This window comes from Homo sapiens, chromosome 7 (genome assembly GCF_000001405.40).
Source record: "Homo sapiens chromosome 7, GRCh38.p14 Primary Assembly".
In the NCBI taxonomy this organism is placed as follows: Eukaryota; Metazoa; Chordata; class Mammalia; order Primates; family Hominidae; genus Homo; species Homo sapiens.
Window position 1 is genome coordinate 134,978,006 of NC_000007.14, and position 205,242 is coordinate 135,183,247.

General features: G+C 38.4%; 3 protein-coding genes and 1 pseudogene across 44 annotated transcripts, besides 17 other annotated features; 3 read left to right on the forward strand and 1 right to left on the reverse strand.

Moving 5' to 3' along the window:
- Nucleotides 8,405-8,704: an enhancer, noted in NCBI's record as "active region_26695". NCBI's record gives its function as "activates an Ori minimal core promoter by ATAC-STARR-seq in GM12878 lymphoblastoid cells {active_cell/tissue: GM12878}" and the evidence as "EXISTENCE:reporter gene assay evidence [ECO:0000049][PMID:35858748]".
- On the forward strand, nucleotides 8,503-157,773 carry AGBL3 (AGBL carboxypeptidase 3). Of its 25 annotated transcripts, none has more exons than NR_160300.1 (17): nucleotides 8,503-8,696; nucleotides 9,884-9,991; nucleotides 11,245-11,305; nucleotides 15,488-15,673; nucleotides 39,047-39,154; nucleotides 54,839-54,977; nucleotides 56,144-56,923; nucleotides 59,413-59,575; nucleotides 66,020-66,146; nucleotides 67,469-67,569; nucleotides 67,794-67,906; nucleotides 73,017-73,149; nucleotides 81,164-81,230; nucleotides 98,392-98,463; nucleotides 102,198-102,255; nucleotides 103,714-103,785; nucleotides 137,375-137,870. NR_160300.1 is itself a non-coding variant. In NM_178563.4 (17 exons), the coding sequence occupies exons 2-17, from the start codon at nucleotides 9,929-9,931 to the stop codon at nucleotides 157,254-157,256; spliced, it is 2,763 nt and encodes a 920-aa protein (NP_848658.3). In that variant the 5' UTR covers nucleotides 8,503-8,696; nucleotides 9,870-9,928; the 3' UTR covers nucleotides 157,257-157,773. The 25 variants fall into 25 exon arrangements, 20 of the variants coding, with proteins under 20 accessions (NP_848658.3, NP_001332779.1, NP_001332780.1 ...); NM_178563.4 differs by lacking the exon at nucleotides 73,017-73,149 and adding an exon at nucleotides 156,836-157,773 and having other exon boundaries at nucleotides 9,870-9,991; nucleotides 137,375-137,606; XM_047420318.1 differs by lacking the exons at nucleotides 8,503-8,696; nucleotides 73,017-73,149 and adding an exon at nucleotides 139,182-139,241 and having other exon boundaries at nucleotides 9,870-9,991; nucleotides 137,375-137,785.
- Nucleotides 8,715-8,854: an enhancer, noted in NCBI's record as "active region_26696". NCBI's record gives its function as "activates an Ori minimal core promoter by ATAC-STARR-seq in GM12878 lymphoblastoid cells {active_cell/tissue: GM12878}" and the evidence as "EXISTENCE:reporter gene assay evidence [ECO:0000049][PMID:35858748]".
- Nucleotides 8,935-9,194: an enhancer, noted in NCBI's record as "active region_26697". NCBI's record gives its function as "activates an Ori minimal core promoter by ATAC-STARR-seq in GM12878 lymphoblastoid cells {active_cell/tissue: GM12878}" and the evidence as "EXISTENCE:reporter gene assay evidence [ECO:0000049][PMID:35858748]".
- Nucleotides 13,444-13,493: an enhancer, noted in NCBI's record as "active region_26698". NCBI's record gives its function as "activates an Ori minimal core promoter by ATAC-STARR-seq in GM12878 lymphoblastoid cells {active_cell/tissue: GM12878}" and the evidence as "EXISTENCE:reporter gene assay evidence [ECO:0000049][PMID:35858748]".
- Nucleotides 17,536-17,655: an enhancer, noted in NCBI's record as "active region_26699". NCBI's record gives its function as "activates an Ori minimal core promoter by ATAC-STARR-seq in GM12878 lymphoblastoid cells {active_cell/tissue: GM12878}" and the evidence as "EXISTENCE:reporter gene assay evidence [ECO:0000049][PMID:35858748]".
- Nucleotides 18,036-18,115: an enhancer, noted in NCBI's record as "active region_26700". NCBI's record gives its function as "activates an Ori minimal core promoter by ATAC-STARR-seq in GM12878 lymphoblastoid cells {active_cell/tissue: GM12878}" and the evidence as "EXISTENCE:reporter gene assay evidence [ECO:0000049][PMID:35858748]".
- Nucleotides 18,316-18,385: an enhancer, noted in NCBI's record as "active region_26701". NCBI's record gives its function as "activates an Ori minimal core promoter by ATAC-STARR-seq in GM12878 lymphoblastoid cells {active_cell/tissue: GM12878}" and the evidence as "EXISTENCE:reporter gene assay evidence [ECO:0000049][PMID:35858748]".
- Nucleotides 97,522-98,129: an enhancer, noted in NCBI's record as "OCT4-NANOG hESC enhancer chr7:134760279-134760886 (GRCh37/hg19 assembly coordinates)". NCBI's record gives its function as "activates a minimal SCP1, AML or CMV promoter by ChIP-STARR-seq in primed H9 embryonic stem cells {active_cell/tissue: H9 hESC(primed)}" and the evidence as "EXISTENCE:reporter gene assay evidence [ECO:0000049][PMID:30033119]".
- Nucleotides 100,938-101,138: a silencer, noted in NCBI's record as "peak6750 fragment used in MPRA reporter construct". NCBI's record gives its function as "represses an SCP1 promoter by STARR-seq MPRAs in K562 erythroleukemia cells {active_cell/tissue: K562}" and the evidence as "EXISTENCE:reporter gene assay evidence [ECO:0000049][PMID:32103011]".
- Nucleotides 114,298-194,464, reverse strand: CYREN (cell cycle regulator of NHEJ). Of its 18 annotated transcripts, none has more exons than XM_017012595.2 (4): nucleotides 192,647-192,702; nucleotides 190,744-191,055; nucleotides 189,727-189,802; nucleotides 114,298-116,577 (listed from the first exon to the last, which is right to left on the reverse strand). In XM_017012595.2, exons 2-3 carry the CDS (start codon nucleotides 190,915-190,917, stop codon nucleotides 189,767-189,769), a joined length of 210 nt encoding a protein of 69 aa, XP_016868084.1. In that variant the 5' UTR covers nucleotides 190,918-191,055; nucleotides 192,647-192,702; the 3' UTR covers nucleotides 114,298-116,577; nucleotides 189,727-189,766. The 18 variants fall into 18 exon arrangements, with proteins under 18 accessions (XP_016868084.1, NP_001292559.1, XP_016868080.1 ...); XM_017012591.3 differs by lacking the exon at nucleotides 114,298-116,577 and adding an exon at nucleotides 187,780-188,866 and having other exon boundaries at nucleotides 190,781-191,055; nucleotides 192,696-194,464; NM_001243754.2 differs by lacking the exon at nucleotides 114,298-116,577 and adding an exon at nucleotides 187,780-188,866 and having other exon boundaries at nucleotides 190,964-191,055.
- On the forward strand, nucleotides 150,434-151,884 carry RNF14P4 (RNF14 pseudogene 4; annotated as a pseudogene).
- Nucleotides 169,846-170,345: an enhancer, noted in NCBI's record as "active region_26702". NCBI's record gives its function as "activates an Ori minimal core promoter by ATAC-STARR-seq in GM12878 lymphoblastoid cells {active_cell/tissue: GM12878}" and the evidence as "EXISTENCE:reporter gene assay evidence [ECO:0000049][PMID:35858748]".
- Nucleotides 170,067-188,210, forward strand: TMEM140 (transmembrane protein 140). The gene is made up of 2 exons (NM_018295.5): nucleotides 170,067-170,265; nucleotides 186,413-188,210. The coding sequence occupies exon 2, from the start codon at nucleotides 186,437-186,439 to the stop codon at nucleotides 186,992-186,994; it is 558 nt and encodes a 185-aa protein (NP_060765.4). The 5' UTR covers nucleotides 170,067-170,265; nucleotides 186,413-186,436; the 3' UTR covers nucleotides 186,995-188,210.
- Nucleotides 173,379-173,588: an enhancer, noted in NCBI's record as "active region_26703". NCBI's record gives its function as "activates an Ori minimal core promoter by ATAC-STARR-seq in GM12878 lymphoblastoid cells {active_cell/tissue: GM12878}" and the evidence as "EXISTENCE:reporter gene assay evidence [ECO:0000049][PMID:35858748]".
- Nucleotides 173,609-173,758: an enhancer, noted in NCBI's record as "active region_26704". NCBI's record gives its function as "activates an Ori minimal core promoter by ATAC-STARR-seq in GM12878 lymphoblastoid cells {active_cell/tissue: GM12878}" and the evidence as "EXISTENCE:reporter gene assay evidence [ECO:0000049][PMID:35858748]".
- Nucleotides 183,091-183,180: an enhancer, noted in NCBI's record as "active region_26705". NCBI's record gives its function as "activates an Ori minimal core promoter by ATAC-STARR-seq in GM12878 lymphoblastoid cells {active_cell/tissue: GM12878}" and the evidence as "EXISTENCE:reporter gene assay evidence [ECO:0000049][PMID:35858748]".
- Nucleotides 183,261-183,310: an enhancer, noted in NCBI's record as "active region_26706". NCBI's record gives its function as "activates an Ori minimal core promoter by ATAC-STARR-seq in GM12878 lymphoblastoid cells {active_cell/tissue: GM12878}" and the evidence as "EXISTENCE:reporter gene assay evidence [ECO:0000049][PMID:35858748]".
- Nucleotides 191,013-191,142: an enhancer, noted in NCBI's record as "active region_26707". NCBI's record gives its function as "activates an Ori minimal core promoter by ATAC-STARR-seq in GM12878 lymphoblastoid cells {active_cell/tissue: GM12878}" and the evidence as "EXISTENCE:reporter gene assay evidence [ECO:0000049][PMID:35858748]".
- Nucleotides 192,233-192,842: a silencer, noted in NCBI's record as "silent region_18676". NCBI's record gives its function as "represses an Ori minimal core promoter by ATAC-STARR-seq in GM12878 lymphoblastoid cells {active_cell/tissue: GM12878}" and the evidence as "EXISTENCE:reporter gene assay evidence [ECO:0000049][PMID:35858748]".
- Nucleotides 193,223-193,442: an enhancer, noted in NCBI's record as "active region_26708". NCBI's record gives its function as "activates an Ori minimal core promoter by ATAC-STARR-seq in GM12878 lymphoblastoid cells {active_cell/tissue: GM12878}" and the evidence as "EXISTENCE:reporter gene assay evidence [ECO:0000049][PMID:35858748]".
- Nucleotides 194,465-205,242: the final 10,778 nt, after the last annotated feature.

Below are 205,242 nucleotides of genomic sequence, written 5' to 3' on the forward strand. Positions count from 1 at the left end.
AACAACCAGTACCAGCCACTGCAAAAACATGCCAAATTGTAATGGCCATCGATGCTAGGAAGAAACTGCATTAACTAATGAGCAAAATAACCAGCTAACATCATAATGACAGGATCAGATTCACACATAACAATATTAACCTTAAATGTAAATGGGCTAAATGCTCAAATTAAAAGACAGAGACTGGCAACTTGGATAAAGAGTCAAGACCCATCAGTGTGCTGTATTCAGGAGACCCATCTCACGTGCAGAGACACACATAGGCTCAAAATAAAGGGATGAAGGAAGATCTACCAAGCAAATGGAAAACAAAAAAAAAGCAGGGGTTGCAATCCTCGTCTCTGATAAAACAGACTTTAAACTAACAAAGATCAAAAGAGACAAAGAAGGCCATTACATAATTGTAAAGGATCAATTCAACAAGAAGAGCTAGCTATCCTAAATATATATGCACCCAATACAGGAGCACCCAGATTCATAAAGCAAGTCCTTAGAGACCTACAAAGAGACTTAGACTCCCACACAATAATAACGGGAGACTTTAACACCCCACTGTCAACATTAGGCAGATCAATGAGACAGAAAGTTAACAAGGATATCCAGGACTTGAACTCAGCTCTGAACCAAGCTGACCTAACAGATATCTACAGAACTCTCCACACCAAATCAACAGAATATATATTCTTCTTAGCACCACATCACACTTATTCCAAAATTGACCACATAGTTGGAAGTAAAGCACTCCTCAGCAAATGTAAAAGAACAGAAATTATAACAAACTGTCTCTCAGACCACAGTGCAATCAAATTAGAACTCAGGATTAAGAAACTCACTGAAAACCACACAACTACACGGAAACTGAACAACCTGCTCCTGAATGACTACTGGGTAAATAACAAAATGAAGGCAGAAATAAAGATGTTCTTTGAAACCAATGAGAACAAAGACACAACATACCAGAATCTCTGGGACACATTTAAAGCAGTGTGTAGAGGGAAATTTATAGCACTAAATGCCAACAAGAGAAAGCAGGAAAGATCTAAAATTGACACCCTAACATCACAATTAAAAGAACTAGAGAAGCAAGAGCAAACACATTCAAAAGCTAGCAGAAGGCAAGAAATAACTAAGATCAGAGCAGAACTGAAGGAGATGGAGACACAAAAAAACCCTTCAAAAAAATCAATGAATCCAGGAGCTGGTTTTTTGAAAACATCAACAAAATTGATAGACTGCTAGCAAGATTAATAAAGAAGAAAAGAGAGAAGAATCAAATAGACGCAATAAAAAATGATAAAGGGGATATCACCACTGATCCCACAGAAATACAAACTACCATCAGAGAATACAATAAACACCTCTATGCAAATAAACTAGAAAATCTAGAAAAAATGGATAAATTCCTGGACACATAAACTCTCCCAAGACTAAGCCAGGAAGAAGCTGAATCCCTGACTCGACCAATAACAGGCTCTGAAATTGGGGTAATAATTAATAGCCTACCAACCAAAAAAAGTCCAGGACCAGACGGATTCACAGCTGAATTCTACCAGAGGTACAAAGAGGAGCTGGTACCATTCCTTCTGAAACTATTCCAATCAATGGAAAAAGAGGGAATCTTCCCTAATTCATTTTATGAGGCCAAGATCATCCTGATACGAAAGCCTGGCAGAGACACAAGAAAAAAAGAGAATTTTAGACCAATATCCCTGATTAACATTGATGCAAAAATTCTCAATAAAATACTGGCAAACCGAATCCAGCAGTACACCAATAAGCTTATCCACCATGATCAAGCTGGCTTCATCCCTGGGATGCAAGGCTGGTTCAACATATGCAAATCAATAAACATAATCCATCATATAAATAGAACCAAAGAAAAAAAAACCACACGATTACCTCAATAGATGCAGAAAAGGCCTTTGACAAAATTCAACAGCATTTCATGCTAAAAACTCTCAATAAACTAGGTATTGATGGGATGTATCTCAAAATAATAAGAGCTATTCATGACAAACCCACAGCCAATATCATACTGAATGGGCAAAAACTGGAAGCATTCCCTTTTAAAACTGGCACAAGACAGGGATACCCTCTGCCACCACTGGTATTCAACATAGCGTTGGAAGTTCTGGCCAGGGCAATTAGGCAGGAGAAGGAAATAAAGGGTATTTGGTTTGGAAAGGAGGAAGTCAAATTGTCCCTGTTTGCAGATGATGTGATTCTATGGTTAGAAAACCCCATCATCTCAGCCCAAAATCTCCTTAAGCTGATAGGCAACTTCAGCAAAGTCTCAGGATACAAAATCAATGTGCAAAAATCAAAAGCATTCTTATACAGCAATAACAGACAAACAGAGAGCCAAATCGTGAGTGAACTCCCATTCACAATTGCTTCAAAGAGAATAAAATACCTAGGAATCCAACCTACTAGGGACGTGAACGACCTCTTCAAGGAAAACTACAAACCACTGCTCAACGAAACAAAAGAGGACACTAACAAATGGAAGAACATTCCATGCTCATGGACAGGAAGAATCAATATCATGAAAATGGCCATACTGCCCAAGGTAATTTATAGATTCAATACCATCCCCATCAAGCTGCCAATGACTTTCTTCACAGAATTGGAAAAAACTACTTTAAAGGTCATATGGAACTAAAAAAAAGCCTGCATTGCCAAGCCAATCCTAAGCAAAAAGAACAAACCTGGAAGCATCACACTACCTGACTTCAAACTATACTACAAGGCTACAGTAACCAAAATAGCATGGTACTGGTACCAAAACAGAGATATAGACCAACGGAACAGAACAGAGCCCTCAGAAATAATACCACACATCTACAACCATCTGATCTTTGACAAACCTGACAAAAACAAGAAATGAGGAAAGGATTCCCTATTTAATAAATGGTGCTGGGAAGACTGGCTAGCCATATGTAGAAATCTGAAACTGGATCCCTTCCTTACACCTTATACAAAAATTAATTCAAGATGGATTAAATACTTAAATGTCAGACCTAAAACCATAAAAACCCTAAAAGAAAACCTAGGCAATACCATTCAGGACATAGCCATGGGCAAGGACTTCATGACTAAAACACCAAAAGCAATGGCAACAAAAGCCAAAATAGACAAATGGGATCTAATTAAACTAAAGAGCTTCTGCAAAGTGAAAAAAACTACCATCAGAGTGAACAGGCAACCTACAGAATGGGAGAAAATTTTTGCAATCTAGTCATCTGACAAAGGGCTAATATCCAGAATCTACAAAGAACTTAAACAAATTTATAAGAAAAAAATCAAACAACCCCATCAAAAAGTGGGTGAAGGATATGAACAGACACTTCTCAAAAGAAGACATTTACGCAGCCAACAGACACATGAAAAAATGCTCATCATCACTGGTCATCAGAGAAATGCAAATCAAACCACAGTGAGATACCATCTCATACCAGTTAGAATGGCGATCATTAAAAAATCAGGAAACAACAGGGGCTGGAGAGGATGTGGAGAAATAGGAACACTTTTACACTGTTGGTGGGACTGTAAACTAGTTCAACCATTGTGGAAGTCAATGTGGCGATTCCTCAGGGATCTAGAATTAGAAATACCATTTGACCCAGAGATCCCATTATTGGGTATACACCCAAAGGATTATACATCATGCTACTATAAAAACACATGCACACATATGTTTATTGTGGCACTATCTACAAGAGCAAAGACTTGGAATCAACCCAGATGTCCATCAATGATAGACTGGATTAAGAAAATATGGCACATATACACCATGGAATACTATGCAGCCATAAAAAAGAATGAGTTCATGTCCTTTGTGGGTACATGGATGAAGCTGGAAACCATCATTCTGAGCAAATTATCGCAAGGACAGAAAACCGAACACCACATGTTCTCACTCATAGATGGGAATTGAACAATGAGAACACTTGGACACTGGGCGGGGAACATCACACACTGGGGCCTATCCTGGGGTGGGGGGAGGAGGGAGAGATGGCATTAACAGAAATACCTATTGTAAATGACCAGTTAATGGGTGCAGCACATCAACATGGCACAGGTATACATGTGTAACAAACCTGCACGTTGTGCACATGTACCCTTGAACTTGAAGTATAATTTAAAAAAATGAACTTCTTAATGCCAAATCGAATGCCAAATACCAGAAGCAAATCTCAAATATCAAAATGATACTGTTTTAGTAGCTGAAAAGTTACCAACTCTAGCCAACATGCCCTCAGCCGGAAAGGGAATTTCACCATTGCACAGTTAGGGCAGTTTTTTGGGGGAAAAAAGACAATTTCATGTTTGTTGTCATGGGATTTCACACTGAGTCTCGGAACCATTCGTTCTCTTTTGAGATGATTTATCCTATCTATTATCTGTTGAGCAGGCAGGAGGCATTCTTACTAACTCATTTCCAAATACTAAGGGCAACGATAGCTTCACTGTAGCCCCCAAATACAGACAATTAATTCTGCCAATGACAAAGTAATTAGAAAAGACATCATCAAGTGAATGATGCTTAAGCTGAGTGTTGGCTAGTTGACTGGCTGAGACAGATCTCAAGATTTGAGCTTGGGAACAGTTTAAGAGGTTTGGCCCTGTATTAGGTCATCCTAGACCCAGATAGTATGAAGAAGGCCAAGATAATTACTAGACTATCCCAGGCTTCCCAGGCCCTACTATGGCTTCCTCAGTCGAATTACAAGACCTCTAAGGTCACTTGACTACTGAGTTCTATGATGTCATAAGTAACTGATTGCGCTAGTCACTTCATATACTCATTTAAGCCCCTCTCAATTGTCAACCTAAATAACAGAGACAGGCTCTCTAAAAGATGTTTATTTGGGAATGGAACATTGCAATGGGAATATGCATGTCATAGTAAACTATGTGTGTAGTCAGGGAGGTAAAGGAAGATAAAGATTTTTAAAAGAAAAAAAGGAAGATTACATACTGGTTTTTTAAATGATTACCCTTAGCCACAAAGATCAATAACAAGAGTGATGCCAGTCTGAGGTTAGCCAGGCAGTTGCTTAGCCAATGTCCTTGTAGAAGTATCTTTTGTGTAAGGTTATGATGGCCCTTGTGTAACGTTATGGTTGTTATGGAGTCTTTTTCATTATCAAGCAAACAAATGTGAGGACTCTTCTTTCATGGCCTTCCCCAGCTCTGTTTGTCAGAGTTTTCTTAACTTTCATGACTCTATTTTCATTCTGATCAAAATGATATAATTCCACAAAATTATACTCCTAACACAACTTATCTTTGGCCATCCTGCTGAAACGAACTTTCTTCCTGATTCCCACACAAGTAATTGTGCTTTTTGGCACAGTTGGCACTTAGAGTTTTGGTTGTCTTTTCCTCTTTTCTTACTCTATTTTTTATTATATTGCCTTTTAGACTGCAGTCTTAGAGTAAACTCACACACACACACAAAAAAGGAGAAAAAGTTGCCACAAGGGTAAAGCTGTCTTCCCAAAAGGCAGAAGCTGTCTATAGAAGGAACATGTCCAGTAACTTTCTTTGGTGAGATTATAGGGAAGGGGAACAAAAATTCAGACAAAGTCCTTGGTAGAAGTTTATTCTAGGCCTTACTTCCAATATTAACTTAAAGACAAAGAATTTCATTTCCAGTACATAGTACTGTCTTTAATAGGAGAGTAAGTTAAAAAGAAAGAGTTAAAAAAAAAAAGCAGAAGCTTAATCAAACCATTTCAATTTTACTTGGGGAAGAAAAAAATCCCTGTGAAATCTCATACCTTAAAATGATACTGATTCCAGCTAAGCTTTGGCTAAACAGTACTGCTTAGTATACAGCTGATCCCTGAAAAATACGAGTCTGAACTATGTAGGTCCAAGTATACAGGGATTTTCTTCCACCTCTGCCACCCCTGAGACAGCAACTCCACTACACTCCAACCTGGGTAACAGAGCTGTCTTTAAAAAGAAAAAAATTGTTAATAAAATAACCCTTCCTCTTCCTCTTCTTCCTCCTCTTCCTCAGCCTACTCAATGTGAAGACAAGGATGAAGACCATTATGATGAATGACTTACATTTAATGAATACACTTTCTCTTCCTTATAACTTTCTTAATAACATTTCATCTTACTTTGTTGTAAGAATACAGTATATAACACATATAACATACAAAATATGTGCTAATCAACTGTTTATGTCATCAGTAAGGGTTCCAGTCAACAGTAGGCTCTCAGTAGTTAAGTTTCTGGGGAGTCAAAAGTTATATGCAGATTTTCAACTATGTAGAGGACGATACCCCTAACCCCCGAGTTGTTCAAGGCTCAACTGTAGTTCATAACACAGACTTCTCAGTCTATGTACTTGCTGCTTACCCTGCCTGGCAGAGTCTCCCCCTAAGACATCCTACAGTTCATCCCTCTGCTCAAATGCCCCCTAGCCAGAGAGGCCTTCCCTGGCCATTCCATCTAAAAGAGTAACCTAGCAAGGCCCCCCACTCCCAGCATCCCCTATTCTTTTTTTTCCCCCCTACTTGATTTCTCTCCATAGCGGTTATTGTCTGAGTGATATCATTTTTATTATCATCATTGGTTTGTTTGATTACTCCCACCAGAACATAACCTCCACAATAAATGTCTGGTTTTTTTCCTTGCAATAGTGAACTGTCCCTAGTAGGCAGCAGCCATCCAGTGAATTTGTTATACCAAGGCATGAGGATCTCTTGGGACCAGTAGTTTGAGTCTGCAGTGAGCTATGATTGTGCCTCTACACCCCAACCTGGGTGACAGAGCTGTCTTTAAAAAGAAAAAAGTTGTTAATAAAATAATGAATGAATATCATTTTCAAAGTTTTGCCAAGTTCCTAAGTTTTTGGCCAGGCACGGTGACTCACACCTGTAATCCCAGTACTTTGGGAGGCTGAGGTAGACGGATCACTTGACACCAGGAGTTTGAGACCACACTGGCCAACATGGTGACACCACGTCTCTACTAAAAAATACAAAAATTAGTGGTGGCACGTGCCTGTAGTCCCAGCTAGTCAGGATGCATGAGAATCACCTGAACCCCAAAGGCAGAGGTTGCAGTGAGCTGAGATTGCACCACAGCACTCCAGCCTGGGCGACAGAGCAAGTGAGATTCTGTCTCAAAAAAAAAAAAAAAATCCTAAGTTTTTAAAATTATGCATTAAGATCATTTTTCTTCCCATGGACTACTTGGTATGTGATAATATAACTATTTGGACTAAAAATCACGAGACTTAAGTCTCTCAGCCCTGCCATTAATTTCTTATATAACCTGGTTAGACCATTTCTCAGTTTTACCTTGTACAGCTGACATCCTATGGCTTGCAGCCATGACTAAAATCCAACAGAAAAACAGATTACATAAATAAAGATTTCTCTGTGCATGTCACCTTTAGTGATTTATGTATGGCATAAAACAAGCTTCAACTATAAGAGCTACTTTTCAAGAGGTTGATCTAAGATATACTCTATTAATATTCTCTGGCCAAGGTCTAATCTGGAAGGTTCATACTTTTAAACTGCTGACCTCAAAAACACCTATTTTCAGATACTTACAAAATACAAAGAGATTATGTTAACCCATTTCCATGCTTAAGCCATAGTGCTTTGCCCTTTATTCTACTTTCAAACTTGCTACCATTTATTATCTCCATTTCTACAATATCACGAATCTCATGACATATAACGCTTTGTGAAAAGTGTTTATTTACATTCTTATATCATCAAAATCTAGACTTTTTTTCAGCTGTACTTGGAAAACTTTTCCAAATAGATTACCTTACCCTGTAGAGCTAAAGATGAGGGAAAAAATCAATATGGGATGTTCATGAATAACGTCTGTTAACTAAATGAGACTACATATAGTGATTTGCAGTCATCAGGAAAACAGTGTTAAATATGCTAGCTGACGATTGCTATAAAGAATCTCTGAGCTGATAATTTTGAGAATTCACCCTAGTTCATCTATGACTCTCCATTTAGTATTTAAGGAGAAAAGCCTCATTTTCCAGAATCGAATAAGCGAATTAATCGCACAATTGTGTAGAATGGAACTCAGTCTGTAAAAAATCAAGACCAACGTACTTTTTAATATTCTAACATCTCCAAGTAGTAGTTACAAGTATTGTACCCATGAAGTCCAGGTAATTAATTTGTTCAATGTCACACTGTTAAAAGTCAGGTGGGCTCCAAAGCACAGTCCTAACCAGCATGCTCTACTGCCTCCTCTGAGGCAACAGCCGAAGTGCAGACCACTGGGAATAAATAGCTGCCCGGTCTTCCCCACTCCTAAATTCTCCCGACAGACCCCAAAGCCTCTCTGAGAGCCTCTCTGACCGCCCTGCGGCCCACCCCGAGTTCCCGGCATCCTCTGGGATCCCTCTTCCTGGAGCCAAAACCTACGCAGGCTCCTTTCCTCCGAGCTGGTTGCTAGGTGATCTCCGAAGGCTGTCCGAAGTCTCGCGAGGGCGGACCCGTTGCCTGATGACGAGAGTTGGGAGTGTGGCTGGGGCTGCGGATCTCCAGCAGTGGCGTTACTTCTAGCGGCTGGATACCGGGTTCTCCGCGAGATCGCGAGATCCCGAGATATTCTCCCCGCACGGAAGCGACGACTGGCCTGGCCAGAGGACTCGCGTGGGAGCGAGGTGCCGGCCCCGACAGGACGGTGAGGTATGCAGAAGTAAGGCGGGGCGCCCCCTGCGGGAAGCGAGCGCGCCCCGGAAAATGAGCGCCTCCCCACACCAAGGTGTCCAGGAGTGAGTGCGGGAAGGAACTCGGCCGCCCGGAGTTGTGGCCTCATCGTGCTTCCCGCCAAAAACGCCTTGGTACTGTCGGGACGCGGCTAAGCGTGGACGCGCCCGCATCTGCCCCTCCTCCGCAGTGGTGGAAGACACCCGCGGAGCGCCGGTGGATAAGGGCCGTTTCCTGAGACCAGAGCTGTATCCGCAGCAGGTCAGCACTTCGTGCGCCCTGTGTGCACCTGTAAGGAATGGAATTTAGGCCAGTCGGATTTTCCAAATGTGGAGTTGTGATGCCCAGGCAGAAACTTCAGTTTCTTAGGACTGAAGGTGTCATCTATGAGACAGTCGGTTCCGTGGCATTGGCAGTGATTTGCCATAGAGCTTGGACTTAACTTATATGTAGTCCACGCTCCAAAACACGCTTCCTGTAGAGAGGGGCGTAAACTAATAGATTTGAAATTGTCGAGTCCTTTGGTCTCTCAAGAACGATGGGAACTTGACAAGAAATTTCGATTATTCCCTGGTCTTGATATTACCCACATGGGAAGATACTTGCATAGAATGGTAATGGTCATTACCAATACAACCTTCTGGTAGCTATTTAGATTTCTAAGAATAAGAATAATATAAATGAATATTAGAACAGACAGTATCTACAGAATAATAATCAAAATGTAAAGTCTTGTCACTTGAACTTTTGGTCAAGTGAAAATCAAGGAGAAAACTTAAAATTATATTGCTACATTTCAGTAAGTGACTATAATTTTTAAATTCATTATCTTTTAATGCCTCAGGATCATTCTGAACTTGCTGTGTAGTATTTAATTGTAAATATAAAATGTGAATGATTTGGCTGTATACTCTGGAAATTCCTTTTAATTAAATGATTTGCTTGATTTGTCTTATTGTGGTTGTTGTCTCGTATAGTCATGGAAAATTCCTTTAACTCTTTGAAATTGAAGGTTTTATTAGTTGTATTCTAATTAGTTTTTAGAGAAGACTGTTGTGACTGTTAAATACAATTGAATATATTTTTGAGTACTCATTTAATGTAGTAAACACCTACAGCTTGAAAAGAAAAGCTGTCATATAATTTCCTTAGAAATTGTTTTACAGCCTACCCGTATATTACAAGAAATCTCAAGTCAAACACTGGAAAAGATGTCAGAAGATTCAGAAAAGGAAGACTATTCAGACAGAACAATCAGTGATGAAGATGAATCGGTATGTTTTTCTCAACTTTATTTTACTTGGAGATAAAATTTGTATTATATAAATCCCCAATTAAAATATTATAAAATCAATTGGATATAAAAATCAATTGGATGTTTAAATTATTGTCATTGAAGTTGGGAAATAATTTGGCTGAAAAAGCTAAGCTATCACTGGGAACACTATGCCCTGTCTAGAAAGAGAAACTATATTTGTATTTTTTTTGAGAAAATATTTTAGCTAAGATTCTTCTAGGTTTTATTAAAATTTGTATATGAAATTATTAGTAGGGTTTTAGTTTTAGGATTGATGTCCACTTATTTTCTTCTATGTGCTGATTGGATTGTGTTACATCGTAGTATGAATCATAGTAGAACCACCGTGTTCTAACCTTATTGTGTATCACCATAACAGTTTATTGTGGCTCTGATGTCATAAAGGAAGAGACATGGAAGAAGAAAAAGGGGGAAAAACGTAGTATTTAAAATTCTTTAGTCTTTTTCTACTACATAGGCTGCGAGATTTCCTTCAAATTTTATTAAAGTATAAATTATGTATGTAAACTAATGTCCCGAAATAAGCTCTTAAAGCTTACTTTAGCTATTTAAAGGATTTATGGCTTTCTGTGTTTTTCTTTTTGTTAATTTAATTTTTTTTTTTTTCTTGAGCCAGAGTTTGAGATCGCTCTTGTTGCTCAAGCTGGAGTGCAATGGCGCGATCTCGGCTCACTGCAACCTCTGCCTCCTGGGTTCAAACGATTCTGCCTCAGCCACCCGAGTAGCTGGGATTACAGGCATGTGCCACCATGCCTGGCTAATTTTTTTTGTATTTTTAGTAGAAACGGGGTTTCACCATGTTAGCCAGGCTGGTCTCAAACTTCTGACCTCAGGTGATCCACCCGCCTTGGCCTCCCAAAGTGCTGGGATTACAGGCATGAGCCGCCACGCCCGGCCAATTTTATTCTTAATTTAAATAGTTTTCCCGGGTTTATCAAGAATCTTTAAACTTTATTCCTTCCATAAAGTCATTATTATGACCACACCCAGTGGAAGAGGAGGAATGAAAGATGCAAACTTTAAGGTTTCAGGATATTTGAAGTGTTGGGTGCATTGAGACCAGTAGCTGATAATAATCCTTTAATTTTCTCGTTTATTAAAGGTTAAAGACATATACTCAATCCCAAGTACTAAAATAGATGTAAAAAAATTCTGGATTTGAAAACTGTTGGTTTTTAAAAGAGAAATATTTTTAAATTCTTATTTTAGGATGAGGATATGTTCATGAAATTTGTAAGTGAAGATCTTCATCGGTGTGCACTTTTAACAGGTTTGAACCTATTCATATAGTTTTTGTTTAGCATAAAACTTTGAATGGATAAAAAAGAAGATGAGGAAACTAAAAAGTCAGATTGAATAATATAGGGAATGATTATTCTAGTAGATTGTGAAAGAGAACTGTATCTACTTGCAGAGTTCAAACTTTTCAGGTTTGTTTTAGGTAAGCCTATTTTATATTAGAAAATAATAAATGAAAGTGGTGATTATCTTATATTTAACATAAGGATTTACCTTGTCATTTGTTTAAATGTATTGACTGTATGACTCAAGTTATAACGGACAGATTATGTTAGAAGTACATCTTCATTTAAACGAAGTACATTGTCTAAAGAGTCTCATTAATAAAGTCATTCATTTGCAACTGAACATGTGTGTGGACATCTTGATGTATACTTAATTTTTAAAGATTTATACTTAGAATTGTACTTTCAAACTCTAAGATATCTCTACTAAATATTTACATATGTGTCACAAATACTCTGAAATTGGAGTTAAGGCCTTTATCTTTTTTTTTTTCTTTTGTCTTTTGCCACCATCCTAAAATAAATCTTCCTGTTTGAAATAACCACCATTCTTAGTTTGGTGTGTATCATTCTAGAACTTCTTTGCATATACACATATCTATACCCATAGGCATAGAAATTTTATAGTACTGTTTTGTGGACATTTCCCTGCTACCCTTTTCTGTTTTTTAAATTTTGCCAAGCTATTAGAAAACAGGAGATAACTCACTCCTTTAACTAGCATTTCTGGGATTGCTAGAAAAATTGAGAATTACTTCTATAGGCTTATTATCTACTCATATTCTTAGTTGGTCTGAATTGCCCATTTATACTAATCCCTTTATGTTGCTTCCTTTGTTTAGAACATTACCAAAAGCAAGATGTAAAACATTTAATCACCCCTAAGTGTTCCTGTGTCTCTGCAGTAGATCCTCTCCTTCCAGGCTTCACCCCTGGCTCCAGGCAACCAGTGATTTGCGTTCCCTCCCCTATATTTGGCTTTTCTAGAATTTCACAAAACAGAATCATACATTTTGTGTTTTCTGTCTTCTTTCATTTAGCATAATACTCTTGAGATTTATCCATGTTGTTGCATATATCAGTAGTTCCTTTTTATTGTTGAGAGGTATTCCATTATGTGAATAGATCAAAATTTCTCCATTTAGCCATCCATTCATGCTCATTTAAATTATTTTCAGTTTGGGGCTGTAACAAATAAAGCTCCTATGAATATTTTTGTACAAGTCCTTGTGTGAACATGTTTTTGTTTCTCATGGGTAAATCCCTAGGAATAGTATTATTGGGTTATATGCTAACTATATACTGTATGAGAAACTGTATCTGTTTTCTAAAGTGGCTATATCCTTTTGCATTCCCAGCAATGTGTTATTTCTTCGCCAATAATTCTTAGGTTTTAATTCAGTACAAGTGTGCTTTTCCCTTACCTCATGGAGCATAATTGTAATGACTCCTTTAAAGTTCTTGTCTGATAGTTTTAACATCTGGGTTATCTTGATGTTAACATTTGTTGATTGCCTTTTGCCCTGAGAACTGGTCCTACTCCTGGTTTTCCATTATTCATGCTATGCTGTGTAGATTCTGGGTCAGTGTATTTCTTCTAGCAGGCAATCAATCCAGTTAGGTTGAAGCAATAAGTTCTGGTGCCCCTTCTGTGGATAATTCAGATCTCAGTTCTGATCTGTAAGCCTTTGCTATGCTTATTTGGTTCTTTCCCATGCCAGTGTAGTTCAGGGGTTTTGAGACTTGTATAGATGGTTCAAAGTCCTGTTTAGTTCTCTTAAGTTTTCCTTGTATTGGTTTGGGACTATCTTGCACATGTGTAATTCAGGGATTGAGCTGAGACATTTGTGTGTGGGTGGGGGGGGGGTTGGTTAAAATTTCAGTTAAGTTTTCATAGTCTCTGAGAGTGTGTCTGCTTGCATAGCTCAGGGATTAGGATGAGACTTTTGTGCACTCATACACAGGATTAGGAGATACCTTTCTCTGGTTGCTTTCTTCCCTTCAGATTCCCTCCACACTGTAAGGACCCCTTTTCCTGGGTCTTCTGTTAAGAAAGACTGGGTTTCTGATTTGGAGAAGGAATTTTTTTTGTTTGTTTTCTTGTATGTGTACATATTGTCATTTCTTAGTCTAGGCCAGAATTTCTCAACCTCTACACTACTGACCACCCCACCATGTTCTCCCATGACATCCTGTATATGCCTGCATGGTTGCCCTTGCCATATCATATCACCTAACCCTTCCTTCTTTCTGTCTGTACTGAGAACGCCTTGATCTCAGAGGCTGTCTTATCAATGTTTGTATCTCTTCCAAGCACTGGGTCTGGCACATAGTAGGTAATCACTAAATAGGATATTATCATTGTTAGGGTGGTGTGACTAAATTATTCTGCTCAAGAGAAAAAGAAAAGGCTACTCTCAAGCATTTTGGAATCAAACATTTATAATAAAAAATAACTCCAAACTTTAGTAAACAGAAAAAAAAAAAGACTCAGTTTCTATCTGAGATTTAGCCATTTGCACCACCACACTTCTCTGTGCATGAGGCCTGCCATTCAGCAGGCCAGAGCAAACAAGGGGCTGGACTCACCTTCCTGTGGGGGTGCTTCTCTAAGTATTAACTCTACAGTCTGCTCTTGTTTACTTTTCAAATTCTTCAGATAGTTATGTTTTTGTATTTTATCTAGAGTTTAGTTGGAATTAGTGAGAGAGAAGGCCTTTATAAGACTTATGTTGCCACAGCAGGACTAGAACTCTTGTTCATTAACTTTTGGGTGAATGACAAACTTGCAAATTTTACATGTGGTTGCTGGATTTTGTTGTATTCAGTTAAAGAATGTTGGACTTTGTCCTGATAAGCAGTTGTTTTGCTTGTGGATCAGTTTCATTACTTTGAGGCTTGCCTTTCAGCTTTGTTAGAGTGTGTCCAGCCACAACAGTCTTTACTCCGGGGCTGAGTTCATTATTTAGGTGTCAGCTCACATGTTACCTCTTCAGAGAAATCTTGCCTGACCACCCTATCTAAAATAGCATTCTTACTCCCACTTTCCCATTTCTAATCTTCATTTATATTTCTGTTTTTTATTTTTGTAGCATTTATGATCACTGAAATTATCTTGTTTTCCTATTTATATATGCCCTACTACAGTGTAAGCTCATGATGGCAGGGACATTGTTTTTTTCACCCTGTATGGCAATTGTCTGTATATAGTTTTTAGCACATAGTAGATGCATGATAAGCATCTGTTGAATGAATGAGTCTATAGAACAATCCTGATAAGTAACTAGGGCAGGTGATATTATTAGTTATTGACCTGTAGTAAGATTTATGTTCAAAGAGGCTGCCTTGCCCAAACAAAGTCATACAAAAACAAAGTGGTAAAAGGGAAGGAATCCAGTTATCTGAGCTCTAGTCCAGTTGCTGTATCAGCTGTTGTACAAAAATAACCAAGAACTAAATCTCGGCAAAAAGCCACATTTCAGAGGTGAAAGAGCAAGAGGAGTCAGTGAGACAAATGGAAAACCAAATATGTGGAAGGGAGGGGGAAACCCAGGAAATGTATCATAAGAGAAGTGCGCTTAAGGAGGGTGACCATCAACGTCAAATTGATGCCGTACAGTATCACACCAAAACACCAGATCACTGCACAGCCTGCTTGGCGTGGCCCCATACTAGTCTATGTGAATTGTGTTCCTGGCATTGTATCACACAGTAGCTCTAGAAGGAGAACTGAGAAAAAGTTGTGACTGAGTTCACTAGCAAACCTTGAGAATACAGTTCCAGGAAGTGGTGAGGAATTATAGTTCATCACTGTATTTAACTCGTTAGACAAATAGTGTGACTACATTTAAGAAGAGTCAAAGTAGATGATTTGCTAGAAAAGCTACGAGAAACATGTTTTTAAACCAGTAGTGAGCTTTTAGAATAAATTAATAGTATAAAAGTCAACTATCTTTTGGCTACTGTGAAGATCAATCATCACAAAATTTCATTAGTACTTTTATAAACAGTGCCATGAATTATAAAACATTTATAATGATACCCACACATTGAATAGTGTTGAAAGGAAAAAAGGAACTATATAAAAATTACAGGAGTTGGTATTTTTCTTCTTCCCACTCATGATTGTGTTTGAATCTTTTTCTCAGCTGACTCTTTTGGTGATCCCTTCTTCCCCCGGACTACACAGATACTATTAGAATATCAGCTAGGGAGATGGGTGCCACGTCTTCGTGAACCAAGGGATTTATATGGTGTCTCTTCTTCTGGTCCATTGAGCCCAACACGGTGGCCATACCATTGTGAAGTCATCGATGAAAAAGTCCAGCATATTGGTATGTTTTTAGCAGTTTGGGGGATTCAGACATTAGCAAACTTACTTTGCCAACCTTAATTTTAATGAGGAGACTCACAATGTTAGAAAACAGCACATTCCAACAGAAATATAACATGAGCCACATAATGTAATTTTAAATTTGCTTGTAGCCACATTTAAAAAGGCAAAAAGAAGAAAATGAAATTAACTTTAAAAATGGATTTTATTTAACCCAAATATATCCAGAATATTTCACATTCTTTTTGTCCAAAGTCTTCAGAATCTGGTGTGCATTTATCTTTACAGACATTTGAATTGAGATCAGCCACATTTCAAGTGTTCAGTAGCCACATGGGCTTAAATGGAGGCACTTGCAGCATTTGCTTGGCTCCTGAAGCTTTAGCAATTCTAAACAATTCCAAAGGGCATGACGGTGTCCCAGGCACAAACTCATACACAGAGTGAAGTCACAGATGGAGGCTATGCCGGAATGGCTGTGAGCTGTAGTCCTGCTCTTTGTGGCTCTCTGTCTCTTTCTCCTTATTTCCTCCTTGTAGGTCTGTCTTCTTAGTGTATCTTTATCTTCTTTTACCACTTTCTGCCTTTCTCCTTTTTTCCTCTTTTCCTCTTTCATTTTCTCTTTCTGCTCCTTTGTCTTTTTCCCACTCTCTGCTTTTTCCTTTAATGGATGTTTATGAAACTGAAGAGTATATATTTTAGTATATATAGATTTTAATATTTCTGTATGTGTCCATTCCCAAATTCATTTTTGCTTTTCCAAGTAAAGCTTATAGCCTCATCTCTCCAATCCGTGCACAGGCATGACAGAAACATCCCATTGTTCATCATCTTTTCACTGCCATGACTTTCCACCTTTTGTTGATTGAGGCACGCAAACATATGTTATTGCCAGGTGGAGATCTTATGGACACTCATTGGTGAATAAAAAAAAATTACACATACATACTTTTTATAACTACACTTATTGCAGTGCCTACTAGGAGTTCTTAAAAACTAAATTTTCTTCATATATCATCTGGCATATAGATAGATAGACATGGGGAGAAAGGACGGGTGGAGAGAGAGAAAGAACACTGATTTTTGTTCATAGAGGACAAAGGTAATTTTTCTCAAGAATTCCAAAGTTATAGGGTTAAAAATATATTAAAGAATTCATGCTTAATAGTACTAAACAGAATCACTTCCTTACACATCTCTTCAAAGCTGGGTATATATTTATCTTCTGTAGTATAGGACATCTCTCTCTCTTTTTCTCCTTTCAGTCCTTCTACCATCATCCCCACCTCTCCTCTGCTACCACCCCCTCCAACCTCATTTTTCCTACAGCACCAGGTCAGGAAATAAAAAAGTCCAACAGAGAAAACACTGCCATGCTACTGAATTTAAACCTTCCCCCAAGCCTTTCTTTTTGTACTTTGGTTCTGTTTCCTAGCCTCCTCATGACATATCTGTGACAGAGGGAATGGATAAGGAGCAATAAAGGAAAATCCCTACTGCTCCTACTGTGACTTCTGCCTAATTTCTCTCCAGTAACAGTGACGAGAGAATGAGAGCAGAAGAGACCCAAAAGGAAGAGGAAAGCAAGACCCCGTCGGGCCACTGCTTCTCAGTGTCACTTCCAGCCGCATGTGCTCATTCCACTCAACTTGGTTCCACCTCACCTAACTAGAAAACCCTTCTGTCACATCTTTGCCACACCTTTCTCTTCCTTAAATTTCCTAGCCCTCACTTTCAGCCGTCATTTTGCCCTCAGTCACAGGAGTCACCATCAGCAGCTCAGAGTGGGGAGAGTTTCTATTTTCCTTGGTTGCTTGGTAATCCCCCACTGTTACTGCTGAGGTTCTTTCAGATGTGGGCAGCTGTGTTTCTGGCCTCTTCTATTGAAATTCTAAATATAGTTTCTAACCAAAATATTGTTGTAAGAGTGGCTAGAGTTTGTGGTGCCTCCTTTCAGATATCTTACATAATGAATAGACTTTGGGCCCTGTGAATCCAGCCTCCACCCTGGTGAAGGTGCAACCTCTCTCAGCATACGTTTCCCAAGATCCCCAGAGTCATGATGTCACACAGCTACTGGTCACACTATCTGTGCAAGGTATAGTCATGCTGGATAAAAGCTTTATTTTGGGCTATGCCACTGTTCTTTTATTTTCAGTCTGTGCCCCTGAAATTTTTGCAAGCTCTGCTGGTCCTCAAGCCAACTGGAACACCCAATACAATACATCCTTGTGTAGGAAGAATCAAAATCTTCTCCCACATGTGTCCTTGATGGCTTTTTCCACCTTTGCTTGCTAGCATTTCAGAAAGTTTACTTCCCACAGTCTTACGTATTGCTCTAGACCTTGCTTTTGTCACTTGACTATTGCAAAGATTTTACAAATTTGGATATTTGAAAGGACTTATAAGACTTCACAGAGCATTCTTCTGTGTGGCTTTTATTCAAAGGCACAGGATACGGTGCAGCAAGAGAAAGATACTGTGGCAAGCATTGGGGCCCAGGTGCAAGCTTTCCAGGGGCCTTATTCACACACATAGACTGCCTGTCTTCAGACTGAAACACCAAGATCTATGTGATGCATCTTAGCTTCAGAAAACCTCAAGGCAAAAGTTCCCATCTGGGTTTTTAGACCCCTGTAGTCATGACATCAAGCCAGGCTGTCTTCCTGATTCTGCCAAATGAAAACCATCAGTAAACAAACTGGCCATGCGGGGGACATGAAACTCTCAGGGGGAGTTTCAGACAGTAAACAGCACATCATTAATCTTACTGTTCTTATCTTGGCCAAGAGTCAAAGCTGGACAGCCAGAATTCCCCAGAGGTAAAAATAGAGCTTTTCCAGTCCAGCTATAAATTAACTCTGTCTTACACAGTCATCTATCTTGAAAGACTTTCCATATCAGTTTATATATATTAGTCTCCTTTTTTATAAACTGGTACATCAGATTTCATTAAATGGATGAATCAGAATTTCTTTAACTGGTACCTTATTAATGAATTTAAGGGGTTTCCAGTCATTGGCTCTGACAAACAGAACTGCATAAATATCCTTTTATGTGTGGCCTAATGCATATATACGTACATATTTTGGGGGTACATTCCCATAATTTCTGGTATAAGGATACTGTCAAATTTTCCTCCAAAAAGAGTTGCATCAATTTATTGTCATAAAAGCAAATAGTTTATGAGTGTGGTCAGGGGTCCTCAAGACAACTCATATTCAATAATTTGCTACAAAGACTTGCAGAATTCAGAGAAGCCATTATACTCATGGTTATGGTTTATTATGTCCCTGAAAGGACACAGATTAAAATCAGCAAAGGTAAATGGCGTATAGCAGTGGTCCCCAAACTTTTCGGCACCAGGGACCAGTTTCGGGGAAGATAATTTTTCTGTAGATGTTGGGGGATGGTTTTGGGATGAAACTGTTCCACCTCAGAGCATCAGGCATTAGTTAGATTCTCATGAGGAGCACACACAACCTAGATCCCTTGCATGCACAGTTCACAATAGGGCTTGTGCTCTTATGAGAATCTAATGTTGCTGCTGATCTGACAGGAGACAAAGCTCAGGTGGTAATGGTCGTTCGCCCACTGCTCACCTGCTGCTGTGTGGCCTGGTTCCTCACAGGCCATAGACCAGTACTGGTCCATGGCCTCAGGGTTGGGGACACTTGCTATGCGGCAGGGTCCAGATGAGACCTAGCACAAGCTTCCAGTTGTTCTCTCCCTGTGGAGTCTTAGAAACAGCACTTAATTCTCCCAGCCATAATGTGAGATAATATGAAGTGCTGCAAATCAGGGAAGCTCATCTAGCTTTGATGTCACTGGTTTCTATTGCAGGTTGGTTATATTTACATTCAGTGCCCACATGGCTGACCTTAGTTACTTAGTCTCTGGCCTTTCCAGGGGTCAAAATTGATACTGTGTGTCCAAGGCCTCTACCACCACCACCACCACAATAAATCAATTGTTAGCATAAACTACTATCTGACATAGCCCAAGGTCCCAGGTAGACAAAGATACTCTTAATGAGGCAAGGTATTCCAAGGCATCAGAGGCTATCTCCCAAGAGTTTAGCAAGGTCCAAACCTTTACAATGTGCAAGGTTTGGACAACCAAGGCCTGCTGAGTTAATCATTTACACACAGGCTACCCACTGTCCCTTGGCCTAGGCTCTCTTTAACAAAGAGCCTAGTTTGTAACTAGTATAATTATCTCCTATTTTAATATTCTGCTATTTATACATTTTAACAAACTTGTACATAAATATTCAGCATAGAAATTAACTCATAATTAAGTAGATCCAGTTCTTACTCAGCCCATTTTTCATTGATATTACATACCAAGGAGGCCGTGATTCAATTTTCCAATACATTTGATCATCATCATATGACTGACTTACCTAAGGGAGAGGAATCATACCAGCAATACCAATGTTATACTGTATCTGCAGTATTGTAGTAGATGTAACCTGAAAAATAAGAATCAAAAGATAATGGCTCATTACCTCTGTCATTAACAATTAATTGGTCCAGTTCATCATTATATCTTATGACCAGAATGTCTCCCAGAGCAATGCCACTCAAGTTTGCAGGCTTCCATTCAACCTTTTCAGCTTCTAAGAGTAAGGCTAGTCTTAGAAAACTGACTTTACCTTTTTGGGCATCTAGGATAATTAAGCTAAGAGACTACAGTCTCTTGCTCTGAGCCTCTCTCAAAACACCAGTGTAATACTAGATTTTCCTCATTACCTATTTCATTTATTTATTCCTGTGCCTTGGCTATTTCTCCTATTTTTCACTTGTCATAATTTTTTACCCAAACGTTTTCACCTTTGGAAGAGTTGTTAGGCTTAGCCACTGTCCTGGTCTAGATTGCCAGCAGTAATACCAGTCTAGCTCGTGCTTCCTTTCAGCTCATTCCCTTTTATTTAGAGTAAGGATATATAGGTACAGAACTAGTGGGCTATCTTGACCACCAGGAAATACAGCTGCATTCACTATCAATCTGAATTTTGCCAGGTGGGGTGAAGACACAGTCCACCCCGTTAGGCCCATAGCAATTCCGACATAAAGGTTGAAAGGTAAGTTTCTTGCTTAAGAATGATTCCTGTTTCTAGCACCTGCAGTCTCCAACCACTGCCCCAGGCTGGAAAAAAAAAGAAAAGTTGAGGTGACTGGAGAAATCATTTTGTAGTTTGTACCAGTGTCCTCCTCTATCCCTTCTCCAGATCCACCATAAAAGAATTTGTCAAGTGGGGACCCACTCTTGTCCCCCTCATGTTGAATGTGCATACACATGAAGGTATATATGTCAGCCCTTCCTGCCTTTATCACCCCCTATTTTAGACAAAAAAAAAAGTTTCAATTACCTTTTCCAATTCTCTAGTAAACCACTAGTCCATTTTGATGTGATATCTTTTTGCCCATCATTAGACACTATGGGCTGTAAAGTGTGTTTCTTGGTCTGAAGAAATATAACTTGATGGTCCAAATTGCCACAGTATCTTCTGTTTCAGTCCTTTTACAGTATTCTAAGCATTTTGTATCCATCTACCTCTGGGGGTGCAAAGCCTAGTCCAGAGTAAATGTCTAGTCCTGTCAGGACCCTTTTATAGTCTCTGGGGGCTACCACAGCATTCCGATGTAGTTACTTGTCAGTTGTGTGTGCCACCTGCTCCCCAGGAAATCTGCCCATAGCCACCTGCGGTCTCCGTCTCTCTTGAAGCATTTATTTGTATTTTGTGCCTCAGAGGGAGTAAGAGAAATATGCCAACAATCAGCCCATGCCTACATTCCTACACCTCTCCCATTTCCATTTATTTCATGGACCCACATGCCCACCTCAAGTAAACACACCAAGTTTTCCACTTACTGGGTCCAGTCATCATCTGATCCTGGAAGAGTGTTCTTCTGGTGGGCACTGACATGTCCTACTTTAATGTGCCCCTAAATTCCATGGTGATTTCCATAGGATGGTGCCCCACATGGGGCATCTAATAGACTAGTTTTTCATCACCCATCTATTTGACCATATGGCCAGCCATTGGCACACCCAAACTTTGATTATTTTTAAATGGAACTTTTATACTTGTTCAGTTTTTTCATCACTGCAAGGACAGCATATAGTTCAGCCTGAGCAGATTGTTCTTACCTTCCTCAATCAGAACTTTTCCATCATCTGATGTAGTACAGTAGTCTTCCAAACAGGATGTTGATTATCCACCTTGGAACTGCCATCAGTCAACCTAGTAGCTCTCTTTCAATAGAGAGCTGTTCATAGGGCACAGCCCAGGTGGCCATAGGATTTGGTGGCTCCTCAGCTGATTTCAAAGTAGGCTCCAGTGGAAAAGAGACCTCCTGCACATGAACAGAATGAGTATCTCCTTGCACTGTCCCAGTAACATTGTCCTGTATAAACCGTTTCCATTTATTATGGAGCCCTTCTGGGCACTGCCTTATTAGAGTGTTTCTTTCACATCACTTAAGGCATTGTGGGCATTTCAGCTTTCACGGTTATATGTCCTTCAGTATAATGGTTAATTTTATGTGTCAGCTTGACTGGGCCACGGGATGCCCAGATAGCTGGTAAAACATTATTTCTGGATGTGCCTCTGAGGGTGTTTCTGGAATAGATTAGCATTTGAATTGGTAGATTCAGTAAAGAAGATCCACCATCACCAATATAAGGAGGTGGGGCATCATCCAATCTATTGAGGGCCTGCTTGAATAGAACAAAAGGATGGAGGAAGGGTGAGAGCTCTCTTCTTGAACTGGGATATTCATCATCTGCCCCAGACATCAGAGCTTCTAGTTCTCAGGCTTTTGGACTTGGACTGGATTACACCACCAGCTTTCCGAGTACTACAGCTTGCACACAGCAGATTGTGAGACTTCTCAGTCTCCATAATTTGTGACAATGTATATACGCATATGTGTATATTCACTGATATAATAAATACACACACACTACTGGTTCTATTTTTTCTGAAGAACCCTGACTAATACATTCAGTCACAGGGGCATTTTCAACTAATGTCCAATAGCAAGTTAGTAATTGGTTCTCAAATGCTGTATATCTTACAGCTGCATCCGAACAATTTCTGGTCCAAATTCCGGCAGTCACTGCTGGATGGTGCTCACAGGCTTTTTCCATAAGCCCCAATCTCTGGCCCATACAGGGCTACTGTAGAGAAAATGTGTCGGTGCCAGCAGCCCAGTTTCTAACACGTCATTGATTAAAGGTGTACTCTATTTTTGTGCACCAGGTATTCTATACTATTTCCAACTAAAATCTGTCGGCTTGGACAATTCTATAGGTTCCCATTTAGCCAGTATACTGGATAAAGGGCAAATTTACATGCCTTCAGTTTTACAATATTAGGTAGGGAAGTGTTCCCCAATCAGATATAAAATCCATCCCAATACATTCAGGTAAAGGAGATACATCCAGTTCACATGAAGTCCATTTAAATATTTCCGTTTTAATCTCAACTTTCACCTTAATTTCATCAACCATTTCATGGCTAAGTCCTCCCAACCTAACTGTAGTCCACATTAGGATATCACCAACAGATTTTGGAACCTCAGTGCATTGGTCTGCCATGTCAAAGAGTCCCAGAAAAGCTTGTTCTCCACCCCCTTTCCATTTTAACCACACGTGCATATAGCCCATGTCCCCAAACAAGGATCAGACTAAAGGACCCTGACCCTTTTCATCAGTCTATCCATATTAGTTTGTGAGACAATTGCCACAGATGATTTGAGGTAACATTTTTTATTGTCCTTTTTGCCTTTCAGCTTTGTTAATTCCTCCAGACTAAGGTAAATAGAACAGATTTGTTTAAAGCTCTTCAAAGTCGGGGTATGCCAGGAGCTCCCATTGGTCTATGTAATCTCCAATAGTGTTTCATTAAGACCTTTGATCCCATCAGTGTCCAACCTGCTGGGATGAGTCCCTTGATTCTTCCTTTTGTCTTTCCCTATTCTTTCATGACTCATGTTATTTTAGCTCTCAGTTTTTTCAGCATGTTATTTGTCCCTTTGTTGGAAACCCTGAAGCTAGTGTCTGTAGCTTGGACCAGCTGAAATTCAAGCTTGGCCCAGTGTCAGGATTTGCCTCAACACTTTACTGTAATTTTAGCTATTACACATAATAACTGAGAGATTGTATGTTTAGCTTGTTTCTTGTCATTTTGCATTTCCTTATGCATCCAGTGAGCCAACTCTTTGGGAGTTAGATTTATCATTTCTAAATTCCAGTGGTGACTTTTACTTCTAGTAACTGATTGCAACACAGCTGCTACTTCACACCATGGGTGGCCCAGTGGCCAAACAGAATCAAAGGTTTGTCAACTCCTACCCTCTTACCCTTCCTTTTCCCAAACCACTCTTTCACCACATTTCAGTGAGTCAGGGTAATTCTAGTGAATCCCACTTCTGATGTCACCTGTGATCAGGAGTCCTGAAGACCACCCCAAGGTTCAATGATTCATTAAAAGGACTCGAGAAATTCAGAAAAACCATGACATTAATGGTTATGGCTTGTTACAGTGAAATGATACAGACTAAAATCAGCTGAATTAATTTAGGGCAGAGTCCAGGAGAGACTAGATGGGGGCTTCCAGTTGTCCTCTCCTGGTGGAGTTTTATAGACAGCACTTACTTCCTCCAGTCATGATGTGAGATAACACTCATGAAGTACTGCTAATCAGGGAAGCTCATCCAGCCTCGGTGTCCAGAGTTTCTATTAGGGACCAGTTATGTCTGTATGGAATGCCCACGTGGCTGGCTTTAGTTATTCAGTCCCCCGCCTCTCCATCCAAAATTAATATAATGTGGCCCAGAGCCCCCCACCACAACTCACATTATTAGCATAAACTATCTGATGTAGCCCAAGGCCCCAAGTAGACAAAGAAACTCTGAACAGGCAGAATATTTCAGGGTCTTAGAGGTTATCTCCCAGGAGTTGGACAAGGTCCAAATCTTTCTTTGGATATACAGGGTTTGGACAACCTAGGCCATCTGAGTGCTGCACAATGAGAGTACCTATTTTCCCATACTCTCATCAATACTGTTAATCACTCATTCTGGTTTTTGACAATCTGATATTGTTTACTTGATATGTGTTTTTTGTTCATGTATTCTTTATGGATGAGATTGGAACATTTTATCTACTGACTTTATATAAGCTACCTGATGAAATCCTTTGCCCATTTTGCTATTGATTAGACTTTTTTTCTTCTCGATCTCTAAGTGCTTTCTGCCTATGCAGGAGATTTGATTACTGTGTCTTATATGTTACATGCTATTTTTCTCAGTTTTTCATTTGCCTTTTTGTCTTTGTCATGCATAAATTTGTAATTTTTATGTAGTTACTTTGTCTATCATTTTTAAATGATTTCTGGGGTTTTGAAATTTTCATACTTCTTAGTAGTGTCCAAGTGTATTTTTTGTGATTAAATTTTTGATCCATCAGGAATCCATTTTGATATAAGAAGTAAACTTCCAATCCAGTCCTATTATTAAATGCCTGGTGAGTTGTTCCAACAAAATTTATTAAATGAATTATCTTTTTCTACCCACTTACAATGCCACATTTATGATATACTAAGCTTTTAGGTCCAATTTTGAATTCTGTTCCATTAATCTGTCTTTTGATATGCCAGCATGAAACTCTATTACTATAGCTTTTAAAGTATAATTCTGTTGTGTGATAAACTTAGTTCCTTACTGTTTTACTGTGTTCAAGATTTTTCTGGCTACGTTTGCCTTATTATGTCTCTATATGGAATCTAAAATAAGCTTTCCTAGTTGTCCTAAAATAAATAAACTGGTAACTTTATTGTGATCACATTAATTTATAGATTAACTTAAGGAAGAGTAACATACTTTTAAAATTGCACCTTCCTGTCCAATAATAAGATTTGTTTCACCATTTATCCTAGTTTTCCTTTATCTCCTTTATTATAGTTTTAATTTTTTTTTTTCTGCACCGTTTCTAAGTTTATTGTTAGGTATTTTATTTTGTTGCTAAAACTAAATATTTTTGTTGTGAGAATAGCAATTTCAAATAGAATATTTACTATTTTATATTTTCTAACTTGTTTACATACAGGAAAGTTATTTTTGTGTGTATTACTTTTGAAAATTGCCATACTTTGTTTCTAATATTTAAATTATTATATATGTTCCAATTATACAGTTATCCTGTATTAATGTAATTATATCTCCTAATTTTCAGTTTTTATACCTTATATTTCTTTTTTGTACTAAATGCATTTACTGGTACTGTCAAAAAATATTTAATAATGTTGCCTTTATCTTATTCTTCATTTTAATGGGACTAGTATTACTGTTTTCTCATTAAGCAAATTATTGGCTTCTGGTTTAAAATAAATTTTTTTGATTCTGCTAAGGAGTTACCAATTTGTTCTTATATTATTAAGAAAACTTTACCAGAAATTATTACTAAACTTTATTAAATGCCTTTTTAACATCTATGGGGTAGAGGGATTATGATATTCTTCTCATTTGACCTATTATGTTGGTGAGTTATATTAGTTTTTTAATATTGAACCAGTTGTATAGTATTGAAATAAAGTGCAGTTAGTCATTGTGGATAATTTTTAGTGGGTTGCTGAATCCTGTTTTCTCATTTTATGCAGGATTTTTGCTTTAATATTCATAAATAAGATAGATTTTTAAAAATTTTCTAGCTCATGTACATTTATCAGGTTTTGGTATAAACGTTATTTAGAATTCTTTGCTTTAGAGCAGTTTCAATAATGTTTTAATTAATGTTCTTTATAATTTCGAGAGAAATCTTCTAAAACTGTGCATATTTTGTTACTGTTTTAGAGAGACAGAGAATATTGTTATTATAAAACTTCTCAGTTTCTTCTTTGTTACATCTAAGTTTCCTATATATTCTGTTCCAGGGACAGTTTTGGTTATTTTCCTAGAAAAATGCTTTTCATGCAGGATTTTAAAATTCATTTAATAAATTTAAGCAAAGCATTCTCCTATAATTGCTAAAATTTCCTTTAAAGATAGGAGATTTTTTTCCTTTGTCCTAATACTTTACATTGTGTTTTTGCATTCTTATTTTTCTCCCCTGAGTATGTTGGTAGGCTTTATCTTGTTAATTTTTTCAAAGAATCAGTGCTTGAAATTATTTATTAGTTCTAGTTTTGTGCTGTATTCTAATAATATAAATTTTTTTTATAAATCGGATTTATTTAGATTTATTTTGTTCTTTATTTAACCTCTTGCTCTGTATTAACTTCTTACTTCCCAGTATTTTATTAAGAATGTTTTCAAATATGCAGAGAAATTGAAAGGATCGTACAGGAACCCATATGGCCATCAACTAGATTCTTACAATCAATAATTTACTATATTGCTTTATCACATATGTAGCCATCTATCCATCCCTCTCTTTATCCAATTAAGTCCTTTTAGTTTTTTATTCATTTAAAAGTAAGTTGCAGATATCCTTACATTTCACCTGTAAATACTTTAGCATTTATATTGTTACCTAGAATTCCTTTTTAGTTTTGAGGTACATTTTACAAAAGATGAAATTCACAACTCTAATTGTATCAATGAATTTTAACAAATTTAACAAATGCATACATTTGTGTAATCTAAACGCATACCACAATATAGAACATTACTGTTATAATTACTTTTTAAAAATTACTTAGGTGTAAATCTAACAAAACATGTATAAGACTTGCATTCTTAAAACTACACAATGTTGATGAAGTAAATAAAAGAAGATCTAAATAAATCAAGAAATATACCATGTTCATGATTAGGACTCAGCTCAATGTGGTAAGATGTCAACTCTCCCCAGTTGACATATAGGTTTCAAGAAATTCCTATCAGGATTTCTTTTTGTAGATGTAGACAAAATTATTCTAAAATTTATATGGAAAGGCTAAAGAACTAAAATAACGTTTTTAAAAAGCAGTTTTGAAAATGAAGCATAAAATGGGATAAAGTAGCCTCTTACCTCAAGCTTTTATATAGCTACAGTAGTCAAAGCTATGTGGTATTAGATTAGTAGAAGAGAATAGAGAACTCAGAAGTAGAACCACACAAATATTCCCAAGTGGTTTTTCATGAAAGTGAAAAAGCAATTTAATGGAAGAAAGTTTGCATTTTCAACAAATATTGCTGGAGAAATTGGATATCCATAGGAAGAAAAGAAAGAGACAAGGGAAAACTTCAACCTAAGTCTAACACCTTATACAAGAATGCATTCAAAATGAATCATAGATTTAAATGTAAAACATACAATTATAAATCTTTTTTAAAATAGAAAATCTTTATGATCTAGAGCTAAGCAAAGAGTTCTTAGAATTGACATCAAAAACATGATTAATAAAAACTTGATAAATTGGACTTCAGAATTAAAAGCTCTTGTTTTGCAAAAGACCCTGTTAAGCAGATGAAAATACAGTGAAGAGGAGGAAAAACAAAGAGCAACATGCTTATGCCAGTTGATTCTATCTCCTTTTATTTTTTTATTTTTATTTTTTTTAAAAAAGCTTTCCCAGAAATTCCACCAGAAGTCATCTTTTACCCCTCATTGACTAGAATTATATTGCATGGCTACTCCTGGCCACAGGCAAGCCTGAAAACTTAAGGTTTTTTAATGGAGGTACATTGCTGCCCTGATAAATTCAGGTTTTAGTAAGGAAGGAACAAAGTTAGAATGAAAATTTGGAGGACAACTAGCAATGTATAGAAAAACTAGCAGTGGAAATTTGGAGGACAACTAGCTGAGTGCAGGGCCTTATACTCCTAAATACTCTTTTGTTCATATAACAGTGGACTAACTTGAACAACTACTTGAATCTGCATATGGAAGTGGCTTATCCTGGCAATTACTTAACAAAGTCACCTATTCTGCCTTATGGAAAATAGTCATCTTTTATATCTGCCACATAAGACAAAATAAAGTGGCTCCTCAGCACAACTTTGGAAGTGTTGTGAAATCTTATGGAGGAATACTTAGATTTGGATACCCTTGCAAAGAAGTTATGTGAAATTTTGTGGCATGTGATTTAAATGCAGAACAAACTGTCTGCTATAGTTGCAAACAGTTTAAAGGCTTGAATATTACCAACTTGTGATGATGTATGTAACTGTCCTGATAATCTTGTGCTAGAAGACTAAGAGGATGTAATTATCAATTAGATGAGAACCAGATACAGAATAAAAAGGAATTAAATAACTAAGATGAAATGGACACATGACTGGCAAGATATGAAGTACGGAAACTGACTCAAGAGGAAATAGAACATCTAAATAGACATATAACAAGTAAAGAGATTTAATTAATAATAGAAAAACTACTACAGAGAGTCGCTTAAACCCAAATAGCTTCATTGCTGAATTCTTCCAAACATTTAATGTTTAGAACATTCTACCAAACAATTCCTAATTCTTCAAAAACTCTTCCAATAATAGAAGAGGAAGGAATGCTTCCCCATTCATCGCTATGAGGCCAGTATTACTCTGATAACAAAACCACAAAAGACATCACAAGAAAACTACAGGCTAATATATATTATGAATATAGATGTAAAATTCATCAGCAAAATACTAGCAAACTAAATCCAGCAACAAATAAAAAGAATATGTATCATGAACAAGTGGAATCTATCCAGATATGTTGTTTGTTCCCTGTACCCAAAAATCAATTAATGTGATAGAACATATCAGTAGAATTAAAAAGAAACAAGATAATTTCAATAAACATAGAAAAGACATTTTTAAGAAATCCTACACCCTTTCATGACAAAAACACTCACCAAATTAGGAAGAGAAAGGAAAGGCGTCTATGGAAATCCCACAGCTAATATCTACTTAATGGTGAAAAGACTAGATGCTTTCCCCATAAGGTCAAGAACAAGACAAAGATACCCACTTTTCCACTTTTATACGACATTGTAATGGAGGTTCTAGCCAGGGTAATTAGACAGAAAGAGAAGTTTAAAAAGTCCAGATTGGAAAGAAGGAAGTAAAACTATACTTGCCAATAAAATAATTTTGTACATAGAAAATCCTAAGCAATCCACTGAAAAAAACTTTTAGAACTAATATGAGTTCGGCAAGGTTGCAGAATACAAGAGTAATATATAAAAATCAATTGTATTTCTATGCACTTATAATAAACAACCCTAAAATGAACTTATGAAAACTATTCAATTTGCAAAAGAATAAAATATGAATACATTTAGGTAAAGAGTACAAGACATACTCTGACAACTACAAAACATTACTGAAAGAAAATAAAGATCTAGATAAATAGACATCCCATGTTTATGGATCAAAAGACTTACTATTATTACGATGACAGTCCTCTCCAAATGAATCTACAGATTGAATGCAATTTCCATTAGAATACCAGTGGGTTGCTTTGTAGAAATTGACAGACTGATACTAAAATTTATATAGAAACTCAAGGAACCCAGAATGGCCAAAAAAAAGAAAAAAAAACTTAAGAACATATTTGAGAGCTCACAATTTCTGATTTCAAAACTTACTACAAATAGTAATTTAGACAGTGTGGTACTGTCATGAGGATAGACTTATAGACCAGTGAATTACATTGGAAGTCCAGAAATAAGCCCATGTGTCTGTGGTGAACTGATTTTTGACAAGGATGGCAAGACTATTCAATAGGAAGAGCATTGTCTTTTCAACAAATGGCACCCAGACAACTGGATAGATAACCACATGCAAAATAAAGAAGTTTGTCCCTTACCTCACACCATATACAAAAATTGATTCAAAATGGATCAAGATCTAACTAACAGCCTGAACTATAAAACCCTTACAAGGAAACATAGAGGCAAATCTTCATGACTTTGGATTTGGCAATGGATTCTTAGGTATAATGCCAGAAGCACAAGCAACAACTGAAAAAAAAAAAAATAGATGAATTGAACTTTATCAAAATTGAAACTTCTGTGTTTCAACAGAAACTGTCAAGAAAATGAAAATAAAACCCACAGAACAAGAGAAAATATTTGAAAATTATTTATCTGACAAAGGACTTCTATCTAGACTATATAAAGAACTCTTACAACTCAATATTAAAAAGACAAATTTTAAAGTGTGCAAAGGATCTAAATAAACATTTCTCCAAAGTAGATGAACAAATGGTCAATAAACACATGAAAATATGTTCAACATCTTTAGTCATAGGGAACTGCAAATTAATACCACAATAAGATACCTCTTTACCCCCACTAGGATGACTAGAATCAAAAAGTCAGATAACAAGTGCTGACAAGCATGTGGAGAGATTGGAACCCTTATACACTGCTGTTGGGAATGTAAAATTGTGCAGCTACTTTGGAAACCTGGTGTTTCTTCAGAAAGTTAAACATTGAGTTACTATTTGACCCAGCAGTTCCACTTGTAGGTATGTACCCAAGAGAAATGAAAACATATATCCAAACAAAAACTTACATACAAACGTTAACGGCAGCATTTTTCTTAGTGCCACATGGTGGAAACAACCCAAATGTCCATCAATGGATGAATGGAAAAACAAAATATGGTATTTCCACACAATAGAATATTAATTAGCCATAAAAATGGAATGAGGTACTGATACATGGTACAACATGGATGAACTTTGAAAACATTATGCTGAGTGATAGAAGCCAGACACAAAAGAACAAATAATATGATTCTAATTATGTGAAATGACTAGAACAGGCAACTATATAGACAAAATAGCACATATGCCTACATCTCACTCAAGGTTAGTGTGGTAGTGTTGGGATTTTTTTTGATTGTTTTTTTCTCTTCCCTTTCCCCAGATGCAATGGTTTTCTACTAATGTCTTATTATAGATTAAGTATTTTGTTCCATAAAGGGAGATGCATAGATGGGTCTGGGTGGAGTTTGGCAGAGGCTGCTGTTCCCCTCCCCAACACAACACCACAAGAATAACTTTCCCAGGATTCTCTTTGATCTTCCTTGTGAGCACCTGGTGGGATTCCCAGAGGAAAAGTCTGAAAGTGGGTACTAACCCACTTATATCTGCAGCCCCAAGGGGCTTCACACTCACATTTGGCTTTTAAAAATTTATTTTAAAAGCTTTAGCTGTGCCTTTTTACCAGATTATATGAAGTTCAGCAGCATCTGCCTTCAGTGGGCAACTACTGAGGTCCAATTTCACCTTGCAGGTTTCTGTCTTTTCGCAGACTTTGGAGCATTTGGTTGCCCTGCAACCTCTTCTATGGTGGGTTGGCGAAAAGTCATTAATTTGCAGTTTGTTATTTTATTTTTTGTTGTAAGGGTGAGGATGACACTTTTTTTTTTTTTTTTAAGATGGAGTCTCATGCTGGAGTGAGTCTCACCAGGCTGGAGCGCAGTGGTGCGATCTCGGCTCACTGCAACCTCCACCTCCCAGGTTCAAGCGATTCGCCTGCTTCAGCCTCCTGAGTAGCAGAGACTACAGGCGCGTGCCACCACGCTCAGCTAATTTTGTATTTTTAGTAGAGACGGGGTTTCACCATGTTGGCCAGGATGGTCTCCGTCTCTTGACCTCGTGATCCGCCTGCCTCAGCTTCCCAAAGTGCTGGGTTTTTTTTTGTTGTTTTTTTTTTTTTAACATTCTGTATCTCTTAGCTGACATTGGAAATCTGACCTGTAATTTTCAAAAGTGTCAAAGTCATGAAATATAAGGAAAGACTGAAAAGCTGTTCTATATCGAAGAAAACTAAAATACACATTAAAGTTCAATGCAATGTGTGATTCTAAAGTGGATCCTTTTGCTATAGAGGACATTATTTATACAACTGTCAAAATTTTAAGTCTAAGGATTAAATATTAGAAATAAATCAGTATTAATGTCCTGATCTTGATGGTTGTATTATGGTTATTTATATAGGAGGATTTCCTTCACTGGAGGAAATATAAGTATTTGGAGAGGATGGGGTATTATGTTTGCAAATATTTCAGGGAAAAAAAGTTGTTTTTCCTGTTATTGCAACTTTTCTGTATGTTTTCAACTGTTTCAAATAAAATTAAAAACCACATGCCTAGGAATAAATCTGATAGACAAGATTTCTATGAAGAAGCAATAAAGCATTGAGAGAGATTTTTAAAAGACCTAAGTAAATAGAGGGAAATAGCATGTTCATAGATTGGGAGACTCATTATTTTAAAGATGTCAGTTATCTCCAAACTGATCTACATGTCCCATGCAATACCAGTCAAAATCCCAATTGTGATTTTTTTATAGAAATTGACAAGGTACTTTAAAAATGCATATGGAAATGCCAACGACCTCTTAAAAGGACAAAAAAATTGTAAGAGTTACTAGCTCTTAAACCTTAATAAAGTTATAGTAATATATGGCATTGCTGAAAGGAAACAGGAATGGAATAGAACAGAGAGCTTAGAAACAGACCTATGCATATATGGTCATTATGACAAAGGTGGAACTGCAAGAGAAAGTTAAAGATGGTCTTTTCAGTAAATAATACTGGAATAATTGGATTTCCATATGGAAAAAGTGAAATCTCACCCCAACCTTATGCACAAAAGTCCATTTTAAATGGGTTATGGATATAAAAATGAAAGGTAAAACAATAAGACTTCTAGAAAATAATACAAGAAAATATCTTCATAATATTAAAATCTGGAAAGGCTTAAACAGAACAGAAAATACCCTAAACCATAAAGAAAAAGACTGATAAATTTGACTACGATACAATTAAAAACCTCAGTTCATCAAAAAATAAAACGAGGCAAACAATAGTTTGGGAGAATATATTAATATTTGCAATACATAACTGACAAATAGATCATTTCTGGAATACATAAAGCATTTCTGAAAGTAATAAGAAAAGACAAACAACCCAGTAGGAAAATGGGCAAGAGACTTGAATGGGCACTTAATAAAAAATGATATTCACATGGCCAATAAACATATGAGATAATATCAACCTTATCATGAAGTCTTGTTGTGATTTTAATTTGCTATTCCCTGATTGTTAATGAGGCTGAGTTCTGTTTCACAGAAACCTTGCAAGGTTAAATTTAACTTATACTAAGGAATGGTGAGCATATGGAGCAAACAGAAACTTTGTGACCTGCTGGTGGGTGTGTAAATTGGTATAATCATTTTGGATGATAGCTTGGCGTTATTTACTGAAATTGATACATGCCCTGCAACCTAGAATTTTTACTCCCAGTTGTATACCTAAAACTGATGTGAGCACAGGTGCTCTAAGCAATATGTATAAAGCTGTTCATAGCACCATTTTTCTTAATAGCCCCAAACTGAAACAGCCCAAATGTCCATTATAAATAGAAATTGATAAATTGTAACATTTTGTACAATATTATATATCAATGAAATAAGCAAATTACAGCAGTATGCCACAATGTGGATTGATTTCATGAATATACGTGAAAAACAGCACAGAAGAATACCATACACTATGTGATTTTAATTTTATAAAGTTCAAATATAGGCAAAGCAAAGCAATAGTTTTATTTACACTTCTGTAGATAAAAACTGTATTATACACATGCATATATATGAATGCTTAGGTGGTAAAATTATAAAGGAGAGTAAAGAAATGACTGCATTATATTAAGACTAATGGCTACTTTTCAAAGGGAGGGAGAGGCTGGTGATGGGAAAGGGGCATGAGTGGAGTATGTAAGGTGCTTGCAATGTAATATTTCTTGGCCTATGTGGTGTTTGCTTTGTGATAAATCAGTAAGCTGTAGTTCTTTGTTTTTGCACTTTTCATAAGTATAATACCTAATAAACATTTAAATATTTGCTTTGTTTTTGGCCCTGTGAAATGTGGATAGAAGTATGTTTGGGTAGATTTTTTTAATGGGCACAATTGACAAAAAGATGAATACATCAGTGGAACAGAGTAAAATGTCCAGAAATAGACCAACGTGTTTATTACCAAATGACCTTTGACAAAGGCACCAAAGAAACCCAATGAGGGTAAGGAAAGTCTTTTCAGTAAGTGGTGTTGTAACAACTTAGCATACATGTAGAAAAAAAAATCCTTGACCTCTACCTCACTAGTAAACAAAAATTAATTCAAGACAGATCATAGACCTAAACGAAGCTATATATAACCTAACATTATAAAGCTCATAGAAGAAAACATGGAACGATATCTCTGTAGTTATAGATAAGGCAACAATTCCTTAGGAGCCAGAAAGAAAAAAGAAACAATGAAAAATTAATAAAGTTGACTTCATCAAAATTTAAAATTTCTCATTAAGAGACAGTTAAAAATGAAAAGGAAAGCCACAGTCTATAAAAAATATTCCCAACACATATATGACAAAAGACTTGTATGCAGAATATATGAAGAATTCCTACAAACCAATAATCAAAACCTAATTTTAAAATGGACAAAAGACTCGAACAGACATTTCTCAAAGAATTATAATAATCAATAATCATATGAAAACATTTTTCAACATGGGAAATGAAAATCTGAACCACAATGAGATACCACTTTACATCTACCAGGATGGCAAAAAATTTAAAAGACTGACAACCAAATATTAGAAAGTAGAGCAACTGGAACTCTAATACATTGTTGGTGGGAATGTAAAATTGCATAATCACTTTGTAAAAAGGTTTGACAGTTTTGTTTCTTAATAAAGGAAAATATACATGTATTCCCTGACCAGCAGTTTATCTCTTAGGTAAATAAAGACATAACTATTATGTCCACTAATGGTCAAATTGTGGCAATCCATATTAGAGAACAGTATACAGATGTTAAAAAATGATAAAGATCTATGTATATTAAACATCTCTAAGATGTTTAGTGAAGTGGGTGGGAAAAACAAATTGGTGATCAGTATATATAGAATGATGCCGTATACTTGAAGAAGACATTGTGGTTGACTCATTGTAGTTGATTCCACTGTATTTGATTAAGTCAGTTAGTACAAGACACTTCCGCTGACAGTCATGTTGTTTTACATTTTACAATGGTAAGCCTTAGGATGAGGATGACAAAGTGGAGAGACATAAAAAAGTGAGCTCTGGATGACCACTGAGTCACTGATTATACCATCCCTCGAATCCACTCTACTTCTGGGTTTCTAAATAAGTGAAATAATATATTTTCTTAGCATATGCCAAAAGCATCTGAACTGGATGGTTGAAAGCGAGAAAGCCTAAAAAGATAAAAACCAAAATGTTGGCCGGGCGCAGTGGCTCATGTCTGTAATCCTAGCACTTTGGGAGGCCAAGGCGGGTGGATTGCCTGAGCTCAGGAGTTCGAGACCAGCCTGGGCAACACGGTGGAACTCCATCTCTACTAAAATACAAAAAAATTAGCTGGGCATGGTGGCATGCGCCTGTAGTCCCAGCTACTTGGGAGGCTGAGGCAGGAGAATTGCTTGAACCTGGGAAGTGGAGGTTGCAGTGAGCTGAGATCATGCCACTGCACTCCAGCCTGGGAAACAGAGCGAGACTCTGTCTCTGAAAAAAAAAAAAAAAAAAAAAAAAAAAAAACCCGAAATGTTGATACCTATTTCTGCATAATGAGATTGTGGATTTTTTTCTTTTTGCTTAAGCTATACTTTTAACTTTTACACAATAAACAAGTCTGATAAAAATAATTACTTATAAAAAGCATTCCAAGTTAAACACCTTTAATTCAGAAGGTGTTTTCTGGGATTTTCTATGGCTCCTGGATATCCCTTTTATAAGATCATTTGCATATACCATATCTCAGTGATCAAAAAGTGGGATCACCCAAAGATAAATCTGAGAACAGATAACAAGAAGTCTCACAGTAGCCAAGTGAAAAAAGATACACAAAATGGAATATCCTTACCAACTACTTAGGCTTTTACATCTGCTATACTGATGGTTAGGACCTGAAGGAGTCTTCTTTTGCATAGAAGTTTATTTTTTTTTCTTTTTCCTTGGAAGAAAATGAAACATATGGTGAAGGGCTGAAGGCATGGTGTTGTCTCAGCCTGTCCTAAGGCCTATGGAGAAAGGAGCTGAAGGCCAAAGCAAAAACCTTCACAAGGTGATCCATGAGACATAATGGCACAAACAGCACTGATTTGGTGCTCACATGACATGGTAACTGCTAAGCACAGACTCCATTCTTCTGGGAACATGACTTTGACTAAAGGAGGACTCAAGAGAATGCAGTGTTTTTTCACAGCTCGAGTTTGCAGCTTTGAGAGAACTAGGAAACATATTTGCTATGCACAGACATCTGAGTTATCTTGGGACAATGATAGCCAACACTTTCAAATAGTTTTTTGAACAGCAGACATCAACAAGGATAGTAGGAGATTGTGATAATGGAAAGATGAATATAGAATTTTCCAGGCTACTTGACATAAAGATAGCTGCAAAATCTATCACTGAATAACAAGTCAAGAAGAAGTGCCTATATCAGGAATCCATGTTGATGTTTAAGTCCATTACAGATGAAATTGCTTACTATAGAATACTCAGAAAATCTTGAAATGCTTAATTTCAAGCCAAAATCTTCTACTTAAACAACGCTTGCTCGAGAGTAGCTTTTTTGCAATGACGATATTGCCAGACATAAAACGTTTATGCAGTAGACGTATATTACATTATTTACATTTAAGGAATATGTGGATAAAAACTTTGCATTGTTCAACCATCCATTCATTCATCTCTCCATATGTCCATTCATCTGTCTGTCCATTTAATCTATGGACATCTAACTGAATGCTCACCCTGTTTCAAATACAACGTAAAGAACAATTTTAGTGGAACAGTGGATATGGGTATCAGAAGTGGGTTACATCTGATTCTCAAAACATGGCTCTCAGTAAGGGTACTCTAATAAACTGCAAACTTGTCGCTTATATACAAGTTCTTTCTCCAGTTATAATGATAGGGTTTCATGGTTCTTTACTAGTTATTAATAAATAAAGAAGAGCATAAGCAGAAATTAATAAAATCTCTGTTTTCTTAACTGAGAAGTCTGGATTTCGTGCAACTTTTGAAGATCAGCATACACAGGCCGGGCATGGTGGCTCACGCCTGTAATCCCAGCACTTTGGGAGGCCGTGGCAGGTGGATCACGAGGTCAGGAAATCAAGACCATCCTGGCTAACACGGTGAAACCCCGTCTCTACTAAAAATACAAAAAAAAGAAAAAAAAAAAAAATTAGCCGGGCGTGGTGGCAGGCGTCTGTAGTCCCAGCTACTCGGGAGGCTGAGGCAGGAGAATGGCGTGAACCCGGGAGGCGGAGCTTGCAGTGAGCTGAGATCACGCCACTGCACTCCAGCCTGGGCGACAGAGCGACACTCCATCTCAAAAAAAAAAAAAAAAAAAAGAAAAGAAAAAAAAAATCAGCATACACCAAGGCAAATAGCTGAAATTCCTAATGTTTTCAGAATGGGAGCTATTTTATTAGTTCATTAATTTTGACTTAAGTTGGTTAAGACTTTCAACTAATGAGATTTTTAAATAAAACATTTAAATTTTTAATTATAATTTGCTTATCTTTATTATCAATTTATTTGGTCATGTGTGATTCATTTAACTCTACAATACAGTGATACACATTTGCATCAATATGGTAGACTGTGTTTCTTCTGTAGCTAGATTTGATCCCTATTGATAATGTCAAATACACTTCTGTTGTTAAAGCAGATGTACACATAATCTCCAAAATGTTTGTCCAGTAATACTTGTTTGTCATCAAATTCTTCGTTCATTAAAAAAAAAAATACAAATAACTAGGGTAGTTAGGCTGTGATGTCATTTTTCCCCCATCAAATAGGTCATGGTCAGAAAGACCTGAGAATAGTGCAGATGATGTTTAAGAAATTTGATCCTAAAAAGAAAGAAAGCTGATAGCTAAAGGAGAAGTGGCAGGGGTAGGGGGACATCTAAGACTATCTTTCCTTTTGGGAGATAAACCTGAACATGTTTATAAGATTTATCTTGACAGCCATTATCAAGCAAAGAAGCTGAAGGGAAAGGAAGAATAAAAGGTAGAGTAAGATTTCCCAGAGGTGAGACAGAATGGTATCAAGGGCTCAGGAGAAAGAGAATTGTGTTATAAAATAGGTATAAAATCAGTAACGAGCAAAAAGCAAGCATGAAACTACTCAATATAATAATTCAGAAGAAGATATGAATGAAATGTCATAAGTTGTATTACAGTGTGACAATATTCATTATTCCAATGAACCCTTAGTAAAATCTTACCCCACACAAAACACTACATTTTAGCCTAGATCTATCAATGAATAATTTGAAAATATGCAATAAAATTTTTCTGTTTTATTTTGAAGTCATCTTCAAATAATGTTTCACTTTTTTTTCCAGATTGGACTCCTTCTTGTCCTGAGCCAGTGTATATCCCAACGGGCTTAGAAACGGAACCCCTTTATCCAGACTCCAAGGAAGCTACTGTGGTTTATCTAGCTGAAGATGGTGAGCACATAATGACACATGTTGCTGTAAAATATAATTTGGTACTTAGGTTAATCTCTTAATTATATTTGTTTTGCTGTTTGTAGTGGAAATTTCAGATGACCAGTCCCTAAACATAAAGATGTTTGTTTATATATTGATCCAAGTGTTGATTTAGAGCCAGTTATATTTTTGAAGGTGTATTGCAGTTTATGCAAAGTTACTTTAAAATTAAACATCATGTTGGCCATTAGAATGAAGAGTTATATTTAGAATGAATTTTGCTTCATATCAATTTTGAAAGATAAACCCAGTGAAATGCTTTGCAATTATTGTTCCCTCTCCATGTATGGCTCACATTCATGCATTCGTTCAGATGTTTTTCTTTTAATTTCCTGACTCTGATGCATTTCTTGGCGTTATAATCTTTAAAAGAGAAACAACTGCCCCACTTTGCAAAAAATCAAACATAGAAGTCTCAGAGTATACTCTCAACTATACTGCTCCTGAAGCACCAGCATAAGGAAGTATAGACTCCACATAATTTCACCATCACAGTTTAATGTCTTAGAGTGTTTTCGTATATTAAAGATAACTTCCAGGGAGCATATGTATTTTATTTAAGGAACTAGCAAGACAAAGAGAAATTCACAGAGGCTGCTCCCTGTACAGTAAGCAATTCTAGAAATCATATACTCACAAACAACTCACAAAAATATACTCACAATATTTTTAAACAAATGGAGAGGAATACCTATGATTTTTCCAATTTGATTGTGAATATTTACATGGTGAACCTGCCTCAGAACTGCCATACATAACTGAAATGAGATCTGATTTAGAAAAAACTAAAATAATTGAGATGAATCAGTCAGGGTCTTCTCAGGAATTAGATAGCATACTCAGAGTAATTTAATAAAGTTTAATTAAATTTAATTTAATGAATTTTAAAAAGGGTAGACAGAGTTAATTGAGATTAACAAGGGATGGTGAAGCAACATAGGACTATCAACAGAGGAGAACCATGTCTGCTGGGCCTGAAAGGGTGAGAAGACAGAACTGGTCTCCAGACCTGTAGAATCCTTTAGGTATAGGAGAGGGCAGCCTCGAAACAACTGTAGCTTTTAGTAAAGAAATAGACAACTGCCAACCTGTGGCACCGAAGGGAAAATGCTAGGAGGATAAATAAACCAATTTCACTATCCTCCCAACTTCCCATGTTCTACAAGTGCCTCCCATTGTCCACAGCCAAAGGGCAAGGGAACCTCTGGGGCAGTCAATACAGATCAGCCTCTTTGGAAACGTATAATGTGGAGAAGAGTAGAGGATAGATCTGTAGGTAGAAACAGAATATCCATCTCAATCAACCCCACTTAATCTTATTTTTATGCCATACTTGGGAGTTGTGAAGATCTGCCTTTCCATGAGTTGAAAGGAAAGCTATAGAAACAAGGTTTGAGGATGAAAAAAAGTCTTGACTTACTTGATTTTCATTGAACGTGTGAAAGATTAATTGTAAATATTTACCTTTTTCCATTTTTACAAATGACAAAAAAGAAGAGTAGAAAAGACAAATTTCAGTAGGTAAGATGTAATTTAAATGTCAATGAAAATTAAAATGTTCATATAAAGTTAAAACCCTAGGACAGGGTACTGAAGAATGTGTCATACTGTGAGACATGGTTAGTTTTTATTTTGAATAAATTGAGGTAAAATGTAGACAGAATGAAATGTATAGATCATAAGTACACAATTTGGTGAGTTTTGAAAAATATATCATCTGTGTAACCAACACTCCTATCAAGATATGGAATACTTCCATCACCCCAGAAAGTTCCCATCTCTCCCCTTCTGGTCAGTCCGCAGCTCCAGCCCCAGGCAAACACTGGTCTGATTTCTGTCACCATAGATTAGTTTTGCCTGATTTTTAGCTTCATATAAATTCAGTCATACAGTAAGTACACTGTTATGTCTGAATTCTTTGACTTGGGATTATGTTTTCAGATTTATACATGTTAGCAGACTCTTTTATATTGCCAAATGGTACTCCATCATATAACTATACCACACTTTGTCTTTTTATGATATGTGTTCAAGATGTAAATGCTGTGTCATATATATATGATATAGTGAAATCTTCACTTTCATCTGTGGAAATCCTTTTCATTTTCATAACAATATCTTTTGATGAGTAGAACTTTTAAACTTCTATGAAGTCAATTACCAATTGTTTTTCTTTCAAATTTAGTGCATTTTGCATCCTGCCTACTTATAAACTTTGCTTTTCCCAAGATCACCTATTTTTTTCAAGAAACTTTATTCTTTTCACTTTTTTATCTTTGTCTTTGATTCATCTAGAATCATTTTTTTGTGAATGGTTTGTGATATGGGTCAAGGTTCATTTTTTCCCACCTTTTAACAAAATTGATTAATCACCAGCTATTGAAAAGACTATCCTCGCATTGCCAAGTCAATCTTAAGCAAAAAGAACAAAGCTGGAGGCATCACGCTACCTGACTTCAAACTATACTACAAGGCTACAGTAACCAAAACAGCACGGTACTGGTACCAAAACAGAGATATAGACCAATGGAACAGAACAGAGCCCTCAGAAATAATACCACACATCTACAACCATCTGATCTTTGACAAACCTGACAAAAACAAGAAATGGGGAAAGGATTCCCTATTTAACAAATGGTGCTGGGAAAACTGGCCATAAGTAGAAAGCTGAAACTGGATCCATTCCTTACACATTATACAAAAATTAATTTAAGATGGATTAAAGACTTAAATGTTAGACCTAAAACCATAAAAACCCTAGAAGAAAACCTAGGCAATACCATTCAGGACATAGGCATGGGCAAGGATTTCATGTCTAAAACACCAAAAGCAATGGCAACAAAAGCCAAAATTGACAAATGGGATCTAATTAAACTAAAGAGCTTCTGTACAGCAAAAGAAACCACCATCAGAGTGAACAGACAACCTACAGAATGGGAGAAAATTTTTGCAATCTACTCATCGGACAAACAGCTAATATCCAGAATCTACAAAGAACTCAAACAAATTTACAAGAAAAAAACAACCCCATCAACAAGTGGGTGAAGGATATGAACAGACACTTCTCAAAAGGAGACATTTATGCAGCCAACAGACACATGAAAAAGTGCTCATCATCACTGGCCATCAGAGAAATGCAAATCAAAACCACAATGAGATACCATCTCACACAAGTTAGAATGGCGATCATTAAAAAGTCAGGAAACAAAGGGTGCTGGAGAGGATGTGGAGAAATAGGAACACTTTTACACTGTTGGTGGGACTGTAAACTAGTTCAACCATTGTGGAAGACAGTGTGGTGATTCCTCAGGGATCTAGAACTAGAAATACCATTTGACCCAGCGATCCCGTTACTGGGTATATACCCAAAGGATTGTAAGTCATGCTGTTATAAAGATACATGCACACATATGTTTATTGCGGCACTATTCACAATAGCAAAGTCTTGGAACCAACCCAAATGTCCATCAATGATAGACTGGATTAAGAAACTGTGGCACATGTACACCACAGAATACTATGCGGCCATAAAAAATGATGAGTTCATGTCCCTTGTAGGGACATGGATTAAGCTGGAAACCATCATTCTGAGCAAAGTATCGCAAGGCCAAAAAACCAAACACCGCATGTTCTCACTCCTAGGTGGGAATTGAACAATGAGAACACTTGGACACAGGAAGGGGAACATCACACACTGGGGCCTGTTGTGGAGTGGGGGAGGGGGGAGGGATAGCATTAGGAGATATACCTAATGTAAATGACGAGTTAATGGGTGCAGCACACCAACATGGCACATGTATACATATGTAACAAACCTGCACGTTATGCACATGTACCCTAGAACTTAAATAATAAAAAAAAAAAAAGACTATCCTATGACCTATTGAATTGCCCAGCCACCTTTATTAAATGTCAGTTAACAATATATATGTAGGTCTATTTCTAGACACTTCATTCTGTTCCATTGATGTATTGATAGTTATGCCAGTACCACCATATTGATATTGTAGCTTTATCCATGGCAATCTACTTTGATATTCAATCTTGTTATTAGCATTTGTATAGTGCATATATATTTTTCCATCATTTTACTTTTTTTTTTTTTTTTGAGACAGAGTCTCGCTCTGTTACCCAGGCTGGAGTGCAGTGGCGCTATCTCGGCTCACTGCAAGCTCCACCTCCCAGGTTCATGCCATTCTCCTGCCTCAGCCTCCCGAGTAGCTGGGACTACAGGCGCCCACCACCACGCCTGGCTAATTTTTTTGTATTTTTAGTAGAGACGGGGTTTCACCGTGTTAGCCAGGATGGTCTCGATCTCCTGACCTTGTGATCCGCCCGCCTCAGCCTCCCAAAGTGCTGGGATTACAGGCGTGAGCCACCACGCCCGGCCCTACTTTTAACCTATGTTTTATTTTAATTTTTTTTAATTTTGGAAGATACACAGCATATCATTGGGATTTGCTTTTTTTTTTTTACCTTCTGGCATACATGTGCAGAATGTGCAGGTTTGTTACACAGGTATCTGTGTGCCATGGTAGTTTGCTGGACCTATCAACCTGTCACCTAGGTTTTAAGCTCCATGTACATTAGCTGTTTGTCCTGATGCTCTCCCTCCCCTTGCCTTTGCCCTGAGAGGCCCCGGTATGTGTTGTTCCTCTCCCTGTGTCCATGTATTCTCATTGTTCAGCTCCCACTTATGAGTGAAAACATGTGGCGTTTGGTTTTCTGTTCCTGTATTAGTCTGCTGAGGATGATGGCATCTAGCTTCATCCATGTCCCTGCAAAGGACATGATCTCATTCCTTTTTGTGGCTGCATAGTAGTCCATGGTGTATTTGTACCATATTTTATTTATCCAGTCTATCATTGATGGACATTTGGGTTGGTTCCATGTCTTTGCCATTGTGAATAGTGATGCAATCAACATACATGTGCACGTATCTTTACAATGGAATGATTTATATTCCTTTGGGTATATACCCAGTAATAGGATTGCTGGGTCAAATGGTATTTCTGGTTCTAGATCCTTGAGGAATCGCCACACTTTATTCCACAATGGTTGAACTAATTTACATTCCCACCAACAATGTAAACGTGTTTCTATTCTCCGCAGCCTCACCAGCATCTGTTGTTTCTTGACTTTTTAATAATCGCCATTCTGACTGGTGTGAGATGGTATCTCATTGTGGTTTTGATTTGTATTTCTCTAATGACCAGTGATGATGAGCTTTTCTTCATATGTTTGTTGGCCACATACGTCTTCTTTTGAGAAATGTCTGTTCATATCCTTTGCTCACTTTTGGATGGGTTTTTTTTTTCTCATAAATTTGTTTTACGTTCTTGTAAATTCTGGATATTAGACGTTTGTTAGATGGGTAAATAGCAAAAATTTTCTCCCATTCTGTAGGTTGCCTGTTTGCTCTTATGATAGTTTCCTTTGCTATGCAGATGCTCTTCAGTTTAATTAGATCCCATTTCTCAATTTTAGCTTTTGTTGCAATTGCTTTTGCTCATTTCATTATAAAATCTTTGCCCATGCCTATGTTCTTAATGGTATTGCCTAGGTTTTCTTCTAGAGTTTTTATGGTTGGATTTGCTTTTTATATAAACTGAAAATCTGTCTTTTAATTATTATGTTTAATATATAATTATTGTTGTTGGATTAATAGCTACCATCTTACTAGCTTTGCTTTATTCCATCTGTTATTTCTTTTTAATTCTTTGTCTGCCTTCATTGACATTAATTTGACTATATTTTATTATTCCATTTTATCTCCACTATTGGCTTATCATGTATATCTGTTTTTAAATTTTTGCCCTAGGTTTTTTTGTATGTATCTTTAATTTAGAAGACTATCTTCAAATAATGTTATACCACTTCACATATAGTGTGAGCACCTTACAAAAGTATATTCTCAATTCCTGCTTCCCTTTCTTTGTGTTATGGTTTTCAAATGTTTTACTTTTTCATGTGCTATAGAAACTCAATGAAGGAGGAGACAAGATGGCTGACTAGACAGTCAGGAAGCACCACTCCCACTGAGAGAGACCAAAATATCAAGTATATCAACATACTTTGAACAGATCCTCAGAGAGAAAACACTAAGGGTTGATAGAGAGGTGATGCAGACACCAAGGTTGAAGAGAAAGCTAGGAACCCTGCATGGGGTTGCTGAATGCCGGGGCTAGTTCCTACCCCTGAACAGTCCTAGGGAAGAGGCAAGTGAAGGGATGGTGGGACAGCCTACTTTTGCTGCAGATTACTGGGATCCTAGCTACAAGAGATTTCATGACCCCCACAGATATTTGAACTGTCAGGGGAATCTGCCTAGAGAGTAGGCAGAGACAGAGCTTTCGCCTGCATGGAGCCCAGGGGATTTTGCACATGGGGCAGCTGAAGCAGAACACAGCCATAGGTGCCCATCTTCTAATATAAGGCCCCCTATGTTCCTCTGAGTCACTGTAACCCCAGCTGACTACAGGGTCAAGAGAGAGCAGGGCTGACTATCCTATCCCATCCTGTGGGACTGGGGCATGTCTGTTCTTCAGGCCCTCCTGCCCGCTAGCCCTTCCCAAGGCCCCTGCCTAGCTGCTCCTGCAGGAGCATGTGCACAGCACAGCCTCCTCTGCCCAACCTGGGTGCTTTGCTGGTGGCCCCATCTGAATACTTCCCAGTGGCCTAGGAGCACTTCACATCCCCCAGCACACCCAGTGCTCAACCCCAAGGGGCCAGATGGAGGCACAGGCCAGTTACAATGTCCCAGGGCTTTGGCATGCAGCTTGTGAGTGCTGAGTGTAGATCTGTGACCAGCACTTGAGCGGGAGGAGCCCCCATTCTGAGAACATTGAGAGAGGTGAGACATGCAAGCTCATGGGCCAACAAAGGAACAGGGCACACCTCCCTCTACATGACCGTCTGGGAAGGGTGTGGTGTGCCTGGGAGCCCCACAACCTGGAACACCTAACAACAAAAAAACACAAGTGGCACCAGTGATTGGAGGGGACTCCTACAAGGCCCAGAGCGGGCCTGGTGATGGGGGTCATCTTTCCACCTGCCCACCATAGAGTGCTGCTGCAGGTGTGCTGCAATACAAAAGAGCCCTATGGCTAAGAGCTTCTCTGCTGGCCATTACTCTCAAGCACCATCTGTGGTTTGTAGCACAAATTACAATACCAAAAACATTCTGCCCAATATACATTCATTGCCTGTAAAACCCAGGGCAAGAATCTATCCACAAATAATACCCTGTACAGAGCTTTGGCCTTCTGAAAACACCCAGAAATGAAGCCAACTGACTATACTCAACTTAAACCACAATTAAAAGAACACCAGCCTTCTCAGATGAGAAAGAATCAGCACAAGAACTCAGATAATTCGAAAAGTCTGAGTGTCCCTTTACCTCCAAATGAGCACACTAGCTCTCCAGCAATGGTTCTTAACCAGATTGAAATGACTGAAATGAGAGACACAGGATTCAGAATCTGGATGGCAAGGAATCTTATCGAGATTCAGGAGAAAGTTGAAACCCAATCTAGGAATCCAGTAAAATGATCCAAGAGCTGAAAGATGTAATAGCCATTTTAAGAAAAAACCAAACTGAACTGCTGGAATTGAAAAATTCACTACAAGAATTACATAATACAGTTAGAATCATTAACAGCAGACTAGACCAAGCTGAAGAAAACCCTCAGAGCTTGAATAAACTCATACAAAAATACAGAAGAAATAATTTTTTTAATGAACAAAACCTTTGAGAAATATGAGATTATGTAAAGATTCCAAACCTATGACCCATTGGCATTCCTGAGAGGGAAGGAGAGAGAGTAAGCAACTTGGAAAATGTATTTTAGGATATAGTTCACAAAAATTTCCCCAATCTCACTAAGGAGGTTAACATGAAAATTCAAGAAATACAGAGAACCCCTGCAAGATATTATACAAGATGACCATCCTCATGGTACATAGTCAGCAGAATCATCAAAGTCAACATGAAAGAAAAAATCTTAAAGGCAGCGAGAGAGAAGGGTGAAGTCATGTACAAAGGGAACCCCATCCAGCTAGCCGTGAACCTTTCAGCAGAAACCTTACAAGCCAGAAGGGGGCCTATTTTCAGCATCCCTAAAGAAAGAATTCTAATCAAGAATTTCATATCCCATCAAACTAAGCTTCCACAAGTGAAGGAGAAATAAAATCCTTCTCAAACAAGTAAGTGCTAAGGGAAGTTGTTATCACTAGACCAGCCTTACAAGATGATATGGAAATAAAAGAATGATACCTGCTACCACAAAAACATGCTTAACCATATAGCCCACTGTAAAGCAGTTACACAGTCAAATCTACATAGCAACCAGCTAATAACATGATGACAGGATTAAAATCGCATATATTAATACCAACACTGAATGTAAATGGTCTGAACAGACCACTTAAAAGGCATAGAGTGGCAGACTACATAAAAAGACAAGACCCAACTGTTGGCTGTCTTCAACAGACCCGTCTCATATGTAGTAACATCCACAGGCTCAAAGTAAAGGGTTGGAGAAAGATCTACCAGGCAAACAGAAAACAAAAAAGGCCAGGAATCACGATTCTTATATCAGATGAAACAGACTTTCAATCAACAATAATCAAGAAAAAGAAGGGCATTACATAAACAGTTCAATTAAACAAGAAGTCTTAACTATCCTAAATATATATAAACCCAACAATGGCGCATCGTTTCATAAAAGTTCTTCTTGACCTATAAAAAGACTTAGCCACACAATAACAGTAGGAGACTTTAACACCCCACTGACAGTGTTAAGATGATTGAGACAGAAAGCTAACAAAGAAATTCTAGACTTAAACTGGACACTTGAGCAACTGGACCTAATAGAACACCCAGCAACCACAGAATATGTATTCTTCTCATTTGCACATGAAACATATTCTAAGATCAACCACATGCTTTGTCATAAAGCAAGACTCAATAAATTAAAAAAAATTGAAATCACCCCAAGCACATTCTCACATCACAGTGCAATAAAAATAGAAATGAATACCATTATTTTATTTTATTTTATTTTATTTTATTTTATTTTATTTTATTTTAGAGATGGAGGCTTGCTCTTTTGCCCGGGCTGGAGTGTAGTGGCACAATCTTGGCTCATTGCAACCTCCGCCTCTTAGGTTCAAGCGATTTTCCTGCCTCAGTTTCCCAAGAAGCTGGGATTACAGGCGTGCGCTACCACACCTGCCCAATTTTTGTATTTTTAGTAGAGACAGGGTTTCACCATGTTGGCCAGGGTGGTCTCGAACTCCTGACCTCAAGTGATCCACTTACCTCGACCTCCCAAAGTGCTGGGATTATGGGCGTAAGCCACCATGCCCGCCAGTGTCTTTTATAACTAGGAAATATTTCTTTTTATCTCTGGCATTACATCATGTCTTTATGTTGTTTGAGAGTAATATAGTCAATACCAGTTTTCTTATGTTTACTGTTTACTTAGAATAACTCCCCGTTTTATTTTCAATCTTTTTATGAAATTATATTTTAATTCTATCTCTTATAGATAGTATATAGTAGTACCTTACTTTAAAAAATCTAATCTGACAATCTCTGCCTTTTAATTAGAGTGGTTTGACAGTCTGCATTTCGTGTATTTGCATATATGTTTGGGTTTGGCTCTATCTTATTAATTGGCCCATCTCATTTTTATTCCTCAGTTACTCCTCTTTTTGGGAAGGTTAATCAAACACCTTTTAGTATTTCATTTTAATTAAAATATTTTCTTAGGTATACCTCACGTTTAGTTTGATTGGTTTAGAAATTACAATATACAATTTCTTAAAGTCTATTTTATTTTACTTTTTATTTGAATTTTTGGAGACAGAGCCTCGCTCTGTCACCCAGGCTGGAGTGCAGTGGCATGATCTCTGCTCACTGTAACCTCTACCTCCCAGGTTCAAGTGATTCTCCCACCTCAGCCTCCTGAGAAGCTGGGACTAGGGTGCGCACCACCATGTTCGGCTAATTTTTTGTATTTTAGTAGAGATGGGGTTTTACCATGTTACCAAGGCTGGTCTCAAACTTCTTAGCTCAGGCAGTCCACCCACCTTGGCCTTCCAAAGTGCTAGGATTACAGGCGTGAGCCTCTGGCCTTTTATGGTCTATTTGAAATTAATATTATACCTTTTTTTGTTTGTTTTAAATGGGTCAGTTGCCTTTAAAGAAATTAAGAGGAGAAAAAATTGTATTTATATTTATTTATGTATTTACCATTTCTTCTCCTCTTTATTCCTTCCTGTAGATCTGAATTTCCATCTGGCATCATTGTTTTTTTATCCCAAAGAACGTCTTTAGCATTTCTTTTCAGTTTTAAGTTGGCTGGCAGTGAATTATTTCAAATTTCATTTGTCTAATCCTGTATTTTTTCCACCACTTTTTGAAGGGCATTCTCAATGAATATAGAATTCTGAGTTGGCTTTTTTTTCTTTAAAGATATTTTTCCATTGTCTTGTAGCCTCTGTTGTCTTTAATAAGAAGACAGCCATAGAATGTAGTTAAACAAGAATATATTGTACTCAGGAGATGGACACCCTAAACACCTGGACTTGATCACTACACATTACCCATTACATACATATAACAAAATTTCACATGAACCCTATATATTTGTACAAATTTTTAAAAAGAATTCAGCCATAATTTATACAACCATGCCTCAGAGATGCAGGTTTAGTTCCAGACCACTGCAATAAAGTGAATCTCTCAATAAAGTAAGTCACACAAATTTTTTGGTGGTGTCCAAGTGGATATGAAAGTCCATTAGGTGTGAAATAGCATCATGTCTAAAAACAACAACATCTTTGCCCTAATTAGAAATACTTTATTGCTAAAAAATTAAAATTATCATCTAAGCCTTCAGCAATTCATATTCTTTTTGCTTGGTGGAGGATTTTGTCTCAGTGTTAATGGCTGCTGACTGATCAGGGTGGTGGTTGCTGAAGGTAGGGTGGCTCTGACAATTTCTTAAAATTAGACAGCAGTGAGTCAATTAGACATAATTGACTCTTCATGAAAGATTTCTCTGTAGCATGTGATGCTATTTGATAGCATTTTACCTACAGTAAAACTTCTTTCAAAATTGGAGTCAGTCCTATTAAATCCTTAGTTTATAACTAATATTATGGAATATACTAAATCCTTTGTTGTCATTTCAACAATCTTCACAGCATCTTTACCAGTAATAAATTTCATGTTAAGAAACCACTTTCTTTGCTCATCCTTAAGAAGCAACTCTTTATCCAATTCAAGTTTTATTATGGGATGGAAGCAATTCAGTCACATCTTTAGGCTCTACTTCTAATTCTAGTTCTCTTGCTATTTCCACCACATCTGCAGTTACTTCCTCCAGTGAAGTTGTGTAGCCCTCAAACTTATCCATAAGGAATGAAATCAACTTCTCCTAAACTTCTGTTAATATTGGCATTTTTGCCTCCTCCCATGAATTACTAGTGTTCTGAATGGCATCTAGAATGGAAAATGCTTTCCAGAAGGTTTTCAATTTACTTTGCCCAGATCCATCAGAGGAATAGTAATTCTCTAGGCCAGCTATAGCCTTACAAAATCTATTTCTTAAATAATAATACTTGAAAGTTGAAATTACTTCTTGATCCATGGGCTGCAGAATGGTTGTTTCGTTAACAGGCATGAAAACAATGTTAGTCTCCAGTGCATCTCCATCAGAACTCTTGGGTGACTAGATGCATTGTCAATAAGCAGTAATATTTTAAAAGGAATCTTTTTTCTGAGAGGTCAGTCTCAATAATGGGCTTAAAATATTTAGTAAAGCATGCTGTAAACAGATGTGGTGTCGTCTAGATTTTGTTGTTTTGTTTATAGAGCACAGGCAGAATAGATTTAGCATAATTCTTAAGGGCCCTAGGATTTTCAGAATGGTAAATGAGCATTGGCTTCCACTTAAAGTCACCAGCCACATTCACCCCTAAGAGGATAGTCAGTCTGTCTTTGAAGCTCTGAAGCAGGGCATTGACTTGACTTCTCTAGCTAGGAAAGTCCTAGATGTCATCTTCTTCCAATAGAAGGCTGATTGTCTACATTGAAAGCTGTTGCTTAGTGTAGCCACCTTCATCAATTATGTTAGCTAGAACTGGACAACTTGCTGAAGTTTCTGCATCATCACTTGCTGCTTAACCTTGTACTTTCATGTTATTAATATGGCTTCTTTACTTAAACCTCATGAAGCAACCTCTGCTAGCTTCAAACTTTTCTTCTGCAGCTTCCTTACCTGTCTCTGCCCTCAAAGAATTGAAGAGAATTAGGGCCTTCCTCTGGATTAGGCTTTGGCTTAAAGGAATGTTATGGCTGGTTTGACCCAGACCACCAAACTTTTTCCATGTCAGCAATAAGACTGTCTTATCATCTGTGTGTTCACTGGAGTAGCACTTTTAGTCTCCTTCAAGAATTTTTTTCTTTGCATTCACAACCTGGTTAACTGACACAAAAGGCCTAGCTTTTGGCCTATCTTAGCTTTTGACATGCCTTCCTCACTAAGCTTAATCATTTTTGGCTTTTGATTTAAAGAGAGAGATGTGTGACTCTCCACTTGAGCACATGGAGGCCATTGTAGGATTATTAATTGGCCTAATTTCAATATTGTTATGTCTCAGGGAATAGGGAGGCCCAAGGAAAGGGAGAAAGATGGGGGAATGGGTGGTGGTGGAATAGTCAGAACACACACAGCAATTAAGTTCACCATTTTATATGGGTGCAGTTTGTGGTGGCCCAAAACAATTACAACAGTAACATCAAAGATCACTCATAATAGATATCATAATAATGAAAAAGTTTTAAATGTTGTGAGAATTACCAAAATATGACACAGAAACACAAAGTGAGCACATGTTGGAAAAATGGTGCTGATAGACTTGCTCAACACAAACCTTTAATTTGTTAAAAAAAAAAAAAAAAAAGAAAGAAAAAAAACAGTATCTGTGAAGCACAATAAAGCAAAGCACAATTTCACAAGGTACGCCTTTATCATTGTTTCCTATACAGATATTCTTCAATTTACATTAGGGTTACCTCTCAATAAACCAATTTTAAGCTGAAAATATCATAAATCAAAGGTGCATTTTCAACTTGTGATATTTTCAGCTCATGATGGATTTATTGGGTATAACTTCATTGTAAGTCAAGGAGGGTATTGAATGTGTATCACTTTTACACCATTGTAAAGCTGGAAAATCATAAGTCAAACCATCATAAGTAGGAGACCATCTGTATGTAATGTGTCTTTTTCTCTTTGGCTGTCTTCAGCAATTCGACTATGGTGTGCCTAGATTTGGTTATCTTAATATTTATCCTGCTTGGAGTTTGCTGAACTTTTTGGATCCATAGGTTAGTAGGGGTTTTGCACCAAAATTTGAGAAAATTTCAGCCATTATTTCTTCACATATTTTTTTCCATACCACTCTTTCTTTCATGTTTTTTAGAATTACACATATGTTGGATTCTAGATACGTCCCCCCATGTCACTGGATATTTGTCCATTTTTTTCCCTGTCTTTCAGTTTGGACAATTTTTATTTGTTTCCAAGTTCACTGATTATTTCTTTTGCAAGCTTTAACTCTTCTTTTTAAAATTTTCAATTATAAATTGGCAAATTATAGTTGTATATGTTTATGGCATACAAAATGATGTTATGATTTATGAATATAGTGTGGAATAATTAAATCTTCAGCCCATTTGGTAAATCTTTCAGTTATTGTAGTTTTATTTCTAGAATTTTCATTTGGTTCAGTTTTGTTTTTTTTGTTTTTTGAGATTTCTTATCTGTTTTCTCATGATCTCTTATCTTTTCATTTTTTGTCTTTGAATATATATTCAAAGTCCTTCTCTGTTAATTCCAACATTTGCATTATCTTGGAGTCTGCTGAATTTTATATGTATTCATGGATCACATTTTCCTGCTTCTCTGAATGCTTTACGTTTTTATCATATGTAGAACATTGTAAAAGATATGTTTTAGGGAGTCTGTATTATATTCTTTTATTTATTTATTTATTTATTTTGAGATGAAGTCTCGCTCTGTCGCCTAGGCTGGAGTACAGTGGCACAATCTCAGCTCACTGCAACCTCCACCTCCTGGGTTCAAGCGATTCTCATGCCTCAGTCTCCTGAGTAGCTGGGACTACAGGCATGCACCACTACACCGGCTAATTTTTGTATTTTTAGTAGAGATGGGTTTTTACCATGTTGGCCAGGTTGGTCTCAAACTCTTGACCTCATGATCCACCTTCCTCAGCCTCCCAAAATGCTAAGATTACAGGCATGAACCACTGCATCCATCGTGTATTATGTTCTTTTAAACATTACGTTGAATTTTGTTCTAGCAGGCAATTAAATTGCTGGCAGATCATTTTGCTTCTTTCAGGCTTGCTTTGATTTTGTATAGAGGCAGGTCTGTTTTCATTTTATCCCCAATGCTAGGTCATGACCTTTACTCTTGAATGTGGTCCTTATGCCTAAGATGCAGCCTTTCTGGAGTCACAGTTGAAAGCCTAAGGTATTCCATAAAATCTTTCCACTCTGGATAAGTTGGAATTCTAATATATCCCAGAAGTGTATGTCCTCTGGCATCTCAGCCCGCAGTGGTGCTCTCTCCTGTCTTTCTTAGTCTCATCTTTTGACTGGGTAGCCAAACCCTCATCCAAGGACTAGGAAACCGCTATGTAGACTGTTGAGGTTCTCTCTCTATGTAGCTTTCTTTTCCCTGGTGTCCTGACCCACAAATTTCAGCAGCCCCAAGCAACAATCTTTCCTCTTCAGCTGAAGACTGTCATACTGTTCTAAAATGCCACCTCCCTAGGCTGTAGTCCAGCAAGTACCCCTATGCAGCAAGCCAGGGCTCAACATGGGCTCACTTCATGTATTGATCTTCTTTCAAAGATCCTACATAGTTGTTCTATTTGTTGTCCAAATGCGTGAAAACAGCTCATACCCTTTAGCCAGTTTTACAGTCATTTATGGTGAAAGGGCAAGTTCAGAACCAATTACTTCATCATGACCAGAAATGGAGTGAATTTTTTTGTTTTTTTGTTTTTTTGTTCTTTTTTTGAGACAGAGTCTCACTCTGTCGCCCAGGGTAAAGTGTAGTGACGCGATCTCCGCTCACTGCAACCTCTGCCTCCCAGGTTCAAGCGATTCTCCTGCCTCAGCCTCCTGGGTAGCTGGGACTACAGGCACGTGCCACCACACCTGGCTAATTTTTTTTTTTTTTTTTGTATTTTTAGTAGAGACAGGCTTTCACCATGTTGCCCAGGGTGGTCTCGAACTCCTCGAGCTCGGGCAATCTGCCTGCCTCGGCTTCCCAAAGTGTTAGGATTACAGACATGACCCACTGCGCCTGGCCAAATGAGTATTTTTAATGTAAGAAATATACAAATTTATTTTAGGCATTGTTTTTCTAGTCTAAATACTCTTAGATTCTCTTATTTCAACATGTCTATATAAATTAGTGTCCAGTTACTTTAAAATTTACAATCCTTACACTTGTACTATTGCTCCAAACTCTGTGCAGAATAACCTTCTTACTTTAGGTATACCTTGACATCTTTATGATCTTCTTCTCTCATCAGCTTACAAAGAGCCCTGTTTTGTGTATTCCCGAGTTGGGGGTAACCGAACACCTTTGAAGCAGCCTGTGGATTACCGTGACAATACTTTGATGTTTGAAGCAAGGTTTGAGAGTGGTAATCTACAGAAGGTAGTCAAAGTGTAGGTTCTAATTATTTTTATTTAAGGAGCTAGACCATCAACTATTATTTTCTGTATCAAGTACATTAAAGTTCTTAGTATCCATTATGAAACTGTAATTCCTTGAAGTATGGATACTATTAATAATTAGAAATTGTTGTGGAGGAGGGGAGTATAAAAGATTCTGAGTTCAAATAATTTTGAGAACTATGAGGTAAAGTTAAGAAGGCTTCTGTACTGTACATTTTCAGTATGGCAATATGAATTGTCACACACACAGTGCTTCTCAAACTTTGTATTGAAATAGTTCTTGGGATGAGTGTTCCATAGAATATCCCAAGGGCATTATTTTATTTAAAAATATTATGGAAATATTTAAACATACACTTAAGTACAGAGAATAGTACAATTCTGTGTCCATGGCCACATACCTATCACCTAGACTCAACAGCTATCAAGGTTTTGCAACATTTATTTTACCTGTTCCTAGGTGATTATTTACAACTGTACACATACACATTACATGCTAAGTGCAGAGTGCTTATAGAATAGAAAGTTACTTAGTAGAGAAAAATAGTCACAACTAACCAGATAATATTGTTATGTATATAAATAACATTCCAGTGAAATTATTATTTTTGCCTTTATTTAAGCATCTCCAAAGACTAAGTAAAGGGATGCAAATAGTTATCGAATGCAGTTCTTGTTCTCAAATAGATCAAATTATGTAATCTATGTGATCATATTAATTTATATGTGTTTAAATCTCTCAGTGATAGTTATTTTATATCCCTAGTATTAGACTGTAATAGATACATATGTCTGAAGTAAAAAAAGAAATGTTGGACTTTGCTTCAGTTTTGGTAACTCTTTAATCATTTCTTATATAGAAAACATAATTAGGTTGAAATATATAAACTTTTATCAAATACCTGTGTTTTTATGTGCTCTCTTGAATTACCAAGGAATACAAAGGATTTAGAATTAGCATAGAAGCAGTTTCTCATCCAATAAAAGGGAAAATTTCAAAACTTTTATCGTTTACATTGTTTCCTAACAAAGCTTTCTGTGAATGAGTAAAAATAAAATAATTTTCCTTATTTAACTCAAAATTTTACATTGGTTTTTTACAAAATGTCATTTTTACATTCTTACGTGCTTTTTTCCCTTTCTTTCTTGTGTATTAGGGCAGAATACGAATACCAATTGACTGTACGCCCTGACCTCTTCACAAATAAACACACCCAGTGGTACTATTTCCAAGTCACTAATATGCGAGCAGGAATAGTCTACAGATTCACTATTGTCAACTTCACCAAACCTGCTAGTCTTTACAGTCGGGGTATGCGCCCACTGTTCTATTCTGAAAAAGAGGCCAAGGCTCATCACATTGGCTGGCAGAGAATAGGAGACCAAATCAAGTATTATAGGAACAACCCAGGCCAAGATGGGCGCCATTATTTCTCTCTTACATGGACATTTCAATTTCCACACAACAAAGATACCTGCTACTTTGCTCATTGCTATCCATACACTTACACCAACCTGCAAGAATACCTTTCTGGCATCAATAATGATCCAGTACGGTCAAAGTTTTGTAAAATACGTGTTTTGTGCCACACGCTTGCTAGGAACATGGTGTATATTTTAACAATCACTACCCCCTTGAAGAACTCTGACTCAAGAAAGCGGAAGGCTGTGATTCTGACTGCAAGGGTCCATCCAGGGGAAACCAACAGCTCTTGGATCATGAAAGGCTTCCTAGATTATATTTTAGGAAACTCAAGTGATGCACAGTTGCTTCGGGACACTTTTGTCTTCAAGGTGGTACCCATGCTCAATCCAGATGGTGTGATTGTGGGAAATTATCGCTGTTCCTTAGCTGGACGGGATTTAAACCGTAATTATACATCTCTCCTGAAGGAATCTTTTCCTTCTGTATGGTATACCCGGAACATGGTTCATAGGTAAAATAAGCCTCAAATTACCTCTGTGCTTATTTAGTAAACTTGGTAGTAACAATTTTGCTCCCACAATCTCATTCATTTTACTGTAACTTCTCAAGATAGTCTAACTACTGTATAACTACTTTATTTTTTCCCCGTTATTCACAACTGTGATTCTATACCCTTCTGTCATTATGCCACTGGATTCACTAACCTCCCCTTAAATAACCTCCCCTTAAATAATGAAACAGATTCTAGAATGTTTTGATGACTTGATGAAACTAATAAGCTTGCATATCCCAAATTTGGCTTCTTGCTAAAGATAATGGTAGCACTGATGTTTAAAATAATTTTTTTATAAATATATATATTTTATATACATGAAACCGTTGGCTTCTCTCTCTAGAAACTCTTTTAAATGTCAGTTAGTCTCTGAATGTCTTGTAAGAAGTTTAAGGCAGGAGTCTATTCAGCAAGTTTCTAAAAGACTTCCAAGAAAGAGAAATATCTTAATCCGGTTAATCATACACAGGTAAGTAGGATAAGAAGTCAGTCACATGTGTGTGGAAAGGTGAGCAGCTGTAAGTATATATAAGATTAAGTATATTTAAAGCATATTAGAATAAGAGAGTAGATTTTTGTATAAAATACTTAGTATAACATAAGTAGAATATCTTTTTACCCATAAAGATACCTATGAGTAAAATCTTATACTAAGTATTTCTGTTTACCTATGGGTAAAAAGAAAATCCAAACTGTTTCTAAAGTTATTCAAATTAATCTAAGATGAGAGACCCTAATATCCTGTTTCACTTCAGAAGTAATACCATCTCTTTGGAAATTAATCTGTTAGAAGTAAAGTTCCTTTTGACTTGCTTATAAGAAACTGAAAGACTGAGAAATTTGTGGCTTAAAAATGTACAGCATGTTTCATATTTAAGAACTTAACTTGATATTCATGCCTTATAATCTAGTTAGTTTTCTAGAAACTTGTAACTATCATTTAGTGGCTTTATATCAATCTTATGTTATCAATGAGAATTTATTAGGCAGCAAATGAGAAAAGGGCAATAAATTAACACATAATAAATTTTAGTTTGTAATTTCACTGTAGTTTAAAGCAGTATGGTTTCTAATAGAAGCAAAATGCTTTGAATGTTTATATTTTAGGTTTTAGTATTTTTGTTACAAATGTAATATATTTCATAATATTATAAATACTATTGCTAACATTTTGGTGTTTATCTTTCCAGATATAGCAAATAGTATATGTAATTTTGATTAGTTAAGTAATAATCCTACCACCTTAACACCACGCTTTCTTACTTTTTAAAGCCTTTTCTATTAATATTAGTCATTTTATCAATCAGTTTGAGGGACTTATTTTTTGTTTTGTTATTTTTATATTGAGTGTTAAATTATATAGACCAAAGGTTGTGCTCTTCAGGAATGTGTAATTTTTTTTAGATATTTGTTAGAAATTTATCAGAAAAAGTCAATTCAAACTTTGGTACCATTTTTCTCAAAATAATAACTTAATCACCACACTAATCAAGGGTTAAATATTAATTGGCTTCAGCACCAAGTCATCAAGCACTCAATTTTTAACAAATATTTGGGTACTTATTATGTGCATAGCACTGTTCTAGATGATTTGAAGCATTCCCCATTCTTAATAAGCTTGAATATGAAAAATATAAAAACTTTCCTAGACAAGGGCCAAGCAAATGGTACCAATATCTTTAAGTGCTACCGAAGCTCAATAAGAGAAAGCTCTGTGGCCTTGACAAATTAGAAAGGAAGTGAGACATAAGGTCAGTATTGAAGGATGGCAGGTAGTATTTACATTTACAAAGATAGAGAAAGAAGATATTTCAGTCAGAAAGAAAATACGTGAAAGGTAATGGGCAAAGGCAAGAGTGAAAACATCAAAATAATAAAGCAGAGAGATCTTGTTGGAGAAAGTCTTGGGAGTAAGGTAAATTTTGTCCTTATAATGGAAGGCTACTGCATGCAGACTTTTTTTTTAGACGGAGTCTCACTCTGTTGCCCAGGCTGGAGTGCAGTAGTAATGCTGTCTTCGCTCACTGCAACCTCTGCCTCCTGGGTTCAAGCAATTCTCCTGCCTCAGCCTCCCAAGCAGCTGGGATTACAGGCATGTGCCGCCACACCCAGCTAATTTTTGTATTTTTAGTAGAGAGGTGGTTTCGCCACATTGGCCAGGCTGGTCTCGAACCCCTGACCTCAGGCAAGCCACCTGCCTCAGTCTCCCAAAGCATTAGGATTACAGGCATGAGCCACTGCGCTCGGCCTGCATTCAGATATTTATATAGTTAATAAATTATTGTAGATTTAAAAAATTGTATATTAATAATATGCAATATAGATAAGAGAAAGCTAGGATATAAGAAATTGTATTTATTTGGATATTACACTTATAAATCCATAGTTGTACCTATAGAAGAAAAATGCAGAGATAAAAGTTAGTAACTTATCTTTCTTCCTGGCAGACTGATGGAGAAACGAGAGGTTATTTTATACTGTGATCTTCATGGCCATAGTAGGAAAGAGAACATCTTCATGTATGGCTGTGATGGTAGTGACAGATCTAAGACATTATACTTACAGCAACGAATCTTCCCACTTATGCTAAGCAAAAATTGTCCAGATAAAGTAAGCACCTTTTAAGGTATTAACTTTTCCTTTATCAAATGTTGCCCATGTGAGATAGCAGAATGGCCCACGTGGATAATACTATTCCAAACTGCTTTTTTTTTAGTTAGTTTGACCAGTTTATACAATTGACAATAAGAAAGCAACTATATAGAACTACTTAGTGAGCAATAATTTGAAAATATGGGGAAAAAAGGCAAAAATGCCCCCAAACCTACCACCATAATACCACTGCTCTTTTACCTTTTGAAAGCTTCCTCTATTAGTCATTTTTATCAATCAATTTTAGGGGTTTTTTTATTGTTTAAATAGTCATTGAGTGCCTAAATTATACAGATTAATTTCTTAAGAAATGTATATTCTTAAGAAATGTGTAACAGTTTCTTCAAAGTATTTATTAGAATTTTGCCAGGAAAAAACTTAATCCAATAACCAATATTTTTAAAATATATAGAAATTAGAATGAGAAAAGAATAAAGTATATTATTATTTTCACAAACTATGGAAATATTGGAGCCTCATTTACCAAGATGTGAAAATTATATTTTAATCATTCTTTAGGGAAAAGATGTTAACATAGCAAAGAAAATTCCTGCAGACTTTCCTTTAAGTTCTCAACCAACAAATTCAATTATAAAGGACTTACTGGAGAAGAACTAATTGTCTTTTGGGGATAATTGGGGCCCAAAGACATAAAAAGGAAAGGATGATCTGATAAAAATAGCTATTTAAAGAAAGAACAGGTTTGTTCGCCAAAGAGGATTCATTTCCTCAGCAAGAAAGACGGGAAAACCCAAACCCATAGCTGAAGCTATTGCTATGTAAATTTATACTGTCAATACTCTTAGGTATAGTTTATTACTCCTATAAAATAATTCTGTGTTACTAAGATATTTTGATGTTTGTCTATTGACATGCTTCTTAGGGTTTTAGATCTCTAACCTGTTGTGCCTTAGATGAAATGGACCAATTTCTTAAATAACTCAAACCACCACTCTGCAGCTTAAACAGGCCTTCCACATCATCTAAAGGTTGCTTAAAACATAGAGGCTCCTATTTCTAGGTTTTCTGTTAAATGTTTCTTATAAAAATCTTTTTGGGCCAGACGTGGTGGCTCACGCCTGTAATCCTAGCACTTTGGGAGCCCGAGGCGGGTGGATCACGAGGTCAGGAGATCGAGACCATCCTGGCTAACACAGTGAAACCCCGTCTCTACTAAAAACAAAAAATTAGCTGGGCTTGGTGGCAGGTGCCTGTAGTCCCAGCTACTCAGGAGGCTGAGGCAGGAGAATGGTGTGAACCCAGGAGGCGGAGCTTGCAGTGAGCCGAGATGGCGCCACTGCACTCCAGCCTGGACGATAGAGCGAGACTTTGTCTCAAAAAAAAAAAAAAACTTTTTGTGAAAATCCACAATTATAGTTGGAGATTTTAAATACCTCTTACATTAATCTGGAACTGGTAGATAGACAGTAGGCAAGGATCAACCAACTGGATTTGACATTTATAGGACACTCTACTAAACAGCAGAATACACATTATATTCAAATGCACATGGAACACCACCAACATAAATCACATCCTGGTTTAAAACAAATACTAACAAATTTAAAATAATTAATATCACACAAGTATGTTTTTAAGCATAATGGAATTAAACTAAATCAATAAAAGAGGAAAATCTACAAACATGTAGATATTAAACCACATTTCTAAAAAATCCTTAGGCCCAAGAGGAACTCTTAAGGAACATTAGAATATAGTTTCACCTGAAAGAAAATGAAAATATGTAACATGAAATTTTATGAAATTCAGCTAAATAGTAGCACTTAGAAGAAAATGTATAGCAAGAAATGCTTATATTAGAAAAGAATAGGCTGGGTACAATGGCTCATGCCTATAATCCCAGCACTTTGAGAGGCCAAGGTGGGCAGATCACTTGAGGTCAGGAGTTCAAGACCAACTTGGCCAACATGGTGAAACCTCATCTCTACTAAAAATACAAAAATTAGCCAAGCATGGCAGTGTGTGCCTGTAATCCCAGCTATTTGGGAGGCTGAGGCAAGAGGACTGTTTGAGCCCAGGAAGCAGAGGTTGCAGGGAGCCAAGGTCGTACCACTGTACTCCAGCCTGGGCAACAGTGTGAGACTCCATCTCAAAAAAGAAAAGAACAAAGGTCTTGAATTAGTAATCTAAGTTTTCACATTAAGAATAGAAAAAGAAGAGTAAAATAAACCAAGCAGAAGGAAGCAGATAATAAAGAGAAGCAGGTCAATGAAATTGGAAAATGAGAGACAATGAAAAAAAATCAATTAAGCAACATTTGTGCTTGGAAAAGATTGGTAAAACTGACAAAACTTTACCAAGATTGATGAGAAAGTAGGAGGAAGAGAACGAGGAGGAGGGGGAGGCAATGATGGCACAACTTACCAATATCAAGAATGAAAGAGAGGTATCACTACAGACCCTGCAGGCATTAAAAGGACAATAAGGGGAAATTCAATTCTATGCACATAAATTTAACAACTTAGATGAAATGAACCAATTCCTTGAAAACTACAGACTACCAAAACTCACCCAAGGTGAAATAATCTGAATAGTCCTGAAAAGCATTTCAAAAAGAAACTCCAGAAAACAAATATCAAGATCCAGTTGGATTCACTGAGGCATTCTACCAAAAATTTAAAGGCAATCTTTCCCGGGATTACCATGATACCAACACAAGACAAACATAGTACAAGAAAAGAAAACTACAGACTAATATCCCTCATGGACATAGATGCAAAAATTCTCACCAAAATATTAGCATATTAAATCCAGCAATATATAAAAAGAGTAATAGACCATGACCAGATGGGGTTTATCCCAAAATATAAGGCTGGTTTCATATTTGAAAATTAATCATTGTAATCCACTATGTTAAGAGTTGAAAGAAGAAAAACTGTGTGATCTCGTCAATTGATATAGAAAAAGTTTTTAACACAATTCAGCATCTTGTTATGAAAAAAAAAAAACTTTCAGCAAATAATGAATAAAAGTGTACTTCCTTAACCTGATAAAGGACATCTACAAGAAACTCTACAGCTAACAACATAGTTGATGAAAGACTGAATGTTTTCTGCCCAAGGTCAGGAAGAAGACAAGAATGTCCACTCTTCCCCACTTCATGCAGCCTTGTACTGGAATTTCTAACCAGTTCAAAAAGGCAAAAGAAAGGTGAAGGCAGACAGATTGGAAAGAAGTAATGACAGTGGCACAATTATCTACACAGAAAATCCAAAGTGATCCATGCACACACACACACACACCACACACACACACACACACAAAACTAGAACAAGGGAATTTAAGCAAGGTCGTAGGATACAAGATCAACCCACAAAAAACAATTGCATTTCTGTATACTCACAATGAAAAAATTGGAAACCAAAGTTAAAAACAATACCATTTTTATCTTAGCTTCAAAATAAATACTTAGTTATAAATCTAACAAAATGTACAGATTCTATATGCTGAAGCCTTAAAAATGCTGATGAAATAAATCAAGGGCCCAAAGAAATGGAGACAACGTGCTGTATTATGGATTGGAAGACTAAACACAGTAAAATATCAACTCCCCAAGTTGATCTGTAGATTTAACAGAGTTTCAGACAAAATCACAGCATAATTGTTTATAGATATAAACAGGCTGATTCTAAGATGGATAAGGAAATGCAAAGGAACTAGAATAGGCAAAACAATTTTAAAAAATAAAGTTGAAGGAATCACTATCAAATTTTATGACAGTATAAAACTACAGTAATAAAGATAGTATGTTAATAGGAACTGTGTAAACACCAAAAGCAGTGGTACAGAATAGCAAGTCTAGTAATAGACCCATATACATATGGCCTTTTGACAAAGGTGCACAGGAAATTTAATGGAGAAAGAAACATTTAAATAAATAAGTGTCGGAACAATTGAACATCCATCTAAAAAACAAAAAACTTTCACCTAACCCTCAAACCTTAAATGTAAAACTGTAAAACTTTTAGAAGAAAATTTTTATGACATGGAATTAGACAAAAATTTCTTAGAAAATACCAAAAGCATTATCCATTGGATGGTAATGAATTGATAAATTGGACATCATCAGAATTAATCCTTTTGCTCTCTTAAAGATCCTGCTAAGCGAATACAAAGATAAGCTCCAGGTAGAAGAAATTATTTTCAATCACATATCTCACAAAGAACTTTTATCCAGAATAACTGAATAGTAATAAAACAACCCAATTAAAAATGGCAATAATCTTAAATACACACATTTCCAAAAAGGATATGTGAAGGCAAATAAGCACATGAAAAGATGTTTGACATCAGTAGCCCTCAGGGAACTGCAAAGTAAAACCATGAGGAGATACAATTATATACCTTTAGAATTGCTAAAATAAAAATACTGACAATCCCAAGTTCTAATAAGAATTTGGAGTAACTGGAACTCTCATACTATACATTTTTGTTGGGGATGCAAAATGGTATATCATTTTGAAAAGTAGTTTGTCAGTTTCTTGTAAATTGTACACTTATATGATCCAGCAATCTCATTCCTAGGTATTTACCCTTGAGAAATGAAAAGGTACATTCATATATAAACCTGTACACACAAACATTTATAACAACTCTATCATAATTGCCAAAAGCTGCAAACAACCCAAAATGTCCTTTAACTGGTAAATGGATATACATTTTAGTACACCCATACAATGGAATAGTACTTGCCAATAAAAAGGAATGAATATTCACACATGCAACAACTTGGATAAATCTCAAAAGTATTAGGTTAAGTGAAAGAAGCCAGTCTCAAAAGATTACATTCTATATGATTCCATTTATATAGCAGTCTTGAAAAAGCAAATCTATAGTGACAGAGAGCAAATCAATGGTTGCCAGGGGTTAGAGGTGGCAGGAGGGTGTGACTATAACTATCCTATTAGGATAATAGAACTGTTCTGTATCTTGAGTGTGATGGTGGTTACAGGAATCTATATGTGTGTTAAAATTCATAAAATGAGGCTGGGCACAGTGGCCCATACCTGTAATCCCAGCACTTCGGAAGACCAAGGCAGGAGGATGGCATGAGGCCAGGAATTTGAGACCAGCCTGAGCAACATAGCAAGACCCCATTTCTGTGAAAAAAATACAAAAATAGCTACGTATGGTGGTAAGTGCCTGTGGTCTCAGCTATTTGGGAGACTGAGGTAGGAAGATAGCTTTGAGCCCAGGAGTTTGAGACTGCAGTGAGCTATGATCGCACCACTGCACTCCAGCCTGGGTGACAGAGAGAGACCCTGTCTCAAAAACAAAAACAAAAAGATGCATAGAATGAAACACAAAAAGTCAATTTTATCGTATGTTACTGAAAAAATAAAATTGCACCTCAAAAAATTTCTTTGTAGACAATCTTTCAGGGCATAATTTCAAATGGTCTTTCATATGAAGATAAAGAATCTTTATTTTTGAACATCTCCAACACTAATCTTCATTCCTAACATGAAGATTGAATCCCTTCCTATAACTTTTTTAAAAGTATAAAATTTTATCCCAACAGCATCAAGAATTAATCAACTTTTGGAAGCAACCTAAGTGTACATTAGCAGATGAATGGATAAAGAAAATGTGGTACATATACAGAATGGGTACTATTCAGGCATAAAAAAGAATGAGATTCTGTCGTTTGCAACAACATGGATGGAACTGGAGATCATTGTGTTAAATGAAATAAGCTAGGGACAGAAAGACAAACTGTGCATGTTCTCACTTATTTGTGGGAGCTAAAAATTAAAACAACTGAACTTGTAGAGACAGAGAATAGAAGGATGGTTACTAGAAGCTAGGAAAGGTAGTGGAGGAGGGCAGAAGTGGAGATGGTTAATGGGTACAAAAAATAAGAACTAGTATTTGATGGCACAAGAGGGTGACTATAGTCAATAATAATTTAATTATACATTTTTAAAAAAGTAAAAGTATAATTGGGTTATTTGTAACACAAAGGATAAATGCTTGAGGTGATGGATACCCCATTTACTCTGATGTGATTATTACATACTGCATATCTCTATCAAAATATCTCATGTACACCCTGTATATATAAACTTACTATGTACCCACAAAAATTAAAAATTAAAAAAGAACTTATTTTGAATATATATGTTACATAAAGATATATACATATCTTTCTATAAAAATAGTAAATTTTATTGCAGGAATTAGAATCTATAGTTCTCAGAAATGTGAACATATCATCCTTAAAATGAGATATTTCCACAGGTCAGGAAATAAAAAGTAGCTCCTGAAGCTTTAGTGAGAATTATAGACTTTGCATAACCACTTTATCATTTTTAATACTACTTTCAAAAAAAGATATCGGTACCAGAACAACGAGTCTCATTTTTATTTGCTGCTTTTCAGTTTTCATTCTCAGCTTGCAAGTTTAATGTCCAGAAGAGCAAAGAAGGAACAGGAAGGGTGGTAATGTGGAAAATGGGAATCAGGAACAGCTTTACCATGGAGGCCACCTTCTGTGGATCTACTCTGGGTAAGACCAAGGGTTCTCATTCACAGCTCTCAAAGCTTTAAACCAAACATGTATAATTTAATGTAAATGTAACAGTACAGACAATAGTACTTTCTTCCTATTTAAATAATACTAATATTTAATCAATTCTATAAACAGGATGAATAAACTCTCAAAATATGGTATCTCTATTTCATAATTTTCCTTTGTTTAGAAAGGAAGATTTAAGCATATAAACAGAATACTCTAATTGGTTGTTTCATATGGTAATCTTTAAATGCTTGTTGTTTTTAAGGGGATATCTACAGATTTTTTAAAAATATTTTTTATTGGATTTGCTATTTGCAAGGCAAAATGGACTTTTGGGGGTCAATATATGTTTAAATGAAAGCACTTGGTTCCCTGAACAAAAATTAAAAGTGTGCTTTGTAGTCCCATTTAAGAAATCTTTTAGTTACAGCTAGCATATCCTAACATGGTTAGAATACTCCATATTAAAATAATTGTCACATTATCAGAAAAATGTATCAACTTAAAGTGCTAGAAATCCATATATGTACTTTTCAGCTTGTTTTTTTTATTGTATTTTATTATTATTATACTTTAAGTTTTAGGGTACATGTGCACAATGTGCAGGTTAGTTACATATGTATACATGTGCCTTGCTGGTGTGCTGCACCCACTAACTCGTCATCTAGCATTAGGTATATCTCCCAGTGCTATCCCTCCCCCCTCCCCCCACCCCACAACAGTCCCCAGAGTGTGATGTTCCCCTTACTGTGTCCATGTGTTCTCATTGTTCAATTCCCACATATGAGCGAGAATATGCGGTGTTTGGTTTTTTGTTCTTGCGATAGTTTACTGAGAATGATGATTTCCAATTTCATCCATGTCCCTACAAAGGACATGAACTCATCATTTTTTATGGCTGCATAGTATTCCATGGTGTATATGTGCCACATTTTCTTAATCAAAGCACTTTGATACTGATATAACATTTGTGATGATGAAAACCTTTTCTCATAAAATCTTTACATGAGTTTTTCTCAAAGTGATTATTACCACTGTTTCTAACTGGCAACCAAATATTCTATAACTGTCTTATTGAATTTTTTTATGCCTTTAAAACATGTACTAATGTATGTTAAATCAGCTTTGGTCCAGATGGTGGAAAAGGAACAAGGGAAAGCAATGAGATGTTAAATGACCTGTCCTGAAGAAAAAAATCTAAAGGATAGGATATGGAATCATATCAATGTTTTGTTTATAGTGTTTTGCAATGTACCTGCTAAGAAAAATTATTAACTTACCCTCAAGGGTGGATAAACTTATTGATGTTTTAGGTAACAAACGAGGCACTCATTTCAGCACGAAAGACCTGGAATCAATGGGATATCATTTTTGTGATTCTCTCTTGGATTATTGTGATCCCGACCGGACCAAGGTAAGCAAAGTCCATTTGGTAATGCATCAGACTCCAGCCTATCAGATAACATAAGCTGACTATGGGCCTATGCAGTGTTTGCCTTTTAATGTCCCAACAGTGTTGTTGGGGTTTTAGCACTTAATTTCCCAGTAACAATTGTTCCAGGTGTCTATAAATACTCAAATAGTTTAATCAGGAAATAAAGTTATTTCATAATGAGCTCATTTATTACTTTTGCCTAGTATTATCGGTGCCTGAAAGAATTAGAAGAAATGGAAAGACATATAACCCTGGAAAAAGTCTTTGAGGATTCAGACACACCTGTGATAGACATTACATTGGATGTAGAGTCTAGGTAACTCAAGGCTGCTGAAGTAATGCAATTTGTTGTGCTGTTTTACTATGTTCTTTATAATTATACCAGCATTTTATTGTCAGTTCTCAACTGAAAATCCCAACTGTAAGTGGTGGAAAATTTCTCCCATGCCCATTATTTTGGCCAGACTTCATTAAGACTTTATTATTTTATTCAAGTAACATGAACATTGCTATGTACAGTGTACTGTGAATAGTGTGTGAAAGACATATGAAATTGGTTTTTGTTTGGTTATTGTTTTCGTTTTTCTCTTTCTTTTTAATAGACTTTATTTTAGCTTTTTAGAGCAGTTTTAGATTCACAGCAAAATGGAAGGGGAAGTACGGAGAGTTCCTATATATCCCCTACCAGAGTGGTACTTATTTACAGTTAATGAGTCTGCAGTGACATGTCTTTATCATCCAAAGTCCATTGGATATATTAGGCTTCACTCTTGGTGTTAATTCTGCAGGTTTTGACAAATGTATAATATATGTATTCACTATTATAGTATCATAGAGTATTTTCACTGTAAGGATTCACCCTAAGAATCCACCTATTCAACCATCTCTCCCTACTAACCCCTGGAAACCACAGATATTTTAAACTGTCTCCATAGTTTTGCCTTTTCCAGAATGGCATATAGGTAGAATCACACAGTATGTGGCCTTTTCAGACTGGCTTCTTTCACTTAGTAATATGCATTTAATTTTCTTCCATGTCTTTTCGTGGCTTAAAAGCTCATTTATTTTTAGCACTCAGTAATATTCCATTGTCTGAATGTACCACAGTTTATATATCAGTTTACCTACTGAAGGACATCTTGGTTGCCTCCAAGTTTTGGCAATTATAAATAAAGCTGCTACATATATCCATGTGCAGGTTTTTGTGTAGACATAAGTCTTTGACTTCTTTGAGTAGATATCAAGGAGCATGGTTGCTAGACTGTATGGTAAGAATATGTTTCGTGGCTTTTCTTCTTCCAGCATTGGAGTCGATTGTTACTTCTTTATTTTTCATTTTATTGTGGTAAGAACACAGTATGAGATATACCCTCTTAAATTATTAACTGTACAATATTTTATTATTTTTGATACAATACTGTAGAGCAGATCTCTAGAGTTTATGCATCTTGCTTAACTGAAAGTCCCATTCCCCTACCACCCTCTAGAAACCACCATTTGACTTTTATTTTATGAATTTGACATTTTAGATACTTCATAAAAATGAAATCATGCAGTATTTGTCTTTCTGTGATTGGCTTATTTCACTTAGTGTAATGTCCTTGCTGTTTATCCATGTTGTTAACTTATTGCAGAATTTCCTTCTTTTTTAAAGCTGAATAGGTACGTCTTATTTTCTTTATCCATTCATTTGTCAAAAGATATTTAGGTTGTTTCTATATAATGGCTATTGTGAATAGTGCTACAATAAAAACAGGAATGCTAATGTCTAGATTTCGGTTCTTTTGGATAAATACCCAGAAGTAAGACTGCTGGATCATATGGCAGTTCTGTTTTTAGACTTTCTGAGGAACCTCTGTGCTGTTTTCAGTAGCAGCTGCACTGTTTTGTATTCCCACCATAGTGTACAAGGTTTTCAATTTCTCCACATTCTCCCTAACACTTGTCTTTTGGTTTTTTGATGACAGCCATCCTGACAGGCATGAGGTGATATCTCATTGTGTTTTAATTTGCATTTCCCTGATAAGCGATGTCAAGCACTTTTTCATATACCTGTTGGCCAGTGTGTCTTATTGTAGAAATATCTATTCAAGTACTTAGCCCATTTTATAACAAAATCAGGTTATAGGGGTTTTTGCTATTGAGGTGAAGGAATTCCTTATATATTTTGTAGACTACCCCTTATTAGATGTATAGTTTGCACATTTTTTTTCCATTCTATAGGCCACTTTTTCACTCTATTGTTTCCTTGGTTGTACAGAAGCGTTTTAGTTTGATGTAGTCCCATGTGTTTATTTTTGGGTTTGTTGCCTATGCTTTTGGTGTCGTATCTATGAAATCTTTGCAGAGATCAGCGCCATGGAGCTTTTCCCCTACATTTCTGGAAGTTTTATAGTTTCAGCTCTTATATTTAAGTGTTTAGCCCATTTTGAGTTGACTTTTTTATATAGTATCCAATTTTATTCTTTTGCATGTGGATAGCCAGTTTCCCACCATTATTTGTTGAAGATATTATTCTTTTCCCATTGTGTATCCTTGGCACCCGTATTGAAGATTATTTGGTCATATATGTGTGGTCTTATTTTGGGGCCCTGTATTCTATCCTGTAAGTATAGATGTCTCTGTCAGTGTCATACTCATTTGATTACTGTAGCTTTGTAATATTAATTTGAAATCAGAGAAAGTGATGACTCTCGCTTTGTTCTTTTTTCTCAGGATTGATTTGATGTGGCTATTCATGGTCTTTGGTGTTTCCATATGAATCACAGAACTCTTTTTCCTATTTTTGTAAAGGGTGCCATTGGGATTTTGATAGTGATTGTATTGAATGTGTAGATCACTTAGAGTAGTATAGGCATTTTAACAATATTAAGTCTTCTGATCCACCAACAGGGGATGTCTTTCCATTTATTTCAGTCTTCTTTAATTTCTTTTATCAATGTTTTATAGTTTTCATTATACAAGTCTTAGTTAGGTTTATTCCTATTTTATTCTTTCTGGTGCTATTGTAAATGGGATATTTTGTAAAATGGGATATTGTAAAAGGGATATCACCTTTTCAGGTAGTTCATTATTAGTATATAGAAACACAATGGATTTTTGTATGCAGATTTTGTAACCTGTAACTTTCTGAGTTTATTGATTAGTTCTCACAGTTGTTTTTTTTTTTTAATGGAGTCCATAGGGTTTTCTATATACATATATAAGATCATGTCCTCTGGAAACAGGGACAATTTTACTTCTTCATTTCCAGTTTACATGCCTTTTCATTCGTTCTCTTGCCTAATTGCTCTGGCTTGGACTTCCAGTATTATGTTGAATAGAAGTGGCAAGGTGAGCATCCTTGCCTTGTTCCTGATCTTAGAGTAAAAGCCTTCAGTTTTTTACCTTCAGTGGCCAGGTGAGCATCCTTGCCTTTTTCCTGATCTTAGAGTAAAAGCCTTCAGTTTTTTACCTTTAAGTATGCTGTTAGCTGTGGGCTTTTCATATACGGCCTATATTATATTGAAGTACTTTCCTTCTATTCTTAGTTTGTTGAGGAAAGGATGTTGAATTTTGTCAGGTGCTTTTTCTCTATTGAGAGGATCATGGATTTTTATCCTTTATTCTGTTTGTATGGTTTATCGAATTAATTGATTTGCATATATTGAACCATACTTGCATCCCAGGGATAAATCCCACTTAGTCATGGTGGGCAATCCTTTTAATGTGTTGTTACATTTAGTTTTCTAGTATTTTCTTGAGAATTTTTGTATCTATGTTCATGAAGGATATTAGCCTGTGGCTTCCTTTTCTTCTGGTATCTTTGTCTAGATCTTTCGTATCAGGTTAATGTGAGCGTCCTAAAATGAATTGAAAGTTCACTCTCCTTCTATTTGAGTTTAAGAAGGATTGGCATTAATTATTCTTTAAACATTTTATAGAATTCACCAATGAAGCCATCTAATCCTGGGCTTTCTTTGTTAAGAGATTTTCGATTACTGATTAAATCTCCATAATAGTTATAGGCCTGTTCAGACTTTCTATTTATCCAAAATTTAGTCTTGGTAATTTGTATGTTTCTAGGCATTTATCTTCTTCTTCCAGATTATTTAGATTGTTGTTATACCACTGTTCATAACAGTCTCTTATGATTCTTTTTATTTCTGTAGTATCAGCTATGAAGTTTCCTCTTTCATTTTTTATTTTATTTGAGTCTTCTCCATTTTTCATAATTAGTTTAGCTAAGAGTTTGTCAATTTTGGCTTTTCAAAAAACTAATTCTTAGTTTCACTGATTTTTTTCTATTGTTTTTCTATTTTCTATTTTGTTTCTGCTTTGATCTTTGTTTTTCCTTTCTTCTGCTAATTTTGGTCTTAGTTTGTTCTTTTCTATCTCCTCGAGGTATAAAATTAGGTCTTTTTTGAGATCTTTATTCTTTTTTAAATATATACATTTATCACAATAAATTTCCCTCTTAGTACTGCTTTTGCTATATCCCATTAATTCTGGTATGTTATGTTTTCATTTTTGTCTCAAATTGTTCTTAGTTTCCTTTTTTATTTCTACTTTGACCCAATGATTGTTCAAGATTCTGCGTTTAATTTCTTTACACTTGAGAATGTGAATATTCCAGTTTTCCTTCTGCTATTTATCTAGTTTCACCCCATTATGGTCAGTAATAATACTTGTTTGTTAAATTTGTTAAGGCTTGTTTTGTGGCCTAACATGTGATCTATCCTGGAGAAAGTTCCAGATGTGCTTGAGAAGACCATGTAGCCTGCTGCTGTTGGATACAATGTTCTGTATATGTCTGTTAGATCCATTTGGTCTATAATGTTGTTCAAGCCCTCTGTTTCCTTATTGATCATCTATGTTGATATTCTATTATTGAAATGAGGTATTGAAGTCTCCTGCTATTATTGTATTGCCGTTTCTCTCTTCGGTTCTATCAATGTTTGCTTTATGTATTTAGGTGCTCTGATGTTTGGCTGCATATATATTTGTGATTGTTGTATCTTCCTAGTGGATTGGCCCTTTTATTTGTTATATCTTCCTAGTGGATTGACCCTTTTATCATTACATAATATCTTTCTTTGTCTCTCATGACAGTTTTTTACTTAAAGTCTATTTTATCTGATATAAGTATAGCTATTCTTGCTCTCTTTTAGTTACCATTTTAGCATGGAATATTTTCCCATCCCTTAATTCAGTCTACGTATTTCCTTAAATCTACAGGGAGTATCTTGTAGATAGATTGTAGTTGGGTCCTCTTTTTTTAATCCATTCAGCCATTCTGTGTCCTTTGATTGAGTTTAGTCCATTTATACTTAAGGTCATTATTGATAGAAGATTTACTATTGCCATTTTGTTGTTTTCTATTAGTCTTACAGTTTTTTTCTCTTTTCTTCTCTTCAAATTATTTCTAATGCTGTCACTACCCACAGAGAACTGACATTTTTATTGAGATGACACAAAAGCAGTATAATAAAAGGTAATGAATAATAACTGGAAAATTCAATGCCACAGGAATATAGTTGGAAGAAAGAATGTACTAATTTTATAAGCTCCCACTTATAGGTGAGTACAGTACTTACAGGAAAGGTAAAACAAATGTATGATTCTTCCCTTATATTTACACATTTTTCAGTCTTGAGTTAGTGCCCCTGCAACCTTCCCTGGTGACTAATATGTTTGTTTCCAGATGCAGAGTATGATTTTGAGCTCGAGTTTGTTTATATAATATTGGATGTGCTCTAATCAATTTCAGTCATTATTACTTGAATGCTCAAATTTTCCCAAACCTCAACAATACAAGACCAATTAAATTGGCCTGTGTTTTTTGACATGACTCTCATAGTCTTCAGTAACTTTCAGCCATGATAAGATTTCCCAGGCTCATCTTGTACATTTCCTGCACCAGAACTGGAATCTGCCATTTCTCTCAGAAGTCCTGGTTCTTTTCAGTAAAAAGGGATATTTAGATAACATAGCCTAGATGATAGTTATTATTGCGTCTAGGTTTTTTTTTCCAGGGGATTGAGTTAGGAAATATGTGTTTTCATGAGAAAAAATCTTCAGTTCATAATTATATTTCCAGTTCAAATTTAAGATTATAGAACTTATTCTTCCTTATTTTTTATACTTGTATCTCCCTTCTCTTATACTGAAAAAATCTTCATTCCTAATTACTTTAGGGTAAATATTCACCTGCTTCTTCCTTTTCCTATCATATACCCATAATAATGCTACCAATAAAATGACTATTGAATGCAGTTTAACATTTCTTTGTAATTCTTTTTAAGCTTAGTATAAAGTATTTTTTAAAAGGAAAGAGATTATTTTTTCTATGTGGCTATGCTACCAGTCTGACAGTTAAGTGTCTTTGTTTTTGATTATATTAACTTTTAGAAATAACTTCCATTAATTTTTTGTTTTTAAATTATATAACACATTTACATAAGAACATCAAAACCATATAACAGGGAACATTCAAAAAAGTGTTGATTCTACCCCATCCCCCCTTCTGTACCCTGTTTCCTCCCTTGTTCCATGGGTAACCATTTTCATTAATTTTTTTTACTTATTCTTTGTTTTACTTCAAAAATATGAGTGAATAACTACATATTTTCATGTCCCTGTACCTTATACGAAAGGTAGCATACCATCAGCATTGTTCCATATCTAGCTATTTTCACTTACAATACTCTGGAAATCACTGTAGATTTTTCAGTACATAGGGGTTTTCCTTATTTCTGTGTAGTACTCCACAGGGTGGATATATCATAATTTACTCAGTCTGTCCTCTACTGATGGAACATTTGAAAATCGCCTACTTTTTCCAATTAGCACTTTTTTTCCATAGATTCGGGGGGCTATATGTGTGGGCTTGTTACACGTATTTATTGCATAATGCTGGGGTTTGGGCTTCCATTGAACCCATCACCCAAATTGTGAATATAGTGCCCAATAGGTAGTTTTTCAACCCCTCTCCCCCACCTTCCTCCCCCATCTTGGAGTCCCCAGTGCCTGTTGTTTCCATCTTTACATCCATGTGTACCCTTAGTTTAGCTCCCACTTGTAAGTGAGAACATGCGGTATTTGAAAATGATTTACTTTTAAATGTGGTTCTAAATGAGGATAAGAGACAGAAGTGAGATCAAATAAGATAATGTGTAAGTAAATCCTCTATAACTTTGTGCTATAAAATACTATATAAATAATATATATCATGTGTTATCTATCTAGAATACCTTTTAAGAAATTCAGGAATTTATGGTAAATTGGGACATAAACTTGATTTCCTAGCACCAATCAATATTCTACAGGAGTCTGGAGTCTGTTTTTTGAGGTTGCAGAATCATTCCATGTTGGTTATTTCGGAAACTTTGTAACATCTGATACACATTGAAGAAAGCTTCATCCTTACATGTGCAGAAATATTACAAATGTGCTACTTATGTATATTGCCCTTTTGAAAAAGGAACATAATAACCACTTTTTCCAGAGATATAAACCAATTTTAAATGAAAGCGTCCAAATATTTTAAGAACTTTGCATGCAGAAACATGTAGAAGGCATAGCTTCATTCTTTGCTTAAGAAAGCAAGGCCACACCAGAAGTGATGGGTGAAAAATGCGTGAAGCTGACTTTCAGGACAATAAAAGGAAGAACTCCCTAATAATGAGTGCTAATTCTGAGAAGGGTTAGTGGAAAGTAGTTAGTACCTTGTTATAGAAAGGATTCAGCCAGGCCGGGCAGGGTGGCTCATGCCTGTAATCCCAACACTTTGGGAGGCTGAGGTAGGCGTATCACCTGAGGTTGGGAGTTTGAGACCAGCCTGACCAACATGGATAAACCCCATCTCTACTAAAAATACAAAATTAGCCAGGCATGGTGGTACATGCCTGTAATCTCAGCTACTCGGGAGGCTGAGGCAGGAGAATCATTTGAACCCGGGAGGCGGAGGTTGCAGTGAGCTGAGATCGTGCCATTGCACTCCAGCCTGGGCAACAAGAGCAAAACTCCGTCTCAAAAAAACAAAACAAAACAAAACAAAACACACAAAGGATTCAGCCAAAGCTGGACGACCATCTGCTATGGGACTTAATAAAATAATTCCTGTATTGTGACAAAGATTTAGTTAAATTATTCCTGAGACCTAAAAAATGATAAGATTCTAATGGATACTGTCAATTTAACAATTCGTCTTAAGAAAATAAAAACATTTCTAATAAATAGGAAATGGACATTTAAAATATAGTCTGCCAGTCAATGTCTTCGATTTTAAGAAGAATAAGTATATATTAAATAGAAAATACTATTATAAAGCAATTTAAAACATAGACCTTTCAGTATAGATTCCTACTGTGTCAAAATCAAGGCTGATATGAACAACAGTTATGATATATTAATTATTTAAAAATTTGTTTACTTTTATTGTTTCATAAATTTGGTTACCTTCTATGATGGCATAAGTGAAACACATCAAGTCAGTACTGAGAGACCCTTAACTTTCTAACCATATGTGGCAGCCTTCTATATAATTTTAGGAGTTTCCATATTACAAATGAGGAGTTTAAGGCCTACAATGAATTAACCTCAGCCTGTCCTCTTGCCTTTGGCTGTCTTTAAGCTGGATCTAACACAGAAATAAAGATAAGTAAATTTACCTGGAAGGCCATTTTATAAGCACCTTGTAGCTGTATCTGAGAAGCAAAGTAAAATAAAATCCATTGGAACTTAAATTGTGAGTGCAGAGGAGAAATTTTCCAAATGAAACTTAAATTCCTTTTATAGCTGCTGCTGAAAAAGGAAGCATTGTGTTTCAAAATAAGGAAATGTAGAAGTTTCTTTGATTTAAGCATTGATACATTTTCTGATTTGCAATGGAAAATATTTGCTTATAGAGAATACAGTAGTACCACTAGGACAAACAATATTTTACAATTAATATAAAAAAGATAAAGCAACTTTAAAAGGTGTGTTGTTTAATGAAAAAATATTTTCTAATGCACATTGAATCAGATATTGTGGTAAATATAATAAACTACTTATGTAGTTTCTTAGCCAAAAAAGGAAAATATTTAATGGTAGATAATTAAAATATGCTTAAAAACATAAATATGTGTGTATACACATTACTGTAGTTATAAAAATATGCATGCACACATATATTTGTATGTTTCCTTATTTCCAAAATACAACCCAGAGAGTTTTCTTATTTATCAATCTGTATAGCTTCTTATTTGCTTCTCTTATTGTCTTACTCTGTTTAATGTTGCTACAACAGAATACCTAAAACTGGGTAATTTATAAAGAAAACAGGTTTATTTAGCTCATAGTTTTGCAGGTGAGGAAGTACAAGAAGCATGATGGTAGCACCTGCTCAGCTTCTGGTGAGGGCTTTTGATGCTACATCATAACATGGCAGAGAAGGTCAAAGGGGAAGTGGACACAGGCGAAGAGGCAAAAACCCAAGGGACATCTTTGCTTTATAATAACCCACTCTTGTGGGAACGAATCCATCACCACAACTAATCCAGTCTCACAAGAGTGAGAACCCGGTCATTCATAAGGGACCCACCCCCATGACCCAAACACCTCCCGCTAGGCCCTACCTCCCAACACTGGCACATTAGGAATCAAATTTCAACATGAGTTTGGGTGGGGACAAACCATAAGTGCTGAACCATATTATAGTACTTGTCTTACTGTATTAGCTAGAACTTCCAGTATGATACTGAGTAGAAGTGCTATGAGAAGACATCCTTATCCTGTCCTCAAAGCAGGAAAGCATCTAGTTTCTCACCATTATGTATGTTAGCTGTAAGGTTTCTGTAGATATCAAGTTGAACAAGATTCCCTCTACTTCGTTAGCTGAGAGTTTTTGTCATGAATATGTGTTGGATTTTGTCAAATGCTTTATGTCAAAAATATATTGATATAATTTTTTTTCTGCTTTAGCCTGTTAATGTGACAGATTACATCAACTGATTTTTGAATGTTGAAACAACCTGGCATACCTGGAATAAATCCTATTTGGTCATGGTGTATAATTCTTTTTATTCCTTGTTGTACTCAATTTGCTAATATTTTCTTAAAGATTTTTGCACCTGTGTTCATAAGACATATTGGTGTAGTTTTTCTTTCTTACAGTATCTTTGTCTGCTTTTGGTATTAGGATAATGCTAGCCTTTTAGAAAAAGTAAGTGTTCTCTCTGTTTCTATTTTCTGGAACAGATTTTAGAAAACTAGTATTTTTTTTCCTTAAATGTTTGGTAGAATCCACAATAAACCATCTGGGACTTGTGCTTTGTTTTGTAGGGTCACTAATTATCAATTCGATTTCTTTAATTGATATATAGATCTATATATCTATCTATTAGATCTATATCTCTCCCAGTGTGAGTTCTGGTACACTGTGTCTTTCAAGAAGCTGGTCTGTTTCATCTAAGCTATAAAATTTATGAGGACACAGTTGTTAGTATCCCTTCTTTATCTCTTTAATTTCCATAGCATCAGTAGCAATGACCCCTCTTTTATTTCTGATGTTAGCAAGTTGGGTTCTTTCTTTTTTCTTGGTTAACCTGGCCAGGGATTTATCTATTTTATTGATCTTTTCAAAGCAGCAGCATTGTGTTCATTGATTATTGATTCCCTGTTTTCAGTTTCTCTGATTTTTAAATTACTTCTTTTTTTCTGCTTGCATTACGTCTCTATTTCTCCTTTTTCTGATTTCCTAATGTGGACACTTGGATTGTTCATTTTAAAGCTTTCTTCTTTTCTGACATATGCATTCAATGCTATAAATTTCCCTCTAAGCACTGCTTGTGCACCATTCTACAAATATTGATAAGTTGTATTTTAAATTTAATTTAGTTAAAATATTTATCTTTGTTCACACTGGACATGGTTATCTATGTAGAAAATATCAAAGAATTTTTTAAAAACCTGAAACTAATAATTATAGAAGGATTTAAAGATAAAAGGTTAATATACAATTGCCTTTCAATATACCAGCCACGAACAACTGGAATTTAAAATTAAAAAAAAATACCATCTATGCTAGCACAAAAATTTAAAATACTTGGATTAAAGCTACCAAAATATGTGAAAGATGTATATGAGGAAAATTACAAACTCTGAGGAAAGAAATCAAAGAGGATCTAAATAAATGGAGAGAGAGTTTGTGTTCATAGACAGGAAGATGATATTGTTAAGATGTCAGTTCCTCCTGGCATGATTTTTGACTCAATGTAATTCCAATCAAAATCCCAGAAAGTTATTTTGTGGCTATAGACAAACTAATTCTAAAATTTGTGTGGGTATGTAAAAGACCTGAAATAGCTAACAAAATACTGAAGAAGGACAAAAATCCAAGGACCTACACTACTTGACTTTAAGACTTACTATAAAGCTACATAATTAAAACAGTGCAGTACTAGAGAAAGAACAGACAAATAGACCAATAAAACAAAATAGAGAACCCAGAAATATATCCAATATATTTGTCACCGCTGACAAATATAGTCAATGGTGTTTGAAAAAAGAGCAACAAAAATCCCTAGTTAAATGGAGAAATAAGGTCTTTTTGACAAATGTTACTGGAACAATTGGACATCCACAGGCAAAATGTGAACTAGAAGCAACTTTACACCTTTCACGAAAATTAACTCCAAATGAATTATAGACCTAGATGTAAAATACAAAACTATAAAACTCCTAGGGGATAACATAGGAGGAAAGCTAAATTCTCTTGAATTTGGTAATGACTTTTTAGATATGACAAAATCATGATCCATGAAAGAAAAAAATTAGTAGGTCTAAAGATGGTTGAAAACTGAAAAAAAATAAAAAGATGCTTGCCATCATTTTCATTAGGGAATTGCAGACTAAAACAACAGTGAAATATCATGACACACCTAATTATAATAGCTAAAATCCAAAGTAGTGACAATACTAAATGCCAGTGAGGATGAGGAGCAACAGGAACTCTCCTTCTTTGCTAGTGGGAATGCAAAATGGTACAGCTATTTTGGAAGCCAGTTTGGCAGTTTACAAAGCTAAGCATAGTCTCAACACTTGATCCAGCAATTGCATTCATATAGCAGCTTTATTCATGATTGACAAAACCTGGAAGCAACCAAAATGTCCTTCAATAGGTGAATGGATAAAGAAACATATGTTCAGACAATAAAATGTTATTCAGTGATTTTTTAAAATGAGCTATCAAACCATAAAAATATATGGCAGAACTTTAATTTATATTACTAAGTGGAAAATGTAAGTCTGAAAAGGCCACATACTATATGATCCCAGCTATATGACACTGGGTTGCCAGAAGTTCTGGGAAAACGAAGGATGAATAGATGGAACACAGAGGAATTTTAGGGCAGTTTAACTACTATTTATGATACTGTAATGATGGCTATATATCATTATAAAGTTGTCAAAACTCATAGAATGTATACCACAAGAGTAAACCCTAAGGTAAACTATAATTTTTAATAATGTATCAGTGTTGTTTAATCAATTGTAACAAATGTACCACATACTATCAGATATCTAATTTACAAATGTACCACATACTATAATTTAGGAAGTTATGCAGGGAATGGGGGCATGTGTATGGGAACTCTGTACTACCTGCTCAATTTTTCTGTAAACCTAGAACTTTTCTAAAAACATAAATTATATTAATTTTAAAATAATACATAAAAAATACAACCCAGAAATATTTTCTTTCTTGTATTGGCTCTCAAGCAAAAAAACGTGCCTACCACTGCATTAAATGATTACAATTAGAAACAGATTTGTTTGACCCTTTTTTCTTGAGGTACTATGTTTCATATGGTGCTGCATTGCTTTATGTAGAATGGATATAGTGATATAAAAATAAATGAATTTTAAGAGCTAATGATACCTATGACATCTAGGAAACTCCCCTGATATAGCATTTATTCATTAACATATTAACAAATCTTGAGTGCCTACTATATGCCAAGCACTATTTCCACTCTGGTGATACAGCAGTGAGCCAGACAGAAAAAAAAAAATCCTACTTTTCTGGAGCTTACATTCCATTAACACATTCCCAAACCTTTATATCTTTCCACACATTCAACAAAAACCCTCTAAGCTGTCTGGAACTACTAAACCTTTGTAAACATTCTTCCTCTTCTTCTTTTTTCCCCCCCAAGACAGAGTTTCACTCTTGTTGCCCAGGCTGGAGTGCAATGGCACGATCTCAGCTCACTGCAACCTCCGCCTCCTGGGCCCAGGAGATTCTCCTGCCTCAGCCTCCTGAGTAGCTGGGATTACAGGCAAGTGCCACCATGCCCAGCTAATTTTTGCATTTTTAGCAGAGACAGGGTTTCACCATGTTGGTCAGGCTGGTCTCAAACTCCTGACCTCAGGTGATCCACCTGCCCTGGCCTCCCAAAGTACTCGGATTACAGGCATGAGTCACTGCGCCCGGCCACTTCTTATAATTAGAACTTTTCAACCATTCAAATAAGATAAATAAAAGCAACAGTTGAAATTTTAAGATGCCACCAAAACACTGTATAAACCAAAATTATTTTTTTTGTAGTAGCCGAGGCTCTGACAGTTCAGAATCCATTGACTCTCTGACTTACCTTCTCAAGTTAACTTCTCAGGTATGACTGAACATTTTTGCTTATATGTGGATATGCTGTGTAGGTACTGTTCTTATTGTGACTAATAATCAGGCAAAAAAAATTGCAGATATGTAATTATTGTATCATCATTTATTTTCTAACTATGTAGATATTTTAAATCATAGAATTATTTAACTTTAGGGTTTCTTTTTCTAACATCCTTGTTTTATAGATGAGAATAGTTAAGATCCATAGAGATGAAATTATTTCTTAAAAGCCATACAACTTGTTAGTGACAGAGGTGGTAGCCTAACATACATCACCTGACTGCTTAATTTATACATTTATTATTCAACTATGTATTGAGCTACAACTATGTATCAGGCACTGGCTGAGTGATGGGGATAGAGCAGTCAACAAAATGAGACAACAGCTTTCCCTTTGTTATCTTACATTCTGGCTGGGGGAGATACAAAATAAAGAAGATAAGTAAAATACATGATGTGTTACATGGGATAAGTGCCTAAAGAGTAAATTAAAGCAGGAGCGGGAATAAAGAGTTTAGGTGGAGATTGCAGTTTGGGATAGAGGCTACCAAAGTGAAAGATAAATACTTAAGTAAGAACTCAAAGGAAATGAGGAACAAGCCAAGTAGATACTAGGTATATTAACTGCTTTTTGGTACATAACAACTTTAAAACCTCAGTGGCTTACAACAAACTTTTATTTTCTCACTCATGGGTCTGCCGGTTGGCTCTGTTAGACATGGGTAGGGTCAACTGGTCTTGGATTCAGGCTACAGGTTGAGTTCAGTTATGTTCCACATGTTTCTCATTTGCTTGGGCTAGAGAATACCCAGGCAAGATCCTATGTTGAAAACCCGGAGTACACAAGGTTAAACCAAGCAATATAATCCCTAACACACACTGTTAATAGTCTACCTCAAAACCTCTTTTTCCAGTGACCCAAGTCTATCCAGCAGATTTTTCTGTCTTTCAAACTATCACTTGAGACAGTTTTACTAAATGTATCACTTCTACATAATTTGTGTCATCATTCTTCAATTCATTTATTTTTAATAAGTAAAAATTATATATATTTATTGTATATGACACATTGTTTTGAAATATGTACACATTGTGGAATGGTGAAATTGAGCTAATTAATATATTCATTACCTCACATACTTATTTTTGTGGTGAGAACACTGAAAACACTTAAAATCTATTCTTAGCAATTTTCAGTATAATACATTGTTGTTAACTATAGTCACAATGATGCATAATAGATCTCTTGAACTTATTCCTCCTATCTAACTGGAATTTTGTATCCTTTGACTAACACCTGCTCAACCCATACCCCTTCACTCCTGCAGTCCCTGGTAACTACCATTCTACTCTCAACTTCTATGAATTCAGCATTTTTTTTTAATACTCCACACATAAGTGAGAACATGATCTTTCTGTGCCTGGCTTATCTCACTTAACGCAATGTCCTCCACGTTCATCTATATTACTCCAAGTGAAAAGATTTCCTTCTTTTTAAAGGCTGAATAGTATTTCATCGTGCTACATACCACATTTTCTTTATCCATTTATCTGTCGATGAACACTTAAGTTGATTCCATACACTGGCTATTGTGAATAGTGCTGCAATGACCATGGGAGTGCAATATCTCTTTGACATACTGACTTCCTTTCCTGTAAGATATAGACTCAGTAGTGGGATTGCTAGTTTAGATGATAGTTCTATTTTTAATTTTTTGAGGAACTTCCATACTGTTTTCCATAATGGCTGTACTAATTTATATTCCCACCAACAGTGTACAGGGGTTCCTTTTCTCCACATCTCCAACACTAATTATCTTTTTTTTTTTTATAACAGCCACTCTAACAGGCATGAGGTAATATCCATATGTGGTTTTAACATGCATTTCTCTGATGATTAGTGATGTAGGGCATTTTTAAATATACCTGTTGGCCATTTGTATTTGTTCTTTTGACAAGTATCTATTCAGAGCCTTTGCTCATTTTTTAATCAGGTTATTTGTTTTCTTACTATTGAGTTCCTGATATATTTTGGATATTAACCCCTTATCAGATGTATGGTTTGCAAATATTTTCTCCCATCCCATTAGATGTCTCATCATTCTGTTGATTGTTTCATTGGCTGTACAAAGGCTTTTTAGTTTGATGTAATCCCATGTATCTGCTGCTTTTGCTTTTGTTGCCTGTGTTTTCAAGTTCATATCCAAAAAAATGATTGCCCAGACCAATGTCATCGAGCCTTTCCCCTATACTTTTTTCAGTAGTTTTATAGTTTCAAGTCTTACATTTAAGTCTTTAATCCAATTTTAGTTGATTTTTGTACATAGTGTGAGATGAGTCTAATTTCATTATTTTGCATGTGGATATCTTATTGTCCTAACAGCATTTATTGAAGATACTGTCCTTTTCACATCGTGTGATCTTGGCACTTCTGTCAAAAGTCAATTGACTATAAATGCACAGATTTATTTTGGGGCTATTTCATTCTATTGGTTTATGTGTCTGTTTTTAAGCCAGTACCATACCATTTTGATTTCTTAGTTTTATAGTATATTTTAAAGTCAGACAGTGTGAGCTTCCAGGTTTGTTCATGTAGCTCAAGACTGTTTTGGCTAGTTCGGCTCCTTTGTGGTTCCATATGAATTATAGAATTTGTTTTCTATTTCTCTGAAAAATCCCATTGGAATTTTGATAGAGATTGTATTGAATCTGTAGATCACTTTGGGTAGTATGGACAATTTGACAATATTAATTATTCTGATCCATGAGCACAAGATATCTTTCCATTTCTTCATAGAAGACATTCCATGTCTTCTTCCATTTCTTTTATCAATGTTTTATAATTGTCAGTATACAGGTCTTTCACTTCCTTGGTTAAATTTATTCCTACATATTTTTTGTAGATATTATAAATGGAATTATGTTCTTGATTTCTTTTTTGATTTTTAGATAGTTTGTTATTAATCATACTTTGTATAGAATCACTACTGATTTTGTATGTTGATTTTTTATCCTTCAACTTTACTGAATTTTTAAATTCTGTTCTTTGATGGGAGTTTTCTATATATAAGATCATGTTGTCTCCAAACAAGGACAATTTAACTTCTTCCTTTTACTCTTGTCTAATTGCTCTGGCTAGGACTTCAGTACTATGTTGAATAGAAGTGGTAAAAGTGGGCATCATTGTCTTGTTCCTGATCTTAGAGGAAAAGCTTTCAAGTTTTCACCATGGGGTATGATGTTAGCTTTGGGTTTGTCATAGATGGCCTTTATTGTATTGAGGTACATGCATTTTATACCTTATTTTTGGAGCATTTTTTATCATGAAAGGATGTTGAATTCTATCAAATGCTTCCTTCTGCATATATTGAGATGATCATAGGGTTTTTGTCCTTCATTCTGCTAATATGATGTATCACATTTATCAATTTGCATATGTTGAACCATCCCTGTATTCCTGGGATGAATCTCACTTGATCATGATGAATAATCTTTTATTGTGCTGCTAGATTTGGTTTGTTAGTATTCTGTTGAAGATTTTTGCATCTATGCTTCTCAGGGATATTGGTCTGTTATCTTTTTCTTGTAGTTTACTTGTCTGGCTTTGGTATCAGATAAATGCTGGCTTCATTAAATGAATTTGGAAATATTCCCTCTTCTTCAATTTTTTGTAAGAGTTTAAGAAGGATTCATATTAGTTCCTCTTTAAATGTTTAGTAGAATTCAGCAGTCAAACCATCAGGTCTTTGGCTTTTCTTTGATGGGAAACTTTTTATTTCTAATTTAATCTCTTTACCCATTATTCATCTATTCAGATGTTCTGCTTCTTCATGATTCAGTCTTGGTAGGTTATATGTAGCAAGGAATTTATTTATTTCTTCTAGGTTATCTAATTTGTTGGCATATAATTGTTTATAATGGTAGTCTTTTATGATCCTATTTCTGTGGTGTCGGTTATAATGTCTCATCTTTTCTGACTTTATCTGAGTCTTCTCTCTCTCTCTTCTTAGTCTAGCTATAGATTTGTCCATTTTGTTTCTTTTTTTAAAAACAAAAAACCATTTCATTGGTCTTTCCTATTGTTTTTCTAGTCCCTATTTATTTTTGCTCTGATATTATTTTCTTCTTTCTGCTAACTCCATGCTTAGTTTGTTCTTCTTTTCCTAGTTCCTTGAAGTGTAACACTAGGTTGTGTATTTCAGAACTTGTTTTTCCTTTTTTTTCAGCCCCAGCTCAAAAGATCTTCTTTTTTGATGTAGGTGTTTATTGATATGAACTTCCCTCTTAGAACTGCTTTTGCTGCATCTGATAAGTTTTGATATGTTGTATTTCCATTTTTGTTTGTCTCAAGATATTTTTAAATTTCTGTTTTAATTTCTTTACTGACCCATTGGCTGTTCAGGAGTGTATTATTTAATTTCCATGTTCTTGTGAATATGTCACTATTTTTCTGTTATATTTTCCTAATTACCTACTATGCAGTCACAAAAGCAATGACTATGACATAGTTTAGGTTTTGTTAGGACAGCATCTTACTTCTGCATATCAATTTCTGTAGTTTTCAGATTTTAATGCATAACACCCTCAGACTATCAATGGCTTACAATAGCAAACATGTATTTTCTTGTTCATGAATCTGAAGGTCAGCAGTGGCTCTACTGAACTAATCAGAAATCAGCCAAACTTAGCTCCTAATTGTGGGTTGGGTTCAGGTTTATTTCACCTTTCTTTCTTCACCTAGACCAGCAGCCAGCTAGGGCATATTTTGCTCATGGCCAATCACAAGAGTTCAAGAGGGCAAGACAAACCATGCAAATCTATTTAAAGCCTCTGATTAACATTCCACTGGCCAAATTAAGACATATGTCCAAATTCAACATCAATGGGGTGGGGAAGGATAATTATATAATAGTGAACATTTAGGAACAATCCAGGGGTATCTTTTCCCAGGCCAGGAGTACTAAAAGTGCAGTGGCCCTGAGGAAGGAGCATATCTGTCATTTTCTAGGAAAACCAAGGAAGCTAATGTGGCTAGAGAAGAATTAACAAGAAGAACAATGGTAAAACATGAAATCAGATAGGCTTTGAAGGTTGCAGGAGCAGGTCATGTAAAGCCTGGTAGGCTTCGGACTTCAGTTTTTGCTCTGAGTTTGGAGATCTTTGATCAGAGGAATGACATGATCTGCCTCAAGTGGTTAGTAGGGTCACCTTGGCTGTTGTGTTAAGAGTACAATGATGACCCATAAGGGAGACCAATTAGGGGGCTCTTATAATAACCCAGGCAAGATAAAAGTGGTGGCTGCACCAAGGTGATACTAGTAGAGGGAATGAGAAGTGATTAGATTTTAGATATATTTTCAAGATAGTGTTAAGAGAATTTGCTGATGACATGTTTATAAGATTGAAAAATAGAAAGGAAAGAAGGTGGTCTCCAGAATTTGGGACCTGAGCATCTGGAGATTAGAGTTTCCATTCCATGAGGACAATGGTAAAATAGTTAACTTAATTTTGTTCTCTAGCTACTAAACCATATTTTGAAGATGTATTAGGACTCTCTCCATTGCAAGAGGCAAAAAATCCTTCCAAAATGGCTTAGTCAAAAGGGAAATTTGTTGGATTACTAAATAAAAAGTCTAGGGACAAGGCTGGCTTTTGTCATGGCTTAAATGAGGGGCTCAGATGATGTCATTAAGATCCTGGAGGGTTTTTTCTCCTGCTTTCATCTCATTTCTGCCTTTTCTTGGTTGGTTCCATTCTCAGACAGACTTTCTTCTCTTGGTGTTAAAATGACCATAGAAATCCAGCCTCACATCCTCACTATACTAAGTCTGGTTGAGACATCCTCCTATATAGTAGTTCTCTCAAAAATGCAGATATTGACATTTTTAACAAAGAGGTGAAAGATCTGTTCAGTGAAAACTGTAAAATGTTCATGAAATTGAAGACACAAATAAATGGAAAGTATTTTGTGTTCGTGAATCAGAAGAATTAATATTGTCAAAATGTCTATACTACCCAAAGCTCTCTACAAATTCAATGCAATACCTATTTCAATGACATTTTTCACAGAAATAGAACAAACAGTACTAAAATTTGTATAGAACCACAAAAGAGCCTGAATAGCTAAAGCAAACTTGAGCAAGAACAACAAAGCTGGAGGCATCACACTTCCTGATTTTAAAATATGTTACAAAGCTACAATAACCAAAAGTATATGATACTGGCATATGAACAGACACACAGCACAATGGAGCAAAATAGAAAGCCCAGAAGTAAAACCATGCATATACAGTCAGCTGATCTTTGACAAGGGTGCTAAGAATACACAATGAAGAAAAGATAGTCTCTTGAAAAAATAGTGTTGGTGGCTGAGTGTGGTGGCTCACACCTGTAATCCCAACACTTTCAGAGGCCAAGGCAGGAGAATCACTTGAGCTTAGGAGTTCGAGACCAGCCTAGGCAACAGAGTGAGACCCCACCTCTACAAAAAATAAGAAAATTATCCGGGCATGGTGGCTCACGCCTATAGTCCCAGCTTCTCAGGAGGCTGAGGTGGGAGGATCAATGAGCCTGGGAGGTCAAGGCTGCAGTAAGTCATGATTGGGCCACTGCACTCGAGCCTGAGCAACAGAATGAGACCCTGTATCAAAGAAACAAAAATGGTGTTGGGAAACTGGATATATACATAAAACAGAATGAAATTGGACCTTTATACTACACACAAAAAGTCAACTGAAGATGGGCTAAACACTTAAACGTAAGACCTGAAACCATAAAACTCCTAGAAGAAACATAGGGGAAAGCACCATGACATTGATCTTGACAATAATTTCACGGCTATAACACCAAAAGCATAGACAACAAAAACAAACTTAAACAAGTGGGACTATAACAAACTAAAAAGCTTCTGTACAACCAAGAAAATATTTAATAGCAGGAAAAGGCCACCTATGGAATAGAAGAAAATACTTGCAAATCATATATCTGAACAGGGGGTAATCTCCAAAATTTTTAAGGAACTCCTACAACTTAATAGCAAAAGAACCCACTAAGCTGATTTTAAAATGGGCTAAGTACTTGAATAGACATTTCTCCAAGGAAGACATATAAATGGCCAACAATTATATGAAAAGTTGTTCAACATCACTAATCATCAGAGAAATTCAAATCAAAACCACAATGAGATATCATCTCACACCTGCTTGGTCAAAAAATTAAAAAATTGTGTTTGCAAGGATGTGGAGAAAATGAAGCCTTTATACATTGTCAGTGAGAATGTAAATTGGTACAGCAATTATGGAAAACAATATGGAGTTTCCTCAAAAAAATTTAAAAGTGAATTACCATATGATACAGTAATCACCCTTCTGGTATTTATCCAAAAGAATGGAAATCCAGATGCTAAAGAGATATTAGCATTCCCATGTTTATTGCAGTACTATTCACAATAGCCAAGATGCAGAAACAAGTGTCTATCAATGGATGAATGGATAAAAAAGATGAGGGGGGATTTTAGAGCCAAGATGGCCGAACAGGAACAGCTCCAGTCTACAGTTCCCAGTGTGAGCGACGCAGAAGACAGGTGATTTCAGCATTTCCAACTGAGGTACAGGGTTCATCTCAATGGGGATGTCGGACAGTGGGTGCAGGACAGTGGGTGCAGTGCACCGAGCATGAGCCGAAGCAGGGCGAGGCATTGCCTCACCCAAGAAGTACAAGGGGTCAGGGAATTCCCTTTCCTAGTCAAAGAAAGGGGTGACAGATGGCACCTGGAAAATCAGGTCACTCCCACCCTAATACTGCGCTCTTCCAACGGTCTTAGCAAACAGCACACCAGGAGATTATATCCTGCGCCTGGCTCAGAGGGTCCTACACCCATGGAGCCTCGCTCATTGCTAGCACAGCAGTCTGAGATCAAACTGCAAGGCGACAGCAAGGCTGGGGGACGGGCACCCACCATTGCCGAGGCTTGAGTAGGTAAACAAAGCGGCCAGGAAGCTCGAACTGGGTTGAGCCCACCGCAGCTCAAGGAGGCCTGCCTACCTCTGTAGACTATTCCACCTCTGGGGGCAGGGCATAGCCAAACGAAAGGCAGCAGAAACCTCTGCAGACTTAAATGTCCCTGCCTGACAGCTTTGAAGAGAGTAGTGGTTCTCACAGCACGCAACTGGAGATCTGAGAACGAGCAGACTGCCTCCTCAAGTGGGTCCCTGACCCCCGAGTAGCCTAATTGGGAGGCACCCCCCAGTAGGGGCAGACTGACACCTCACACGGCCCGGTACTCCTCTGAGACAAAACTTCCAGAGGAACAATCAGGCAGCAGCATTTGCTGTTCACCAATATCCGCTGTTCTGCAGCCTCCGCTGCTGATACCCAGGCAAACAGGGTCTGGAGTGGACCTCCAGCAAACTCCAACAATCCTGCAGCTGAGGGTCCTGACTGTTAGAAGGAAAACTAACAAACAGAAAGGACATCCACACCAAAACCCCATCTGTTCATCACCATCATCAAAGACCAAAGGTAGATAAAACCACAAAGATGGGGAAAAAACAGAGCAGAAAAACTGGAAACTCTAAAAATCAGAGCGCCTCTCCTCCTCCAAAGGAACGCAGCTCCTCACCAGCAACGGAACAAAGCTGGATGGAAAATGACTGACGAGTTGAGAGAAGAAGGCTTCAGACAATCAAACTACTCCAAGCTAAAGGAGGAAGTTCGAACCCATGGCAAAGAAGTTAAAAACCTTGAAAAAAATTAGACGAATGGCTAACTAGAATAACCAATGCAGAGAAGTCCTTAAAGGACCTGATGGAGCTGAAAACCATGGCACAAGAACTACGTGATGAATGCACAAGCCTCAGTAGCCGATTCGATCAACTGGAAGAAAGGGTATCAGTGATGGAAGATCAAATGAATGTAATGAAGTGAGAAGAGAAGTTTAGAGAAAAAATAATAAAAAGAAACCAACAAACCTCCAAGAAATATGGGACTATGTGAAAAGACCAAATCTACGTCTGCTTGGTGTACCTGAAAGTGACGGGGAGAATGGAACCAAGTTGGAAAACACTCTGCAGGATATTATCCAGGAGAACTTCCCCAATCTAGCAAGGCGGGCCAACATTCAAATTCAGGAAATACAGAGAACACCACAAAGATACTCCTCGAGAAGAGCATCTCCAAGACACATAATTGTCAGATTCACCAAAGTTGAAAAGAAGGAAAAAATGTTAAGGGCAGCCAGAGAGAAAGGTCGGGTTACCCACAAAGGGAAGCCCATCAGACTAACAGCTGATCTCTCGGCAGAAACTCTACAAGCCAGAAGAGAGTGGGGGCCAATATTCAACATCCTTAAAGAAAAGAATTTTCAACCCAGAATTCCATATCCAGCCAAACTAAACTTCATAAGTGAAGGAGAAATAAAATACCTTACAGACAAGTAAATGTTGAGAGATTTTTGTCACCAGCAGGCCTTCCCTAAGAGAGCTCCTGAAGGAAGCACTAAACATGGAAAGGAACAACCAGTACCAGCCACTGCAAAAACATGCCAAATTGTAAAGACCATCGATGCTAGGAAGAAACTGCATCAACTAACGAGCAAAATAACCAGCTAACATCACGACAGGATCAAATTCACACATAACAATATTAACCTTAAATGTAAATGGGCTAAATGCTCCAATTAAGACAGACTGGCAAATTGGATAAAGGGTCAAGACCCATCAGTGTGCTGTATTCAGGAAACCCATCTCATGTGGAGACACAAATAGGCTCAAAATAAAGGGATGGAGGAAGATCTGTCAAGCAAATGAAAACAAAAAAAGGCAGGGGTTGCAATCCTAGTCTCTGATAAAACAGACTTTAAACCAACAAAGATCAAAGGCGACAAAGAAGGCCATTACATAATGGTAAAGGGATCAATTCAACAAGAAGAGCTAACTATCCTAAATATATATGCACCCAATACAGGAGCACCCAGATTCATAAAGCAAGTCCTTAGAGACCTACAGAGACTTAGACTCCCACACAATAATAATGGGAGACTTTAACACCCCACTGTCAACATTAGACAGATCAACAAGACAGAAAGTTAACAAGGATATCCAGGAACTGAACTCAGCTCTGCACCAAGCAGACCTAACAGACATCTACAGAACTCTCCACCCCAAATCAACAGAATATACATTCTTTTCAGCACCACACCACACCTATTCCAAAATTGACCACATAGTTGGAAGTAAAGCACTCCTCAGCAAATGTAAAAGAACAGAAATGATAACAAACTGTCTCTCAGACCACAGTGCAATCAAACTAAAACTCAGGATTAAGAAACTCATTCAGAACTGCTCAACTGCATGGAAACTGAGCAACCTGCTCCTGAATGACTACTGGGTACATAAGAAATGAAGGCAGAAATAAAGATGTTCTTTGAAACCAACGAGAACAAAGACAAAACATACAGAATCTCTGGGACATATTCAAAGCAGTGTGTAGAGGGAAATTTATAGCACTAAATGCCCACAAGAGAAAGCAGGAAATATCTAAAATTGACACCCTAACATCACAATTAAAAGAACTAGAGAAGCAAGAGCAAACACATTCAAAAGCTAGCAGAAGGCAAGAAATAACTAAGATCAGAGCAGAACTGAAGGAAATAGAGGCACAAAAAAACCCTTCAAAAAATCAATGAATCCAGGAGCTGGTTTTTTGAAAACATCAACAAAATTGATAGACTGCTAGCAAGATTAATAAAGAAGAAAAGAGAGAAGAATCAAATAGACACAATAAAAAATGACAAAGGGGATATCACCACCAATGCCACAGAAATACAAACTACCATCAGAGAATACTATAAACACCTCTATGCAAATAAACTAGAAAATCTAGAAGAAATGGATAAATTCCTCGACACATACACCCTCCCAAGACTAAACCAAGAAGAAGTTGAATCTCTGGATAGACCAATAACAGGCTCTGAAATGGAGGCAATAATTAATAGCTTACCAACCAGAAAAAGTCCAGGACCAGATGGATTCACAGCCGAATTCTACCAGATGTACAAGGAGGAGCTGGTACCATTCCTTCTGAAACTATTCCAATCACTAGAAAAAGAGGGAATCCTCCCTAACTCATTTTATGAGGCCAGCATCATCCTGATACCAAAGCTTGGCAGAGATACCACAAAAAAAGAGAATTTTAGACCAATATCCTTGATGAACATTGATACAAAAATCCTCAATAAAATACTGGCAAACCGAATCCAACAGCACATCAAAAAGCTTATCCACCATAATCAAGTGGGCTTCATCCCTGGGATGCAAGGCTGGTTCAACATATGCAAATCAATAAACGTAATCCAGCATATAAACAGAACCAACGACAAAAACCATATGATTATCTCAATAGATGCAGAAAAGGCCTTTGACAAAATTCGACAATGCTTCATGCTAAAAACTCTCAATAAATTAGGTATTGATGGGACGTATCTCAAAATAATAAGAGCTATCTATGACAAACCCACAGCCAATATCATACTGAATGGGCAAAAACTGGAAGCATTCCCTTTGAAAACTGGCACAAGACAGGGATGCCCTCTGTCACCACTCCTATTCAACATAGTGTTGGAAGTTCTGGCCAGGGCAATCAGGCAGGAGAAAGAAATAAAGGGTATTCAATTAGGAAAAGAGGAAGTCAAATTGTCCCTGTTTGCAGATGACATGATTGTATATCTAGAAAACCCCATTGTCTCAGCCCAAAATCTCCTTAAGCTGATAGGCAACTTCAGCAAAGTCTCAGGATACAAAATCAATGTGAAAAATTCACAAGCATTCTTATACAGCGATAACAGACAGAGAGCCAAATCATCAGTGAACTCCCATTCACAACTGCTTCAAAGAGAATAAAATACCTAGGAATCCAACTTACAAGGGACGTGAAGGACCTCTTCAAGGAGAACTACAAACCACTGCTCAATGAAATAAAAGAGGATACAAACAATGGAAGAACATTCCATGCTCATGGGTGGGAAGAATCAATATCGTGAAAATGGTAAATTTTCACCATTTTCATCGTGAAAATGGCAGAAATTACCATACTGCCCAAGGTAATTTGTAGATTCAATGCCATCCCCATCAAGTTACCAATGACTTTCTTCACAGAATTGGAAAAAACTACTTTAAAGTTCATATGGAACCAAAAAAGAGCCCGCATTGCCAAGTCAATCCTAAGCCAAAAGAACAAAGCTGGACGCATCACACTACCTGACTTCAAACTATACTACAAGGCTACATTAACCAAAACAGCATGGTACTGGTACCAAAACAGAGATATAGACCAATGGAACAGAACAGAGCCCTCAGAAATAGTGCAGCATAACTACAACTATCTGATCTTTGACAAACCTGACAAAAACAAGAAATGGGGAAAGGATTCCCTATTTAATAAATGGTGCTGGGAAAATTGGCTAGCCATATGTAGAAAGCTGAAACTGAATCTCTTCCTTACACCTTATACAAAAATTAATTCAAGATGGATTAAAGACTTAAATGTTAGACCTAAAACCATAAAAACCCTAGAAGAAAACCTAGGCAATACCATTCAGGACGTAGGCATGGGCAAGGACTTCATGTCTAAAACACCAAAAGCAATGGCAACAAAAGCCAAAATTGACAAATGGGATCTAATTAAACTAAAGAGCTTCTGCACAGCAAAAGAAACTACCATCAGAGTGAACAGGCAACCTATAGAATGGGAGAAAATTTTTGCAATCTAGTCATCTGACAAAGGGCTCATATCCAAAATCTACAATGAACTCAAACAAATTTACAAGAAAAAAACAAACAACCCCATCAAAAAGTGGGCGAAGGATATGAACAGACACTTCTCAAAAGAAGACATTTATGTAGCCAAAAGACACATGAAAAAAATGCTCATCATCACTGGCCATCAGAGAAAGGCAAATCAAAACCGCAATGAGATACCATCTCACACCAGTTAGAATGGCAATCATTAAAAAGTCAGGAAACAACAGGTGCTGGAGAGGATGTGGAGAAATAGGAACACTTTCACACTGTTGGTGGGAGTGTAAACTAGTTCAACCATTGTGGAAGTCAGTGTGGCAATTCCTCAGGGATCCAGAACTAGAAATACCATTTGACCCAGCCTTCCCATTACTGGGTATATACCCAGAGGATTATAAAACATGCTGCTATAAAGACACATGCACATGTATGTTTATTGCGGCACTATTCACAACAGCAAAGTCTTGGAACCAACCCAAATGTCCAACAATGATAGACTGGATTGAGAAAATGTGGCACATATACACCATAGAGTACTATGCAGCCATAAAAAATGATAAGTTCATGTCCTTTGTAGGGACATGGATGAAGCTGGAAACCATCATTCTCAGCAAACTATCACAAGGACAAAAAACCAAACACCGCATGTTCTCACTCATAGGTGGGAATTGAACAATGAGAACACATGGACACAGGAAGGGGAACATCACACACCGGGGCTTGTTGTGGAGTGGGGGAGGGGGGAGGGATAGCATTAGGAGATATACCTAATGTTAAATGACAAGTGAACAGGTGCAGCACACCAACATGGCACATGTATACATATGTAGCAAACCTTCACGTTGTGCATATGTACCCTAAAACTTAAAGTATAATAAAAATAAAAAATAAAAATAAAATTAAAAAAAATTTCAAAACAAAAAAGATGAGGGGTGTGTGTATGTGTATGTGTGTGTACATACTGGAATATCATTTAGTCTTTGAACCTGGAGGACATTATGCCCCGTAAAATAAGCCAAACACAGAAAGACAAATATTACATGATCTCACTTTTATGTGAAATCTAAAAAAGTGGACCTAATAGAGAATAGAAGGGTCATTACCAGGGGTCGGGGAGATGTTAGTCAAGGGTATAAACTTGCAGTTGTAGCCGGGCATGGTGGCTCATGCCTGTAATCCCAGCACTATGGGAGGCCGATGCAGGTGGATCACGAGGTCAGAAGTTCAAGACCAGCCTGGCCAACATAGTGAAACCCCGTCTCTACTAAAAATACAAAAAAAAATTAGCTGGGTGTGGTGGTGGGTGCCCGTAATCCCAGCTACGTGGGAGGCTGAGGCAAGGAAAATCACTTGAACTTGGGAAGTGCAGGTTGCAGTGAGTTGAGACTGTGCCACTGCACTCCAGCCCACGTGACAGTGCAAGACTCCGTCTCAAAATAAATAAATAAATAAATAAATAAATAAATAAATAAATAAACCTTGCAGTTTTAAGAGTGTAGTAGGAAGAGCCGCAGACAAAACCCCTCAGACACCAAGTTAAAGAAGGAAGGGGTTTATTCAGCTGGGAGCATTGGCAAGACTCCTGTCTCAAGAGCCGAGCTCCCCGAGTGAGCAATTCCTGTCCCTTTTAAGGGCTCACATCTCTAAGGGGGTCTGCATGATAGGGTCATGACCGATTGAGCAAGCAGGGGGTACGTGACTGGGGGCTACATACACCGGTAATTAGAAAGAAACTGAACAGGACAGGGATCTTCACAGTGCCTTTTTTATGCAAATAAGCGATTAGGTCAGGGGTCGATCTTTAACTACCAGGCCCAGGGTGCGGCGCCAGGCTGTTTGCTTGTGGATTTCATTTCTGCCTTTTAGTTTTTACTTCTTTCTTTGGAGGCAGAAATTGGGCATAAGACAATATGAGGGGTGGTCTCCTCCCTTAAGATGAATACATTTTGAAGACCTAATGTACAATGTGGTGACTATAGTTAATAATATTGTATTGTATACTTGAAATTTGCTGAGAATGGGTCTTAAGTATTCTCATCACGAAAAGCAAAATAAGTGGTAACTATGTGAGGTGATACGTGTGTTAATTAGCTTGATTGTGGTAATAATTTCAAAATGTATACTTAAAACATCATGTACACCTTAAATATATACAATTTTTATTTGTCAGTTTAGACCTCAATAAAGCTAGAGGGAAAAAAGCAAAGATGATTCTTATCAGGCTGGTTTAGACATGTGTCAACCCATAAATCACTCACTGTGACTAACAGGATAGACTGTGCTGATTGGCATCAGCCTGGGTTATTTGACAAACCCTCATAGCATTCACCCAGACTTCAAGAACTGAGAGTGGGTAGGATTAAATTCTCTAACAAAATTTAAGACAGTTGCCAGAAGAAGAGGGAATGGGTTCTGGGGACATGAACAACAAATTTGGACAAAGTCCAAATTCAAAAAAATTTTAAACAATCACATAGCACAAGAACAAGTGTTTTACCTCCTCCCATATTCTCTGCTGTGCCATCACATTCTCCCTTTCCCTCCATTTGCCAATCTTTCCCTCTCTCCTCTCTCCACTCTCAATACTTTAAAGGATTATACTCAAATATTCCTGTGGGTTTGTTAAAATACCATGCAAGTCTTTATTTCACAAACACCTCCTCTTTCCAAGTTATGTATATCAGGACACTCATGGATAAATATTCATACCCATGCCCACAATTCAGGCAGTTATGCATACACACACACCCTCTGGAGTAAAAAATAACAGTAAAAAGAACAAGTTTGTATTCTGTGTGGTCATTTTCAAAAACTAAATGAATCCCTACAATGGTCAGATATTGATTATGTGCCGTATTTTGAGTATAGGCATCTTTATCAAGATATTTTTCTAGCATTATAAAAATGTTAACTTTTAAAGAATAAACAGATGAAACATAATACCAATTAAATTCTAACTTTTAAAAATTAAACTTTTAATTTTGATTAACTTGCTGTTGTAAGAAATAATTCAGAGAGATGCCAGGGACCCTGTTTTCTGTTTCCCCTAATGGTAACATCTTACAAAATTACAGTGCCATGTTACAATAAGGCTATTTATATTCATGCAGTCAAAATGCTGACCATTTCCATGATCATAAGGATCCCTCATATTGCCCTCTTAAAGCCATACCCACTCCCTCCTGTCCTTACCTTGCAGTTATCCCCTGGCAACCACAAATCTGTTCCGCATTTCTGTAAATGTATCATTCACAAATGTTTTTTCACATCCCTGTGAAATCACACAATATGTAACGTGCTGGGATTGGCTTTTATCAGTTGGCATACTTCTTGGAATACTTATCCCCCACCCCCAAGTTGATGCATACATCCATAGTTTCTTCCTTTTTATTTCTGTGCAGTATTCCGTGATATGGATTTACCACAGCCTATTTAACCATTCACCTGTTGAAGAACATGTGGGTTGTTTTCAGTTTGGGGCCATTATGAACATAACATTAGTGTACAGGTTTATGTGAAATAAGTCTTCATTTCCCTGAGATAAAAACCCAGGAGTTCAATTGGTAGGTGGTATGGTAGTTATGGTACATACATGTTTAATTCTTTAATTGACTGCCAAACTGTTTTCCAAAATGGATGTACAATTTTCCCTTCCCAAGAACAGTTTATGAGTAATCCGTTTTCTGTGCATCCTCACCAAAATTTGGTATTGTCACTATTTTCTATTTTAGCCATTCTGACAAGTGCGTTATCTCATTGTGGTTTTAATTTGCATTTCCATAACAGTTAAACGATGTTGAATATCTTTTCACATGCTTATTTGCCTGGCCCCCTGCTTAGCCTTCACTGACACTACCTTGAAAAAGGGGTTGGGGCGCTCCCACTGGGCTTGTGTTGGCATGGGTGGGTGTGGGAATCACAGTCATTTCTGTGGTGTTAGGCTGGAGTAGAACAGTTAACTATCTAAAAGGTTTTGGTCTCTTTAGGCTGTCCTTCTCCTGGTCCTTGGGCTAGAAGGAACAGGCTTATGTAGGGATTTTTTTAAATTGCATTCACTGGCATTTCTGGGTTGCTGGCCTCTCCAGCTTTAAAGCGAGAATATATGAAGCAAAAAGAAAACCCAGTGAACTCATCATCATGCCACTCTTCTGGCCTTGAACTCCCTAGCTAGTCTGTCTTCTCCTTTCCATCTTTTAGAGCTTCTTATATGATACCCAGAATTTTTGGTTGTACTTAGTGGGAGGAATAAAGTACTTCTCATCTTCTTAGAAGTGGGAATCTCGAAACAATTTCATGTCTGCATATGTACTCTTTGATATGTTGATTAAATATTGATTTTAAGTATGATTCTTTTACTAGAAAAAACATTTGAAAACAAAGAAGGAAAGGAATTCTACCATAGCAAGCCACCAAAATGCCAGAGGACAAGAGGTAAATCTTCATTAATCTAGTTATTAAGGTTTTTTTAAATGAATGAAAGAGAATGGCAAGTTATTTTCTCTTATACTTCTTATACCCGAATTTTCCCCCAGGAGAAGTTAAAATTTTGTTCATATTATCTACTGTTTATAAAAACACAAAAGATCTTTGACAGATGAGAGGTGGGCCTTATTAAGATGCCATATTTAAATTTCATTTATACTTTTACCTTACTCTAAAAAGTATTTGAGGAAGCTTACAAAGATGCATCCAGGGTAGCAAGAATAAAGAAATTAAAACTAAGAAAAATTAACTGGGAATATAAGGGTATAAAAATAAAAACAGTGGTACTGAAACATCAGCTTCTACCATGACAACAGGAAGAGCTCTGCAAACCCATTCACCAGCAAAACTAGTGAAATTATCCACAACAACAACAACAAACAACAACAGATATTTAAAGTCTCTGAAATGGTCTTAAGGTTATACAGCAAATGAAACAAAAATTTATTCAAGAAAGTCTACTAAAATTCATTAAAAACTGTGAGAGCCTGTGGTATTTCAATCAAGACTGCCTCTTCCTCTACCCCCACCCGACTCTGCAGCTCGGTAAGACAGAAACTCCACACTAGTGTAGACAAGAAATTAGGGCTCCCTCTCCCCAGAGCTACCAAAGGGCTATCCCAGGAGGGGGAGGATATCAGTATGTCTTATTCTTCCCCCTGCTGTCTGTTGCTAACTCAGGTGAGTGCGGACAAGAGATGGGGGCTCCCTTCCTCTCCCAGTCCCCGTACATGAGACAGAGGCTCTACTTCAGGTGCTCCACCACTGAGCATTCTTGGGCTCTGCTTGCCCTTATCTTGGTTTGTAAAATGATGGTTCCACACTGGGAGAGGCAAATGGAGGAAACCTAAGTCTACTGCCTCCCCTCCACCTACAGTTCATCTCCTAAAGCAGGGTATCACTTGGAGGGAAGAGTGCCATTTCCTCCATCCCCAGCTCATAAGCCATAGCTTATAAATTTTGCCCTGATGAAAAACTAGGTCACAAAACAGATAGCTCCTAATCTTTTCCAGAAAAAGAGAAGTTAAGCTTAAGGACAGTCTCAAAAGCAGTGCAATTATGGCTTAAAAAAAAATTCTGGAGGACAAATATATTACTGGTGGAAGTTATCTTACCAGCAGCAAATCCGTACAGGTCTGCAGCAACATCAATTCTTGCCTTCCACTCCTGCCCTAAAACTTGCCTCAGTCTCTTTTTCTGCCTTTATGCCCCTGAGTCAAATCTTAAAACGTTCACATACCAGTTAAACTCGGCCATTTTGTTTCTTAATGCGCATGCTCGAGCTCACTCCTGAGATCTCATCAGGAAGCGGCTGATCACCAGTCTCAGGTGTTTCCTATCTGTAGAAAGACTGCCTTTCCCTGCTGCTGGCTGCAACCAATTATTATTTTAGAGAGACAGTTAACAACCGCCTGACCATCACCTGATGCCTGACATTCCTGGTGGGGTTTTGGTGGAGCCCTCTCCTGCCCACTGATGCCTGATTAGCTACCTACTGCAACAACACTGGTAGATTCATTGGAGCTACAAGCTAAACTGAATACTGACTAGTTTTCCAGAGAGAACTGGAGAAAGAGACAGCTAGGAGGAGCCTTACTGGAGTCAGAAAAAATCTTAAACACTGACCTCTGCAACTATCCTTTTGAAGAAGTTTGACTGGATTAGTCTGAAGAGCAGAGCTGAATGTGGTCAGGGAAAGAGACAGAGAGCCCTGCCTTAGCACTGTCATCCCAAGTGAATGTGGATATACCTAAGTCTGTACCCCTGAGGACCAACATCAGAGGCTTAGTACTGCAGGGAGCAGAGATGGCTATAAAGGAGTAATGCTCCTTTTCCTCTGCTCTCTCTTCTAGAATTACATTATTTCAGGAATGTAATATGAATAGGAATTAAAATTTTATTTATGGTAAACAAATCCTCTAATTGTTACCCCTGTGTTAAGTCATTTGCAGGACCCAATAACCAAAATAGGTTTTTGTTAGGGGATTTTTTTTTAATGTATATATTGCAAGACACATATTTATTTAGTTCTCATAAATATATCCACAGAGTGGTTTTCCTCACGTATCCAAGCTACATTTAATGTAAAATATTATAAATCCCTTTATATTAAATGCTCATGTATTTGCGTCTTTCTTGATTGGAGCTTTTAAAATTGTATGAAATCATTATATTTAATGTTAGATACTTCCAAATGGAAAATAATCTTCATTTGGTCAAATGCTTTGAGAAAGTTGCATACATTCTAAGTGTGCCCATAAGCTAATAGCAGATTGTGGTCACTTACCTTGAAATTCCTACTCCTCTTTCACAAAAAGAGTGAACAATCTCACTTTCACTCAGGTAAATGGCTGAGGGCAACTTAAATTCATGCTCTCGAACTGACTATTTCTTACTTGGTTTGCTTATAAGAAGACATCAATACATCCCTAAAATAATATTGGCAAATTATTTTAAAAATATTTCAGTTAACTTTGTTTCCCACCAAGACACTCTTACTTGTTGATTCTGAAGAATTTCAGCACAAACAATTATATATTACTGTGGTCAGAAATTGTAGCTCATGTACATAAGATCACTGACCTGGTGATATTTTTCTGTAGGATTGAATGTAACAGTTTATTATGGTTCACAGAATCATTTCACTTAAGAGATGGGAGCTAAAAATGACAAGAGTTTATCAAATCAAGTCTTACTAATTTTCTTCAGCCTGATTTCACTCCTTGTCTTGCTAGTGATTGCATAATATCACTACTTTTAAATTTGTGTAATTTTTTCTAGAATGTTTCTTCCTTTCTTCAATAATCAAATTTTGATTTTTACAGTTTTCTCCCATTTTCATACTGATTTTGCCCATTTTTTTGCTGCCAATCAATTATATATATGAAGAGGTGGGTTTGAGCTTTTAACTCCATTTCATAGTCTACTTTTATTGTGGGTTGTTTTTGTTTTTGTTTTGTTTTTGAGACGGAGTCTAGCTCTGTCGCCCAGGCTGGAGTGCAGTGGCGCCATGTCAGCTCACTGCAACCTCTGCCTCCCGGGTTTAAGCAATTCTCCTGCCTCAGCCTTCCAAGTAGCTGGGATTACAGGTGACTGCCACCACTCCCCACTAATTTTTTTTTTTTTTCGGTAGAGGCGGGGTTTCACCATGTTGGCCAGGCTTGTCTCGAACTCCTGACCTCAAGTGATCTGCCCGCCTTGGCCTCCCTAAGTACTGGGATTACAGATGTGTACCGTGCCCAGCCTCATCTTTTTATACATAAGCACAGTTTTGCAATCTGTTTATATATTTTACATAATTTTATATCTTTTCACCCATTTCACACTTTTATCTTCCCATGTTTGTTGTTCTAATTTAAATAAGTGAGATTATAAGAATACCATTTTTTTGTCTCTTTCTCATTATAAATACATTCTATGTGATGTGGAAAATTTTTAAGCCCCCTTTACTGCCAAAATATAGTATCAATATTTTCTTCTACTCATTGATGCAGGAGAAAAGTAGCGTAGGGAAAAATATTAGAAGACTCTGATTTATAAGATAATTTTGGTCATTCTAAACCTGTAAGGATGAAATGAGAAATATTTGTTAAAAATGCACAATACCATAAATCATATAGGAAATATACCCCATTTCATGTTGATAAAATAGCATTGTTTTCTTTGATTCTACATTCCATTAGGTTTATGATAGAGGGCATTTGCTGCAAAGACACACACAATCAAATTCTGATGTGAAAGGTAATATTCTGCTTCTACCTTCTCATAAACAATTAATTCATTTACTCAACTAAGAATTTTTGGTGCCACAACTTTGAGGTTGCCACTGTGCTTGGTGCTAGGGATATTAAATGTATATGATACCATTTCTTCCCTGCAGGACCTCATCCTTTAATCAGGAAAGAAACAACAACAATCCAAGCGCAGTGTCATAGACACAATGCCAGTAGTCTGTTCAGGGTTCCCAGGGAGCAGAGAGAAAGGAGTGGTCAATTACATTGGAGAATAGAGAGGTCCACGTATTTCAGGGCTATCCCTAAGGTTTTGAAAGGCTTGCCCCCAAAGGGAAAGGCATTTATGTTTTAAAACCCATCTTTTCCCTCTCATTTTGTAATTTAGTAGAAGATAAGCCCAGGAGAGAAATTAATTCATAGACTGTTCATTGGCTTCTACTGCAACCTGCTAAGTCTGATGTGAATCTTTAACTGACTCTCTAGCATCTCTGTTTTTTTTTTTTTTTCTTAATTCTGTCATTTTATCTTTAGTTGAGGTCCTTTGGCAGGGGGAATCATATAATTTAAGCAATATTTTGATTTTATCTAAAATACCTAATTTTTTATGTGTGTGTGTATATATATATATATTAATTTATTGTACATTTTTATCTACCTATTTCCCAAAAGGATTTGAGGTAACCTAATTACACACACACACACACACTCATATATCCATTTAGTTTATGATGTAGCAAAATAATTAAAAATATAAGTGGAGATAAGAACCTAAGAACCATGCCTAGGAAAGGGAAGAATACTATTATAATTAAAATAGTCAATTCACTTAAACTTTATTTTTTCTGATAATGGTCAGCTAGGCATATTCAGCGGCTTTTTATAAGTAACTTTTATGTATTCTTTTGTTAACATTTTAATGTCAAAAATTAAAAATAAAGATAAGCAAAAGAAAGTAAACATTACATTTTAGAATATTTATTTTAAACGCGTTCCTATATTTATCCACATACACACCATGTTAATGAATCACATAATCATCGCATTATTTTGCAACCTACTTTTTAATTTTAAATTACAGTATATTATAAACCTCTTTATATGTAAATAAATGGTGGCAAAGTATTCCATTCTATTAAGCCACCCCCAGTGTTAAACTTACATTTTGTTTCCAAATTTTTTCCTATTGTAAACAACAATGAAAACTTTATAACTGTCTATTTGTGTGTTTTCTTATTTCTTTATAACAAATTCCTAGAAAAGGAATTGCTGGCCCAAAAGGTATGAACATTTTTAAATGCAACAAAAATTTGTAACATTTGAAGACTGCTTATTTTAATTTCATTGAACTAAACTACTGTCTACAAGTTATTTACTAGCATTTTCCACTTTGAAAAAAGATGAAAAATATGAAATGTAAATGGGCGAGTTATTTTCATGCTACTATGATCTTTATCATCTTCTCTAGATACAAGGCCAAATGAACCAGATGATTATATGGTTGATTATTTCAGAAGACAATTACCTAATCAAGGTTTGGGTGAGTAAAATAGGAACACAGACAGTAATGAGTGGTCCCCTATGATCTGAATGTTATTTTTCTCTCTAGCTCTAGAAATACACAGGGGAAACAGTAGAAATTTACTGTATGTCAATTTGCTTTTAATTTTACCCAGTCAAAACCAAAACAAAAGAATATTCATCTCATTGTCTAATCTTTTCATTCCCATCTCACCAAATCTTAGAGCAGAGAGAAACCTTGAGAATGCTCTAGTTTCACCTTCTGCCCATGACAGGCCCCAGGCTCATCCAACCTCTGGTTGACTACACTTGGTGACAAGTACTTTACTAAATTGCAATATAATTCATTCCATTGCTAAAGAGCTGTAGCATTGAAAAAGTTTACTTTCAATAAACTTTAACAGTAAAAAGTTTAAAATATGTGTCCTTGTAAATTTCATCCACTTCTTTTAATCTGTCCTCTCTAATAACACAAAATAGTGAAGAAACCTTAAAGGTAAATAATTCCAACTGACTCATTTTCCCCAATTCTCCTTGAAATAATGCAATTGTAATACCTTCTCTATTTTTTAAAAAGCTGTCATTTATTTCCCTGAAATTTTCCGTTTCTTTCAACCATCCATAAAACACCGTGATTCAAGTCCCTTTACCATTTTATTTTACTCTTTTTTATTGCTATTCAAGCTTAAATGAAACTGAACACAGTATTGCAGATGTTGTCTAATGAGTGCAAAATATATCTTTATTTTTATTTGCTCCTTTATAGATACTAGTTTTCCATTAATGCAGTTTAAGATTATATTTCTTCTTTTGAAAATTATTCTAAAATCTTGACATATTGGATTTCACATATTCAAACCTTTAACGTTTTATTTTCATAGTGCTACCGCTAAGTTGTATCTCCTCCATTCTCTACTTCTTCACTTATTATTTGGTTCATTGTGCTTGACCTTAAATTTATTCCTGTTAAATTTAAATTTAACCTTCTTAGGTTCGGCCTTTCATGAACTATTATGTCATATTGTTATACTATATATATATGCATGTGTGAATACATATATGTATGTGTATATATACATATACATAGATACATGTATTTGACCTCTTGTCAAAGCTTCAGACCCTGTAGGTAACTATCTGCTATACATCTCCACACAGATGTCCCACATATCCAAATTCAAATTCATCTAATTCCACACTAAATGCTCTTCCTCACATATTCTCAATAACATTGATGGCAGTACTATCTCCATAACCACTCCAGCTACAAATCTGATTGGTATCCTTTTTTCTCGCTTTCACTTCTGTCCCTCATATCCAGTCAGCCACTGAATATGTATGATTTTACCTCAGAATCTCTTTTTCTCTATCTTAACTACCATCATTACCATCATTCTTTTCAGATTCTTATCATCATCCACTTACCAGGAGTTCTGTAGTTTTCTAGTCAGTCTCCCTGCCACCAATATTGTCATTCTAATTACACCCTTCATACTACCATCAAAGTGATTTACCAGAAACACAAATCTGACTATACAACCTCACCACCTAAAAAAGCCTTTTAGTGATTCCCAGTCATCTAACAGGGGTTGGACTGACACTGCCCTAAGACTGGCACTGCCTTTTCTTTAGGCTTTCTCTTTCTCATTTTAATTTCTTTTTACATTTAATTTTAAAATAATTTCAAGAATAGTAAAAAAAACTTTCTCTCTCTCTCTATTAATCAATCTATCTTTTTTCCCATTATCCATTCTCTAAGAAAAAGAACATTCTCTTACATTAAAATCAGGAAATTCAACTTGATACAACACTATTTTGTATCGTATATAATTCAGTTTTGCCAAATATCCCAATAGTGTTCTTTAGAGCAAACTTACTATCTAATTCAAGGTGTAATACGGGATCATGAATTGCATTGAATTATCATATTTCTTTATTCTCTTAATTTGGAACATTGGCTCAGCCTTTCTTTGTCATTCACAACACTGTCATTTTTAAAGATTACTGGCAAGTTGTCTTATAGAATATCTGGTTTTAAAATTTTAGTGAACAAAAGAATTACCAAAAGAGTTTATGTAAATCTCAGCTTCTGACCGAGTAGGTCTTTGATGTCACCCCATAATTTGTATTGTTTATATGGGATTTCAGATAATTCTGGCATTGATGACTTGCAGACCACACTTTGCAAGTTACCACTATGGGGGCCACAGTGAAAATCGGTTGGAGGCCAAGCAGTTGGGGCCCAGCCCATCCAACCTTTTTCATCTTGAATAGCTTTCTTATGTAATTTTCTTTCAATAATGGTCTATTACTCAAAATTTTTTCCTTTATTATTTTTAATTGACATAATAATTGTACCAAACCTGTTTCATCCTGAATAGTTTTCTTATGCAATGTTTCTTTCAATAATGGTCTATAACTCGAAATTTTTTCCTTTTATTATTATTTTTAGTTGATGTAATAATTGTACATATGGGGTACAGTGTGATATTTTGATACATGTATACAATGTATAATGATCAAATTGAGGTAATTAGCATCACCTCAAACAGTTATCATTTCTTTGTGTTTGGTACATTCAAAATCTGCTCTCCTAGCTATTTGAAAATACACAATAAATTGTTAATTATACTCACCCTATAGTTCTATGGAACACTAGTCCCTATTCCTCCTATGTAGCTGTAATTAGTATCTGTTAAGCAACCTTTGACTATCCTTTCCACCCCTCTATCCTTCTCTGCTTCTATTAACCACTATTCTATACTCTCTACTTCTATGAGATCAACATTTTAAGCTTCTACATATGAATGAGAACATGCAGTATTTATCTTCCTGTGGCTGGCTTATTTCACTTAACATAATGTCCTCCAAGCTCATCAATGTTGCCACAGATGACAGAATTTTGTTCTTTTTTATGGTTAAATACTATTCCATTGTGTATATATACCATATTTTCTTTATCATTTCATCTGTTGATGGACACTTAGGTTGATTCCATATCTTGGTTGTTGTGAATAGTGCTGCAATGACCATGAGAGTGCAGATATCTCTTTGACATACTGATTTCCTTCCTTTTGGATATATACCCAGTAGTGGGATTGCTGTATCATATGGTAGTTCTGTTTTTAGTTTTCTGGGTAACCTCCATATTATTCTCCATAATGACTGCACAAATTTGCATTCCCACCAAAAGTGTGCAGGGATTCCCTTTTCTCTACATCCTCTCCAATACTTGTTATCTTTTATCTTTTTGATAATAGCTATTCTAACAGATATGAGACCATATCTCCTTGTGGTTTTAATTTGCATATCTCTGATGATTAGTGCTGTTGAGCATTGTTCCATATACCTGTTGGCCATTTGTATGTCTTCTTTTTCAGAGATATCTATTCAGCTCATTTGCCCATTTTTAAAGTAGGTTATTTTTGTTTGTTTATTTTTGCTATTGAGGTAATTCCCTTATATATTCTGGATATTAATCCCTTGTCAGATAGTTTGCAAATGTTTTCTCCCATTCTGCAGGTTATCTCTTGATTATCTGTTGATTGGTTCCTTTGCTGTGCAAAAGATTTTCAGTTTGATAGAATTCCATTTGCCTATATTTGCTTTAGTTGCCTGGGCTTTTGAGGTCTTCTCCATAAAATCTTTCATCAGACCAATGTCCTGAAGCATTTCCTTTGTGTTTTCTTCTGGTAGTTTCATAGTTTGGGGTCTTACATTTAAGTTCTTAGTCCATTTTGAATTGACCTTTTTTATGGTGAGAGATAGGAGTCCAGTTTCATTTTTCTGTGTATTGATATCTAGCTCTCCTGGCACAGTTTATTGAAGAGATTATCATTCCCCTATGAATGTTCTTGGCACCTTTGTCAAATATCAGTTGTCTGTAAATAAGTAGATTTATTTTGGGGTTCTCTGTTCTGTCTCATTGGTCTACATATCTGTTTTTATGTTTTTAACCATTCTGGTTTGATTACTATTGCCTTCATTTTGAAGTCTGGTAGTGTGATGCCTCCAGCTTTATTCCTTTTGCTCAGGATTTGCTTTTGCTATTTGGGGTCTTCCATGGTTCTGCACAAATTTTAGGATTGTTTTTTCCATTTCTGTGAAGAATGTTATTGGTATTTTGATAGGGAGTGCATTGAATGAACAGATAACTTTGGATAGTATGGACATTTTCACAATATTAAGTCTTCCAATCCATGAACATGAGATGTCTATTTGTATCCTCCTCAATTTTTTTCATCAGTGTTGTATAGTTTTCCTTGTAGAGATATTTCACCTCTTTGGCTAAATTTATTCCTACATATTATTTTTTGTAGCTATTGTAAATGGGATTGTTTTTCTTGATTTCTTGTTTTGATGGTTTATTCTTGGGGTATAGAAATACCACTGATCTTTGTATGCTGGTTTTGTATCCAACTTTACTAAATTTATCAGTTCTAGGAGTATTTGATAGAGCCTTTAGGGTTTTCTGTATATAAGATCATGTCATCTGCAAACAGGGACAATTTGACTTCCTTCTTTCCAATTTGGATGCCCTTTATTTCTTTCTCTTGCCTGTTTGCTTTGGCCAGAACTTTCATTACTATGTTGAACAAAAGTAAGCATCATTATCTTGTCCCACATCTTAGGGGAAAAGCTTTCAACTTTTCCTCATTCAGCATGATATTGGGTGCGGGTTTGTCTTGTATGGCCTTTACTGTGTTGAGGTACATTCCTTCCATACCTTATTTGGTGAGAGTTTTTGTCACAAAAAGATGTTGAATTTTATCAAATGCTTTTTCTGCATATATTGAGATGATCATAGGGTTTTTGTCCTCCATCCTGTTGATGTGATGTATCACATTTATTAATGTATCACATTTATTAATATGTGTATATTGATTCATCCTTGCATCCCTCGGATGAATCCCACTTGATCATGGTGAATAATTTTTTTCAATGTGCTGCTGGGTTTAGGAGATTTGGTTTGTTAGTATTTTTTTGAGGACTTTTACGTCTTTATTTATCAAGAACATAGGCCAATAGGTTTCTTTTGTTGTTGTTGTTGCGTCCTTGTCTGGTTGATACCAGGGTAATATTGGTCACACAGAATAAGTTTGGAAGAATTTCCTCATCTTCAATTTTCTAAAAGAGTTTGAGAAGAACTGGTATTTGTTCTTCTTTAAATGTTTGGTAGAATTCTACAGTGATGTAATCAAGTCCTGGGGTTTTCTTCAATGGAAGACTTTTTATTACAGATTCAATCATTACTCATAATTGGTCTGTTTGGGTTTTCTATTTCTTCTTTGCTTAATCTTAGTAGATTGTATGTGTCTAGAAATTTATTCATTTCTGCTAAGTTTTCTAATTTGTTGGAGTACAGTTGTTTGTAATGGTCTCCAATGATCCTTGTATTTCCGTGTTATCAGTTGTAACGTCTTTTTCATTCTGATTTTATTTGGGTCTTTTCTTTTTTTCTCTTGGTTATTCTAGCTAATGTTTTGTTGATTTTATCTTTCAAAAAAAACCAACTTTTCATTTCATTGATCTTTTATAATTTTTAATCTCAATTTCATATACTCTGTTCTGATCTTTATTATTTCTTTCCTTCTACTAATTTTTGGTTTGGTTTGTTCCTGCTTTTCTAGTTCCTTGTGTTACATAATTAGGTTGTTTATTTGAAATCTTTCTACTTTTTGGATATAGGCATTTATTGCTATAAACTTTCCTCTTAGTGCTGCTGTTGCTATATCCTATAGGTTTTGGTATGTTGTGTTTCTATTTACATTGGTTTCAATACATTTTTTAATTTCCTTTTTACTGTCTTCAGTAGTTATTCAGAAGTATGTTGTCTAATTTCCATGTAACTATACAATTTTGAAAGTTCTTCTTGTTATTGACTTCTAGTTTCATTCCTTTGTGGTCAGAAAAGATACTTGATATTATTTCAGTTATTTTAAATTTCTTGAAAATTATTTCGTTCCCTAACGTAAGTCTTAGAGGATATTCCATGTGCTGATGGAAGGAATGTGTATTCTGCACCTGTTGGATGAAATGTTCTTAAATGTTTATTAGGTTCATTTGTTCTAAAGTGCAGTTTAAGTTCAATGTTTCTTTTTTATTTTCTGACTAGATGATCTGTCCAGTGATGACAGTGATGTGTTAAAGTCCTCTTTGATATTATTATATCAAATTCTATCTCTCCCTTTAGATCTAATAATATTTGCTTTATGTTTCTGGGTGCTCCAGTGTGGGGTGCATATGTATTCACAATCATTATATCTTCTTATTGAGTTGATCCTTTATCCTTATAACCTTCTTTGTCTCTTGTTTACAGTTTTTGACTTAAAGTCTGTTTTATCTGATATAAGTATAGATACTTCTGCTCACTTTTGGTTTCTGTTTGTGTGGAATATTTTTTCCATCCCTTCAGTTCAGCCTAAATGTGTCTTTATGGTGAAATAAGTTTCCCGTAGGCAGCATATAGTTGGTTTTTAAAATCCATTCAGTCTATATCTTTTAAGTGGGGAATTTAATTCACTTACATTTAAGGTTTTTATTAATAGGTGAGGACATACTCCTATATTTTGTTGTTTTCTGGTTGTTTTGTACATCCATTGATCCTTTCCTTCTCTCTTATTGTTTATCATTGTCATTTAATGGTTTTCTATACTGATAAGGTTTAATTCTTTTCTCTCTTTTGTGTATCTGTTCTGCCAGTGAGTTTTATACTTTTATATGTTTTAATGATAGTGATTATTATCTTTTTCCTTCCAAATGTAGTATTCCCTAGATTATTTCTTGTAAGACCAGTCTAGTGGTGATAAATTACTTCAGTTTTTGCTTGTCTATGACAGACTTTATTTATCTGAAGGATAGCTTTGCTGGGTCTCATATTCTTGACTGGCAATTTTTTTTCATTCTGCACTTTGAATTTATCATCCCATTCTCTTCTAGCCTGTAAAGTTTCTGCAAAGAAATCTGCTGTTAGTCTAATGATGATTCCCTTGTGTGTGACTTGATGCTTTTCTCTTGCTGTTTGTAGAATTCTTTGTTCTTGACTTTTGACAATATGACTGTAATGTGCCTTGGTGAGGACCTTTTTCCAGTTAAGTCTATTTGGGAAACTTTGAGTTTCCTGGATCTGGATCTCATATGTCTCCCCGGACTTGGGAAGTTTTCAGCTATTATTTCAAGAAATTGGTTTTCTATACCTTTCCCTTCTCTTCTCCTTCTCTAACTCCCATGATATGAATATTTGTTTGCTTAATGGTGTCCCATATGTCTTGCAGGTTTTCTTCACTGTTTTTCATTCTTTTTTTTTTTCCTCTTACTGAGTATTTCAGACTACCTGTCTTTAAGTTCAGAGATTCTTTCTTCTGCTTAAATCTGCCATCAAAGCTCTTTATTGTAATTTTTATTTCATTCATTGAATGTTTCAGCTGTGATATTTCTTTTTTATTATATCTATTTATGTTGAATTTCTTATTCACATTATGAACTGTTTTCCTAATTTCACTGAATTATCTGTCTGTATTTTCTTGTATCTCATTGAGTTTCCTCAATTTCTCATTGAATTCTTTTTCCAGCAATTTGTTGATTTCCTTTTCATGGGAGTCTGTTATTAGAAAGCTATTATGGCTCTTTAGTGGTGTCATATTTCCTTGCTTTTTAGTGTTGCTTGTGTCCCTGCATTGATGCCTGTGCATCTGGTGGAATGACTGTCCCTTCCAAACTTTCCACAGTGGCTCTTGTAGGGAGACTTTCACCTACAGTTGGGTTTCTGTGTGCCATTTGGGAAGGATGTGCTGACTTGTTTCTGGATAGGTGCAGTGGTATAGTCTCCATGAAGTTTTGTCTGTATTCAACATAAGCAATAACTGTGGTTGCCTCAGTGGTATAGGCTGCAGAGGTTTGTGGCAGCAGCAGCAAAGGTTGTTCATCTCTTCACTGTTAAGGGCTTTTGAGGTCTTCCTATTTTTGTTTTCCCCATAGTGGGAAGACTTAGCTGAAGAGATCCCTCTTGTTGTCAAGACTGACACAACCTACAAGCAGCTGCAGTGGTGTGGGGTTCCAGGTGCAGGTGCTTGGAGTGGTTGTGGGACCAGGGTCTTAGACTCAAGGACTCATGAAACTATTGTGGTACCTGGGTCTTCCAGTGCATGTTCACTCTCTATGGCAGAGTTGGATGTAGGTTCCTCCACAGAGCCAGGATCTGTGAATCTGAGGCATCCCATGGGGCCAGGTTGTAGCTGTAATTCTACTTCTAAGCTGGACTCAGCACTGGCCTGACTCTGGGGAGGAAGGAGCGCTCTGGAAGTTTGGGCCCAGCAGGCAGGATATGGCTGCAATTCAGGAACCTGAGGCAATAAGACTCAGTGATAACCCAGATTCCAGTGGATGAAGCACTGTGTAGTAGTGACTTTAGACCCTGGAATAGTGAGGGTCAGTATATCACAGACTCTGTGAGGCCAGGTGCATTGGCAGCAAGTACCCCAGTGTGGTGAACTACAGCTGTCATCTGGGCCCTAGAGGGCCCAGCAGAGCAATGACTCCATTTTCCAGGGAGGGGGTATCTCAGCAGCTCAGACTCTAAGGGGCTAGTTCAACTCTAGGGAAACAGAATACTCTAGTTGTTTGGCCTGTAGGGTGGGGCATCTCAGCTCAGCCATTGCTATTTCCTTGGGACACAGGGTACTACGTCAGCTCAGTCCTGGGATGCACAGCTGCTCAGCTCAGCCAGGGCACCGATCCTCCAAGGGGAAATGTACTGCTACAGCTCAGGGCTGGGGGCTGTGACTATTCTGGGTGGCCCAGGCACCATTTCCCTGGGATACAGGGCACGACTCCAGCTTAGGTACTGGGGTACGTGACCACTCTGAGTGACCAAGGCACCATTTCCTGGGATACAGAGTACTGCTTTAAGTTAGGCACTGGGGAGGCATGACTACACTGAGCAGCCAAGGTACTGTTTTCCCAGGAGGTAGGGTACCACCTAAGCTCCACCCTAAGGGTGAAAGGGGAGGGAGAGTGTAACAGCTTCAGTTGAGTTTCAGAGAGCTCAGTTTGAGGATGTTGGACCACCAGCCCTGGGGTGTTTCCATAGCAGCCTAGTCTCAGGGATGAAGGGGAGCTATAGCTACTCACCCCTGGTGCAAGACATACTTCTGCTGTAGTTCCAGTTCCAAGATGACAGCTCCTTCTCTGGGGGGAGCACAGCTAGTGGAGTCCAGGCAGCTCCTTCAGCTGTGAGGAAGGACTGTGCCTGTAAGGAATGCAGGGACCTCAGTGGTGAAGTCAGTAGGTGTCTAATGTGTTGATGGAGGTTACTGGGATCCTCTTGCTTTCTCTTCCTTGCTGTAGGAAGAAGTTCCTCCTGATTCCCAGCTGACCGTGGTTGGAGGATGGGGTGGTGGAGTCCTGGTGTTTCCTTCCATTTTCCATATGGCCTTCCCTAGTTTCTGCACTCACCAGGGTTTCTGTTACTCCTCTCATGCACTCTGGTGCTCTCCCTTAGTTATTTTCATTAAAACATATAGTTGCCCCTCAGTATATGTGGGGGATTTGTTCCAGGACCCCCATGTATACCAAAATCTACACATACTCAAGTCCCACAGTCAGCCCTGTACCCACATTTTCAAAAAATTGACGCTTGATGTACATGGGTTTCACATCCTTTGAATACAGTATTTTTTATCATGTTTGGTTGAAAAATATCTGTGTATAAGTGGATCCACACAGTTCAAACCTGTGTTGTTCACAGGTCAAGTGTAATTGTTTATTCATTGTTCTTTTTGAGGGCTGTGAACTAGGGTCTTCTAGTTAGCCATCTTGCTGACATTACTCTGAGAAATAAAAAATTTTTTGACAATTTCTAGCTGCAGCATAGAAACCAAGTTCTCTAACATGACATGAAAGACTTCCAGTGATCCTCTGACCCTGACATTTACAAAGATGATCCTGTTGCCTCAGCAAATATCAGTCTTCTCACCTCCTTGCTTCTGCTCATACTGACTTCACTGCCTGAAATATACTTCTCCCTCTCTTAAACTAGACTAGCTACTCATCATTTAAGGCATAAGCACCAAGGTTTAATAAGATTCAAACAGTTCCTTAAAATAAGAGTGAGATGGATTGAGTCACAGTTACGCACAAGTTGGTCTGCTGGCTCAGAGAAGGGAATCTAATCCACCTGGAAATCTGCAAGAATGATTTCTTAAAGAATTTAATCTTTAAATCATGATGTAGTCTTAACTGAGAAGTTAGGCATTTAGGGTGGAGAGGAAAATCACTTCCTTGACTTCTTAAAAGACTATTGTCAATGGTTCTGTGACCTTATATGTAAATGCTTTCCTTACTTGTAATATATCTGGGATGGAGAGAACTCATTCAGAGCCTTATGATTTCTCTCATCTCTTCCAATATTTATTCTCCTTTTCCAGTTAGAGGAAAACTCTGTTTAATAGAAAGAGAAAAGTAACTTATGAGCTGAGGAACTCTGCTCTTTGTCATCCATAAATATTACAAAATAATTCCAGAAGTATAAATCTGAACATTCATTGGTATATTTTTATTCTGAATATAGCTACATAAAATTTTGTTGTCAACATTTTTTTCAAATCTTGGTTTATTTGAGGTTTAATCATCCTGAAACTATTCTATGGTTTATCCACTCTCTTATATTCAACCTTTGTTACATAATCTTTCCATTGTTGTTCATGTTCTTTTAAAAATCTGATGTTTCTCTGCTTCCCAGAAGTCCCAACTTGTAATAGTAAGTGGTTGTGCCAGACACTTGGGTACAATGGTAAATAAAATATAGCAGAGTGGGTGACAAGTAAATAGACATAGTAATATGAAACAAATGCTACTTATTGTGTTATGGGGTTACATCGGAGTTGTTTGTGGGTAGGAGCAAATCAGAAAAGGTTTCTCAGAAAAGGTAATTGTTAAGATTTCAGGGGCCAAATAAATTGAACTTTTTTTTTAACCAACTTCTATATCTATTAAGAATTAGAATGAAAAAGTAAGAGAAAATACTAGCAAACCAAAAGGGATTATACACAATGACCAAATAGGATTTATCCCAGAAATGCAAGGTTAGTTTAGCATACGAAATTATGAAAATTAAACAATATAATATACCATGTTAATAGAATATAAAGAAAAAGGCACATGGTCATCTCAATAGATGCAGAAAAAGTATCTGGCAAAATCCAACATTCTTTCATGATTAAAAAAGAGACACTCAACAAATTAGGAAAGATAGAATCTTCCTCTACTAAAAAAAAAAAAGCCATCTTCAAAAATCCTGCAGCTAATGTCATAGTTGGTAGTGCAAGACTAAATGCTTTTCTCCCTGAGACCTGGAACAAGACAGGGATATTCACTCTCAACACTTCTATTCAACATTATAATGAAGGCTTCAGCCGGGCAATAAGGCAAGAAAAAAAAAAAGGCATCCAAATTAGAAAGAAAAAAGCGAAGCCATTTCTATTTGTAGGATATATGTTCTTGTATATAGAAAATCCGAAGGAACACACACACACACATACACACGCCACACTATTAGCACTAATAAATGAGTTCAACAAGGTTGCAGGATAAAAGATCAATAGGCAAAAATCAGTTGTAATGAATGAACTGTATGGTATGTGAATTACATCTCAAAAACCTGTTATAAAAATCAATTGTATCTCTATACACTAGCAATGAACATTTAAAAAATGAAATTAAGAAAACAATTCCATTTACATTAGCATCAAAAAGAACAAAATACTTAGGAATAAATTTTACAAAAGAAGTACAAGACTTATAAACTGAAAACTACAAAAAACACAGTTGAACTGTATTAAAGAAGCTTTAAATAAATGGCAAGATAACTCTGGTCATGGATCAGAAGATTTAATATTGCTAGATGGCAATACTCCTCAAATTGATAGATTCAGTGCAATCCCTATCAAAATGTCAGCTACCTTTTGTGCAGAAACTAACAAACCAAATCTGAAATTTATATGGAAATACAAGGGACCCAGAATAACCAAAGCAATTTTGATAAAGAACAATGTTTAAGGATTCCTGATTTCAAAACTGACTACCAAGCTATAGTAATTGAGACTGTGTGGTACTGGCCTAAGGGTAAACATATAGATAAATGAAATAGGATTGAAAATATGTAAATAAACCTTTATATATATTTCAATTGATTTTTCAACAAAGATGCCAGGACAATTGGATGGGGAAAAAAAATAGTCTTTTCAGCAAATGGTACTGGGACAACTGGATATCCACATGCAAAAGAATGAAGTTGGCCGTGTTCCTTATACCATACACTAAAAATAATAAAAAATGGATCACAGAAACAAATGTAGGAGTTAAAACTACTCTTAGAAGAAAATATAGACTTACTATTTAAACAGATAATAAGGGGCCTTCTCGTTTTAGCTGCAACATGAATAATGCTTGAAAGTCAACATTCCTGTCCTTACAACAACAAAAAAGCTGAACAAACTAAAAATCAGCAACTTATTGGATCCATCAGAGAACTGAGGCTGACAAGTAAACTACTACCCTGAAATCTGAAGAGACAGACGAATCCAGGGAGTCACTGCTGAGATCTGCTTGTCTGAGGCAGAAGCTGCTAGAATCATAAACTGGTAGGAACACTTAAACAGTGATTTTAACAAATTGCCAGAGGCTGAGTGCGCACTAGCTTGAAAGTGAGAAACTCCTGGTGGCCATAGTCTTGTCTGGAGCTTCATTTTTGTGGACTTTATCTTCAGGAATCCCACCAGGTTCTCATAGAGCCAAGAAAGACCTCTTAGTTGCTCTGGAAAGGGGAGAAGAAGAGTAAACATTGTGAAATACACCCAGAGCATTCTCCGTAACAAGGGCCTACTCTCTTAGGGTGTTAACTCTAAAAGGAGAAAATCAATAGGTTAGAGACAAATGAAGCATTTATTCAGAATAGGAATTGCAACCTGGGTAGTAGTCAGAGACCATACCACCCAAGAGGAGCAAGAGGCCTTACATTTATAGGAATTTATTCAGATTACATAAGTTGTTTGTCAGATTTTTCATTGGTTTACCAAACAAAGAAGGCTTTAATCATTAGTAGAATGGTGCATTTGCAACAGCTGGCAAGGAAAAATTATATACAGAATCCCTTAAAGACTGGGATCAGTTTCCTTGTATTGTTGAGAGCACAGATGTTTGCAAAGGAACTTGGTTTTCATAGTTCCCTTGTTGGTCTCACAGTTCATCAGCAGTTCAACATGGAGTAAGTAGCCCAAGATAGAGTCACTCATGTTAAGCCTGGAACTCTGCTAAGTTCACAAGGTGAACAGTCTTTACCAGAACCTTATCCTATTTTCGGGGAGGGATATTTCTGCAACTCCAGCCTCCTCTAGTCTTCCTGTCTCACTGGAGGGTTGGAGGAAGAAAAGCTAAGAAACACTTATTAAGGTCATAGCCCAGGAACACAGGCCCACTTAGACTGAGATTTAAAAATAAGTTTATAGGATACTTCCTCTCCCCCATACCTTACCACCACACCAACATGACTCCAGTATAATAACAGTGGTTTACAGCTGATAAAGCAGCAAGAAAGACAGATTCTATCTGATAAGTCGTTCTTTGGAAATCCTAAAGACAACAGGAGAGACAAAAACAAATATCCTAGAGGAATTCCAAGCCTTTGATACTAGTGGCTACAGCAAACATTAAACAGTCCAATTCCTTGTCAGATTAATATAAAACCCCATAGTAAAGGCCTATTAACTTCAGTTTTTGTTACCCACTGTCCTGTGACCAACAAAAGATTTTAAAGCATTTTAAAAGGCAAGAAAATACAAAAGCCATATGTTATCTTTGCTTTCAGTTCCCCAAAATAGAAAATGGAAGCAACACTGTTTTTTGTGCTAATTGGATACATCATAGATTACCCACCATTCAAAGTCACTGTCACTTTTTTTCCCCTTGACTGCTGATGTTGGCAACCATGATTTTTGCTGCTCACAATAATGGATCATCCAGGGGAGCATCACTCTGAGTGGACGGGGGTACTGAAGTGCAACTTAAGTGTGTTGCAATCTGGAGTGCTAACAATTCATCTTTGGGCAGGACACAGTGGCTCACGCCTGTAATCCCAGCACTTTGGGAGGCTGAGGCAGGCAGATCACCTGAGGTCAGGAGTTCAAGATCAGCCTGGCCAACATGGTGAAACCCTGTCTCTACTAAAACTACAAAAATCAGCTGGGTGTAGTTCCACATACCTGTAGTCCCACCTACTTGGGAAACTGAGGCAGGAGAATTGCTTGAACCTGGGAGGCGGAGGTTGCAGTGAGCTGAGATCATGCCACTGCACTCCAGGCTGGGTGACAGAGACAGACTCTCTCTCAAAAAAAAAAAATTAATCTTTGACTTTACCTGTGAGTTAACTGTTTTGCTTACATTGAGATAGCACTAACTTAATTTCAGTGTTGTGTATATTGGGATCATGTTTCCTAAGAGTTCAGACAATGAAAAGAGAATGAGTATAATACCAATGCCAGCATGGCCCAAATGTCACCAAAAAAGAAAAAGAGGAAAGAAAGAAAGAAAGAGAGAGACAGACAGACAGACAGACAGAGAAGGAAGGAAGGGAGGGAGGGAGGAAGGAAGGAAAGAAAGAAAGAAAGAGATATATATGGCTATTCTTTTAATGACTCGTGGAAGAACATATACAACTAGGAAGATACCCAAAATAGAACATCACCAAAAAAGAAAAAGAGAAAAAAACAAAAAGAAAAAGAAAGAAAGAAAGAAAGATAGATAGATAGATAGATAGATACATAGATAGATAGATAGATAGATAGATAGATAGATAGATAGGGCTATTCTTTTAATGACTGGTGGAAGAACTTATACAACTAGGAAGATACCCAAAATAGAACATCACCAAAAAAGAAAAAGAGGGAAGAAAGAAAGAGAAGAAAGAAAGAGAAAGAATGAAAGAAAGAAAGAAAGAAAGAAAGAAAGAAAGAAAGAAAGAAAGAAAGAAAAAGGGAAGAAGGAAGGACATACATGGCTATTCTTTTAATGACTGGCGGAAGAACATATACAACTAGGAAGATACGCAAAATAGAGCATATGACAAAATATGCAGAAAAGAATTTGGGATTGTGCATTATAAAGGAAAGGATGTGAAAGCACATATGAAGACTGAATCTCAGGAGTCCTGGAAGAGACAAGCAAGTACTTCTAAATCAATTGAAAGTGTTTTTATGACCCAAGAAGATACCAATGCTCAGTTGAACATAATAACTGGTGAATTTGCTTGGGCATACCACCCAAATGAATGCTTATCACATCAACAAATGAATGCTTATCACATCATTCATTCCCTTGATTGCTTGATGAAACAAAGTAAAATTACATTTCCTGGTTCAAAGGTTACGACTAAAATATCCCGTCGGTCAACAAAGGGAAAATTTTGTAAAAGATGTGTTGGCCTCTTAAAGGGTAGAGCTCATTTTGTCAGATCTTACCAACAATAATGTTTTCTACAGTGTATCAAGTGATACACTGAATCATGGCAACAAAAGAAAAAATCCCCATGGCTTTTAGGTACTTTGATTTGAAAAGTGAGGTTTCAAATAATCTTGATTTCTATGAATATTTTAATGAAACCAAAGAAAACATAAAACCAAATATTGCTAGCTAATATTTTGTCCAAAAACTAACTAGACTTTGCTCATCAATCTGCATTATTGGCAATGAAAATGTAAATTTTGGCATGTTTCATTCAGTCTGTGAACTTCTTATCAAAGAAAATGAAAAGATCTTACCCACTAAATGTCTTCCATATGTTGTACTGTGAAGGGTATGATTTGCTAGCCTGTGACATTGAGGCTTTTATAATAAAAGTTTGGGGTCACTTTTTAATTTCCTGAAAACATACAGAAGCACTGAATGAGACTTCTGACTTTATGGAAATGGAAGAAGATATCCTCCTTAGACATGTACCTGAGTTATTTGATATTATATGTAGGTTGTGACAAAGACGTGTATGGTAAAAAATGACATTTGGGAAGAAATAAGACTGACTCAGAACTCAAAAATATGTCACCAGAAAGGAGCATACAAGTTAAACAGTACTAAAATTATAATTTATTTGTAATCTATGCTCAGTTTAAGTTCAGATTACCTCAGTGCTTTAAAAACATTTTCCCTGAGAAAGAGAAGTTTAACTTATAATGACATTCAATGTGCTTTAGATAATCTATCTATAAACAGGATATTTTAGATATGGAGACCCTACATGATGAATTTATAGATGCAAAGGGCCTAAATGACAAACAGTTAGTCTACCAAAATAGGTCTACAGATACAAAGTGAGTGGACAGTTTTGAAAAGCTGGAAACCAATTCCTACAAGTCTAAATACCTGCCGTTGCTAATAAGTAAAGTCTAAATACAGTCATCCCTTTGTATCATGGAGGATTGTTTCCAGGATCTCCTACAGATACCAAAATCTGCATATGCTCAAGTCCTGTTGTAAAATGGCATAGTGTTTGCATATAACCTATGCATATCCTCCAGTATGCTTTAAGTCATCTCTAGATTACTTATAATACCTGATACAATGTGAATGCTATGTAAAAAGTTGTAAGACTATATTGTTTAGGGAATGATGACAAGGAAAAAAGTCTGCACGTGTTTGGTACAGATGCATTTTTTTCCTAAATATTTTCCATCCTCAGTTGGTTAAATCCACGGATGTGGAGCCCACACAAACAATGCCAACTGTATTCCATGCTGAAAACATTTTTGTTGACAGGATATCTAACTTGATGTCATTGCATTGGAATGATACCAGGAGCAGTGTAATGTGGGCTTGATAAGAGCAGATCTGAAAGTCAAAGGGAATTTCGCATTTAAGTGAGAATACACTGTTTAATCACTACATCAAAGAAAGATATCTCAAAGGCTGCAGGCAGTTCAGAGAAGTATTATTGGAAAAAGAAACAGGAAGAGCAAAAATATCCTACTTTATCATGGGACACTAAGAAATATGTCATTGTTAGTTTTTAATAAATATTTACATTGATCTTTTAAAAGGTCTTATCTATAACCTAAGAATATACAATAATAATATGACATATAAAACTTAAATATCCACTAAAGAGCTAAAATGTGTATCAGAGGAGAGAAACATTATAAAAAAATTACTTTTCTCACACATACTATTAATCTGTTCTACTATTACTACTAATTGCCACTGTTAACTAGTCCTGTTGTTGTTTTGCCTAATCACCTGTATGTAACAGCAAAGTAAATAATATAGAATAATAAAAATGTTAAACACTTTTCATATTTCATTTTAAAATAATATGTGTATGTAATTATTATATGTTAGACTATTTTTTGGTCTGGTATATCTGTGTCCTAGATTGGCTCTAAAAATGTTGGTTACCTTAGTGTACCTGTCACTGTCTTTCATAGATCCTAACATAGATAAATTCAGTTCTGGAATGTTTAACATTTATTAGATAGATTAGGTATTTATATTGTTTGCTGTTCTCTTGAAACAGTTTAATTTAAAGGCTTCCAGGGGAAATATGTATGCATATATTTTGTGTGTCTGAATGAAACAATGGTAGGTTAATTGAAGATAAGCTCAATTAAACTAGCCATTAAATATATGAAGTAATTGTCAAGAAAGTTAAAAATTAAGTTTTATTGATTTTTAAGACCTAACTTCAGATATTTTATGGTATATTCTCTTTTTTAGTGAAAATACCTGAACGAGCCCCTTCTTGGCTTCTAAAAAAATATTTGAGGTAGGAGAACTGTACTTGATTTCTTCTACCTGACTACCTTACACCTTTTCCTCTGTCTTATAAGATTTTGATTTTGAATTAAAGCAACAGGTAAAAGTGACTTTTTGGATAACCATTGCTAATCAGATGTCTCCTCATATTCTACATAGTATCTGTGACTAGGTCAGTTTTATACACAGTGCCCCACAAGATGTGTTTTAGCAGGTTCTGGGAAGATTTCGCTATCCCCAGACTACCCCAATAGATGCTTTAAAATCTAGTTAGATATTTATTTCTGTGCATTTAGCATTGTATTGTCTGAGTTTCTCTTTTTTTTTTTTTTTTTTTTTTTGAGATGGAGTCTCGGTCTGTCGCCCAGGCTGGAGTGCAGTGGCATGATCTCAGCTCACTGCAAGCTCCGCCTCCCAGGTTCACGCCATTCTCCTGCCTCAGCCTCCCGAGTAGCTGGAACTACAGGCACCCGCCACCATACCTGGCTAATTTTTGTATTTTTAGTAGAGATGGGGTTTCACCGTGTTAACCAGGATGGTCTCGATCTCCCGACCTCGTGATCTGCCTACCTCAACCTCCCAAAATGCTGGGATTACAGGCGTGAGCCACTGCACCCGAGTTTCTCTTTAAAAAAAAAAAAAACACTGGTGGCATAAGATAATTATCTAGCACTTTAGAATGAATGACAATCAAATGCTTTACTATCCATTGCAGCAACTGGAGCACTGGTCATGGGGGGATAAAACTAATACTAAAAACTGGAGAAAGAAGAGAATGGGAAGTCAAATATAACAGACAAACTTTATAGTTTTGTCTAAACCAGTAATTATTATATCTCTATCACCCTTGGCAAGTTTCCCCTTACTTAGGAATAATATAAACAACTGTCTGGATGGTGGAATAGGTAACCATAGGTAAGTATTTGAGAACCAACTAGATTTGTACAACAGAGAGACCATGGTATATCCTCTCTTCCTTCCTGGCTTCTCTTCTAAGAACTCAGTTTCTGTTAAATAAAATGGGTTCTGATGAAAGATGTAGACTCTCTTGCCCCAGAAATATAGAAATTTAGGTAAGAGACCAACATGTAAAGCATCTTTGGGCCTACTTTCACTTGGATCTAGAATTGGTTATTTTAAACTGACTTAATTTTTTAAAATGTATTATTTATCATGTCTTATGGAAAGAAATAAAATGATATATCAAGACAAAAGAAGGTAATAGAAAAAGTACTGCAGTTAGAAGATGTGAATGCTACACCCACCTCTGCCCCTTACTAGTTATGTGATCTTGAGCAAATAGCTTAACCTCTCTGATTCCCCTTATGTAACATGGGAATAACATTGGCCATCCTGCCTACATCATGAGACTGATCAGAGCACCAAGTATGATAGTGTATTAAAAGACTTTGCATACCCTGAGGTGTAATATGCAAATATAACATGGCTATTACATTACTCTTACATGAGTAGCTTACTGTTGACAATGAAATCAGAGGACCCAATTTTTTTCATCTCCCAAAGTATGACTCAGAGTCATAGCAAAGACCAACACAAACATTTTTTAGAAATCAGTGAGAGGCCAATCTAGGAAAAAAATTCCCCTCAAGGGAACTGATTTGTATGGAAACTGTTTCAAAGTGACATCCCTGCAGTCTCCTATGGGCAAACAAACTTCTACTTGGACTGAGAAGACAAGGATACCAACAGAAGGTTGTTACTTGTTTTTATTGTTTAAGATTTTCATGCATACAAAGATGGTTTTCACTATATCATCATTAACATATCCTATGAAACTTGGATTATGGGAACTACTTTTGTAAAAGGATGAGATTGATAGCTATTTTAGTCCTGTCTGTGAAAAATACTTGCTTTATTTAATTTGTATATGAGTTGAATATAGAAGGAAATTATTTCAGTTTAATATAGCCTTAAAAAAAAAACTTAATTGCTGTATTCCTAATACCTTCCTGTTACTTGATGCCTTTCATCCTCACCACCACCCGCCAAGAAAATAAAAAGACATTCTGGTCACTTCTGCTTCCTAGACATGGGGTTTTCAGTTGAAAACCATCTTTTACTTCATCACTCTTTAGAGTGGCCCTTAACTAATTGAAGACTAATATAGTTCATAGTTTCTGTCTTGGGATATTTCTATACTGAAGTGCCCAACAGAAGGGCAGAAAAGATTGGCCCAGCCTTGATTCCATCATGGTTGATATGGTTTGCCTGTGTCCCCACCCAAATCTCATCTTCAATTATAGCTCCCATAATTCCCACATGTTGTGGGAGGGATTCCATGAGAGATAATTGAATCATGGAGGCGGCGTCCCCCATGCTGTCCTCATGATAGTAAATAAGTCTCACGAGATCCGTTGGTTTTATAAGGGGTTTCCGCTTTCGCTTTGCTCTCATTCTCTCTTGCCTGCTTCCATGTAAGACGTGCCTTTTGCCTTCCACCATGATCGTGAGGCCTCCCTAGCCACATAGAATCGTGATTCCATTAAACCTCTTTTCCTTTATAAATTACCCAGTCTGGAGAATGTCTTTATCAGCAGCATAAAAACAGACTAATACAATGGTAATTCATGTTAGTTTAAATTATAGTAAGTAAGGCTAAAGTCAAATTCACCGCTCCAAATCTGTGATTACTTAAATATTATCTGCTGAGCTTCAATGGAACATAAAGTTTCTTCATTAGGTCTAAAAATTGGACTACCATGGAAATTATACTTATATTTTCTTCTGTTTCTGGAATGAATTGACATTTTTAGTTTACCTTCCCTAAAGTGTTTTATAAAAAACAGTCATTCTATTCATTAATTCTTAAAAAATGTTAATAATATCAAAGATAATAATATGGAATAATTGGCCAATAAAATTTTATACTCCATTGACATAATCCAAAGCATTGAAACAATGCATCTCAAAATATGCACCACACTTACTCATGTTCTCAGTATTATGTGGCTATGACAAGCCAGTAGACCATTTCATGAAGGCTTAAATTTTCACCAAGAGTACTTTCAGTATGAGAGAACTTTGGTCCTTTCTCTTGTGGTTTTTTTTTTTTCATTGCTCTAATGCTTGGAAGGTTTTACCCCATCTCCCATCTCCAGATCATAAAATGATCATCTATTTGGCTCTTAAATATTCATATAAAAATTAACCCTAACCCTTGTCTTACACCATAGCAAAAAAAAATTAACTCAAAATGGATCATAGATCTAAATATCTAAGCTAAAATCATAAAAACTTATAGGAAAAAGCATGGGAGAGAATCTTTATGGTCTTGGAATAAGAAAAGACTCCTCAAATAGTACTCATAAACACCAATTATAAAAGAAAAACTTGGTAAATGAACTTCATCAAAATCATTCTCTTTAAAAGACACTGTTAAGAAAATTAAAATGCATGGGACATATTGGAAAAAAATTACCAAATGTACAACCAATAAAGGCCTTGTTTTATACCTATGTCATTTCTTCTTTGAACTTGGTAAACACAAACACAATACTCCGGCAGAATCCACTCTTCTACTTAGCCAGACCATCCGCACCTGGAAATAAGTCATGGCATTCCAGGAATCATTTCTCTTTCTTTGGAACGTGCTTCACCTGCCTAGATTTTCTGCTTATGTTAGCTGTCTATAATCATTTCTTCTAATGCTCTTGGTGGATTCTAAATATTAATCACTGCAGCAAAAAGAAATCAAATTATTGAAGCTGAGTGATAGGTTTAAGAGGGAGTTCCTTATACTAGTCTCTCTATATTCGGGAATATAGAAAATGTTTTAAGTGAAGTCCAAAAATATACTCTCACAACTATCAATAATCTGTTCTTGAATCAAACTCTCACCCATATGAGTTAGAGTATAGAATATTTCCAGTGTTTCTTTATTTTCTTAATATGCATGCTTTTTTCTTAGGAAAGATTTTTAAAAATCAGCCTACAGGAGTTTTATCTGATCCGTCTGCACTGTATTTAACAGAAAGGCCTTCAAGTTTCTGACATATGGAAACCCATAATCCCTACTGTTTTCTTATGGTAGTCAGTTTCCTCTTTTTCACATTCTATCTCAGTAGGAGACTGAGAGGGGAATAATAGATATCTGTAGTCACATCATATCTCACTGAAAGTTGGAATCTGGACAGGTATAAATAAGCAGAGTCAGGCAGATTGAGAATCTACATTAGCTCAATTCCAAATTTAAGGAATATAGGTTACATTTCAGCTCTTGCAACCTCATCCACGTCTCTATCACATTTTCTCCATTCCTTGTGTTGTAATTTTCTTCAACTGCTTCAACTGCTTTATTTTTTTTTAATGTAAGGATGTTCATCATGGTATTATTTTATTTTTAAACTTTGAAGTTTGGGGTACATGTGCAGGTACCCCATATAGGTAAACTTATATAGGTAAACTTATGTCATGGGGTTTGTACAGATTATTTCATCACCCCAGTACCCAATAGATACTTTTTCTGATCCTCTCCCTCCTCCCACCCTTCACCCTCAAGTAGGCCCCAGTGTCTGTTGTTCCCCTCTTTGTGTCCCTATGTTCTCATAATTTGGCTCCCACTTATAAGTGACAACATGTGATATTTGGTTTTCTGTTCCTGTGCTAGTTTGCTAAGGTTAATGGCCTCCACCTCCATCCATGTTCCTGCATAGGACATGATCTCATTATTTTCATGGCTACATAGTATTCCATGGTGTATGTGTACCACATTTTCTTTATTCAGTCCACCATTGATAGGCATCTAGGTTGATTCCATGTCTTTGCTATTATTCACAATAGCAATGAATAGCGTTGCAGTGAACATACATATGCATGTATTTTTATGATAAAATGATTTATATTGCTTTGGATATATACCCAGTAATAGAATTACCAGGTTGAGTGGTAATTCTGTTTTTAGCTCCTTAAGGAATCACCATACTGCTTTCTATAATGGTTGAACTAATCTACACTCCCACCAACAGTGTATAAGATTCCCTTTTTTCTGCAACCTTGCCGGCATTTGTTATTTTTTGACTTTTTAATAATAGTCATTCTGACTGCTGTGAGATGGTATCTCATTGTGGTTTTGATTTGCATTTCTTTAATGATCAGTGATATTGAGCTTTATTTCATATGCCTTTTGGCCACATGTATGTCTTCTTTTGAAAAGTGTTCATGTCCTTTGCCCACTTTTTAATGGGGCTGTTTGGTTTTTTTTTTTCTTGTACATTTGTTTAAGTTCTTTATAGATGCTGGATATTTAGACCTTTGTCAGATGCAAATATTTTCTCCCCACTCTGTAGGTTGCCTGTTTACTCTGTTGATAGTTTCTTTTGCTGTGCAGAAGCTCTTAAGTTTAATTAGATCTCATTTGTCAATTTTTGCTTTTGTTGTGATTGCTTTTGGTGTCCTTGTCATGAAATTTTTGCCAGTTCCTATGTGCAGAATAGTATTGCCTAGGTTGTCTTCCAGGGTTTTTATAGTTTTGGGTTTTACATTCAAGTTTTTTTTTTTTTTTTTGAGATGGAGTCTTGCTCTTTCACCCAGGCTGGAGTGCAGTGGTGTAATCTTGGCTCACTGCAACCTCCACCTCCCAGATTCAAGAGATTCTCTTGCCTCAGCCTCCCCAGTCGCTGGGATTACAGGTGCCCACCACCACGTCTGGCTAATTTTTGCATTTTTAGTAGGGATGGGGTTTCACCATGTTGGCCAGGCTGGTCTTGAACTCCTGACCTCAGGTGATCCGCCTGCCTCGGTCTCCCAAAGTGCTGGGATTACAGGCATAGGCCACTGCGCCCAACCTACATTCAAGTTTTTAATCCATCTTGAGTTGATTTTTGTATATGGTGTAAGGTAGGGGTGCAGTTTCAATCTTCTGCATATGGCTAGCCAGTTATCCCAGCACCTGTTATTGAATAGGGAATCTTTCCCCATTGCTTGTTTTTGTCAGATTTGTAGAAGATCAGATGGTTGTAGATGTGCAGCCTTATTTCTGGGCTCTCTATTTGGTTCCATTGGTCTATGTGTCTGTTTTTGTACAGTACCATGCTGTTTTGGTTACTATAGCCCTATAATATAGTTTGAAGTCAGGTAACGTGATGCCTCCAGCTTTGTTCTTTTTGCTTAGGATTGCCTTTGCTATTTGGGCTTTTGTTTGTTTGTTTGTTTCCATATGATTTTTACAATAATTTTTTCTGGTTCTGTGAAGAATGTCATTGGTAGTTTGATAGGAATAGCATTGAATCTGTAAATTGCTTTGGACAATATGACCATTTTAATGACATTGATTCTTCTGACCCATGAGCATGGAATGTTCCATTTGTTTATGTCACTTCTGATTTCTTTGAGCAGTGTTTTGTAATTTTCATTGTAGAGATCTTTCACCTCCCTAGTTACCAATATTCCTAGGCATTTTATTCTTCTTGTGGCTATTATGAATGGGATTGTGTTCCTGATTTGGCTCTCGGTTAGGCTGTTGTTGGTATATAGGAATGCCAGTGATTTTTGTACATTGATTTTGTATCCTGAAACTTCCTGAAGTTGTTTGTCAGCTGAAGGAGCTTTTGGGCCAAGACTGAGGTTTTCTAGAATCATGTTGTCTGCAAACAGGCATAGTCTGAATTCCGCTCTTCCTATTTGGATGCTCTTTATTTCTTTATCTTGGCTGATTGCTCTGGCCAGGTCTTCCAATATTATGTTGAATAGAAAGGTGAGAGAGGGCATCCTTGTCTTGTGCCAGTATTTAAGGGGAATGCTTCCAGCTTTTGCCCACAGTACGATGTTGGCTGTGGGCATGTCATAGATATTTTTAGGTATGTTCCTTCAATACTAGTTTATTGAGAGTTTTTAACATGGAGGAATGTTGAATTTTATCAAAAGCCTTTTCTGCATCTATTGAGAAAATCACGTGGTTTTGTCTTTAGTTCTGTTTATGTGATGAATCACATTTCTTGATTTGCATATGTTGAACCAAACTTGCATCCCAGGAATAAAGCCTACTTGATCATGGTGGATTAGCTTTTTGATGTGCTGCTGGATTTGGTTTGCAAGTATTTTGTTGAGGATTTTTGCATCAATGTTCACCAAGGATATTGGCCTGAAGTTTTCTTTTATTGTTGTGGCTCTGCCAGGTTTTGGTATCAGGATAATGCTGGCTTCATAGAATGAGTTGGGGAGGAGTCCCTCCTCCTCAGCTTTTTGAAATAGTTTCAGTAGGAATGGTACCAGCTCGTCTTTGTACATCTGATTGAATTCAGCTGTGAATCTGTTTTGTCCTGGGATTTTTTTGGATGATAAGCTATTTATTACTGATTCTATTTCAGAGGTCACTATTGAACTGTTCAGGGAATCGATTTCTTCCTGGTTCAGTCTTGGGAGGGTGTATATATCCAGGAATTTATCCATCTCTTCTAGGTTTTCTAGTTTGTGTGCATAGACATGTTCATAGTAGTCTCTGATTATTGTTTTACTGTGGGGTTAGTGGTAACATCCCCTTTGTCATTCCTTATTGTGATTCTTTGGATCTTCTCTCTTTTCTTCTTTATTAGTCTAGCTACCAACCTATCTATATTATTGATTTTTTTTTCAAAAAGCCAACTCCTGGATTAATCGATATTTTCAATGGCTTTTTCATGTCTCAGTCTCCTCCACTTCAGCTCTGACTTGGGTTGTTTCATGTCTTCTGCCAGCTTTGAAGGAGGTTTGCTCCTGCTTCTCTAGTTATTTTAGTTGTGAGGTTAGGTTGTTAATTTGAGATCTTCCTAACTTTCTGATATGGGCATTTAGTGATATAAATTTCTCTCTTAACACTGCCTTAGCTATGTCCCAGAGATTCTGGTATGTTATATCTTTGTTCTCATTAATTAAAAAGAGCTTCTTGATTTCTGCCTTAACTTCATTATTTACCCGAAAGTCATTCAGGAGCATGTTGTTTAGTTTCCCTGTAATTGCATGGTTTTGAGCAAATTTTTTAAATCTTGATTTCTATTTTTATTGTGCTGTGATCTAGGAGTGTGTTGGTTATGATTTCAGTTCTTTTGCATTTCCTGAGAATTGTTTTATGTCTGATTGTGTAGTCAATTTTAGAGTATGTACCATATGGCAATGAGAAGAATGTATATTCTGTTGATTTAGGATGGAGAGTTCTGTAGATGTCTATCAGATCTATTTGGTCCAATGTTGGATTCACATCCTGAATATCTTTGTGAATTTTCTGCCTTGGTGATCTAATACTGTTAGTGGAGTATTGAAGTCTCCCACTATTTTGTGTGGGAATCTAAGTCTTTTTGTAGGTCTCTAGGAACTTGCTTTATGAATCTGGGTGCTCCTGTGTTGGGTACATATATATTTAGAATACTTAGGTCTTCTTGTTGAATTGAGCCCTGATTACCATTATGTAATGTCTTTATCTTTTTTTTTTATCTTTGTTGATTTAAAGTCTTGGTGGTCTGAAATTAGGATTGCAACCCCTGCTTTTTTCTGATTTCCATTTACTTGGTAGATTCTTCTCCATCCCTTTATTTTGAGCCTATGGGTGTCACTGCATGTGAGATGGGTCTCTAGAAGATAGCATACCATTAGATTTTGCTGTTTTTTTCCAGCTTGCCACTCTGTACCTTTTAAATGGGGGCATTTAGCCCATTTACATTCAAGGTTAGTATTGATATGTGTGGATTTGATCCTGTCATTGTGTTGTTAGCTGTTTATTATGCTGGCTGGCTTGTGTGATTGCTTTATAGTGTCACTGGTCTACGTACTTAAGTGTTTTGGCTGGTATTGGTCTTTCCTTTCCATATTTAGTGCTCCTTTCAAGATCTCTTATAAGGTGGGTCTGGTGGTAATGAACTCCCTCAGCATTGGCTTATCTAAAATGGATCTTATTTCTCCTTCACTGAGGAAGCTTAGTTTGACTGGATGTGGAATTCTGGGTTCAAAATTTTTTTCTTTAAGAATATTGAATATAGGCCCCCAATCTCTTCTGGCTTGTAGGGTTTCTGCTGAGAAGTCAGCTGATGGGGTTCCCTTTGTAGGTGACCTGCCCTTTCTCTCTACCTGCCTTTAATAGTCTTTCATTTCTACCTTGGAAAATCTGATGTTTATGTGTCTTGGGAATGATCTTCTTGTATAGAATCTTGCAGGGGTTTCCTGTATTTTCTGGATTTGACTGATGGCCTCTCTAGCAAAGTTGGGGAAGTTTTCATGGACAATATCCTGAAATGTTTTGCTTTTTCCCTGTCCCTTTCAGGGATGCAAATGATTCATAAATTTGGCCTCTTTACATAATCCATGTTTCTCAGAGGTTTTGTTCATTCCTTTTTATTCTTAGTTCTCTTTATTTTTATCTGGCTGTCTTAATTCAGAGAACCAGTCTTCAAGCTCCAAGATTCTTTCCTCAGCTTGGTCTATTCTGCTGTTAATACTTAGGGTTGTGTTGTGAAATTCTTGTAGTGTGTTTTATAGCTCTATAAGATCAGTTAGGTTCTTTTTTATACTGCCTATTTTGTTTGTCAGCTCCTGTATCCATTTTATTGTGATTCTTAGTTTCCTTGGATTGGGTTTTGCCATTCTCCTGAATTTTGATGATCTTTCCTATCCATATTCTGAATTCTATTTCTGTCATTTCAACCAACTCAGGTTAAGAACCCTGGTTGGAGAACTGATGCAGTCATTTGAAGGACATAAGACACTTGGGCCATCGAACTGCCAGAATTCTCTCTAGGGCCTGGAGGCAGCACGGGTGAGGGCTGCAAGAGAGCAAAGATGACAACCCACCTCTCCCACTGAGAGCTCTGTCCCAGGCAGTTGTAGAGCTGCTATTGGCTCGATAGCCCCAGCAAGGAGTGGCTGAAGACTCAGACTGGGAGGACATGCCTAGTGAAGAGATACAGGATGGGGGCCCACATAACAAACAGTCTGCCCGCTTTCTGTATGGCTGCTGCAGTATGCTGGGGGTCTGCTCCAGTCCCTTGTCACCTCGGATTTTTCAGCACCTGAAGGTACCAACAATGAAGGTCGTGAAACAGCAAAGATGGTGGCCCACCCCTCCCTCTGGGAGCTCTGTCCCAGGGAAGTTTGAAACTGTTGCTGACAGAAAACACTAGCAGGGGTATCTGTAGACCTTGGTCAGGAAATTCCTCCCAGTGAAGAGAAATGGGATCCAGTGCCTGTGTGAAAAAGCAGTCTGACCACTTTTATGGAGAGCTGCTGTGCTGCGCCAGGGGACCACTCCAATCCCTAATCACCTCAGACTGTCTAGAGCCTGAAGGCAAACATGGCTAAGGCTGTGAAATAGCAAAGACGGTGGCCCATCCTTTCTCGTGGAAGCTCTATACCAGGGAGGCTCTGAACCACTGCCAGCTGGAAAACACCAGTAAGGGTGACTGGTGACCCTGGTTGAGAAGTTCTGCCCATTGAGGAGAAGCAGCATCAAAGACCCATGTGAAAAAGTAGTCTAGCTTCTTTTCTGTAGGGTGGCTGCACCAAAGGCAACAATGGCTAGGGCTGCAAAACAGCAAAGATAGTGGTTCACCCTCCCTCTGGGAGCTCTGTCTCAGGGAGGTGTAACACTGCTACTAGTGGCTGGCTGGAGTTCCAAGCCAGTCCCTCTGGGAGCTCTGTCTCAGGGAGGTACAACACTGCTACCACTGGCTGGCTGGAGTTCCAAGCCAGTGGGTCTTATCCTGAGATGTGCTGTGGCAGCAGGATCTGCAGACGGTCACTGCTCAGCCCCCTGGATTCAGCCCCTTTCCTAGGGGTATGTACAGAGGTCTAACTTCCCACTTTGCTGGAGTTGCAGCCACTTTTGCTGGGAAACCCGAGTATCTAAAGCTCCTGGGGCTCTGTATATGCCTGAGTAGCTGCTCTGCCAAGACTCCATGTATCAATAACCCTATGTGTCAGACTGCAGGAATTGGTGGAGTGGGTTCATGAGAAGACCTCCTGACCTGGGAGCTGCAAAGATCTGTGGGAGAAGCGTGGGTCCCCATCATCACTCACTGACTCACCCCTTCCTTGGGCAGGGGAGGCTCTCCTGGCTCTGTGTCGCTCCTGGGTGGGCAGCTGTCTGCCTTGCTTTTCTCTGTTCTCCATGGGTCAAGTTGTTTTCTTTATGAATCCAATGTGTGTACCTGGATATTTCAGTTGAAGGTGTTGTGTTCACTCACTCCTTCAGTTTCTCTCCATGAGAGCGACAAATGCAAGCTCCATCTAGCCAGCCTCCCAACCACTTTCTTAACAATGTCCTTAAAACTCGTTTTGCCTCCTTATCCTTTGACTAAGCCAATGCTGAACAACTGCAATTCTGGATGAATCTAACTATCCATCTCTGCCCCTATCTTAGATTACAGAGCCCTGCTGGAGAAAAATTACATTACCAAATGGCATTATACATTCTTGTTTGCATAATTTATATATACATATACTTGATCAGCTACCTCTTCCATTCTCCAAAGTAACTATTCTAAACTTTTTCCTCTCTCTCTCCTACCTAACATCTCCCCTTTACCCTCAGTAGATGACCTAACTTCTTACTTCACATATAAAACAGAAACAAAAACCAGAGAGGCCATCAATAAATTAACTCATCTCAAACATCCTTCCTTCTTGTTTCAAAGAAATAAATATCCCTCTGTTTAAGGTTAATTCATTCAGCAGTGCTCTAGATCCCATGTCCATCAATTTCCTTAGTGACATAACTCTAATTACTGCCGTCTTACTCACCTTCCTCAAAATATAGCCAACATTCATTACCTTCACTTCCTCACTTGTATACTTCTCAACCTACTGCTTGAGAATGTTTCTACTGTTGCCATACCATGAAATGGTTATTTACAAAGCCATACTAACTTCTCTACTGGTGATTATTTTCAGGGCCTTTAAACTATTTCCCTTGATTCATTGAGCTATTTCACAATAGCTATTGTGCATCCCATGTCTCAGTCAGTGTACTGCCATCATCCAGTTATCTAAGTAATAAACCCAAGACTTATCCTAATGTTGTACACGTCTGTTTTTTGGTCTTTAATAACATTTCACAATAGCTATTGTGAAATAGCTCAATGAATATCTGAGTGTCATATCTGTGACACTACTCTCTCCTGGTTTTACTCCTGTTTCTCTAGCCATTCATGAAACGTGTTGAAATATGTGAAGAGGAGCCCATGTAGGACATCACCTCTGCCTAAATTTTAAGTGGGCTGTTTTACAGTAGTCCATCCTTTGGTCTTTCTCACCACATACTTTATTTCTGAGCACTCTCATCTCTACCTGCAGCTTCAACCAGCAACTGACAACCATCATATTTTTTAATCTTCAGTCTAAGCCTCTCCTGAATTTCATATTCCTCTGCCTACTGGATATCGCCATCTGTTTTTCCGCACAGGCACTTCTATTCAATGTGTCCACTTCCGATCTCTTTCTCCTGCATCCCATGTCTCAGTCAGTGTACTGCCATCATCCAGTTATCTAAGTAATAAACCCAAGACTTATCCTAATGTTGTACACTTCTGTTTTTTGGTCTTTAATAACATGAAGCTCTATCCATTCTACCTCTAAAGATTCTCTTGAATCTGCTCTCTTCATCCTAATGCTACCGCTAATTCAGACCCTCATTTTGCCTCCCTTGAATAACTGCATTAGCCTCCTAATTTGTCTCCCTGCCTTGTGTTTCACTTTTCTTCAACCTTTTGTTTTCCTGGGTCCCAGTGTGATCTTTCAAAAATGCAAACCTGATTTTCTTGCGTAAAATCTTCAATGTCCCCCTGTTTCATTCAAAACACATTTATTTAGCATCTGTCAGTCATGAATTATTCCCATCTCAGAGGATCTCAAAAGTGTTATTGCAAACAAGTCCTCTAGTTTTGAACCATGTCTTCATACCTACCTGATATCCCAATTATTCTACACCACACTTGTGATTTCCTGAATGTGCCATGTTAGTCCCACATCCTAGATGACTGTCCTTTTTTACTTGGCTGACTTGTGTTCATTCATTTACCCCATACCCTTTGCCCCCATCTATAAGTATGGCTATAAGTATATGTATGTAGTGAGTGCCCTGGTTTATCTCTATAGGAGTATATTCTAATAGATACTTTACTTTTTGCTCTCTAGTCCTGATTCTTAACATATTGAAGGCAGGGACTGTGTTTTTCACATCTATTTACCAAACAAAAATAGTGCCAGATACATAATAAGCATTCACTGAATGTTTATTTTTATTTTTTTGAGATGGAGTATTGATTGCTCTGTCACACAGGCTGGAGTGCAGTGATGCGATCTTGGCTCACTGCAACCTCCGCCTCCTGGGTTCAAGCAATTCCTCTGCCTCAGCCTCCTGAGTAGCTGGGATTACAGAACTCGCCACCATGCCGACTTAATTTTTGTATTTTTAGTAGAGACAGGGTTTCACCCTGTTGGCCAGGCTAGTCTCGAATTCCTAACCTCAAGTGATCCATCTGCCTCAGCCTCCTAAAGTGCTGAGATTACAAGCATGAGCTACCACACCCGGCCTACATTCAGTGAATGTTTATTGAGTGGCCTAAGAATGGCTTATCAAGAAACTGTAAATAAGTTCATTTCATTTGCCAATATTGCCAGATATTGTAATCATACATTATCTTTCAGATCTAGCTTAAAGCAATGTGTGCTTTATTTATCTTTTTATTTTCCTTTTAAGAATAGATAATTTCTTTACAAAAAAACTTATTGTAGAAATTTTCAAACATAAACAAAAGTAGAAATAGAATAATGAGTCCACTGATACCCATCACCCATCCTCATCAGCATCCTGCTACTCTTGTTTCATCTGTTTTCCCACTACTTTTTTCCTAGAATATTTTAAAATAAATTCTATAAATTATATTATTTTGCCTATAAACAGTTTAGTGTATATCACTAGATAAACAGTTATTAACAAAGCACAGTGTATTTCTTGCTTTTATTCTAAATGTATTCTACTTTCTCTTATGCTGTCTACGGACCAATTTAAGCATGACAATTATAAATTATAGGACATTTTTTTAAATGTCTGACTACTAGTCTTCCTTCAGGCTTTACTCAGGGTTCCACCCACTTCCCAAGTATGTAGACTCTAAATTGTGATAAAATACACATAACAAAATTTACCATCAACTAATTTTAAGTGTACAATTCAGTAGTGTTAAGTACAGTCGCATTGTGGTGCAATCTCCAGAACTCCTTTTTCTCTTTTAAAATTGAAACTTTATGCCTATTCCTCTGCAATTCTCCCTCCCCCCAGCACCTGGAAACCATCCTTCTACTTTTGTGTCTATGAATTTGACTGCTCTAGTCAAATAGAATTCTAGTCAATGGAATATTCTAGTCAAATTAGGAAGTGGAGTCAAATATTTGGATGACAAATGTGATATTTGTCTTTTTGTGTCTGGCTTATTTTATTTTGTATAATGGTCTCAAGGTTTATCAGTATTGTAGCATTTGTCAGTATTTCCTTCCTTTTTAAGACTAAATAATATTCCATTGTATGAATATACCTCATTTTGTTAATCCATTCATCAATGAACACGTGTGTTGCTTACACTGTTGGCTATTATGAATAATGCTACTATAAATATGAATGTATCTATGTCTCTTTGGGACCCTGCTTTCAATGCTTTTGGGCATATAACCAGAAGTGGAATTGCTGGGTCATATGGTAATCCTATTTTTAATTATTGAGGAACCATCATATTGTTTTCCACAATGTTGTACCATTTTACATTCTTATTAATAATGTGTGAAGGTTCCAATTTTTCTAAATCCTTGCCAGCACTTGTTATTTTCTGGAGGTTTTTTTTGATAGCAGCCATCCTAATATGGGGTGAGATAAACATTTTTTAAAATGTTATTATATTCCAGTGTCTCCATTAACAAAACAATAATTCCTTTGTATCATCTAATAAAGAAGGGATTTCTAACATGCTCTTCCCAGTCTCCCCCATGTCCTTATACTGCCATTTCCTCAAACTAGAAGCTTTGGAGCCACCACTGATTCCTCTCTTATTCTCTCATCTCACATCCAATTCTTTAGAAAATCCACATATGTACCCAGAATACTCCCACCCCACTTCTCACCCTTCTAGCCATTTCCACCACCCTGGTCCAAGCTACCGCCATCTCTCCTGGATTGTTTCTGAAGCCTTCCAAGAGATCTCCCTGTTTGTTCACTCTTGCCTCTCTTCAATCTGTTCTCAACTTGACAACCAGCACAATCTTGTCCAAACAAATCTCAGACTGACACTCCTCTGCTCAATGCCTTCCAGTGATTTTCCATCTCACACTCAGTAAAAATCAAAGTCCTTCTACTGGCTTTGAGGCCCAACATGAGCTGAGTCCATGTTACCTACCTAAATTTACCCCTTATAACTTTCCCTTTTGTTCATTCTACTCCACCCACTGATGCATTCTTGGTGTTCTTGAACACACTACTATTCTCCTACCTCAGTAAGGGCCTTTGTCTCGAATTATCTTTCCCCTGAAACCTGCTCGATTTACTTCCTAACTTCCATGAGATGTCAGCTTCATAAGGAGGCTTTTTCTTAACACCTTTTTAAAAATGGAAATCAACCCCTCAAGAATTCTCTACTCCCCTCCGCAGCTTTACTTTATCCCGTAAACTTTATCATTATCTAACATAATATATATTTTATTTGTTTATTTTCTGCCCACTGTCATTAAAGTACAAGCTTCAGATGGGCAAGGAATTTTAGATAAAATCCTTGGCATATAATAATGCCCAATAAGTAATTGTGAATAGAGTTCATATCTCTGTACATATTTTTGTGGTTGCTCCCCAGATCTGCACCACAACTTAAAAAGCAAAATAAAAGAATGCATATCTTTCCAAAGCAAGAAGACTGGCATAAATTGGACAGATGATGAAAAAAGAAGCTACAAGGATAAAGGAATAGTTCAAACTCAAGAAATATTGCAGTATTTGCTCCCCATCGTGCATAGCACTAAAAACATGCAAACCACTCAGATAAAACAGCTATTCAATCCAAGAACCAACTTCCAAATCCAACATCAGTAAGTCAATACAATTTTATCACTCTTATCTATTTAACACATCTTTTTTAAAAAAGCAGGGCTTATTAATTTATTATCCTACGAAAAAAAAATCTGCTCTTGAAAATGATGTCAGCTCCATCACATTTGGCAAAGAACAAAGACCCAAAGCTGTCAGAAAACACTGGATAAATGAAGGAGTAAGTTATCAGGCCTTATTTAATTGATTATTTGCATGAAACTACTCATTAATTTAGATCTATTAATAAAGTAGGCATAAATAAAGTATGATTATAGCCTGATTTGAAAATTATCAGCTGTTTTAAGCCTTATAATCCTATGGGGTAACCAGAATTAAAAATAATTAACCTGAGCTACTTCAGTTTATTGATACTGAGATGAAAGCAGAAAGAGCGAGACCAGTTTTCTTCTAAAGATAAAAAACAGAACTACCTCTAAGGCCAAAAGGAAACATGTGTAAATAAAAGTAAAGACAGTAATAAGCTGAAAATAATAAATACAATACTAATATTATCAACAGATTTTTATAATGTACTTCCTATGTGCTACACACCGTTCTAAGTTATATATGTATACACTTTACATTTTACACATGAGAAAACTGAGGTGCAAAGAGGTTAAATAATTTGTCCAAAGCCTCACAAGCCAATATGTAGTGGAATCTGGAGTCAAATCCACCTAGACATTCTGACTACAGAGTCCTCCTGAACTTCATCATTATGCTTTGCCATTTCTCTTTATAAGTGAAAAACATGACCAATATACTTAATATACAAAGAGTGCTTACATATCAACTGGAAACTTATGAATACTTTCATAAGAAAATGGGTGAAGGCTATGAACCATTGCTACTGTGCAGTAGTAAAAACCCTGACTCTTCACTAGGCCTCCTCTGACACCAGCCCAATGGGGAGAGAAAGAGGTACTTCATTTCTGTCCATTGAGTATGGAAATCTCGGCTCCCCATTTGGTTTCCAATGACACCCTGGGGGAGGAGAGAGACTCTTTATAGGCCAGTGGGAGGGTCAAAGTTCTGGCTTCTATTTGTTCTTCTTTGACTCCACCCTAGCAGAGGTTTGAGATCCCCCATTATACCTCATAAGAGTGGAAGTGTAAGCCCCTCTGCCTCTGCTTACATGGGTGGGAGTGAGGGCACTGTTTATCTGTGGTGCTTGGCTGGAGTACAGTGGTTATTGCCTAACATTTTCTATATCAGTAGGCTGTCCCTTTCCTGGTCCTTTTCTACACAGTACAGGCTATTGTTGAGAGCTTTTTGTGCATGTGTCTGGGCACATTTGTGTTTTCAGATTGCTGGCTTCTTCAGCTCCAAGTCTTGGATATATGAGGCAAAAAGAAAACCCAGGAGACACCATTGTGTTGTTCCTTTGTTCTTGAAGTCCTTAGCTAGCCTGCCTGCTTTCTACCTTTCGGAGTTGCCTTTTGTTCATTTTATATGTAATGTCCAGGATTTGTAGTTATTTTTAGTGCAAAGAATAGGGAAAATGCATCTGCTTCATCTTCATGGAAGTGAAAAATATCTCCAATTATATTTTGATTTGCATAATCTTTCTCAAGAATTTTCATCATTACCAAATGGAATGCCAAGCATGAGATTTATTCCTCCATATTGAAATCTGACCTATGTTTGACCAGAGAGAAATTTAAGGTATGTAAATCATCTTGTTAACATGCAATTCACCTATTAATCCACCTAGACCCTATTCATTTTGGCTTAAGAACAGAACAGACAATGTAGGTTTCAGCCCTATGATTACATTCAGATGTAACGTCATGTTCAACATGATAATTCTGCAAACTCTTACAGCACATTAACTAGTTTCTCCTTAATCCTAAATTAGACCAATGTCTAAAATGGTTTAGCAAAGTGTGATCTTCTCATTCTTTGCTTATTCTCACTTTACCCTGAAATCACTTACTATAGGTAATAGCATGTAAGAGTGTTGAGACAGTCAAACAAATGATATATAAAACAGAGAAGGTAGCCATAAAGAACTAAGTTGTAAGAAAAACAACAACAACAAAAATCAACCTGACAATGTTTAAGTTTGCAGTGAGATCATCTGTTAAGAAAGGATTTGCTTGCTGCTTTCCTACTTTTTAATATTTCCATATACACCTATATCAGATACTTTTGGGGGTGTCTACCTCAGGCACAATTTGCCCTTCTCTGGGGACTGCCTCTTGATCCACAAGGGTAGCACTTCCAAAAGCTGCATTTGTAATTATGTGACCTCTACCCACTGGCATGGTTGCCAATCAGATTATCTTTCTCTATACTTTGGAATTGGAATGAGAGATAGTGGATCAGTCTTGCACATGAAACTGCTGTAGGATGCAAATTTGAGCTAAGGGAAGTAAAAACTTTCCTGTGGAGAGAGAAAAGCAGAGACTGCAGATGAATAAAAACCCTTGGATGTTTTCCATTTTCTAGTTCTAGTCCTTTCCTGAAGCCTGGCTGAATTCCCTCTCCCTCTGTTTCCATGAGTAGCTTTGTACTTTCTTATAATTCTTCCCCTACCCTACCTTATGCTTTTTTTAATTAAGCTAGCTTGAATTGGTTTCTGTTACTTGTAACCAAAGAGGTCTTAGTTAATACCTCACTATTTGTCTGTACCTTCATGCTCAGGCCAATCCTCATTGAGTGCATTTCTAGATTCAAAGTATTAATATATAAGGAACCTCTTATGAAAGTAATGACTAAAAATCACGCCATGTCCTAATTGTCACCTAGACCCCACCCCAATCTCAATGGAGGCTACATATGGAGATGAACCTCCACATCTGTCCAATAATAATTAGAAGCCTCCTATCTCTGGTGTCAATGGGGTCCAGATGGGGAACCTGGACTTCCACTTCCATCTTGCAGTAATGAGGTCTTATCTCCCCACTCCCTGAGCTGGAGCAAACTAACAAAAAGCCAAAACAGAGGGTTTACATAAGATCCAGAGTCTCATAACATAATATGAAAGTGTCTATGTTTTAATCAGAAATAAATTCTTGTACCAAGAACCAGGAAGATCTAAAACTGAAAAAAGACAATTAGTAGACACAAACACTGAGATGTTAATGATGTTAGAATTTTTTGACAAAGATTTTTAAAGTAATCATAATTAAAATGCTTCAAAAAACACTTATAAACACACTTGGAAGAAATAAAAAAATAGCCTCAGCAGAGAGAGAGAGAAAAAAATATTAAGAACCAAATAGAAATTTTTGAATTGAAAAATACCACTGAAATTTTAAAAGCTTAATGGCTGAGCAGAACAGTATAATTGTACAAATAGAGGAAAGAGTCAGTGAATTGAGAGAGATAGAAAAATAGAAATTACCCAACTGAACATAAGAGAAAAAATAGGCTTAAAATAAAATGAATAGAGCTGCAGGCACCTGTAGGACTATAAGACAAAATCTAATAATATTCACATATCGTAGTTTCAGAAGGACAGGAGAATGAATATAGGGCTGAAAAAGAAATCAAAGAAATAATGGCTGAAAGGTTCCCAAATTTGACAGGAGACATAAACCTATAGATCAAAAAGCTGAGCAGACCATTAATAGGATACACCCAAAGAAATTCATGCCAAGATACCCCAAAATTTAAATTTTTTTTTTTTTGAGACAAAGTCTTGCTCAGTTACCCAGGCTGGAGTCCAGTGGAACAATCTTAGCTCACTGAAACCTCCGCCTCCTGGGTTCAAGTGATTCTCGTGCCTCAGCCTTCCGAGTAGCTGGGGTTATAGGCACCCACCACCATGCCTGGCCCAATTTTTGTATTTTTAGTAGAGACGAGGTTTTGCTGTGTTGGCCATGCTGGTCTCGAACTCCTGACCTCAAGTGATCTGACTCCCTCAGCTCCCAAAGTGCTGGGATTACAGGCATGAGCCACCATGCCCATTCCCCAAAATTTAACTTCTGAAAATGAGACCAAAAAAAAAAGAAAAAACTATCGAAAGGAGTCAGAGAGGCTGGGCACAGTGGCTCATGCCTGTAATCCCAGCACTTTGGGAGGCCGAGGTGGGCAGATCACGAGTTCAGGAGATCAAGACCAACCTGGCTAACACGGTGAAACCCCGTCTCTACTAAAAATACAAAAAATTAGCTGGGCGTGGCAGCGGGTGCCTGTAGTTCCAGCTACTCTGGAGGCTGAGGCAGGAGAATGGCATGAACCTGGGAGGCAGAGCTTGCAGTGAGCCAAGATCGTGCCACTGCACTCCAGCCTGGGTGACAGAGCGAGACTCCGTCTCAAAAAATAAAAAAAGAAAAAGAAAGGAGTCAGAGAAAAATGACACCTTTCCTACAGAGGAAAAACAATTTGAATGACAGTGGATTTCTCATCAAAACCCACAAAGCACAATAATTTTAATTATTGGAAGAAATTGTCAACTTAGAATCCTATACCCAGTGAAAATAAGGGAGAAGTCAAGAAAGGTTCAGATAAAAGAAAATGAAGAGAATTTTTCACCAGAAGACTTACTCTAAAAGAATGACTAAAGGAATTTTTCTAAACAGATAGAAAATGACAAAAGAAGGAATATCAGGAAAGAAAGAATACGGTAAGCAAAAATACAGGTAGATATAAAATACACGTAAATATAAATTTTTCTAAATCATATTTGATGGTTGAAGCAAAAATTATAATATTGATGTGGTTCCAAATATACATAAAAGACATATTTAAGACCACTATAAATGTGAGAAGGTAAAAGGACATAAAAGGAGGTAAGGTTTGTACTTCACTCAAATTACTAAGTTAACACAACCAATAAATTGTGATAAGTTATGCATATGTAGTATAATACAGCAACCACTGAAAAAGCTGTTCAAAGAGATATACTAAAAAACACTAAATAAATCAAAATGGAATTCTTGAAAAATGTTCACATTACCCACAGGAAGGCAGGAAAGAGAAAACAAAAAACAAAAGATAAACTTTTTTTAAATGGCAGATTTAAGTCCTAAGACATCAACTATTACATTAAATGTAAATGACCTAAATACAACAGTTAAGGACAGATTAACAGAATGAATTTTAAAACATTACCCAACAATATGCAGTCACAAGAAACTCATTTCAAATATGACAATGGAGGCAGGCTGAAAGTAAAAGGATGGAAGAAGATACATCATGCAAACATTAATAGATGAAAGCAGAAGTGGCTATGTTAATATTAGGTAAAGTAGATTTTAGAGGAAAGAAAATTATCAAAGAGGGGCATTATATATAATGTTTAAAAGGTCAATCCACTAGAAACACAGCAATCTTAGATGTGTGTATAAAATCACAGAACTGGCTGGGTGCAGTGGCTTACACCTGTAATCCCAGCACCTTGGGAGGCCGAGGCAGGTGGATTACCTGAGGTCGGGAGTTTGAGACCAGCCTGACCAACACAGAGAAACCCTGTCTCCACTAAAAATACAAAAAATTAGCCGGGTGTGGTGTCTCATACCTGTAATCCCAGCTACTCGGGAGGCTGAGGCAGGAGAATCACTTGAACCCGGGAGGTGGAGGTTGCGGTGAGCCAAGATGGTGCCATTGCACTCCAGCCTGGGCAACAAAAACAAAACTCCGTCTCAAAAAACAAAACAAAACAACACAGAACTGCAAAATATGTGAAGCAAAAACTGATAAAACAGAAAGGAGAAATAGACAAATTCACAATTGTTTCAATAATTAGAAAATAAGCAAGGATATAAAATAATTCAACAAGAATATAAATATCTAACTGACATTTAAGGAGCACTTCATCCAACAACAGCACAGTACACATTATTTTCAAGTGTACGTGGATCATATACCAAGATAGAACATATCCTAGCTATGAAATAAACCTCAACATATTTAAAAGAATTTAAATCATAGAAAGTGTATATCTGACCACAATGGAATCCAACTAGAAATCAATAGCCAAAGGGTAATAGGAAAAAAAAAAAAAAACCTAAACATTTGGAAACTAAATAACACACTTCTGAATAAATCGTGAGTCAAAAATATTCTCTGGGATGGGGCCAAGATGGCTGACTAGAAACAGCGGCATTCGGAGGCTCCCATTGAAAAGAACTATAATAAGCAAGGTATCCAGGTTCTCTCATCAGAACTGACTAGGAGGCTGGTGTGATCCACAGAGAGGAAGAACAGTGTAGTGCAGTGGCCCACCTGAGAGCCACACAGGGCAGGAGAGCACCCCCCTATATCCCCAGCCAAGGGAGGTGGTGAGTGAGTGTGCTACCCAGCCGGGGAAACCGTGCTTTTTCCACAGAACTGTGAAACCTATAGATTGGAAGATCCCACTCACGACCCACGCCACCAGGGCCTAGCGTCCCAACCCCAGAGCCGTGAAGTTTCTCAATAGCCTCTTAGCTGGAATCTGCTTAAGCCTACAGAGCTCCCCAGGGGAGGCATGACCAGCACCACAGCTGTGTCTGCCTGCTGTCTAAGCCGTTTGAGTTCCTTGGGGGAGGGGCAGCAGCCAGCACTGGGACTCACAACTGCCTAACACACTAAGCTCCCTGGGTGGTGGAAGGGCATCATCCATCTCTATAGCTCCAGGCTGTGCTTTTCCTCTGCTGGAGTCAGGGAGGCTGAACAGCTTGGTTCCAAGACATGTTCCCCAAAGCCCAACACACTGACTGTGGCTGACTGTGGCCAGAGTGCCTCTTCAGGCCTGACCCTGACCCATCCTTCCTCATTGGGTGGGGCTTTCCTGCAGGAACTTCAATAACTCCAGCCAGAGGCTCAGGGACAGAACCCAGATCTCCCTGGGCCTGAGCCCCTAGCGGGAGGGGTGACCACAGTCTTTGCAGACCAGCAGACTTAGCCTTTCCTCCTGGTAGTTCTGAGGAATCTGGGCAGCCCAGACAAGTGGGTTTCCCCCCAGCGAAGCACACCCCCCCAACCAAGGGACAAAGTGCTTCGTTAAATGGGTCCTGTTCCCCCTGCCACCCAACTGGGTAAGACCCTCCAACAGGGGTTGTCAGATACCCTATACGTGAGCAATACTGCTGGCATCAGGCTGGTACCCCTTGAGGTCAGAGATCCCAGAAGAAGGAGCAGGCACCCTTCTTTGCTATTCTCCAGCCTCCTTGAGTGACATCTCCAGGCCCAGGAGTGAACCAGATGACGAGGGCCTGAAGTGAAACCCCAGCAAACAGCAGCAGCCCTATAGAAAAGGGACCTGACCAATGAAAGAAAAACAAATAGAAAGCAACAACAACAGTATCAACAACAACAAACAAGCCCCCAGAAAAACCCCATCCAAGGATCAGCGCCTCAAAGATCAAAACTAGACAAACTCATGAAGATGGGAAAGAATTAATGAAAAAACACTGAAAACCCAAAAGGCCAGAGTGCCTCCTCTCCTCCAAATGATCGCAATGTATCTCCAGCAATGGCACAGAATTGGTTGGAGGATGAGACAGACAAATTGACAGAAGTAGGCTTCAGAAGATGAGTAATAAAAAACGGCTCTGAGCTAAAGGAGCATGTTCTAACCTAATGCAAAGAAGCTAAGAACGTTGATAAAAGGTTAGAGTAGCTGCTAACTAGAATAACCAGTTTAGAGAGGAACATAAATGACCTGGTGGAGCTGAAAAACAGCACAAGAACCTTGTGAAGCATACACAAGTATCAATAGCCGAATCGACCACGCAGAAGAAAGGATATCAGAGTTTGAAGACAACCTTGCTGAAATAAGGCATGCAGACAAGACTAGAGAAAAAAGAATAAAAAGGAATCAACAAAGCCTCCAAGAAATGTGGGACTTCATAAAAAGACTAAACCTACGATTGATCAGAGTACCTGAGGGAGACGGAGAATGGAAACAAGTTGGAAAACACGCTTTATGATATTATCCAGGAGAACTTCTCCAACCTCGCAAGACAGGCCAATATGCAAATTCAGGAAATACAGAGAACATCACTAAGATATTCCATGAGAAGATCAACCCCAAGACACATAATCTTCAGATTCTCTAAGGTCAAAATGAAGGAAAAAATGTTAAGGGCAGCCAGAGAGAAAGGCCAGGTCATCTACAAAGGGAAGCCCATCAGACTAACAGCGGCCCTCTCAGCAGAAACTCTACAAGCCAGAAAAGATTGGGAGTCAATATTCAACATTCTTAGAGAAAAAAAATTTCAACCCAGAATTTCATATGTGGCCAAACTAATCTTCATAAGCAAAGGATAAATCAAATCCTTTCCAGACAAGCAAATACTGAGGGGTTTCATTACCACCATGGCTGCCTTGCAAGAGCTCCTGAAAGAAGCACTAAATATGAAAAACAAAAACCAGTACCAGCCACTGCAAAACCACACCAAAATATAAAGACCAATGACACTATGAAGAAACTGCATCAATTAGTGCACAAAATAACCAAATAGCATCATGATGACAGGATCAAATTGACACATTACAATACTAACCTTAAATGTAAATGGGCTAAATGCCCCAGTTAAAAGACACAGACTGGCAAATTGGATAAAGAGTCAAGTCCCATTGGTGTGCTGCATCCAGGAGACCTGTCTTATGTGCAAAGACACACATAGGCTCAAAATAAAGGGATGGAGAAAAATTTACCAAGCAAATGGAAAGCAAAAAAAAAAAAAGTAGGGGTTGCAATCCTAGTCTCTGACAAAATAGACTTTAAACCAACAAAATCAAAAAAGACAAAGAAGGGTATTACATAATGGTAAAGGGAACAATTCAACAAGAAGAGCTAACTGTTCTAAATATATATGCACCCAATACAGGAGCACCCAGATTCATAAAACAAGTTCTTAGAGACCCAAAAAGAGACAGACTCCCACACAATAATAGTGGAAGACTTTAACACCCCACTGTCAATATTAGACAGATCAACAAGACAGAAAATTAACAAGGATATTCAGGACTTGAACTCTCAGCTCTGGATCAAGTGGATCTAATAGACATCTACAGAAATCTCCACCCCAAATCAACAGAATATACGTTCTTCTCTGTGCCACATGGCACTTATTCTAAAACTGACCACATAATTGGAAGTAAAACAGTCCTCAACAAATGCAAAAGAACTGAAATCATAGCAAACAGTCTCTCAGACCACAGTGCAATCAAATTACAACTCAGGATTAAAAAACTCACTCAAAACCACACGATTACATGGAAATTGAACAATCTGCTCCTGAATGACTCCTCGGTAAATAATGAAATTAAAGCAGAAATCAAGAAGTTCTTTGAAACCAATGAGAACAAAGAGACAATGTACCACAATCTCTGGGACACAGCTAAAGCATTGTGTTAAGGGGGAAATTTATGGCACTAAACACCCACATCAGAAAGCGAGAAAGATCTCAAATCCACACCCAAATATCACAATTAAAAGAGCTAGAGAGGCAAGAGCAAACTAATCCAAAAGCTAGCAGAAGACAAGAAATAACTAAGATTAGAGCAGAATTGAAGGAGATAGAGACACAAAAAACTCCCCCAAAAATCACTGACTCCAGCAGCTGTTTTTTTAAAAAAATTAACAAAATAGACCACTGGCTAGACAAATAAAGAAGAAAAGAGAGAAAAATCAAATAGACACAATAAAAATGATAAGGGGATATCACCACTGATCCCACAGAAATATAAACTACCATCAGAGAATACTATCAACACCTTGATGCAAATAAACTAGAAAATCTAGAAGAAATGGAGAAATTCCTGGACACACACACCCTCCCAAGACTAAACCAAGAAGTCGGATCCCTGAATAGACCAATAGCAAGTTCTGAAATTGAGGCAATAATTAATAGCCTACCAAGCAAAAAAAAGCTCAGAACCAGACGGATTCACGGCTGAATTTTACCAGAAGTACAAAGAAGAGCTGGTACCATTCCTTCTGAAACTACTCCAAACAATTGAAAAGGAGGGACTCCTCCCTAACTCAATTTATGAAGCCACCATCATCCTGATACCAAAACCAGGAAGAGACACAACAAAAAAAAGAAAACTTCAGACCAATATTCCTGATGAACATCAATACGAAAATCCTCAATAAAATACTGGCAAACCGAATCCAGCAGCATATCAAAAAACGTATCCACCATGATGAAGTTGGCTTCATCCCTGGGATGCAAGGCTGGTTCAACATATGCAAATCAATAAACATAATCCATCACATAAACAGAACCAAAGACAAAAACCACATAATTATCTCAATAGATGCAAAAAAGAGTTTTGATAAAATTCAACATCCCTTCATGTTAAAAACTCTCAATAAACTAGGTATTGATGGAACATATCTCAAAATAATGAGAGCTATTTATGACAATATATAGCCAATATCATATTGAATAGGCAAAAGCTGGACACATTCCCTTTGAAAACCAGTACAAGACAAGGATGCCCTCTCTCACCACCCCTGTTCAACATAGTATTGGAAGCTCTGGCCAGGGCAATCAGGCAAGAGAAAGAAGTAAAGGGAATTCAAACAGGAAGAGAGGAAGTCAAATGGTCTCTGTTTGCAGATGACATGATTTTATATTTAGAAAACCCCAACATCTCAGCCCCAAAACTCCTTAACTGATAAGCAACTTCAGCAAAGTCTCAGAATACAGAATCAATGTGCAAAAATCACAAGCATTCCTTTACACCAACATAGATAAGCAGAGAGCCAAATCATAAATGAACTCCCATTCACGATTGCTACAAAGAGAATAAAACACCTAGGAATACAGCTAACAAGGGATGTGAAGGACCTCTTCAAGGAGAACTACAGACCACCAAGGAAACAAGAGAGGATACAAACAAGCGGAAAAACATTCCATCCTCGTGGATAGGAAGAATCAATATCATGAAAATGGCAGTACTGCCCAAAGTAATTTATAGATTCAACACTTTTCCCATCAAACTACCACTGACATTCTTCACAGATTTAGAAAAAACTACTTTAAATTTCATATGGAATCAAAGAAAACCCCGAATAGCCAAGACAATCCTAAGCAGAAGGAACAAAGCTGGAGAGGTATCACACTACCTAACTTCAAACTGTACTACGAGGCTACAGTAACCAAAACAGATATATAGACCAATGCAACAGAACGGAGACCTCAGAAATAATACCACACATCTACAACTATTTGATCTTTGACAAACCTGACAAAAACAAGCAATGGGGAAAGGATTCCCTGTTCAATAAGTGATGCTGGGAAAACTGGCTAGCCATGTGCAGAAAACTGAAACTGGACCCCTTCCTTACACCTTATACAAAAATTAACTGAAGATGGATTAAAGACTTAAATGTAAAACCCAAAACCAGAAAAACTCCAGAAGAAAACCTAGGCAATACCATTCAGGACATAGGCATGGGTAAAGACTTCATGACAAAACACCAAAAGCAATTGCAACAGAAGCCAAAATTGACAAATGGGATCTAATTATACTAAAGAGCTTCTGCATAGCAAAAGAAACCAGCATCAGAGTGAACAGGCAACCTACAGAATGGGAGAAAATGTTTGCAATCTACCCATCTGACAAAGGTCTAATATCCAGAATTTACATGGAACTTAAACATATTTACAAGAAAAAAACAGACAACCCCATCAAAAAGTGGGCAAAGGATATGAAGACGCTTCTCAAAAGAAGACATTCATGCAGCCAACAAGCATATGTAAAAAAGCTCAATGGTTGGGTGTGGTGGCTCACGCCTATAATCCCAGCACTTTGGGAGGCCAGGGTGGGTGGATCACGAGGTCAGAATATCGAGACCATCCTGGCCAACATGAAACCCCATCTCTACTAAAATACAAAAAATTAGCCGGGGTGTGGTGGCGCACGCCTGTAGTCCCAGCTACTCGGGAGGCTGAGGCAGGGGAGTTGCTTGAACCCGGGAGGCGGAGGTTGCAGTGAGCCAAGATTGCACCACTGCACTCCAGCCTGGCAACAGAGCAAGTCTCCGTCTAAAAAAAAAAAAAAAACTCAACATCACTGATCACACTGATCATCAGAGAAACGTAAATCAAAACCACAATGAGATACCATCTCACATCAGTCAGAATGGCAATTACTAATAAGTCAAGAAACAATAGATGGCTGGGTAGGCTGCAGAGAAATAAGAATGCTTTTACTCTGCTGGTGGGAGTGTAAATTAGTTCAACCATTGTGGAAGACAGTATGGCGATTCCTCAAGGATCTAGAACCAGAACTACCATTTGACCCAGCAATCCCATTACTGGGTATATACCCAAAGGAATATAAATCATTCTACTATAAAGACACATGCACACATATGTTTATTGCAGCACTGTTTACAATAGCAAAGACATGGAACCAACCCAAATACCCATCAGTGATAGACTGGATAAAGAAAATGTGGCCATATACACCATGGAATACTATGCAGCCATAAAAAGGAATGGGATCTGCCAGGCACGGTGGCTCACGCCTATAATCCCAGCTCTTTGGGAGGCCAAGGTGGGTGGATCACAAGGTCAGGAGTTTGAGACCAGCCTGGCCAATATGGTGAAACCCCGTCTCTACTAAAAATACAAAAATTAGCCAGGTGTGGTGGTGAGTGCCTGTAGTCCCAGCTACTCGGGAGGCTGCGACAGGAGAATTGCTTGAACCCAGGAGGCAGAGGTTGCAGTGAGCCGAGATGGCACCACTGCACTCCAGCCTGGGCAACAGAGTGAGACTCCATCTCAAAAAAAAAAAAAAAAAAAAAAAAAAAACGAAAAAAAAAAACAAAACAACAAGGCATTTGTAAACTGTCATGGCCCTGGTGGGAGTGTAGCAGTGAGGATGATCAGAGATCACTCTCATGGTCATCTTGGTTTTGTTCCTCAGAAAATTAAATGTCAGAAGACCAAGAAGCTCAAGAGGATGAATTGCTGGCCCCAGTGAGTATTTACGATGGAGATGAATTTAGAAAAGCAGTCTGTCCAAGGTGGAGAAACCAGGATCTATTTGGATTTGCCATAGAATTTCAAGATGTTTGTGAGCGCTATCTGCTCTATGGGAAGAACACCCTGGCAGCGTGATCCCGTTTGCCTGGATGCAATTTCTTAAGGAAGAGACCCTAGTATACCTGAATATTGTCTCTCCTTTTGAGCTCAAGATTGATTCTCAGAAAAAAAGTGCAGAGAAGGACAGCTCAAGCCTCTCCCAACACAGAGCTAGATTTTGGAGGAACTTCTGGATCTGATACAGACCAAGAGGAAACTGTGGATGAGACAGCTGTGTGCAGGATGTGGAATCATTGTTAAATATGATCCAGGAAATCTTGGACTTTGATCAAGCTCAGCAGATAAAATGCTTTAATAGTAATTTGTTCCTGTGCAATATCTGTTTCTGTAAGAAGCTGGGTAGTGAATGCATGTACTTCTTGGAGTGCAGGCATGTGTACTGCAAAGACTGTCTGAAGGACTACTTTGAAATCCAGATCAGAGATGGCCAGGTTCAATGCCTCAACTGCCCAGAACCAAAGTGCCCTTCAGTGGCCACTACTGGTCAGGTCAAAGAGCTAGTGGAAGCAGAGTTATTTGCCTATTATGACTGCCTTCTCCTCCAGTCCACCTTGGACCTGATGGCAGATGTGGTGTACTGCCCCCACGCATGCTGCCAGCTGCCTGTGATGCAGGAGCCTGGCTACATCATGGGTATCTGCTCCAGCTGCAATTTTGCCTTCTGTACCTTGTGCAGGTTGACCTACCATGGGGTCTCTCCATGTAAGGTGACTGCAGAGAAATTAATAGACTTACTAAATGAATACCTGCAAGCAGATAAGGCCAATAAAAGACTTTTGGAACAAAGGTATGATAAGAGGGTGATTCAGAAGGCACTGGAAGAGATGGAAAGTAAGGAGTGGCTAGAGAAAAACTTCAAGAACTGACCATGTTGTGGAACTCCCATAGAGAAATTAGATGGATATAACAAGATGACATGTACTGGCTGTATGCAATATTTCTGTTGGATTTGCATGAGTTCTCTCTCTAGAGCAAACCCTTACAAACATTTCACTGATCCTGCTTCAACATGTCTTAAACAGCTGTTTTATGCTGTGGATGTTGATGAAGATATTTGGGAAGATGAGATTGAAGACTAGTTAACTACTGCTCAAGATATGGAAGTGGATTGGTTTTCCCTAATCTTTTGTCAAGTACACAAAGTAACCCTGCAGGATATTTAGGGTACTACTCATTCAGTCTTCCTGTGTAGAAGATATGGAAGAACAAGATTTATATTTTCATGTGGTACTACTGAAGAGGGTGCATTCATACATTTTTTAATGCAAGTTGAGAAAAATTATAAGCCAAGGGTTCAGAAAATGAAACTACAGAATATTAAATATTATAATGTGTCCAAAGCTCTGAATAGTTAAAAATTAAATATTTATTGCCTTCCCCAAGCTTTACATAAGGAGAAGAGGGGTCAAGAGTTAAACTTACAGACCCTTTGTCTCTGAGAAGCTTCCCTCTAAGACATTCTGTTGGAGTTCCCTCAGTACTACTCCTTACAACTGGGGTAGGTAGAAGCCTTATGAAAATTATACTGAGAATCTGATCTCATTTACTCCATGTTAATCACATTCTTACCAACCTAAATTTCTGCCAAGTCAGTTCTCTCTGGAGGAAGCCCTTTACTCTGTAACTGACTGGATGGTCCAGTGTCATTTTGACCTGCTTTTCAGAATGGAAATTTATAATAATTTAAAAATATGTTTTAATACCACAAACGCTATGGGGCACTTGATATTTATTAATGGTGTATATGCTCCACTGGTTTCAGGGCAAATCTAGAATTTAGTGATACTGGCTCAGAAGAATTTAAGTTCTATTCAACTTTCCTGGGTGTTAGAGCCTAGATTCAAAATGACTTGTCTTCGCTACTTTTGTTCCACATTCTCTCTCTTTACCTTTGCCCTACCTTCTGTTTGTAAGGACAGTCTTAATATTAATTCCAGCAACACATGTTTTTATTTCCTCTGCTGGAATAGGAGAAAGCTTAATAATATATTAATTTAATATAATATAATCATATTATTCATATATTCATCCCAAGCTGAATGTTCTTGAATTATCTGCATTTACCACTGTATATGCATATAGTGACAGTATAACCTGTCTATACCACTGTAGTTCCAGTCCTAATTTTCTGAATTATTTTTAAAGGTCTTCTCTAACAAGCTATGGGAATTTGGCTTCATACTCTTTTTTTGCAACAGCAGTGTTTTGGGTGATAATTTTGAATTGATAACTGTTCCTTTTTCTGGGTTTTGTTGGCCTTTTGAAAAATTGTCTTTCGTTATCGTTGGTGGGTGGCTTAGAAGCAAAGTAAAATTTTTTGGAAAAGAGAACAGAAAATTGAACTGCAGCTTGAGAACATATTGTTTTTTTCCTACTTTGTCATTGAAAATTGAAGAATTGCTTTTAACTGTTTTAGGTGTGTGTGTCCAGAGTGAGCAAGGACTATGTTTTTGGATTGTCAAAGAGGATGCTTAATCTTAAAAATAAAAATAAATTTAAAAATCATCTTGTAATTAGAAAAAAAAGGAATGAGATCATGTCTTTTCCAGGGACGTGGATGAAGCTGGAAGCCATCATCTTCAGCAAACTTAATACAGGAACAGAAAACCAAACACCACATGTTTTCACTCATAAGTGGGAGTTGAACAGTGAGAACACATGGACACATAGAGGGGAAAATCACACACCAGGGCCTGTTGCGGGGTGAGGGGTGAGGGGAGGGAACATAGAGGATGTGTCAATAGGTGCAGCAAACCACCATAGCACACATATACCTATGTAACAAACCTGCACGTTCTGCACATGTATCCTGGCTTTTTTTAGAAGAAATAAAGGAAACAAAAATTAAAAAAAAAATTCTCAAAGGAAGTAAAAATATGTATTTAAATTAATGGAAATGAAACTATAATATATTAAAATAAGTGAGATATAGCTAAAGCAGTACTGATACAGAAATTTATAGAACTAACTGCATATGCTAAAAAATGAGAAAACATCTGAAATCAATAATCTAAGCTCCCACCTCAGGGACCTATAAAAAGAAAAGCAAATAAACTCAAAGCAAGCAGAAAGAAGATAATAAAGATAAGAGCAGAAATTAATAAAATTAAAAACAGAAAAATGACACAGAAAATCAGTGAAACAACTGGTTGTTTGAACAGATCAATAAAATTGACAAACTTCTATTAATACTGACAAATAAAGAAAAAAAGACATAAATTACTAACATGAGGAATGAAACAGGATATCACTAAAAATCCTGCATACATCAAAGAGTTAATAGAAAACACTACACACAAATTTGACAACTTACAGAAAATGGATTATTTCCTCAATAAAATATGAACTACCCCAACTCATTCAATATGAAATAGAATATTTGAATACCCCTGTAACTAATAAGGAAATTGATTTCATAATTTTAAAACCCTAAAAAAGAAATCACCTGGCCTAGGTGGTTTTAGAAGAGAATTTTACTAATAAAGGAAGAATTAATACCAATTCTATACAATTTCTTCCAGAAAATAGGAGTTCTCAGTTCATTTTATGAAGCCACTGTTAGTGTGATATCAAAACCAGACAAGGGCAAAACAAAAAAGGAAATGACAGAATAAGATTTTGCATAAATATAGATTTAACAAGCTAAATCTAACAAAATATTAGCAAATAGAATTCAGCTCTAAATAAAAAGAATTATACACCATGACCAAGTGAAGTCTATTTCAGGAATTCAAGGTTAGTTTAATATTCAAAAAGTAATTGATGAAATCCTTCATATTAGCAAGCTTAAGAAGAAAAATCACAAGATCCTATTAATTGGCACAGAAATTGGTATTCGACAGAATTCAGTACCCATCCATGATAAAAAGTCTCAGAAAAACATAGGAATAAAGGGGATCTTACTCAATAAAGTCCATTCTTACCACTTGATATAGTTTGGCTGTGTCCCCACCCAAATCTCACCTTTAATTGTAATAATCCCCACGTGTCAAGGCAGGGTCAGGTGGAGATAATTGAATCACGGGAACAGTTTCCCCATACTCTTCTCGTGGTACTGAACAAGTCTCAGGAGATCCGATGGTTTTATAAATAGGAGTTCCCCTGCATAAGCTGTCTTGCGTGCCACCATGTAAGACATGACTTTGCTCCTCCTTTGCCTTCCGCCAAGATTGCGAGGCCTCCCCAGCCATGTGGAACTGTGAGTCAATTAAACCTTTTTCCTTTATAAATTACCCAGCATTGGGTATGTTTTTATTAGCAGCGTGAGAATAGAATAATACACCACTCTATTGAACATTGTGCTAGAAGTTCTAGCCACTGCAATAAGGCAATAAAAAAATAAAAAGCATACAAATCAGAAAGGAAAAAATAAAATGATCCCTACTGTGAAAGATGTTATTCTCTATGTAGAAAATCCTAATAAATTTACCAAAACACACACGCACGCATGCGTGCACACACACACACACACACACACACACACACAACCTTTAGAATTAATAAGTTATGCTAGGCCTCAGAATACAAGATAAATGTACAAAATTAATTGCTCTTCTATAAATAAGCAATGAACATGTGAACACCAAAATTACAAAATATCTCAAAAAAAATACTTGGTTTTACAGGGTTTCTATGCTGAAAAGTATACAACATGAATAAGAGAAATTTTAAAATATCTAAATGAGTGGAAAGATGTAGCATGTTCATAAATTGAAAGCCTCAATAAAGATGTCAGTTCTTCCCAGCTTAATATACAAGTTTAACACGATGCCTATCAAAATCCCAGCAAGATCTTTTGTATATATAGACAAGATTATTCCAGAATTTATCTGCCGATGCATTAAAATAGCAAAAACAATTTTGACAAACAAGGATAAAATGGGAGAGATCAGTCTATCTGATTTCAAGAACTTTTATATAGCTAGAGTAATCAAGACAGTAGTATTAGAGGAGAAATAAACATACACATCAGTGGAACTGAGGCAAAAACCAAGAAATAGACCACATAAATTTGCTCCACTGATTTTGATAGGGAATTCAAAAGCAATTCAATGGAGAAAAAAGAGACTTTTCAACAAATGGTGCTGGAACAATTGGATATCCATAGGCTAAAAAAATGAACTTTAAACTTACATCTTATACAAAAATTAACTCACAAAAAAACCTGTGTGTATAACTATTTATAAGAGCCATAAACTGGAAATAATCTATATGTCATTGAATGGATGAATTATTAAACCAACTATGGTACATTCATGTCACAGACTCAGCAATTATAATAAGGAATGAACTGCTGATGCACAAAACAACATAGATGAATCTCCAGACAATTACTCTGAGAAAAAAAAAAGCTGATCCTAGAAGGTTACATACAGTATGATTCCTTTATGCAACATTCTTAAAATAACAAAATAATATAACTTGATAATAGATTAATAATGGTTGCCAGGAATTAAGGAGGGGATGGGAAAGGAGGGAAGCAGGTACTACAAGAGGGCAACATGGGGGCAGTGTTCTCTATCTTGACTACATCAATGTCAATATCCTGATTGTGATATTGTTCTATGGTTTTGCAAGCTATTTTGGGGAAATTGGGTGAAGAGTTCATGGGATCTCTCTGTATTACTTCTCTCAAATGCAGTTAAGTCTACAGTTATCTCAAAATTTAAAAGTTTAATTGAAAGTATAGCTGAAATTCTATGGTTAAAAAATGGAATGCTAAAAAAACAGAGATTTTAAGTGGCTGCAATTATTAGTTTACAAAAGCTCCCCCGAGGAAAACTTCCCTCTCTTAGACTCACGTTGATTTTTTTACTGGTTATAGAAAAAAATCTCATAGCATATATACTGAATCCATTCTAATAGAATAAACAGAATAGATTTTTAGAGCAAACAACTACTTTACTTTTTAGTGACCATCTACTTTAACTAGATATATAGGTAAGGAGCTGGGGCCCAGAGTGGCTATTATATTAGGAAGGCTGAGGTTAGAGTAGGTATCCAAATAAACATATCCTCTAGGCATTTAGAAATACAGGATTGGAATAGTGCTAAAAAAAAAATCATGATCAGAGATGAAGACTTCTAAATGATGGTAAAATTCTTAAACTTTAAGAAGTTATGAACTTACTAAAAGGAAAAATATTATTTATACTATGACAACATACCTAGGACTACAAAGTAGGTCCATGATGGACAAAAATTCACGTATTTCATTTCTTTTCTAGACTAAATCCGGCTACTTGCAGAAATATAAAGAAATACAGCACATCTTGGACAGCACCCAGAAATCACCCTTTTGTAATCCAAGGGGATGTTATGGCAAACTCTTCAGAATGGGTCCAGTCTAAGCCCCACAGGTCATTGGAAAGTTTATCACCTCTCAAAGGCCCCAAGAAGAATAAACATTCTCAAATCTGGGCCATAAAGAATGAAGACATAAAACCTCTCAGCAGCAAGTGGGAGACTGCTTCTTCAAGCTTTGGAATGGATGCAAATGTTCTAAAATATAAGAGTCTTCAAGCTGAAGAAACTAACCAGCAAAGCTCTAAGCATACAGCCCTCCATCTAACTAAAAATAAGGATGAGCAGGCCAATAAGAATGATGGACAACCCACCTTATATCTGAAGTTCCAAAGGGAGAGTTAATCTAGCTTTATACTGCTCTGAGAACTGTGAATGAAGGATAACATATGCTTATGTAGTAAAAAGAAAAAAAGGAAAGCCCTCCCCTTCCCCTTTCCCTATCTCTCCCCTTACACATGCATATGCATAAACTAAAAATTTTAGATATCCCATCTTCTGTAGTGGGAACATCTTTCAGAGATTTAAAAAGAAATCCAGAGAAAATATGGAAAAATATTAAAGCAGATATTTATATTTAGTTTTTATCAGCATGGAAAAAAATCTCTGAAGTTTTGATTTCTTCCAAAACTACTTACACATTCGACACCAAAAAAACTTAAGAACTCAAAGTAGGAATGACATATAATATGTCACTGATTTTAACCTCCCTACTAGACACTTTAATCAATTAGTCAACAAACATCATTTCCTGATTTTCTGTTATATCATTAGTGTGCTAGGAACCATTTCTCTCTACTAGGAGATTACCACATAATTGTACAGATAAAACATACCTGAATAAAATGATTACAGAATAAGATAAAGTGTTAAGTTGTGCACTTCCAATGATTAGAAAAAATACTGTATATTAAAAGTTGCCAGTTGCACAAAGCAAAAGTGTGGCACAACATGGCACTGAAATGCATAGACTGTGGTTTAAAATAATCATTTTATTTCTCAAAATGTAGCAAAGGTGTAAAGATGTACAGTTTCCTTTACAGCGAATTGGTTTACATCTCCAGCCATTTATTCATGTGAACACTGGAATAAGTCCAGCACCTCAGTTTGTCATTCATAAGGCAGTGAGCACTGGGAGGGATTTGTGAAGGACACACAGAGGAGCAAGTATGTCAGGCAGAAGAGTCAAGATGCATGTAGTAAGTCAGAAAACAGAATCAAGCAGCCTTGAGTCATAGGTCAACAATGGCATCCATTAGAGGATGAGGCTAAGCATAAGAAGGGTCAGGTAGGAGAGGTACATTAAAAATACAGGCCACAGCCTAATTACAGCTGGGTGGAACTATGAAGATCTGGGGTTGAGTGGTCTACTCTCAACAGTATTTCTAGTAGCTAAAGAGTTTCCAAGGAGAGCCCACTGCACTGTTAAAAGAGTAACTATTATGTTTTAAAGGACCATGACCATAGATTTCCTCAGGAATCTTTAATGTCTGGTGGGAAATAGCTATCTTCTAAATACATTAGATGGTGCTTTGAAGGCAAGTATCCTGGTTCTCAAAGAGTACCCCAACTTTTGGTATAAAATTCTCATCCTTAGTGATTATCTTGGGCAAGAGCAGAAGTCTACTTGCTTTTGGGATGCCCTCTGCCAGGTAGGTGCTCGGGCTTGGGAAAGCCAGAGGTTAATGTTCCGGATCATAGCATTTATTGTAGCTGACTTCAGGATGGAGTAAGAGTTCTCAAAATTCCATTGGCCCTTCTCCACAAAGATCAGGACAAAAGCCTAAACTCTGGGAAAATATTTTTAATTCAGTGAAATGTCATTTGAATCTTCGACTGCCTAAGAGTTTGAAATTGTAAACTCTGGAATGTATTGTCTTTGTGGATGACCAAAAAAGGTGATAAACCAGTTTCCTGGAAGATTTAGGGATGCACAGATATTACCTAAACAATTTTACCTTGGTCCATAATTGCACTCCTTGTATTTGATACAAATATAAGATGCTTTACCCAAAGTAAGAGGATTGGCAGTCCACTTCCTCACTATGCTACAATACTTTCAGTTTTCTGAGCATGCCACTCTCTCATAAAAGCTATTTATTCTCTCAGCCCAGCATCTCCTCCACCTGGCAGCCCCTACTTCTTTAAGATTCAACTCAACTGCTGCCTTCTCTGGCAAACCTTCCATATATTTCCATAGAAATTTAAAACAACTACGATGAATATGCTGACAGTTCTAATGGGAAAATTGGACAATGCAAGAACAGATGGGTAATATAAGCAGAGAGATGGGAACTAAGAAACAAAAAAAAAATGCTAGAAATCAAAAACACTGTAACAGAATGAATGATGATGGACTACCCAACAGGTAAGACACAACTGAGGAAAGAGTCAGTATGCTTAAAACAATGTCAATAGAAACTAGCAAAACTTAAATGCAGAGCAAAAAAGAATGAAAAATTCAGAATATCCAAAAACTGCAGGACAATTTTAAAAGGTATGTAACGTGTAATGGGACTACTGGAAGTAAAGGAAAAAAAGGAACACAAGAAATATTGAAGCAGTAATGACGGAGAATTTCTCAAAATGAACGACACCAAACCACAGATCCAGAAAGCTCACAGAATACCAGGAATGATAAATACCAAAAAAATCAAAGACCAAGAAAAAATCTTGAAAAAAACACCTTATGTATAGATAAGCAGGGATAAGAATTACATCAGACATCTCTTCAGAAACCATGCAAGAAAGAAGAGAGTGGAGTGAAACATTTAAAGGGTTTAAAGAACCACTGTCTCAGCTCAGGCTGCTGTAACAAAATACCATAAACTAGGCTGCTTAATGAAACAATAGAAATTTATCTCAGTTCTGAGGCTGGGAAGTCCAAGATCAAGATGTCAACAGATCCAGTGTCCAGTGAGGGCAGTCATCTTGGTTTGCAGGTGGCCTTCTTGTTGTATCCTCGCATGGTAGGGAGAGATCATCCCACGTCTCTTCTTATGATCACTAATCTCATTCATGAGGGCTTCACCCTCATGACCTAATTACCACCCAAAGGTCCTGTCTTCTAATACGATCACACTAGGGGTTAGGATTGCAACATATGAAATTTGGGGGATGCAACATCAGACCATAACAACCGCTGACTACAGTTCTGTATCCAGTGAAATTGTCCTCCAAAAGTGAAAGAGAAATGGACTTTTTCAGACAAACAAAAATTGTGGGAATTTGTCATCTCTAGAGCTGCTCTTTTTTTTAATGTTAAAAGAAATTCTTTAGAAAGGATGAAAATTATACAGGTCAGAAATTCTGGCCTACGTAAACAAAGGGAAAGCAATAGAAAAGGAATAAATGAAGGTAAAATAAAATCTTTTATTTTTCTTAATTACCTAACAGATAATAGTTTGTTCAAAACAATAACAGTGTATTCAGAAATTATAGCTTATTGATAAGTGAAATGAATAGCAGCAATGTTGTAAGGAATCGGAGGGAGGAATTGGGAATACCCTGTTACAAAATACTTGTACTACCAAAGAAGCAAGTGGTATAGGGTTATTTGAGAAAGGATTGGATTCATTGTAAATGTATCCTGTAAATTCAAGGGTAAAAAAGAGGTAGAATTGATATACTAAAATAGGAAAAAAATCAAATCATACAAAATATTCAATTAAAATAGAAGGAGGTAGAAAACAAGTGGAAGACAAAATAATAAAGGTTTGTTACATGGGTAAATTGCATGTTGTGGGCATTTGGTGTACAGATTATTTCATCATTCATGTAATAAGCATAATACACAATAGGTAGATTTTCGATCCTCACCCTCCTCCCACCCTTCACCCTCAAGTAGGCCCTAGTGTCTATTGTTCCCTTCATTGTGTCCATGTGTACCTAATGTTTAGTTCCCACTTATAAGTGAGAACTTGTGGCATTTGGTTTTCTGTTCCTGCATTAATTTGCTTAGGATAATGACCTCCAGCTTCACCCATGTTGCTGTAAAGGACACTATTTCATTCTTTTATATGGCTGCATAGTATTCTATGGTATATGTGTACCACATTTTCTTTATTCAGTCCACCATTGATGGTCATCTAGGTTAATTCTATGTCTTTGCTACTGTGAATAGTGCTACAGTGAACATACACATGCATGTGTCTTTATGGTAGAACAATTTATATTCCTTTGGATATATACTGCATAATGGGATTGCTGGGTCAGATGATAGTTGTGTTTTAAGTTCTTTGATAAATCCCCAAACCACTTTCCAAAGTGACTGAACTAATGTACATTCCTGCCAACAGTGTGTAAGCATTCCCTTTCCTCTGCAACCTCACTAGTTTTTTTTTACTTTAACAATAGCCATTCTGACTGTTGTGAGATGGTATCTCATTGTGATTTTGATTTGCATTTATCTAATCATTAGTGATGTTGAGAATTTTTTCATATGCTTGTTGGCCATGTGTATGTCTTCTCTTGAGAAGTGTCTATTCGTGTCCTTTGCCCTTTTTTTTTTAATGAGGTTGTTTTTTGCTTGTTACGTTTTTTATAGATTCTTAATATTTGACCTTTCTTAGATGCATAGTTTACAAATATTTTCTCCCCTTCTATAGGCTGTTTACTGTGCTCAAAGTTTCTTCTGCTGTGCAGAAGCTCTTTAGTTTAATTAGGTCCCACTTGTAATTTTTGTTTTTGTTGCAATTGCTTTTGTAGTCTTTAACGTGAAATATTTGCCAGGGCCTATGTCCAAAATGGTATTTTCCAGGTTTTCTTCTATGCTTTTTATAGTTTTAGGTTTTACATTTAAGTCTTTAATCCATCTTGAGTTGATTTTTGTATATGGTGAAAGGAAGGGGTCCAATTTCAATTTTCTGCATATGACTAGCCAGTTATTCCAGCACCATTTATTGAATAGGGTGCTCTTTCCCCATTGCTTGTTATTGTTGACTTTGTCAAAGATCAGATGGTTGTAGGGTACAACATTATATATGGGTTCTTTAACCTGTTTCATTAGTCTGTTTTTGTACCAGTACCATGTTGTTTTGGTTACATAGCCTTGTAGTATAGTTTGAAGTCAAGCAGTGTGATGCTTCCAGCTTTGTTCTTTTTGCTTAGGATTGCTTTGGCAATTCAGGCTCTTTTTTGGATCCACATGAATTTTAGAATAGTTTTTTTTTTCTAATTCTGTAAAAAATATTGTAGTTTGATAAAGAATACATTGAATCTGTACATTGTTTTGGGCAGTAAGTCCATTTTAACAATATCGATTCTTCCTATCCATGAGCATGGAATGTTTTTCCATTTATTTGTGTCATTTCTTATTTTTTTCAGCAGTGCTTTGTAATTCTCATTGTAGACATCTTTCACGTCCCTGGTTAGTTGTATTCGTAGGTATTTTTATCTACTTGTGGTTATTATGAATGGGATTGCATTCCTGATTTGGTTCTCAGCTTGGACATTATTGGTGTATAAGAATGCTATTGATTTTTGTACATTGATTTTGTATCCTGAAACTTTGCTGAAGTTGCTTAGCAGATCTAGGAGCCTTTGGGCAGAGACTATGGGGTTTTCTAGGTATAGAGTCATATAATCTGCAGAGAGATAGTTTGACTTCATCTCTTTTTATTTGGACGCCTTTTATTTCTTTCTCTTGCCTAGTTGCTCTGGCTAGGACTCCCAATACTATGTTGAGTAGCAGTGGTGCAAGTGGACATCCTTGTTTTGTGCCCATTTTCAAAGGGAATGCTTCCAGCTTTTGCCCATTTAGTATGCTGTTGGCTGTAGGTTTATCATAGGTGGCTCTTATTATTTTGAGGTATGTTGCCTTGATCCCTAGTTTGTTGAGAGTTTTTAACATGAAGGGATGCTGAATTTTATCAAAAGCCTTTTCTGCATCTATTAAGATGATCAATAGATGCAGGAAAGATTGTTTATAGTTCTGTTTATGTGATGAATCACATTTATTGATTTGCATATGTTGAACCAACCTTCCATCCACCTTGAACATGGTGGATTAGCTTTTTGATGTGCTGCCGGATTCGGTTTGCTAGTATTTTGTTGAGGATTTTTTCCTCTATGTTCATCAAGGATATTGACCTGAAGTTTTCTTTTTTTCATTGTGCCTCTGCCAGGTTTTGGTATCAGGCTGATGCTGACCTTATAGACTGAGTTAGAGAGGAGTCCCCACTCCTTGATTTTTTGGGATAGTTTCAGTAGGTTTGCTACCTGTTTTTCTTTGTATGTCTGGTAGAATTCAGCCATGAATCTGTATGGTCCAGGGCCTTTTCTGGTTGGTAGGTTTTTATTACTGATTCAATTTCAGAACTTGTTATAGTATGTTCAGGATTTCAATTTCTTCCTGGTTCAATCTTGGGAGGTGGTATGTTTCTAGGAATTTATCCATTTCTTCTAGGTTTTCTAGTTTGTATGCATACAGTCATTCATAATTGTCTCTGAGGGTTTCTTATACTTTTGTGGGGTCAGTGGTAATGTCCCCTTTGTTATTTCTGATTGTGTTTATTTGGATCTTCTCTGTTTCTTCATTAGTCTAGCTAGTGGTCTATCAATTCTATTTATTCTTTCAAAAAACCAACTTTTGGTTTTGTTGATCTTTCGTATGTTTTTTTGTGTCTCAGTTTCATTCAGTTCAGCTCTGATTGTGCTTATTTATTTTCTTCTTCTAGCTTTGGGGTCGGTTCACTCCTGTTTTTCTAGTTCTTCTAGGTGTGGTGTTAGATTGTAAATGTGAGATCTTTCTTTTGGATGTTGGCATTTAGTGCTACAAACTTTACCCTCAATCCTGCTTTAGCTGTGTCCCAGACATTCTCATATGTTGTATATTTGTTTTCATTAGTTTCAAAGAATTTCTTGATTTCTGCCTTAATTTCATTGTTTACCCATAAGTAATTCAGGAGCAAATTGTTTAATTTCTATGTAATTGTATGGTTTAGAGAAATCTTGGTGTTGATTTCTACTTTTATTGTGCTTTATTCTGAAAGAGTGGTTGGTATGATTTCATTTTTTCTTTAATTTCTGAGAATTGCTTTATGGCCAAGCATGCGGTTGATCTTAGAGTATGTGCCATATGCAAATGAGAAGAATGTATATTCTGTTGTTGTTGGGTGGGGTGTTCTGTAGATGTCTGTTAGGTCCATTTGGTCAAGTGTCAAGTTTAGTTCCAGAATATCTTTGTTAGTTTTCTGCCTCAGTGATATGTCTAATACTGTAATGTGTCATGACAGTAAAAGAAAAAGTTGAATTGCTTGATATGCACCATAGATTGAGATCTGCAGCTGCATTTGCCCACTATTTCAGACAATTTATTTCATAAACAGATAATGTAAACTTAATGGTATCAATAAATACATCAAGTACATGGGAGATACATTTCTTTCCATATATTTGCCCTTCCTTATGATTTTCTTAATAGTTTCTTTAGTTACTTTATTGTAATACAGTACGTAATACATATACAAAATATGTGTTATCAGCTGTTTGTTTTCAGTAAGGCTTCTGATCAACAATAGGCTATTAAGTGTTGGGGTTGCAAAAGTTATACATCAGTTTTCTTCTGTATGAGGGGGTTGGTGCCTCTAATTCCTGTGTAGCTCAAGGGTCAACTGTATTTGTTCACAGATATCATGACTGTCTTTGTAGAAAATGCAAGGAAATCAATAACAACAACAAAAACTGGGAGTAATAAGTGATAATAGCAAGACTGCAAGACACTAGGTTAATATACAAAAGTCAATTGCCTCCTTATATGCCAGCAATGAACAATTGGAGTTTGAAATTAAAAACACATTACCATTGACATTAGCACCAAAAAATAAAAACGAAATACTTAAGTATGTGTCAAGAGCTATATGAGGAAAACTATAAAACTCTGATGAAAAAAAAACTACTAAAGAATAACTAAATAAATGGAAAGACAGTCTGTGTTCATAGACAGGAAAACTCAATATTGTCAAGATGTCAGTTCTTTCCAACTTGATCTATAGATCCCAATTAAAATCCCAGCCAGTTATTTTGTAGATATCAACAAACTGTTTCTAAAGTTCATATGGAGAGGCAAAAGACCCAGAATAGCCAACACAGTATTGAAGAAGAACAAAGTCAGAAGACTGACACTACATGCCTTTAAGACTTACTATAGACTGAGTGCGGTGGCTCATGCCTGTAATCCCAGCACTTTGGGAGGCCAAGGTGGGATGTTCACTTGAAGCCAGGAACTTAAAACCAGCCTGGGCAACATAGCAAGACCCTGTTTCTACAAAAATAAATAAAAAGAAAATTCTAAAAACGGACTTACTATAGAGGTACAATAATCAATACAGTATGTTATTGGCAAAATAACAGACAGATCAATGAACAGAATAGAGAGACAAGAAAAAGATCCACATAAATATAGTCAACTCATCTTTAACAAAGGAGCAAAGGCAATACAATGAAACAAAGATAGTCCTTTCAACAAATGGTGCTGGAACAACTGGACATCCACATACTGCAAAAACAAACAAACAAATCCAGATGCAGACCTTATTGCCTTCACAAAAATTAACTGAAAATGGATCACAGACCTAAATGTAAAATGCAATACTATAAATCTGGAAGATAACACAGGAAAAAAAACTAGACGGCTGAGGGTATGTGTAGGAATTACATGAGATATCTCTGTACCTTCCTCTCAATTTTCCTGTGAACCTAAAACCAATCTAAGAAATGAAGTGTTTAATATTGAATTTAAAAAAAAAATGGGCAGAGATCCAGCTCTAAAACAGCACCCTGAGAAGCTTCTCACCCACTCCCCAGTGGTGGGCAGGGAGGGGAACCTGGTAGAAATATTTTTTAGAAAAACCCATTTAAAGTTTTAAAAACCATTAGGAAAATTGTCCTAAGGACATACATCAAATAAAGACATATTTATTCAGAAAATTTACTAAATTCCTGTAAGAAAAGTGAGGGTCTCTGGTACTTAGCCATGGCCCACTCCTTCCCTTCCCCCATGTTCAGCAGAAGGGAAACTCCACTGTGGGAGGATATGGCCAAGAACACTGGGATCACAGTCACTCCAGCTCCCAGTCAAGGGCTATGGTATCTCCCCTAGGAGGAGAAGGCTGCCAGCGTTTCTCATCTCCCTACCGCTGTGAAGCAGAAACAACATTTGAGGCTAATGAGGCCAAGAGGTCAGGGACTCCCTTCCTCCACTCAACCATAAGGCAAAGGTTCAGTGGGCTGGGAATACTGGATTCCTGGTCACCTTTTCTCCAGCTACTTCATAGTGTGGAGTTTCCATGCCAGGAGAGTCAAGCTGAAGTTGAAAAGACCAGAGGCTACTACGCCACTCAGGACCATGCTCAAAAAGTAGATGGGTCACTCTAGAAGATGCAAGCCACTGTCACCAACCCCAGGTCCAGAGCAGTGGCTCAGATATGTTGCCCAGAGGAGAGGCATGCCTTAAGAACAGAGAGCTCTGAAGCTGTCCTCAAGTAAACTGACTTGTTTGGAACAGAGTGTGGGGAAGTTCAAGGTTAAGAGTACTGCCAAAAACAATGGAGATTTTGACAGTAAGCAATTAAGAGGAAATGAGTAGCTTGATAAAAGCAACAAGCTCAACCATAGGCCAGCTAGGTTGCCAGAGAACCAGTGAAAGAGACAGTAAGAAATAACCCTCTTGGAGTAAAAACAAAAAAAAGAAAAAGGGAAGATAAAGAATAAGAAAGAGGCCAGGCACAGTGGCTCATGCCTGTAATCCCAGCATTCTGGGAGGCCAAGGCAGGTGAATCCCTTGAGCCCAGGAGTGTTAGACCAGCCTGGGCAACATGGCAAAACCCTATCTGTACCAAAAAATTAATAATAATAATAATATAAAAATTAGCCAGGCATAGTGGCACGCACCTGTAGTCCTAGCTACTTAGGAGGCTGAGGTGGGAGGATCACCTGAGCACAAGAGGTCAAGGCTGCAATAAGCTGTGATCGTGCCACTGCACTCCAGCCTAGGTGACAGAGAGACCCTGTCTCAAAAGAGTAAAAAAAAAAAAAAAAAAAAAAAAAAAAAAAGAAGAGGAACAAAGAAATATTTTAGACCTCCAGTTAAAAATGGCAAACTGGATACACATTCAATTTTGCTCCCTCTCAAAACCACCAAAATAATTTATTTTTTAAGGCATAAAGCTGAAAGGATGACAAGAGGAGACCATTTTGGAAGCCAGGAAGCAGAACAAATTTAAACTTCTCAACAAAACAAGAAAGCCAGACATAATGGGACAAAGCCTTCAAAATTATAAATGAAAATTATTTTTAACCTAAAATTTTATATTCAGTCTAAATTTGATCACATTTGAATAGATCAAGTTAGAATGAAGATATTTTCAGTTTTGTAAGTTCTCAAAAAATTCTCTTCAGTGTACCCATTTCTCAGGAAGTTACTGGAGATTTACTCTCCCAGAACTGAATAAATGGAGAAAGAGAAATGCCTTTGATGCAGGAAGCAGGAGATCCAACCTAGGACAGAAGTAAAGGGAATCCCCAGCATGGTGGTGATGTGAGAAGCCAGGACAACAGCTGTGTGTGGTGTCAAGCCCCAGACTGGGGCAGGTTGGAAGGGTCTGAAAAGCCTTTCTCAGGAAGATATAGAATACTTGATGCATAGAAATTTATTCATAGAAGATTTGATAAAGATTTGAGGGTTGGATTAGTGTTAAGCAATAGAAAACCAAGCAAGCAAACAAACTTTTTAAAAAAAGCAATTATCTTCAGAGAAGATCAAAAGTTATGCAGGATAGGAAAAGTAATCTTAATTTTCTACATGGCTCAGCTGCTGTAAATGGTATTTACAGGCACACCTCGGAGATATGTTGCAGGTTCTGTTCCTGACCACTGCAATAAAGCAAGTATTACAGTAAAGCAAATCACACGAATTTCTGGTTTCCCAGTGCATATAAAAGTCATGTTTATACTATAAGGTAGCCTATTTAGTGTGTGATACTGTTATGTCTAAAAAAACCTAACGGACATACCTTAATTTAGAAATACTTTGTTGCTAAATAATGCTAACAATCATCTGAACCTTTGCCTTCACAACATAAGGCCTAACATTTGGCTTATCTTTGCTTTCACAATGCCTTCCTCACTAAGCTTAATCATTTCTAGTTTCCAATTTTAAATGAAAGACATGTGACACTTCCTTTCACTTAAACACTTACAGGCCATTGTAGGGACATTAATTGGCCTAATTTCAGTATTATTGTGTCTCAGGAATAGGGAGACCTAACGTGAGAGAGAAATGGAGGAACGTCCAGTTGGTGGAGTGGTCAGAACACACGGTCAGAACACCAACACAGAGTTGGTGGAGCGGTCAGAACTGAATTATCAATTAAGTTCACCGTCATATGGGTGCGGTTCATGGCACCCCAAAACAATCACAATAGTAACATCAAAGATCACCATAACCAACATAATAATAATGAAAAAGCTTGAAATGTTGCAAAAGTTACCAAAATGTGACACAGAGACATGAAGTGAGCAAAGGCTATTGAAAAAATGGTGCCAATAGACTTGCTCGATGCAAAAATGCCACAAATCCTCAATTTGTAAAAGATGCAGGATCCACAAAGAGAGATGCACAATAAAATAAAGTATACCTGTGCATATTCCAATATTGTAAACACTGAATATTGATTTAAACAAAACTATAACCAATTTGGATAGAGGAGGAAGAGAGGAAGCATACTTCTGGAACATGCAGTGGGGAAGAAGAAAGCTAAATCTTCACCTTTTATGGTTGGGAGTCAGTAGATTATGCCTGAAACTGAAAAATCAAGAAGTACCAATCCAAGCATGTTATTTAGAGAACTGAGGTAAATGCCTAAAGAATGAGCACAGGTGAAAGTGCTTGCCTCTGAAGAGGAAGAAAGGGAGAGTGTGGGACTGCCGATTTTCGTAAGTTTTGAAAAACTGACTCTTTGAAAACTAGGTACATGATAACCTTGAATAAATTTCATAAATATAAATATGTTTCTATCTCTTCTATATCACTTCACTCACCAGTATTGAGTTTTCAGAGTAACTACTGTATATTAGTATCTAAAAGTTAATTTTCTGTCTTAAAGGCATTAATATGGATGCTAGACTAAATATACAGAAATTCCACTTTTCATAATAATAGCTACCATTACTATGGTCCCAGTATTGTACTAAGCACTTATATTATCTCCAGTCCCCAGAGCAACCATGCAAAGTAGGTACTGTTTCCATTTTACAGATAAGAAATTGATGCTCAAAGAGATTAAATAATTTGCTAGTATGTAGCAGAACTCTCTGATCTCAAAGCCTCTGTTCTTCCTTCCTCCTGGATCCCATCACCTCTTTCTAGAGTTTGCGTTTAAAAGAACTAGGGGCAGGGGGAGGGCAATGTAGCAGTTCAAATAACTCCTCCTTTGGAGGAAGGGCAAGGAAGCAGAAGAGAACCGCTGAAGGATTCAGCAATAGCACTAGGTAGCAGTCTCATGTAACCAAGTTTAACCCACAGTTGAAATTTCCAGTTGGTCATGTGAGCAACGGAAGCAATTTTTAAACTCTGGCCAGGAGCCCCAATGCTTACAAAAATAAAAGCTTTGTTCGGCTCTTATTTTGAAATAAAATAGATGTTCCAGCTGCTCCAACATGGGCCTAAACACTGCAGTGAGAATGCTCAGGACACAAAGTTTTGTGTCCAGAGAAGCCCAGTCATCATTACAAAATTGATCTCTAAAAGGGGTTGGGGGACAGACGGCATAGCTGCTTCCCAAGGAAATGAGTAGGAGGTGACCTGGGTCCTGACTGCCACACTGGCTGGGAGCTTGGACCAGATGATCCTGATGGGTTTCTTCTGAATAAAATTCCGGGTTGTGTTTATCTTGCAGTTTAAATCACTGGGAGCTTCGAGAGTTCTTTGGCTCCTTCCCTTTCTGGAATTATTGTGTGATATAATCAAGACATTTACCTGGCTCTTTAAATCAGTTGGTTTGCCGGCTACAGTGTAGGTAAAGAGTATGTCATAATGGACAATAAAAAGTTGTTTACATACCTCATTTCTGAAAAGTCATGGGCCACTGGCAAGTTAGGAAACGAAAGTGAAATCAGCTGATAGTGACATCAGTCAGAACAAATGTACCAAAGTTCAGAGAGCTGTTTACTAGGCACGACTGCGAAGGCAAGGGGGCACCAGCTCAGGACTGCATCTGCCTGCCATTTCCCTTCCACTCCTCCTTTCTGGAGTCTGACATTAGAAAGCCAGCGAGAAGGAAGATTCAAACAACCAACCCTGATTTCCTGCTTCTCCTTTTCATGAGTGTTCCTGTGGTCTCTGCACCTCCTTTCTGTAAGTACCGATCCTGCAAGCATCACAGCTTACCCAGACGTCTACTACCTTGTAAGACAATTTTGTTTTCTTCTCAGATATTTCATGTTCTGGCAATCCACATAGGGGAACTCACTGGTTGTTCAGTATCTGTGACCCTCCCTCGCTCATGTCTGTATAATCTACATAATCTACCCCCTTTACTCTCTGCTCTCCTTCCTTCCACTCTTCGGCATCAACATGTGTAGCTCTGGCCTCAAAGATGATGAAAGTAAGGCCAGTATAACTGGTTAGAAACGATGCAGGGCTGACTGCACACAGCAGAGTCTTGCACGCAGTGTGTACAAGGACATGGCTGTGGCTTGTGCAATACACTGTTCATCAGAAATAGGTAAACAAAAGCAGGTCACCGACCAACACTAACTAAACCACTATTCAATGGTAGTTACGAACACATCATAAAACTTTAAAATACACACTGAAGATTAATATCAACAGAAAAACTTGTGTTCTTGCCTCAAAGAATGGGACCTAAGAGATGTTTAGATCTTATGTTAGTCATTAGACCAGATTGCTCCTCATGCCCCAGTGGAAATCCATGGTGGTATTTTAGTTCTCTTGATGCATATTTTAAGAGATTTTTTTTAATGTGGGCTTAGTTTCACTAATAACTTCCACTATGCTTCTTCGCCTATAAAATCAAAGGCTCCTTTGAAAGAGGGAAAAGACACATATTTCCTTCTTCCCTCATGATAACTGAAGAGCATTTTTCAGTATCCACTTACCATACCCCATTCCCCAAAATCTCAGGTCTGAGACTCAGTCCATGAGATATTTTTTCAATCTTGCACATATTCCCCTTTCTCAACTTTCTTTCCAGCTTAGTCCCTGCTTTATCTAATTACTAAGGCTGTTTTGAATGCCTGTTTTATAAATTTCTTTTTTTTTCATAAATGTAGCACATAATTCTAAAAATATTTTACTGCAAATAGAGAACAATTGCCTGTAATGTCACCACCCAGAGCTACCACAGCTAACATTAACATTTTCAAATACTTCTTTAGTCTCTTTCTCCTATGCCTCTTTATATGGATGTAGTCACACTATGTAGAGTGATTTTATACCTGCTTTTTCTAAAAGATGCATAGTATTTTATCCTTGATACATCATAGTTTACTTCTGATATTGGACTTTCAAGCTGCTTCCCATTTTGTGCCAAAAGTAATGCTGTGCTGAACATTCCTATGTATAAATTATTGACTGGATTTCTGATTGCTGTCTTAGGATAGATTTATAAAAGTGGGCCAAAGAGATATGACTATTTTTAGGGTTTTTAATGTTTATTGCCAATCTGCCTCCCTGAAAGTTTGTACAAATGTTCACATCCACCATCATTGTGTGAGAATGCCAGTTTAACCATATTTTTGGTATCATCAAGTGTTTTTACCTACAGTGTTGATAGGGAAACTCTGGTTTTTTACTTGGCGTATCTTTAATTACATTAGAAAAGTTACAGAATTTTTTTTCATGTTAGTTAACTACTTTGCATTCTTTGTGAATTATCTCTTCATATTTGTCCATTTTTAATGAGGTGTAATGTTTTTTGACAGTTTGCGTAAACATTTTAAACATTAAGTACATTAATCATTTCATAGTTGTGGTAGATATTTTCCATGCTCATTGACTTTTAATTATATTTATGTTGTTTTTGGTGAATAGAAATCTTTATTTTAGAATAGTTAAACCTGTGCAATTCTTTATTTGTAGTTTCCATTTGCTCTTAAGTTCCAAATTTTATTTTTCACTCATAAATCAAATATATCCTTTTTTCCAGATCATTGATTTTTTTATCTGGTTTTACCTTTCACTCTTGGATCCATGTGAAATTTATTTGGGTATGTGGAGTGAGATGAGGACCTAAAATAGTTTTGTTTCTCTTTTCTAGTTAGCTGATCAATTGCTTCAGTATTAGTTAATGAAGAACCCTTTCAGGACTCAAAACAAATATCTCTTCTGAAGAGAGGCTTTCCCTGACCCTATAATCTAGTCATCACTTCCTCCTGCCAGTTTCTCTCTCTCACTCACCCTGTTTATTTCTTTCCCAAACCTTTTCAAAAATTATAATTACCTTTTAAAAAATACATTTGGTGTTTGCCTTCCCAACTAGAGTACAAGCTCAATGAGAGCAGGCACCTGGTTTGTCCTGTGTGGCACTGATTCCCCAGGGCCTCTGATTCAGGGAGTCATCCAAAATGTGTCACTAACAGAGTTACAAGATGAAATGCTGACCCCACGAGTCGAAGTGGGTGGCAAATTGCCTTTGTAATTGCGGAAGAGAGGGCTGGTGCGGGAAAACTAACCATTGACAGCCAAAGGCAGTCACCAGTTTCTGGTACTACTGATTCTCAAACTCTGAATCTTGTGAATCTTGGCCGCCCACAAACTGGACCGTGGAGTCCTGCCAACAGAAACCAAATGAGATTAGCTGGACGTGGTGGCAGGAGGCTGAGGCAGGTGAATTTCTTGAACCCGGGAGGCAGAGATTGCAGTGAGCCAAGATGGTGCCACTGCATTCCACCCTGGGTGACAGAGCAAGACTGTCTCAAACAAACAAACAAATTAAGATGGCTCATTTGTAGACATTTTCTCATTTTTAAGGATTTTCTTCTCCCTCTAAACTTTTTGTAATCTTTGTTCCCACTTGGATTATCTGCTAGTGAGAGCTAATAGTCAACAAAACAATTGCACAAATAGCAAGTTAATATTAATGGAACCATTTAAACAGCTATCTCAATGGCTTGTCATCTGGGTGCCTGGACTCATGCTTCTGACTTTATGTTATAATCTCATGGTATAGTCCTATTTTGTCTGATAAAGCTGTTTTATTTACATGGAATAATTAAGTAAATCAAAACATCACAGCATTCATTAAAAACTTGGTGGTTGGGATGGCTGTCCACAGAAAACACTGGTGAAATCCAGGAGCTGCCACCACCTACACACTGTTGAAAAACACTGCAGTAGCCCTGTTTTGAAAAGAATTAGAACCTGGACTCATGTTTCTACCAAAGGAAATATGACACATTTCCCTTTCTTCTTCCCTTTTTATTTTTGTGACAGCCACACCTAAACCATGAGCACACTGATCTTCAATGTGTTCCACCAGAAATATTTTAGCCAGGACTGGTGGCCTCTGACAAGTAAACCTGCGCCCTTGTTCTATGCCCTGGCAAGCTCTGTTGCCCCGGCTTTATTCTGCTAACATTTTCTTCCCAGTTCTCCTCTCTCCATTCAGGCGACACACCCAACCATGTCTACCTGACTCTCCGTCAATTCCCGTTTCTCCCACTGAGCTATTGCTTCAGCATCATGACCAGAGCAGACACATTGACCCAGTTTGTGTCAGGCCCCAAGCCCTCTATATGTGAGTGAACTTCCTTCAGTCTCACAACAGCCCATGAGGAACGTGACAACTGATGCATTACAGATGAGGATGTGAGGCTCAGGCTGGCTATGTAACTTGCCCAAGGTCATATGACTAGTGAGTGACAGAACGACGACATGCTCCCAGGTCATCTGGCTCTAAAACCCATGCTCCTTACCACCACACTGTGCTACCTCTCAACAGGCAGCTGCATCCTGGAGTCATCACAACCAAACATAAATGAGACCAGCTTCCTAGAGTTCATCTCTGGGAATGAACCCTGGCACTATTTGTCTTCCTAGAATCTCACCACTGTCAGGCTGGTAGCCTGGGCTTAACTTCTCTGAGCCTCAGTTTTCTCTCTATCGTAGTAATAATTTAAATAATACTTACCAGGTCATGTTCTAAATGCCATGCACAAATTACTTCATTTAATTTCCATAACATCTACAAAATAAGTTATATAATTAAAGCCATTTTACAGATGAAAAATCTAGGCAGAAGGATGTTAAGTAACTAAGGTCACACAGCTGGTGAATGGAAGAGCAGAGTCTTGAACCCAGAAGCCATAGCTTCAAGGTCCATGCTCAGAACCAGTATTCCACACTGTCTTCACTACGTCAAATGGGAACAGTGATAATAACATCCACACAAGGGTGTTGTGAAGATTAAATGAGTTAATGCACGTAAAGGGCCAGGCCCCCAGTTAGAGGTAGATCCTCATGGTGATTAACAATGCAGCCTGACAGGCTCCATCATTCACTGGCTGTGTGAACTTGGGCAAGTTACTGACCCTTACTAGGCCTGTCTTCTTCTCTGGAAAATGAAGATGAAAACAGTAACTCTACCCTACATGGTTGTAAGAAATTAATAAGACAATACCTGTTAAGTGCTTAGCACAGGGCCTGGCATATAGTAAATTCTCAAGAGATTTTGAGGTCTGTTTTTAATTATTAATAAGTTCTCACTAAAGTTAGATTCCTTCTCAGACACCTTCCACTGATCAAAGAGTCTCATCAAAGCAAGTTCTTCCCTCCCTGGTCCCCTTTGGCTTTCTGAAATCATTAATTAAAAGAAAGGCCCTAGGAACCTAATGGCTTACCTGTTTTTTCTTTTAATATTCTACTCCGCAAAATTTGCAAAGTGTGTAATGTTTAACAGCAGCAAAATTAAAACATGTAAGTTCCATGCGGCAGTCCTCAAGGCCATGATAGCAACTGCTGCTGGTGGTGCCCGATGGGGAAGGGGCTGCCAAACTATGCATCTGACCAAGGACTAATATCCAGAATCTACAAGAACACAAACAACTCAACAAGAAAAAACAATCCCATTAAAAAGTGGGTAAAGGACATAAACAGACATTTTCCAAAGGAAGACATACAAGTGGCCAAGAAACATATGAAAAATGCTCAACATCACTAATCACCAGATAAATGCAAATTAAAACCACAATGAGATACTATCTTACACCAGTCAGAATGACCATTATTAAAAAGTCTAGGCAGGGCATGGTGGCTCATGCCTGTAATCTCAGCACCTTCAGAGGCCAAGGTGGGCAGATCACGAGATCAGGAGATCGAGACCATCCTGGCCAACATGGTGAAACCCTGTCTCTACTAAAAATACAAAAATTAGCTGGGCATGGTGTCACGCACCTGTAGTCCTAGCTACTCGGGAGGCTGAGGCAGAAGAATTGCTTGAACCTGGGAGGCAGAGGTTGCAGTGAGCTGAGATCATGCCACTGCACTCCAGCCTGGGCAACACAGCAAGACTCCATCTCCACAAAAAAAAAAAAAAAAAAAAGTCTAAAAACTCTAAAAACAGCAGATGTCGTCAAGGATGTGGAGAAAAGGGAATGCTTATACATTGTTGGTGGGAATGTAAATTAATACAACTTTTAGGGAAAACAGTATGGAGATTTCTCAAAGAACTGAAAAACCACGCAATCCAGCAACCTGGGGTATCATATTTATTGATTTGCATATGTTGAACCATCCTTGCATCCCTGCAATAAATCCCATCTGATCATAGTGTATTATCTTTTTGATGTGCCATTGGATTTGATTTACTAGTATTTTGTTGAGGATTTTTGCATCTACGTTCACAGGGATATTGGTCTGTGTTTTCATTTTCTGCTGTGTCCTTGTCTGGTTTTTAGTATCAGGGTGACCCTGGCCTCGGAGAATCAGTTAGGGAGAATTCCTTTCTCCTTGATTTTTTAATAGTTTCAGGATTATTGGTATTAGTTTTTCTTTGTATGTTTGGTAGAATTTGGCTGTGAATACATCTAGTCTTAAGCTTTCTTGGGAGTTTTTTATTATTGATTCAATCTCACTACTCATTATTGGTCTGTTTAGAAGTTCTATTTCTTCCTGGTTCAATCTTGGGGGATTTTGTGTTTCCAGGGATGTATCTATTTCCTCTAGTTTTTCTAGTTTGTGAGCATGCAGTTGTTCATAATAGTCCTTGATGATCTTTTGCATTTCTATGGTATCAGTTGTAATGTCTTTTTCATTTCTGATTGTGTTTATTTGGATCTTCTTTCTTCTTGGTTAATCTAGCTAGTGGTTTATCAATTTTGTCTATCTTTTCAAATAATCAGCTTTTACTTTCATTGATCCCAAGAACTAATATATGAACTTTTAGTTTCATTGATCCTTTGTAAATTTTTTGTCCCTGTTTCATTTAGTTCTGCTCTGATCTTTATTTTTTCTTTTCTGCTAACTTTGGATTTGGTTTGTTCCTTTTCTAATTCCTTGAGGTGCAATGTTAGGTTGTTAATTTGTGATCTTTCTACTTTTTTGATGTAGGCATTTAATGCTATAAACTTCCCTCTTAGCACTTCTTTTGCTGTAACCTGCAGGATTTAGTACAATGTGTTTTTGCATTCATTTCAAAGATGTTTTTAATTTGTCTTAATTTCTTCATTGACCCAGTAGTTGTTCAGGAGCATGCTGTTTAATTTCCATTATCTGTATAGTTTCCAAAGTTCCTCTTGGTATTGATTTCTAGTTTTATTCCACTGTGGTCTGAGAAGATACTTGATATAATTTCAATTTTTAAAAAGTTTGTTAAAACTTCTTTTGTGGCCTTACATGTGATCTATCTTGGAGAATGTTCCATGTGCTGACAAAAATAATGTATATTCTGTAGTTGTTGGGTAGAATGTTTTATAAGTCCATTTGGTCTAAAGTTCAATTTAAGTACAATGTTTCTTTGTTAATTTTCTGTCCCAATGATCTGTCTAGTGTTGTGAGTGGAGTGTTAAAAGTCCCCTACAGTTATTGTATTGCTGTCTACCTCTTTCTTTAGTGATATTTGTTTTGTTAATCTGGGTGCTTCAATGTTGGGTACATATATATTTAGGACTATTATATCGTCTTGCTGAATTTATCCCTACATCATTATACAATGACCTTATCTTTTTTCTTACTATTTTTAATTTAAAGTCATCTGTTTTATCAGATATAAGTATAGCTATGCCTGCTTGCTTTTGGTTTATAATTACATGGAATATCTTTTTCCACCCCTTTGTTTTCAGTCTATATGTCTTTATGGGTAAGGTTAGTTTCTTGTAAGCAGCATGGATCATGTTTTTTCATCCACTCTGCCAATCTGTATCTTTTAAGTGGAGCATTTAATCCATTTACATTCAAGGTTAATATGGATCTGTGAGACTTTGTTTCTGTTATATTGTTTATTGTTTTCAGGTTGTTTTATAGACTCTTTGTCTTTGCCTTTTTGACTTTGTGTTTTGATGAAACTCTGTCATGTTGCCATTTGATTCCTTTCTCTTCCTTTGTATGATTGTTTTATACAAACTATGAGTTTTATACTTCTGTATGTTTTTGTGATGGTGAATATCAACCTTTTGGCTGGGCATCGTGGCTCATGCCTTTAATCCCAGTGCTTTGGGATGCTAGGCAGGGGGATTAATTGATGCCAGGCAGGGGCATTAATTGATGGAAGGTGGTCAAGACCAACCGGGGCAAAATAGCAAGATCTTGTCTCTACAAAAAAATTAAAAATTAACCGGGCATGGTGGCACATGTCTGTATTTCTAGCTACTCAAAAGGCTGAGGCAGGAAGATTGCTTGAGCCCACGAGGTCAAGGCTGCAATGAACTGTGATTGCACTACTGTATTCCAGGTTGAGTGACAAAGCAAGACCCTCTATCAAAAATAATTAATTAAAAACACCATTCATTTCAGTGTTTAAGATCCTTTTGAGCATTTCCTGTAGTACCAGTCTAGTGGTGACAAATTCCCTCAGCATTTGCTTGTATGGGAAGGACTTTATTTCTCCTTTTATAAAGCTTATTCTGGCAGGATACAAAATTCTTGGCTGACAGACACACTGTTTTTTTTTTTCCCTTTAGCACTTTGAAAATGCCATCCCATTGTTTTCTGGCATGTAAGAATTCTGCTGAAAAGTCCTCAATTGGTCTGATGAGATTTGGGATTTCCTTTATAGGTGACTAGTCACTTTTGCTAATTTTAAAATTCTTTCTTTCACTTGACTTCAGACATTTTGAATATGCCATGGTGAGGTCCTTTTGCAATGTATTTTCCTGGGGATCACTGGGCCTCCTGTATCTGGATGTCTATTTCTTTAAATATGTTTTCTAAACTTTCTAATCTCTCTTCCCCCTCAGAAATACCAATAATTCATAAGTTCAGTTGCTTCTTGCAGTCCCAGACATCTCAAAGGCTTTATTCATTCTTTTTTATCCTTTTTTCCTCATTTTTGTCTGACTGGATTATTTCAAAAGTCCTGTCTTCGAGTTCTGAGATTCTTTCTTCTGCTTGGTGTAGTCTACTGTTGAAGTTTTTGAGCATATGGTGTATTTCCTTCAATGAATTTTTTAGTTCCAGAATTTCTGCTTGTTTTTATTTAAGATGTCTATCTCCTTGATAAATTTCTCATTTATATCCTGGATTAATTTTCTGATTTCTTTGTATTAGTTTTCAGATTTCTCTTGCACTTCATTGAGCTTCTTTAAAATCAATATTTTGAATTCTTTATCTAGCATTTTGAAGAATTCTCTTTGATTGGGATCTGCTGCTGCTGGACAGCTGTTGTGGTTCTTTGATGATTGTTACGGTTTGACTGTGTCCCCACCCAAATCTCAACTTGAATTGTAGCTCCCATAATTCCCACATGTTGTGAGAGGGGACGCCAGGGGAGGTAACTGAATCATGGGGGCTGGTCTTTCCCATGCTATTCTCGTGATAGTGAATAAGTCTCATGAGAACCGATGGGTTCATCAGGGTTTCTGCTTTTGCTTCCTCCTCATTTTCTCTTGCCACCACCATATAAGAAGTGTGTTTCACCTCCTGCCAGGATTCTGAGGCCTCCCTAGCCATGTGGAACTGTAAGTCCAATTAAACCTCTTTTTCTTCCCAGTCTCAGGTATGTCTTTATCAGCAGTGTGAAAATGGACTAATACAATGGTGTCATGTTTCTCTGCTTTTACATGTTTCCTGTATCCTTCCATTGATTTCTTTGCGTCTGGTGTAGCAGTTGCTTGTTCCAATTTTTTGAAATTGCTTTTATAAGGGAGAATTTTTTCCTGAGGATATATGCATGTTGTTAAGATGCTTTGACTTTGATTTTGGATGCCTGCAGTCGTGTGATCTTTCTATGACTTCTTCGGCATAGGGTCAGTGTTCTCTGTGATTTCCTCAGTGGGATAGAGTATGGTAATTAGCTGAGACTAAGTCCCCAGAAGTTTAGCTGGGACTTGGATGCCAACTGAGCAGCCTTTGGACCCCAGTGGTGGCAACAGTGGGGTAAGTGTGCCCTTTTTAGGCCCCACAGCAGCTTACGCTGCTCTGGTGGTTAGTGGGTCTTGGAGGGCTGATTCTTGGGCCTCCACATGGCTTGCTTAGAAGCTAGTAGTGGGAGTGGTGAGCCCAGTGTGTGGGCATGATCTCTAGCCCCTGAGCAGGTGGTGTCATGTGAGTGATGGCAGTAGCACTGTTGAAGCAGCCAACTGGGATCCAAGCAGTCCATGTTGGTGTTGCTGGAAGCTGTGATGGGTTGGGTGAGCTACTCCCCAGTCTCACAGCCACCTGTAGCAGGGTGGTGGGCACTGTTCTAAGTGTGCTTAGGAGAGCTTGGTCTTCCCTGTCCCTTTCCTACCAGGGTGGCAGCTGCAGCCACATTGCCTGATTGTTAATTCAGACTGGTTATGAATCAGCATTAAACTCTCAAAATGGTGCCAGCTGTGGGCTTGTGAACAGAGAAGGTGGGGCCCCTATCAGGTGAGCAGCATGGTCAAGAAGCTGTAGGGAGGGTGGTCTACTTGAGTCTCGGTCTCACAGCAACCCGTAGCAGGCACTGGGTATTGTCCTAGGTATGTGCGGGAGAGCATAGATTCCTTGTTTCTCCTTGACTGGGCAGCAGCTTCAGCCACATCAAGTTGAACTCAGCAAGAAGGTGGGGCACAGCCCAGCATTAAACTCTCAAAATGGCACCTTGGGCCTGTGACCAGGAGGGCAGGGGTCCCTCCAGGCAGGCAGCATGGGCAAGAAGCTGTAGGGAAGGCAGTCTGCTCACATTTCAGTCTCAACAGCAGCATGTTGCAGAGCAGTGGGTATTGACCTAGATGTGCATAGGACAGCCTGATTTCCCTGTTAATCCTTGGCTGGGTGGCAGCTACAGCTGCACCAGCCCAATCTCAGTTCCAGGGAGGGGTGCTGCCCAACATTAAACTCTCAAAATAGCACCTGGAGCCTGAGACCAGAGAGGGAGGAGCACCTCACAAGTAAGCAGCATTGGCAACAAGCTGTGGAACACACAGGATGGCCACATCTCGGTCTCACAGCAGCCCATGGCAGGGCAGGGGGTCTTGTCCTAGATATGTGTAGGATGGCCTGATTTCCCTATCCTTCCTTAGCCAAGAGGCAGCTACAGCCTCATCAGCCCAAACTCAGGCTGGGAGGGGAATGCAGCCCAGCATTAAACTCTCAAAATGCTACCTTGGGCCTGGGATCAGAGAGTGTCCCTCCCAGACAAGCAGTGTGGAAAAGAAGCTGTGGGGAGGGGTGTCTACTCACATCTGTCTCAATAGCAGCCCACAGCAGGGCAGCAGACCCTCCCAGGGGTGCATGGGAGCACCTGCTCTCCCGTCTCCCTCCTTGAAGCAGCTCGGCAGCAAGAGCCATGTCTGTAGAGTCCCAGTATCTAGGCTCTCAAAATGGCACCCTGCTGAGGCTGCTCCAGGTTCAGATGCATGTGAGATTTTGTATTGGTTTCCTTTCTGGAGCAATGCCTCTGTGCAATGTTTAGGCAGCTCCGAATGTCAGGCCCAGGCCCTGGCCCAGTGGGTCGAGGTTTCCTTCCGTGGCCAAGATTATAAAAGTTTGTTTTGGAGCCCTAGGGGGTTCTCTCTTACTGTTTCCCCACATCAGGAGCCTCTCCCGACTCTCAGTCGGTTCCCAGCTGGGCAAGCTGCCTCGAATCCTCTCCTTACTTCTCATGTTTCCCATATCTTTTCTGGTTTATCCTAGCATTCTCTCCTAGACAATCTGTTCAAAATGGATCCACTTACTATTCTGGTTTCTCACCATGGTGGAGGCACATACTACCTGTGTTTAGATAGCCATCTTGATCCTTTCGAAAATTTACTCTTTCAATAAGAACCTGACAAATACATAATTTAGAATTAAATGATACAATATTTGTGTCTCTTTCAGCCGCCATCCCATTCTCCCTTATTAGTATGAAAATGTTAGAGGTGCTTAAACCAACAAAAAAGCTGCCTTAAATTAATCTCCTGAGAATACTTTCCTTCTATTTCCCTAACTAGGAATTTGTATCGCCTTTAAGCAGAAATCATCTCCCTCCTAAGGCCCTGCTCAGGCTGTAACTCTTGAGTGACAGTGGTCAAGTTACATGCTGACCTGGAATCTAAATCTGCATCTTGTTCCAGAGGACCTAGTGCAGCAAAGCATTATACTTTACTGTCACAACTAAGATGGCAAAAGGCTAACAGCCTTTATTTTTAAAGGGTTCATACAGACCAACAAACAAAAACTGAAACTCAAAATTATTTTTAAAATAGCAAAAGAACTGACAGCACTTCACAAAAGAAGAAATACAGATGGTCAACAAACACTTGAAAATGTTAAACTTTACTTATTATGAAGAAAAACTATCAATGATTCATCATTTGTCATTATCAAAGAATAAAAGACTCAAGAATATGCAATACTGGGGAGGATGGGATGAGACAGGCACTCTCTGAAACTGCTGGTGGAAACATAAGTTGATTCACAAAAATATTCACCATAGCATTCATAGCATTATAAAATAATGTTACAAAGCATCTATGTATAAACTATAAACTATGATACAGCTATATGCAGCCCTTAATGTTTAGGAACCATTTCTAGTTCACATAGAATGATGTTCACAAAGTGGGATACAAACATATATATTTATGTAATCCCAACAGTGTAAAACAATAGTGTAAAAAGAAGTGTGCTGTTCAGAGTGGTTATTTCTACGACCTGAAGTATAGATGACTTTTAGTCTTTTCTCTGCACTTTCATGTATTTTCTAGTTTCCTACAATCAGCATGTGTTATTATAAACAGGAAAAGGTTTATCTAAAAATGGCCACAGTGACTCAGCAGTCTCCCCTTTGCCCTCTGAAGGAAACACTGGCTTATCATTAAAGGACATTTAAAAGCTCATTGTGGTGGAAGTGTCATTACCAGGATTGTTTAAGAAAAGAAAAACAAAAACCAGGGAAGGCCCATGGGGAAGTAGAGAAGAGTGTCATGGGGTTTCCAACCAAAGATCCATATGCTGTCACTGCAAAATGTTTAGGGAAAGAAGCGAGGACTGACTTCCACCCTCTCCATACACAAGTTCCTGAATTCTGTCCATAGTTCAACAGAAAGCATGGATGGGCCATGCCAGCACTGTGCTGAGCATGCATACGACATTAAACACAACCCTCCCTCAGGCAGCTCTGCTGTCCTAAGATGTGTAACCAGGATTCGTACATGAAAGAACTCAGGGAGCCTATGTAGCATTTTCATTCGCTCATTTAAAAAAAAAAAACAAAAAAAAGAGCCCCTACTGTGTATCAAAATAACAAAACTGAAGACTGTTCCTCAGAGACATGACACTAGAGTGGAGAATAAATCCTAATTTATAGCTAAACCAGAGTGTGGGCTGAAGGAGCCCAGGAATGCTCTTGCTGCATGGATCAGATTTAGAGAAGCAGAAAGTAGAGTAGGACTCTAGGAGCTGGGGGGTGGCTGAGGATGGGCAGATGGGAATGTATTCATACACAGCCTGAGCAGCTGAGCAGGTGCTGGACTGCACAAGGCAAGAGGGGAAGCTGGGCCTCACCAGAGAATTCCAAGTTCAAGTTCCAAGTCGCACCAGATGATGGCGAGCCTCATAAGAGCTGGGACTGAATATAAAAAGGTGAGAGGCCACCACCTTCTCCACATGCCTGGTCCTGGGCTTCTTGGCTCGTTTTGTTTTGCTCTACATTAAAAGGTCAGTTGAGAGAAAATGAGGAAGTCAAAACAAAGGCTCCTGGCGTCTGGCAGGAGCTGCCGCAAGGTGGCTGATGCAATCTCCCCGAGGAGCCACATTAATTTTTAAAAAGGCAGCTGTTTTCAAAGCAAAACGTTTAATAATTTTTTTTGGAACCCCAGTGTAACAGAATTCAAATGGGAAAAGTGAGAGGGAGTGTTTAAACAAAGGCATCCCCAAGTCCCTTCCCAGTTGGTCCTGAACAATGGAGGAGGTCAAACCTTCTTTTCCACAGCATGATGGTATAAATCAGGGAAGTCCTGGAAATCTATTCCACACCCTAAAATACCCAAACCCATTAAAAGCACAGATATAGGCTTTTACAAACATTTACTAAATAAGCAAAACCATACAAAATATGTTCCCGTCGGCAATTTTTCCCATACCATGGACTCAAATGGTTAAAACTCCTTATCATCCCAGACTAATGCCACCTTTTCAATTCCCAATAATTCCTTCCGTAACAAGCATCATTGCTCCAAGAATCTCTCAACTACATTCAAACCCGAGTCTTCAGACCCTTGGCCCTCTGGGACCTCCAGAGCCTTTGACAGTGCCACCCAAGGCAGCAGCCAGGGCTTCTGCTGGGACAGCCCCTCACTCCTCCACTCTGACTGTCCCCACTGGGCTTCTCTGGAGCAGAAGCCACGGGCAGAACTGGGCAGACTGCCCAGTGCTGCTGAGTCCAGAGAAGCGGCATCTGAGGGGAGGCGGTGGCAGTGTGGACCCCACCCTTACTGTATTCACAGGCCCCAGCTCTCCATCAGCCAGCCTGCCCAGGTCTCTGCCAAAGAAGTCGCTGGTCAATCTTCATTCTCATTTTTGGCATACACCTAGGTCCTTTGAATGGAGCTGCCCTCTCTCTCAGCCTGTTCCATGTTCTTTATTTTCCCCACTTGGTCCCTTTCTGTAACAAATGCAGTGTGTAGAATGAGACAGACCTTCCAGTCAGCTCTGGGAAAGAGGAGGGAGCTGTTCCCCCAGAGGGGTCCCCTCAGAAACTGATCATCAGGGCTGTGTAGCCTTCAGGTCCCTTCCCAGGGCCACGACTCATTTTGCTGCTGAACACCACCTGGGACTCCCTGCTGGGGCTTCCAGGAGGCCATTTGGTATCATGGCCCCAGTACCTTGTGCCTCACAAAGCTTGAAGCTCTGTGTTCCTAGTCACTTCCTGGTGAATGCTGTTGTATTAGTCCATTTTCATACTGCTATGAAGAGATACCCAGTAATTTGAAAAGAAAAAGAGGTTTAATGGACTCATAGTTCCACATGGTTAGGGAGGCCTCACAATCATGGTGAAAGGCAAAGGAAGAGCAAAAGCACATCTTACATGGCAGCAGGCAAGAGAACATGTGCAGGGGAAATGCCCTTTATAAAACCATCAGATATCATGAGACTCACTACCATGAGTACAGTATGGGGGAAACCCACCCCCATGATCCAATTACCTCCCACTGGGTCCCTCCCACAATGTGGGGATTATGGGAGCTATAATTCAAGATGAGATTTGGGTAGGGACACAGCCAAACCATATCAGCCGAAACTTATCCCATACTGGAAAATACACATATGTAAAATACAGTGTGCAGACCACTGTTTCAGAGACCAACTGGACAAAGCCCTTCTGATTTAAAACGGAGTGAAAAGAATTTTTTAAAAGAGTATAACAAAGTGGGCACTTTTATATACAATTAGAGGGACTATGATTAGCAAATTTTCTGTAGGCCAGTTAGGCAGTATTTAGCAAGATCACTAAAAGATATTTCTACCCTTGATCCAATGATTGCACTTATAGGTAGATCACCTGAGAAAAATCAGATTCCAAACACGATTCACACAGCGTCTTCACTTATAATGGTGAAAAGTGGAAACAATTTGTCTAGTAATAGTGTAATGGATGATCCCACATGAACTATTGCACAGCCATTGATCATGTTTTTGAAGAATATTTAACAGCTTTGAAAAATGTTTACTAAATCTAGTGAAAAAACATTACATTCAACATCATGATTATGTAAAAATACATCAGTACAGGAAGAAAATATTGGTAGAATATTAACAGTGGTTTTATGTGTATGATGGGATAAAAGGTTATCTTTTTTATTATTATTTTTAAAATATCTTCTGGCCAGGCATGGTGGCTCATGCCTGTAATCCCAGCACTTTGGGAGGCCAAGGTGGGTGGATCATTTGAGGTCAGGAGTTCAATCAAGACCAGCCTGGCCAACATGGTGAAACCCATCTCTACCAAAAATACAAAAATTAGCCAGGCATGGTGGCGGGTGCCTGTAGTCCCAGCTACTCGGGAGGCTGAGGCAGGAGACTTGCTTGACCCCGGGAGGCAGAGATTGCAGTGAGCCAAGATCGCACCACTGCACTCCAGCCTGGGTGACAGAGTGAGGCTCCATCTCAAAAACAAACAAACAAACAAAAACGTCTAAGTTTTCTATAATTCATACTACCATTGTCAGGAAAAAATATGTATTAGTTTTTAAAGTAATGAGTATATGATGGGATTTCATCACCAGGTGACATCTTGTCTTGACCCAGTAATGAGTTCCCAGAGCACTGCAGGTAAAATCAGAGTGGGTGTGTCAGTGGTCCTTGACCCAGGCTCACCTTCGAATGAGCTTCAGAGCTTCAGAAACACACCAGTGCCCAGCCCGAAGCACATAAGTTGAGCTCTGATTGATCTGTGGCCCAGCAATGGGTAGTTCTTACAGCTCCCCAGGTGGTTGTCTTGGCAGCTGTGGTGAAAACCAATAGCTTCCTCCACCTTCAGGTCTCCATTAAGGGTGGGCCTTGCCCTTCACCTCAGTCAAAACCCACCTTCAAAAAAGATCTGAGAAATCCCCTCACTAATGTTTCCAATGGCTTGTTGTATTTGGACTGGAGCAAAGCCTTTGGCTAAAGAGCACTTCACTCAGTTTAAGATGTTTCACACTTTCAAAGCTGCTTGGGAGAGACTTTTCCTCCTGACCTCAAATCAGAGGGCAGCTAATGACTTATTTGCAAATAGGTCCTGGCAGGAGGTTACCTCAGACTTCTGGTCCTTGGTGGAGGGCAGGGTAGGAGGGAAACTTGCCATGAGTTTGTAAGAAATGCCAAAGGGAGAACATGAGCTTGTCTGGACACAGGGAACAAGCAAGGGAGAGATGGACTGACTGCTGTGACTTCCCCGCAGGTCCCCCGGCAGAGGGCAGTAGAGATGGCCGGCCCAAGGCCTCGGTGGCGCGACCAGCTGCTGTTCATGAGCATCATAGTCCTCGTGATTGTGGTCATCTGCCTGATGTTTTACGCTCTTCTCTGGGAGGCTGGCAACCTCACTGACCTGCCCAACCTGAGAATCGGCTTCTATAACTTCTGCCTGTGGAATGAGGACACCAGCACCCTACAGTGTCACCAGTTCCCTGAGCTGGAAGCCCTGGGGGTGCCTCGGGTTGGCCTGGGCCTGGCCAGGCTTGGCGTGTACGGGTCCCTGGTCCTCACCCTCTTTGCCCCCCAGCCTCTCCTCCTAGCCCAGTGCAACAGTGATGAGAGAGCGTGGCGGCTGGCAGTGGGCTTCCTGGCTGTGTCCTCTGTGCTGCTGGCAGGCGGCCTGGGCCTCTTCCTCTCCTATGTGTGGAAGTGGGTCAGGCTCTCCCTCCCGGGGCCTGGGTTTCTAGCTCTGGGCAGCGCCCAGGCCTTACTCATCCTCTTGCTTATAGCCATGGCTGTGTTCCCTCTGAGGGCTGAGAGGGCTGAGAGCAAGCTTGAGAGCTGCTAAAGGCTTACGTGATTGCAAGGGTTCAGTTCCAACCATGGTCAGAGGTGGCACATCTGCTCAGCCATCTCATTTTACAGCTAACGCTGATCTCCAGCTCCAGCGATGGAACCCACTACAGAGGAGGTGGGGCCCCTGTGTCAAAGAGGCCGAGGGGCAGCAAGGGCAGCCAGGGCACCTGTGACTTCTTAGTACAAGATTGTCTGTCCTTCAGGACTTCCAAGGCTCCCAAAGACTCCCTAAACCATGCAGCTCATTGTCACACCAATTCCTGCTTTAATTAATGGATCTGAGCAAATCTTCCTCTAGCTTCAGGAGGGTGGGGAGGGAGTGATTGCTGTCATGGGGCCAGACTTCCAGGCTGATTTGCCAAATGCCAAAATGAAACCTAGCAAAGAACTTACGGCAACAAACGAGGACATTAAAAGAGCGAGCACCTCAGTGTCTCTGGGGACATGGTTAAGGAGCTTCCACTCAGCCCACCATAGTGAGTGGGCCGCCATAAGCCATCACTGGAACTCCAACCCCAGAGGTCCAGGAGTGATCTCTGAGTGACTCAACAAAGACAGGACACATGGGGTACAAAGACAAGGCTTGACTGCTTCAAAGCTTCCCTGGACCTGAAGCCAGACAGGGCAGAGGCGTCCGCTGACAAATCACTCCCATGATGAGACCCTGGAGGACTCCAAATCCTCGCTGTGAACAGGACTGGACGGCTGCACACAAACAAACGCTGCCACCCTCCACTTCCCAACCCAGAACTTGGAAAGACATTAGCACAACTTACGCATTGGGGAATTGTGTGTATTTTCTAGCACTTGTGTATTGGAAAACCTGTATGGCAGTGATTTATTCATATATTCCTGTCCAAAGCCACACTGAAAACAGAGGCAGAGACATGTACTCTGGTGTGATCTCTTGTCCTCAGTGTCTCTTCTGGGCTCCTGTCCCTCTTGCTTTATAGCTAGCTGCCCGGGGACCAAGGTACAGGTGAAAGCAAGGTAGCAGCTTGCGGGAGGAGGCCTGTCTGGCTTACCAGTCTATACACTGTGGCCTCAACCTCCCAGACAGGGCAGAGAACTGTGGGCAGCTCGTTTGCTTTCTAGGCTGGCTGGAGAGGTGGGAGCTCATTGATAGACTCATGATGGAAACTATTTTTGAAACAGGCTTCCTCCTTCAGGAGAGATCATGCGGACTAAACTGTAGCAATTCCAGTGCACCTGGCAGTGATCCTTTTCTTTGCAAAGTACTGTCTCTTTGGTTCCAGTAAGTTGGACCACCACATGACATCATTTTCCCTGGAACCTGGTCACTGACTAACACAGACAATTGGGACTCCAGAGCCTCAAGAGCCAGGAGAGGGCACAGTACATACAGAGGGAGTCAAATGGGATCTCATTTTGAGTCCTGCCTTCCGCACACTCAGAACGGCAGCCCCAAGGCCCGGAGTGTCCAGGGGCTTCTGGCCTGAGGTGAATCTGCCAGGCCCAAGAAGGCACAAAGGTAGGAGCACAGAGAGCCCCATTCCCACAGGCGGGCGGCCCAGCAGCACCAGTGGAAGCTCAGCTGTCCTCCAGCTGCTCTCGGCAGACAGTTCAGTGCACAGTTTATGCCCTAGCTGAAAAAGATCTCCCGGACGTATTTCAGCACATCCTCTTCCTCCTCCTCCTCAGGGCTCCTGCTACAGGCAGAGCTGGAACCCCCCGGCCTCTGGGAAGGGCTGAGGCCTGGAGCCAGTGCCTGTTTCCCACTGTCCTCTTCCTCACTGCTGCTCCCAGAACTTGTGTGAGGCGACACGGAGCAGGGAGGGGAGTGCTCTGGGTTATCAGCCCCCGCCAGGGCCGGCTGCTCGCAGGCCTTTTCCTGTTTGCGGCTCTGTGGAGTACGGGAAAACGCAGGCTCAACATACGTGTTTTATTTCCCTAACATGCTGATCTGTCAGTAACACAGGATGTATCTAGAAGCAACTACAAAGCCAATGTGACCAGGCCAGGCAATGTACCCATATCCTGAGCACCCACCCTCTCTTCACCCCACTCCTTCCCCTGACCCCCTCTTCACAGCTCTTGAAGAAACCAGAACCCACTCGGGAGAGAAGCAAGCAAAGGCATGAGGATTAGCTGAGGGGAAAGGAAAAAGAAATGGAAGAAACATGTCTAGAAAGGCCGGTGACAGAACCCAGGATACAAAACCTGGGTGTGGGCCCATGCCTTAGCACTAGGAAAAGTCCCACACCACAGGGTTATTGCAAGGCTAAAATGACATAACGCATGCTTTCAAGGCACCTGGTAAACTGTAGAATGCTGTGCAACTCTGAGGCACTGCAATTATTACTGCAGGAAGCTAGGAAGCTCAGCATCCTCTGCTCAGGAGAGGGGCAATGGCTAAGAAGTCATCTACCCAACTGGGAACCTTTCCAAGAACACAAACAGGTAAACGCTTCATGTCCCATCCACATACACACCAGTGCACAGTCACGCTCTCCCTAACACACACACGCCCTCCCTAACACACGCATGCCCTCCCAGGCTTCTAGCCTCAAAGACACCCCACGAGCGCACACCCACATGGGGAGAGGCCTGGGCAGCATGGCCGAGATAAGAGCAAGGGAAGTGGCAGGAGGAAGAAGAGGTAGCCTACGGCAGAGGGCGTCTCTCTTACTGACGGTGACCAAGGGTCTAGCCTCTGCCCATGCAGAGTTTCTGGTCATGAGTAAGAGGCTTGTCTGACTTTACCTCAATCAGGATTCCCAGAGCAACATCAACTATCTCAGCCTCATTCATGCAGTACACAGTCCTTGTCGCAGGGAGTCTGAAAAAAAGACATGCAAGGCACAGATGACACAGACTCTCAAGTCTCATAAGGGCAAAGAGAACAGGAGAAGCAGGGCCTCTTCCCCCTGCCTTCCTACCACGCAGGAGGTACCAGCACCTCTGAGCTGAGGAGCTTTCTGACACGGACACAATTTCCTCAGCCTTGCAGCCCAGTGACTGGCACAGGGCTTCATGGAGGCAACACCGGGGTGCCTCCCACCCTCCACCAACTGCCCTACAAGGATCTGGAAGTAGGGAAGGATGGCCGCCTCTGAAACACACACATGGATGCAAGAGGAAGGGAACCTCGGGCTGAGGCTGTACTGAGAGGAACCTGAAAGCAGGACCAGACTTAGGGAAAGACGGCAGCAGTCACAAGGGAAGGCTGTCAGTCAGGAAACCTTAGAGGAGGAGGAGCCAGAGAGGGAAACACCGAGTGCTGGGGCCCCGCCCACTTCACAGTGCAGCCTGGAGACTCACCACCCCCCCCCCGCCCCCCCCCGGCAATTACCGTCATTCAACTAACTCACTCCCCAGCTCCTTAGCTCTTGCTGGCCCTGCAGCTGCTGCTCATCTGTCCATCCCTAAAGGTCTGTCCACAGGGGCAGGCACCACTCAGAACAGACCCTTCCACTGATCTTGCCCATCTGATGTTACCATGTTTGTTGTAAAGGAAGAGACTGGCATTCTGGACAACTGGCATCAGAGACTGGCTGACATGGAGAACCCACTCTGTGTGTGCTGAGGGCAGGGCACTCACCAGTGCAGAGGCAGAAGTGGGTGCCTGTCCTCGAGGGTTAACCCGCTTTGCCTCCCGCCCACAGCCCCTCCACCTTCTAAAAGCTCAAGAGATGATCAGACTGAAACACCCGCCCATCTTGCTGTTCTGCCTAGGCTGGAAGACCTGGCCCAGGTCATGGAGGCCCCTGCTCCACTTGCCAGATTCGCAGGAGTCTTCTGACCAGAGCTGTCGCACCTTGCTGCTGCCACTGGCACTGCTGCCATTCTCATCCTCTTGGGGGCCTTCATTGGTGCCACATTCTTTGTAGCCACCTGGGCTGTCAGCCATGAGGGAAGGACCCTCGTTTTAGTCTCGGATTGTAAGGTTTCCATCTCTGTACCTTCTCACAAAGAAGAGTCAGGGCCCAAGCTTAATGACCTGTTTTTTAATTCAGGAAGGTAAATCTCGTTCTCTCGTCACACCCGGAATTACAGGTCCATTTGTCCTCAGTGGGAGTTGATCTTTGATTCCTACAAAGAACAATAAAGTCCGGTGAATTCCCATACCTCCAGTCATCAGGCACAGTTACTGGTCGGTGCAGGGCAGGCCAGAAGTGACCAAGGCCCAAGAGACTCAGACGGCCATTCACAGGCATCAGGCAGGTGTGATTGTGGGCAGGACAGCAGCTCAGGAGAGAGCCCTCTGACCTCCCCAAAGCTGGTGCCCCCTACAGGCAGCCAAAGCCAACCAGAGATACCTCCTGCAGCCTCTGTGCTGACTGACTCAGCACAGGAGGAACGGAAGGAGGCGGAGGCCCCTAATGTTCCTTCTCATTACCACCCCAAATGCCACTGTCCTCTGGGTGCCCAGCCCATTCAATCCCTAAAATACCTCTTAATGGCCTCTCCCTCATCTGGCCAACTCGATTTCTCTACTCTTCTATGGTGGCTCAGTTAAATGAAACTGAGGGCATTTTATTTCACAATAAAGTCTCATTGGCCAACACGCCGCCCTTAAGCTAAAGATACTTCTGATTGGTCAAACTTGAAGCAGCAATAGGGGCCCGGAGGCATTAACTGTGCCAGTCTGTAGATTCTGAAGCCCACGCCAGCCTCTGATCTAGTTTGGCCTCTCTTTTCCCTATCCCAATTGTTCTGCCTCCACTCAGCAGTCCTGGAGCTCAGTCCTCACCCAGAGAGATGGAGTTGTGACTCAGAGGGCCTAGGTCTCTACCTTCCACTTAGGAATCAAGCCAGAAGCTCCTGAAGCGGAGGTTTGCCCAAAAAAAAGAGTAGTCAGCGATAGTCCTCTCTGAATCATAATTTGATAATGCATTGCTCATCCAGATGGCTGTTTACAATTTAAGAAAAAATATTACCAGGCCCTCCTCCTAACCTGCCCGGCCATGGGGCACACCTTTGCCAATGCACCTTCATTTCTGTCAAAACTCAGTGATATTAGTGACTCCTACCCCCTAAGGCGCCTCCCAAGCGCAATGCTGCAGTCTGTGCGGACAAATTTAGTTCACCCTGGGGTGCCTATTAAGTACATTTCGCAAACGAGGAACTGAGACTTAGTTAACTTGCAGAAGATCACAGAAAAGTTTGAAATCAGCTGGTTGGATTCGCAGCCAGGTCCTGCAGACTCCAGACCCCGCGCCTCCCCGCCCTACTTCTGGGCCCCAAGAGCAGGCCGCGGCAACTTCCAGAAGCCGGGTCTCTGGGGCACCGCGCTCGCGGACCGACCTCAGTCCCATCCCAGCCGCTCCCTGCCTGGGCAGAATGGGGGCCCCGCGGGAACGCGATGTGCTGCCAGTTCACAGCCCGCCCTCCCTCTGCGGGCCGGTACCCGCCGCTGGCGGCGCCGACCTGTGGGAGGCCCAGAGGGCGGGTGAGTGCGGAGCGGAAGGCGCGGGCGAAGCACCGCAGGGGCCTCGCTGACCCCGCCACACGCCGGGCAGGGCTGCAACGGCTCCTTCCGACTGGAGCGGCCGCGCGCTCCTCCGGCCGGCTACTGGCTTCCCTGCTCTCAGGTTCCCGTCTCCGGCTCTCGTGCCCCTTCTTAGCTTCCAGAGCGGAGCCGGGAGGCAAATTCCAAGCGGTTGTGGGACCCACGCCTCACCCGGAACTTTAAGCCCTGCCGTCTCGCCTGGCGCCCAAACTCTGCGGACCTCCACTGGCCGCCCGCCTCTTCCGGCCCCGCGCGCTCCGGGGTCCCGCGGGCTCCCGGCCTCGGGACACTTCCGGTCTTGGGGAACTCCCGGCCCCCTCGCAGTCCCGGCGCCCGGGACACTTCCGGCTCCCGGCAGCTGCCTCAGTCGGAGGTCCGCGGGCGCCCCATGCTGGCAGTGGTAATGCCGCCGGCTGGCATCCGGTTGGCTGCGCGCTGGGAACGCCAGCGAGGCAGCGCCACCGGCTTGAGGAGGGTGAAAGTTCAATTCTTGGCCCCTGAAGTTAGCGGAAGGGAACGGGCATGTTTTGGAAAGGCCCGCCGGGAATTCCCTCAGAAACCAGGCGAAGCTCCCTGCTGGGCCAGGCCCCCCTCGTGTGCTTGAGGAGGATGGGAGCCCGGCCTCGGTTTGTTATCCTAATTAAGTGGAAAATTAAGAAAATAATAGAATAGCGTAAGTACTAATAGTAAAATTATAGTAAGAGAAATAACAATAGCTAGAATGGAATGAATTGCTGTATTAACCAAGGCTAGAAAGAATTTCAGCCCTCCGAAAGTTAAAGCGAGGGAAGAGAGAGACCCTCTCATATTGTTTTATACTCAGTACCTGTTTTTTTTTTTTTTTTTAAAAAAAAAAGGAAGTGAAATCAAAGACAGGCAGCCCAGCGCCAGGCCCAAAACTGGACCTGGGCCTGCCTGGCCTAAACCTAGTAGTTAAAAATCAACTCATGACTTAGAAACCGATGTTATTCATAGATTCCAGACATTCTATAGAAGAACATTGTGAAACTCCCTGCCCTGTTCTGTTTCTCCCTGACCATCGGTGCATGCAGCCCCTGTCACGTACCCCTTGCTTGCTCAAATCAATCACGACCCTTTCATGTGAAATTTTAGTGTTGTGAGCTCTTAAAAGCGACAGAAATTGTGCACTCGGGGAGCTCGGATTTTAAGGCAGTAGCTTGCCAATGCTCCCAGCTGAATAAAGCCCTTTCTTCTACAGCTCCGTGTCTGAGAGGTTTTGTCTGTGGCTTGTCCTGCTACAGTCCTTGGTTCCCTGACCAGGAAGCGAGGTGACTGACAAGCCCTGTGGAGCGTCCCTGCAGAGGACTCCGGCCAGCCTGACTGACGCAATCCAAAGAGCGCTCCCGGGTAGGAAATGGCCCCGGTGGAATGCCTTGCCAGAGCAGCGCATAGCAGGCTCCCGAGAAGGATTAACACTGGCTGAACACCGGGAAGGAACTGGCACTTGAAGTCCAGACATCTGAAGCTTGTCAAGACTAGTTTTTGGAACTTGCCCCACTCCATGTGAGTGGAAGCATGGCCTGATCACCCACGGTGTGCCTGTATTGACATCTTTGTTCTGGTTTTGACTTGGCTTGACTTGGTAAGACTAGTCTTTGGAACTTGCCCCACTCCACGTGAGTGGAAGCGTGGCCTGATCACCCACGGTGTGCCTGTATTGGCACTTTTGTTCTGGTTTTGACTTGGCTTGACTTGGTAAGACTAGTCTTTGGAACTTGCCCCACTCCATCTGAGTGGAAACGTGGCCTGATCACCCACAGCATGCCTGCATGGGCACTCTTGTTCTGGTTTTGACTTGACTTGAATTGCTGGATACTTTGGTTTTGGTTTTGACTTGGCTTGAATTTTTTGGTACTCGGATTTTGAATTTCGTGATTTTGGTTTGGTATAAACGGTAAAAGTGTGTGTGCCCTCTTTACCTGTTCTTTGTCTTGTGGTATGTGTGGTGTGAGCGTGGTATTTTGTCTGGAAAAAAAAAAAAAAAAACATGGGTCAGGTGCAAAGTAAGCCCACCCCACTGGGACCTATGTTAAAAAAATTTTTTTTCAAGAGAGAATTTAAAGGAGATTACGGTGTTAGTATGACACCAGGAAAACTTAGAACTTTGTGTGAAATAGACTGGCTAGCATTAGAGGTAGGTTGGCCACCAGAAGGAAGCCTGGACAGGTCCCTTGTTTCAAAGGTATGGCACAAGGTAACCTGTAAGCCAAAGCACCCAGACCGGTTTCTGTACATAGACAGTTACAGCTGGTTTTAGACCCCCTTTCCCCCACCACAGTAGTTAAGAGAACAGCAGCATAAGCGGCTGGCAGAGCCAAGGAACGACCAGAAAAGAGAAAAAGAGGCCATCTGTACCAATTCTAAGAGTTTAGACTAAACAAGTTCTTATTAATAGCAAAGGATAATTGAAATCTCAAACTTACAAGGTTTTCAACAAAAGTGAAGTTTGCTAAAAGTTAACAGTGTAACATGTATTTTGGTAACTTCTAATCTTGTGGCCTTAGACAGTCTAGTCCAAAGACATAAAGAAAGTTCGCTTTTTTAAAAAGGAAAGAAAAGGGGGGAGGCAGAATTTATATTAAAAAAAAGTTATATGGTAAATTCTTGTCCTGAAATAAATTAACTGGTTGTTTAAAGAAAAAAAAGTTTGTTAATCAGTCAAAAAATTGAGACATGTTAAAAAATTGTCTGGGAAAGTCGTGAGAAAAAAATTATAAAAAAAAATTTTTATGCAAAAAATATTGTATAATTTAAAAGTAATGAGGCCTCCTGAGTACTATTTAAAAAAAAAAAACCAGTTCATGTGCAAGATGTATAAGAAAAGTAAAATATACCTTTGGTAAAAAAAAAAATTATAAAGGGGCATAAACGTGGATTTTTACCTACATTAAAAGGTTAAAAAAATTATTGTTTTAAAAGTTTAAGCAAGCTTTAAAACGTTAATTATAAAAAAAATTCTGTGTGTAAACATATTAGCTAAGGTTAAAAAGGTATCATCCAGTTTTTCTGTGAACTGGACATTAAAGTAAAAATGCAAGAGGTTTTTCTTAAAGCATCAACCTGCTCTTTAACAAAAATTATAAAAGGTTAAAAAGAGTCTATAAAATCTTACCTTATGGTCAAACATAAAAAATTGGATAAATATGTCTACAAGGTTTTATTAAAATTAAGTTTAACATTAATAACACACTAATATAAAGGTAAAATTTAGCTTATCTGGTATAAAAGTCATACAGGAAGCATTAGTAAATATAAAATAGTGTTTAGCTTTCTTTTGTCTAAAAACTAATAAAAATTGGTGCTAAAGGAAGCATTCATTTTACTAGAGGATCATAAAAGTTAAAGACTTAAAACAAACTTTGGCAATTAAGACAGCATACCAAGATGCAAATGCCTGGTTGAAATGGATCAAATATTCCATCTGCAGGTTAAACAAAAGCAATTAGCATGCTTGTGCACATGGCAGGCCAGAGGCCCTGATTGTCCCCCTTCCACTAAGGTGGTCCTCCAGTCGGCCAGGCATGGGCTGCATGGTAGCTCTTTTCCAGGATTCTATAGCCTGGAGTAATAAGTCATGCCAAGCTCTCTCTGCTATATCCCAAAGTCCCTGCAGGTCAGCCCCCGAGGGCCATCCAGCTTCCATCTCCCAACACTAAGTTCACTACGTGTCTCTCATGGCAGGGAGGAGACTTAGCATTCCTTGGAGACCTGAAGGGATGCAGTGAGCTTAAGAATTTTCAAGAGCTTATCAATCAGTCAGCCCTTGTTCATCCCAAAGCGGATGTGTGGTGGTATTGTGGTAGACCTTTATTGGGGACTCTGCCGAGTAACTAGAGTGGCACTTGTGCTTTAGTCCATTTGGCTATCCCTTTCACCCTGACATTTCATCAACAAGAGGAAAAAATAATAATAAGAAGAAGACATCATAAAGCGAGAAAAGCTCCTTATAGGTCTTTCAACTCTCACATCTATTTAGATGCAATTGAAGCCCCGCAAGGAGTCCCAGATCAATTTAAAGCTTGAAATCAAATAGTTACAGGATTTAAGTCAATATTTTGGTAGATGACAGTCAATAAAAATGTAGATTAGATAAACTACATCTATTACAACCAACAGCAACGAGCTTTTCATGAGTTAAAAAGAAAAACTCATGTCGGCCCCAGCCCTGAGGCTACCTGACCTGACAAAACTCTTTACGCTCTATGTGTCAGAAACAAAAAAAATGGCAGTTAGAGTTTTAACCCAGACTGTAGGGCCCTGGCCAAGGCCAGTGGCCTATCTCTCAAAACAACTAGATGGGGTTTCCAAAGGCTGGCCCCCATGTCCAAGGGCCCTGGTAGCAACGGCCCTGTCACAAGAAGCAGATAAGCTAACTCTTACACAAAACCTAAACATAAACTCCCCCCATGCTGTGGTGATTTTAATAAATACCAAAGGACACCATGCTAGATGAATGCTAGACTAACTAGATGCCAAAGCTAGCTCTGTGAAAATCCCCACATAACCATTGACGTTTGCACACCCTAAACCCTGCCACCTTCCTCCTGGTATCAGAGAGCCCAGTTAACCATATCTGGACTCAGTTTATTCTAGTAGGCCCAACCACCGAGACCACCCTTAAACATCAGTAGGCTGGGAGCTGTACATGGATGGGAGCAGCTTCGCCAACCCCTGCAAAGTGACTCTGAAGAAGACGACAAGCCCTGCTCCAGTCACACCTGGAAGCTGACTGGTCCACGCACGGCTGAAACATGAGGAAACTCATCACAGACTCATTTTCCTTAAAATTTGGACTTGAACGGTAAGGACTTCAACTGACCTTCCTCAGACTGAGAACTGTTTCCAGTATATACATCAAGTCACTAAGGTAGGACAAAAGATTGCTACAGTCCTATTATTTTATGGTTATTATAAGTGTACCAGGACTCTAAAAGAAACTTGTTTGTATAATGCTATTCTATCCAAGGTATGTAGCCCAGGAAATAACCAACCTGATGCGCGTTATGACCCATTTTAAGCCTCCCATGATCACAGTTTTTAAAATAAAATTAAGGACTGGTCCTTTTCTAGGTGACACAAGTAAGGTAATAGCTAGAACAGAAGAAAGAGGGGTCCCCAAAAATGTAACCTTAAAATTTGATGCTTGTGCCGCTATTAATAGTAAACAGCATGGGATAGAATGCGGTTCTCTAGATTGAGAAAAAAGTTACACAGCAGAAAATAAGTACATCTGTCAAAAATCATATTTATGTGAGATGTGTCAGTACTGGTCTTGTGTCATTTAGGCTACTTGGAAAGAAGATAAAAAAAATATCCTGTTTGGCTCCAAAAAGGAAAGGCAGCCCCTCCTGCACGAGTGGGAGCTGTGATCCTTTAGAATTGATAATCACAAACCCCTCAGACTCAAAGTGGAATAAAGGAAAATATGTAACATTAGGCATTGACAGAAGAAGACTGACCTCCTAAACTGGAAACAGCTTACACCCTCCTACACGGAGAAGCCCCAGGCCCTCATAGACTTCAGGCAGTCCATCTTTCTGACTCATAACCCTACCTGGCCTGATTGTCAGTAGCTACTTTTAATATTGTTCAATACAGAAAAGCGCAGGAGAATTACTCAGGCAGCCTTACAGTGGTTAGAAAGCAATGCGCCTGAAGGCACAAATGATGTTAAGCGGTAGGCACAGAAGAGGTTCCCAGAAGCAGATCCAAATTGGGATCCAAACCAGGCAGGAGAATTGCAAAACCTGCATAGGTATCGGGAGGCACCCCTTAATGGAATAAAGGCCAGAAGGAAAAAGGCAGCGAATTTGGGAGAGGTCTCAGAGGTATGCCAAAAGGTTGATTAGAGTCCCAGTGAATTTTATGAAACACTCTGTGAAGCATACCGGCTTTATACATCGTTTGATCTGGAGGATGTAGGGAATCAATGCATGGTTAACGTGGCATTTATGGGCCAGGCACAAGGTGACATTAGACAGAAGCTTCAGAAGTTGGAAGGTTTTGAGGCTATGTATATTACCCAGCTCATTCAAGTAGCTACTAAGGTGTTTGTTAATCCAGAGGAGGAAGCCAAGAAAGAGGCAAAGCACAAAGCCAAGGAAAAGGCTGATTTGTTGGCTGCTGCTCTGGTTGAGAGACTGGTTTTGTGAGAGGACGCGGACTTGGTCGTGGTCACAGTAGAGGACAAGCTAGGCCAGGGTTTGAAGGCCAGCCTAGGCTTGAGAGGGATCAGTGTGCAAGAATGCAAACAGAAAGGGCATTGGAAGGTTGAATGTCCAGAAAGAGAAAAGGAAGAAAGTAGCAGCCAGGGACCTGATGCCCGCCCAAGGCCTGCAGCCACTAGCCGTTGTTCTAAAGCTGGATGCCGATCTGGTCAGCTTAGCAGGAGTTGAGGAATATAAGGACTGAGACAGACTGGGCTCCATCTCTCTAGGCCTCCAGGAGCCCCTGGTCTCTATGAAAGTGGGAGGCCAAAAGATGGACTTTATTGTGCCCCTGTTAGGGAGAGACTTGCTTCAGAAACTACAAGCACAAATTTCTTTCAGGCCAGAAGGAAACATGACTCTGGATCTAAGCTGACCAAAAGCTATGATGTTAACTCTTACCCTCCACGAGACTGAGGAATGGAGGCTATATGTAAAAGAGGTGTACAGGCTGTCTGAATTTATGGACAGAATATTTGACAAACTAGTCACTGAAATACCTGAGGTGTGGGCAGAAGACAGTCCTCCAGGATTGGTCATAAACCGGGCACCAGTGGTAGTCAAGTTAGTTCCAGGTGCAACTCCAGTGCGTATTCCCCAGTACCAGGTGTCTACAGAGGCAGTGCGAGGAATGACCAAGCACATAAATCGGCTATTAGAACATGGGATCATAAAGAAATGCAAGTCACCCTGGAATACTCTACTCTTAACCAGTGCAAAAACCGTCTGGTGGGTTCAGGCCTGTGCAAGACCTATGGGACATAAATAAAGTTACTGTTACCTTACATGCGGTGTTGCCAAACCCGTATACAATGACGAGCCACATTCCTGCTCATGCTGCCTGGTTTTCCTGTTTGGACTTAAAAGGTGCCTTTTTCTGCCTCAGGCTAGCTCCAATGAGTCAGCCTATTTTTGCATTCCAATGGGGAGGAACACAATTCACCTGGACCAGGCTCCCACAAGGGTTCAAAAACTCCCCCACTATCTTTGAAGAGGCACTAGCATCAGACCTCAAGGCTTTTGTCCCACCAAATGACAAGTGTGTATTGTTACAATACATTGGTGATCTTTTGTTTGCGGCACCTACCGAGGAAGATTGCTTCCAGGGCACCAAAGATCTCCTTTGCCTTCTATGGAAGGCAGGTTACAAGATGTCTAAGGAAAAAGCTCAGGTCTGTGCAAAAAGAGTAAGATATCTAGGTTTCCTAGTAGCCCAAGGGCAGCGTGAACTCGGCAGTGGGCAGAAGGAAGCCATATGTGCGCTCCCCACTCCTGTCACCCGGCGACAAGTAAGGGAGTTTTTAGGGGCAGCAGGCTTTTGCTGTACTTCAATGCCAAACCTTTCACTCACGGCAAAGCCATTGTATGAAGCCACAAAGTGGGGGAGAAAAAGAGCCCCTCCTCTGGGGTAATGAGCAGAAGAAGGCCTTTAATGAGATCAAAAAGGCCTTAAGCCAAGCTCGAGCCCTGGGATTGCCAGACCTGACTAAGCCTTTCTTTTTCTATGTCCATGAAAGAAAAGGAATGACTACAGGAGTTTCAGTTCAAACAGTAGGATCATGGTATTGACCAGTAGCCTATTTATCAAAGCGGTTAGACCTTGTGGCCCTGGGGTGGCCCCCCTGCTTAAAAGCATTAGCTGCCACTGCCATGCTGGCAGAAAATGCTGGAAGCTGACACCAGGACAAAAGCTAATAATACGGGTGCCACACACAGTGATCACCTTAATGGAGCAAAGAGGATATATCACTGGCTATCTAATCCAAGAATGTTAAGATATCAGGGGCTCTTATGTGGAAATCCATACGTAACTTTAAAAACCGCGAATACCCTCAACCCGGCTACCCTGTTGCCTGTAGAAATGTCGAAGTTGCAAGACCAGTTTCCCCAACGCTATTGCGTAGACGTAGTAGATGAGGTGTTCTCAAGCCGGAAAGACTTAAGAGACCAACCCTTTAAGGACCCAGACGCTGAATATTTCACAGAGGGAAGCAGGTTTGTATCAGAAGGGGTCTGCAGAGCCGGGTACGCAGGGTGACTCTAAATTCAGTAGCCAAGGCACAGGCCCTCCCTACCAGGACCTCAGCACAAAAAGCAGAATAGCTCTAAATAGAGCACTACTAGTAGCCAAAGGAAGGACAGTTAATATCTATACTGATTCAAAGTATGCTTTTGCTACATTACATGCCCATGGAGCCATTTACAAAGAAAGGGGACTCTTAACTGCTGGAGGGAAAGAAATTAAAGAAGAAATCTTACAACTCTTAGAAGCTGTGTGGGCCCCAGACAAGGTGGCCGTTATTCACTGTAAAGGACATCAGACAAGAGGCGGCATAGAAGCAAAAGGAAATAGGAAGGCAGACAGAGAAGCCAGACAAGCAGCTATGTCCAACTCAAGTACTAAAAAGAAAACCCCAACCCTGCTGCTTCTACTAGAACCTTCCTTACCTGAAACCCCAAGCTACTCTCCCAATGAAAAAGCTTGGTTTGAACAAGAGAGCGGAAGTTACATACAAGGAGGCAGGTGGAAGTTCTCAGATGGGAGGCTAGCTATTCCGGAAGCAATAGCCCCCCAATTTATGAAGCAGTTTCATCAGGGAACACACATGGGAAAGACTGCATTAGAAACTCTTGTAGGATGGCATTTCTATGTGCCATGCCTTACTGCCATCACTCGAGCCGTTTGTGAGCAATGTTTAACCTGCGCCCAGAACAATCCATGGCAAGTGCCAACTCAGCCCCCAGGGATTCAAGAGACCGGAGCTACACCCTGTGAAAACTTGCTTGTGGACTTTACCGAACTGCCCCGAGCACGGGGTTATCAGTACATGCTAGTGTTTGTTTGCACTTTCTCAGGGTGGGTCAAGGCATTCCCTACCAGGATAGAGAAAGCCCAAGAAGTAACCAGAGTGTTGCTAAAAGACATTATTCCTAGGTTTGGACTGCCTCTAACTTTAGGATCAGATAATGGCCCAGCATTCATGGCTGAAGTAGTTCAGCAGCTGTCGCAGCTGCTAAAGATAAAGTGGAAATTGCACATAGTCTACCACCCACAGAGCTCAGGAAAGGTAGAATGGATGAACCAGACACTAAAACATCTGCTGAAGTTTTGTCAAGAACCTCATCTTAGGTGGGATCAGGTCTTGCCCATGGCCTTTCTCCAAGTCAGGTGTACCCTTACCAAATTGACTGGGCTTTCACCCTGTGAAATTGTGTTCGGCCGACCACCCCCGATTATAAATCAGGTAAAAGGTGATCTGTGGGAACTAGGGGAACTAACTTTAAAAAGGCAAATGCAAGCTTTAGGATTAGCTATGCAAAAGATTCATGGCTGGGTACGAGAAAAATTGCCTATAAGCCTAACAGACCCAGTTCACCCCTTTACACCTGGGGACTTGGTTTGGGTTAAGAAATGGAACCCAACCACACTAGGGCCCATATGGGATGGGCCCACACTGTAATCTTGTCTACTCCCACTGCTGTTAAAGTTGCAGGTATCACACCTTGGATTCATCACAGTCGACTGAAGCTGGCTGCGCAGGACCAGTGAACCAGTCAACAAGACTCAGACCATCCAACATGACTAATCCTGTGGCAAAACCACGACACCACTGAGAAAGTCAACCACCCTGCTGTGATCACTCTGGAGGCTGGTCAGTCTACGCACAACTGAAGCTTGAGAAGTCAAACCCTGCTGTAGTCACACACTGGAAGCTGACTAGTCTACGCATGGCCAAAGCTTGAGGAGTCTTCACTAGATAAGTAAATGTGGATAGAACTTATAAGCCTAGTAGTGATCTTAGTAATACTGATTATCTTATTATTATGTTACTGTTTTTGTTCAGGAAAAGGCCTATATTGGATCTGTGGAGCACAGGCATATCAGCAACTGCCAGCTAAATGGACAAGAGCATGTGTATTAGGAACAATCAAGCCATCCTTCTTTCTAATTCCTCTAAAGCAAGGGGAACTCTTAGGATATCCAGTCTATAATGAGAATAAAAGAACTAAAAGGAGCATGATCTCAAAAATAAATATAAATATCAAAAAAGACATAGACATAGGAGACTAGAAAAATAATCAATGGCCTCCTGAAAAAATCATTAAATACTATGGGCCAGCTACCTAGGCACAAAATAGGTAATGGGGATACCACACCCCAATTTATATGCTCAACTGTATCATAAGGTTACAGGCTGTTCTTGAAATAATAACCTATGAAACATCAAGAGCTTTTTGATGAACCTATGAACATCAAGATTTACTAGCTGTACAAGCTACACAGATAAGGAATGCCATATATCAAAACAGGCTGGCACTAGATTACCTCCTAGCCTCAGAAGGAGGAGTATGTGGGAAGTTTAATCTAACAAACTGCTGTTTAGACATAGACAATAGGCGAGCTGTCATGGGAATTACTGCCAGGATGTGGAAGTTAGCCCAAGTTCCAGTTCAAACCTGGTCAGGTTGGTCTCCAGATTCTCTCTTTGAAGGATGGTTTTCAACCTTTAGTGGGTTCAAAACCTTAATAGGTGGGTTCCTGCTTATCACAGGTGCCTGCCTAATTCTCCCTTGTCTCCTACCTCTTCTCATCAGAAGTGTTCAGTCAACTATAGAGGCAGTTGTGGCCAAATACACTACTACTCAAATAATGGCATTGACTAAGTATTGCCCCAAGAATAATATGTACCGACTCAAGAAAAAATAAACAACTGTGGTGCTATTAACCAACATTTATATAGAGCACCAAAGGGGGGAATGAAGTGGAAAATTAAAATAGGATAATAGCATAAGTAATAATAGTAAAATTATAGTAACAGAAATAATAGCTCATAGAATGAATTGCTGTACCAACCAAGGCTAAAAAGAATTTAAGTAGCCCCCCTGAAGTTAGAGTTAAAGAAGGATATTAACTGCCAGTCCCAAGAAACATTAACCATATCTGCCCTTCAGGTATTTTGTAGGCTCTGTAAGCTTGTGTTTTCTTCCCTCCTTGTACAGCTGCAAGGTCACAAGACAGATAAGCATAAGCTGCATACTAAGTTTTCCCAGAGATGTAAGACATGTTGCAAAAGTGTCACAAGATAATTAATGGACTTTGTTCTTGCTTCTGTAAGCCTGCTTCCTGCTTCACGTAATTCCTGCCTCAAAATGCTTAAAAGACATTCGTTTTCTTTGATCTATGCTTAGATTTTCTGGATGCAATTCCACTGAGCCAATGTACACCTAAAAATAAAAACTTTCCTGCATCCAATTCTTCGGTCTCTCTTGTCCCTTAATTTTCGCAACATTTCAAGACAGGAGGCCTTGCTAATGCTTAATATTCTGGTGGCGGCCCCAGGGGTCCCCTCTGCCCACATGTCCTGCTGGATGCTGGGCTCCGCCGCGGTCACGTGGCGTCAGCGCCGAGTTTTAGTTGAAAACCACACTCCTGGCTTCACACAGCCCACAGGACGCCAGAGCCCAGACTGGAAATGCCTGCGCAAGCAGTGGCCAGTGAGGCTTTCCCCAGCAGCGTTTTCAGGTTGAAAGGATGATCTGACAAGATCTGGCCCTAAAATGGGAACTCAGGACAGTGATCTGAAACGTGGTTCGCAAAAAATCAGCAGCTAGAATGGGTGCTACCCACACCCGGGCGCAGCGAGCTCGGACACCACGCTCCCTCCCTGTGCGGCGCCTGTGGCTCCTCCACAGCAGCGACACCCACGCAGCTGGATCTCTGCCCTCAGCCCCTGGCTGCGTGGGACAGTGTCCAGACAGCAAGGCTGAAGGGGCGGCCCCAGTGCCTTCAGGTCACAAACCGAACTGCCACACTGGGGTCCATGTAGCTCTTCAGGAGGGCAGTCTCAGGCAGGACTTGCTTCCCCGCCACCGTCACCTTGAGGGGTTAGGGTCACTGACCTCCAGGGTCCCCGCTCTCACCGGCTGTGAGCCAGGACAAGCCCAGGTCTCATGGGCTGGGGTGGAAAAGCATCTTTTCCTTGTGAATAAAGGAACAGAAAATACTTGGCTATTCTGCCTTGCCACTTATGGAAACAAAAAAAAAATCCTTGGCAATTGGAACTGACAAAGAGGCTTTACTAGTCCAAGCTTCGGTCAGGCTTCTGAGTGTTCTGCAAGGCCCGTCTGTGCACTTCCTTGTAAAATCCAGTCTTAGCAAAAACCCCTTTCCCCTCGGTATCTGATCACCCTCCAAGCCTTATCAGGCTCCTCACCCTCCACCATCCCCGAGTGGCCTATCACCCTAGCCTGTATTCAGCAAGAGTCCTGTTAGGTCAGTTTCACCAGAATCTCTCTTACCCTGATGGCTCCTCTTAGTAATTTTCTATTCACAGACCTCCACCCTGCTCCTTGGCTATGAATTCCCACTGTGCACGCTGTATTCGGAATTGAGCCCAATCTCTCTCCCACATGCAAGACTCCATTGCAGTGGTCCCTATACCTATCAAGATAGTAGTCTTTACTGTACTTTAACGAGTATCATTGACTAAGTTTTTCTTTAACAGAACCACCCCTTGCACATTTCTCTCCTTAAAACCT

Coding starts and splice junctions, on each gene's coding strand:
- TMEM140 (NM_018295.5), top strand. CDS start 186,437: ATGGCCGGCCCAAGGCCTCGGTGGCGCGACCAGCTGCTGTTCATGAGC.
- AGBL3 (NM_178563.4), top strand. CDS start 9,929: ATGTCAGAAGATTCAGAAAAGGAAGACTATTCAGACAGAACAATCAGT. Junction 54,978..56,143: donor CTACAGAAGGTAGTCAAAGT/GTAGGTTCTAAT, acceptor CTTGTGTATTAG/GGCAGAATACGAATACCAAT. Junction 66,147..67,468: donor CTTCTGTGGATCTACTCTGG/GTAAGACCAAGG, acceptor TTGATGTTTTAG/GTAACAAACGAGGCACTCAT.
- CYREN (XM_017012591.3), bottom strand. CDS start 190,917: ATGGAAACCTTACAATCCGAGACTAAAACGAGGGTCCTTCCCTCATGG. Junction 189,803..190,780: donor GTGCCAGTGGCAGCAGCAAG/GTGCGACAGCTC, acceptor TCTTTTTTTCAG/ACTCCCTGCGACAAGGACTG. Junction 188,867..189,726: donor CTCTGGGAATCCTGATTGAG/GTAAAGTCAGAC, acceptor CGTACTCCACAG/AGCCGCAAACAGGAAAAGGC.